At 39.2% G+C, this 288,358-nt stretch overlaps 8 protein-coding genes across 22 annotated transcripts in view; 3 read left to right on the top strand and 5 right to left on the bottom strand.

Moving 5' to 3' along the window:
* Positions 1 to 9,059, top strand: part of nfu1 (NFU1 iron-sulfur cluster scaffold homolog) — a 9,418-nt gene extending 359 nt beyond the window's left edge. The window contains exons 2-8 of the mRNA XM_084138535.1: positions 476 to 573; positions 658 to 793; positions 5,579 to 5,645; positions 5,723 to 5,840; positions 5,943 to 6,006; positions 7,105 to 7,279; positions 8,025 to 9,059. Of these exons, the coding sequence (XP_083994661.1) occupies positions 476 to 573; positions 658 to 793; positions 5,579 to 5,645; positions 5,723 to 5,840; positions 5,943 to 6,006; positions 7,105 to 7,279; positions 8,025 to 8,066 (700 nt within the window). The 3' untranslated portion in view covers positions 8,067 to 9,059. The remainder of the gene's footprint in view (positions 1 to 475; positions 574 to 657; positions 794 to 5,578; positions 5,646 to 5,722; positions 5,841 to 5,942; positions 6,007 to 7,104; positions 7,280 to 8,024) is intronic.
* Positions 9,060 to 38,889: 29,830 nt separating this feature from the next.
* On the bottom strand, positions 38,890 to 124,761 carry opn7d (opsin 7, group member d). The gene is made up of 7 exons (XM_084138798.1): positions 124,035 to 124,761; positions 76,794 to 76,881; positions 74,646 to 74,808; positions 68,475 to 68,602; positions 53,133 to 53,271; positions 47,101 to 47,296; positions 38,890 to 39,692 (listed from the first exon to the last, which is right to left on the bottom strand). Exons 2-7 carry the CDS (start codon positions 76,879 to 76,881, stop codon positions 39,195 to 39,197), a joined length of 1,212 nt encoding a protein of 403 aa, XP_083994924.1. The 5' UTR covers positions 124,035 to 124,761; the 3' UTR covers positions 38,890 to 39,194.
* A 2,901-nt stretch (positions 124,762 to 127,662) lies between these two features.
* Positions 127,663 to 153,376, top strand: rasef (RAS and EF-hand domain containing). The gene is made up of 17 exons (XM_084087816.1): positions 127,663 to 128,110; positions 130,557 to 130,703; positions 136,487 to 136,577; positions 139,511 to 139,606; positions 139,922 to 139,999; positions 140,607 to 140,722; positions 141,967 to 142,035; positions 142,729 to 142,810; positions 142,931 to 142,986; positions 143,217 to 143,502; positions 147,125 to 147,259; positions 147,391 to 147,538; positions 147,624 to 147,705; positions 149,602 to 149,716; positions 150,526 to 150,645; positions 151,300 to 151,376; positions 152,328 to 153,376. The coding sequence occupies exons 1-17, from the start codon at positions 127,797 to 127,799 to the stop codon at positions 152,431 to 152,433; spliced, it is 2,118 nt and encodes a 705-aa protein (XP_083943942.1). The 5' UTR covers positions 127,663 to 127,796; the 3' UTR covers positions 152,434 to 153,376.
* A 10,951-nt stretch (positions 153,377 to 164,327) lies between these two features.
* On the bottom strand, positions 164,328 to 238,753 carry frmd3 (FERM domain containing 3). The gene is made up of 14 exons (XM_084087815.1): positions 238,621 to 238,753; positions 221,336 to 221,440; positions 220,233 to 220,275; positions 219,518 to 219,596; positions 211,980 to 212,077; positions 211,538 to 211,661; positions 211,135 to 211,222; positions 210,902 to 210,990; positions 204,301 to 204,364; positions 191,125 to 191,213; positions 188,880 to 188,954; positions 188,659 to 188,727; positions 187,443 to 187,567; positions 164,328 to 165,489 (listed from the first exon to the last, which is right to left on the bottom strand). The coding sequence occupies exons 1-14, from the start codon at positions 238,723 to 238,725 to the stop codon at positions 164,837 to 164,839; spliced, it is 1,806 nt and encodes a 601-aa protein (XP_083943941.1). The 5' UTR covers positions 238,726 to 238,753; the 3' UTR covers positions 164,328 to 164,836.
* A 3,975-nt stretch (positions 238,754 to 242,728) lies between these two features.
* gkap1 (G kinase anchoring protein 1) lies at positions 242,729 to 257,148 on the bottom strand. The gene is made up of 12 exons (XM_084087811.1): positions 257,029 to 257,148; positions 256,045 to 256,279; positions 254,463 to 254,621; positions 254,294 to 254,371; positions 247,760 to 247,883; positions 247,634 to 247,662; positions 246,169 to 246,312; positions 245,962 to 246,048; positions 244,260 to 244,323; positions 244,106 to 244,176; positions 243,942 to 244,019; positions 242,729 to 243,071 (listed from the first exon to the last, which is right to left on the bottom strand). Exons 2-12 carry the CDS (start codon positions 256,270 to 256,272, stop codon positions 243,030 to 243,032), a joined length of 1,104 nt encoding a protein of 367 aa, XP_083943937.1. The 5' UTR covers positions 256,273 to 256,279; positions 257,029 to 257,148; the 3' UTR covers positions 242,729 to 243,029.
* Positions 257,149 to 258,226: 1,078 nt separating this feature from the next.
* Positions 258,227 to 264,672, bottom strand: qng1 (Q-nucleotide N-glycosylase 1). Of its 3 annotated transcripts, none has more exons than XM_084087812.1 (6): positions 264,515 to 264,672; positions 264,193 to 264,295; positions 262,473 to 262,815; positions 260,992 to 261,248; positions 258,780 to 258,975; positions 258,227 to 258,535 (listed from the first exon to the last, which is right to left on the bottom strand). In XM_084087812.1, the coding sequence occupies exons 2-6, from the start codon at positions 264,202 to 264,204 to the stop codon at positions 258,306 to 258,308; spliced, it is 1,038 nt and encodes a 345-aa protein (XP_083943938.1). In that variant the 5' UTR covers positions 264,205 to 264,295; positions 264,515 to 264,672; the 3' UTR covers positions 258,227 to 258,305. The 3 variants fall into 3 exon arrangements, with proteins under 3 accessions (XP_083943938.1, XP_083943939.1, XP_083943940.1); XM_084087813.1 differs by having other exon boundaries at positions 264,193 to 264,292; XM_084087814.1 differs by lacking the exon at positions 264,193 to 264,295 and having other exon boundaries at positions 264,515 to 264,663.
* Positions 264,673 to 265,409: 737 nt separating this feature from the next.
* hnrnpk (heterogeneous nuclear ribonucleoprotein K) lies at positions 265,410 to 278,918 on the bottom strand. Of its 13 annotated transcripts, none has more exons than XM_084087797.1 (18): positions 278,830 to 278,891; positions 277,667 to 277,776; positions 275,872 to 275,969; positions 275,736 to 275,792; positions 275,063 to 275,106; positions 274,252 to 274,324; positions 270,816 to 270,929; positions 270,613 to 270,741; positions 270,217 to 270,533; positions 270,027 to 270,119; positions 269,648 to 269,701; positions 269,479 to 269,521; positions 268,819 to 268,831; positions 267,856 to 267,897; positions 267,366 to 267,401; positions 266,659 to 266,720; positions 266,417 to 266,586; positions 265,410 to 266,343 (listed from the first exon to the last, which is right to left on the bottom strand). In XM_084087797.1, the coding sequence occupies exons 2-18, from the start codon at positions 277,722 to 277,724 to the stop codon at positions 266,313 to 266,315; spliced, it is 1,434 nt and encodes a 477-aa protein (XP_083943923.1). In that variant the 5' UTR covers positions 277,725 to 277,776; positions 278,830 to 278,891; the 3' UTR covers positions 265,410 to 266,312. The 13 variants fall into 13 exon arrangements, with proteins under 13 accessions (XP_083943923.1, XP_083943928.1, XP_083943929.1 ...); XM_084087802.1 differs by having other exon boundaries at positions 278,834 to 278,885; XM_084087803.1 differs by lacking the exon at positions 268,819 to 268,831 and having other exon boundaries at positions 269,475 to 269,521; positions 278,830 to 278,918.
* Positions 278,919 to 279,025: 107 nt separating this feature from the next.
* rmi1 (RMI1, RecQ mediated genome instability 1, homolog) lies at positions 279,026 to 284,196 on the top strand. Its single transcript, XM_084086527.1, has 2 exons — positions 279,026 to 279,284; positions 282,312 to 284,196. The coding sequence occupies exon 2, from the start codon at positions 282,343 to 282,345 to the stop codon at positions 283,960 to 283,962; it is 1,620 nt and encodes a 539-aa protein (XP_083942653.1). The 5' UTR covers positions 279,026 to 279,284; positions 282,312 to 282,342; the 3' UTR covers positions 283,963 to 284,196.
* The last annotated feature ends 4,162 nt before the right edge of the window (positions 284,197 to 288,358 follow it).

The following is a 288,358-nucleotide window of genomic DNA, read 5'->3' as shown; positions in this document are numbered from 1 at the left end:
GTTATATATATTTGTACTTTTCTATACTAATTTATTGCATAGTTAATGCAAATGCTAGTTACTTCAATACTCGTTACAAAAAATAACGGTTAACGTTACCATAACTGCTATCAAAATATATATTTACCACAGCAATTGCTGAAACCATAAAAAACACCGTAATAGCGAGATTTTCTTTAAACGTAGAACCTTGCTCTCATGCTAAGTTACCATAATTTTATTCTACTAACGTTCAGAAAATGTCTACCATTAACAACAAAAACAAAACAACAATAATATATTCTATTATATTAATATGGCATCACACAATACTAATATTATATAATAATGTTATGCTAATATAATATTACAATAATAATTTTCGAGAGGGCACTTTATATGTTATTGTTGATGTTAGTAAGGCATATCAGGAAAATGTAGAAATCTGTAGAGTTGCTGTTGAAATACAATAATCCGGTGATTTGTTGTGTCAAAGGCATCATGTGTGCAGTTACCATGGAGCAGGGCTCAACAGACCCTCTCTTCACAAAGTGGGCAGAAAGCAGATTCCACCGCAAACAACCGCTATGTTTAGTAAGTATTACCAATATTCAGGTTTGCACGTTATATTAAAGTGTTTGGTTGGAATGGATCATAACGCTTCTTTCATCTCGTCAGTCAGAAACATGTTTATTCAGACCCAAGACACTCCAAACCCAAACAGCCTGAAGTTTCTCCCTGGTCGCATGGTGATGGAATCAGGGACTATGGATTTCGCTGGACCCAGAGAGGCTTATTGTTCACCCTTGGCAAGGTGGAGTTTGTATTTTTACCCAGTCTAAATGCTTTTTGCACTGTATTTTATTTTCTGGATACTAAGCTAATTGCTTATGCAATGCACTATCAATCATGATTCATAGTAATATAAAACATTATATTATATCATATTATAAATAATTAATTATGCAAATATTATTAATTTCCATAGCAATAAAGTTATCCATCATATGGGCCTATTTTATTGGCCTTTATTATGACATTAGTTCGAAAGTTTGTGCCATGATGCTAGGATATTGTATGTTGTGGTTTAGTGGCCCAAATCCAAATAATTTATTCTTAACTCTGTTATTCTGGGCTGCGTTTCCCGATAACGTTGTCTCTTAGCGCGCTACGAATACTCTTAAGGTGTAACTTAACTAAAGATATACCATTGTTAGGCGTGTTCCCCGAACTATACCTTAGGAAGCTTAAGATATACCTTCTTACGTGCGACGTTACCCGGCGCTGTCCGTGGTGATGCTGCTGAATTGGTTGATATCGATGGCTCGAGAATCAATTATTCTCTCATGCAGGGGCTGTTTCACTGCATTATGCGAGAAAGCGGTGTTCTTTATGAAAGAAGCACTTTAGAAATAGTTGAAATTGCATTTATTAGGACTCATGGGATATTATAAAAAATAATCCAAACTATAATAGCCTATAATAGCCTAGCCTACATATTTTAAAATTGTATCATGTATTGCTGCCACAATAACCATTTCAAATGTTTACATGCTTTCTTCTCTTTCCCATTTTTGTTCGCTGAGGTGGAGCTGCGATGAAATATTGTTCTTGTAAATACTTTCCAGCATTTCAGTAATAAAAGTGTACATCACGTACGGTGCTCGGCAGTGATCAAAAAGGATTTAAACAGTGGATTTTGAATCTCTTCTTGTAAATTCAGAGATGTGGATTCAGACGGCAATTAAATTACCACACGACCTGTTTGTCAAAAAACAGTAGGTACTAATTTGGCCAGGGATTTTTACGCAGGTTGGGTGAGGAAAAAACACTGACAGTATGGATTCGGACGGCACTAAAATCACCGACTTATCCCTGTAAATGTTTCAAATACCGTACGAGCCCATGAGAAACAATATTAGCGTCCGAATAGGACTTAACTAACAGTTGCCTATGCTTTCACTGGCCTTTAAAAGCGCTCTTTATTTAAAGTAATAATATAATATATATAATAATATAATTAAAATTCTAACAACAATCAGTGTAATGACAATTTTATTCTTTGCATGAAAACACTTGAATTAGCCTAAATGAACACTGTCTGTGTGTATTAAAACTTCAGAATGATATTCATATAGACCTGCAACAGTGATAAGGTAAAGCTAAGAGTGGTCCAGACCAACCCTCCGAATGTATGACTTACAGAAGGTGTACTTAACTAAGAACGTTTCGGGAAACACGTATTAACGATAAGGTACAGCTTAAGATGTAACTTAAGAACGACGTAGCGTTAAGAAGGTTTTGGGAAACGCAGCCCTGGTCTTATTGGCTCTATAGAGTAACTCAGTTGGCAGGTAACAGTTCACAAATTGACCATTAATTGACTGTTGAAACGCCTTATCTGGCCAAACACACATTCTTTTCCTGATCAGGTTAACCTCAAATGTAAAATATATATATGAATTTAAATCACAAAAATATTGCGAACCATAAGAATGTACCCATCAATTAATATGTACTAATATGTACTTTTTTTAAAATTAAATTAATCTTTAACCCTCTGAGGTCTGAGCTGTTTTCTGGGCCCTGGAGGTGTTCTGACATGCTCTGACATTTCTGGTTATATCTGTTACTTGTGACATTTTCATGGCTAAAGTCTAATTACACTGTATTCAGCACAAACTCTGCTACAATAATATATCAACAGCATGTATGTAAAAGTTTGTAGTTTTGAGATAATGACATTTATGCGTGGTTTTTGAAAATACAAAAAAAAAATCTCACTGAAATAAGGCCATGAAACCCATACTGATTATTTCTTCACAAGACTTTTGAAAATTGTATGACGTAGCCTAGAATATTTGCTGCAAAACTATGTGAAAATCACCCTGACTGCTCATTCAGATAAGACAATATATTGATTTAAAATTTTTACGACGTGTTTTGTGTGAAAAAGCCTTATGCGAGAGCTCATTAATATGTAAGCTTTTCTCACCTGAGAAAGACAAAGAACCTCCCCTAACGGCCCTATTAGGAGCTATCAGGCCCCTATCATTCTGAGCAACCTTGCACAATACTGTAAATGAGGAGATTTAAAAAAGAATGGCTTTTAAATTGTTTGGATTTATTTACAACACAACATAATCCAAAGATACACAACAAATGCCAAAAAAGCACTTCAAAGACAGAGACCTTTGTGCCATTCCTAAAAACACTGTACATACCTTTCATTTCCAAGATTTTCACTTTACCATGTTCACGTACTGAGACTCACGTGAATGTTGAAGTCCTCAGTGGCATCTGGGACCTGAAAAAAAAAAGTGAACATACTGATATCAAGAGAAAGGCCTGCACGATTTTGGAAATAAATATTAGATTTTTCTGGTTAAAATTGCTTTTTAAAATTCCTTTTTAAAATTCACAGAATACACACACACACACACACGTTTCCAACGATATATAATATAATGAACACCAGGTTTGTTGTGCCTTGTAGGCATAAGGTATATGCGCAGTGCGGATAAAATAATAATAACAATAAATAACCTATAGCAGCCTATAAATCTTCCAAAAGATTTCAGTAACAACTAAGCTAGAGAAAAATATATTGATTATCATGTTACTTCAAATGTTTCCATCCGTTATGATGATATGAAATGAGATAATAATAAAAACATGAAGCCGTTTGGTGCGTTTTGCTTTCATCCAAAATATGATACATTCAAACGCGATCGCTTGCAAAATATGTTACATTCAAACGCGATCACGCTCAAATATAAAACATTATGGTTACCATAAACATATCTATGTTTGAGCAGATATCCACAAACACAGTAAACACGGGTCTAAATATTATAATATTCCCAATATATCTAGCAACAGTTCAACTGCAACGTGACATTTATGCAACAATAACAAACTAGGCTATGTAAGAATTTCTTACCTTATCTTTCTTGTCTTCAGATCGCGTTCTTCTTCTTCTGAGGTAGCCTAAATCCAATGTAAACTCAGGCACGTCTTTCAAACTCGACGAAAAGTGAAGTGAAGTGTTTTGTTGTTGAGGTAACGAGCGCGTTCGCGTTCCATGTGGAGATTTGCATGTGAATATCTTTTGCGCGAGTAGGCGTGGCCAAATTAACTGTAATGAGCAAGCGTTTGAGAAGCTGGACATCTTGTTGGTTTTATACAAATTACGTAAACAGAGAATATTTGTTTTCGTTTTGAATCCGATTATTTAAAAGTACACACTTAAATGTTTATAAAGGTATATGGCTCATAAATGTGTGACAAGTATTCGCTGAGTTTTGTTTCAGTTTATAGACGTGCTCAAGAAAAAAAAGTTCACCGCGACAGAGAGGCAGAACGCACACCCTGTTTATTTTCTTTATTTTACAAAAGCACAATGTTTTGATTTGATTGTAAGTGGACACATACAAAAGGAGAAATATCACAGATTCTTTTTTTATAATTCTTTTTTCTGTATGACCATAAATGGAGTAATTTAAGTTTATAGTGCTACAATGTGGAGAAAATCCGGCAAAACGCGCCCGCGCGTTTGTCGACCTCAGAGGGTTAATCAAAATAACTTCCCCCACCCTCTTGCAGCGACATCGCATGATGATGCGTTTACTGGCGTGAGGGCGGGACAACCTGTCACTCACATGAGATCCACCAATAGCAAACCACAACCATCCAATCAATTCCCCATGAACAAAATCAAGTCCCGCCCTACAGTTCACTCCGATTTACGTCACAGTAGGGAAGAAAAAAAGAACGCAACTTCCATGCTGACTTTTTTCTGAAGTAAAATAAATTCATTATTTTGAATTCGAGACTCAATTAAATTAAAATCAATTAAAAGACACTGCAAAAACTGTAATGATTGGGACATCAAGGCAATTTCAAGTGAACAGAAACATAGGTGAACGTGATTTCACCAAGTGTAACATATTCCAGGATCAATATCTGATCCTGAAACAACATTCCAATCAACCAATCAGATTTGAGGGACATGTTTACAGTTTATGTCAAGTTTAGGCTTACAGTTAGGGTTAGGTGCTTCTACATCAGTGTTATTCATCTATCATTTCCCTCTGATTTCAGGGGTAAGATATGGGTAGGGTTAGGTTACGGGTAGGGACATGGTTAGGACTAAATATTCAGACAGAAATGTTGTTTCAGGATCAACAAAATAAGTTGATCCAGCAACATGTCTTTCTTGACAAAATCACAGTGACCCAGAAACAGGGTGCATAAAATATTTATGTGAGATTATAATGTGCTTTTCCTTAATGGAGAAAATATGATGGAAAAAAAGTTATAATAAATATAATTATCATCAATGGTCATGATATAATTATATTGAGTGACACATGAACAATAGTAATATTGATGCTTGACTTTGCAAACACCACTAATGATTGATAACGCCTATTTGAGTGTCAGGCTTTTGGCTTTATTTTATGTGTGGTATTCCAAAAAAATGCTTACAAATCCAGAAATGTTTTTGTGAGAATGTTCCTGTGCATTTTGCTGAACTGTGTTTCTATCAGAACCTGAAGGGAATCCTGCCTGTACTGATGCTGTTTTCATTCCTCAGACAGTTGTTCAGAATTGAAGGAGTCAAGAGTGTCTTCTTCGGCCCTGACTTCATAACCATTACTAAGGTAAACTACCAGCCCTGTTAAACACTATTTTAACTGAACTTTTAAGCATTGAGCATGACATCTCTTTTTTCATTCAGGCTGATGGCGAAACGCAGTGGAAGGTGCTCAAACCAGACGTCTTCGCTACCATCATGGACTTCTTCACCTCCGGACTTCCTGTTGTCAATGAAGCCGATGCTCCACATGCCGACACAGGTTGAACATTACGTTCTCTTCTTTTCTTTTTGTGCTTGTTATCTTGACATCATCTCTAAATTCAAGATCTTTACACATGTTGTACACGTCGTACTCCTGCAGCTCCTTCGGAGGACGATGACGAGGTGGTGGCCATGATTAAAGAACTACTGGACACACGCATAAGGTACTACAGTACATTTCTGTACTTTTGATATTATATTCAATGCAGCCATCAAATTCAGTTCAGTTCAAGTTTATTTTTATAGCGCTATCCACAATACATATTGTTTCAAAGCAGCTTTACAGAAAATGCTTTTTACAATTACGAAAGTATTCAGTCATCAGACTCTATACACTGCCAGGCCAAAATAAAGAAGAAAAAAAAGACACTATTTGGGTTTAAATAGGCAAATGCTCATAAGAGTCTATGATTGGATCATTATTGTAGTGATTATTATGTTTCTAGCATGTTATATTTTTGTCAACATTCTTCTAATCCTAATTGATGGAGTGTGTAGCTTTTCATTTCTTAAACATTCATGTAGGAAGACACAGCATGGCCATATTCCAGGATGATAATGTGCAGATTCATCAGGCTCAGATTGTGAAAGAATGGTTGTGAGGATCATGAAGAATAATCTTCACACATGAATCGGCTCCTCTGAGTCCAGATCTTAAATTCATTGAAAGTCTTTGGGATGTGCTGGAGGAGACTTTACAGAGAGCTGGACTCTTGCATTGACAATACAAGATCTTGAGCAAAAACTGATGCGCCTCTTGATGGAAATAACATCACATCATTTATTTCCATCAAGAGGTTTCAATTTTGACATGCTATATTTTTTTACATTTTTAATTGTTCTCATATTTTACAAGTTTTTTTTAACTGTATATTTTAGTAATGCAGCTTTGGTGAGCATAAAATACTTTCAAAAACATTAAGAAAGTAACACATTAGTTTAGGGTCCAATATCATAATATTAGCTAGTTGCTTATTAGCATGCATATTACTAGGATATTGGTTGTGTATTAGTACTTTTAGTTTATGAGTACTAGTGAGAATTGAACCTTAATCTAAAGTGTGACCAAGAAATCATACAAACCCCAAACCTTTGAACGTCAGTGTAATTCTGAACTGTTTCATTCTAAATGGTACATACTACAGGAACGAACTAAATGTATTGTTGTGATCAACACTTATGTTTAATCACAGAAGTTGTAAGAATAATAATTGTTCTTAATTCAGGAACTTTCTTTCGTCTATCTGCATGTCGTTCCTCAGGCCCACAGTGCAGGAGGACGGCGGTGACGTGTTGTATCATGGTTTTGAGGACGGTATAGTGAAGCTGAAGCTGCAGGGTTCCTGCACTAGCTGTCCCAGCTCCATCATCACGCTGAAGAGTGGCATCCAGAACATGTTGCAGTTCTACGTCCCCGAGGTGGAAGGAGTTGAGCAGGTGAGGAGTTAAGGACTATTCTCAACACGTTTTCTTAAAGTGCCCCTATTATGCTATTTTAAAGGTTCTAATGTTGTTTTGTTGGTCTCCTACAATAGGAGGAGGAGGTCAAAAAACACTTTGATTTTCTCATAATATACACTGCTGCATCAGCTCCTTTCTCACAGTGTCTGAAATGGTTTGATAAAGGATTCAGTCTCTCTGAACCCCTTCTTTCCGAGAGCTGCTCTGCTCTGATTGGTCAGACGGCCTAGTCTGTTGTGATTGGTCTACCATTTACAGCACATGTCGGAAACGTAACACCCATTACCATATCTGAATTTCAGCTCCAGATCTTCCTCAGCGCTGGTATGCAGAGTAATACAAACCGTAACAATGGTGTCGTTGTTCACGGGCAGCCAATGAAGACCATAGGCTGGCGTTATGCAAATTTGTTACAAACCTATGTAGGTTCATGCAGGAAGTGAGACTGGAATTACTGACGACTCGTTTCAGGCAGTTCAGAAACGATTCTTTCTTTTGGGAGACAATAACTCCATTTATCATGCACTTTGCAGACCTTTTCCATTCACAAACAGCGATGTAACACACCGCATGCATGAAAGGCTATATCTGAAAAAACCTAATATGGGCACTTTAAAACAAAAAGATGTGCTCTATGAATTCCTTCACACCAAGTGAGAAAATTCACCCAGCAATATGTTCCAGTGTTTCTCAGCTAATCTGCTGTCTCTTTACTCTTCAGGTGAAAGAAGAGGATGTGGATGTTGAAAAGGGTGTCCTCTGATGTCATTCCTTTCTCCATAATAAATTACCCAGCACCCTTTCCCTTCAGTGTCCAATCATGTAGAAGGAGCTTTGAGTTTACTAGAGACAGTTACACCGCTGTAAGGACAAATCTGTGTGTCCTCACACTCCTTCAAACACATACAGTATATCAGCTACAGACATATTAAGGTGTGCAGGGTTTTTACCCTACATGTTTGGACAGTGTTTGGTCGGGGCTGTTACAGGTTTTGGGTTGGTCGCCCTTAATATTTTATAGATTGTCTCTCAATGCACTGGTTAAAATAAAAATCAGAATTTTGTGTATATGTGTACAAATTACATACATTATAATACACGTGTAGATATTGTTATAAGAAATCTACTGGTTTCATGCTAAATGGATTCTATATGGATTTTATCATGGTTTCATTATTTAATAGAGATTCAGTTTCATAGAATAATACGCTATGAATGAAAAAATAAGAAATGCATTTCATTCCCCATTAGCTGTTGTGCTCTTTTGTCAGTGGTGTCCAACCACGATTAAAGATTAATTGCTTGTATTTCTTATTTGTCATTCAGATAAAAACATCCGATAAATATAAATGTAAATTATGTTCATATTAAAAAAAATACATTTTCAAAGGCATTTTGATTACGGTCTAATAAAATCGCCCTCAAAATTTGTAATATTTTCATAGATAAAATGTTACATGTAGAAACTATTTGGTCTGTGGCTACCCTGTTACAGAGGATCAAATTTGTAAATATTAAAAAAATAAAGAAATAAAGAATGATAAATAAATGTTGAGTCAAGTTCTGGTTTTGGCTTCTGATTGGTCAAAACAGTGTTCCAGTCACTATGATGTGAAACCCACATCACTGCAGCTGCTCCCATAGGGGATTGTTATTTCTGTTGCATAGCAACATTCTGATATGTCAAGAGACTATATCCTCTATAGGAGGGTGACTCTTAATGAATTTGCTCATTAAAAGAATGCTTGAACAGAAATGTGTGTGTACTTGATATTTGTATTATTTAGTATAGTTTTATATTTGCCTTAATTGTATTTGAAGCATAATTGTATGTTAAAATATGTATGTAGAAAATAGACATTATCTTGTAGTACACAGGAGTTTTTTCTTTTTTTGAACCCCAAATGTTTTTGAGGAGGCCAATAACTATGAAACATGATAGTCTAGTATAATCGATTTTTATTTATTTCCTTATTTGTTTTCCTTTGCCTGAAAAAGAGTAGATTTGACATTTTGAAAAAAGTCATTGTATCCAAACCCACATAAAATAATAATAATTTTTTTTTATAAAACTTCACTGCAATAATTGCTAGAGTTTCCAATGTAATATAATACTACAGGTCCAATTATATATTTGGATTATGAACCGAGATGACCAGAAGAAGATGAATACATTAGGACAGGTATGTTGTTCTTGCAGTCCCCCCTGCAGGAGGCGCTAGAGAACTACACAAACAGCTGAAATAATCCTCTGCTCATTCAGGGATTGACTGAGTCCAGTCACCATCGGGATGATTGACATTTGTATGCTTGTACTGCACCCATAAGCAAATCACATGGGGAAGGTCTATAATCAGGTTTTGAATTTAATTTCATGTTTTGTATGGTGGTTTCAGACAAGTTCAAACCCCTCATACATTCAAATAATTTTTGTCAATTCTGTCCTCTAATATAAAATTACAACGTTATCATATTTTTGGTATGGCTGTACTGTGAACACAATAAAACCACAGTGGCACAGGCCTACATTCAGACAAGAGTCAACTATCTAATGAAAGTAGATTTTAATGAAAAGGAAAAACTATTCTTTTTTTAAATTTTAGAGTATTTATTTATTTGTATATAGGCTATGTGTTACATCGTATGTGATCGTGCACTGCTTGAGTTATGACACTGACACGAGCATTTTCACATGGCAGCTTTACTGACTCATTCACTATCCAGATGACACTGAGTTGTTCTGCGCATGTAGGCCTACAACAGGGAACCAGTACGGGGTGTCTAAGGACATAACATGCAACTTTTAGAATGCAATACACAACAATATGTATGTATTTATAATTAATGCTATTAATTTATCCAAATTTCTTCATTCAAAATTCATGTAAGAAATACTACAGAAATGATGAATTAACTTTTACAAATGTAAAATAACTGGATAGTTGTCAGTGTAAAAAAATTAAATAAAGACTGTCTTTTATTCTGATTAACAGGACAGACAGCAGCAAGATTATTAGGCTACTGTCACTTTAAGAGTTTAAGCACGGTTCCAATATAATGTTACACAACATGCGTTTTCTTTCTCAACTACGTAAAAACAATAGATTTACCTAAATACTCGGCAAGACGGGTATTTTAACAATTTTGTATGTATTTGACCGTTAAGCAGTCGACAAGAAAAATAAGTAAATTTGATACTCGTGAGCTGTTTGAGAGGTGTTGTATGTGAACGGCACTTATATAGATCAGTGGTGCGCGCGCGAAACCTGCGGGAATGATTCAATCAGAGCGAATGAAACAAGTGATGGTGCGTGTCCACTGGCGCAGAGCGAGTGTTTACAATTCATTCCTATGGAAGTTGAGCTTCATGCCTGCGCGTGAGCTTTTAGGAATGAACTGAAAACGCTCGCTCCGCGCCATTAAACAAGCACCGTAAAGTGACAGGAGTTACAGGTCACCGTAAAGTGACGGGGGGTGTGTGTCAATTCGCCGTTGGAGAGAAGAAAGAGTGAACGCGCAGCTGGTTTTGGCGTATATAGATACTGCAGACAAGAGTATTGGAACCATTTCACATATTTTAGTATTGATAAAGATTGAAATATCAATATTTTTGACAACACTTGTCCAAACTCGGTCATGGAGGGCCACTGTTCTGCAGAGTTTAGCTCCAGCTTGCCTTCTAGTTTGCCTGACCATGATTAACTGGTCAGGTGTATTTAATTGAGGATGGGGCTAAATTTCGCTGGACAAGTCAAATATGTCCACACAATGGAAGTCAATGGGGTACAACAGGGGAGGGATACCCCGCCCATTGACTTGCATTTATGGACATATTTGACTTGCATTTCTGTTTTTTATATAAAAAATAGTTTTTCTTCAAAATATCTTCTTTTCTGTTCCACATAAGAAAAAGTTTGGAAACTGATGAAGGCTTCTGGGCTATCTTTCAACATTACTGATTTATTGCCTTTCTTGGTAAGGAGTTTCGTCAGCTGGATATGTAGATAAGTGATTTTGAAAATTTTGGACTGAACTAGCAACAAGACCCAGAACACATCTGTTGTAAATCTCGTTTGCAATTAGTGTCTATTTTGTCTACTTATGGTCAAAAGTACCCCTTCTTACACATGTACTTGGCTCATTCATATTCTGGGTCAAACTCTCTTGTTCTTGCCTCTCTAAGACAATCATTTCAGTGGTTTATAGGCTACATTAAATTTAACCCTCATCCTCTCATCCCAAATCCTTCCCTTGCACAAAAAATAGTATATATATATATATATATATATATATTTTTTTTTTTTTTTTTTTTTTTTGTCCAGAAAACTTATATCATTCTATTTTGATGATGTTGTTTCTATTTTTTAATGCTTTATTTTGGAGATTTTTTTATTTTTCTTTATTTTATTAATATTTTCATTTAATAATATAATTTAGGCACATTCTTCACATTCTTTCAACTTAAAGACCCCCCTGTGGAGAAAATCAAGTTTTTAATGTTGTTTATATGTTTATGTGGTGTTTTTAATATGCTTTGAGACAAACCATGTGCAAATTCATAAGTCTACACCTTATGATACCTGAGTATTTTCTCTTTAAAACTCCAGTGAATCAAAGACAGTCTCAAAAACACATTTTGAAATCACTGGTGTTTCTGACCTCACAAACTACCTTGTAACCAATCACTTCAAAGTGCCAGCGGGCTTTAGCATATCATTAATATTCATTGAAGCAGTGGAGTCTTAAGAGAAGGTTATCCTGGTATATTTTTCTGTTGATATGAAAAATCTACATTTAGCAATATATACAAAATTATGTATATGATGTAAATTACGATGTTATGATGAACTACATGACTTTCTCCACTGACGTCCTTAGTTGTTCAAAGCGTTTCTGGATGCTGAGTTTTAGAAGGCAGCTGTCTGACTCTGAGATGCGAATGGGAACATGTTTTGAACATTGTTAGCAGTTTGATAACGTCAAGCAAAAGGCTCATCTTATTCATTAGGCTACTGCTATGTGTCCGACATTGTAAAGAGCGATTCCATTGTGCAGCAAGTGTTTACTTCAGTAAAGTTGACCAGCCGAGTGGCTCTCTGAGCTGCTGTGAGTGAGTAGAGGTGGGGCTAATTTGCATATTCATGCATCCGCATACAAAATAAAGCAAGGGTGTAGAGTTACATTCAAGCTATTTTTAGGCATGAAAAAAAAAATTTCACAGGAAAAAACTTTTAAATATGTTATTTTGGGTGGTCAAATATGAGTTTTAAGGGTTAAACTACAGGGACTTTAAATACAAAATAATTCTAATAACATTAGAAATAATAACTCAAAATAACATTCCATGAAAAAAACTTGTTAAAACAGCTCAAAGTCTCACATTGGATGTCTTGGGTGATAGGTCTATATGGAGCAAATTAACTTTTCCCCTGTGTTCTGCATTGTGTGTGTTCAAATTTAACCACTTCATATCTTGTGCAGTCTGCATTGTGACTGATTTTTATTTGAAACATTGCCTCTGTTATAATGACCTCCTATTCATTTTAATTGGGAATTCCTAGGTGTGTGTGTATGAGTGTGTTCTGCATTTGAGAAGTTGTATAGTCTCATGCCTTCATTTGAGTGTGTGTGTGTGTGTTTGTTCTGGATTGTGCCAGATTTTTTATATTTTTTTGACAAATTAAAAAAAAAATCCTCTCATTCACATTGGTTACTATTTTTGTTACAACCACAAAAAACTCGTTTTCTTTGTATATCCTAAGTTCAAGAGTGGCAAAAGTCACAAAGTCTTATACCACTCCGATGAACAAAATGACCGGAGGAGAGGATGAGAAATATATATGATAGACAACCCCCCTTAGTGAAGGAGGAGGATTGGGGAAGTCAAGGGAAAAGCTGGTAGAGGAGGAAGGACCAGGGGACTGGATGGAGCCAGGAATGTCCTATGAACTGAACGGAACCAGCGGAGGATGAGGAGAAACAGCAGGAAGATGAGCGCTGTATCTACCTTAAGGTGAGTCTTATGGGTGGGCAAAAGGTGGGTTACAGGTCTGTCCTGATAGGGCCGCACAGCAGAGAAAAAAAACTATTCTGAATACAAATAATAAAATGCAAATAAATAAATAAATAATCATTCATTGTTATAATAGCAAAAAACTAAGGCTTAATGTTTAAAAAGGAAGTTTTATTGACAACAAAGGCTTTACCTCTTGGTATTTTGCACAACTTCCCATGTCACTTGATAATATGACTAATACTAAAACAATATTTCACAAAGGCTGGCAAAATTCTCTTTCTACTGTTATTGTTACGGAAGCAGACTCAAGAGATGGTTAATGGAGGAATAACAGGAGTTTATTAATAATACTGAGCGGAGACAGGATGCAGGAAAGTGATATGAACAATTATACTTTGGAGAGTGGAATGCAAGTGATGAATGGAATAGTTCTTCTTACAGGAATGGAGACACAGGAAAGACAAGATACTGGAGAATCAAGGTTCGTGATAGCAAGGTAAGTTGTCCTCTTTGATTAACTAGACAGTGTCAGGTGAAGAGTGTGTCTTTTAGTGCTGGTGATGATAGTGCAGGTGTGTGTGATTAGAACTCAGGTGAGGGAGTGCGCTGTGATTGGCTGGTGTGAGAGCCTGGCTGATCTGTAACAGTTATTGCTGTTATTTGCATTTCCAAAATTCTATACATTTTCCTATCCAGCCCCAGTCAAAATTAGTTAGGTTGCATATTGTTGGGCACATGCAGTTTAATAACATTTAATAACATTTCGTTTACTTTTGAATTATATCAATTTCTGTATTGGCTTGGATCCTGAAGCAAAGCCAGTTGAGAACCTGTGATATAGACAGGTACTAAATTGTGCTTTTCTTTCCCAGTTAGTAATAAATGTTCTGTGGAGCTGGTGGCCAGACTGGTTTACATAAAAATGTTCACATACTCTCAATACAAGCAATAGAGCAAATGCAAATCGAATTGATCTCTTTTGGCATATATTTGATTGAGCTTAAGAGTAAATACTGCAGAACATAAACTTTTAGTGACCTTCATTTATATAGCGCTTTTAACAATATTGTTCATATATTATGATGTAGTGCAGTACTGTTCTAACCGTATGCGTGTTATTTCAAGTAAATAATTTATGTGATTAATTCACCACTGCCAAAAGGAGCTGGAACACTTTTAGGTGAATAAGGGAATGCATACTGACTTCAAAGTAAAGAACAGGATTGCCAGACTATTGCACAACACACAAATCACATACATTACATCACTGGTTGATTGCATCAGAATATAATCTAATATAATTTTGGCATATGATCTTTGTAGGGGAGGGATGCAATGTGCTTACCTATTTTTAGGTTCAAGAGGAATAAGGAATGGCCATAAAGAGCAAGGAAACTAGAAATGAACTGTTTCGCTGATCATATGCAGCTTTGTCCTCTACAGAGGACATTCATTTTGAGATCCCAGATTTTATTACGCCCTCTGTAAAGCCTGGAACACACCAAGCCAACGGTCGGCCGTCGGGCAGTTTTTGGGCACCGTCGGCTGAATTTGGTCCTCTTAGGCTTTGAAACGGCCGATTCGACATGTTGAATGTGTACGGCGTATGTTTTGTATCCCTGTAGCTCTTCCGGTTTCCCGCTTTGAGTAACTAAAACAGACTACTGCCACCTGCTGGTACGGAAAGGTATTTCCTCTTACGCAGGCGCAGAACGGACGTGCTACTTGGCCGTCGGGTGTCGAGAATCGGCTTGGTGTGTCAGGGCAACTTTGGACCCAGACGCTCCCGACGTGAGCCAACCCTGCAGTCTGCTTTCGTTGCCACTAGTTTGTTGGCGTCGGCTTGGTGTGTTCCAGGCTTAAGGGACATCAGGACTTATGTGAGTGCTGTATAGAGAAGACATCACCGGTCAATAGAACAAAAACAAATGAACAGTATTCATGAAATATGAGACGTTCCTGTCAAAGCTGTCTGTCATGTTTATTGTTGTCTGTCACGAAACCATACAGTCAAGTCAAGTCAAGTCAAGTTTATTTATATAGCGCTTTTCACAATACAGATTGTATCAAAGCAGCTTCACAGTATTAAATTAAAATAATACATCAATGTTTGTTTCTAGTGGAAAACGTCCACGTTTGGTAATGCTGATCAATAGTATTGTTGATTGATTAATTAAATTAAATATCCCCAAATATCCCCAACTGAGCAAGCCAAAGGCAACAGTGGCAATATTATATCTAAATGGCATCCAAACAATCATTCAAGTTGTGTGCTTCTCCCTGCCCTTGTTATCTTATGGGTAGGGATACACACAAACTTTGTGTGATGTGTTTGGGAGCGGAGCATGCTCTGTCAGCCTTCGAGGGGGCTGATTGTGAGCATTGTGAGAGGCTGCCACTTCGCACGCTCCGCTCTCGCTTGTCACTCTTTGAGGAGGGTGTTCAAGTCAGTGTTCCCTGCGGCTCGGGCCCCGCTGCTGCCGAGGCAGCACGGAAGCTCTTGTCATCGCAAATGGATCTCACGGCAGGGTTTGAGACAGGCCCCGCCCTTTCTCAACCTTTACCCGTGGGATCCAGTGCTCTCTCTCTCTCTCTGGAGTTGGAAGCCCACCCCGTGGTTCCTTCCGCTCCAGAAGAGGCACCGGTGCTTCAGCTGTCTAGTTCCAAGTTTTTAGCCCTTGGGTTCACGTATACTCCGATATTAAGGGGCTAAATGAATATGGTTATAGAACGATGCCGAAAGTAGAACAACCACTTGCTTCCTATCTTTCTCCAGCATCTGCATCGTCCTTGAAGTCCCCAATGCTGCCCACTAAGCCTTTAAAGACATCATCAATGTTAGTGGGTAAAGCATATACGGCAGCAGGTCAGGCCGGCGCATGCCTTCACACCATGGCTATTTTACAAGCATACACGGCTGACCTGCTGAGGGACCTTGAGACTGGCGAGGGGGGCGGGGCCTGGCATAGTTCGAGAACTCTCTCCGTCTCTCCGAGCCACAAAAGCTAATATTTTCAATAATATGGCTTTGGAGCTAATATGCTAATATGCTTCGGAGAGGCACCTTTGGTTAAATTAGTCAGATATAAAAGATAAAGACACATATTTTCTGTTGGACGCCCCGCTATCGCCTCATGGTCTCTTCGGTGAAGCAGTCAACATCGTTGTAGACAGGTTTCAGGAGGCGAAAAAGCAAGCGGAGGCATTCAAACGGTATCTCCCTTGCCCTCAACTGCGCGTGAGCAGCCCCAGCCATCAAGCTCCTCATACAGAGCGCAACAGAAGGAGAGTGTCGCCTCTCGCACCCCACCCCAAAAACCCTGGGGTGCGGGACGACACTCTCAACCGAAGTCTTTTAAGCAGCAGACCGATGTGAGGACTGTTCTGCTGGTGAAGAAGTCTTCAGCAAAGAAGAGGTCCTGACGTTCATGGCGTCAGACTTCTGAGGGTAGCCCCCTCCGGAGTGGAGCAGTGTTACACCTCATTACATGGTGCCCGCTCCACCCCGGTGCCCTCAGGAGGCCTTCGGTGCCTCGGGGCACAGCGGTTTCCAGCATGCTTCAGATTCAGTGTCTCAAAAAAACACGACGCTACGTCGGACTCGCACCCTCTGAGGAGGGTCGAGAGGCTGGTTCCCTTAGTAGATTATCTGTTAGAGTGGAAGATTCTGCCAAACATATTTCAGTGGGTCCTGCATATAGTAGAAAAAGGGTACAGAATCCAGTTCGGTTCTCGTCCACCACGCTACAATGGGGTGTTACTCACAGTGGTACACCCAGAGCAGGCTCTGGTGATGGAACAAGAAGTGAAAGCACTATTAGCGAAAGAAGCTAAAGAGCTGGATACTCCGGCCAACAGAGACTCAGGGTTCTACAGCCGGTATTTCATTGTACCAAAAAAGGATGGGGGGGTTGCGTCCCATTTTAGATCTTCGTCTTCTCAATCGTTCAGTCAAGAAATTGAAATCCAAAATGCTAATGTTGAAGCAGATTGTGATTCAAATCAGATCCGAGGACTGGTTTGTTACGATGGATCTGAAAGATGCTTACTTCCATGTCTTCATCCTCCCACAACACAGGAAGTTCCTAAGGTTTGCTTTCGGGGGCAAAGCCTACCAGTATCAGGTTCTTCCATTCGATCTAGCTCTATCACCCCGCACGTTCATGAAATGTGTAGATGCAGCTCTAGCTCCACTCATACTGCAGGGCATACGTATTCTGAACTACATAGACAACTGGCTTATTCTAGCAGAGTCAGAACAATTGGTGGTTTGCCTTGGTTAAATGGAGGAAACTTTGGTTTCTATCCCAGGGTCCAGTGTTAGGAGCTCTTTGCCATCGAGTCTCGCTCTCGACAGATGCTTCTCTCATAGGCTGGGGAGCGGTAATGGGAAGGCCGCTCAGCTCAAGGTCTTTGGAGGAGTCATTATCTTTCGTGGCACATAAACTGCCTGCAGATTATGGTGGTCTTCAATGCATTGAGGCATTTCCTTCCAGACCTGAGGGGCCACCACGTGCTTGTTCGTTCTGACAACACATCGGTGGTCTCATAATAAATCATCAAGGGGGTCTGCGTTCATGTCCACTATACAAAATATTCTCTTGTGGTCCCTAGGGAAGTTACTCACCCTGAGCAGTTTATATTCCGGGACATCAGAATATAGGAGCAGACATCCTGTCGAGACAGGGGCTGAGGCCTGGGGAATGGAGGCTCCACACCGAGGTGGTGGAGCACATTTGGAGAGTTTTTGGCCAGGCACAGGTGGATCTGTTCACGTCTCAAGATACGACGCACTGTCCACTTTGGTTCTCTCTCACGCAACCAGCCCCATTGGGTCTGGACGCAATGGTGCAGACGTGGTCGAGGCTACGTCTGTACGCTTTTCCCCGATTGCTCTGCTCCCAGGAGTTCTGGAGTTCTATTAGTAGGTCCGTACTGGCCAAGCCGAGTGTGGTTTTCAAACCTAATGTCCCTTCTCAGCGGCCCTCCTCTGGAGCTGCCGGTCAGGAGGGACCTTCTATCTCAGGCGGGGGGAGCTATCCTCCATCCCTGTCCAGATACATTCAACCTTTGGATCTGGCCTCTGAGAAGGCCCGACTCATAGATTCTGGTCTCTCAACCGAGGTTGTAGAGACCATACTTAGTTCCAGAGCTCCATCCACGAGGAAGCTATATGCCCTGAAATGGAAAGTTTTTACTACTTGGTGTAATTCATGACAATGGGATCCAGTTAATTGCATTATTGGTTCAATACTTCAGTTCCTGCCAGATCGTTTTGCTTCAGGGTTATCTCCTTCCACACTGAAGGTCTATGTTGCGGCTATTGCTGCCTACCATGCCCCTTCTGGGGGTTTGTCTATTGGAAGAGATCCTCTTATTTTATGTTTCCTTCGTGGAACCCTGAGGCTGAGGCCTGCAGTGCGTACCAGAGTTCCAGCTTGGGATCTGGCTCTTGTCTTAGAAAGTTTATCTATTGCTCCCTTTGAGCCTCTTGATACTGTTTCAGAAAAATTTCTGACCCTCAAAACTGTATTCCTTCTAGCCATTTCCTCACTAAAAAGAGTTGGAGATCTTCAGGCCCTTTCAGTATCACCTTCGTGCCTTGAGTTTGCACCCAGGATGGTCTTAGCTTTCCTCTATCCGTAACCGGGATACTAGGGATGTCCAGATCCGATCACGTGATCGGAAATCGGGCCCGATCACGTGGTTTCAGACTCGATCGGAATCGGACGTTACCTCCCGATCAGGACTCGGATATATATGTATATATATTCTCATAATTTTTTAACACATCTATAGTTATGCGGTGGCACAAAGTTAGACCCTTTTGACTCCACACAGAAACAGCAACGTGTGCGGCATGACATCACTTTGTTGCAAAGACGTATGATGTGTAAAACCAAGTGAAAGTGAAAAAAAGTGAAAGTGAAAGGAGCAAGTCTCCTTCTTTCCACAAGCGCTTGCTCTCTGTGGCGTCTGTCGTTGCTATGCAACCATGAACTGCGCTCTCCATGATGACAAGGAAGTATCAGCAAAAGATTAATAGATTTCTAGCCCTTGCATTAGCTTTACTACTAGATATATTTATGGAGATGAAAAATAATAAGGCGCCCTGTACAGCTATGATCAGCTGTTCGGCCGAGCATTCAATGTTGTTACGCTGTAAGCTGATCACTTGGTTCGTTGCTGCCGCGCTCTATCACTCGCACACCATAAAGAGCAACATGTTTTTTAATGTTTCAGTTTCTTGATTAAAATGGCATAATTTGGAAGCGGATAATTTCTTCACAAACAGCTCATTATGACTCAAAATTATAGAATGCTGCACCTACACTCGATAGTGTGAATAAGATCAGCGCAACGCAGACCACTGCATTGACAGCGTGAAACATATGATCTGTCTACGGCCAGGGCTCAGCGGAAGACAGAGAATGCCGGTCCAGCGCTGATTTGAGGAATTAAATTCGAAAATAAAAGACAGTTTGACATTTTTTCTCGCATCTGTGATTTTTTTTTTAATTCATTTGCTCTGAGATGAAGCAAATATATTTGTGCGGGAATTTCTCGCACTATAAAAGCTAACCTTGCGGGAATGGTTTAAATTATGCGCAACCCCCGCATTCACGCACCGGAAATTCAAGCCCTGCAAAGGTGAAGAATTTATGTTATTTATTGCATAAATGATTGTTCAAGCTACCTCACAGAAGTGCTCTGTTTGTAAGAGTTGTTGAATGTTAAAATAAGGTGAATTAAATAAAAAAATAAGGAACATCCTGGATCTGTTTTTTTTTGCTCTTCTTTATTCTTTTTTATCGAAGTATCGGATCGGGACTCGGTATCGGTAGATACTCAAAATCAAATGACTCGGACTCGAGGGCAAAAAAACCTGATCGGGACATCCCTACGGGATACATACCTAAAGTTCCAACAAATGTACCACGGCCTACTGCAGGCATTCTGTCCTCCTCCATTTCATGATGTAGACCAGGAGAAACTGAACCTCATTTGTCCAGTCAGAGCACTGGACACTTACGTCCACAGAGCTGCCCAGTTTAGGAAATCTGATCAGTTACTGGTATGCTTTGGGCCTCCTAAAAAAGGCCTTCCGGCATCCAAGCAGACGTTTAGCAAGTGGATAGTCGAGGCTATCTTTCTTGCATATGAGGTTATGGGCCAGCCTTCACCTTTGGCCACTAGAGCCCATTCTACTAGGGGTATGGCGGCCTCCAAGGCCCTAATTTCTGGGGTGTCCCTTCAAGAAGTTTGTAATGCAGCTGGTTGGTCTTCGTTTACGTTTGTCAGATTTTATGACTTAGACATGGATACCCCTGGGTCTAGAGTTCTTATGTCGTGACAGTTTTCACAACAGGTTCTTGACCGAATGGCGTTCAGGCCTTTCCTGGTCATGACGTCACCCGCCCGTGACGTTCATTCTCACCATTGGACTAGTTGACACATGTGCTTCAGACGCAATCATGCAGGGGCGTTCCCAAAGCGTCATTGACGCATCGTCTCGTTCCCTACTCAGGGAACTATGGTTACAGTCGTAACCTGAGACGATATATATATATATATATATATATATATATATATATATATATATATTATATCAATAATATATAATTATATTATTTCTGGGTCTAGTATAACATCATAAACATTACATTACAAGAGAGTAAAACAGACTGAAAGAAATGACATGAGAAAGTGAAAAATAAGGATGAATGAAGGAGGGAATTATAGAGGCAGAGAAAGAGAATATGTGAACGAGAGGCCAAGAAGGAGAGATAAGCAGACCTGTGGGTGATGTCTTCAGATGTAGTTTCAGGGTGCTGATGGTCACAGCTGACTGACTTCACTACACACTGAAAATCTCCTGAGTCCAATATCTCTCTACAGCCAGCTAATAGAGACTGTCACTCAAACAAGCAGCGCACACACACACACAAACAGGCGCACATATCTTTGTGGGGACTCTCCATAGACTTAATGGTTTTTATACAGTCCAAACTGTATATTCTGTCCCCTTACACTAACCCTACCCCTAAACCTACCCATCACAGAAAACTTTCTGCATTTTTACATTTTCAAAAAAATATCATTTAGTATGTTTATTTACCCATTTCCCTCATGGGGACCGCTGGCTGGTCCCCACAATGGAGGTGATCTCAGGTTTTACTATCCTTGTGGGGCCATTTGGTTCCCACAATGTAATATAAACAAAAACACACACACACACACACACACACACACACACACACACACAAATACACACATAATCATATGTCTCTCTCTCTCTCTCTCTCTCTCTCTCTCTCTCTCTCTCTCTCTCTCTCTCTGACACACACCAAGACCCTGGCCATAAATCAATGCCTCACATGTGAACGTGAGAGGAATATGAAGCCTGTCTGACTCATTCACCTCAGTTTTAGATATGTGGGAAGATGACAGCAGTCTGACCTATAGCCAATGAAACACTCATGGTTCTATGTCACTATAATTCAGCAAATTCAATCTTAAATCCCTATTTCATGTTCTGGCTGCTTCATCACTCTTTAATTCACCAGACGTTAAACAGGGAATACTTTTGTCGTCAAGATGTTCAGCTTATGTCATACTTCATCTAATGCAACATTGCCTTCACATGATTCTTAATGCGCTTTGAGTGGATGGAATGTGGAACGTAGATCAGAGTAAGTAGCTACTTAATCACCTTAACTGCTGCTTTAAGAAGTGTGTAGGCATTCTGCTAGCTGACTGGATGTCAGAAGTAACTTTTAGGATGGATTTTCAAATTAAAGCTTGAAACATGAAATAATGTGTTCCAAGTACTGTGGGTAATTAGTGATGCTTGCTAAGGCAACCATCTGTTTTACTATTGCTCAGGGAGTTTGAATATATATGAGACTTTACTAACCATAACCCTAACCTAACAGTCTACTAACAGTCTATTACAAAGTACTAGTACTCTGTGAATTATTTGACATGTAGTTACTAGTTTCAAAGATAGTTATATTTAGTAGAATGTCTAAAGTGGACCATAGAAACAAAGTAACCAAAATAATGCGTGCAACTTTAAGCTAAGATTTTGTTAAGGTTATTAGATTAACACACATTACTTTTTTGTGATTATACAGAAAATATTCTTAAAATTGTAATTATTTGACAATATGATGAACAATTGGATTTTACAGTGTATAACCCTAGGTTAAACCAAGGTTACAGCTTGTCAGTAATTTGTTAGCAGTTGGCAAAATGAGCCCATGCATTCTCATGAGGCACGCTTCATCATGCGAAACAACTGTCCTTTTAAATTTATGATGTAACGAGATGATGATGATGAGGACAAATGATTTGTTCTCCTCTCTTTCTCTCCCCGCCCCTTGTGCAAAGAGAAAATCTTGCATTCTCACACAAATTAAGGACATACATTCCCACAAAGCTCACAAATACATACATACTCAAGAGCCTAAGCGTGTGTGCTGAAGCGAAGACAGCTGAGCTGAGAGATACACACGCCAACATGGATTTGCAAATCGTGCAAAAGTGTCGCTGGAAGTCACTGGGAAGCTCCACAACAGCTGGTGTGACAAATCTCTGCAGACGCCCCAAACTCACTCACTACATCTGCCCTCAGGGCTTCAACAACAACTAGAACAACAACTAGCCCATGCTGTTTCAAATCATGAGCTTTAAAATCATATCGCAAATACACTCCGGCTGCTTAGCATTATTTGAGCAAATTCAACTATATATAGGAACCAGGGGCGTAGCCATCATTTCAAAAGTGAGGGGGACAGAATGTCAAGCGTTATACAAGTTTTTTTTTTTTTTTGCAGACCTTTGTTGACAGGTTTTTGCTTAATTGGCTTAATATGCTATTTATGTTTAAAGCAATAAAACAGAAAGAAAGAAAGAAAGAAAGAAAGAAATGCAGATGTTCTGTACTTTATATTGCACATAGTATTGTATATTGTACTATATTGTTTACATTTTACATTTACATTTAGTCATTTAGCAGACTCTTTTGTCCAAAGCGACTTACAATTTAGGACTAAATTAAGCGAGTCACCGTGAAGAGGCAAAAACAACGCAAGAAGGGCTCAAAATACTTTTGAATTATTCAGAGTAGCATAAGCCCGATAAGGGAGGATTAAAGGAAAAGGAAAGAAAAGCTTTTTCTTTGTTTTTTTTTTATGAGGTTAAGTGCTCACGGAAGAGAGAGGTTTTCAATTGTCTTTTGAATGTTGTCAGGGATTCTGCATCTCGGATGAGAGTGGGGAGATCATTGGGGAGAGCGTGAATGAGAATGTTCTGGAAAGTGATTTTGTGGCTCTCTGTGATGGAACCACGAGACGTCGCTCGCTGACCGATCGTAGGCTTCTGGTAGGGATGTAGACTCGTGAGTGAGTGAAAGTAGGAGGGAGCTGACCCTGTGATAGATCTATGAGGAAGCGTCAATGCCTTGAGCTTGATGCGAGCAGCGAGTGGTAGCCAGTGCAGTGAGATGAACAGAGGAGTGACGTGGACCCTTTTTGGCTCGTTGAAGACAAGACGAGCTGCAGCATTCTGGATCATCTGTAGAGGTTTAGTTGCACATGATGGAAGTCCAGCCAGAAGAGCATTGCAGTAGTCAAGCCTAGAAATGACCAAGGCCTGGACGAGAAGTTGTGTTGCATGCTCAGTTAGGAATAAATATTTAAAATACATATTTGAAATAATACATATTTCAAATTGTTTTTTTGTGCAGGCTACGTCAAACTTCAAGCTTTTAAAACTACTTCAAACTTTCTGGTTAGGCATTTTCAAGACAATTTAAAGTTTGTCTACAAACTTTTTTTTATCTAATTGTAAAGTGTTACCGAATTATATATGGTAAACATCAGGCTACATGGTACAACGCTGCATGATTCAAGCAGATATATAGTGGCTGTTAATGCATGAAAATCCAAATTCAGCATTAACAATCACCATCTTTATTCTAATTTGAAGGGCTTTGATAACATATCTGTGAAAATAAAAGACATTACGAATAAAAAAAAGACTGAAAATAAGCACACGTTTGTGCGGGTAGTGAATATTTTAAATTTCCAACAAAACTATTTTTGTAATTATTCAACTTGAGAAATAGGCAGAGTTATTCATCATTGTGCAACACAATTCGGATACCACATGTCTGTAAAGCTGCTTTGAAACAATCTACATTGTTAAAAGCGCTATATAAATGAAGATGACTTGACTTGACTTGACATGACATCTTACAGCGCTTGACTTTTTCGTGAAAAAGTAGTGAAGAGTTTTTTGCCGTTTTGAACTCATTGTGACCTCTATGAAATTGATGGATACAGCGCGGGTGCGAGCATGGGCGTGTCGTGATGCACGAGTGACTGATTACCATGGAAATGTGAACGTCACGTATAGACTATCTTGGCTCTTTGAATTTTAAATCTGGATGTATACACATTGGCCCGTGAAAACCTCAACTTGTCGTGAACACACTTGCCCTACGAAAAAGTGCGGGGGACGAATTTACATTTTATAAAAAGCGGGGGGGGGACATGTCCCCAGCGTAATCTACGCCCATGCTAGGAAATATAGAATACTGAGAATTTAAGAGGGGGCAAGTGTACTTCGCTTGTGAAAAAATCAAGTACACTTTAGCATACTTTTATTACGAAAATAATATACTTAAATGCAAACTGAATGCAATGTTGCATGTTATTGCAATTGAATGAAAATGGATTATATTTGAATGCAATTTATTTGAATGCAATTTAGTTGCAATTTAGTTGAATTTAAAGGGTTAGTTCGCACCAAAATTAAAAAATTCTGTCATCATTTACTCACCATCATGTCATTCCAAACCCGTAAGATTTTCGGTCATCTTCGGAGCACAATCGTTTTGATGAAATCGGAGAGATTTTTGTCCCTCCATTGACAGCTACGCAACTACCACTTTGATGCTTCAATAAGTTAACAAAGAGATCATAAAACTAATCCATATGAATTTGGCGGTTTAGTCCAAACTTTCTAAAGATACATGATCGCTTTATATGATGAACAGATTGAATTTAGGCTTTTACATGTACAATACTGTATAATTAATTACAGCAGAAGCAGACCAAATTTCAAAATACAGTAAAAATACAGTAATGGACTGTTTTGTAGTTTACAGTTGTTGGAAAGTTTTCTTTCATCGAAGCAGAGACCAGGAGACAGTTGGGATCACGTTCAACGGAAGTTATTCTTTATTGAGAACTCCACTGTACGTTGCTGTAGTACTTCCAACATGATCTGACTGAGGGAAATTTACATGGTATCTTATAGGCAATTCAGTGGGCTGTCCTTAAAGGTGCTGAACTTACACACAGCCTTAGAGATGACTACTGAATCTAATCATCTAAAGACAATAGAGGCAATTACCCCCAACTGAGATAATGGTACCCCCCAAATTGTATAAACAACACATGGTCACGAGAACCAAGACTAGGTAAACTTTCACACACAGTTCAACTCTTAGTAGAAAGATCAAAGACTAACAAAACCCCTTCAAAGGAAACTGTTAAATCTAATCAGTAAATGGATGCCCTCATGTTCACCTTGAATGCCCAATACAGTATAGTTCACCTTAGATTTTTATGTGATGTTATGTAAGGAAATAGGATAAGCAGATCTAAAACATATTTGAAATAGATTCTTAAATTTGTAACCCTTCACAGTACTGATCTTGTGTACTGTAAAGTGAATTACAGTACAGTTACTGTAAATCAAAAAGTAACTTGCTGGCAACCGTGCTGCCAGTACTGTACTGTAAAAATACAAGAAAATCGTTAACAGTGCATATAAATGAGAAAAAAGTATACTTTATTGTATTTGAAATATATTCCCCTTTTCAATAGTACATTGAAAATATACAAAACAAAATTTTTACTATCTTTAAATATAGTAAAATGTTATCATCATGTTTTTACCTATTTTCACTATACAAATTTTAACACACTTTAAAATAATTATACTTCAGTATATTTTCTAAAAATATATTTTCTAAAAATATACTTGAAGTGAAAATTCTGTTTATTTTTTAAAAGTGTATTTATTTGCACTTTATTAAAAATATATTTTAGGTATATTTTAACTGTGTGCTGGAAATGATCATTGTAACAATGCATTGAAAGTATACTTTCAAAATACATTATAGTATACAATAGTATTTTGTACAAAGTATAGCTAAGTATTATTTGTCTATTAATGTGCATTTGTTATTGAAGACAAAGTGTGCAACTGCAACTATAACTGCAAGCAGTGCAACGGTTCAAGTTTTCAAAATCTGGCTTGCATCAGACTATGATTCACTTTTTTTAAATTGCTCAACACAAAATAATCAGACTATATTTATAATACTGTTAAATTATGTATATAAACTATTTATTAAAAACCTATTAACACCACTATCAACTGGAAGCAGTATGGCAAGGTGTCCAATCTTTCCAGTTTATCTCCAGCCCTAATTAAACACACCAGAAGCAGCTAATCAAGATCATTGGGATCAATGAAAACTTCCAGACAGGGGTGTTGGGGCTAAACATGAAGAGGAATAAACACCTCTGAGCTATGGCCAAAACTATATGTAGTTCATTTTCCATGAAATTATACAGCATTCAAGCGACAAGTTTATCTTGGAGGATAAAAGAGCTTAGGTTTTTCCAATGATAATTTCTTTACCGTATTCAAACACACCTGATTCAACTCATCAGCTCATTATCACATGGGTTAATGAGCTGATGAGTTGAATCAGGTGTGTTTGATTAGGGAGACAAAGAAAATGTGCAGTGTTGGGGTGCCGGCAGGACAGGTTTGGGAACCACTGATGTAGACGGTGGAACTGGAGATTTTGATTTGTGACGTCGGAACCGGAACCGGTAATAACCTTTTATCCAGGCTTCTGATTGGCCAACGTGGCTTTACGGTTAGGGTTTTATCGCTACCTGTTGGTTTGGCATGCTCTTCACAGCGCTTCATAGCGTGTTTTTGTGTTTTCATGTGGACGCAAATTATTTTCTAAATGAAGGAGGAAAAACTCAGTTTATAAAAATACCCAGACTAGGCCTGAGAAGTGCACATGCAAAACCAAAATGGGCGTTTAACAATCAGAGGCCATTTTCAAACTACTTTGGATGTTTTCAACCATTTTTCAACATACTTGCTAAAATCATGAAGGTGCACCCGTAAACCAAGCCCCAGTGGATTAGAGCAAATCTGATAATGTGATTGAAAAATGCAGAGATGCTGACCTGAATGATCTTGTGCTCATCAACTACAAATCACTGTTAGTTCAATGACACTGTCTCCACCCATGTGTGCTGTTGGCTTTCATAAAAATTTCAATGTGGATCCACAACACGATCTCCACTTTAAACATTGAAATGTCAATCTCAACCAAATGCTGGTTTGGATCCAAACTCAACATTGAATCAATGTCACCTTGCTATTTGGGGAGTCTCCTTAAAATTTGGACTAATTCATATTAGTTTTACAATCTCTTTATGAACTTTTTGAAGCGTCAAACTGGTAGTCGCGTAGCTGTCAATGGAGGGACAGAAATCTCTTTGGAACGACAACGGTAAGTAAATAATGACAGAATTTTCATTTTTGGGTAAACTAAACTTTAAAGTGTGCTTTTTTGACCTAAAATACTTAATCTATTGTCTTTGAAATGTAGTGTACTGTCGAACATACTGACAAATATTCTTCATTGTCATTATATTGAAACTTATATATAATTACATATTTGTAATGACAAAGTTGCAATTTAGTGCTTTAGAATGTTAATCAACATATCTAAATCAGTCTACTTCTTTAAAGAATGACAAATTATTAAAACATAATGATTTAAAATGTATTCAGCTTTTACAAATTTTAATGAGATATTTTTTAATGAAATAATGTGATGCTATTATGAGAAAGTGCACTTTTTAAGTGTAGGCTACTTAAGTGTACTCTCTTTATTAATATTATATTATCTGCAAGTATATTTGCAAGTACAGTTTTTTATACTTTTATGATTTAAAGTACACTAGAAGTGCACATTCAAAACAATTAAGCAGTTAAGCATTTTAGTTTTACTAATTTAGTTGTATGTTTTTGCCATTTTGTATTAGTTTTAGTGTTCGTTAGTTTAGTACATCAAGTTAAACTAAATAAAAATGAGAAATGTTGCTTTGGTGTATCTAGCTGAAAGAAAATAAGTTTAAGTTTTTTTTTAAATGTTAAATAATTGTTACAATTTTTATTTCAGTTAAAGTTTATTTTATTTCAAGTAACATAAGTGGTTCTTTCTTTCTTTTTTTTTTCTTTTTTTATAACCCTGATTTGGGCCCGATAAGAAAAAAGCTAGAACACCCTAACAATGCCCTAGCAACCAGTAAAATACCCACATAGCAACACACTAAAACACCTTAGCAACCATTTGCAACGCCTCACCACAATGGTCTTTCTTATGAAGGCATGTAATAAGAGAGAGGAAGACCTCATCTGTAGGTAATTATCAGTACAACAGAACCTCAGACAAGGCGTTCTACTATCGGCTTTTAGGATGGCAGGGTCAGTCGATGTCGAGCAGCAAAGCATGCAAAATTGCTACATCTGTTTGGTTATGTAACCTAATTTAGATGACTATGCACAAAGTGCTGCCCGCTTATTTAGCTAGCCTGTCAAGCCACATAAAGTCATTGTGTGTGTATTGTGTGTGGCCCTTAAGACATCTGCATCACTGAAGGCTGCAAAATGCATCCTACTCACACAACCCCCTCAAACGCTTGCTTTCTGTCTCTCTGTTGTTCTCTTGCTCTGTTTTGTGTCTGTGTCTGTTTCCCGCTCTATTCTTTTGCACTATGTTAGCAGATCTGTGTAATGCATTAACTTCTCAGCGCTAAATTATCTTGTATTTCAGGTCAAACAGTAAAGCTTTCTGCTAAAACGGCAGTTCTGTTATACCTGTTATACCATTATAAATGTCTTTAATGACACTTTTGGCGACGCAGCGTCTCGTTCCCTTCTCAGGGAACTAGGGTTACCCAACTTTTGTGTGCGAGGATGACATCTCGATGCCGAACCGCCAGCTGCTCTGACTCCGCTAGAATCAGCCAGTCGTCGATATAGTTCAGAATGCGTATGCCCTGCAGCCTGAGCGGGGCCTGAGCTGCATCTGCGCACTTCATGAACATGCGGGGTGACAGAGCTAGACTGAATGGAAGCACCCGATATTGGTATTCTTTGGGGGAGATATTTATTAAATGCCTCAGATTGTCTTTTGGCCTCCTGAATCCTCTCGACGACCGTATTCACAGAGTCGCTGAAGAGGCCAGGAGGCGTTAACAGGGGATCTAATAAAAAAGCTCTGTCTTTGTCCTTTATTTTGGCCATGTTTAGCCAAAGGTGCCTCTCAGTGGCCACCAGGCCTGCCATAGACCGCCCTATTGCTTGGTGGCCCTGAGAGACAGATCTGTGGCCCGACGCAGTTCCCGAACTTCGTCGGGTCCTATCCCTTCGCTCTTATCCAAATTCTAACCCTAACCCCCTCGAAGGCTGACATAGCATGCTCCACTCCCAAACACATTACACATAGATTGTGTGTATCCCCACCCGTTAAATAGCGCGGGCAGGGAGAAGCACACAACTTGTATAATTCTTTTGCCATGATATAGATAGAAATGCTTGTGACAAGACAAAAATAAATAGACAGGCAGTTTTGACATAGAGCACTTGCTGAGGCACAGAAGCTGACGCTGGTCAGACCGGATGTGCTTTTATCCTTTTTCTGGACGTGACATCGCCCGCCCGTGACGCTCACTCTCGCCATTGGACTGGTTGACATACGTGCTTCAGTCGCAATCACGCAGGGGCGTTCCCAAAGCGTCATCGACGCAGCGCGAGTTCCTTCGAAAGGGAACTGAATTTATTTGAAATATAAATATTTTGCAACATTATAAATGTCTTTAATGACACTTTTGATTAATTAAATGCATCCCTGCTGAATTAAAAGTATCCATTTTATTAAAAAATGAACGATAGCGAACATGTGTATTCTACAGGATTCTTAACTCAATCCCTTCCAAAACAAAATCCTATTAAACACAATACATCATTTGATATTGTGGAAATAACACTACAATTGTAATTTTCATTACTTTTAATGTACGTTTACATGACAATGATGCACAAAAAATGGAAACGTTTTCCTTCGCATTTTTCACATACAAATGACAAATGTTGTCAAAAAGATCCCCGTTCACATACACAGATCCACGAAAACAATTAAAAACGGCAATTGACTGAACACGAAATACGCATGCGAATGACGTCACCGTTTTCACAAATTGACGTTTTTGTAATTTACACGGAGACGTTGACGGTATCGCTTTCAAAAACTTGCACTTAGTTTGAAACCCATTTTGAAAAGCCTGCATGTTCAGGCCCTCAAAACGCCATTGTCGTGTAAATGAACGGCCAAAACGCATAAAAAGTTTTCTGTTTTTATTTAAAAACAATGGCAAACAAACAGCCCCTAAGAAAAAAAAAAGACAATCCACCTGTGATGCGTCCATGTTAAAAAAGTGAAAGTGTGTGTTTTAAAAGTGTGAGATCTTTGCTTTAGTGCCCTTCGCTGAACAAAACAACAACTTAACTAAATAATGTTAAACCTGCAATTATACTGTAAAAAAGGCAATTCCGACCAGCCTTAACTAACAGTTATAAGTTATGAGTTTCTCACTGCATTGCTTTTAGAAGAGCCTTTGTTTTAGGATTCATATTTTCTCTAGTCATATGTTCTGTTTCTCATCTTTCTCTAAATAGAGTTCATATCTTACACTTCAAAGGGTACTTTGATATTATGAACTTTTGGATTAGATTTATTACCTCATTCAAGAAGCATTAAGATATGGATTTATAAATAAATAGCCTGTTGATAATTGAATGTATTGCATGTAGAGAAATATCTCTTTATAAGAGCTTTACAAAAAGTCCATTCAATTCCGAATTTTTTTCACGAGCAGACGCTGCTGGAGTCCAAGCAGGTGCATTTCTCAGAAAACTCAAGTGGAAACAACTTGAATGAACCCCGGAAAGAGAATAGTTCATAATTCTTAGATTATGTATAAATGCGATCAAGTTCAAGTCTTGCATGTGCAATATTTTTGCACAAAAGTTTTTAGTGGGGAAGTTTGAATACAGTTTTATTTGATTTGATACATGTATTGTATATATATTACATATTTTTTGTATTGTGTACCAGGATTACTATAGTTAACTAAAACTTATATATATATATATATATATATATATAAAATAAACGTTAACTGAAATAAAATAAAAAAACATTTCTTATTTTCATTCAATTTAACTTGATATACTAAAATAACTAAAACTAAATTAAAAATAAATTATAATTTTATAAAAAAACTGTAAAGACATTTTTTTTTAACTAATACAAAAGACAAAACACAACAAAATGACTGAAACTAACATATTTACTAGCATATTGCTGACTAAGGGTTTCTAGATGTTTCAGGAAATGCAAGATACAGCTATACTTAGGTATAATGAACTTTTATTTACAAATTGACTATTGCATAATGTGTAAACATTTCTTTGCACAGTGCATTCCAAAGCTTAATCATGATAATAACCAGTATTATGATCTTTATTGCAATCATATTTACAGAATACACACAATACATCACAGAAATTACAGAGATAGTTCACCCCAAAATGAAAATGGTCAACATTTACTCCCTCTCATGTCGTTCCAAAAAGTATGACTGTCTTTCAGTTTTGCTTGTGTATACAATCATCAACATCAGATTGGCATAATGTCTTGTTGCGGCACAGAAGACTTTCAGTGAATAATATCTTTAAGGGTGAGTAAATGATGACAGAACTCTAAAATTTGGGTGAACTGTCCCTAAACCTGACCATGAAACGTTTTTGTTTAAACATGATATCATTACAGCAGTGGAGACATTTAGAGGTGAGAAATATACCACTCTTGTCCCAGAAACTGTTGATCAGTACTGTGAGAGATAAATGATATTAGGAGCAGATTAGCCATCCAGATGGAATGAGTGATGGGTTAAGGCTAGGTTCAGGGACAGGCTTAGTCTTTTGTAAATCTGCCCTCTGAGTAAAGATGACTCCACACATAGTGCCAGTGTGACATTAGTCAGAAATGAAAGCTCACAGCCTGAAAATATACAGGCTTGAATATACAAATCAAGGGGCAAAATTCAGTGCAACAGCTGAAGGAGGATTTTCACAGATCCCGCGGGCCGTAGCTGTTTTAAAACGGAACTCAGGCGAAGGATTAGTCCATACTGAAATAAACAAGGAGTCATTTCGGATACACGGCAAGGTCACTCTCATTTTCCCAGATACCCTCCAAGCTTGAGGGAATCACATGGGTGAAATCTCATGAAATCGGTCACGTTTCCAGGTCACGTTTCACCCAGAAATCAAGTGAAATAATGAATCAATTATATTTTGTTTAAAAAAATGAAAATGAATGTGACAAGCAGGGCGGGGCCGAGAGCTGTGGGAACGGAGCGAGTTTATGTTAAATTTATCATTAAAGTTTTTAACGTTCGCCATTTCCCGCCTCTTTCTTCCCTTATCAACAAACCTTGCTACAATGAACAGTAAAACATTTATATCAATTTTAACCCTGTACTGCAATTAAAAAAAGAAAAAGTATTTATACATAATTTTAGTATCTAATCACCTAAATTCCTGTAATCACCATTGCAAAAACAATTTCAAACTCTAAAGTAATGACAAGATAGGGGAAGAAAGTGGGAAGAATCTGTTATGAAACTAATGTCACAAGCTCCTAAATTTAGCTTCATTTTCTTCAGGTCAAAATTAGTTTCCTTTTTTTTGGCATTTAAACACACGCATGAGAAATGAGATCTAGATGGCTAATTGTGAGAAATCTATTTACCATTTTATGTCATTTTATCATATGATTGTCTTATTGTTACACAGTGTCTTTCAATAAATAAGAAGGAATACATGATTACTGTATTATATGTATACTATACTGGGCATTAACTGTAGATATGCAAAGTATGGGACTTGGATTATTATTATGCTTCTTCCATTTTCTCAATAAATGTGTTTTTCATAACACCATCAGATATATAATGTCAAATATTTACATATCTCAAATATAAATAACAAACCAAGCATTCAACTTTAAGAATAAAATTTGAAATGCTTTTCAAACGCTGTCAGCTCCATCTAATGAAAAAAATCTGATAATGTTGACAAATGAATCACATATTTTGCATTTCATAAAAAAAATCAATTTATTTGATGTAGATTATTACTAATAGGATATTCTCAAAATGAGAGAAATTACTTTTTTTCTTCTTTTTTTTCTTCTTTTTTTTTTACAATTTATGGAAATTAACCTCTCCAGTTTGTCAGAACATGTAAACATTTTTCTAAAGATATATATTTAACCTATGTTTGTTGTTATCTAATATATATATATATATATATATGTGTGTGTGTGTGTGTGTGTGTGTGTGTGTGTGTCGTGCATCCTGCATCCTTAGAGCATTCCTCAATATAGATAATGTTATTTATTTGTTATGCAGATGAATATATATATATATATATATATATATATATACAGTATATTAATCTGCATAACGTTAACTATATTGAGTAATGCTCTAAGGACACAGCGTTTTATGGGAAGTGAGTAGTAATCTAATATCTTTTTTTTTTATAAAATAAAGAGAAAACCAAATGAAATAGAAATTCATAAGAGCATTCTATTGATCATCTCCGATTAATTTTACTTGTTCTTTTTTCAAAACTAATGGCAGATTAGAATCAGTCAGTTGTCTCACTGTAGTCTATCATAGCTCACTGTGGTTTACTGATGAAAACAGTGATAAATGCTGCATTGTTACAGAATGTCATGTGATGATATATTCCCACATCCAGAAATGTCTTTTAGTTGATGTAATGATCATCTGATTTTTTTTTTTTTTTTTTTTTATTGCAGCTGCTTTAACTAGTACTGCATGCAAGTTTTAAATAATGTTTTTTTTGCATAACTGTTAGTGGTGTTTAACAACAATATGCATAGCCGAGTATATATATAAAAAACTGTGAATTTGGGAACTCACAGATACTTTTGTAGAATGCAAAGACCATTTCATGAGGATGTTGATGTCAGTACGGCATATAGACGGTCTGCTGAAACCCATGTCCTCCCCGGGGCTTTACTCCTCTAGCTGACCTTTGTCTTGCTTTCATCTGCTCTTTCTTTCTCCATAGAGAAGTTGGTGTTCTGTAAAATGTTATAAAGTAATAGCAAACAAGAATCTTCTCTTCTTCTTTGTCACTGCTTCATTGAAAGATTAATGATTAATGTCACAAGATCTGATCAGGCAACAGCTAGTTAAACAAAGTCAGTCACTGTTTCTTGTTATGTTGGTGATTGTGGCAAAGCCATGGTTCACCACAATCAGCTAAGGAGAGATTTTCACACAAAATTGTACGATCTATGATGGTTTTCAGTGGATAGTAAAATGGAGTAGTTGATTTCACAGATTTTCCAGTTCCCATAGGCTACTTCTCTGAAAATAATAATAAATAATAATAATAATAATAATAATAATTTGTTACATTTATACAGTATAGCGCTTTTCTGGGTCTTCACATATGGAAGGGGGACCACCACCAGTGAACCTATGAACCTTGAAATACTCTTATGAACTTCAGAATCTCCTGAATTGACCCTTCACTAAGCTCCGCCCCCTATGTTGAATATCTGGAGAAAGCTAATCATTAGCATTCATCTCAATGTTGCTCAGCTGCGCAAGTATGTGATTTCAAATCAACCAACACTGCTTATAGGCAATCAGTTGTGGGTACTGCGCTATAAAAGCCATGTGACTAAACACTCTGGAGCAGCAGGAAGATGTCATCATGATAACGCTGGTTGGCTGATGACTTCACAAGAACTCCAGCCAAAATTTCAGGGTAGGGCCAATGCATGATATGGGCTTGAGGTATAGTCCCTACATTGGGCTAATTCAGAGAGCCGACATGAAACCGTTGGGCCCATACCTTAAGCCCATATCGTGCCTAAATTGGCCCCACAATGAAATGGCTAGGAACGTGCACTGCCCTAAACCCTTTAAGCGGTAACATCAAAGGCAGCAGTCCTGGGAATTTTTTTTCTAAAATCAATTTCAAGTTATTAAGTACTTGAAGTTATTAAATAAATAAAAAAACTGAAACTGAAAAGCTGAAACTGAAAACTGAAAAAAAAAAAAAAAGCAGGCACTGGTAAAATATTTACTATAACTCTATTAAACGTACAATGTTGCTTGCAAAAAAATTTGTTTGGTTAGAATACATGGATACTTTTTGTCAACGATACATGCTGTTAGTGGTTCTCACACGTGGCACCAAATTAATTGGTCTCCTACGCACCATCAAAATTTTGAGAGTAGTCTGCTCAGATTCATCATTTTCTTTCCAGCTCAACCTATAGAGAGAGCTTGGGGCGTGGCTACTGTAGTAGGTGGAGCCAGAGGGTGTTTGATGGGACCGTGGTTGATGCCTTAAGCCCGGTATAGATCCAGAAACCAAAATCGGGCAGTTCTCCTCTGGCCAATGAACGAACAGTGTATGATTATGATTCAGGCAGCATTATAGGTCAGTGCCCGGTTGCATAAAGCACCTTAAGTGTAATTTTCCCTTAAGTTCTCCCTTACAGTATGTTTCCCTTAAACCTAAGGGTGTTGCAGAAAAAAACCCTTAAGTGTTACTTAAGGGTTTCTTTAAGTGAAACGTCATAAACACTTAGAATTTCCCTTGAATGCTGTTTTTCACTTAAGTAATCCCTTAAAAAGTGTCAAGTGTTGCATAAAACCCCTTAACGGTCTTTGGAAATCGTAACCTTAAGAGTAACGCGGACAAAAATAAGACGACATGGCTGAATTTATGGAACCAGCTGAAGATCATTATGTGCCAAGAAGAATTTTTAGGGATAGGGAGAACCCTTTGGACCATCTTAGCGATGAAAAATTGTTGCAAGAATACCGATTTGATCGACGCGCAATATTTGACATCGCTAACAAACTAGACGGCGACCTTGACCATGTCACACATCGCAACCACTCTTTACCTGCGGTGTTACAACTGCTTAAAGCATTGCGTTTTTTTGCAACTGTTTTCAGACGGTAGTGGGAGATGTTTTCCACATGCATAAATCGTCTGTCAGCAGAGTGGTTCACCGGGTTGCGGGGGCTCTTTCCCGTCATTTAAACACAACAGTCAAGTTCCCGCAGTTACATTGGGATTTAGTTTGCTTTTCAAAATTGTTTTTCTTTTACCATATTCATCAAGAAGAATGCATTTCTCCTCCTCTGTCCAAGTAGGCTTTCTTTTTTTGTTTTCTTTATCCATTCCGATATCCTAGCCTACTTTATTTGATGAAACTGCGAAATTGCTAGCGTTAGTGTTTTGCGTATCTATGGCAACAACAGACTTTTATAACGTGAATCCAGGATCGCTGTCGTTAAACACTTAAATGTTTCCCTTACCTAAGAGAACTGTTTAAGAGATTATATGCAACACCCTTAAGTTATTCTCTTAGGTAAGGATAAATCGCCCCTTAAGTATCATACTTAAGGAAAAAACTTAAGGTGCTTTATGCAACCAGGCACTGAAGTCAGATTGGTTTGGAACAATCTGAATATTATCCAGTTCCATCTGGTTTTAGATCAGAGCCATCACACCGGGATGGAGACGGGTTTGTTGAGGATCAGTGCGGATGTCAAAGCTAACGGGCAGGGCTGTAGCTAGAGGATTCGGGGCCCACTGAAAAAAATATTGATGTGGGCCCCCACCACCCTCCACCAATATCATATACTGTACAATAGATGCATGGAGGCCCACATATAACAGAAGAAGGTGATGTTGTTGTAAAATCTTTATTTTAAAAGTTAAATGTTTATATAAAAATTACAACTAATAAAAACTAACAAAAAGCAAGAAATTGTTAAATAATAATAAATCAAATTTTAAAAAAGTAACAGCAAAATAATGTTTTTCCCATTAGTCTGTTATAATTCATAAATCAAAAAGTAAACATTTAGAAATGGACAAGAATGCAATCAAATTTAAAAAATAAAATAATTGATTGTCTTATTTTTTTAATAAAGATAATATGGAACTGGTAATATTATTAAATAACGCTATAATTTATTCATTCAAGTGCAGTGTGTTGTATTCGTGTTTTCTTATTCCCAGCGAAATAACAATATAGCCAGTCTTTAAGAACGTCTTGATCGACTGGGATACAACAACTCTCCTGGCCTCCCTCTCCTTCTTTTCATGGCGTTTCTGGTACCCTGATTTATGTTTTCTTTTCCCCGACATTTTGTCAGTCAGTCAGTCAGTCTCCTGCTCTTCCACCATGTTCATCATTAACTTCAGGCACTGCCGCCTCAACTCTGATTGGTTCTGTTCCCGAGCTGGGGTGGGACTTAAAATTTTATTGGGTCCTTCTGATGTTTGTCACTGACTGAATAATTAATAAATACTTTAGATCTGACTAAACCGTTTTAAGGGAGGTAAGAGAAGCAGATATTTGGAAAAAATATTTAACCATATTGCATGTTTTTGTGGTTTTCATTTACATCTCAGGCATACAACTAATATAAATATTAGAATTATTCATACAACAGGGGCCTATATATAGTATAACCCTGGGCAGCGGGGGCCCCTATAATTGTCACCACCTTTCACCCCACTAGCGACGGCCCTGCTAACGGGGCATTGTAATACTACGTGCTACAAAGAACGCTTCAATACCATACATCTTTATCATCATGCCCCTGGTCAGAAAGACAAATGTACCAGTTTTTTCAGTTTACTTTGATGTGTCTACTGTAGACAGCCTCAAACAGTTGTGGCACGTCATGTCAAAAACAGCTCAAACAAGCAGTTTAGTCTTTAGACACATTCATGTGTTCCAGAGATTGCTCCCTAGTGACAGACCATTGAAATTTCTAAATGTTTACTGAAATCATGTGACTCTGGCAGTTCGACTACAGCTCCAAATTCCCATTCGAAATGATTCACAAAGGTATGAGGTTTCACGAAGCAGTGTTTTGAAAGTGCCCATCACTAGTCCGGCATAGTCTGTTTTACTGGAAGATCAAGTTATGATATTTTAAATAATAATTAAAGGTAAAATAAATAAATAAAATAAAATAAAACATTTACAAAATGAAACATATGCATGGATGAATTATTCACAATAACATGCATTTAGAATATATAAAATAAATAAATGTATTTTTATTTTATATCAACTTTAAAGTTTAACTAATAGTTTATTCAACCGCATACTTAACTTTTTAACATATTCTTACTATTACTATTTGCTATTCAGTACAGTTGATTTAACTTAAAATAAAAGTTTGAGTCTACCTTTCAAAAATTAGTTGGCTCAACTAACTTCAGAACTTCTTTTTTTTTTTTTACAGTGAATGTATTGCAGATTCTGTGAACAGATATTCAGTTAAAGAGCACAAGCTAGTCTGACAAAATGGCAGACGGCAACAGCTGCTACGCTAGGATTGGTTAGTAACCTTTTTAAGGCGGGACTTTGTGCAGGGTCAATTCTTTTGATTTTCTTATACATGACATCAGTATCTGAAGTGTTTTCTGACCACAGATTGTCTGACAAACTTATCTCTAGTGGCCTGAAGTTTCATTTTGAGGCTGCCCATCCATCTTTTCTTCACATTCGTCCTCATGCTGGCATGAAGAGAGCCTACAGGGCCTTCACAGAAGGTCAGCTTGCATCTTCTCCGGCATCTGACTCACAGTCACCTCGCTGTAGGATGTACCAATCAGCACACAGGCAGTCCTTTGAGGCATGGTCTGTTGACATCGAGGGTCCGCCTCGGTGCAATGAAGACAAGCCCCGTGGCTGTCTGCCAAGCCATTGGAGAGGCGAGTGGAGTTGCTAGCATCCTTGTTGCAGCGTAAAGATGTTTGCCGTTGAAGATCGTTTAGTCCAGGCACAGGGCTTCCCTTACATGGGCTGGAACATATTCGTCTGCGAATCTGAGCTGTGTCCATGCTCAGAGATTTACGAAAGTTGGGCTTAAATACTAGGTACACCACAGGGTTGTAGATCGTGGAGGATTTGGCAAAGATAGCTGCCAAAGCAAAGGCTACAGGTGGGACGTTATTATATTCTCCAAATGCAGCCCACATTGCCACAACAGCATAAGGGCTCCAGGCGATCAGAAAACCAATGCATACCGCCACAGAGAGCTAGAAGAAAAACAGAAACATAACTCATGAGAACATTTCCACATGTTCTGGAGAAAACGTCTAGAAGGGTCATTCTTCATTTTTGGTGACAGATGGTGTGCCTTATCTTTTCTACACAATAAAAACAAACTTTAATTGTCAATAAAACACGAAAACATATATTTTAACGTGTAGTGTAGTGTAGTGTAATGGAAATTGATACTTTAAGTAAACAGGGAAATATATTTGAAGTACTTATTGTTTATAATAATTTGATTTCCATATATTTTGCTTGTTTTTGACAATATCATGTTTCACTCTTTATTAGTCTGTGGTGCTTGCATATTTGAAATATTTAGATAAAAAAAAATTCTTTAGTGACACGTGAAGGCCAAGTATGGTAACCCATACTACGAATTTGTCCTCTGCATTTAACCCATCCAAGTTAGTGTAACGACTGAGACAATCAGACACATAACTATTTGTTACATTTAACAAATAAGCTTCAAAGCCCACTCTTAGGAATGAAACATCCCCCCAAAAGAGACAAGAGAGCAGGAAAGGTTTCAGTCTCAAGGGTGACGATCAGATAAGATGTCTTTATTGCTGTGAAAAATGTGATCATGTGTGCGCCTAATTTGTAAGTCGCTTTGGACAAAAGCGTCTGCTAAATGACTAAATGTAAATGTAAATGTGGTCAGGACCTCGGCCATAGGAAAGACCTACAGACCTTAAAACAGACTTTCCTACATTAATTTATCGACGAACTGATCTATAAATTAACATGAATCCCAGAAAATTTTGTGAATGATTAACTGTCTTGTGTAATGTTTTTAAAATCCTATTATTTTTTGATACTGTGTATGTAACAATAGAATCAATGGTCAATGTAACCTCACCTATACCATGTTTGGTTTCTATAAATTGGTACTTTGAAGATCGAAATTATCGTGTATATGATATGTTGATAGCTGCACAACATATTAGTATTACAAGAATCTTTCATAGTTTCTTCATCAGCAACCAATCCAGCTGCACATGCAAATGAGCACGCTTGGAATAAAAGATCCATAAATCGCCAACAGAGGAATTTTCCGGCTTGGAAATTCCACCTTTCTCATTGGTCAAGCAAACCCGGAGAGGTGGGACTTTTCTCAGGCTTTATTAGAGACAAATTCACAGTGACCCTCCCTTTTTTTCTTCTGGCCTCTACTGCTGCTTCTTCGGGTTGATGTCTGTGGGGACCCCCACCGTGACCACAGCCTGCTATGCCTTCACTCCCCCAACAGATTCAGACTGTATTTTCTTCAATCCAACTCAGAAGAAAACCGCAACTGGATCACTAAATGGGTAACCATCAACTCTTCCGACTTCCTCACTTCATTCAACGGCGAAGAAATCGATTGAGACTTATGGAACCATCAAAATCCTTCTTCAGGAACTTCACGAAATGTTTCCACTGCAAAGGTGCTCTGAAAATAAGCTTTGATGATATGGTTCTTTTCATAGTTAAATGGATCTTTTCCATAGTTCCATTTCCTGCTTCCGGTTTCATTCTGTCACTCACCATTTTACCTATGCATGTATGTATGTGTGTTTAGATTAGTTATGTTTGTGATTTAGTTAATAAAACTTGTGCACAATACGTATTTGGTTCTGATTCTCTGCTTGCAGCAAAGTTTATTTTACGATTTAGATTTTGACTACAGGCTCTTAGTAGTACTGTACAGTAAGAAAGACATTTCGCTCCCCCGGAAATGAATATTTCTTAGAATTAATATACAAGTAACGTTGAGTGTTCACGGGACGGACAGTTGGGTTGATTGTAATATTAATTTTACTACATTAATTTAATTCTAATAACTGATCCAAATATTCATAATCAAGTATAACAAGTTATGATTAATTATTAATATTTCTTTAGAACTAATTTGCTACATTAGTGCACACACATTAGGAGTAGTAAGCAGTGAACACACACTGCAAACCGTTGACACACACACTCAGAGCAGTGGGCAGACGTTTTTGCTGCGGTGCCTGGGGAGCAATTGGGGATTAGGTACCTTGTTCAAGGGCATCTCAGTCATTTCCTGCCAGTATTGAGGATCGAACCCGCAACCTTTGGGATACCAGTCTCACTCTCTAGCCATTAGGCCATTACTAATGATATAGTACATAATGTTATTAATTCTTCCAAAATACCCACTGGCGAGGATTTCATTAAAATTACTTGGAACTTGAATTGTCACTAAGCTTTCATTTTAGATCTAGCATATGAAAATTTCTCTCTCTCATTTGTCACTCCAAATAGAGATTGACTCAATATACACACGGATTAAAGATTTTCACTCACTCTGCATGTCATTACACCAAGTCCCTTAAGGTAGGGAACAACGCCAAAAACCTTGCACTGATGAAAGTGACTGTGGCTTCCCCTCACGTTGCCTGTGTAAGGTAGAGTCCTGCACGGGTGCGGGTACCCGCGGGTGACCCGCAAATTTTGCTCAAACGGGTGAAAAATATCCAACTGTGTCGGATACGGGTGCGGGTCGGGTCGGACACGGGGAAAACACGGGTCTAAACACGGGTTTAAAACAATCACATGCAAACGTAAAAATATATGCATATTTTTAGGAACACATCTACAAAAATATGCCTGTATTTCAAGTTGATAAAATAATTTAAAATCCACATCAGTTTATTTGTCCCCACGCGCCACGCCCTACCAGAATCTATAACGTTACCTATAGGCTACTTTCACTTTTAAAAATTCATCATAACCGCGCGCGTGATCTGCTTGCAGTCGTCGAGATGGATGCTGAGGAGTTGAAGAAAAGAATAGCTTGTGGAGATTGTAAAGTTGTCGACAATACGTCATCAAAAATAAAGTCCAGTGTGTGGGAGAAATTTGGAGTTATCTGAAGAAAATTTTGTGGAAGTCTTATTTGCTGCTTGCATTTTCGTGTTGGATAGCCGCAAATATGGAACTTCATCGCCGAGGAAGCACGCAGATAACTGTTACTGTGGTAACAAACCAAGCAGTTCTATCGAACAGTATTTTTCAAATTTAACACTATTAAGTATGTGCGGTGTGCAGGGCGTGTTTGAACCCAAAATTGTCAAATGTAGGCTAGACGAAATTGCGTGGCATATAGTGTTGTAGCCGCGTCTGTTACAAGGCTACTCAGTTTTGTGGTAACGTTTGCCATGTTCTTCATGTACCGGCCTTTTGACAGCTTCGGCTGAAGTTGTCCTTGTGTTAATTGTCGTGTAATAACTTCTGTATGACCTGGCAATAAACATTTTTGTAATTGTGTCTATAATGTGATTGGCTAAACTGATTTTATTTCGGGTGCGGGTCGGGTGTCGGTTCTATTTTAAGCGGGTCGGGTCGGGTGCGGATTTTAATTAGAGCTGCTGTCTGGAAAAGATGGCGCCTATGTACGCGGCGAGCCGTCTGCTGCTCTCAGCTTTGTTTGTTATGTGGCTGTTTTTATGTGATCTTCTGTCCCGCAACTATGTTGAGTCTCTCACATATGATCGCCAGACTATCTTGGATATACGCAGTTCCTGTGTAGGAGTTCTGGACACTAAATTGGGCTTTTTAGCCGACCATACATATGGATCCCTTCTACGAGATATCCCGGCTCATCTCAGGCGATTGCCTCTGGATGTCTCATCAAGAAAGCGTCGGAGAAGACGCGGTAAACGCGGGGGTGTAATTGTCAGAATAAAGACACTTGTGAGAGCTGGTTGTTTAGCTGCTCTCAGGTCTCATCCTCGGTCACAGGTTACGGTATCTGATCGCTTCACGGCGCGGTTTCGGCCAACCCTGGCGTCGCGTTGGCTCAGGCAAATTGTGACAATCTCCCCTGCTTCTACTTCTGATTCTCTCAATTCGCTGGGTCAAGAGGAAATCATCCACTCACGAATCACTCTTCGACCGCGCTACGAGGGCGCTAATATTGTTAACCTCTGCTTCTTGGGAAAAGCAGCGGTTCCACATACTACTCTACGCTCTCCAAAATCTACTACTCTACGCTCTCCAAAATCTGCGCTGCTAAATGCTCGTTCTCTGGTAAACAAGACGTTTATCCTCAAGGAGTTCATCACAGATCATAATCTGGACTTCTTGTTTATTACCGAGACTTGGATGAAGGTAGGAGACCTTAGTCCTTTTTCTGAACTTGTTCCAGCCGAGTATTATTATTACAACGGCCCGCGAGCAGCTGGCAGAGGTGGTGGACTAGCTGTCATTGTTAAAGAATCGTTCAGACCTCAATGTCGACTACTATATACCAGCCCTTTCTCAAGTTTTGAAGTACTTGTTTTACTTTTGAACTGGCCTGAACCCTTGGTATTAGCTTTGATCTATCGACCTCCACATCTAATCAAAGACTTCATAGTGGAGTTCTCAGAATTTGTAGGTGACTTGGTCACTAAATATGATCGCATCCTTATCTTAGGTGATCTAAACGTGCACATATGTTGCCCTTCGAAGCGATTAACCCCTGAGTTTTTAAATATCATGGACTCTTTTAACCTTCAGCAGTGGGTTTGTTATCCCACACATATTCATGGACACATGCTGGATCTAATTCTATCATATGGGTTTCCTGTAACTGAAGTTGAAGTTGTTGATTCTGCTATTTCTGATCATTTTCCTATTCTATTTAAAATGTCTCTTCCTCTGCTCTCTATTGCACCTGTCTCAAATACCACACAAGCGCGTGCTTATTTGCCCAATTTTGAAGTAGACTTTATTAAATTTTATAATGAGGTCAATCCGCTACTCTCTTTAGAATCCCCACTACCTGACCTTGATGTGGAGCATCATTTTTTGCTCCTTAATACGGTCTGGGAAGATACTTTAGGTCTCACTGCTCCTTTTAAGTCTTTTAAGCCAAAAGTTAAGTCCAACTCTGAGCCATGGGTTGATTATAGCATACGCTCGTTGAGACAGTCATGCAGGAAAGCAGAAAGGAAGTGGAAAAAAGACAAATTGCAGATCTCGTACGAGATCTTAAGAGACTGTCTATTGGTGTATCAGAATGCGGTTAAGAAAGCTAAGGCTTCATATTTTACTGAATTGATTGAGAAACATCACCGCACTCCAAAAACACTTTTCTCTGTCATTAATTCTGTTCTAAATCCTCCAATAAACTCTCTCCGCTGCCCGTCTTTGGCACTATGTGAGGATTTTGCTAGTTACTTTGGCTATAAAGTTTCTAACCTGAGAGACGAATTTCAAGTTTCCGATCAGGAAATACCGACTGAAATGAGTTCACCTACTATTTGGACCTCTTTCAATTCTGTCTCTTTACATTCGTTAAAGGAAATAATGTTCAAACTCAAACCTTCCTTTTGTACGTATGACACTTTACCTCCTCGATATCTGAGACAATTATTTGACACTGTCGGTCCTGGATTGGTGTCGTTGTTTAATAAATCCTTGCTTGAAGGGGCTGTACCTTCTAGTCTGAAAATTGCCTCAATTACACCTGTACTAAAGAAACCCTCACTCGATGCCTTCATGTTATCAAATTTTCGTCCTATATCCATTGTGCCGTTTATTTCAAAGGTTTTAGAACGAATAGTATTCTTACAGCTCCAGACTTTCTTAAATGACAACCATATCTTTGAAAAATTTCAATCAGGGTTTAAAACTCTGCATAGCACAGAAACTGCCCTTACAAAGGTTCTTAATGATATTTATATGGGTACAGATTCGGGAGATTCCGTCATTTTAGTAATGTTAGATTTGTCTTCTGCTTTTGATACTGTAGATCACACGATTCTCATTTCTCGGCTGGAGTCTTACGTTGGCCTAGGGGGCGAAGTTTTAAGCTGGTTCAAATCTTTTTTAACTAATAGACGGTTTTCTGTAAAAATGGGATGTTTCTCCTCTTCATTCCGAAATTTATCTTGCGGTGTGCCTCAGGGTTCTATCTTAGCTCCTGTCTTATTTTCTCTATATCTTCTTCCTCTGGGTTCTATTTTTAGGAAACACAATGTCTCATTTCACTGCTATGCCGATGACATGCAGATTTACATGCCTTTGTCTAAGAAAAATAAGAGTGCTCTTCACAGTTTGACAGCATGTCTTGATGAGGTTAAAGCTTGGCTTACCAACAATTTCCTATTCTTGAACTCAGACAAAACAGAAGTTATTATGTTTAACCCCTCTGAATCCAGGCAAACACATGATTTTGACCTTGGATCTTTAGATCTATCTCTTGCTCCACAGGTACGGAATTTAGGGGTGATTTTAGATAGTTCCCTTAAATTTGATAGGCAAATTAGTGCTGTTATCAGATCTAGCTTCTTCTATCTTCGCTCTATAGCGAAAATCAAATCCTATCTCCCGAAACGTTCGCTGGAGACTGCGATCCATGCTCTTATTACCTCGCGCCTAGATTATTGTAACCAGCTTTATTTTGGTATATCAAAGTCCCAAACGGCCCGCTTACAGTTGGTTCAAAATGCTGCGGCGAGATTCCTGAAGGGAAAGAGGAAATTCGACCATGCCACTCCCCTTCTGAGATCCCTCCATTGGCTACCGATAAGTTTTAGAATTGAATACAAAATTTTAATACTGGTGTATAAATCGTTAAATGATTTAGCACCTTCTTATCTATCTGACCTACTCCATTTTTATTCTAAAACTAGAAGTCTTAGATCTGAAGCGAAACTTCTTCTTAAGATACCTAAAACCCGGTTAAAATCAAGGGGAGACCGAGCTTTTGAAGTGGCTGGCCCCACAATGTGGAATAAGCTCCCACTCTATATTAGATCGACTTCCTCTCTGTCTGAGTTCAAGTCATGCCTCAAAACGTATTTATTTACTGCTGCTTTTAGCTTACAATGATTGATTCATTCTAAACTGTGTAGTATTATTATTATTTATTTTTTTACCAATTTTTATTAATGTTATTTACTGTATGTACAGCACTTTGGTCGGCCAGTGGCCGTGTGTAAATGTGCTCTATAAATAAACAAACTGAAACTGAACTGTCGGAAAACGGGTCGGATGCGGTTTTAAGCACTGCGGGTACGGGTGGGTCCGGATTTACAAAATCGGACCCGTGCAGGACTCTGGTGTAAGGGGCAGAAAACGTTGCGCTTGAACACACTGCATAGAGTACAGCCGACGGCCAGCTAGCACATACGTTCTGCGGCTGCGTGAAAGTATGGTGACTACTGCCACCATACCAGCAGGTGGCAGTAGTCTATATTCGGCATTCACTAAGGGAGAGTAGAAGAGCCAGAACTGTGGATTAGAGATGCACAGATCAGCTCTAATGTCACCCGAATCCACTGTTAACTAAGCCAGCTGACTCTCAAACATGGCCCGACATTGCCTGACGGCGACCATCGGCTTGGTGTGTCTCGGTCTTTTAGCACTGACTCTGATGTTTTATCATCTCACCTTCACAATGAGGATGTGTGCATTTGTTGTCTTGGTCTGTGGCGACACGTGTTGCTGTACTGCCTGCCGTGACCCTTGTACGGTGATGAGGATCAGGATGTAGGAGAGTAGGATGATGGTAAGAGGCAGCGCATAGCAGAAGAGGAAGAGGCAGATAATATAGGACATGGATAGAGCGTCCTGGCTTGGTGCATACCTGAAAGTTGAATAGAGAACAGGACATAGTGATGGTAATCAGGTACACCACTAGATATTCTGACCCCCCTGTACAGTATATTGCCTCTGGCTGTAATTACTGATCACTGAATGCTGATCGTCTGACCAGGGCCCTTAGAATCATCCTAACCTTTCTCTCCATTACAGTGCCCCTGCCCTTGTTCACATGCCCAATTTGTTAGTGTCACTGGGCCACCTGACTGAGACTGAAATTTATTTTGAGGCAAATTAATTACTCGCCCAGTAGCTTAATGAATAAGCCAATTGTGGGTTTGAGTCCAAACTGGGTGGGTTTAAGCAAAGAGGTTGACCTCTGTTAAGATATTTTTACTTAGATACTCAGGTCTTATACTTGAAGCAAAGCTTCCACAGCGCTATGCTATATTGGTCATTGTTTAATCAAACATTATATATAAAAAAGGGGCAGTTAATGCGGGCCTAAAGTCTGTATGGGTTCTCTTCTTAGGCAAGCACAATGGTACACTGGGAACATGCTAGGCCCATAACCCAGAGGTCGATGGATCAAAACCATAATCTGCTATGGCCTTGTATGGCATTGTTAACTTATAAAGATGGCCAGACCCTAATTAAGGATTGAATTCCACTGTACAGGTTTAAAACACAAAACCTTTCAGTCCTGAAACTGATGCAATACTGTTTTAATGTTCTGAGAAGCTGTTGAAGGAGCCATTCATCTAGATTCTAGATCAACTCCATTCCTCGGGACCCACCTTCCAGAATGTTTTAGATGTTTTCCTATTTAACAAGCTGATGAGTTGAATTAGGTGTTTCAATTCGCGAGACATCTAAAACATTCTGGGGAAGGGTCCTGAGGACTGGAGTGGAGAAACACTGATCTAAATGACTATGTTTGTTGGCCTTGTTCAAATGCCCAGTTAATTGGTGTCACTGGGCCACCTGACTAAGACTGAGAATTATTGGAGACAAATGAGCCATAGGCCCAGCGGCCTAATGGATAAGGAACTCGTAAGCCCGGGGATTGTGAGTTTGAGTCCCATCTGGGGTGGGTTTAAGTAGACTTGTGCAACATAAGCATGCTGGGCCCATAATGCAGAGGTTGATTAATCAAAACCATTCTCTACTAAGCCTTCTTTACTTAGATAGATACCCAGCTCTTACTCAAAGACAAGCTACCACAGAGCTATGCTAAATGGGTCATTGTTTTTGCCAAACCTTATCAGTTAATGAGGGCCTAAACACAAGCTGTTTTGAAGACAGCGGGGTATTATGGTGCGTTCAAGTCCTCCTGGGAAGTTCGTATTTACGAGGTGGGAAGTCGTGTTTACGACGGCAAGTGCGTTCAAGTCACTTTGATCGGAGTAAGATGGCGGTGTACTTTCTCTTAATAAATTACACAAAAATACAGCAAGGTTCTTAAACTCTATATCTAGAAAATGAAGAACAAAGAAATGTGCATCAGGTGTGCTTATTTTTTTCATATAGTTAATTAATTTATGAAGCCACTTTATCGTTACATATTATATTGTTATATTATAATGCTATCATATTCTGTGCAGGCAATTAGATTACTTCGCTGTAAATAGAAAAGCCTTACATTATAACTGCTAAATACCTTTAAGTATTGTGGTATTCCATGTGCATTCAACTTGTAAATATGATCTTGAACGCACCATTAGATCGGGTGTAAGGTGAGCAGAGTGGCACAGAAAAAGTGTGCAAGGCCCATAGCCCAGAGGCCGATGGGTTGAAAGCATCATCTGCTTTGGATCCTTTTTCTTATAAAAAGGCCCAAACCCTAAATATGGAGTGAATTCCATCCAGGCTTCAAAACCTCTTGGTCATATTTATATGGATGATGGTGTCTGCATCCAAAAACTTAGGCAGCTGACTTGCCTTATCTATTCTGCCTTCAAAAATTGATCAGATGAAGGTATCTCAGGAGACAGGAAGTGAAGCTAACATTGGATTCGGACGTGCCTTGATGCCTTCCTACCATGGAATGCATCCTCCAAAGGCAGCATTTATAAGCTTTCGGATGCAGTCTATGTTTGTTGAATTTGTTCAGATGCCTAGGATGTTGGTATCACTAGACCACCTGAATGAGACTGAGAATTATTGGGGAGAAATAAGCATAGTGGCCTAATGGATAAGGCACTGGCCTCCTAAACCAGGGTGTGTGGGTTCAATTCTTATCTGGGATGAGTTTAAGCAGTGTTGTGGCCTAATCTATGCAGTGAATGTGGGCTCTGAAGTTGTTTTGAAGACACCTGGGAATGGGAGCTGTTCTACGGCAAGCTGTTCTACGTGCAGCGGGAACATGCTGGAACTATAGAGTGCGGCAGGGATTACATAAATTTGTAGGCCAACCCTTAAGTTAGCATTACCCTGGTTCCCTTGACAAAAAATTAATGGGATTTTTTCAGTTGGCTTTTGGATTATTGCACAAAAATAAGCTCTGTGACCCAACAAAAGTTTATGATCCTTATAAATTTCATTAGAATATTCTTCACAAATGAACACAATTTATATTAATTTTGAAGCCTAAATACAATCACCAGAAGTAAAAAAGCTAAAGGTAGGCTATAAACTGACTACACCACTTTTACACAACTTAAGCATCACCACCACTAATTCCGACATATCTTTTAATCTTTATTTAAAATCTACAGGTTGGAACTCGTTCAGTTTAATAACATTTAATGTCCCATACACCCTTTGTAGTGCCATTTAGCCACTTGTAAGCAACCACCTTTTTCAAGACAAGTAAAAGCTTAAAAAATCATGACTGGGGTATTACTGATGTATTTTGTTGTAGAATAAAACTTAATACATTGAGCTTGTGTTAACCACACACCTTATTTCAGGCATTTAACCAAAACCCATGAATACAAACCCATTGACATTGGGATGATGGAACCAGAAGTGCAAAATGCTTACACACTCCAGGATTTAGGACTCATTCCTGTAGCACTCTATTGAAATGTTTAAATGTAAAACACAAACCCTGGTTTCAAAGACAAAGCTTAAGACTAGTCCCAGAATAAAATGCATGTTTTGTCTCAAGATGCACAACAGTTCTGTCAGGTCCATTAAGTCAAGAACACACATGACAATAAAATGATTTAGGAATTTTTTTTATTGAATAAATTGCAATTCAAGTTGATAAATTCTGAATTAAATTTTGGCGGTATGGCTCTGTTCGGGGAGTCCTCTGACCTTTCATGAGCACCATGAAATAGCAGAGAGTCAGAGGACAGCAGCAGCATTAGGGAACGCTCACACAGTTTAGGACTGGGAGAGCTGAACTATTCCCCCTATGAACAGAGCAGCAATGATGACAGAAAAGCAAATGCCACATTATACATGACAAGGAGGAGCTGGGGAGGTGGCGGGCTGCAAAGAAGCTAGCATCAGCAGTTAGGAGCGAACTGAATCTGTTTAAAGAGGGCGCCCTGTTTTTATCGTAGCCATTAGCAGCGAGGGGAGTTGAACAGCTGATGCGCTGATGCAAAACAGCTGATGCATCTCAGCTGATGAGACCGTGTTGTTGGACAATAGCGTTAGCAGCGTCTTGACGTCTTGGCCTGCCAGAACTGACGCTTACGCTCAATTAATGTTTTATTCTAAGGCATGTTTATAAAAGCTACTCAAATGCCCTACTTGAACTAAGGCCTCATCCTGGCTTAATCTAAGCCCTGTTTGTGAAACCAGGCCAAAGACTCTTAGTCCTGGAACTCTAGCAATACTGAGTGAATGTTCTGAGATGCTGTTGAAGTAGCCATTTACTTAGCTTATTGGTTTCACTGGGTCACCTGACAGATATTGGGAGCAAGTGAGCAACAGCCCCTGTGGCATAAACGGATAAGGCACTGGCCTCCCAAGCCAGGGATTGTGTGTTTGAGTCCCATTTGGGGTGGGTGGAAATGTGCTGGGGCAAGAGGCTGATGCAGAACTGTCTTCTGCTAGAATACTTTACTTATGTAGATACCCAGATCCTGGATTGAAACCATCCTCGGCTACAACTCATCTTCCTTATAAAAGTGCCCAAACCAAAATAAACTCTGCAGGATAGTGGTTATCCAGAAGGAGGTTTGGACACCCCTGCTATAGCTACCTTCCTGCAGGAGTTCAGTTCCAACACTCCTGACTGTAATTATCAAGTGTTCCTGAACATCTTAAGCCTTGTCCACACTAATACGTTTTTGTTTAAAAACACATCTTTTTCTCTCCGTTTTGGCCTTCCGTCCACACTGAGACAGCATTTTTATTAATGAAAATTAATCTTTTTGAAAACGCTCTCCCAAGTGGATAAATTTGAAAACGTAGTTTTCGTGTTGTAGTGTGGACTTAAAAACGATGACATGTGTTTAGTCATGTGGCACATATTGTACCAATAGATATTCATGTCTATATTGGTATTGTGCCTGTTATGTGCTATTCACTTTCACACTGTTCACAGAATTGGGCACCCCTGCATACAGATGTTGAACTATTCATTAACCCAGATGACTGTGTTTGTTGGCCTTGTTCAAATGCACAGCATTTGTCACTGAGCCGCCTGACTGAGACTTATGATTATTGGGTACAAATAAGACTGTCTACTGTCTACAAATTTTCCTGTCTACACTCCACTATCCAATAAACAAAGGCAACAAAATCTAAAAATAAAATAAAAGAATGTAGTTATTTTGTTAGAGTGCAGCCATGTGAGCTCAATAGAACATGCAGTGCATTAGATTACTTTAAAAAGTGTGTCATTTTTTGATGTTCAAACATTTGATCCTATCCCAGTTAAATTTGCAGCTATAAATAATAGTCCAGGCAAAGTAGCGTTTTACGACAGACTAATTGTAAAAGAATTTTTTGCATGAGGTGTCCAGAACAACACACTAAAAGTCCTAAGAAATCCTAGTTGAGGAAATATGTTAAATTCTCATCAATCCGAGATGTGTGCCAATAAGGCCAGGCAACAATACACCCCAATGGGGCTATTTTTACACCCCAATGGGACAAGTTTCTTTGAAAATGAATTTTAATATGCAAATGAGCTATACACTAATCGAATATGCCCAAAATACACCATATTCTGTGCAGTTATGGTGCCCAGAATAACACCATAACATATTTGCATATTCAAATTCATTTTCAAAGAAACTTGTAATACATTTTTTTTTACTTTTCATGGGTACTTACATTGTGTAAAGTTTCATTTTGATAGGAGTAAAGGAAAAAAATAGCCCCATTTGGGTGTATTGTTGCCTGGCCTTATTGGCACACCTCTCGGATTGATGAGAATTTAACATATTTCCTCAACTAGGATTTCTTAGGACTTTTAGTATGTTGTTCTGGACACCTCATAGAAATGATCTATGCTGAAAAAAATTATTTTACAATTAGTTCTATTTTTGGCTCCAAAATGAGTTACTTTGCCTGGACTATAAGGCATTTATAGGATGACTTCCCAAAGAGTGAAAAGTACAATGCAGTTCTGTTGTGCTATAAAAACTATCAAAGTGATCACATTAACAATTTTCCCTTGGCAGATGATAAAACGGGGAAAAAATCCAATATACTTTAATAAATATGATTTTCAGACCAGGATATCAGTCTCTAGATAAGAATAGGGCTCTTTTGATTTAGGTCAGTAAGCAACCACCCAGAACACACACTTCTCAGAACACCTAAACGATTACAATGCCCTTTGCCCAGGCAATCACACTGAACACCCTAGCATTGTGGCACTAATGTTGTAGAAATTGCACACATCTGGCGTGCTATGGCTGGTTTTCTGAGAATCCTTTAGTGTTTCCATTAACATCCTCCCAGGCACTTACCAGTCTATGCAGCATGCTGTCCCATAGGGTTCAGGGCCATACTGGCCCCAATTTGCCAAGGGACCAATAGCAAACACCATGGCATAGCACCACACCCCCACAATCATCAGCCAGGCATGAGAGAAGGAGAATTTGTTTCCTGTTAAAGGAAAGCAAACACATAAAATTAATTTAGCACAAAGTTTTGATCACTTTCAAATGTTTTAATACGGTGTTGGAGAATGTTACAGTACTTTTAAACTAGAGATTATAAATATAAATTGAAAACTGAAAATGAATGGATTTTGAAACCAAAGCCTTTTTTTTTTTAACAATAAGATTTCTTAACAATAAACCTTTAGAATCACACCACTTCCTGTTGCTCTAATCCATTTATTTCCCACATATTCTTGGGTAAAACCCAATGTTGTCAAAAGTACACAAATAGTACACTTTTTTTATTTTAAATGCTTAACTTTTGGAAAGGACACCATTGAACATCAAAGTCATAAACAAAAGTGTTGCAGGGATGATGTATTTTTTGTAGGCCAAACCCCAGAAACAAGTTAGCAGTTTAGCACATCTGATTGCATTGTCCTGAATTCAATGGGTTTTTTTTATTTTTATGTTTTCATTCATTCATAATTTTTAATTCAAAATAACTTCCCCTCGTTCTTGCAGCGACATCTCTTTTCTGACGACGTGTTTACTGACACAAGGGCGGGACAGGCTGTCACTCACATGAGATCCACCAATAGCAAATATGACAGCCAACCAACGATCCAATCAATTCCCAATGGACAAAATCAAGTCCCACCCTTAATTTTTTCTTGTTTGAGAAGCAGTTTCACTCGGATGTATATCATAATAAGGAATAATCGAGCATGGCAACTTCTGTTTCAAACTGACTTTATCACAAACTCAAGATATTTTCATGTTTTATTCTACAACATAAAATGCATCAGTACTTGTATTTAGGCATTAAAATTCATAAATGGTGTTTATTTGTGAAGATTATCATGATGAATAAAATGTGTAAGAATAATAATCTTTTGTTGGTCACAGATATTATTTTCTACAATAATCCAAAGGCCAATGAAAAAATCCTAAAAAACAATAAAAAATAAAAAAACAATTGGGCTTTTGTCAAGGAAACCAGGGGGATTTCCGGGCTGACCTACAAAAATATGTTATCACTACAGCACTTTATAGGATCTGCCCTAGCCAAACGGGTCCAAGCAGGATCCTAAAGCAGCTCTGTAGGCCTACTTCTAATGGGAAACGTGTTCTGTGTTTGATTAGAAAACCCAAAACTTTGATTTATAATAATAATTGTTAATTATAAAATCTTAACTATATGACCATTAACTTATTTAAAATATATGTATAATGAAAAATTGCAGAAGCTATAGACAGTAAAATTAAACATTAGTATTTTTCAGCATAATAGCTTAACATATTTCTAGACTATTAGGGCCACATTTACTAAACAGGGCAAATTAGCGTGAGAGCACAAAACCAAAAAAAGCACAGATGGGAGTGGCAAGATCTGCACGTGATCAACTGACGACGAGCAAATTAAACTACACCGACGCAGCCGGATCATTTCCATAATGACCAACTCAATCTACTTATGGTTTGAGACATTTAAATACTCTCCTCCCATAAATTTTACATCTGAAAGGGAAACTCCTACAAATGCATATGAAGAGTTCAGATTCAAAAGCCTCTAAGTGCCATATGAAATTTTCTTCTAGAATGATCATTTTTATCAAGCTCGTATATTTAAGTTCAGTAATTTCACTTAAATTACAATTAATAGGTCATTTTCATTGCCATTTAAGTGAAATTACTGAACTTAAATATACAAGCTTGATAGAAATGATCATTCTAGAAGAAAATTTCAGACGGCACTTAGAGGCTTTTGCATCTGAACTCTTCATATGCAATAAGGTCATCTGCAAAAATAACCCTGTCCATGCCTTTCAGCGCTAATTTTTCACTGCGTGTCTTTAGTAAATCCTGACAGTAGTTTTTTAATGGCAAAAGAGGGTTTGCACTGGTGCAAGTGTTCTGCTAGCTTGGTCTATACTCTACACAAGCCATTTACTCTACACGTATTCGCAAATCATTAATGCATTTGCTCAGACATTATAGACATCTATCTTTACACCAGAGGTAACGAAGTACATTTACTTCGCTACATTTACTTGAATGTTTTTTTGGGAAAATTTGCACTTTTAAGAGTAGTGGGTACTTTTACTTTAACTCAAGTATATTTCTAATGAAAAAACGTACTCGGTTACTAACGTAACCTCGGTTCTCTCTAGAAGAGGGAACGAGTACTGCGTTCGTAGAACGCTGCGGGAAAAGTCTCTTTTCACGAAATACTGAAGCAAAATTATCCTTAATTTTCATATTTGTAAAACGCATTGCGGCAGTGCACAGCCATGGCGAGACGGCTCGCTCACTCATTGGCTGTTCTGCGGCAACTGCATGAGCCTATCGAGCGAGGGCTGATGCAACATCAGACCAATGAGAGTGCTTCGCGCGCTCCTCGTCACATCCCGCCGAAACGGGTGTGGCCATCCCCTATAAAAGGAGCTCGAGTAGGCTGATTCAACTGGTTTTCATCGCCGAAGCGAACCAGAGCGAACCGCGCGCACGGCAGGGAACGCAGTACTCGTTCCCTCTTCTAGAGAGAACCGAGGTTACGTTAGTAACCGAGTACGTTCTCTTACGAGAGTTCTCTCGTACTGCGTTCGTAGAACGCTGCGGGAACCACTTGTAAGACGCCGTGCGTGCTGGGATGAGAAAACACCGACCACTGGAAGCTAGTCCAGGTATACAGTGCATAATCACCCGGTAGACTTCGGAGAGTCTGGAGAGGGGGGGGGGGGGGGGGGGACAACCACCCTCAGATAGCTGCGTCCTAAGACGCGATATAACATCACATAGGCAGGGGGAGGCCTGGCTAATGTGGGAAATGTGGGTCTTACGTAATTTCGCCCAAATGGATGCGCCCTTAAGCGCGATACAGCGTCACATAGGCAGGGAGAGCCTGGCTGATGTGGGAAATGTGGGACTTACACACTTTCGCCCAAATAGGTGCGTTCTAGACGCGATATAACATCACATAGGCAGGAGGGAGCCTGGCTAATGTGGGAAAAACATGGGTCTTACACAATTCTGCCCAGAAAACTTCGGCGGCGCTGTGCGTCTATGATATCAGTGCCGTGTTTAGACAGCTGACTCGAATACACCGAAAATACTTGGCTTGCAAGTGCGGTGAAGTCTTCGGTGGCGCTGTGCGCCTGCGAAATCAGTGTCCTGGTTAGACAGCTGATTCGGCTAAACCGAAAACAACCTGGCCTGCAGGGCGGGAACTTCTAGGTTGTAGAACCTTATGAATGTAGACGGCGAGGCCCAGCCCGCCGCCGTACATATTTCCTGTAAGGAAATCCCGCTAGACCAGGCCCACGATGAGGCAACGCCTCTCGTGGAATGCGCTCTAATGCCCAAGGGGCACTGAAGGCCCTTGGTGGTATAAGCCATTGTTATGGCGTCAACCACCCACCTGGACAGACTCTGTTTCGAAACAGCCGTTCCCTTGGAACGTCCACTGAACGAGACAAAGAGCTGCTCCGTCTGTCTGAAGGCAGCGGAGCGGGACACATAAGCTCTTAAAGCCCTAACGGGGCAAAGACAGCTCGAGTCCCCTTCCTCGTTTGATCCCGGCAGGGCAGACAGGGAAATAACCTGAGCCCTAAACGGAGTGTTGAGGGATTTCGGCACGTAGCCGTGCCTAGGTTTGAGTATGACTTTGGAGTCATTGGGCCCAAACTCCAAGCACGTTGGACTCACAGAGAGCGCGTGCAGATCGCCTATGCGCTTCACCGAAGCGAGGGCCATCAAAAACACCGTTTTGAAAGACAGATGTTTGAGGCTGACAGATTGGATAGGCTCAAAGGGGGGACCTTTCATGGCTGCCAAGACCGTAGAAAGGTCCCACACCGGGACTGAGGGAGGTCTGGGGGGATTCAGCCTCCTAGCTCCCCTGAGGAAGCGGATGACTAAATCGTTCCTTCCCAGTGACTGGCCTGGCGTTGCTGTCGAGCACGCTGCGATAGCCGCCACATAGACTTTGAGCGTGGAAGGGGATCTGCCCTTGTCCAACAGCTCTTGTAGGAAGGAGAGAACCTCCGTCACCTCACAATCGAGGGGTGACAGGCCCCGAGCTGTACACCAGCTGGAGAAAACCGACCACTTCGAGGCATAAAGCCGCCTGGTGGAAGGCGCTCTAGCCTGAGTGATGGTGTTCAGCACTCCATCCGTGAGACTAACGGGTAACCGTTGAGCGTCCACGCATGAAGGGACCACAGCTCTGGGTGTGGGTGCCAAATCGAGCCCCTGGCCTGCGAGAGGAGATCTCTCCTCAATGGCACTGGCCATGGAGCGGAGTCTGCTAACTGCATCAGGACTGGAAACCAGGCTTGGTTGTCCCAGAACGGTGCTATAAGCAGTACTGGGCATTTCACTTCCCTGACTCGCTCCAGCACCTGAGGTAGGAGGGAGACTGGGGGAAACGCGTATAGCGGGCAGTGCGGCCACTTGTGGGACAGTGCGCTGTCGTTCTTCGAAAAGAACACGGGGCAATGAGCGTTTTCTGGGGACGCGAATAGGTCCACCTCCGCCCTGCCGAATCTCTGCCACAACAGCCGGACTGTTTGTGGGTGTAGAGACCATTCGCCCGTGGGAACGTTGTTCCTGGACAGCCTGTCTGGACCCAGGTTGAGTGTCCCGGGCACATGCACCGCTCTCAGCGAGCGCAGGTTGCGCTGAGCCCATATTAGGAGGCGCTCGGCCAGCCTGAAAAGGGAACTGGATCCGAGACCGCCCTGGCGATTTATGTAGGACACCACGGCCGTGTTGTCCGAGCGGACTACGACGTGTTGGTCCTTGATGTGGGGACAAAAGCGCGTCAGCGCGTTGTGAACTGCTAGCATTTCCAGGCAGTTGATATGCTGGAGCTTTTCTCGTTCTGACCAAAGGCCAAAGAACGGCCTGCCCTCGAGCAGCGCTCCCCATCCCGAGGTGGATGCGTCCGTAGACACCACTTTCACTCTCGAGGAAGTCCCCAGGCTTACACCTGAACGGTACCAATCGCCCGCCGCCCATGGTCTCAGGGCTGCTGCGCAGTCTTGATCGACTTTGAGGCGCAATCGGCTGAGTGCCCACGCTCCGCGTGGCACTCGCGCTTTCAACCAGAACTGCAGAGGGCGCATGCGAAGCAGGCCCAGCTGGAGAACTGATGATGCTGAGGCCATGAGGCCCAGCATCCTCTGAAACCGTTTGAGCGGGATAATCGCACCGCAGCGGAAGGACCTCGCTGCGTGCTGTATGCGCAGCGCGCGCTGTTGCGACAGCTGCGCCGTCATAGAACGAGAGTCCAGAACGATGCCCAGAAACGATATAGTTTGGCTGGGGTTCAGGGAGCTCTTCGTCCAATTGATCATGATACCAAGATTCTCGAGGTGATCGAGTAACATGGTTCTGTGCTCCACGAGCTGAGATCGTGATTGAGCTATGATCAGCCAGTCGTCCAAATAGTTCAGCACTCGCATGCCCCTGAGTCTGAGGGGAGCGAGCGCTGCGTCCATGCACTTCGTAAATGTACGGGGTGCCAGGGACAAGCCGAATGGCAGGACTGTATACTGGTATGCCCGACCCTCGAAGGCGAATCTCAAGAATCGCCTGTGGCGTGACGCTATCTGTATTTGAAAATACGCGTCCTTTAGATCTATCGACATAAACCAGTCTTCTCGGCGAATGTGCGCGAGGATTTTGCTGGTCGTGAGCATTTTGAAACTGCGTTTCACTAAAGCTCTGTTTAGTCGTCTTAGATCTAGTATGGGTCTGATACCACCGTCCTTTTTGGGGACTAGGAAGTATCTGCTGTATAGCCCCCCTTCGCTTTGAGCTTGGGATACATGTTGTATCGCCCCTTTGCTCAACAGTTTTGATATTTCGGCGCGAAGTAGGTGTGCTACTTCTGAATTCACCGTAGTTTCGACGCGCGCTGTGAAGCGTGGAGGGCGTCGACAAAACTGTAGCGAGAAGCCTCTCTTTATAATGTCTAGCACCCAGTCCGAAACCCCTGGAAGCGCGGCCCATGCGTCTGCATGGCCGGCTAGGGGTTGGATGCGAAGCGCGCTCTGTTCGCTGTGCGACGGCGGCGCTTCGGGGTGCGCTAGCATAGGCGTTACGCCTGAGACATTTGAGGCGGGGAGCGCGCGTAATACAGCGGGCAAAACGCTCATCCTCGACCGCGCTACAGTGTTTATCTGAGCGGGGGAGGTCTGAGAAGGTCTCATGCAGCCTACAAGTGAACGTGGGCGGGGACCGGGCACGTTTACTGCTTTGGCCGCGCTGTCTGCTTGAACAGAGCGGGCGCGCACAGGTCCCGTTTTTACAGGGAGCCTGTGGCTTGCCAGACATAGTGTTTGTGGGCACTGGGAAGTGGGCACTTTGACTATGTTTGGGGCGCGATCGAACTGCGTCGATCTTATGAGTACGGGCCCTGTGTGCAGGGCTGTGCTTGTGTGTAGAGATGGGCACAGAGAAGTGGGCATCAACACTACATTTATAGCACCATCGGCCATGGCCGGGACACCAGAAAATACACTCTTTTCGGGATTTATCTGGGTAGCTGTAAAAACGGCTTTTGTGTGCAGGCAAGCGGGCAGCTGTGCGGGCTTGTGCTCTGCTGAGAACGCTGAAGCAGTCGCAATTCCTGGGACTGAGACAGCGGTGCGCTTTGGTGAGGGCCCGGTCGCAACGGGGCTTACACACCTGCGCTTTCCTAGGCGTGCTAGGATTTCTTTGGGGCTTCCGGCTTCAACACAACCCTTGGTCGCGGCCCGCGGTGAGTGGGGCGGCGGCTAGTAGAGCGAGAGCGAGGGCGTGAGCTGCGCTGCTGTCGCTGTGAGGGGGCGGCCGAAGGCGGGGGCTGAGGCTGTGAGCTCCGAGGGGCCTGTTTCTCACGGCCCGCTGCAGAACTGGGGCGCTTCGGCAGGAAGTGCTTGAACGCCTGTGACGCTTTTTGGGCTTCGGAAAATCTCTCCACGAGCTCGGAGAGAGAAGATCCAAAAAGGCCAGCGGAGGATAGCGGGGCGTCGAGGAACGCGTTGCGCTCTGCATCAGCCATCTCCGTGAGCGTCAGCCACAAATGCCTCTCGGCTACGGTAGCGGAAGCCATACAGCGTCCCATGGCTTGTGCTGCAGCCTTGGTAGCGCGGAGGGAAAGATCCGACGCGCTTCTCAGGTCCGCGATGCAGATAGCTTCAGGTCCTATCTCGTCCAGTTTGCGGAGGAGATCGCCTTGGAAAACCTGAAGCGTGGCCATGGTGTGGAGAGCCGATGCCGCCTGCCCAGCGGCGGAGAAGATCCGCGCGAGCATCGACGACGTCATGCGGCAGGCTTTTGACGGCAGCGCAGGCTTAGTCCGCCGTCCAGCAGAGGGCGGGCAAAGGTGGGCTGCTATCGCCTGTTCCACCGGCGGCAGAGTGAGGTAGCCTCGGTCCTGAGCATTATCCAGGGAGGAAAATGCTGGGGATACAGACGAACGTGTTCGTGCAGAAAAGGGAGCGTTCCAGGCCTTCGCCACTTCTTCATGAAGCTCAGGAAGAAACGGAGCGGGCTTAGACACAGGAGAAGTGCGCTCACCAGGGAGGAAGCTACCATCAAGCCGGGTGCGCGAGGGGAGTTCCGGTGCAGACCACTCGAGGCCGAGGCTCGCCGCGGCCAACGCGAGTACTCGCATGAGCTCCCTCTCGATGCTAGCTCTAGCCGACGGCTTTCGGGCAGGAGGCGTGAGATCCGCAGAGCTCGCCCAGTCTTCACTGCCTGAAGCTAGCAGAGAGCAGGAATCCTTTTCGACCGACTCGACTTCAGAAACAACTTCCTCAGATGAAGCGGCGGCAGACTGCGGGCGCTGAGCATCAGGAAGTGCTTCGGGGGAAGCCGGTGAAGCTGGCGGGCGAGCCGGCGAGCTTTGTCGGGAAGAGGTGGGTTCCGGGGCCCGCTGCGAGCGGCGCTTCTTACGGCGCGGCACCGCGGCGGGGGGCGCAGGCTCGGAGAACTGTGCCAGGCGAGTCCGCAGAGTCACCATCGGCAAAAGCTCGCAGTGAGGGCAGCCGCCGTCAGCGAGCGCGAGCGCTGCGTGATCTTCGCCCAGACAGGAGACGCAAATAACATGGCGGTCTCCCTCGGTGAGCGGGGCTCGGCACGAGCCACAGGATGGCATCTTGAAAAAGACGCGGCTCTTTTAGGGGTGAGTGTTCGGGGAACACTGCACACACACACACAGAACAGAGCAGATAAAGGATATGAAGCGCCGGAAAGCGCAGCAGGTACGGCAGTAGAAGGCGGCGAAGGCCAGCGGCTTCAAGGGCTCGTCCCGCTGAAAAGCTTGCCTCGACGACGCTTGCTTCTCCGTGATCCAGCGATGCGTGAGCTTCGCTGAAGAGATGAAAATCAGTTGAATCAGCCTACTCGAGCTCCTTTTATAGGGGATGGCCACACCCGTTTCGGCGGGATGTGACGAGGAGCGCGCGAAGCACTCTCATTGGTCTGATGTTGCATCAGCCCTCGCTCGATAGGCTCATGCAGTTGCCGCAGAACAGCCAATGAGTGAGCGAGCCGTCTCGCCATGGCTGTGCACTGCCGCAATGCGTTTTACAAATATGAAAATTAAGGATAATTTTGCTTCAGTATTTCGTGAAAAGAGACTTTTCCCGCAGCGTTCTACGAACGCAGTACGAGAGAACTCTCGTAAGAGAACTGTACTTTTACTTTGTTACGCTGGGCGACGTTCCTCTTGTTGCTTTATTTTAATGCACTACATGTTAAGAAATGCGTAGTTTATTACAAGCGCACGGCCCCTTTTTTCTGGGGCATGAGCGATGCTCAAGTCACAAATTAATCACTATTTTGAGCCAATTCTGTTGAAAGACTGTCATGATACAAAACTGGAAGCAATTGCGGGTGAACAATATATTTATTGGAACTTCAACACAGAATAAGACAATTCAGGAAAGAAGGTTCCTCTCAAGGCGTGGTCGCGATCTCGCGAGTAAACAGCAGCTCCGGACGGTCCACACAGGGGAAGACGCTCAGACTCGGACACACAGGGACTTCGATGGTCAAGTGCTCGGTGCTGAGTGCAGGTGCTCGGTGGTCTGTGCTCGGGTGCGGTGAAACAACAGGGATCCACTGTAGACACGACAACCCGGAAGACGACACGAACATACAAGCAGGAACAGGCAAACAACGGATGGACACTGGAATGGAGAGGTGAGTGAGTATAAATAGGGAACGGTAATGAGAATCAGCTGAGGTGGAGAATGAGAAGATTGCGAGCAGCTGGAGCACTGAACAAACACGTGAGCGGGACAACGCCCACTCACGCAAACTCACAGACATGTAAACAACAATGACACGAGACACAGAGGAAACAATGAATTCACAACCGTGACAGTACCCCCTCTCCTAGGAATGCCTCACGGCATTCCCAGAACTCCTTACCTGTCGATTGTAATCATCGATAAGGGAGTGATCCAGGATGTCACGAGCAGGAACCCAACTTCTCTCCTCCGGACCGTAACCTTCCCAATCCACCAAGTACTGAAATCCGCGTCCCCTCCGCCTGGAATCCAGAATACGACGAACCGAATAGGATGGTTCCCCATCTACGAGACGCGGCGGGGGGGGAACCGGGGCTGGCGGATTAATGCGTGCAAAAAAGACGGGCTTAATTTTGGACACATGGAAAACGGGATGAATCCTCCTGTACACTGGAGGAAGATTGAGGCGGACTGTCACCGGACTAACGATCTTAGTGACAGAAAACGGGCCAATGAATTTGGGTGCCAACTTATTGGAAACGGAGCGGAGCGGAATGTCCTTAGTAGAAAGCCACACTTTGGAACCGACGACGTATACGGGAGGCCTTGACCGGTGGCGATCGGCCTTGGCCTTGGTGCGTTCCCGCACTTGGAGGAGAGTCTCACGGGCCCTCGTCCAAGTACGGTGACACCTCTGGATGAAGGCGTGGGCGGAGGAGACCGCGACTTCGGACTCAGCACTAGGAAAAACAGGTGGTTGGTACCCTATACTACACTTAAACGGAGATAGGCCCGTGGATGACACTGGTAACGTATTGTGGGCGTACTCCACCATGGAAAGTTGTTGACTCCAGGAGGAGGGATTCTTGGAGACCAAACATCGTAATGATCTTTCCAAATCTTGGTTGGCTCTCTCAGTTTGGCCATTGCTCTGGGGATGAAACCCAGAGGACAGACTGACCGTCGCCCCCAGTAATTTACAAAACTCTCGCCAAAATCTGGACACAAACTGGGGTCCCCTGTCAGAAACCACGTCTGTCGGGAGGCCATGTAACCGAAAGACGTGATCAACGACTGCCACCGCTGTCTCCTTGGCTGAAGGTAATTTGGGCAAGGGAATAAAGTGGGCTGCCTTCGAGAATCGGTCCACCACGGTCAAAACTACCGTGTTACCCTGGGAGGGTGGGAGGGCGGTGATAAAATCTAGAGCGATGTGGGACCAAGGTCTCGAAGGCACCGACAGCGGTTGAAGTAACCCAGCTGGGGGTCGATTGGACGACTTACCAATGGCACAACTAGAGCAAGCCAAAACAAAATTGTGAACATCACGAGCCATCAGGGGCCACCAGAATCGCTGCTTAACTAGAAATATGGTACGACTCACCCCTGGATGACAAGCTAGACTGGAACTATGACCCCACTGGACGACTTCTGATCGTAATTCCTCCGGCACAAATAAGCGGTTAGGTGGGCACCGGATCGGAGGCGTTACCCCTTCTAAGGCCCTCTTGACCTTCGATTCGACCTCCCATGTGAGCGAAGAGATAATCAGGTTCTCAGGAAAAATGCGCTCAGGAGTAGCTTCGTGTTCGGGACGATCAAAAATACGCGACAAAGAATCGGGTTTGACGTTTTTGGAACCCGGACGATAGGAAAGTGTAAAATCGAAACGACCGAAAAAAAGTGCCCACCGAGCCTGCCTGGAGTTCAATCTTTTAGCGGTTCTAATGTACTCCAAATTCTTGTGATCAGTCCAGACTGTAAAGGGTACCCCTGAACCCTCTAACCAGTGACGCCATTCCTCCAAAGCTAACTTGACTGCCAACAACTCCCGGTTACCAATGTCATAGTTTCGTTCGGCAGGAGATAATCGATGTGACAAAAACGCGCAGGGATGCATTCTGTCGTCTGAAGGTGAACGTTGTGAAAGCACTGCACCTACCCCCACCTCCGACGCATCGACCTCTACCACGAACTGACGTGAAGCATCAGGGGCTATGAGAATGGGAGCTGAAACAAAGCGGCTCTTGAGTTTGGCAAACGCAGCCTCAGCTGCGTCTGACCACCTGAACGCAGTTCTGGGAGAGGTCAAGGCGGTCAGAGGTGCGGCTAGTTGGCTGAAATTGCGAATAAAACGCCGATAGAAGTTGGCGAATCCCAGAAACCGCTGCAGGGCCTTGCGGGAATCTGGGATTGGCCACTCTACCACAGCCTTAACCTTGTCAGGGTCCATAAGCATACCTTCAGACGACACGATGTGTCCCAGGAAAGGAACTGACTGTGCATGGAAAACGCATTTCTCCGCCTTGACAAAAAGCCCATTCTCTAGCAACCTCTGAAGTACTAGTCGTACGTGTTGCACATGTTCCTGGAGAGACGAAGAAAAAATCAATATGTCATCCAGGTAAACATATATGAACTGATCGATCATGTCTCGCAACACATCATTGACTAGTGCCTGGAAGACTGCGGGACTATTGGAAAGCCCAAAAGGCATAACCAAATATTCAAAATGCCCCCTGGGGGTGTTAAAAGCAGTCTTCCATTCGTCCCCCTCCCTGATGCGGACCAAATGATAAGCATTACGCAAGTCCAATTTAGTGAAGAGAGACGCTCCCTGCAACCTCTCGAAGGCTGAAGACATCAACGGCAAAGGATAAGTATTCTTTACCGTGATGTTATTCAGCCCTCGGTAATCAATGCAAGGTCGCAGAGAACCGTCCTTCTTCCCCACAAAAAAGAACCCCGCCCCCGCTGGAGAAGAGGAAGGGCGGATGAACCCGGTTGCTAGAGAATCAGAAATATATTTCTCCATAACCTCTCTCTCAGGAACTGAAAGTGAATAAATCTTGCCCTTAGGCGGAGACTTACCTGGCAATAAATCTATAGCACAGTCATAGGGACGATGCGGAGGGAGAGAAGCAGCTCTAGACTTACTGAACACTTCACTCAGGTCACGGTACTCCTCGGGCACGTTTGATAAATCCACCGCTTCCTCCTGTAACACAGGAACAGAAACAACAGAACAAGCAGACACAAGACACGAACTGTGACACTCAGTGCTCCAAGCTGAGATGGTACGTCTCTTCCAATCGATGCGGGGGTTGTGTAAACTGAGCCAAGGGTGTCCTAAAACTATGGGTGTGAGTTGAGAGTCAGTGATGTAAAATGATATGGTTTCAGCATGATTTCCAGAAGTGATGAGTGTAAGTTTCTCGGTGACCAAGGAGATGGGGGGTAAAGTCTGTCCGTTCAATGCGTTGACTGTGATCTTCTGGGAAAGTGTATGAAGGGGAATCTGTAATTGAAGTGCAAACTGATGATCCAAAAAGTTACCTTCTGCCCCAGAGTCAATGAGTGCAGTGCAGTGGTGATCCAGAGTTGACCATCTCAGTCTTACCGGGAGGATGGTGGAAGTGGATGAGGTCTTACCTGCGGAGATCCCACCCGATAGTAGCCTCAAACTTACTATCGGGCTGGGCCTTTTACTGGACAGCTGTAGGCATAATGTCCGTTGCCACCACAATAGAGACAAAGGCCCTGGGATCTCCGCCTTTCTTTCTCCTCCCGGGAAAGCCGAGCTCGCCCCACCTGCATGGGCTCGGGATCGTGGGAGCCGAACGTGTCCAGGCCGCTGGACCGCTGGTTCTCACTCCTACTCGGAACTGGGTTGGTGGCTGTTCTCTGCCCTATCCTGGACAGACGGGCGTCCACTCTCAGGGCCAGGTCTATGAGTCCATTGAGCGTTGAAGGAAGGTCCAGGGCGTAGATTTCTCTCTGGACACGTTCGGCCAGCCCATGCAGGAAATGGTCCCACTGCGCCTCCTCGTTCCAGCGACACCCGGCCACCAGGGTCTTAAACTCGATGGAATAATCTGACACCGATCGGTCTCCTTGACGTAGGTCAGTCAAGACCCTGGCAGCCTCCTTCCCCTCGACGGCACGATCGAAGACCCGTCTCATCTCCGCCGAGAGGGCTTGGAACGAGGAGCAGCACTGGTCTCGATTCTCCCACACTGCAGTTCCCCAAAGCGCCGCTCTCCCAGTCAATAGCGTCAGCACGAAGGCTACTTTCGCCTCCTCCTTTTCGAAAGTTCTGGGCTGTAATGAGAAATGCATACTGCAACGTGTCAGAAATGGACGGCAGAAATTCGGCTCACCAGAGTATAATTCAGGCGTGGGCAGTCTGGGTTCCGACTGGGAGAGAGGCACGGGTGGTGTGGGGGGAACTGCAAGTGCTGCTGGAGGTGCTGGCGCAGTGGGGGGTTGTAGCTGATGGAATCGCTGGGTGAGCTCGGACACCTGTGTGACCAGAGTCTGGATGGCGCGTCCTGTCTCCCCCTGGCTGCGCTCCTGTGCATCCATCCGGCCGATGCACACTCGAATGAAATCCTCTAAGGAAGCCGATGAATTACCCGCTGCTCCCATCGTTTGGTCCATCCGTTCTGTCATGATACAAAACTGGAAGCAATTGCGGGTGAACAATATATTTATTGGAACTTCAACACAGAATAAGACAATTCAGGAAAGAAGGTTCCTCTCAAGGCGTGGTCGCGATCTCGCGAGTAAACAGCAGCTCCGGACGGTCCACACAGGGGAAGACGCTCAGACTCGGACACACAGGGACTTCGATGGTCAAGTGCTCGGTGCTGAGTGCAGGTGCTCGGTGGTCTGTGCTCGGGTGCGGTGAAACAACAGGGATCCACTGTAGACACGACAACCCGGAAGACGACACGAACATACAAGCAGGAACAGGCAAACAACGGATGGACACTGGAATGGAGAGGTGAGTGAGTATAAATAGGGAACGGTAATGAGAATCAGCTGAGGTGGAGAATGAGAAGATTGCGAGCAGCTGGAGCACTGAACAAACACGTGAGCGGGACAACGCCCACTCACGCAAACTCACAGACATGTAAACAACAATGACACGAGACACAGAGGAAACAATGAATTCACAACCGTGACAAAGACTTGATCAAACAAGTTGGCAAAACTGACTAAATTGGTTCGCGAATCTGTTTGAATTATTTGTTCAGTTCCCTGCACGCACTGAATCATCTGAAGCGGTTCTTGAAGTGGCTAACTGGCTACTTGAGTAGTTTTTTCAATGGATATTTTTTTACTCTTACTCAAGTTACAATTACGATTATTACTTTTAGGCAGACCAGCTTTGTACTTTTACTTTGAGTAAATATTTCTATAAGTACTTGGACTTTTACTTGAGTACAGTTTTTGGATACTCTACCCTACTCTGCTTTACACAAACCCATTTGATGGGGCGGACCCAATTATTTATGACACCGTAGCCAGAATGTAAATTTGTAAAGAATGTAAAAATACTGTTTCTGCTTATGAGATCCTTCCATAAGCAAAGCAAAGAGTACTTCTGTGCTCGCCAGCTACTTGGTTACCTTCAACACTGCTTATAATACAAACTATACTGTATATTACTCTCTCAGGTGCAGAGTTAAAGAACCACATCTTATCTGGCACCGTGGCCTCTAAAATCTTTCACTGCATCCCAAATGTGTTTGCTTCTCTTCCACCTACAGAATCCATCTGTTCACCTGCTGTCCTTTTTGCCATCGTAATCTCTGTTTTCAAGCTCACCCACATGCTGATAAACTATACCGTTTTAATTAACTCCTCTCTCCCACGCACACCTTCATCTTTTCAAGTCAATCAAAAGTTGAAACCAACAAAACTAATGAACTCTAATTAAGGGCTAACTGCTCCTGTCCATACATAGGAGTATTGACCAGAAGCTGAACAGACACTGGGCATCGAGACTCTGATGAAAAGGAGAATATCTAATGAACACATTGGAGAAAGCCATAAGGTAATGAATTTCCCTTTATGGTGCCGTTGCATTCGATTCTTAATTTAGATACGGAGGGAGGGGGGCTTGGGAGGAAGATAAATGTATTGTGGTGTGAAAGCCGTCGAGGAAGAATACCATAGTTTGGGAAGCAGACTTTGAGGCAGCAGACGGATGACAGAGCGGTGAGATTTGTCAGGCTGGATAAGCCGAAGAGGACGCCACATACAGCATAGCATAAACACGTCAGCTCTCCAAACAGCCACCTGAGAGAATGAGAGACATTTACATTTACAGTTATGCATTTGGCAGACTGAGAGAGGCAAGTAAAGAAAATCAAGGTACTTTTGTGTTTTCTACAAAGCTACAAAGAGACATGATGGAAAAAAAAATATGAGATGAGAGGAAAAATTATATGTCAAATGTTTTTAAACTTTACATTCGCTCGCAAACCTTTTGAGTTCTTTGAGAGCGAAACGTTTTTGCGAAGGGAACGCAAAGTTTTTCAGGGGAATGCAAAACATTTGCAAGAGAACACATAGGCATTGAAATATTTCTCATATTTTTCCATCACCATGTCCCTCTGTATTTTTCACTATAGCCATCTCAACATTTCAAATGTGGGACAGTTTTTTCAATAACTGAATAATTTAATAATTTACAATTGAATACTATTATTATTAGTAATAATATTTTCTTGTAATTACAAATTGATTTTTTTAAATTGTGTATCTCACAATTACAAATCTATTTCTAGAAATTGATATTTCCCAATGGGATTTTGTCTCACAATTGTTACTTAATTTCTCAGAATTGCAACTTTATTTCTCGTAATTATGATTTTATATCTCACAATGTAATTTTTATAACTAACAATTAACATTTTTTTCTTTTAATTACCACTTTATTTTACTATATTTCTTGCTATTGCGATTTTACATTTTAATATAATAATTACAATGTTATATCTTGTAATTGCTTTATTCCTTTTTTAATCAATTTATATATCATAATGAGACTATTTCTTAATTTATTTCACAATTACCTGTTATATTTTTTATTTTTGAGATGGAAAAAAGGTTTCCAGATATTGCTGATTCCAGTACTAGCACAAAAAAAACAAGACGTATTCTAATTGTCAAATCAAATCAAATCAAGTATATTTGTATAGCGCTTTTCACAATACAGATTGCATCAAAGCAGCTTCACAGTATTAAAATAAAATAATACAACAAAGTTTGTTTCTAGTGGAATTTATTGATTGATAGAATAAAATTAAATATCCCCAAAATATCCCCAACTGAGCAAGCCAAAGGCAACAGTGGCAAGGAACCGAAAAAACTCCATCAAGCGGCCTAATGGTGTCCTAAAACTCCATCAGGTGACCTAATGGAGAAAAAAAAAACCTTGGGAGAACCCAGGCTCAGTCGGGGGCCAGTTCTCCTCTGGCATTTATGAACTAGAGGCCGGATTGTAGTTTGAAACTGTGAGATTAACAATATTATATGAATGCCTGGCTGAAAAGATGCGTCTTTAATCTAGTTTTAAACTGGGAGAGCGAGTCCGAGCAACGAACAGTATCAGGAAGGCTATTCCAGAGTTTTGGAGCCAAATGTGAAAATGCTCTCCCTCCTTTGGTTGATCTGGATATCCTAGGTATGACCAAAAGCCTTGAATTTATTGATCTCAAAGAGCGCGATGGATTATAGGGCGACAGAAGATCCGTTAAATAGACTGGAGCTAAGCCGTTTAGGGCTTTATAAGTCAGTAGCAATACCTTGGTAACACTTTAGAATACTGTATCTTACTTACTGCATAACTAATAAGGAATTATTGAGGAACTAATAGATAATTATTTATTAACACTTAAGTCACTACTGTTAACTACTAAGGAAGATGTGTTAACTAATTAGTATGTAATAGAATTGTATGATTGTGTTAAGTTTCAGTTAGTTAATCAATAACTAATGAATTATGTCATAACTCTTGAAGAACTATTATTAATTATCTATTAATTAATGTGCAAGAAAAATAACTAAGAAGTAACTACTAATGAACAGTCATACACAGTGGTTACTACAATAAACCGTTTTATTTTAGCAGTGGAGTGGTGGATGAAGTACACAAATCAAGTACTTGAGTAAAAGTACAGATAACCCAATAAAATATTACTCCAGTAAAATGATAAACTATTGGCCTATTCATTTTCAAAATTACCTTAGTAAATGTACAAAGGTAATTACTTGAAAAGTAAAAAGCACTGATCAATGTTTTTTATTTTATTTTCTAGCCAGTTTTAGTCATTCTTCAGCACTAATAAGAAAGATAAGTGCAGACATTTACTAGGCTATATATTGATCTGCAAATAAGCAAACTTTTTATTTAATTAGCAAAATGTATCATAATGTATGATAACTTATCTATTTTACAAAGGTTTAGATAATACTGTTAATAATATGTTTTTTACAGTAAGTTTGATTTGAGTCAGAAGTATGTGGTAATTCTGTATTAATTACTAATGAGTTCCCTATATTCTCACTTTAGAATACTGTTCCAGGTTCCAAGTAATTCCTGAAGAATTATCTAATAATTATTTGTTAATTACCAATTAATTTCCTTATATGTTCACTTAAGAATACTATTTCAGGTTATAAGTAGCCTAATTCCTGGATAATTATTTGATAATTATTTATTAATTACTAATGAGTTCCCTATATTCTCACTTTAGAATACTGTTCCAGGTTCCAAGTAATTCCTGAAGAATTATCTAATAATTATTTGTTAATTACCAATTAATTTCCTTATATGTTCACTTAAGAATACTATTTCAGGTTATAAGTAGTCTAATTCCTGGATAATTATTTGATAATTATTTATTAATTACTAATGAGTTCCCTATATTCTCACTTTAGAATACTGTTCCAGGTTCTAAGTAATTCCTGAAGAATTATTTGATAATTATTTATGAATTACTAATAAGTTCCCTATTTTCAGTTTCCCTCAGTCATTGCCTCAAACATGAATTTACTCAATGGCATTCTATGCTGAGGAAAACAGACACACACAGTACTGTATATAAAATATAAAAACTAATCTGAGGTTAGTTTTGTATGACTGTTCATTAGTAGTTACTTCTTAGTTATTTTTCTTGAACCTTAATTAGTAGATAATTAGTAGTAGTTCTTCAAGAGTTATGACAGAATTCATTATTTATTGATTAACTAACTGATACTTAACACAATCATAAAAATATATTACATACTGATTAGTTAACACATCTTCCTTAGTAGTTAACAGTAGTGAAGAAGTAGTTAATGAATAATTACCTATTAGTTCTTCAATAATTCCTTATTAGTTATGCAGTAAGTAAGATACAGTATTCTAAAGTGTTACCCAGTAATCTAGTCTCGAGGTCATGAATGCATGAACTAACTTTTCTGCATCAGAAACTGATAGCATATTACGTAGCTTAGCAATGTTTCTAAGGTGGAAAAAGGCTGTTTTTGTAACATACGAAATATGATTTTCAAAAGACAGGTTACAATCGAGTATAACACCCAGGTCTTTTACTGTAGAGGATAAAGTAACAGGACATCCTACGATGTCAAAGTTGTATTGTGAGAGGTTCTGTGGGCGGTTTTTTGAACCGATAAGTATTACCTCTGTCTTGTCTGGATTTAATAATAGAAAATTACGCGTCATCCAATCTTTTATATCTTTAACACACTCTGTCAATTTGGATAATTTAGCGTTTTCATCCGGCCGTGATGAAATATATATTTGAGTGTCATCAGCATAACAATGGAAACTAATTCCATGTTTCCTTATAATATTTCCAAGTGGCAGCATATATATTGAGAATAATAGAGGGCCCAACACAGATCCCTGCGGCACTCCATAGTTTACTGGAGTTATGATCGATTTTTCTCCATTTAAATAGACAAAATGGTAGCGGTCTGATAAGTATGATCTAAACCAGCTTAATGCTTGTCCTTGAACACCAGTATAATTTTGTAGTCGATCTAAGAGTATTGTATGATCTATAGTATCGAACGCAGCACTTAGATCAAGTAAAACTAGTATTGAGAAACAGCCTTGGTCAGAAGCTAAAAGTAAATCATTTGTGATTTTAACGAGCGCAGTTTCAGTGCTATGATGCGGCCTGAATCCTGACTGAAACTTTTCATAGATATCATTTTCTTGCAAGAAAGAGCCCAGTTGAGCGGACACAACTTTTTCTAGTATTTTAGACATAAAAGGTAGATTTGAAATGGGTCTATAATTTGCTAGATTATGCGGGTCTAATTGTGGTTTCTTAATGAGAGGTTTTATCACTGCCAGTTTAAATGTTCTTGGAACATGACCTAAAGATAAAGACGAGTTAATAATATTGAGGAGAGGCTCTTCTACTACAGGTAACACTTCTTTCAGTAGTTTAGTTGGTATAGGATCTAATAAACATGTTGTTGTTTTAGATGAAGTGATAAGTTTATTTAACTCTTTTTGTTCTATAGTTGTAAAGCGCTGTAATTGTTCTTGCGGGGGGAAAATTGAGGCTGAATTATAAGGTGCGATTGAGGATTGAACGTTTACAATTGTGGTTCTGATGTTTTCTATTTTCTCAGTGAAGAAGTTCATGAAATCATTACTACTAAACTGTAACGGGATATTTTGTTCGGGTGACGTCTGTTTATTTGTTAGTCTAGCCACGGTGTTAAATAAAAACCTAGGATTGTTTTGGTTGTTTTCTATTAGTTTGCGGAGGTGCTCAGCCCTGGCCGCTTTTAGGGCCTTTTTATAACGTGACATACTGTCTTTCCACGCGATTCTAAAGACCTCTAAATTAGTTTGTTTCCATTTACGCTCTAAATTACGGGTTTCTCTCTTTAGAACATGCGTAGTATTATTGTACCATGGTGCTTTAATTTTCTCTGTGACCTTTTTTAATCTAACGGGTGCAACAACATCCAATGTTCTAGAGAGAATGGTGCTCATAGTGCTAGTTAGTTCTTCTAGTTCATCTGTTTGTTTGGGTTCAGGCAGCAGCTGAGACAGATCAGACAAGCAACTCGAGAAATTATCTATGGTGGATGGAAGGATTGTTCTGCCTGGTCGAAAACGCGGCGCCGCATGACATATTACAGCAGTACGTAATATGCAAGTTACCAAGTAATGGTCAGTGACATCATCACTTTGTGGAATGATATCTATATCGGTTGGATCGGTTCCATATGATATAATTAAATCGAGTGTGTGATTAAGACGATGAGTTGGTCCGGTGACGTTTTGTTTGACCCCAAAGGAATTTAATAAATCTATAAACGCAGCCCCTAACGCATCATTTGGATTATCTACGTGTATGTTAAAATCTCCAACAATTAATGCTTTATCTACATTGACCAATAGATCTGAGAGAAAATCTGCAAACTCTTTTAGGAAATCAGCGTAAGGCCCAGGCGGTCTATATACGGTAGCCAAGGCTAGAGATAATATGGATTTTTTTCTAACATCTAAGAGCGTAACATTTAGTACAAGTATTTCAAACGAAATAAACTTATAACCCGTTTTCTGAGTAACATTGAGAATATCTCTATAGACCGCTGCAACACCGCCGCCACGACCAATCAGACGGGGTTCGTGCTTATAGGAGTATCCTGATGGAGTAGACTCATTTAGACCGAAATAATCATTAGGTTTAAGCCAAGTTTCAGTAAGGCAAAGGACATCGAAGCTATTATCCGTGACTATTTCATTTACAATAACTGCCTTAGGTGTGAGTGATCTAATGTTTAGAAGACCTAGCTTTAGAAATTGTTTTTGTTTACTAATAGCAACATTTTCTGGTTTAATAACAATTAGATTTTTTCTAGATCCTGCAGTAGATTTATTATTTGATCTCACTAAACGAGGAATAGACACAGTTTCTATGCAATGTTCTACACTATTTATATCAGTTAATTTGGTGCAGCAGAGACTATGATTTGAACTTTTGGTTACTAGTCAAAAGGTATTTTGATATAAGGTATAATTGTCATGAAAACAGCTAGTCTAACACCGTGTCACAACCCTCCGCAACACGAGAAAATGCCAAGCAAGTCACTGTACTGTTGGTTATCGCAGTAGACGTTCCTACTCAACTGCCGTATCCAACTGTATAAAGTTTGTCACGTTGTGGCACAGTGTTAGGCAGTTCTGCGGCAGCACTGGTCCTGTGTCAGTGAAATGGCACATCAGAGCTGCCTTAGGCTTTGTCTCTGATACAATGGGGTGGTCATATTTTAGCACAGATTTCTTGTGGTATCTGCCTACTTGTGAGCAAAGGCTGATGGGATCGCCAAGGGAAAGAGTGTAACTGTCATTCCAAGGTCACTAATAGATAAATTTATGATGAAGAATTCTGCCGGCTTCAGAGATGATCTCTTACGATACGCAACAAGGAGCAGGATGCCATTTCCCAAGAGTGACAGAATACCTAAAAAGAAAAAAGAAATGCATTAAGTGAATAGTCACCACCACAAGCAGTATGATTTTCCTTGTTCTAACTGCCTGCAACCCTTATTTTACTGTTTTGTTATTGCTCTGACAGCTCGGCTAGAAGTAAAACTGCAGTGATTTATTCTGGCACTTTACGATTTGAAGCCGCAGTTTGAACTGCTGTATGTCCTCTTACTCCGTTTGCCAGTGACCTCTGAAGTTCTGATCTAACATCCCTTGATAATTTAATGTTCACAATACAGAATAGCTGTAGCTCAAACATGAATACATGGCTCTAGCAACACCAAGGTTGTGGGTTTGAAATGCAAGAAATAAAAAAAAAATTATATGTTGAAAGTAGTGTATGTTGCTTTGGATAAAAACGCCTACCAAATGCATAGACGTAAATAACGTAAATAAAGCGTCCTTAAAAATAAAACCGAAAACATGACAGGTTGTGAGATTACCGTTTGTTTGTACCGTTTGTTGCCATTTCCCCCCTTGTCAATGGTTGTCATGGTTATTCATTTATTCATTGATTATCTCACACCTGTTTCATATCAGGAAATTATCTTTGTCATATATTGCCCTCAGTTCTTTGTCTAGTGTTGGTTGTGTTTTACACACACTGTTTTGTACTGGATTTCATTCTTTTGATTAATTTAATTAATGTTTATGTTGCTAAAGACCTTCTTTATCTTCTTTATCATAATGTGACGAGTATAAGTAGACTGTTAGGTTAAGGTCAAAGTTCGGGTTGGTAGAATAAGTTGACGTACAAAGTTACTTTTAGTCAGTAGATTGTCTGTTGGGGAGCATCAAAATAAAGTGTTAGCAGATATTAAGCAGACACTACTAATACTCTAATGATGCTAGTTGACATTTAGTTGCAAATTTACTTACAGTTAGTAGACTGTCTAAAGTGGACTATCAAAATAAAGTGTTACCTGAAATTGTAGTTTAATTAGCAAGCAGAATTGTACTTTAAAGTTGTATTTAAGGAAGTGGAACGAAACACAACTGTTTCGTTTTGAAGTCAATTTGTAAGCCAAAATTTGCCATGGTTTCCCTCAGAAATTCCATGTGGGTTTAGGTTTTATTATTTGGATTTATCAGTGTTCAGTTCATCAAGCATGTAACCTCACATCCTTGGTAGCTGTAATGCTTATTAAGCTATGCTGTAATGTGAATAAACCTCTTTCAATACCTTGGGATGTTTCGTGTAATGATTTAGACAATTCAAGGTCATTCCCAAGTGCAAACCACAGCTAACCATTCAAGGAATTAGCAGTTTAGCAGAAATGAGGGACCACTAGAGCAAGGATATACTTTCAAAGCTGAGTACTTTTATTCTAACATGAAGTACATTTTGCTTAATGGGTATCTATTAATTCATACAATAAAAATGTAATTCATACTGTAAATACAATATCTTGAATACACCTCTTCTGTAATGAGAAAGTTTCTGATTTAAAAACTGTCCTGGTATCATAATTGGACATAAGACTCATTAGAATGATACAATTCTTGAAAAGAAAACTTTCTTAGTTTGTATTAGTATTTGTAGTTTGGCATCATTTTGCCAGTCATGTGTTTCAACCAACATACAGATGGGAAAAAAATCAAATGGTGTTAATAATAATAATAATTCATTATTTTTGTTTAAAAAAAAAATCTTATTTTTTTTAGAATATTTATTTTTTGAATAATGAGTAGGATGGTTCCACGTGTTTTTAAAGTGTAAGGGAAAACATGTCCTTTTTACTTTATGGCAACACCATTTAGAGTCATTAAATGTAATCCTTTATTGAAAATGGTATAAAAGTTTTTCAAAAACATATGAAACCAACATGAAGAAATCCTCATCCCATTTCTTCTCTCTCTCCCTCAACTTTTCTGTCTCTCCTGACTGCTCTATAAATAAAGGCTAAAAATTAAATAAATAATATATAAACAGTATCACTTGTAAGCAAGTGGACTCACAGAAGGTTGTGTATACGGAACCCATGAAGACATCGTGTTCCTTTGGGATCGTGGAAACAAAAGGGGAAGTTTCCGAGGTATTTCCCATCTACAGAGAAGATGAAAGACAAGACATGAAGTTTAGATGAACAGTGGAAAAAGGATGAAGCTGAAACCGTGGTAAAACAAAAACAAGTATAAAGCATTCATGAGCGAGCTGATGGTTTTCAGGGCTGAATCAGGAGACTTTGTGTTTCTATGAGCTCTTTGGTGAGACCATTACAATTGAGATTAGCAGCTCATCTCTCTATGAAAAAGTTCCAGATTCCCATTCACAGCTAATGCCAACACAAGAATGTCCAGTCCTTTTGTTTTATAGAACATGTAAAGGAAGGAAAGGAAATCTCCTTTTTTTGGGTTATGGCCTAAAATAAACTCCAGTTAAATTTGTCCAGTAAAAAGAATCATTTTTGTAATTTGTTTCTGAAATATCATTCTAATTTAACCACCAAATATCATTTCCATCACATTATGTATTGTTTGACATAATTAACATAACATAATTTTACTTTCAAAATGGAAATTTACTGTACTGCGTTGGCGATAGATGCAAGAACCAATGAGCTTTGCGTAACGTTATTCTGCGCTTATGTAAAAAGAATAAAAACTGGGGCAGGTCAAGATTTTAAGTGAATATGTTTTAAATTACAGTCTGTTTTTCCTCATAAAGCATTCAGGAGGCTTGGAATAATGCACACGAAACATATGGACTATGTTTATGCTTTTATGTGCTTTTTGGAGCTTGAGTTACAATTACCATCCTCTCATCCTTCAGCTTCATGGATAAAAAAGTCATATATGTTTGCAGAGACATGAGTGAGTAGATTTTTAGGCAGTTATGGGCAAAAAAAGTTATAATTTGACAACCACTGCCTTGCAAAAGATTTGAAAGTAGCATAAATAAATTATGTAAAAAGTTGGCAAGTCAGTTTATTATAAGAAAGTCAGTGTGACTTTCGTGTAATCAAAAGAAACAAATGTTTTATTAGTTAATATTTAATCTGTTAGTTCATCAATAGATTAAAAATCAACCCCTGAGACATAAATACCAATAGATAAATAATGAAATAGGGAAAAGCATGAAACTAAAATCCGCAAAGTAGGAAACTGTTTGCCTGGGGTAATAGTTAATACCGTTTAGTGTTATTAAACCAAACATTTGACCACAGAATGCCACGACTGTCCAATCAGAATCAAGTATCCTAGAGAGCTGCCTTTCGCTTCTCAGAAGATAACACATAGTTTCGCTTCTACTGTCTTTTTCCCACTAGAAGCTCTCAAACACTTTCTTTGTTTCCTGTCCTTAAATTCTCCTGAAAACACGCACATACAGATCATGTGTATGTGAATAGTTTATTGAGGATAGACACATAAAGATGGTCGTACACTGATTTCCCTGTAAATCCTCTTACTATCTATACACAACTGGAGGAGTCAATGACCAAATTGTGCAAATGGCCTACTTTCTGGAGGCTGATAGATGTCAACTCAGCTGTAATGAAACAGAGGAGTGATGCTTCAGCCTCTGCCTGAGGTTTAGGAACAGCTTGTCTCTCTGTCTGTATGAGTCAAGCAGATACAAAGAACAAGCACTGTGTAATCAGCGTGAACGATTACTATAATACATATTGTTTTGTTTCACAGCTCTCTTTAATACTTGTTTCTGATAGGTGCATCACTAATGTGCTCACAGCCAAAACCAGCGAAAACTCAAACTATTAAAACCATGTTTCGGTTCATGTTGACGCAATCTGTTCTCCATTCATTCTGAAATCACTGTCTGGCCACTGATTGGTTTTCTATTTTGTTTTTTATTATGTATTTTATTTGGTTTAAAGGTTGGCTGCACAAGGCTACATATATTCTGACTTCAAAGTAGAATACAAAGTTCTGTCATGAAACTCTAAATGGCGCAGGCTAATAGGTCCTTTAACTCGCCTGCTCATGATCACATCGTTATCTAGAGGGCGCAGCTGATTGGTTCCTGCCGTACCAATGAGCTCGCTGCTCAACCTTCAAATATTTGGGTAGCATTTGCCTTAGCAGTGCAGTGCGCTTTCAGAAACAATCCACCTCCCCAGCTCCACCTGTATAGATCTGCAACGGGAAATTCATGTATGCTATATTGTACAGCAGCAGCATGTCTTACTTGCTCACAGCAGCATGTCATGTATGTATTGGCAGTAGCAAGTCCTGTACTTGCTCTGCAGCAGCAGAAGAAAAAGCAGCAGCAGCGTAGCAGATCTATTCTGCCAAGACCAAACATGCAACATCGTCATAACCATTACCAAGCCAATCATTCCGAGAGTTGTCACGACAGAAATATTTGTATGTGACTTAAAGCAACACTATGGAACTTTTCCTCTGCGGTCCCCCTACAGGTTGGAAGCGGAATTGTCAATTACCGCTGTTGTAAATCATTTAGCCTACCGCAACCTACTGTCGCACGCACGCCCACTGTTTATCCAGCACCGGCTTTGGAATGAACGATGTCCACAGACAAGTTAGAGTATGATGCATGATTTTATGAAAGCATGATGTATTGCGACATCAGAAACCAAGAAAAACTAAATAATGACTATTGTAACGCTTGCCGTAAAGCAAGTCAAATTTGTAGTTTTCTTATGTCTCATTAGAACTACAGAAACGCGACCCGATCTGGCAATCTTACATGGTGCGGTTATAGCCGATAGAGGGCCGCAAAGCAGAGGCATAAGTGCCTTTCACCCTGTTACGACTTGATGAACCACTGAAACGATTTTGGAAACATTATTTTAAGGTTAAAAATGTTACATAGTGTTGCTTGAAGAAAAAATGGCCCATTTAGAATATTCTGATATAACTTTGCTGAGAATGTTCCTATTAGAAGATATGAGGCCCATATTTCTGTACCAAGTATCAAAGCTAAGAATTTCTAAATTCCAACTGGCATCTTACAGAATAAAAGTTTAAAAAATGCTCATGTTCAGTTTAAAGAGGGAAGAACTACGGTATAAAAGGAAATTGTAAAGAAAAGTCAACAAAAAAAAGGCAACATGATGCATTGAGGTTTAAGAATAACTGTCTTAAAGGTACACATTGTAACTTTTATTTAGTTCAAAATTAACCATTTGACATTAAATATTTACTTGAAATACACCTAAGCATGTGGGTACATATTTGCTGAATGATATTGCATTCCTTGTATAATGTTTCAGAATGGTTGTTATACTTATCATGGTGGTTAAGAATTTAAATGTACTGTGAATGGCGCTAAAAGGTTAATGCTCTAATGCATTTGAAATTATCGTACCACTTACACTTAACCTTGCTTTAAACCTAACCAATACTGTAAACAAAAGCTGATCTAAGATAAAAACACATTTGCTGAACCAACCATGCCATTTTAGCTTGCTTCTACTACAAGTCTTCAAGCTCTTTTATGCGGTGTCGTGACTCATGTTTCACAATACTCATATCCGAGCTCTCCATTTCGCAAGTGTAACGCTGTACCAGGTGAGCTACCAAGTTTATGTCAGAAAAGCCATCTATATGGAGCTAGTTATGTGATGTAAACGTCAAAATGTATTAGTTTACAAATCATGCAAATCAAAAGTTTTGAGGTCATAGCATAGCATTGTGCAAGGAACTATGCAAAAATAACTCTATTTATCGATAATTTTCCCGATAATTTGTGTGAAAAGTAATAAATATTATTGCATTTTACTGCTTCAAGTGTTCATTTCAAATGGAAACTATAGTGAAATGTATGTACAGGTACATTTGTGCAGTTTTGTCATGTATTTCCAATGAGCCCGGGTTGCAACAAACCCTGTATGCTGGATTAAATGTTTTTTCTTTTTGTTCAGTGATGCTTTGTCCATATATGGTCTGTCAAGGAACACTGACCGTCACACCGTTGTTTGCTTTATGCAATGAAATGATAAAATAAGTAGAACTTCAGCATGCTCATCTCATGATTCCCCCTCTGTGGCAGCGAGAAGGCTCATTACCAGCTCACGCATGTCTCTCCACCTGTATTCAGTAATTCCATCAAAAAGCTGTCATAATGCCAAAAACAGTTTCCTGCTCAAGACCTGAAGAGAATGTAATGAGTACTAGCCTAATAAGCCAAAGAAACAGATGAGCCTTGGCAAGAGTCCACACAGACGGGTTAGAAAGAACACAACTAGGCATTAAAACTATTCGGAAACATGTTTTGATATTTTGCTAGAGAAACATGAAAACATATGAAACAAACATCTGTTTGCGTTTAGCGTTTGAGTGATTATTTAATTAGCATCTCAACATCTGTAGTCTAGATAGGACATGATGTACTTGCATCAACATGTAATTATTAAAGCTAAAAAAAAAGGAAAATGTGACATTTTTGAAACACTGGAGATGGACTGACCCAGCTACTGTTTTCCATGCAGTGAAAGTGAAAGAGGCTGAGAAAAGTCAGCTTGAAATAAAAATGCACTCAGTCTATTCTGTAAATAAGATCTGTGTTATAGATCTTATTGTAAACAATTCATCTGTTCATATTAGGGGTGTAACGGTACACAGAAGTCATGGTTCGGTACGTACCTCCGTTTTGGGGTCACTGTTCGAAACGAGTTCGGTATCGAAGGGAAAAAGCTACAAATGTCTGCACACTACCCCCCTCATTATAACAGCAGAAACTATTTAAAATACTCACAGATAAAAGTAAGACATCATTCGAAATGTGAACACTCGCAATAAAATAAAACAAAGAGGATGCCGCTTTCTGCTCTCCCGGTTTCCTTTCCGTGAAATTTGTGGAGCTCGTCACAAAAATGAATGGAAACTCAGTGTATAGGCTACTAGCAAGCTCTTGCGTGCCATCTGAACTTTTGTTCAAAGGTGCAATAGAAATACATACATGTATTATACATTTAGACCACTTAACTTAGTAATTGCTGTTAGGATGTGAAGAGACTTTCAACCAGCATAACAAAAAAATGTTTCTAGAACAAATCACCTAGCTTTTAAGATAATGATTTCACATTTCTACACACTGGCTAGAATTGCTGTTAATATGCAAGTGAACATAACATGGGTGTCCTTGAACTGTGCGTTGAGTGTTTGCGGCATTTGTCATGTCTTTTGTTCTTTTGGTCCATTTCCATGTTGAAATGATTAATGTAGTCTTTTAGTCCATTTACATGAGCTTTCAGGAGAGTTATTATCTCTAATGAAATGCTAGAGCTGGACAGTTATGTTAAGGACATTTTGGTCATTGTAATATTTCATCCTGCTGTGGCTGACTGCATCATTATAGGCGGCGACATAAAAACAGATGCTAAGGCAGGCATCACTACTATTATTTCTGATAGGATTAGGGATTTGAACAAACCCCTATCCCTAAGTATTAATCTTCGGCACATAACTCGTCCCATGTTGTTTCTGCTGAAGCCATGAATGATTCCTCAACGCATGCAGCTTGTTGAGTAGAAGTGTGCTATAATAGGCTATTTCTAAGTGATCAGATTTATGACGGGTCATGAAATGGATGTAAGAATCCTGTAGATTTACAATAAGGGATCCAAGTTATATAGAGACCAAAATATTATAGAGACTTGTGACAGTCTGAAAAGCAATGCGCTAAAAATACTCAACCTGCCCGCCATCCACAACATTTTAATCTTTTGTCATTGACTTTTGCGTGGGACAGCAGCACTCAAATTTTCTTCCGAAAATGTAGACATTTAGCTTAAAATATAAACCAACACCAAATGTTTAGTCACACTAACTCACTTTTAATCATGCTGATTTTTCACATTTTTAAATAAATCATCAAAACTATGAAATGACATTACATACTAGACTGACTCATGGACATTTATTGAAGGGCGAAAAACCACCAAAATGTCAATTGTACCACAAACTTGTTTCTGCCATGCAAAAAAAAGTGCATGGCGAGTTTACATTTCACAATTCAGAATTTTTTCTCAGAATTGTGAGATATAAGCTCGCAACTGTGAGTTAAAAAGTCAGAATTGCGTGATATAAACCTGCAATTGCATGAAAAAAACAGGATTTTGAGCTGAAGTTTTTTTTAAGAACGGCGATTTTTGTCTTGCAGTTCGGACTTTATATGTCTCAATTTGAGCAAAAAAATTCAGAATTGCAAGGTAAACTCGCAATTGCAAGAAAAAAGTCAGAATTGGGAGTTTAAATTCTCATAATTGTTACTTTTTAACTCGCAATTGCGAGATTACCCAGAAAAACTTTTACAATATTTATCACAAGTACATTTAAATAATCTTTTATATACAACTATTGTATATACAACTTTTTTTTCTTTAGTGTAGCCTACTTATTGAATTCTTTGTTGAATGTTGAATCTGTATCTGCTAAAGCTGATATAGCAATAAATTCAAGTACAGTCAACCAACCATGAAATAACACAAATTGCGGGAATTACAGTGAGTATTAATCTGAGTATTCATGAGGTGCATCCTAGGTTTCTAGTTTTGAAGGTATTGAAGTATTGACCGGCCAAAAGGCTATTTTCTTTATCTAAATGCTTCCTAAAAACCTCTCAAAACACAAATAATCTTGTTTATTTTAGGTACAAGTGCAGAGCTGTACTGGAATGTAGCATCTTGAACATCATCAGATAGATGATAGCCATGAAAATGTGGGACAAGAAGAGTGGACAAACTGTCCAAAAGCTCAACTCAACATTCATTGCTCATCCGATTAGTGGTCTTTTATGCGGGTGTGTGTGTGTCAAAGCGGGCAGCTATAGCATAGCCCAGCCCGGCTTCATTTCAGCCAAGGGCGGCCGCTCCGCCTGTCCTTCACTAATCCGCTGGCTAAGGCATCAGAAGGACAACATGTTAATAGTTGCGATAACATCAGGAAGGCTATACTCAACCGCCTGGCAAAGCGTTTGTTTTGATCTGAGGATGGGAATGTAAAGTGTCACGTATTATTGTGGATGTTTAGCGTCTGTGCCTTATGGGAAGAATTGTTGATGCATGACATCATTGCGTTAGAGTCCAGAACATTTCATACTCAAATTTCAGACGTCCCACTTCTGTTGTTATCACTGGACACTGCAGCTGTTTCAGTAGTACAGGCAATTTTATGTATCAGAGGTTGTTGTTTTTTAAAATAAAAGTAGCATGATGTCATTGTGGCTCATTGGTGGTCAATCGCATTTTATGTAGAAATACATTTTATTGCTTAAAATATGAAATATTACACTTTCAACTAATCAACACAAATCAGATGTGGCATAATTTCCACTACAACCTATAATTTGTACACAAAATTGTTGTTCTTTGTTACAGAGCAGACAACATCGTCAATGAAGAGCATGTTTGAGATGAAAATATAAGACATGATGTGTAAAAAACTAAAACAAACGAGGTAAATATCACTTGTGAGCAGAATAATTTCAACAAGGCTGCCATTATGCAAAAACTGTGAAAATATCATTTATTTGTGGTTTTGATATACAGTAAATGCTAGCTTTGAAAGCCATCTTCCACCCCTGCTTCATAACTATTATTATTTGCCCGATGGTTTTAGCCAAAACCCACTGCCGCTGGAATCTACGTTTCTAAAAGTCTTGCGTAACTGCAGTGACATGCACTGGGTTTGTGCCACATGCAGCATGACACATGTACCATACACTGTGTGATCTTTCACACACCACTGGCCAATCAGCAGGCTGGAGGGAGGGATATTCAGGCTCGGTTGGCCATGCCATGACTTACTCAAGTGTGAAGTTATGGCTATTGTGCATTGTAGATGTAGATGGAGCTGTGCAGTTGTTTGTGTCCAAGTTTGTTTTGTTTTGTTTTCATATCTGTGGAGAGGTTCCAATTTATGTCCAAAATAGGTTATGTTACTAAATATCTCATTTAAGTTTGAGGATCACTGGTGTGTCTGTCAAATACAAACTGTCTAATTATCTGAGCTGTTTTACTTTTGTAGTAAATTGTAGTAGAAACATCTGAGTCAAAGTTAACCCTATAAAGCCTACTGTATTATATTTGATATACACTCACCTAAAGGATTATTAGGAACACCTGTTCAATTTCTTATTAATGCAATTATCTAATCAACCAATCACATGGCAGTTGCTTCAATGCATTTAGGGGTGTGGTCCTGGTCAAGACAATCTCCTGAACTCCAAACTGAATGTCAGAATGGGAAAGAAAGGTGATTTAAGCAATTTTGAGCGTGGCATGGTTGTTGGTGCCAGACGGGCCGGTCTGAGTATTTCACAATCTGCTCAGTTACTGGGATTTTCACGCACAACCATTTCTAGGGTTTACAAAGAATGGTGTGAAAAGGGAAAAACATCCAGTATGCGGCAGTCCTGTGGGCGAAAATGCCTTGTTGATGCTAGAGGTCAGAGGAGAATGGGCCGACTGATTCAAGCTGATAGAAGAGCAACTTTGACTGAAATAACCACTCGTTACAACCGAGGTATGCAGCAAAGCATTTGTGAAGCCACAACACGCACAACCTTGAGGCGGATGGGCTACAACAGAAGACCCCACTGGGTACCACTCATCTCCACTACAAATAGGGAAAAGAGGCTACAATTTGCACGAGCTCACCAAAATTGGACAGTTGAAGACTGGAAAAATGTTGCCTGGTCTGATGAGTCTCGATTTCTGTTGAGACATTCAGATGGTAGAGTCAGAATTTGGCGTAAACAGAATGAGAACATGGATTCATCATGCCTTGTTACTAGAGCTGAAACAACTAATCGATTTAATCGATTAAAATCGATTATTAAAATAGTTGTCAACTAATTTAGTCATCGATTAGTTGCTAAATAACTTTTATTTGCCATAAGCGGCTCATTTCGTGCATATTTTAAATCTGCGGTGACCAAAGTGTGGCAGTAATGAGCCACCGGAGGTTTTACTCAGCCAGTACAGCAGGAGAAGTAGCGAATAGCCAATAGCTGGCCTTGTTTTATGTCACGTGCTTCCCGCACAGCGTCTCTGCAGCATTCAGCGAGATGGCGGAGGCAGGCGGCAGTGGAGTAAGCTCGAGAAAGAAAAAGAAAAAAGCGGAAGATAAAACTAATCGAACGAAGCAGCATTCGGCAGTTTAGGATATCGCACAAGATTTGTCAACAAAGAAAACATTTCATCACTGGAGAGTTTTTTTTTTCCGATACCATCGTATCAATTGATTTTGATTAATATGCGCGAGGGAGAGAGAGAGAGCAAGACAGCGTTCGGGTGAGTGCGCGCGCGCGGCCGGGGCTCTCTGTTAAACTGACTGGACTTGTCACAAGCAAATGATATACTTTAACTCTATGATGGTTAAACTCTGCAATTCATTATTTTTTCTCAGAACTAATGTTTTGGTAGGAACGAAAGTTTACCATAAATTTACCAAAAAAAAAGCTACTTTCAACTTTCTGATTGATTTCACAGCATAAGCTATAAAGCTGTTTCCCAGGTATAAGCTGTGTGTTTACAGGAAAAAATAAAATAAAATGCAATTTACTGCAACTGTAGTCTTTATTCTTATTCTTCGTGAAAATATGTTCTGCAAGATTTCTTAATAAGCTTTGTTCGGGATGTTATTAAACTACTTTAGGAGCCCTAATGACTGCCATGGTGAAAACATTTGAAGTCTCCTTGTGAAATTTGCTAGAGTACGTATGGGTCAGTGTTTTGATAGCAGAAGAGTTCGACAAAGGATTACTAACACATAATAAAACACAACTCCAAGTATGTTTTTGATGAGGATATGACAATGCAAAATGGTTAAAATCTCTAAAAAGTCTATATTGAATGATAAGGACCCTTTGTTAATAATTTACTTGGAAAAAAATGGGCAAAACTAAAATATAAGTACATAAACCGATTAATCGATTAATCGTAAAAATAATCGCCCGATTAATCGATTATCAAAATAATCGTTAGTTGCATCCCTACTTGTTACCACTGTGCAGTCTGGTGGTGGTGGTGTAATGGTGTGGGGGATGTTTTCTTGGCACACTTTAGGCCCCTTAGTGCCAATTGGGCATCGTTTAAATGACCCGGCCTACCTGAGCATTGTTTCTGACCATGTCCATCCCTTTATGACCACCATGTACCCATCCTCTGATGGCTACTTCCAGCAGGATAATGCACCATGTCACAAAGCTCGAATAATTTCAAATTGGTTTCTTGAACATGACAATGAGTTCACTGTACTAAAATGGCCCCCACAGTCACCAGATCTCAACCCAATAGAGCATCTTTGGGATGTGGTGGAACGGGAGCTTCGTACCCTGGATGTGCATCCCACAAATCTCCATCAACTGCAAGATGCTATCCTATCAATATGGGCCAACATTTCTAAAGAATGCTTTCAGCACCTTGTTGAATCAATGCCACGTAGAATTAAGGCAGTTCTGAAGGTGAAAGGGGGTCAAACACAGTATTAGTATGGTGTTCCTAATAATCCTTTAGGTGAGTGTATGCCATCGAAGGCCTCTAAATTATGAACAAGATCACTAAAAAACCTGTCGCACACAATCTAAGCCTTCCGTCGTCTGATTGATGGTTTATACTTTTCCAGTAATTATAAAAACGCCCCACTTCAGGTCGTGGTTCACTTATTTTGCTGTGAAATCTTTACAGATTTTTGTAAAATAATCATTAGACTAATTTTTATTGTTAGCAATATTTCAAGATGAACATTTACTGGACTGAAGCATCTTAGATTTACTTAATTATTCATTCATAATTTCTTAGAAAAATCTCAGATATGATACATTTGTTCATCTCTCAATCCCCATTGTATTGCATTGCATTATAAGTTTTGCCCTCACAATAAAAACTACAGAGCTTTGACCATAAAACTAAGCATTTAAACATCATCTTACCAAGACATATACAGTGAGGAAAATAAGTATTTGAACACCCTGCTATTTTGCAAGTTCTCCCACTTAGAAATCATGGAGGGGTCTGAAATTGTCATCGTAAGTGCATGTCCACTGTGAGAGACATAATCTAAAAAAAAAAATCCAGAAATCACAATGTATGATTTTTTAACTATTTATTTGTATGATACAGCTGCAAATAAGTATTTGAACACCTGAGAAAATCAATGTTAATATTTGGTACAGTAGCCTTTGTTTGCAATTACAGAGGTCAAACGTTTCCTGTAGTTTTTCACCAGGTTTGCACACACTGCAGGAGGGATTTTGGCCCACTCCTCCACACAGATCTTCTCTAGATCAGTCAGGTTTCTGGGCTGTCGCTGAGAAACACGGAGTTTGAGCTCCCTCCAAAGATTCTCTATTGGGTTTAGGTCTGAAGACTGGCTAGGTCACGCCAGAACCTTGATATGCTTCTTACAGAGCCACTCCTTGGTTATCCTGGCTGTGTGCTTCGGGTCATTGTCATGTTGGAAGACCCAGCCTCGACCCATCTTCAATGCTCTAACTGAGGGAAGGAGGTTGTTCCCCAAAATCTCGCAATACATGGCCCCGGTCATCCTCTCCTTAATACAGTGCAGTCGCCCTGTCCCATGTGCAGAAAAACACCCCAAAGCATGATGCTACCACCCCCATGCTTCACAGTAGGGATGGTGTTCTTGGGATGGTACTCATCATTCTTCTTCCTCCAAACACGTTTAGTGGAATTATGACCAAAAAGTTCTATTTTGGTCTCATCTGACCACATGACTTTCTCCCATGACTCCTCTGGATCATCCAAATGGTCATTGGCAAACTTAAGACGGGCCTTGACATGTGCTGGTTTAAGCAGGGGAACCTTCCGTGCCATGCATGATTTCAAACCATGACGTCTTAGTGTATTACCAACAGTAACCTTGGAAACGGTGGTCCCAGCTCTTTTCAGGTCATTGACCAGCTCCTCCCGTGTAGTTCTGGGCTGATTTCTCACCTTTCTTAGGATCATTGAGACCCCACGAGGTGAGATCTTGCATGGAGCCCCAGTCCGAGGGAGATTGACAGTCATGTTTAGCTTCTTCCATTTTCTAATGATTGCTCCAACAGTGGACCTTTTTTCACCAAGCTGCTTGGCAATTTCCCCGTAGCCCTTTCCAGCCTTGTGGAGGTGTACAATTTTGTCTCTAGTGTCTTTGGACAGCTCTTTGGTCTTGGCCATGTTAGTAGTTGGATTCTTACTGATTGTATGGGGTGGACAGGTGTCTTTATGCAGCTAACAACCTCAAACAGGTGCATCTAATTTAGGATAATAAATTGAGTGGAGGTGGACATTTTAAAGGCAGACTAACAGGTCTTTGAGGGTCAGAATTCTAGCTGATAGACAGGTGTTCAAATACTTATTTGCAGCTGTATCATACAAAAAAAATCATATATTGTGATTTCTGTTTTTTTTTTTTTGATTATGTCTCTCACAGTGGACATGCACCTACGATGACAATTTCAGACCCCTCCATGATTTCTAAGTGGGAGAACTTGCAAAATAGCAGGGTGTTCAAATACTTATTTTCCTCACTGTAAATGGAAGATATCGAATGACAGCTGATATTTATATGCATTCTATGCGAGTAGTCTGCAAAACTGTTATAAAGATTTCACTGATTTACATAATCTATCACAATTTCATCTTACTTTTGGGGCAACTGCTCGAAATTGCATATTTTGCTCAGTTTGGGCCTCTGAATAAAATTGAGGTGTTTTTTTTTTCCTCCTCGCGTGTGAGCTCCATATTCTCACTAATATATGAGCCATAGAAGCCTGAATGATCAAATATGATACTCTACAAAATCACATGTGCAATTGTTTTTAGATGCCTAAAAGTTCAATAAACTGTTCCATTAAATTTTTCAACTAAAATTTCAAATGACAGGATTATTACTTTAACTATTTATATTTTCTACTCCTTCCAAAACTGTTGAGTTTATAGCGTGGTGTCTAGGTGGTTGTTAAATGGCCCAAGTCTCATATAGATATTAAATCTCTTCATCAGGTTTATGGGTTTTTTTCACCACCTTCCAGAAATCATAACAACGGACAGTTGCTTAAAAGCATAGCACAACAAATCACATAAGTATGAGCAATAAAAATAGTGAAATAATACATACAAACTAAGAACTCTCTGAAAGAACAACTAATTTGTGAAAGAGCTATTGAGCAATACAATATTCCTCAGGGGTTTATAAAAACTGTACTGTTCAATTAGATAACAGCTTGTTGAAACCTATTGAACTGTTAAAAGCAGCAGTGCCATATGAGATTTAAAAGGAGAGACAGAATAAGTTGGAGTGTATCAGTGTAGTCAGCGATGCTCTGAGACAGCAGAAGACGTGTATCGAGGAGGATTGGGGCGCAGTAAAGGAGAAGAGGAGGCAGATGTCTGGACAGGTGCTGATGTTAGGAGGTGGGCTGTAAATAGGGAACTGTGCCCGTCTGTAAACACACATGTGCAGTTGATCCTGACCGTTCACTGTCAGCAAAGATAACCTAATGGGGTTGTCTTTCATTTGTACGGTTACTACAGTATCTTGTTTAGACCTTTTTGTCAGATTTCTTGGCTGATTTGAAATGTTATTCAAATGTGACACTGACAAAACAGTTTTTCTTTCACCATTCAAGTACATAGGAGCTGTCCTTGCATGACTGGAAAGAGCTGTCCTGATAATGCTGATTAGCCCATTCGTGAAATAGCAAGCTATACTTTTCAATGGCAGTCGATGGAGAAAAGTGTTCTTTGTTGTCAGATGGTGTGGTTACGGCATCAACCGGCTAGGCCTGACTGGACCATGTTAACCTGCAAGACCTTGAACCCTTGATATATCATAATAAAAGCTCAGACATTCTTACCAGATCAAATGCAGTTGCTAACTTTCTACAGAAATTCAAACTGTATTTGCGGATAATATAATATTCTGAAATAAAAGTGTTCACAAAGAGAGATCAATTTCATGACTGTTTTTTAACATACTTATACACTTTTAAAAGTGCACTTTGTAATAATGTCAAATTAAAATCTTAACATTTTAAATAATTATGTTTTATAAATCTTTTGCCATGCTTTAAAGTACACTTCTTTTGATGTGTTGACTGACAAACTAAAGCGCAGCATGTAAAGTTCTTGATTATAAATTTAACTGTAATGTGTGATTCAATATTACATTTAAAGTTAAAGTCAATAATTTTAGTCAATAATTTTATCCCTAAAAACTCACCTTTGATCATCAAATTGACATATTTAAATGTTTTTTTCCAAGGGTGTAGAGTTGCATTCAAGCTATTTTAAGGCATGAAGAATTTGTTCCCTTTCGTACGGTCACTACGCGTTACGTCAGTGACTGACGAAATTGGGGGTTTCGCTTAGAAGCCTATCACCTTCGAGTTTTGGCATGAAAATGCCTTGTGTCTACGGAATTTGCATGCCGCGATTTCCGCCCCATAGCGTGGGTATAAAAGGAGGAGCGGTGGCAATCTTGCATTATGTATCCTCGCTGAGGAGCCGAGACTGAACTCCAGGCTATTCCAGCAGTACAGCGGTTGTGACAGAGGGACGTAACGTCTCCGTTCCCTACTCAGGGAACAAGGGTTACATGAGCCGCTTTCCGACCAAGTAGTTACAGGAACTTAGTTATAGGAACTGTCCACTTCTAAACAGTTATATGAACTACTCTCCCCCAAACTCGGTTTTGCTGTTTGCGTTCGCACTGGCCAAGTGGCCATAGGAATTGGTAGGAGGGGTAAGGGAGTGACGCAAGCACGGTGACTTTCATTTTGACGGCGCGACGGACCTTTATTTTGGCGGCGCTGAGAACGCCAGAGCAAACAATGCTCGCATGCTCTGTGTTTATTAGTTAGCGATCTGTCTAACAGTACTGTTTAATATGTTATTAGATAGAACTGTTATAGAAAGTAGACAGTATATGAAAAAAATTATTAGCTAAAAGTTATTAGCCTATGCCGTGTGGTTGATGTCCAGTGTTGCTAGCTGGGCAGATAAACAATCATGTTTGGCTTGGTCCCCTCAAAGTTGCGTTGGATTTTCTCTTCAGCATAAAGGTTTAGAGACCCATCTATCACTGTTTTCCATGTTTGTATAGTTAGTTTCTGGAGTAAATATATAGGCTATAATCTGTGTGTTTACATTATAGCTGTTTTAAAAATGGCGGGTGCTGGTGTTCCGCGTGCGTTCGGTCAATCAGCGTACACTAACGTCACGGATAGTTCCTGTAGTGCTGGTTTAGACCCTACTCTGAAGTAGGACCTAAATTAGTTCCTCCAAATGGAGTTCCTAGAACTAAAATCGTTCCTAGTTCCTGCGGTGCGAACACGCCGACATCCGGGTACTTTAGCCAATAGTTCTAGGAACTGTGAAAAGGTTCCTCCAGTCGGAAAGCGGCTTATGGATAACCGAGATGTTCCCTTTCGTACAGTCACTACGAGTTACGTCAGCGACTGACGAAATTAGGGGTCCCAGTATAATCACGCCACATCGGCTGTCTTCCAGTGCCCTGCGCAAGACTGAGTTCCCTGTAGTGAGACTAGCACGGACGAAGGGCTAGGCTTAACGCAAGAATACCAAGGTACACTGGGTAACATATCCCAGGAGGAACATGTAAAACAATGCCTACCCATAGGGAGGACTTAGAATACACATATGACCTATGGAAGACTCAGAGGTATCCAGCCCGCAGGGTGGAATGTTTCAACCTCGAGAGAGAGGGAAAACACAAGCTCGAAGGAGATTTACCGTGGAAATACACATGTGGGGGTCGACAACGGGGGAAAAACATGGAAAACCTAGCCAATCATGAGGGGTGACGGCATCATCAGTGTAGGAGGAACTAAGGGTCTTGGAAAGAAGAACTCATCTGAGTGAAATAGCGCACACATCCAGTCCACGGAGTGGAATGGCGCAGCAAGCGATGACACCGAGCGGGTCCTATTACCGGCCCACTGGTAGCGAGTACATGAGAGGACACTGGCTCCACTCGGAGATTACAGAATCTCGCGAATGTGTTGGGTGTCGCCCAGCCTGCAGCTCTGCAGATGTCTGTCAGTGAGGCGCCATGCGTGAGAGCACAAGAGGAAGCCACACTCCTAGTGGAGTGAGCCTTCACACCAAGGGGGCATGGTCAACCTTGCGTCTGGTAAGCCAAGACAATGGCGTTCACAATCCAGTGAGACAACCTTTGCTTGGAGAGAGCCTTTCCCTTCAGCTTCCCACCATATCAGACAAAGAGCTGGTCTGAGGTCCTAGAGGGCGCATACTGGACAGAGCAGTGCCAGGGCTGGGTCTGCCTCCTCTGAGGGCAGCGCTTGCAGGTTCACCACCTGATCTCTGAACGGAGTGGTGGGAACCTTGGGCACGTATCCAGGCTGGGGTCTCAGGATCACGTGAGAGTTGGCCAGCACGAATTCCAGGCACGCTTCGTCAACCGAAAATGCCTGCAGGTCCCCTACCCTCTTGATGGAGGCCAAAGCGGTCAGGAGCGCTGTCTTCATGGACAGGAACTTAAGCTCCACTGATTGCAAAGGCTAAAAGGGAGCACTCTGCAGGGCAGATAGAACCACTGCGAGGTCCCAAGAGGAGAGTGAGGAGGATTAAGTGGAAGATTTTATTCAGATCTGTTAATTGTGAGAAAAAAAAGATTAAATTTAATTATTTTAAAAGTATGATCATGGTTCAAATTTGGCGAGCTTTCGCGCAAGCTATAGATTGTTTTTAATGATGATAAATATATAAACCTGGTTATTTTGCATTTATAACATTCAGTTTATTAGTACTAATACATAAATCTCATTCTTGTTTCATTTATATATGACTGACAAATATGCATCACATTCATTTTATGCATTTATGTTAAAACAGTAACCTAAATGGATGGAATTTTAATAAAATTAAATTACATAAACATTAAATTTAGATATAAATATATACATATTTTTGTGTTTAGTTTTCAATTTTTTTTTCTTGCAGTTTTTCCTTCATGCACTTCTCCCCTTGCACTTCTCCATTTAATATGCTCAATCAGCATGGTTATGTAATTTCAAATCCAACATCTTTGCGGCTTGATTAAATTTACTTAACCCTGCCACCCCTTTCCAGACTGAATGTTAAAAGAAACCACAATGGCACATAGTAAACTGCCATTATATATCCCATGCTTAAACATTAAAGACAAATTTTTATTTTCCCCTCTTTCCTTTGCACTTTAATCTAAATTTTCCACTATAATCGGATTCTGAGCCATTAGCATTTGAACTTAACGGTCAACAGCCTCACTGTTGCAAAACGCATATCGAATGAATGGGATGCTTTGATGTGCTCTTATCCGCAGAGGGAAGCGAAGGCAAATTATTCTTAAATAAAAAAAGTGTCTGTGGTACTCTTGAGCTGCTTTGCAAGCATGGCGAATATCTACTGTAATGAATGCTGCTATACGTAAACCTCTCAAATGAACTGATATGATCCATTGACTCTGTAAAAACACACAAGTCAGCATCTTACCACCACACTAAAATGAACTGAGGTCAAGAGGTTCATCAATTCGTTTTGTACTGTTTTGTACCTATACCAAGTACACAAATTGAGACGCAAATGACATATTCATATTGCTTCTTCACTGAGGTTTGAGGCTTCAATAGTTCAAACTAAGACTGTGGCTTTAAAATTGTTCACTCTATTGCATTACACTGATTAAGGACACTCTTTTATAATCTTTTTATGCTTTCTTTGGTTTTCTTTGATTATAAAGTGGGCCGCAAAAAGTTCTTAAGCTGTATCTTTCTCTTGTATTTCAGTAGAAATATCTAAACATCCTTATAACATCATCACCTCACTGGCCATTGAGAAATATTGCAAACATGATATTTTGTAAATGTAATTTTCATGAGGAGAGGGATGACATTTACTTCAAAATTATTCTACGTGGAATGAAAAAGTTTTGTGCTGTTTTGCACCTATACCAAGTACAGAAACTGAGACGCAAATGACATATTCCCACTGAGGCTTGAGGCTTCACTAGTTCAAACTAAGATTGTGGCTTTAGAATTTACTAAAATCTTTAAAAAAAGGCAAACTTTTCATTCTATTGCATAACACTGATTAAGGACATTCTTTTATACTCTCTTTATGCTTTCTTTGATATTTGATAAATATCAAAGATGATATTTTGTAAATGTAATTATCACAAGGAGTGACATTTACTTCAAAATAATTCTACATGGAAAGAAACCATAGGGTTCTTGACTCAATTTTAAAGAACACTTTATGCCAAAAAAGGTTCTATATAAGGAAAAATGTCTTAAATTATTGCATAATACTTTCATGAATGATGACAGTCATTCTTTAAAAACAACTTTTTAAATCTGTTCCTCGCACAAATTACATGACTTTTAATATATCACATTTATGGTGTTACAGTAAGGAAAGGAGTGTGTAAACATTTTTATATGTTCATCGTTTGTGATCCACAGAAAATACTTTCATGTTTAATGGATTATTTAAAAATAAATGATTGTGATAAAGTATGTTTACAAGCTTTTTAGTTCATAAAATTGTATAATATTAATTAAAAATAAATTCACTATATGATACCTTGGGAACCCTTTATAGTTCAATTTAGAACCTTTTCTGGCATAGACAAGAAGATGCTGATTAAGAACATCATCATACAATTTGTAAGATTAAAACCTTAACTCGTTTATTCCAGAGTGACTTTGAATTGCATATACAGTATACCTGCATGCCATAAAAACAGAAGAAATTATAAAGATATTTGTACTAACAACTTTTTAAATCTGTTCCTCGCACAAATTACATGACTTTTAATATATCACATTTATGGTGTTACAGTAAGGAAAGGAGTGTGTAAACATTTTTATATGTTCATCGTTTGTGATCCACAGAAAAGAACATTTCTCTGTCAGCATGATTTTTCCAACTCCACAGAACACTGCTATTTCTCTGAAACGTATTGCTTTACTTCACAATTGCTCAGAGTTCCCCATGCTTATTTTGATGACATATTCATGAATAGCAAAGTGAATGCAATCATTCAACCCCACGCAGACGGAGCCCTCTGTCGAATTTGAAACTGAATATTGTCAATATCTTTGTTCCCTTTCAAGTAAACTTGAACTTGAAAGCAAGCTGTGATTCTGATATAATAGATGTGGTGTCAGTAGAAATGGATATATTTAATAGATCTGTTTCCAGCTCGATGCAGCAAACCGCTGAATACGAGCTGGTGAAACCTATGACTCATGCCACAGCCAGAGTTTAAACTAGTCCGGTTTGAAGCGCAAGACTGTGGAAGGTCGTTTAGATAAACGATATCTGCTGAATTGTAAGTGTGCAGCTCCGGTGAGTCTTCCCTTTCTCCCAGACCTGCACAATGAGATGTCAGGTGTGTGGAGACATCCATACTCTGGCTGTGCGGCCTATCTGGCTTCGAGTTATTCGAATGTAGAGCGGGGTTATGGGTGGATGTCTCGGTGGAAAGGAATTTAGGGAATTACCTTTTCACCGGGGACATCCTCATTCTGAAGGCTCCCGTACTGCCCTCTAAACCATGGTTCACACAACATCAAGGATAGTGGGCAGAGCAAATGCTGCGGCTGGGCAGACTGGTGGAGCTCTGCACACTATGGCAGTACTGCAAGCTTACCAAGCAGATCTGCTCAAAGACCTTGATCAGGGGAAGGGTTTATCTCCTGAGGCAGTCTCTGAACTGCGTATGGCCCAAGCGTGCCGCACAAGTCCTGAAAAGTGAAGCCAAAGTGTCTCGATCTAGGTGGTTGGTCCCAGTATAGGTCATAAACCCCGCCCTCTCCATGTAGTCTAATGGGACGTGAGGCAAACTAAACAACTGCTATAAAAATGGGAGTGTGACGTCATGATTGACAGCTGTGATTGACAGCTTCTCAGCGAAGTAGTCACTGAGGCACCAACAGACTTTTTGGGGGATTTTCAGGAGGAGATTGGAGCTTCAACTTTAATTTCTACATTTCCATAACTGTTTATTTCACACCGACATAATGAGTTGTTCTGCTGTACTAAACGTCTCTGCGAGAGTGTGGGCCTTGATAACGCGGCTCCACATCACGCTCAGTGCTGAGCAGAATCAGGACCCAAATCAGCACAAGATGTCAGCGCCACATTGGGACATTGGCGGCTTCACTCTTCTACAATGGAAGAGAGTGAAAGTGCGTTGTTCATCTTTTTTTACAGTCTATGGTATGGCCTAGCTCTTCGTGCCACCAAAAATGCGGCCCGCTCTATTGGTCGGTTCATGGCTGCTATGGTGGCGACAGAGAGCTAGATCTCTGGCATAATTTGTCAGAGATCAAGGAGTCAGATACAACTGTCCTCCTTGATGACCCTGTCTCGCCTTTGGGACTGTTTGGCACGGCCATTGAGACGGTTCTGGACAGGTTCATAGAAGCGAGAACGCAGTCGGCTGCCTTTGGGAAGTATATCCCTCGCTGGGTTCAGGCCCCCCTAAGTCATCTACACCCTTTCCCTCAACCCGGGAGAAGAGCAAAAGACGAGTGCGGCTACCAGGCCTTCCCCTCTGAGCAGAGGCGGACTTACCATTAGGCAAAGGTAGGTGACCGCCTTGGGCCCCCAAAATCCAAGGGCCCCCTAAAAATGCTTTATATACGGGATGCGCGTTCAGCACGCGGTTGATGTGGTGTTCGTTACCACGACAACCATCTGCGCCTTGTGTATCCTACTGGTAGCAAATGAAAATATCATGTCTCTCAAGCTATAACTTAATTCACTTGGCATTCACTCGTGTTCTGTGAAGGACCCAAGTAGAGGACGGGTGCACAGTAACTCACCCCATTAAATGCACAGCAAATTTGTACTTCTTTTTTGGTTGAAATAATCATTTAAGTGTGTTAAATTATAGTTAATTTTCATTGATTTTAATTTTTATTTAAATTTGTTAAATTAAATAAAAATTAATAGAATTACATATTTGCGTTATTGTGTATAGGGAGTTGCGCAGAGAAAATTACCCCAAAGCAACACCTAGTGTCCAACCTACGCTAATACTGACTGTAGGAATGTACACTCTAACAACTATATAATGACATTTGCTGATGATACCGTGATCCTGAGCCTTTTGTACAAGGATGCAGACTCCTCTGTGTACCAAGATGAAATAGACACATTAAATGGTGGTAAATAGACTCGTTAAATGGTGTGACACCAGAGATGGTCTTCGACCCGAGGCAAGTTACAGACCACGAGCCAGTGGTCATTAAAAACCAGTAACTCAGGTGTCCTCATACAAATACTTAGGTGTCCACATCGACAGTCTTCTTTGCTGGAATACACATGTTGACAACCTGTGCAACAAACTGCAGCAGAGGCTTTATTTTCTACGGCGTCTAAGGTTGTATGGTGTGAGCAGTCAGATCATGATGATCTTCTACCATGCAATATTGGAGAGTGTCATCAGATATGGAATTAGTGCATGGTTTGGCAACTTAACAATTAAGCTGAAAAACAAGCTTGCCAACATGCACAAAACAGCCATGAAAATTATAGGGAGGAGAGACTATGAGCCTATACAGAGCCTGTATGATCACACAATTATGAAACAGGCTATGAAAATTAAATCAGTGATCAAACTGTGATGTCAACAATGCCCTTTTTTCTTCTGTTTTTTTTTCTTTTTTTTCTTGTGAAGTACAATATGTAGATGCTTCTCAGGTTCTTGTCGATGTGTTTTGTGATTTGTGATGTCTTTTGTGATGTTTTTTATGAAGCAACTCTGCACTGTGCCCAAGCAGAATTTCCCCTTGGGGACAATAAAGTTAACCTATACCTACTGTTATAATCTGTTTAAACTTGAATACTGTAACTGCACTGGGGTGAAAATTATAATTTGACAATTCTAAGCCACACCACACCGCTCGGACAGTTCCACGTATGATTTCACCATATAGCCTACTGTTGCTATTTCGGGGTCTAAAACAAGAATAAAAGCCTTTATAACATGTAGACTACAAGAAAAATGTAGAAAAATTGACAACTATGGGACAGACCGCTGTGCAGCAGCAAGCATCACAACAGAGAAAACCTGATCCAGGTAAATGTGTTGGTAAAGGGCCCCATTCCTATATTTTGCCTGGGGCCCACAATACACTAAATCCGCCCCTGCCTCCGAGGAGTGGGGGGCAAAGGAAGCGCAATAAGAAAAAGCCGTACACAGACTGGGGAGCTGTGGTTGTGGCAAAGAAAGAGGAGTGGTTGAGCAGTGCTGAGGCCCAAGCTCTCGCCCCCCTTTTACATTCCCTTAAGTTCCTCATAAATCTTCTGTGCCCTTTCTAGGAATGAGTTCCTTGGGAGAAGAGCAAAAAGTGAGTGTGGTTAAACAAAACTGTATTTAAAAAATAACCCCCACACACACATCTGGGTGCTATACATTTTTTTTTTAAACTCACCCCCCCTTTCCACTCCTAAATCATCTGTGCCCTTTCCAGGAACGAGTTCCTGGGGAGAAAAGCAAAAGGTGAGTGTGGCTTAAGCTAGCTCTCCTTCTGAGGAACCGAGGGTGAAGCGAATCAAGTAACACAGATCTGGATGCTGAAAAATAGAAGAGAGTGATTGAGCAAGGATGCGTCTTCTCTGCCCCCTTTCCATGCTTCCCCGTCTTCGCCTTACTCCCTCATTGGGGTACAATACGTTTTTTTTTTTTCAGAGGGAATTTAAAGTATGGGTTGGGAGCCTGGCTCTTGTGGCTATTAGGAAAACCTCAGTCTTGTGGCTAAACTGAGGTTGGGCCCACTCCTCGTCCGAAAAAAGTGAGCTATAATGCTTACTAGCCCGAGAAGCAGGCTCGCTAAAGGCTTGGGGATGATGCATCTGAGCTTGCTTAGATTGTTAGCTTGAGAATAACAAGCAGGCATTGGTCAGCATGGTGTTGTTGACCATTGATGTTTTCTCTTTGAAGAAAATAACAGTGCCTGCACTGCTGGAGGTGGAAGCTTGGAAAAATGAGCATCGGCATGTTTATGATTTGCATGTAGATTTTTGCTCTTAGAGGGGGCAGTTGTTTGAACGTCAGTAGATTTAATCTCCAACTGGCTCCCTGTGCAATATCAGAATCACTTACTTAGTCAACAGCCCGTGGACGCCACTACAGCAGCAAATACCACAGATGAAAGCTTGATTCAATTTATTGTTGGTTGTTTTGTTACACTGGTCCCAAACGTATTTTGGATACTTACATTAAGACGTTTATTTTATAGAAAGGTTTAAAACTTTAAAATGAACCCAAAATGAGTAAAATAAAATCACTTCAACGCACATTGAATGACTACATTAACAACACTGGCTACAGTAATAATCAGCAGTGAAATTTATTGATAAGCATGAAAAATATATAAGCAAAAGTAAAAACAATGTGTACATGTGTATAAATGATAAAATGTGCACAAAAAAATGGCAAATCCGCTGTTATGAAGCTCATAGAGTTAAACAAAGTTGCTTTAAAAGTTCACTGAACATTGTTGAATTAATTTTGAATAACTTATGTTTATGACCAATTCATTTTTTCTTTCCCCAATGAAAATAGTTCCACTACGGCCAAAGCCCAAGCTTTGAGTGCCGCCAAGAAACACATGGACTCAAAGCCTGTGATAAACACTGAAAGTCGGGAATAAACCGTGTATTATAGCGAATCGACAAGGTTAAAGTGTTTTTAATCACTCCTCTCAAGTGCCATTCTGATTTTTTCAGTTCCCGCTAATCAGTCACCGCTCGATTTTGTTGTGAGATAAAACAAAAAACAGTTTTAAAATAATATGTTCCTCGCTGCAGTCAGTTTCAAAGTTCTCTCTCTGCTCTGATTAGTTTTCTTGTATTTTCCACACAAATTCATGCCATGCAGCGAAAAATTCACTTAAGAGAATTATTTTAACTTGTGTGACGTGCCTGCTCTCTTTTACATCTCAATTCAACCCAGCACTGTTGGGTTACTGATTACGAACAATTATCAACCCAAAGTGGGTCAAATCAACACAGCTTCCGTACCTAACAGTCTCAACCCAGCGTTTAGGTTGAAAAAATAACCCAGCATTTTTCAGAGTGTACAGTTATACATATTTTTTTAAATCATAAGTCACATGATTTCCCAGGTAACTTTAAATGCTTGTCAATTTGTAACGGCTACCCAGGAAAGTAGTAATACTGGTCCTTTTTTGCTTCTAATTATTTATAATATTTATATGAATTATTATTTATATTAGGCCTATATTATTTATATGAATTGTTATTTATATTATATCCCTATTTTATATATGTATATTATATACATGTAAGCAATTATATTTTGACAATTAATATAAACTTTTAGGTTAAATTTAAATTAAATATAGAAATAAATAAAAACTTTATCTAGTTCAGTCAGCTGATTGGTCCTTTACATGGAATCTGCAAGCAATCAAATCACTACCGCATGGTGCAAGCTGATTGGCCTCTGCTGATCCTGCAGCCAATAGCCGCTTTCCGACCGGAGGAACCTTTTCACAGTTCCTAGAACTATTGGCTAAAGTACCCGGATGTCAGCGTGTTCGCACTGCAGGAACTAGGAACGATTTTAGTTCTAGGAACTCCATTTGTAGGAACTAATTTAGGTCCTACTTCAGAGTAGGGTCTAAACCAGCACTATAGGAACTATTCGTGACGTTAGTGTACGCTGATTGACCGAACGCACGCGGAACACCAGCACCCGCCATTTTTAAAACAGCTAGAATGTAAACACACACATATTATAGTCTATATATTTACTCCATAAACTAACTATACAAACATGGAAAACAGTGATAGATGGGTCTCTAAACCTTTATGCTAAAGAGAAAATCCAACGCAACTTTGAGGGGACCAAGCCAAACATGATTATGTTTATCTGCCCAGCTAGCAACACTGGACATCAACCACACGGCATAGGCTAATAACCTTTTTTCATATACTGTCCACTTTCTATAACAGTTCTACCTAATAAGATATTAAACAGTACTGTTAGACAGATTGCTAACTAATAAACACAGAGAATGCAAGCATTGTTTGCTCTGGCGTTCTCAGCGCCGCCAAAATAAAGGTCCGTCGCGCCGTCAAAATAAAAGTCACCATGCTTGCGTCACTCCCTTACCCCTCCTACCAGTTCCTATGGCCACTTGGCCAGTGCGAACGCAAACAGCAAAACCGAGTTTGGGGGAGAGTAGTTCTTAGAACTGTTTAGAAGTGGACAGTTCCTAGAACTAAGTTCCTATAACTACTTGGTCGGAAAGCGGCTAATGAGATTGATTGCTCAGCATTCAAATTATCTGGGGCACGTTCAAGTTCAAAACGGTGCGCAACGTTTTGCTACGGTTTCCGGCTTGAACGTCATGTTTCCTGGAAACGGTGTGCACCGGTGTGCAACGGGGTTTGAGATACGTTTTCTCTTGTTTGGTGGGTGTGTCAGAACTAAAGTCCAATCAGCAGCAACATGTATATAAAGCACGTGGTATTAAAGTGAACTCGCACAATGGGTTCAAGGAAAGTAATTTACAAATGTGTTCGATGCAGCTCGGTATACGCAACAGCTGAGGATATTTAGAAGACATGTTTGTCGTAAGTTTTATTGTAAAAATATAGGATATCAACATAATGATGTAATTGTTTATATTGTTAGCTTCATTGCAAGTGTATGACATTTAGTATAGAAATAAACAATGGTAATTAAGTGCTTTTCCTAAAAATGAGAAAGAAAATACAGGGTATTAAAACATTATGAACTACAAATAAAGTCAGTATGTGAGGCTAAATAGATGTGTTTTAGTCTGAATTAGGTAAGATGTGCTTCCATTTCAGTTTCAGCAATCCCTTCGCTCGATTGGGATGTTCTCTTTTGTTCTGGGCGGCAAGTGCAGTAACTGTAACATCGGGCATATTTTGTAGTATTAAACACATATTTATACCGACTTCATCAGGCTCCGAAAATTCTTCACAAAGAACACAAAGAATGGCCTTCTCAGCTGCCATAGTTGCAACTCTTGCGTCATCAGAACAGTGTGTTCAACGCATCACCGTTTCTGTTTAAAAAACGTTGTGCAACGTTTTGTCGGGGCTGAACGCAGCCCTGGTTTAGTGTTTTCTGTAGGCTAGTCCAGGGTCTATATACCATGATGGTAGTTGAACAATCTACTATTACAATTCAAAATAGCAACAGGGTTTATTAACAGAAGCAACTCTATAAACTTTATAAACAACTCGAGACACAGAGTGCATAGCAAACACCAACAATACCGGACAAAGACAGAAAGGAAATAAGGAACTTAAATGGATAGTTCACCGAAAAATGAAAAAGCTGTCATCATTTACTCACCCTCGAGTTGTTTCAAACCTGTATAAATTTCTTTGCTCTGTTGAACACAAAAGAAGATATTTTATTGGGTTCCTTCAACTGTTTGGTTACCGATATTCTTCAAAATATCTTCTTTTGTGTTCAACAGAGGAAAGAAATTCATACAGGTTTGGAACAACTTGAGGGTGAGTAAATGATGACAGCTTTTTCATTTTTGGGTGAACTATCTCTTTAAATACTCAATGATAACGAACCCAATAATAAGCAGCTGCGATAATTAAATGAATATCAATGGTAACAGATGACTGGCTGGAAAACTAAAACAAAGGAAACAGGAAACAGACGATAAACAAACTAAAAGTAACTAAACATAATTGCGACACAAAAATGGCAGGATTCAAATTGTGTAATTCCAGTGGGACCAGCCCCCGCCGAGCGGCTGCCATTGAGATGAATGGGGATGATAATGATAAGCTCTCTCCAGGTATTATAGACCTCCTTGACTCAAAGAAATGGAGCGATGTTTTGATAGAGTGTTAGATGTGATAGAGCTATCAAATGACTGAATATTAAACTGGAAGAGGAGGTAAGTTTTTATAATCTAAAGAAAATTACACCTTTAACATTAAAAGTGTGCCAAAATAGAGATGATTATTGACAGTGACTGTCTGTTTATGTCTGCTTGCACACTGTTAAATTTCCTTTGAGCTTGAGTAATTGAGGTTTTCTGTGATGAGTAATTAGCTTTTTTTTTTTGCATGTGGATTAGAAAATTATCAATATGGTGTCACCATTTTTTTCTCGGAGAGCTAATCCATAAACTCTCAGGAGTGTAATTATTATAACCATCTCTGCATCTTTGTCTCGGTTCCGTTGGCTCCCATGAAGGCTGTTTGGGGGGCTTCTTGCAATCACTGCCTCCCTGGAAATGATCATTTGGTTTTCTAGCTGTTATAGTGGCTCTGTAATTTCCAGTAATTGCATTCGAGGCATCTTGCTAAGGGCAAATGTATAAATGCTACTGTGCAAAGCTCTACAGTGTTTTACAGTGTATGTACATCAGCTCTAATGCCTACTGGGTTAGACTTAAGTACCAGCCTTACGGAGGAGGATTTTATTGCTCAGAGGATGCTCCTTCACAACTCAAAAAACTTAAAGATCTCTACTTTATTTAATCGTTATTAACTTTGCCTCAGAGGTAAGGTAAAAACAAATGAGACAGTTGTCATTTACTGTAAGAATGTTGAACTGTAAGGAATCTGGATAGCAGTTTAGTTCATTTACAGTATGCTTCAGTTCCTATTAAAGGAATAGTTCACTTAAACATTTAAATTCTGTCATTTATTAAGCCTAAAAACCAATGAATTTCTATTTCCATATAGGATTTTTTATGGAAGTCAATGGGGTACATCAGCTCTTCAAAATATCTTCTTTTGTGAGAAAGAAATTCATACAGGTTTGAAACAACTAGGTGAGTAAATGATAACAGAATTTTCATTTTTAAGTGAACTTTCCTTTAAGATCTCTGACATTTCATTGCAAACTTTTTATCTCAGCAAATCTGAGCACAGTTTGAGACATTGTTGAGATATTTTCTGAAACTCTAGTGGAGATGCATGCGAGTCTGGAAAGCAGGAGTCACTTCCCACAAATTGGGTACAAATTGGTGACAATTACAGTATGACAATTTAAAATGACTTTTGTATTTTAATATATTTTAGGATGTAATTTATTCCTGTGATCAAAGCTGAATTTTCAGCATCATTACTCCAGTCTTCAGTGTCACATGATCCTTCAGAAATCATTCTAATATGCGGATTTGATGCTCAAAAAACAATTATTATTATGAATGTTGAAAACAGCTGTGTACAATTTATTTCCAGGATTCTTTGATGAATAGAAAGTTCAAAAGAACAGCATTTATTTGAAATAATAAAAATGAAATAATAATTATGACTGGCTGTAATTTGCGAGTGAGTTTATCCATCTTCAGTCTAGCTCGCTAATGAACAACAATTACACGTGTCATCATAAAAATGAATCTGTCGAGTTACAGATAGCAGTTAATAAGGCACTAGCAACATTAGCAAATTGTATTTGTGTAGAGAAATCAGGGCGACAACTTAGCGGAGCTTCCCAATCTTCAGACACAGACGATACACCCAAATGTCCCACAGCAACAGAAGAATAAAATAAGAACACAGGCAGAGGACAATGTCTCTGTAGACACAAACACCACCACACACTTCTACTGGATCATGAGTAATGATTGAGTGGGAGTCTATATTTTATTTTAGTGCCCCTTTATATGGCAGTATTAGGCCTGTCCTGTCTCAGTGGACCTCCTTTTTTACCTTTATTTATATAATGCTTTATACAGTACAGGTTGTTTCAAAGCATGTTTACAGGGATAAACAGGAGTTCAATTCTGCTGTAAAGCAGCTTTAAAAAAAACTAAATAAGTGTTGATTCACTTCCATTCAATAACTGCGTAAAGATCATTAAATGTTTTTTGATGCATTTGATGTTTTGTATTGATTATCTTTGAATTGATTATGTAATTGGCATGATATATTTACCTGACATAATAAATTGTTACATTTGGATTTATTCTGACTTACTCTGAAATGATTAACTTTAGTAGATTACGTTGTATCCATTGTTACTGCAAATCTGCGTCCAGGGTTAAGTACAGTACATCCAGATCTAAGCTTTAAAAACACTTCAGGTTGGTACATGGACACAGACACAGTTTTAAAACATGGAATTCGCTGTGGTCCCGCTTATGCTTGATTTATGCAGGTTATCAAGGTGCTGATGGACAGAACATTTACGCACAGGAGGCATGAGATGTTCGAAGAGTTGCGTTTCATCGCTGAATTTAATAACAGATAGCCAGCACTCTTTAGAGGGAAGTCTTTATAATGTAATGTCAGCTGTGATGAATTACTTGGATGATTATTGTATGCAATTCCAAATTATAAATTTAAGTCCTTTCGATGTAATTCAGGTAAATGCTGTTAAAGAAATACTGTAAGTGTTGGTGTATGATAATATTGTAAAGACTCACAAATTTATCAGCCAACAACCTGATTTGTCCTTTTTGATCATTTCTGAACCCAGCTCCTCAAAAATTTCAAAAAGACAGGAGGAACAGCGGCACAGAAGATCAGAAGCATCCTATCAGTTATGGATCTGGTATGTTCTGCTAAATTCATCATCATTTTAAATCCGACAATAATTCACTATAGATTTAAATAGTATACCCAAAGATGAAAATTCAGTCATTGTTTACTCAGCTTCATGTCACCGAATCCCTTTTGTTTTTCGCTTTTCTAACTAAAAAGGTGAATTATGGCCAGTTTGACCTGCTCGTTTCTGTCCATACAATAAGTCAACGGTAAGATCCTGTTCTGAAGCTTCAAAAGTCACATGGAATTGAACCTTCGGAAGAAGAACTCACCATTGACTGTCATTGTAATGACAGAAATGAGCAAGAAAAACAGGTCAAAATTAAATTTCCTAGGAAGAAAAAAAGACTTTGGGACAGAAAAAAAAAAGACTGAATTTTTGGGTGAAGTATCCCTTGAAGCTTGGTATACAAGCTCTGGAATGTCAATATGTAATGATTTAGTTTTAATTTCAGAGCTTGTTCGTCGCTTTACCCTATTTCTCAGCAGCATCAGATTTGTGATTTATGCACCTACAATTGGAACAGCTCTGACATCCAAGATTATTTAATAGCTTTTCTGTAGCAACGCTTTTAGTTTAGAACCACTTATTAGTTTTCTTGTACTGGTTCTCTGAATTTTGAGGCTCTCACAGATGCAGTTGCACATGATAATTTTTTTGGCTCTTGTAGAGGGGTTTAACTTTGGGATCATTTGTGTTAATTCTTCTGAACACTGCTTATTTGTCTCATTGTTCAGAATGACACCACTGGGAAAACGTGAATGCATCCTGAAAGCACTTGCCGTTTACCTGGACGAGGGCCCCGCAAACCTTGTGAAGGAATGCATGGAAAATTAAAAAAAAAAAAAAATTAAATTATTGTATGTTTCTCTAAAACCAACTGCCCCTTTCACTCCTCATCTGTTGTTAATTGTTTCTTTTTGTATTTGACTCTTTTCTTTTAGGATGTTGAACATTATGAAGCCCTAACCTCGATACGCAAGACCACCCCTAGGAATCTATGTGGTCAGACATGAAGGGGCAGAGGCTACAGACCCTTACAAAGATGTTGGCATCATGATTTAAGGCATCTAAATACATAACAACCTGAACAATGTGCAGATGTGTGTTCTTCGTAAATGCTTGGTCTTATTTACGCCTGAAAAATAAACTCCTGTAATCTGAGGTCAGGTCAGGTCCATTTCTGCTCTTTCTATAATGTTGCACTGTTGACTGTTACAGTACTTTTGTTTCAATATCAACCATGTTACATTCCTTTGAATAATAGTCTTGTTTTTAACAACTGATAAATTTATACACAGAACACATTTATACGTTTTTGATAAATTCTTTCACTTAGAGAATGCTGCAGCTCGTCTTGTCTTCAACGAGCCAAAAAGGGTCCACGTCACTCCTCTGTTCATCTCTCTGCACTGGCTATCACTCGCTGCTCGCATCAAGCTCAAGGCATTGACGCTTCCTCATAGATCTATCACAGGCTCAGCTCCCCCCTACTTTCACTCACTCCTACCAGTCTACATCCTTACCAGAAGCCTACGATCGGTCAACGAGCAACGGCTCGTGGTTCCATCACAGAGAGCCACAAAATCACTTTCCAGAACATTCTCATTCACAGTTCCCTGCTGGTGGAATGATCTCCCCACCCTCATCCAGAATGCAGAATCCCTGACAACATTCAAAAGACAGCTGTAAACTCATCTCTTACGCGAGTACTTAACCTCATAAAAAAATAAATAAAAAAATTCTCCTTTTTCCTTTAAATCCTCGCTTATCAGGCTTATGCTACTCTGAACAATGCCTGAACTTCGTAATTTGAGCCCTTCTTGCGTTGTTTCTTGCCTCTACAGGGTGACTCGCTTAATTTAGTCCTAATTTGTAAGTCGCTTTGGACAAAAGCGTCTGCTAAATGACTAAATGTAAATGTAAAGGCAACATGCTTTTATTTTTAATTATTTATTATTTAATTAACAATTATTTTTCTTGAAAAAGTGAAGGCAGTCTTTACAGAGTAAATATTTTGTACATGTTCATGTTGGAAATGTTTGTAAAAATGTAAACAAAATTGTAAAAAAGAAAAAGTGAATGTATTCATTGAATAAACTCATGAAACTTGATTATTTGTTTTGGTTGAATGTAAAAATATTAATTTTAGGATAATTGAACTTAACTTAATTGTTTTGGACAAAATGTTAACCTTATTCAACTAAACGGCGTTGGATTAACCTTATGCAATTAACTTAAGTTTATTGAAATAAATAATGTTACATAAATCCAACGTAACCCACCTGTTGACATAAAAAAGTTAATTAAAGCCAACATATCTTTGAGTGTACTAGGTCTCAGGTTAGATGGAGCGTGAGGCACATCTGGTGAGATTCTAGATTCCTGACTAACTGCTTGACTTTAACTAAATTGTTATGCAGGCGCATAACAATTTAGTTTAGTTAAAACTATAGGGGAATAGATCAAATACTATTGAAGTAATAGCAAGCATTGGAGTGGCATTATCTTAATGTACTAGCCATAACTTCTGGTTATTGTTTGGGCTTTAACTAAGTTGTTATATAGGCGACTGTAGGAGGCTACATGGGTACCTTTTCACAATAGCAAGCTTTGGCGGCACTGTTAAATTGCTTTAGCCATAACCTCTGGTTTATTGATCAGACTGGCGAGTTTGTGATCGTGGGCCCGCATTAAACGGCCGGTGAGAGAACCCTGTGCGACTTTGGCACCCGAGTGAACGAGGATAATAAGAGTAAAGAGTTAAATAGAATAATCAAATGTGCTGCTAAACTATTATTTAAATGACCAATAACCAATTGGCATTCCAACCTAAATTCGAGGTCGTGATAAAATGGAGTCAGATAAATGTTTAATTGAAATTAAATTACTTTGTCACGCTGAAAAGACAGTAACACACACAAACCTTCACCAGCTTATCGGAAACTGTCGTCGGACCGATTGGGCGGGCCTTACACAGATGAAATGAACATTAGATGCAGTAAAACTTAAAGGGCAAGTATTTTAAGCAGTTTCTTCCACAATACTATGCTATGTCACATTTACTATAGTGCATGATTTATAAACTAATGCATTTTGACGTTTGCATCACATAACCAGCTCCATATTCAAAATAAACTGAAAGTTAACCAGGTCTGTTTCCCTGACACTTTGTTAAATGAGATAAAAAAAAAATAATAATAAAAAAAAACTCATTCAGTTTAAAGTCCTATTTTGTATCCTTCCCGCATAGTGTCTTAATCTCATTGCTGTCTAGAGGAAACATAAGACACGTTGAAGTCACAGCAGGGTTTGGAAGACTGCAAATGCAAATGCACACCTGAATCCCATATCTATAAATGGTTCAGCAACCCCTGGAAGTACGAAAAGTAAAATCTATACTTTAAATATCCTAATTCATCTTTCTTCCCCTCTTCCTGTATCCCTCTTGTTTTTCCACTACCCATTTTTTTAATATCTCTTCATCTGTATTTAATAATCTTTCATGTCATTGTCTGTCTGCATGTTATTTAATCTTTTGAAAGGTCATCATTGTCTTTATATGAAGGTCGTTTGTATTAAATTATGAGCTACTTTTCAAATGATTTGTTTCAGGAGTTCCAGAGATAATATCCTCCGACCTTTCTCTCTAATCCTTCCTAACTCTGTTAATCTTTATAGAATCTCTTCATTATTCCCATATAAACTCTAAGGAAACACATTATAGTGCTTATAAACAGCAGTATCTTGCACTGATTTCCAGAAACTCTCCGCAGCCTCATGTGGTCAGGGAGAAGGGAGTCGATGTAGGAAGACATTAAAGAAGAGAAGTCATTCATTATGAAATCATGACTTTATCAAGTTTGGCCTGTAATTGCTCAAGATGGCCATATCAGCATTGCTAATTGCTGTTAGGATTTGACCATTATTAGGGCATGTATGATAACATCTAATCCCAATGTTCCATGCAATCAAAATTGATCAGAATTGTATTCAGATTTATGGAAATGTATGGGCGGTCTCATAAAGTTTATGCTTTGTGCACAGATTTCTGTGCATTGCTCAGATTAAGGGGATGTTTACACGACACGGTTTTCAACTAAAAACTTAAAACATTTTATGCGTTTTGCCTGTTTGTTTACACGAGTTTGTGTTTTCAGGCACCCAATATGCCGTATATTGGGTGCCTGAAAACACAAACTTGTGAAAATGGGTTTCAAAGAGCAAGTTTTTGAAAACGGTCTCCGTGTAGACAACAAAAACGTGAATCTCTGAAGACGATGACGTCATGTATTACGTGTTCAGTCTATAGTGTTTCATCGCCATCTAATGGCCTGGCAGCAGAATACAGCGTTTTTAGTCGTTTTCGCGGATCCGTGTGAACGGGGATCGTTTTGATAATGGTGTCGTCTGTACGCGGAAAACTCAAAGGAAAAACTTCTCCGTTTTAAACATTGTTGTCGTGTAAACGTATACCCTTAAACATGATTTTTCTAAAATATGAATGAGAAAGTATGGATAATCAAGTAAATATAAGTTGCTTCAGTCCAGTAAATGTTCAACTCATTACTAATAATTTAAAAGTTATTCTTACATTTACATTTACTATTAAAAATTAGTTTTCACAGCAACATGAACCACGACCTGAAGGGGGACGTTTTTACAATCATTTAAAAAAGACTTTTACTAGCTAAAAAGTATAAACTATCAATCAGATGTAGGCATGTAGTAGATTGTGTACAACAGGTTTTTCTGCAAAGTTTTGATTATGTTAAAAATGTAGAGGCCTAAAAATGTTGTGTATTAAAACGGATCCAGTAGGCTTTACAGGGTTAAAAGTATGTCCTTCTTAATACTTCACAATTTATATTTGTACTGATTTGGTGTTAAATTTTATTCACCATTAAGTCATAAGGAAAAAATCTTCATCTTGCATACATGAAGCTCTCTCTTGGAAATACACTTGACATTTAGCTGCAATGGCAGATGCTGTCAACTAACACTAACACAACTGTCATAACACCAAAGCACAACATGCTTATTCAAAACAATAATTAAGCTAAGCTAATTATCCAAAATTCTACTCTGTTCCAATTCTGACAAATTAGCAAATCAAGTTTATTCCAAAAATCAGGTAATTATCATTGCTGTGTGTTGTGCATTAAAGTGCTTATGGGATGATTACCAGTTACAGAAGACACGAGTCACATTTATGTTATTGTGGTAGGTGCACCACACAGACAGCTATTGAAAAGGAAAGCATGCATTTCAAAAAGAATATCACAAATGATAGAAACGAGAATTTCAACATTCCCAGACATCCTCTCCAGATAACAGGCCCTTCTGTTTGATTTCTAAGCCTTTGAATCTTTGCTATGGACTTTCTCTTTTGCTCTCAAAGCACCATGCTTTAGGCTTCTCAATGAGACACTCTTGAGTTACATAACCATGCAATTATAAGCACCTAGGCCGCATGAAACATCAGAATCATGTCAGCCGCCTCTACACTTCTGAAAATGAAGTTTACTAAAGCCGATCAAGCACAGAAACTTGATGACTCATGAATAAAAAAAATCTGAATCCTGACACTCGGTGACTGTCATGGTCAAGATTAAGAGGGACTAACAGATTTAATTTGTTTTCAAAATGGGCTCTGGTTAATCCCAAGCAGACCCTGAGTGAAATTATGGGAAGGTATTGACACTTTTTTTCTTCTTTTTGCTGTTTTCTTGGTGTCATATTTGTGCCTGACAGTGTTAACGTTGAGAAGAAGGTAAAATTTGAGGTTGGCATTCAAGCAAAGTTATGAATAATGTATGTGTGTGTGTGTGAGTGTGTGAGAGAGTGTTCAAAATCCTTGTAAATAATCCCAAAAGGCCACTGGCTGACCAAACAGACAGAATCTAAAAAATAAATAAATAAAAAGTCCTGATGTAGACTGTGGAAAGAGGAAATATCTGTTTATATACACAATTATTATAAATTTTTTTTTTTTGATTAAAGAATAAAAAGTATTCATGAAAGTATTCATGAAATCTTTTATATGACTGTAGTTTTGTATAACTAAGCACATAATCTCTCTCTTCAGAGGGAGTGTATTCACTGAAGTGTTTATAGTCGAATCATTGTCAACAGATTTTCTTTTGAAAAAATAAAAGTAACTCTAATGTGTTCCAAATGACAATTATTTTTTCAGCCCCACATTTTTCAGGGCTCCAAAGTTCTTCTAATGAAATCTTCTAACGATCTTTGATAACGAAAAGAATAGGGTGATCATTTCTGAATGGAACTCTCTCTCTCTCTCTCTCTCTCTCTCTCTCTGTATCGCATCTCATCCCTCACTGACGCATATACAGCACGCATCCTTTTATTCTAAATATCTGGATAGAAACAGCCAGAAACTCCATCAAAAATGCTGCTTTTAAGCGGTTAGCGGTACAGTCTTTGTTAGCTGTGGCTTGAATGGTTCTTGTGCAGATTTAAATAAATGCATAAACAAATAAACACATGTAGCCTACATTTTGCTAGAATATGAATGTGTGTGTTATCACCTCTAGGTGATTGCATTCATTCTCAATAACTGAACGCAACTTTAGCAAAGACCCCTTACAATCAACTCACTTTAGCTATCTGTTAACGACGAAAACATGCTTGACTGTGCGCAGCGCATTACAATATTGAGTTCTGATTGGTCGATTGCTGTTATTTATAGTTTATTAGAGAATTTTAATGTTTCATTTGCATGATAAGTTTTACATAATAGATACTCAATACTATTAATCTAATGGGGGATGGTGGATATACAGATGTTTATTAAAAACTTGAGTCCTGTGGATCTCTATAGGTCTCTGAGACTTACTATCTCCTGATCTTAACAAATCAATCCTGGAGGTGTCAAAGATGAGCACACTCAACCAGAACTGTTCAGCCCAGGGGACTTTCCAGTGAATACTATCTTTGTTCATTGTTTTTCTTTATCTTTATTGGAGTTTCTGAAGGGAACATGCATTAGGTTGCAGTGAATCATAATCATATGACATTAACAGTAGTTAAAATCAGGATACGGTATAATTTATGGTGTTAGCTGGCCTCATGGAGCCGTATTTCATACACAGAAACACCATAACTGTTAGACTCAAAGGCTATATCGAAATAGCACACTACCATCATACTATTTTTGCTGTATGCAGAGTGTTTTTTGCAAATTTGTGAAAAATATTATTGGACTATGCATCACAAAGCATCTCAAGTTTCTCTGGACACTGTGAATGCCGGAGCCAAAGCCTGTCCCAGAACTGTCTGACTCACTGTCACTTCAGACATAAAGCACCCACTGACATTTGCAAGCAAACAAGAAGTTCGTCAGAGTGTTCTGTTTTGCAATCTACACCTGTAATTTATCACATTTAATAAAAGCATCTTCCGTTTCGATTTCAATTTTGCTCATATGCCCTGTTCTCTTGAACACATGGGATGGAAACCCTGCTTTATATAATTTGTTTTTGCAATTTTCTGATATTTTGCATTTCTGAATTGTAGCATATTGGGCTTTGCTTCACATGAAGGAAAAAAAAAAAGAAAAAGAAAAAAACTCTAGGGAGTATACTGTTTATACTGTGCAGTAGGCATTTTAGTATCCCATTCAAAACACAGCCAGACTCTTAGTAAGTTCTACCCAGAAGCCCATAATTGTTTTAAATCAGTAACATCAATGTAGCCTAATGTATATAATCAGCAGCACTTACTGCAACTGAAAGCCCATTACAACAAATATTTCTCCCACACACTGCCTGTAAGAACAGATCATATTTCATCCATAAATAGCCAGAGGTACCCCATCATGTGTTTGTCAGTGGACAGTGAGTTCTCCTTGTCTCCACACACCACTGAACCGAAACTTTCATTTGGCTGGTTGGAGATCTATTCAGCTTCTTTTTTTTTCTACCATGCCCTCATTTATAATACGATCTCTAACTAAAAGTGTTGTTTCTTATTATTTAAAATCCTACACTGAAATGTAGCTGAAATGTATGCATGGGTGATTTTCAGCGATTTCAGATGTGATCTGAAAGTGATGATCAGAAAGTGTTCATTGGTTCAGATTGAAGTGGAAGCTACATCATCTATAGACACTGCCTAAAGAGGTTGTCCTTCAGACTTTGACACCAAGAAGAAGTCGGTAACACTTTAGAATAATGGTCCGTAGTTAACAAGTAGCTATGCAGGAAGTAATAGGTAGTACTGCATTAACACCAAACTTAATACTATTAACTAATATGGAAGCAATATTAACTAAGCAGTAAGTAATATCTAATTTAGTACAAAGGTAGTTCCTTGGTAGGTATTTGATTATTACTAAAGAAATGTATCCTCACTGAGAACTACTTGTGAACTAAGAAAGAATAACCAATTAATTACTAATCACAAAAGTAACATGTCTAAAAAGTGAACAATTGTGGGTTTTTTTTTTTTTTACTCTTAACATGGTCATAACATTTCAGAAGCTTGTGCCTCAAATGGGTTCTTAGTGGAAACCAGTTTATGAATATTATATTCCCCCAAATACATTAGCTACAGGTTGAGATTGTGACTACTATTCTTGCCAAAGGATGGACGCATGTTCTCTGTTTATTTCAAACTTAAACATAGAATAATACTAATAATGATAATTTGTTTAAAATTTTAAATAATTAGGAAGTGATGCTGACACTCATGATTGGATTAGTTCACTATTATGAGCTCTTGAGTGTCAGTTTAATATGTCTCAGACTCCAAAGACCTACCTTTATGGTACAGTAGCCGCCAGAGGAGGACTTCTCTTTAGGATATGAATATAAACATTGATGTTCTCTTGTCAAAAACAATTTGCATCCTTAATGAAGAAATTGGCTGCATTTATGTTGCGATAATCGCAAAACCACATCTTCCAGATTACAATGTTTGTTAGAATATTACTAGTGCCTGTACAGTATGTGTTAAATATAAAATTAAATAACTTGTATTACTTGTGAAAAACATGCTAACTCCTCACTAATTACTCAAGCGTTACCTTGTTATCCCGCAGGAACCACTAGTGATGTGGCCCATTATTTTAAAGTGAAAAACATGCTAACTCCTCACTAATTACTCAAGCGTTACCTTGGTATCCCTTGTTAACTACTAGTGCAGCCTGGTCTCATTGTAATACGTAGGTATTAATACGTAATTTTCTCAAAGATAGAAAACATACTTTTTTGTACGTTTCGATGCTGAAACGTATAACGTTAATATGGACGTATCTGCAACGTTTAAACGTAACATTATTACGATTTTACAGCTAAAAAATGTAAACTATTTACTAATATTTCATATCATAACGATATCTGTATAATTTCCCTTTTACCATATTATAGATTATAAATGTAAGATCTCTTAACCCTACTCCCACACCTAAACATACCCATTTTATTGACAAAATTAAAAGGATAAAACTTAATGGACAGATATGTGTAGGGAAATGGCAGTTTTATTAACAATATAGCATTAAAACATAGTAAAACTAATACTACCCCTACCCCTAACAATTTCTGTAAACTAAGTTACGTAGGCTAGAATTATAAAGAAAAACAACAGACAGGTATAATCACAATCATTTATTTATTGAGAAAATATCAAAACCGGTACCAAAAGTTGTTCACATGACGATGTGTCGCAGTCCTCTCTGGCAGTATTGTATGAGGTAACGTTACAGAGCAGAATATAAATTATTAATCCATGAAAATGTTAATCCGGTTTCGGTTGCTGTTCGCTCTGTGAAGGCGCGCGCGCTTCTCCAATTCAAATTTAGTACACCAATTTAAACACGGCATGTCGTAATCTGTGACGAAGCATGCGAGAGCCAATAAGCGTCTGATATCACTGCCGTAAAACATGTCGTAACGTTTCGGGAGAAGCGGAAATGGAGATGAAGATCACTGGATAAAGGGCTGAATTTGGATCTGTTTCTTGCAAACAACGTATGGATTCTAAAGATTTGGATTACATCAAGCTAATAAAATTGATATATTTTGTGAATTTATGTTGTGTTTTAGTGTATTATGGGTCTATAGGAGAAAATACCTTTTGTGTCTCACAGTAAATAAAACACAAAATGGTTAAACGATTAAAGAAGGTATTTTTAAGGTTTTAAAGTGTATTCTTGTTTAACACCATATAGGCTAATCATCCGAAACGAATTTGCAGCAGAAGGCATGAACAGAGCGAAATGTTATTATTTATGAGTAACGTTAAACTGTATTAATAAATGTGACTGAAAATTTAATTGATAAGACAAATGCAATAGAGTCAAAACATTAATTTTGAGTAATTAGTGAGGAGTTGGCATGTTTTTCACTTTAAAATAATGGGCCACATCACTAGTAGTTCCTGCGGGATAACAAGGTAACGCTTGAGTAATTAGTGAGGAGTTAGCATGTTTTTCACAAGTAATACAAGTTATTTAATTTTATATTTAACACATACTGTACAGGCACTAGTAATATTCTAACAAACGTAATCTGGAAGATGTGGTTTTGCGATTATCGCAACATAAATGCAGCCAATTTCTTCATTAAGGATGCAAATTGTTTTTGACAAGAGAACATCAATGTTTATATTCATATCCTAAAGAGAAGTCCTCCTCTGGCGGCTACTGTACCATAAAGGTAGGTCTTTGGAGTCTGAGACATATTGAACTGACACTCAAGAGCTCATAATAGTGAACTAATCCAATCATGAGTGTCAGCATCACTTCCTAATTATTTAAAATTTTAAACAAATTATCATTATTAGTATTATTCTATGTTTAAGTTTGAAATAAACAGAGAACATGCGTCCATCCTTTGGCAAGAGTAGTAGTCACAATCTCAACCTGTAGCTAATGTATTTGGGGAAATATAATATTCATAAACTGGTTTCCACTAAGAACCCATTTGAGGCACAAGCTTCTGAAATGTTATGACCATGTTAAGAGTAAAAAAAAAAAAAAAAACCCACAATTGTTCACTTTTTAGACATGTTACTTTTGTGATTAGTAATTAATTGGTTATTCTTTCTTAGTTCACAAGTAGTTCTCAGTGAGGATACATTTCTTTAGTAATAATCAAATACCTACCAAGGAACTACCTTTGTACTAATTTAGATATTACTTACTGCTTAGTTAATATTGCTTCCATATTAGTTAATAGTATTAAGTTCGGTGTTAATGCAGTACTACCTATTACTTCCTGCATAGCTACTTGTTAACTACGGACCATTATTCTAAAGTGTTACCAAGAAGTCTTCTGAGAGAAACCACAGAGAGACTGACAATCACTTTAAAGAAGCTACACTTTTAAAAATAAAGGTTCTTTACTGGCATCATTGGCTCAATGAAAAACCTTTTTCCATAATGTCCTAGAAAATAGTTATTTTAAGAACTCTTTAATTAATGTTTTTTCGTGGAAACTTAAAAAGGATCTTCTGTTGAATTGTTTTTGCATTGCATAACACTTTTTGGAGCCTTTATTTTTTTTTAAGTGCACAGAGTTCAGTAGCAGATAACAGAATAAAGATGCACCAGTAGTCAGAGAGGATCGTACAATGGATATCATTCAAAAATAATCATGTAAAAACACATCTGGTGTTTGCCAAAAAGACTAATAATGACCTATTTAGGAAAGGACTGTGTGGTTATATGAGACAAAAGCCGCGTTTCCACCGCAGGAACTTTCCCCAGGAACTAGGAACTTTGGGCTGGTACTCGATGTGTTTACACCGCAGGAACCAGGGTCTAAATGAAGTTCCGGGTCAATATTTCCCCCTCCGATAGTCCCTGCTCACGAGGTAGTACTTTTTCAAAGTTCAGGAACTTTCAGGGGTTGTGTTCACGCCGCATTTTGGTTGGATGACTCCACGCAGCATTTTATTTATTTTTAACCTCCCTTTTTAAAAATCTATTGCTGTTCGTGTCGTGGCTTCATGCAGTAAGAGTTGTCTGTCTGCAAATATGGAATTTAATTAAAAAAACTGGTGGACTGGCGACGAGTTTCAGGCTTTATTTTGTGGAAGAGGAAACTTTCTGCGCGTTCGTCCCAGCCATCTCACGGTCAATGTCCGCAATAGCTGATAACATACAAATTTTATATCTAACGTTAGCATTACGAGCTTACTGAACACGCTTTATCAGTGCTCGTCTCTTTTCTGCCACAGCTTTTATTATTAAGTCATTATGTTTACACATTGTCATCTATTGCAAGGCACTCCAAACCATGTTATAAATTTACTAACAGGATTGAAATAGCGCTTTGAGGTTAGTAACAAACAACTATTTACAAGACTGTCACTATTTATGATTGATAGACGGGGTTCAGGCTTTTTTTAAGCGTATTTGCGAAAGAGGGAATTTTTGCGCGTTCGTCCCAGCATCTCACAATAACTGATAACATACGTTGTCTAATTTTATACGCATACGAGCTTTCTGAACACGCTTTAGTATCAGTGCTTGTCTATTTTGTTTGTTAATTACCTCGTTAGTAAACCAATACATAACTGCAGCACAGTTTGAATCTCCTCCATACTTATTATAAATGTGGAGCTCAAAACTGATTACTGTCCGTCGCAGACTGGGAGGAGCAGTTGCGCGCAGTTTACCTTCCCGGTACTTTAGACCGCGGTGTAAACGCAGAAAGCAACCGGTCTGGGGCAAAAAAAGTTCCTGGGAAAAAAGTTGTTCCGGGTAATTTCGGTGGAAACGCGGCTAAAGTGGATTTAATCACAAATTTAAAGCAATGTGTGGTGAAAATCTACATCTGGTTTTTATCAACTATGGACAGTGGTCCAGGCTAAATTAATCCTGATCCCACTACAATTGGGGTATCTAATGGGGTGGTGTGTTGCAGTGGTTAACGCTCAGGGTTGGAAACTGGAAGATTTTTGGATCGATGCCCCCAAGAGGTGAGCCATAAGTCAACACCATTGTGCCCTTGAGCAGGGAACTTAAACCCCGGTTATTCCAGGGGAACTGTCCTTGTAATAAGCTCATGGCATCATTCTGTGGTGACATCACATGAAACAGCCGAAACAAAAGCAGCCCTGGTCATGTGGAAATGCATTATATTACAAAAGTGTACATTTAATTTATATATTTAAAAGTTTGGGGTCAGTAAGTAAGAAAGTAAAAAAAAAGAAAATTAATACTTTAAATCAGCAAGGATGCATTCAATTGATCCAAAGTGACAGTAAGGACACTAAAATATTTAAAAAAATATTCTATTTAAAATAAATATTCTTTTGAAATTTCTGTTCAAATATTCCTGGAAAAATAAGTATCATGTTTTCCACAAAAAATATAAAGGAGGAAAACGTCTCGGTTACTATTGTAACCACCATTCCCTAATGGAGGGAATAAGATGTGGTGTCGAATTCTGACATTAAGGGTTGCACTTGGGAGCCTCAAACACCTCTGATACTTCTGCCACTCCTCCAGACATACAGCTATAAAAGGAGCTAGCATGCATCCATTCATTCAGGTTTGTGCTGAGGAGCGAGAGTGTGTCCTGGCCATCCAGCAGGTAGTGGCAGGAGGGACACCATGTCTCATTCCCTCCATCAAGGAATGGAGGTTACAATAGTAAACGAGACATTCCCTATCTGTCAGCCACTTCTGTGTTCAATGCTGACATCAGGGGTTCCTTTGGAAAATGGCACAACTGTTGAACTGAGTTACGAGGTTCTGGCGATGCATATGTTGACACTGTGTGCCGGGTAACAAGTGCACATCGTAACCTACCAAGCGCCCTAAGTAAGCCTTATAGTCCTTTGTACCATTCGGGGACTGAAGGACAGTACTTACATTGGGAATGGGTTTTAGCCAAACTTCCTTGACCCTTTCTGTTCTTCTTTTTTTGGGGGGGATCTATAGCTGATGCAGACCATAGCATTGAGGAAGTGTTCTTCCTCCCAGGTGGGGAGGTTAGTATGTGGAGAATACATCACATGGACCCAGGAAGTACCTCACAAAAATGTCCCTGCAATAGGCCCTACATGAAAGGGGGAACTACAACAAACGATTGGGGGCAAAGACGGAGATCTGCATAGGGGAAGTCACAGGTTTACCGTTAGGGAAACCGTATCATGGACAATCCATCATGGGTACCATCTGGGAATCACTACATATGGGAATCTAGCTCCAGTATACAGGCTGACCGAAAGGGCATGCTTCACAAGCCCTTGTCCTGCCGTCAAATTCCTCCACCGAATTTGATTGCCACAGGGGTCTGACTAGGGAACTCATGTGGACAAAAAGTGCACGTTATCGCGCTTAGGGGAGACAAAAGGTGCTGTGTGCAAGTAGAGCACCCAGCCAGTTGTGCGCAGTTCCCCTGCTCGTACCTGACAACATAAAGGATGAAACTGGCTCAACCTGGAGATTGTAAAATCTTGCGGAGGTATTAGGTGTCACCCAGCCCGTCACTCTGTAGACGTCTGTTAGAGAGGCGCAGTTGGCTAGCGCCCAGGAGAATGTGCTCTGACTCCAAAGGGGCAGGACGTTTCCCTGTGCCTGATATGCCAAGGCAAATGATGGAAGTTAGTGCAGTCAGGAACGCCGTCTTCAATGAGAGGGCCCTTAGCTCGACTGACTCCAGTGGCTCAAAGGGAGCTCTGTGTAGGCCCATCAAGACAACAGAGAGATCCCATGATGGAATAAGGCATGGATTGAACCTCCTGGTGCCTCTAATGAATCTGATGACCAGGTCATGCTTCCCTAAAGACTTACCATCCACTGCATAGTGATATGCCGCTATAGCGGCCACATACACTTTCAGGGTGGAGGGGGACAGCCGACCCTCGAACCTCTCCTGCAGGAAGGAAGGCACTGACCAGACTGCCCATCTCTGTGAGAAGAACTCCAGTTAGCGAACAGACTCCACTTCAAAGCATAGGCAAAGCACTGTTGGTGATAGCCCACTCAAGTCTTCCACATCCCATCTAGGGGCCAGACGTGGAGGTTCCAGAGGTCCACTTTAGTCAGACTGGGTGGGAGCCCAGTCGAGTCCTCATCCGATAACTCATCCTCATCCCGAGCCCCCAATGAGAAATCAGGTGCAACATGTGACACAACATCAAACTCATCCAGAGGCTGAGGCGACTCCCTCTCTAACCAGAAAGGAGAGCCATAACCGCAACATCGCCGTGGTCATGTTCTCGCAGTTAAAACATGAACCATCCACAAAAGCTTTCTCAGCGTGTGAACGACCTAGACACATGAGGCACCACTCATGGCCGTCCGAGGCTGACAGGTATCGACCGCAACCAGAAACACACAGGTGGAGAGACATCTTTAAAAAGACGCTCTTCGCCTGTGTTTTGCTCTTTCAGAGGAAACTGCTCTTTTTTTTTGCTGAAGCTCTCAGGGGAACTATATTCAGATGAATCAGCTTCCTAGCAGAGGTGAAATGGCAGAGCAATTGCTTCAACACCACTTGGCTCCGAAGAACAAATTTGAATAATTGCGCGCAATCTCCTTTTATACCCGTTTATCCGGGGGAGTGTCGCATGCAATTCCACTCGGCAATTTTCATTGACCTTTTCTGAAGTATCAGAGGTGTTTGGGGCTCCCAAGTGCGACCCCTAGTGTCAGAATTCGACACCACATCAGATAGGGAACTATATTCAACACTGATAATAAGAAATGTTTCTTGAGCAACAAATCAGCATATGATTTCTGCTGAAAATGTTACTTTGTCAAATACATTACAAATACGTTTTAACAAATATTAAAATAGATTTTTTTATTTATTTAAATTGTAATATTTCACATTACTGATTTAACTGTATTTGTTAGCATAAGAGACTTTCAAAAACATCTTTCTGACCATAAACTTTAGAACGTTAGTGTATAATATTATTAATTTAAAAAAAATGTCACACCACAGAACTATTTGAGAGACTATAGCACCTAAAATACATGAATATTCATTCACGTCTTGATGCTGTTAATGTCTATTTTACTTGTCAGTTACCCACAAAAGTCTCCCAAAAGCAAACAGCATATTTACATTTCTGTCGGGACCACTATCGTCAAATACGATTGACAATTAGCATACAGTTTGGATTGGCGGGATGGTTCTGTTTTTGGCATGAACTCCCTGCACATTCATGCAGCCTAGCATGGATAAGAGCAGGGAGAGCAGCAATAACCCCCCTTAGGGGAAACAGAACAGAACCAACATGAATGTATTGCTGATATCATTAATTAAAGATTTTAAGTACAACATAATTCGAGAATTTATTCTGATTCAAGGGGAATCAGAATACCAAATCCTGACTGACGACAGGAGGAGCTGGGGATGGAGGAGGGAATTAGCTCCTGAGAAACGCGATAGCTGCTGATAATACTGAAGCGATTAATACTGAGCTTATTTATGTATACAGTGATAGGCGTCAACGTCGTATTCCTATAGGTAGTGGATCAGCTGAGAGTCAGCTGATGCGAGCTTGACTAACGTGACCTGCCAGATCTGACGCTACGCTTGATAATTAATGTAAAAATAATTACTTTAGCTTTATACATTTTATACATTTTTAAAATAGTTGTTAAAATATTTTGTAGCAAAATATCATATTACAGTAATTCATTTAGAGATTACGTGCTTTAAAAAATTAAATCTATAACAGATTACATTTTAAATGTAGTATATGTATTTAAGTAAAATTTGATTATTTGAAAGCCTATAATACTTGTATACTCGTATGAACATTCACATGTTGCTTGTATTTCAAAACAAGTCTGTTGCAACATTGCCTATCTATTACTGAATGGAAGACATTAGATTCCAGAAGAGCTAATTACTCTCTTCTGTCTTTTGACAAGAGAGATTTGCTTTGCCTATAACCGCCATCTTCACACTCAATAACATTTAGATCAGGATATAAGTAGGGTTTTGAGCTCTGAACAACTGTTGGCTAAATATAAATCCCTCAAAGTATATTGGGATAGGAGATGGTGAGGCACACACGTCAGCAGTCAGGAAGCAGTTTGCTATCATTGTTTGTCACAACGTCCAGGCTAGATGCCAAAATGTCCATTCATCTGAAGGAGCATGTCATGTGGAAGTCATTGCACAAAAAAAAAAAAAAAAAATTTGCATGACAAGCTGCAACATTTGTCTATGGAATTCAGCACAATCCAGATGTTTTGTGATGCCTTTTTATCAACAACTTTCCACACTAAAATAATTTTTTTGTGGATTTTTAAGGCTCTGAACAAGGCCATAATGATTAGGCTTCACACAGTAGCAATTAATTTAGAATTATTCATGTATGTTATAAATCACTTACACACACTACAATAACACTGAAAACACTGAAAATTCAGCCTTGCCATAACAGGAATACATGGCATTTTAACATTTTTAAATACATTTTTCTTATTTTAAATTGCAATAATATTACTGTTTTACTGTATTTTTGATGTATTTTCAATGCAATAATTCAAGGTTATTTTTGCTCTGCACATAAAACAAATAAAGCAGACAAATTGCATCAGGGAAACTCTGGAAGGTCGTTGAAGTGTCCGGCCCTCCAATGCATCCCAAAATTGGTCCCAGAGGAACTCTGAGTGGAAAAGCCTCTGATTTCAATAAAACAAGCTACAATAAAACATTCCCACATGCCAGCTCTTCTGACACTCCAGGTTTGGCTTACCTTCCAGGGAGAGGCTGGATTCCCTCAGTTGCACTCATGGAGGCCAAAGGTGATCCAGGGCAAAGCAGCAGCGAGAGGTGAGAGGATGTGTCGGTCCTCAGACTGAGGCAGAAAGAGCGCAAGACTGGAGCTTGGAGAGACTGCGCAGAGCAAGCCAGCGTCTGACACGCATACAGACACACTGATGGAGAAATGTGGGTCCACACTCACTCACACACACACACACATCCACACAGGAGTAAGGACAGTTCGGACAGACAATTGCAGAGATGTGATGTGTATTGGGCTTGACTCACTTATTCAGGCTGCACACACAAACACTCTCTCTCTCAAATGTTTTTCCCGTATGGTATGAAGAGTGGCTCAGTCCAGAACGCTGACAGTCCAAGCATGGCAAGAAAGACACTGAGACTGAGGTTGTATACCTAAACAGCATGGTTTCTCTCACTTTCAATCTTACTCTCTCGCTCACTTTTTTCCCTCCCCCTCTGTATCTTTTCATCCTAGATATATACATGTCTCTCCACCGGGTCCACCCCTTTTTTTCCTACCGTTCTGCTTTTATATGTCTTTCCTTTGCCTCCTGTCGCTCTGATTCGCTCTCTTTCTACTGGGTTTAGTGACACTTTCCCTGAACTTAGCATAATTCTTTTTGACAATCTTTGCTGCCACACTATGTTTAACATGAGTATGGGATATAAACATACTGTATGAACATATTCCATATATAAACATGTTGTTGAAGTGTAAATCAAATCATTATAAAAATTATTTGGTGCCAACTGCAGTTAAATTATTAAATAGACAATTCCAAAACTGTTTGGATTGTTGCAGTATTTTCTTCAGTTATTGTGTGTTATTGTATGTATTATATGTTATGTTATATAAGTCCAATGTTGTGCACTGGCTGTGTCATTGGTTGTCCAAGACAAATTTCCCACAAATGGGACAATAAAGTATATTCTATAATAATGATAAAAAAAGAAAGATCACAAAATAAAGTGCAGTACACTCCCACTTAAAAGTTGGGGGTTGTTAAGATTTTTAGATGTTTTTAAAAGTCTCACCAAGTCTGCATTTACTTGATCAAAAATACAGTAAAATATTGAGAAAAAATATAAAATTATTATTATTTTAATATAATTTAAAATGTAATTTTTTACTGTGATACAAAGCTGTATTTTCAGTATCATTATCCAGTCTTCAGTGTCAAAAAAAAAAATTGGTACTGACCGCAAACTTTTATGTATATATATTTTTTATTATCAATATATTAATTTTAATCTTTTATTTTGTGACATTAATGACAAATAACCACAATAATTTTTGCAAATAAAATTAGCATAAATTAAGCAAATACCATCATTACTACAATTTTACAAACTGATAATTTAAATAATATATAATTGTTTTATTTACAATAAAGTAATTAGAATGACATTTTGTTGCACTACTGCAGACTACTATTCATTCTTTTGACTTTTAGGATTTTCCAATATAATGCGGACATGTTTTTGACTGTTTTGGTGAGATTCACCCATCTCTGATGTAATACTAAAATGAACATGATGCCCTGGCTTCAACTTGTTTTTGCATCCCAGAATGCTCTTAGATAATGGTCAAAATATTAGGATGATTTATTAGTATAACTTGTTAATCTTAAAATATCAATATACATATTAAAATGTGCAAAGGTGGACAGAACCAGACATGTTTCACATGACCAATGGCATAATGACATATTCTAATTTATAACCCTCAATGATACTGCATTCAATATGCATTTCTGCAGGAATGGTGCATTCAATAAGACAGCTGACTCACTTGTAATCATTTTCCTACATCAAAACACTGTCAGATCTAAGCTGTCCATTGTATTCTTGCCATCAATCATGCACTCATATTGTTATTATTTTGTAAAATGATTTGACCAGATACCCACATACATGTGCTTAATCAATTCTCACATGTTTGGCAGGCAGCAAAGTTGGTGGCTGTTGTTTGTCCTAAATATTTTGTCTCCATCTAGTGTTTCAGGCTTTAAACTGCATAGGCAGTTTTCACAGTACATTGCTAGGGTTTTACCTTGCATAAAGAGCTGGCTGGTGTAGTTCTGCGAACACTGTGAAGATGTTACATGTTATTGCTGAAAACAGAGATGAATTTAAAGAGTTAGTTCACCCAAAAATTAAAATGTTCCCATAATGTACTCAACCCTGAAGCCATCCTAGGATTTATTTATTTATTTATTTATATTTATATATATATATATAATTCAAATTGTGTTTGGCTGAAATAACAAACTTTTTAATGAAACTAAATGACTTTCTTATTTCAGCCAAACACAATCTGAATTTGTGATATATATAATATATGGTACCATTTTCTTTGAAGCCCAAAAAAGTGCATCCATCCATCATAAAAGTAATCCACAATATCATTATTTATAAGTTTATAAACTATGATCACTGGCTTCCAGTAACGGCCGCACAGAAGAGTGACCTCTGACCCGACGTATAACATACTGATGAATGCGGAAGCGCAGAGGATAGAGCAAAACAAAACACCAGTCACGAATTAGAAACCTAAAAAGAGAAATGATGGAGGAGCCTGAGTTTGTTGCTCAGCTCTATTTGTTTGAGCAGTGAGAGGCGTCATGCATTGGGTCAGAGGTCACTCTTCCACGGGAACTAGACTCGCGTATGGCTGTTACTGGAAGCCAGTGATTATAGTTTATAAGGTTATAATTTTGGATATTTTTCTTACAAAAACACATCGTTTTGCTTCAAAAGGCATTTATTGATCCCCTGGAGCCATATGGATTACTTTTATGATAGATGGATGTGCTTTTTTGGGCTTCAAAATCTCTGAATAGTTACTATTTACTCCCATTATAAAGCTTGGAAGAGCCAGGATTTTTTTTTTTTTTAATATAACTCCGATTGTGTTTGGCTGAAAGAAGAAAGTCTTATACACCTAGGATGGCTTCAAGGTGAGTAAATTATGGGATAATTTTAATTTTTTGGGTGAACTAACCCTTTAAGAATCTCTCTAAGCACATTTAAGCAGCTGCACATGATGTTTCTGTCATCTTTAAATCCTTATTCTAAGACAAAAGCATAAATTAAAAAGACTACAATGATTATAATAGACTTATATAATGTTTGCTTATTGCCATAATAAAATAATAAAACATTTTTTAAACTGTAGGTTATTTCTAGTTTCTACATGTCGAAAATATTGGTAACAGGGTTAGGCGGCGCCTAAAGTTAATCTAAAGTTAACTGTTATGTTAACCTCATTTTACTGATACTTCGTTCAAACAGAGCGGGGAAAAGACTTAATTCTTCAAATTTTCGTGATTGTTTTTTGTTTCCAACCCTTTTCGTGTAAAGTGTAAAAAAGGTACAGGTAGGCCTACTATATTCCGTTGTTGTTGTAGCCTACTATATTCGGCAATTATTAGTGTGACATCCAGGAGTAAAATGCTAAACGTGAGTGTCTTGTTCTGCAAACAACATTCTATTATCTGGTATTTGTTAAGTAAGCCTGTTTTATGAATTCCTCGTGACGAGCCGCGGCAAACTAAACTAAACGCCTCAAAGTTGAGAGTTTGTTTACTCAGCGCAGTTTGTGTAAGGGGCGTTTACTCCACTCACCAAACTCATGAAATTGCCAATGTACAAGCAAGATACCACAAGATCTACTCACTTTGAAAAGTCACTCATAATGTTTGCTAAATAACATCTCTCTAGAGCAGCCATGGAGTCTGACGCGCAAAAGGAGAGACTCCTCGAGCTCTTCCACGCCTGTGATGTGGATCACTCCGGACGCATTGAGAAATGGGAGTTTGTGAAAATATGTTCCGAGCTGAAGGTCCGACCCACCGAGACAGATGACATTTTCTCCAGACTTGACACCGACAAAGACGGAACGATCAATCTGGAGGAATTTATGGACGGGTTTCTAGAGTCACACTTGTTGAAAGACGAGAAGATGAGCAGCGAACCAAGTTCTTCTGCCGCCTTGGAGGATTTTAAATCCCGTCTGGGGGATCAGCTCAAATTCATCCCCAGGTAAAACACCTGGCAGGCTGTGCCATAAAGCTGTCAAATTACCTCAGTCAACCAAAATACTAAAGAATGCGGTACAGTATTCATATTCTACAGTATATATATATATATATATATATATATATATATATATATATATATATATATAAAGTCTATAATTTAAATGTATCCTTAAAGTTCCTATGTGGAAATTATTTAATTGGACTACAACATAACACAAAACCAAGTTAACAAAGCTAAATGTTTTTCTTATGGTAATATGACTTTCCATAATATTTCTGATTATTTTCCCATAGGTGTTTAACAAAAGAAGTTTAAAGAGCATATTTAGGATTATACCCCTCTATGATTGCCTTCAGCTGTTTTTTGTGTGTTTTTTTTCAGACGTCTAGGCTAAAACAAATCAAAATTTAGGCTGCCAGTGAAAATTTAATAGATGTTCACCATAGCCCAAGAATAGTCATCAATTAGATAACAAAGAAAGAAATGAGTGAAGAAATGAAACCAAACACCTTGTAATCACTGTTGACTTTGCTTACTCAATGGAATATCTCGGAAGTTATTTAGGCAAAAATGACATGTAACCAAATTCAAGGTGATTTTGGCTAGAAGTGGATTACTCATAGCCGGACTATATTGGGTCTATGGTTAACCTAGACTGTGAAATGACGGCTATTGCTTGCTTGCTAAAGGATTTTGTAATTGGAGTCTTAAAATATATAATGGAAATTTTCTTAAAGGAAGTCCTTACGTTTTTTCTAACATCACACAAAACCTGGTAAAACCCACAAAACATATTGTAGCACACAGTGCAAGGAAAGTTTATTTATATAGCACATTTCATAAAGTGTAATTCAAAGTGATTTACAGAAAGATTATTATTTAAAAAAAAAATAGCAATCATAAAATCTTTCTTAAGAAATATAAAATATTAGGCTACAATTAAAGTAAAAAGAAAAGAAATCATTTAAAATGAAGTAAGATTATATTAAAAGGAATATGAGGGACATAAAATAAAAAGAGGATTAAAAAAATAAAAGAACTGTTCAGTGCGACCCGTACAGCGCAGAAACAGTGTGATGTGTTTTAACAGATGTGTTTTAATCTGGACTTAAAGGAAGCTACTGACGGGACATATCTGACATCCTCTAGATAGAAGCTGGTTCCAGCTGTGGGTGGTATAATAGCTAAACGCCATCTCAGCATGTTTTAAATTTACCCTAGGTGAAACTGGCTTGATCTTTCCAATCTGAGAGGTCTGTTTGGTTTGTATTCTACCAGGTTCCAAAGGTTCCAAAAGGGGGTTTTCGCTGCGATGACATAAGATCCTAAAAGAACCTAAAAGACCTAAAAGAATATTTTTTATGTAGTGTAATGAACATTTTAATAACCCAAAGAACATTTGTTCTACTATAAAGAACTTTTTGTGCAATGGAAAGGTTTCATGGATGTTAAAGTTTCTTCATAGAACCATATGCCAATAAAGAACCTTTATTTTTAAAAGTGTGTAATCGGCGATGCAGCTACACTGCTTTTGCCAAACACTGTTTGGCAGACTGCAACTAAACAAATTAAATGTATCTATAAAGTATCACATATCAAAATGAAAGGGACAATTACACTATATACACTATTACAATAACTAAATATATCTGACCTAGTTTTGGTTATCAGCCTGTGCAAATATCCAAACAGGTACACTGCCACCCATTTACCACAATGTACAGGTCTCCATATGTTTCCAATTATTCCCCTAAATGCGGCTGATAACTAACTTTTTGAGGGAGATTTTATTTGTTTCATATTTGTGGTGAAAGCTGATGTTCTAAATCATGAAAGTCTATGATGTTCTAAATCATGAAGTCTATTAATTGTACAACTTTAGGCCTAATTGTTCAAGTTATGAGAATTTGAGCTTTTGTTTGGTTGATGTCAGTCCATGTCAGGGTGGTGGAGTTGAAGCCAGAGGCTTGACATGAGACACATCGCCGTCATGCCCGCTAATGTCGACAGAACATCGATTAGTTGTGGACTATCAATACCTCTCTTATTTCACTCATCAGCCATAGCATCTGACACCACAAGTGCTACTTCATAAAAGAGAACAGCAAAGTCATGAGGCTCAAAAACATGCAGTTATGAACAACCTGGCACCAATTTATTAGACTTCACTGGGTTGAATATTGCCTGAAAAACACATGATTGTCCTTAAGTTTAACCTTTAGCTTTAACCTCAATAACTCAACAAGATGCATAGATGTTTTCCATAAATGTGTATGCAGAGATCTTTCATTATGTCACAATAATTTTAATGCTTGGCATATTTTGTTGGGTGTTACCCAACAATTAGTTTTACATAAATTCTCTGAATAAATACTCCAGATGAATCTTTCTTTTCCAATTTACATTTATGTAAGTTTTAATGTCTTGGTGTTGTTTTTGTGTGTAGGATTGAGCCGGTTTCAACTCTGTACCAGAACATCAGTTTGACGGAGCCCAGAATGGTCCCTCAGTATGAAAGAGTTCTCCTCAGTTTTATCAAAGAGATCCAAATACTGAACACTGAAATGGAACATCTGGCACTTGCTGTAAAGAGGTACACACTCTCATGCACATAGGCTACATACTTTTGTGGCCAGTTTTCTTCACCTTGTTTTTAATAGAAACTGGGTGCAGTTGAAACCTTCAGAGCTCTTCAGAAATTCTTTGCAGCATCTTTGCATGTTTATGGTTCTTGAGTTGCTTAATAGTTCCATGCAGATCAAGGGCCACATTTACTTACAGCTTGTGCCAAAGCAAACCCATTTTTGGCGTTAAAAAACTAATGTCAGGGTTTACTAAAGACACGCAGTGAAAAATCTGAGCTGAAAAGGCATGGAAAGTTATTTTTGTGGCTGACCTTATTGCATATGCATTTGTAGGAGTTTTCCTTTCAGCTGCAAAATTTATGGGCGGAGAGTAATTAAATGAATGATCCAAGGTGATTTACTAAGGGTTGCTCTAGTCAAGTTACTGGTATTTGCGTCATTATTTAACTCCCCCAAAAAGCATATCTTAAACCAGGCACTAATTTGCACAGCTCTTGGTAGATTGAGTTGGTCATTATGCAAATGATCTGTCTGTGTTCTTTAATCTGTGCAACGTCAGTAAATCATGCGCTGAACCTTCCACTCCCATCGGTGCTTTTATGGGATTGCGCTCTCACGCTAATTTGCCCTGTTTAGTAAATCTGGCCCTAGATGTGATGTTACTTTTAGGGTTTGTTCAGACTTGTACTTTGGTTCTCCTGGTTCTTTTGGTCTGGACCAAAAAAGAAAATTATACATTTAGTCCTGGTTCACTTAGTGTGCACACTGTCATTTGTATGTCCAACCCTGAAGACAAAAACAACAAAAAAAGGTTTTTTTTTATATTTTGTGACGGAACTTACCAAACATCCCAAACACAATGTTGTGTGCTGGGTTCAATGCGTTTGTTATATGGTGGTATTTTTACCAGCTGAGAACTCACAGAAAGCTTAGAAAATGTGTAAACGAGTCAACAATGCCAAAAATTCCTCTGTCACACACAAACCAAGATCTGCTGCAGGAAGACAACGTTTCCAACACCTGTACCAAACTGTAATGGGCTACGTAACTTCTAGAGGTATAATTCTGTCCTTTTTAAGGTGACATCTTGTGACATTACATCCTGTTTTTGGTTTGTTTGGATGTCTTTGTTCCATGTTGCGTTGATATTTCGGTTGAACCGCACCAGAGTTCGTTTGAAAGCAGACCGAGACCCACTTTTTCAGTGTTTGGTGCTCACCAGGGTTCAGGTGGCAGCGTTCACACTTATTCAAATGAACCACACTAACAGAGCAATTGCACCAGAGTTCGTTCAATCAAACCAAACCTGTCAAGTGTGAAAACACCCTTTTTCTTAATATCAGTGTTCGACATAACATTGACGTGACGACGTAATTGGGATCACTTCAGGGAGCCCTATCATCTTCGAGTGTCTACAGAACGAGCCAATGAACGTTGGCGTGCGTGAATCACGTCATGCGCCCCGCTCCGCAGCGCGGGTATAAACAGGAAACGGGCGCACACACACATTGTCTTTCACTTCGGAGCCGAGCTTCCTGTTTGTCTCCAGCAATAAGACTCTGCATGTTGAAGATCTCTTTATTCTCCTCTCCCTACAGTGTTGGTGTGACGGCGCGTTCAGCGAGTGGCCGCGGACTGAATTACACCTCAAACAAACTGCTGTTTTCACAGCACAAATTTCTGTGTCGATTTCTGTGGGCATTCCCTGAGAGTGCACAGCAGATCTCTCTGCTGTGTATCGTGGCCATTCCCTGGGTGCCTCAGCACTGCTGAGAGAGATTAAAAGAGTATTTTCTTCTTATAAAGAGCAACACAGGCATGACACTGCGTCCTCCGCCTGTGTGTTTCTGGATGCGGTCGTTCCCTGGTGCCAGCAGACGGCCACAATTACTGCCTCTTGTGTTTGGGCATTCAGCCCATTGCGGGAATATGACTATGGCAGCGTTGAGATTGAGACTCGCTTACCTCAAAGGAGGTGCAGTCCCCTCGCCTATGCCCCAATCTAGTGCGTATTCTGGACCTCAGAATAGGCCTACTTCGACGCTTAGCCAGGGTGATCTGAGGATTACCGTGAGGGCTTCCCCGCCGAGGCAATCTCCGTGGGTCCCTCACGCCTCACAAACGCTGCCGCCGTTGGAGCCTCCAAAGGAGCGTGCTGGTCCTTCTCATGGACGACCAGTCGTGTCCTTTGGAGCTCCACCTGACGAACAGATGTCGTTTGCAGCATCGGAGGGGGAGCTTCGGTCCTCTAGAGATGAGGATTCGGCTACGTTACCACCTTCGGGGAGTGTAGTGTTGCCCGAGTCTGGAGAACCCTCCACCACATCCTGAACCTTCTCAGTTGGACGATTAGTTTCTCAGGGCGGGCTGTGCTGGTTCTCAGCGCGCCGACCTGGTACCATTCTTTCCAGAAGTCCATGAGGAGCTTACTAGGCAAGGACGGCGCCGTATAGTGCTAGTAGCTCCCCCCTCCTCACCACCCTTGATGGGGTATGTGGATGTCCCGCCGGTGGAGTGTGCCGTTTGCGATGCAACTGTGTCCAGCGTCCGCTTCCTCCTGGCGGGGTAATCGGGTCGGGGTTTTCGTCCAATATCTGTTCCTGGATGCCCCTCTTACCCAGATTGGGTTATTTGGCGATGCGGTCTAGAGCTTTGCCCAGCAGTTCTCGGCCACCCAGAAGCAGATGGAGGCCATCCTATATTGTCTTATGCAGTGACCTGTATATTGCTTGTGAGGTGACCTTGGGTGTTATGATAAGGCGCCATTAAATAAAATGCATTATTATTATTATTATTATCCTGCACATCCTGCCCCGGCGGACCACTGCTGCCTCTACCCATGCGCCAGCCGCTGGCCGCAGACCCTCTGTCCGCTCGTCGCCGAGGTCGTCCTCTTGCGACGTCCTCCACTCCTGCAAAGCCTCAGCAGCAGCCATCATTCAGGCCTCAGCGTGGAGCAAGCCGCAGGAAGTCAACCATGGAAGTCACCTCAGCCACCTAGGGCTTCGGGTCAACTGGCAAAAGAGCAAACTCACCCCCGGGCAGAGGATCTCTTTTCTCGGTATGGAGTTGGACTCGATCAACATGACAGCGTGTCCAGTCAGTGTTGAACAGCGTGAGCTCGCTCTGACGCAGAACAGCGGCACCACTGAGACTTTTTCAGAGGCTCCTGGGGCATATGACATCTGCAGCCACGGTAACGCCACTCGGATTGCTTTATATGAGGCCGCTCCAACACTGGGTCCATGATCGAGTCCCGAGATGGGCGTGGCAGAGCGGCTCGTGCCGGGTCCAAGTTACCCCGCACTGTCGCCAAACTCTCAGCTTGTGGTCGGACCCTTCGTTCCTGCGGGCAGGTGTTCCCCTAGAACAAGTGTCCAGGCATTCTGTGGTCACCACGGATGCCTCTGCCACCGGCTGGGGGGCCACGTACAATGAGCATGCAGCTTCAGCTCTGTGGACGGGGCCTCAACTGCATTGGCACATCAACTACCTCGAGTTGTTAGCAGTACATCTTGCGCTGGGCCGCTTCAAAACACCGCTACTAGGCAAACATGTACTGGTCCGTACGGACAGCACAGTGACCTTTGCGTACATCAACCGTCAGTCTGGTCTACGCTCACGCCGCATGTCACAACTCGCCCGCCATTTCCTCCTTTGGTCTCAGAAGCATCTGAGGTCGCTTCGTGCCGTTTATATTCCGGGCCTGCTCAACCTTGCAGCCGACGAGGTGCAGCCGACGAGGTGCTGCCGGGAGAATGGCGACTCCACCCCAGGTGGTCCAGCTGATTTGGAGGCACTTCGGGACTGCACATGTAGATCTGTTTGCCACCCCGTCACATCGCACTGCTAGTTGTTTTACTCCCTGACCGAGGGGACCCTCGGTTCAGACGCACTGGCAAACAGCTGGCCCCAGAGTTTTGGGAGTGACTATCATGTGTAAATGCAGAAGGGGTACCCAGAAGTGCCCCTAATTATGTTTTTTCAAATATTCCCTTTCATCCTGTGTTTAATATAGTTGTTTGTGAATGTAAACGTTCTGCAAAGTTGTAAAGTCGAAAGTGCACGATAAATAAAGTTATTGTCTCCCAAAAGAAAGAATCGACTCTGAATCGCCTTAACAAGTTCCCGTCCCACTGCGTGACGGTTCTATATCACTAGATAATATATTTGCATAATGCCCACCTGTGTTGTATGTTGTCCGCCTGCGAACAACTTGACCAGCGCTAAAACGTCATTTTACTGACGACCGGACTTCAACGCGGGACTGGCAAAACGCTATCTCTTGAAAGATGGGTCAGTACTCAGTTTATATGGACCAACTTGCTCCTCAGAATCACAACTTGTAAGTATGATTAATTATTGATTATATTATATGTTTAAGTATGTATTTTCTACCGGGTGTTCAAAATAAGTAGTTTTGTCTTTTATATTGTGTAAGTTTCCGGCTAACCAGCTAACTCACATTATTACTGTGTACATTACTTGTACATCCTGTTTAGTCACACGCTCGTAAGGCATGTGCTAGTTATCATCCATAAGGATCAATTTTGCATATGGTATAATGGTATAGAGTTGTTTGTCTCTCTATTGACTCTTTCAGCGAAGCTGACTGTCTCCTTTTTTTTCTGTATGGACTTGTTTTTCTATTTGTTGGTTTCAGCCTATACCCTAGACTTGCTATAGCCTAAACTATGGCACGAGCACAATAAAGCTGACTTTGAGTGACCTGCACTTCTGTGTTTGTGTCATTCTTGATCCCCAGATCTGGTGTTCTACTCTGCTCTGCATAGATCGTTCACTTCGTTCTGATATCCAGTTTTATCTAACACTTACTGAAATACTTCTGCTAATCAGCTGTGGGCCACTATTACCTAAAATTGTGTCCATTAATGCAGATTTTCTGTTGTTCTTACTACTTTGAGTAAAGATAAAGGATGGAGCAAGATTTGTTTTAGAAACGTTTGTTACATCAGTTATTCACGTTAGTGCTCGGCCAACATATGCTGTTATTGATATAGTTCCCACATGTGTACCACAATAAATTAGAAATATACACATCAGTTTGTTGATGGACATATGCTTGTTAATGCTGATGTAGAGGAATTACAGGTGCAACATCTCATGATGAACATCAAACTGAGTAGCGTACCACTGAGAAACGTCCTGCTCAAGTCGTCCTTGCGAGGTTGGGGTTAAATAACTAGTTCTTCCAATGTTTCATCATCGGACTTGCTCTCAGACTGATATGGCAAAATCATGATAATGTAAACGGTAGACCAATCACAACAGACTGGGCCATCTGGCCAATCAGAGCAGAGTAGGCTGGCAGAAAGAGGGATTTAGAGAGACTGATTCATCCGTTGAGTTATTTGAGAATCATTGAAAAAATGTGGTGTAAAATAAACAGTTTTTTGACCTTTGATGCATGTAAACCTCTAAAACAATATTAGGAGCCTTCAATATGGCATGATAATGGGGCACTTTAAAAAAAGAAAATTCAATAACACTCTATTTTAAAGTGTCCTTGTTGCACGTTACATGTAGTTACTATTCTGTCATCATTTGCTGACCCTCATGTCATTCCAAAACTGTGTAACTGTCTTTCTTCTGTGGAACAATTATTTTGTCCATACAATGGAGGTCTGTGATAACCAAAACTTTTTGGTTAACAACATTCTTCAAAAAAATAATCTTCCTATGTGTTCCACAGAGGAAAGGAAGTATAGAAGAGTATTGTATATTGTTACATATGTGATGACTAATGTTTGTAATGTGGGTGTTTGTTCAGAGCTCAGGATCAGTCGGCTATACAGTTGAGTGAGATGGAGGAAGAAATGGATCACCGCATCCAAACTGCAGAGAGAAACACACGTCTACAGGTGAGGAGACAAACACAAGACATGGCTGATCCAACCGCAGGAGTAATATATAATTTTAAAGGAAAAGGTTCTATATAGAACATTAAAGGTGCTCTAAGCGATGTTGGGTGAAGACACTTCTTGTTGACGTTCAAAGTATTGTCAAACAAACGGAGGCTAGCTCGACCCTCCCTCCTCCTCATCCCGTCCCGTGCTTCCTGAAACAGTCATGAACCATTTAGAAAACCCAAACTGGATTTACCCACCTGTCCAGCAAAAACAGAGCCACCTGAATTTCGGATTGGAAGCCCTTCTGCCGGTGGAGTTCTCTCCACCTTTTGAACGCTTTTCCGATGTAAATTCGGGACTTTGCGCGTTCCTTCTACTTTTCCCTCTTCTTTGTTATTTGTTCATCAGAACGTTGTCTCTTTGCTCGTGTGTCGGCCTTATCAAAATTCTCAAGAATATACATTTTTAACGTTTGTCGTTGTCTAGGACATCTCTCCTCTAGCTAACTTCCAAGAGGGAAGTTAGAATGTTAGAAGTTAGTTATGAAGAGCATGCTTCTCTCTCCTCCACTCCCCACACCCCCCTTCATGTGCATGCGCATTAACCCCCACCCCCAAATCATTCGTGTCGGTTATTGGTTGGAACACTGTTTGTTATGTTTCGTGGTCCAGGCTGGGCCAGTTTGTTTTTCTTGCCGTTTGTGGAGCCTGGGCTGTCTACAGAGATCGCATTTTTTTACAGTGTGTTCAGGGGACAGGCAGCTAGCAGATAGTGAGGAGATGTTTGCTGTATGTGAAAAAAATGTTTTGGCCTAAAAAACGCGTGACATCGCTTAGAGCACCTTTAAAGGGTTTTATCAGGCGCTTCATTTATAGACAGTTTAAGGGGTTATTCAATTTAGTTTTATTTCATTTTTAATTTAATCAGTAAAATTTTTGGCGTAATTATTTTTATTTTCAAGAGCATCTGTGATTGTTGAGTTGGATCAGGGAAGAAGAAGGTGGGAACCGGCAAACGTTTCAATCACACTTTAATAAATAAACAAAACAAAAAGAAAGTAAAGAGGTAGCGCCACACGGACGACTGCCGCACACACATAAACAAAACACAATGTAAAATCCAGGCCTGGTCCTCTTTCGTCCTTCACTGTCATCGCTCCTCCTTTTATGCTCCCGAAGCTCCTCCGTTGGAGCCACCGGCCTTTTCTCTTTTTACATTTTCAATCCCACCCCAACAAACCCAGAACAGACCGCCTGAGAAAAAAAAAAAATTATATTTGATATGTGAAAATAAGGATATATTGATGTGTGTATGTTGTCGTGGATTTTTCCCTAAACCTAACTAAGTACCTAAGTCTACCGGGGCCGTCTCCAGTCGACGATCTCCCTGGGCCGTCTCCAATCGACGATCCCTAACGTCTCCAATCGACGCTTAATAAATAGTCTAACTAACTAACTTGCTTCCCTAACTAGATTTCTTCCTGCGCAGGAATAATTGACAAACAGACCTTAGCAAATGTCCTCTAAATGCTTTAATCACGGCCAGGAGATCTTCCCGAGCAGTTCTCAGGGAATCTCTCCCAAGAAGCAAGGCCGGATCTCAGACAAATTCCACTGAAAATCCCCACAGTGCACAAGAATACAACAGTTTTTATAGAATAAGGAGGTATGGCAAAAAATGTCATACCGCATTACATAATTTCCCCACAATTTGATTGGTTCTTCATATGCAAACCCTTCTGTTACTAGGTAAAGCAAACTTTGCTTTAATGATTACTTCATTGTTAATCACAAGGTTCAAATTTAGTCATCTGTCTAGTTTCAATTCCCAAATGTGTTCAACACAACCAAAGTCAAAGGGGTATGAATACAACATCCAAAAACACAGGACAAAACGTTTTAGTACATTGTGTTTCAAAGTGTTATCATGTTAGGCCTGAAAAGAGAAGGTTAGATGTTAAATATGGTTAGAAACATGGTTAGTTTAATATACAGCTTAAAATTTCTACGACAATGTATATATAAATACACACACACACACACGGATACATTATATATATATATATCTATATATATATATATATATATATATATATATATATATATATATATATATATACACACACACACATATATTATATAAACACAAACTTTTATGTTAGATGCAATTAATCACAATTAATCGAATTGACAGCACTAATTATAATATATAACTTAAAATTATCAAAATAATGGTTCCTTTTCATTTTTAAATGTTGATTTGTAATGGTGTCTTATCTTAAAGGAACTGATTAGGCTGGTATGTTACCAAACATTTAAATGTTTTTTGCAAGCAGCCCTTATCTATAGTCCAGAAATATTCTGCATTTTCTTTTCCATCGTCACTGTAATCAAGCATTGAAGTAATATGTAATCAATTACAATTTTAGTGTTGGTATTTGTATTATTTCTATGGATACAGCACTCTGTTTATTGTGAGTTAGGAGTTGACATACACAACTCTAAAGGAGTTGGTACAGGTGTTTGCTGTGATCTGGGTTCCAGCCAAATCATGTGAGTATCTTGGATCACTTTCAAGGCTTAATTTATCCACAACGTCACATTTTAGTGCAGACAATCTTCGACAGTCCTGTGTTTGTTCTTGTTCCTTATCTTAGAGCCGTGTTCCGCGACTTCTCACGTTATGTAATGTAAAATGAACTGACTGTTTGTTCAATTGCACCTGTTCAAGTTCCTGTAAAAAGAGACAAGCATTTGTACCTATGAATGCATTCTGCAGCCTTTTGTTCCCTTAATTGTCTTGATTTAATGTTTTACTTTAGTAATGTTTTTAGTTTTTTTCCAATCCAACACATTTTACTCAGTGTATAATTTTTTTGTCCTTATAATGTTATAACATTGTATTATTTTTGACCCCAGCATATGGTTTCTGTCATTTTCCCTCAGGAGTCTAAAAAAGCCGAGACGACTCTGATCAGCATGAAACACCAGTACGAGTCTCAGATATGTGAACTTCAGCAGAAGATACAGACTCTGCAGATGGTGACTGACTCCTACTAATAACAGGCTTATATAGTTTTAGCTGTATAAAAGTTGGTTTAAAAAAAGTTGGGGTTTAATAGACAATTAATATTTAGTTATATTATCGATTTAACTGCACTGACACTATCAGATGAGAACTGAAGACTGAATTAAGCTGGGAAATGACTCCATTGTCTTCTGTAGAGCTGCTTATAGCTGAAAATGAATTTGATGAAATTGCAGCATTAACACTGTTATTTTCCTGTTAATTACTGTGATGCTGCTTTGAAACAATCTGTAGACAAGATTTATTTTAGATTTTTGATTTTTTTTTAGATCGAAAACCAGAACAGGAGTACCAGCCTCAAAGAGGAAACCTCAGCACTGAAACGACAGAACAATGAGCTAATACTGGTATGGCTCCTATTTGCCTTCCTTGTTTCCACCACAGAATAAAACATAAAAAAGGTAACTGCGACTTTTTGTCTCACAATTCTGACTTATTTTCTTGCAATTGCGAGTTTACATCTCACAATTCAGAATTGCATGATATAAACTTGCAATTGCGAGTTAAAAAGTCAGAATTGTGTGATGTAAACTTGCAATTGCGTGTTATAAAGTCAGAATTGCGTGATATAAAGTCGCAATTGCAAGTTAAAAAAAGTCTGTATTTTTTTCCTCAGAATTGGACTTTACAACACGCAATTGCGATTTTATATCTCACAATTCTGAGAAAAGAAATCAGAATTGCGAGATATGGCAATTGCGAGAAAAAACATCAGAAATATTTCAGTTTATATCTTGTAATTCAGACTTTTTTTTTTATCTCACAATTCGGATTTTATATTTCACAATTCTGAATTGTGAGATGTAAACTTGCAATTGTGAGATAAAAAGTCGCACTTATCTTTTAAATAGTTTTATTCCGTGCCGATAAACAAGCTTTCCTACTTAATCGAATCTTAACAAAAATTATGTATGATATTATATAATGTGTTTTTGTCTTGTTTCTCTTTTTCAGCAAAACCAGAAGTTGAAACAGGAGCTTTTGGAGTCCCACACTAATGTTGCGTTCTTGCACAGTGAGCTGGACTCTCTGAAGAGTGATCTCACAGACCAAAGCATCAACTTTGAACGGTACTGAGCATCTCTCTCTCTCTCTCTCTCTCTCTCTGTGTGTGTGTGTGTGGTGGCAGCATCTCAGCATTCCCATTTGACTTAGTTATTGATGTATATGTATTGAACCTTTTGGATTCTGATCTTCAGACCAGGAATTTTTAAGAACCCCATCATATCAGACTCTCCCTATTGGATACGTCAGTGTCAATAATGAAAGAACATAATCATTCCCCCGCATGAGCAGCTGTAAACTGGTTTTGTGAGTGTTTGCAGTGCTGAAATCGTCAGAGCAGGATATCCTGGTGTCACACATTACACTGCACAGGAATGTCTGAACCTTGTCACCTAGTAACGACAAAACAGAGCGCAGTGTGTGAGTGTCCCAGCGTTAGTATAAGGAGTATTACAGTGTAAAAAACATTGTCAGGTAACCCAAATATTGAATGACTGAATCAACCTGACTACATTAGGTTAAACCAACGAAACAGCCAGACCTGAATGGTAGAAAAAGCTCCTTAAGATAACAGTTGCAATTTGTTTTACAGTATAAAATTAAGAAGTGGTGTTTGCTAAGGCAGCCATTACCATTTCTTTTGTTTGTTCTTACTGTGTACACATGAATTTGAACAAACCTCAAATAAGTAACATAAGTAACATAAATAACCTCAAATAAGTAACATAAGTAACATAAATAACCTCATAAGTATTAAAGTTTCTTTTCTTTTTTTATTACTTAAAGAAACATACAAAATACCAAACAAACCTCAAAATACAAATCTTATTACATTTCAAAAAAGTCCAAATAGCAGCAAACACCATAAACCTAAAGAAATCTAAAGAACAAAACGGAAATTAAATAATAAATAAAATATTACACAAGGGGGTTATCATCAAAAAATACATTTAGAAGATTATATAATTTAAGGGCTTTTTTTGTTACGCACAAGTCTTAAAGATTTGAAGAAATCATTTAATCTTTATGGAAAAGTAAGAAAGTAGGAGGGTTCTTAAAGAATCTGCATTTGTGTATGAAGTAATTGGCCAACAGCGCAATATTGTTCACCAAAAATTCATGATCATAATTCAAAGAAAAAGACAAATATTTTATAGTTTTAAAATCAAAGTCAGGTATTACATATTTCAAACTTAACCAAATATAATGTTCATCCCAGAATTGTTTTGAGAATTTGCATAAATAAACTAAATGTTCCAACGACTCTACTGTATGTAATAAGTATTAAAGTTTGTTGATTTGTGTGCAGAGATGAGGCTCTTGTGAAGTGCTTTTCTGAGGAGAGAGATAACCTGGAGAGACAGATCGAGGTGCTTCAGTGAGTCGAACACGCACAGCACTACATGAAACTGCTATCAATGACACTCCAGCACAGCTAGAAACATGTCCGGCTAACAGCAGAAGCTGTTAAACAGTTAAAGCTGTTTCTAAGCCACTTTTGGGATTCACTTGCGGGTTCTTTGTGACAACAGAAAACAAACCCAAACTCTGTAAATTCAAAGTGGAGATGCAGTTCAGCTAGTAAAAAAGTTAAATTAGTCAAATTAATGTAATATTTACGTGCCTTCAATCTTTTAATTGCTCTCTCAAACATCTTTAAAGTCCGCATGAAACAAGTTCTGTCATTACTACTCTTGGAGTGTTTGGCATGGTAATGGATATGACAATGTTGATATACACAGCCCGCCCAAAAAAAAGGGTTTCTGCACTGCTAAGGCAAATGCTGACTAAATATATGAAGGTTGAGCATGTGAGCTCATTGGCTCCACTCCAACCAATCAGCTTTGCCCTATAGAGAATGATGTGTTAAGGACCTGTCATCTGCACCATCTAGAGTTTCATGACAGAACTTTGTATTTGTGATAGTCTTTTCTTCCCTATTGTGATGTATATTCGAGTGAAACAGCTTCTTGAACAAGAAAGTTGTGAAGTTAGTTCTTGGTCGAGTATATTTTGTTTAGTTTTGGTTTGTTGCTTTATTGTTTTTGTTGTTATTGTTTTCCATATCCAGGGCTGCAAACAGAAAGCTCCATGACAGTAATGACAGTTTACGTACAGCCTTGGAGAACAGTCAGAGTAAGAGTAAGACTCAGGTAAGAAACCCCTTGTGTCCAGAGCCTTTCTTTAATGTAAATGATGTTGTTAAATGGATTAAGCTATTTGAGAGCGATGCTTGCTGAACAGGGGAATGCTTTGATGCTTTTCTCTTACAGCGTGTTAGTGGACTCTCACCTGGAGTTTACAGAAAGAATACTTCTCATTTTGATCGGTAAGATATTTGCATAGATATTTGCAGATAACGTTAGAGTTTTTTACTACATGCTGTAATATGTAGAACCCTATTGCAATGTATTGATATTGATCACACATTCTAAACCCTAAACCTTAGTATTAAACCACTGCATTAATTCAGCACAAACATACTTTGTTTTGTGCATTTAGGAAATGCAAATATAGATTCTTATAACTGTGATGTTGTCACAATGAAAACTTGCTTAGATGCTGTAACACATGTGCGGACGAGGACTATAGTCCTCATTTTCGGCTGATGGAGGGTCGCAGGCTGAGCTGTGAGTCTCTGGCCCTGGCGCTGTGTGACCCCATGCGCAGACGCAGCTTTGAGGAAGACAGCCTCCCCGACAGCTGTGTGGACAGCGGCATGTCTACCCTGCGCTCAAATATGGGCTACGATTATGAGCATGCGAAATCTTCCTTGGACGGTCTCCTGGACTTCCAAGCAGAGGACAACATCACCACAGTGTCTGGAGACACATCAGATACAGAGGTATGATGTCAGTAAATGTTCCCAACCAACCATTCAAACACTATTTTCTCCATCATGCACTATTAGAAGTACGTACTTTTAAAAAGAGATTACGGAAATAATATACTTTAAAAGAATATACTTAAGTATGATGGTTTCAGATACTTAGTTACATGTTAACTGCAAATAAATAAATAAATAAATAAATATATATATATATATATATATATATATATATATATATATTTAACTTAACTATATATTTAACTTAACTATATATTTAAGTACTGAGTAATATTAAGCAACTGCATGTACTTACTATAGGGTTAGGGTAGGATTAGGATTTGGTTTAGGGTTAGTTGCATGTAATTATGCATAATTTACTGTTATTACTATGGTTATGGTTACTATACTATGGTTACCTATATTTATTTCAATTGTTTACTTACATTATCCTAAATGTTTCCAAGAATTTGTAAATTCTGAGAAATTCACAATTTTAAATAGTGCCCATCCCTTGTCACTTGTCGCCTGTCAATGACGTAATATCCGCGTTATCCCTGGTTTCCGCTCGTACTGCCATAGTAACCATGGTGACAGACATGGACAGCTACGGATAACGTCTAGCGCCACGCCGCGTTACCTCACAAGTTTAATTTGTTACATAAACTGACTAATTCAGCACTTGCGGGTAGTTCGGTAGAATGAAATGTCCTCATTCCTTTATATCTGCGGGACTCGCATTGTGACGTTGATATCTGTCTCTCATTAGCAATCGCACCTTGCCTTTTACCACAGTCATGTTAAAAAACATGAATGTATTCACTCATCCATAACCATTATTTCCCATAAACATGATTAGATCCATCGGCATGATAACAAGTTCCATGATTCCGCTTATTCACTGCGTCATCAATCTACGCCTTTATAAGAGGTTAGCGACTTCTAGCGGCGAAAAAAAAAATACATTTTGTAACTTTTTAATATAATATTTGAAAGTTGTTTTTTGAAAATATGCTTTTAAGATTTGAAGTACATTAAAGTGCACATTTAACTCTGCTTTAAAAAAAAAAAAAACGTTTTATTCTAGCTTAATGCATTCTTTTGCATTCTAACACTTGAATGTGGTTTAATAAAAAAAGCAACATTTTGAGCTAAAATTTTTTGTCAGAGACTACGTCTGGATGGGATTCAGAATGATGATCAAAACATACAGTGAGGAAAATAAGTATTTGAACACCCTGCTATTTTGCAAGTTCTCCCACTTAGAAATCATGGAGGGGCCTGAAATTGTCATCGTAGGTGCATGTCCACTGTGAGAGACATAATCTAAAAAAAAAAATCCAGAAATCACAATGTATGATTTTTTAACTATTTATTTGTATGATACAGCTGCAAATAAGTATTTGAACACCTGTCTATCAGCTAGAATTCTGACCCTCAAAGACCTGTTAGTCTGCCTTTAAAATGTCCACCTCCACTCCATTTATTATCCTAAATTAGATGCACCTGTTTGAGGTCGTTAGCTGCATAAAGACACCTGTCCACCCCATACAATCAGTAAGAATCCAACTACTAACATGGCCAAGACCAAAGAGCTGTCCAAAGACACTAGAGACAAAATTGTACACCTCCACAAGGCTGGAAAGGGCTACTGGGAAATTGCCAAGCAGCTTGGTGAAAAAAGGTCCACTGTTGGAGCAATCATTAGAAAATGGAAGAAGCTAAACATGACTGTCAATCTCCCTCGGACTGGGGCTCCATGCAAGATCTCACCTCGTGGGGTCTCAATGATCCTAAGAAAGGTGAGAAATCAGCCCAGAACTACACGGGAGGAGCTGGTCAATGACCTGAAAAGAACTGGGACCACCGTTTCCAAGGTTACTGTTGGTAATACACTAAGACGTCATGGTTTGAAATCATGCATGGCACGGAAGGTTCCCCTGCTTAAACCAGCACATGTCAAGGCCCGTCTTAAGTTTGCCAATGACCATTTGGATGATCCAGAAGAGTCATTGGAGAAAGTCATGTGGTCAGATGAGACCAAAATAGAACTTTTTGGTCATAATTCCACTAAACGTGTTTGGAGGAAGAAGAATGATGAGTACCATCCCAAGAACACCATCCCTACTGTGAAGCATGGGGGTGGTAGCATCATGCTTTGGGGGTGTTTTTCTGCACATGGGACAGGGCGACTGCACTGTATTAAGGAGAGGATGACCGGGGCCATGTATTGCGAGATTTTGGGGAGCAACCTCCTTCCCTCAGTTAGAGCATTGAAGATGGGTCGAGGCTGGGTCTTCCAACATGACAATGACCCGAAGCACACAGCCAGGATAACCAAGGAGTGGCTCTGTAAGAAGCATATCAAGGTTCTGGTGTGGCCTAGCCAGTCTCCAGACCTAAACCCAATAGAGAATCTTTGGAGGGAGCTCAAACTCCGTGTTTCTCAGCGACAGCCCAGAAACCTGACTGATCTAGAGAAGATCTGTGTGGAGGAGTGGGCCAAAATCCCAAACCTGGTGAAAAACTACAGGAAACGTTTGACCTCTGTAATTGCAAACAAAGGCTACTGTACCAAATATTAACATTGATTTTCTCAGGTGTTCAAATACTTATTTGCAGCTGTATCATACAAATAAATAGTTAAAAAATCATATATTGTGATTTCTGGATTTTTTTTTTAGATTATGTCTCTCACAGTGGACATGCACCTACGATGACAATTTCAGACCCCTCCATGATTTCTAAGTGGGAGAACTTGCAAAATAGCAGGGTGTTCAAATACTTATTTTCCTCACTGTAGATGGAGTAGATCTAGTCCATAAACACTCCCAAAGCTTCACAGTCCTATAGCTTGTCCTGGGTCGACATTTCATTCAGTAGCATTAGGCAGTTTTGATTTATATGCTGTTTAATATTGATGATCGCATTATTTTACATATGCATCTGCTTACATATGCTATCGCTTGTTTCTGCTTTTGTCCTCCTGTGTTTTGATCAAGAGATTCAGTACTCTTTCAGAAGAGACCGCCCCTACCGTATAACATTGAAAACACAGAAAGCCGGAAAATTACATCAGTGGCATGTTAATAAATAGTGAATATTATTAAGCACACTTCTTTTTTACAAGGGTAGAATGTCATGAATGTCGTAGTGAAGGAGAATAATAGTATTTTAAGACCACTCAAAAAGCTAGAGACTTTCGACACGTTCCAGGTCTTATTGTGACTGATTCACTGGTGCATATTCATACAAAACCACTCAAACTCAAAAATGATCCCTGACAAGCAATATTTGCTTGTTTATTTGCAAAATCTGCTCAGGCAGCTGTTGTTATAATTTTTTTTTATTCTTAATCTGATGAAATAAATAGAAATAGTCCCACACGCTGTTGTGGCTATAAATCTTCACTTTTCGTATGATTCTGATTATATGATCCAATTTTTATGTAATACATTTTTATTTTATTTTTTTAAACATTGACTCAATAATAAAAACTTTTTGAGAATAAAAATGTCAACCAAGCATACTAAGTATGAACAGATAATGAATAAATCAAAGGCTTCTCCCTGTGTGTTCTTAACTTGCTGTCATTTCTGGATCAGTCAGATTCCTGTTTTAAAATATGCTGTTCGCTCAGGTTGTGGAAGTGCAAGAAGAGGCTGCGTTTGGGTCGGACAGCGAATCCGTTCTGAGCTGGACTCTGTCAAAGCCTGCTCAGAAAGATGAAGTTACTGCTTCAGGGAAGAAATGCCTCTCTGCCATCTTCACCGAGGTACTGGATTCACCTGCCAGAAGTATCATAAAGGCTTAAATTTGACCCACGGCATTCTAAATCCTGAACTCAAACAAATCCCAGTCCTGAGACTCAAAGTCTAAAGCCCAAATGTGTGTGCATCTGTGCAGAGAGAGCAGGATGATTTGGCAGTGACTCAGCCTCCATCCGAGAAGGCTTACAGGATTGTGCTGGCAGGAGACGCCGCTGTGGGAAAGTCTAGTTTCCTCCTTCGCCTCTGTAAGAACGAGTTCAAAGGCAACACTAGTGCCACACTGGGTAAGACTTTCTAACGCTTAACTGCACTTAAATTTAATCTTTAACTGTCACAAATATTGTGAAACGATGTGTCTTTTTCCTGCAGGGGTTGATTTCCAGATGAAAACTTTGGTGGTGGACGGTGTTCCAACAGTGCTGCAGTTATGGGACACAGCTGGACAGGAAAGGTAAGATCCCAGTGCCCAAAATCAAGTTGAAGCCCAAAACATATCTATACCCCTTCGTATAAACTCTAAAGGTTGTGACACACCAAACCGACATCATAGAACTAGCGGTGACACAAGCCGACTGTGATGCCATTTCGTGTCACCTGTGTCTGGTTCTGTGCTTGAACACACTGCAAAGACTACAGCCAACTAGAACGCACATTCTTCACCTGTGTGAGAGGAAATAACTATCTATACCAGCAGGTGGCAGTAGTAATTCGTGACCAGGGCTTGACATTAACACCTGCATTAAGACCAATATTAAACTAAGTGCAATGTAGTGTCGTCAAAAATATTTTCGATACATATCGATACTGAAATATTTGGAACGCTTCCAACATTAATTTTCCACAGAATAGATAGACTATATAAGCTGCACGTTCTTGCTCTCTCATCTCTCCGACAGAAAGTGACACACAAACCCATCTCTTCATTCACTCGTTTCATTTGCTCTGGATGAATATTGTTGGTGTTACAGGGCTTGAATTTCAGCATGGGATTGCACATAATTGTACTCATTTCCACAGATTTTGTGCCCACACCCAAAGTTTGCGCACATTAAGAAAAAATGTTATCGCTTATTGCGCTTAAAAAGTCAAATACACACAAAATAATTAAAAATGCCGGCGAGTATTCATGTAAACACAGTCAGATATGTTTTAAGTGAACAAACAGTTAAGAAAACGCATAATGCGTCAGGTCTTAAAGTGACAGCAGCCTAATATACCATCTGCCAAATTATCAGATAATATTAAAAATATCTATATGGCAGGTTTTGCCCATGATATCAATGTCAAAATTGTGGCTAGTAACTTTGGAAAACCACAAGCCACAGTGGCAGATGAGAAAAAAAAGTTAATGTCAAGCCCTGTTCGTGATTCGAAATGGGTAACCAAAACAAGGACTGCAGATGTACAAACCGTAAACAAGGCAGTGCTTGCTTATCATTTTGAATATGAATCATGTTGTCAGCTGGTCTTCACTTTCTTCATTCCAGACGACCATGTTGTTATGAAGATATTTGTGTATTGGAATGCTCAGGTAAGATGGTGAATAGACTCTGTGTGCACTCTTGACTATTCCTTGTTTTTTCATCCACTGGTTATTCTTTTTGTGCACATCTAAGCTGAACTGCCAATCAGAGTGATCTTTCTCACCGACTGCCCAATGGCAATTCAATATACTCAATAAGCTTGGGACACATCACAAAAACCGACAGTTGACTTGGTGTGTCATGGCTTTAAACTCTAAATGAAGTTTTATGTAACAAAGTTCGGGAGGAGCATGTTCAGGTAATCATCCAATCAGCACAAGAAGAAGCCAGTATAAATAAAGCCTTCCCTTACCTCCTGTCTCATGACAAATTTCTCAGCATCCCGCCACCACCCCATCACCTCACATTCAGATGGGCCTGCTCATAGATACCTATGATCTATACATTCATAGGGGGGAGTACTCTGGGGTCGGGCCGAATTCCGAGCTCGGAGCCCTCCCCCCGGACAGCAAGCCAAATACGCATTATAAGATTACATCAGATTTCATTAACATGTGAACTCGTGAAACTAATCGACCTGTTCTTCTAGATCCAGGATTCTTCTTACTTGAATGACCTTCTGAGATTTCTAGTTTTTCAAAAAATACAATTATTAATTGTAATGCATACCCTAGCATATGTAACAGACGTAGGCCAGTAAGAGCTGTGCATGTAAGCCTCACTCCCCTGGCTTCAAGAGGCGCGCTAGCGACTGATGCTAGAGACTGTGGTCGTTAGCACACCCGTCTCCCACGCCTGAGATACCGGTTCGAATCAAGTATAATTTGGGCTAAAGGTTAATTATTCTGGTGTCCCTTTTACAGGTTTCGGAGCATTGCTAAGTCTTACTTCAGGAGAGCCGATGGGGTCCTTCTACTGTATGACGTCACTTGCGAGAAGAGCTTTCTAAATGTGCGCGAATGGGTCGACATCATTGAGGTATTTACTCGACGCTGTCATGTTTAGCATATTTTTCTACTACAGATATTAGAAACTTATAATGTTAGTTAAGGTTTCATACAAAACAGTCATAATTTAGTTGACTTGACCACTTTCCAAACTCTCTAGGAATTAAATGCACTGTTTGTTCCTGGTGCGACTGTAAAAAATGAATTCTCTCTGATATTTGATATTTTTTCATTTAAAAATGATATTTTAAATGAAATCTTATCTTATGAATCAAGCAGTTTAATCCAAGTCTTCTGAAGAGACTCGATCATTTTATATGATGAACATTTAATTTAGACTTTTATTTACATAAAAACATAAACAACTGTACTAGCTTCATGTACGAAAACAAACCTGAGAGAATGAACCTCATTGGTTCTTGCGCATCAAGCAAGCATGCTGTTGCGAATATGAACAAAAGTCTTATGGTTTTAGAATTACATGATAGTGAGAAAATTATGAATTTGAATTTATGAATTATGATCTGTCCCTTTAAGACTGTTGTTCATTGGGACAAGCCTAGTTGCTGAATAGTCCTATGCAAATATGTTCATGTGATTTCTGAATGAAGTGTTTTTATAGCTTTGTTTCCATAAATGTTCTTGGTGAAATTAAGAGGAATCTTCTGAACATGTCTAAATAGATTTTTCTTGATCTTTTGGTTCTAAAGTTGAATGTACCCTGAAGTTTTCGATGATTTGACATTTTAAATATACACCTGAAGTTAAAAGATACTGATATATGGAATGTTGCTGGGTTAGTTTGAATAAGATACTGATTGATATTCATTTCTGATGCAGGATGTGTCCCAGGATGACATTCCCATCATGCTTGTTGGGAATAAGACAGACCTGAGAAAGGAAGCTCTTCTGGATGGAGTCACCTGTATTCCAACCAGTTACGGAGAGAAACTGGCCATGGTTCGTACCCGGACATTATTCACTATGATTTACCATTGCTTTCGGTTTTTTACAGGGATTGTTCACCCAAAAATGAAAATGATCATTATTTACTCACCCTCATACAAACCGTTCGACTTTGATTCTCCCCTGAAACACAAAAGAAAAACGCACAGCTGGCTGCTCTTTTCCATGCAGTTTACCATGAACTGAGACTGAAACTTTCAAGTGGCAAAATGGACACAAAACACCATGAACACACCATAAAAATAGTCTATCATAGGCAATAAACTATCATAGGCTTCAGAAGACTGGACTTAAAGGGATAGTTCACCCTAAAATGAAAATTAAGTTGTCATTTACTCACCCTGGTGTTGTTCTAATGCCATGTACCCTTATTTCTTTAATGGACCATAAAAGGAGAATAAAAAAAAAAAGTCCCGCTCAAACTCGTCCATATAATGGCAGTGAATGGCGACACAAAAGTACCACAGAATTGTCCAATGTGACGTATCATATATTCCAGGTGTTCTGGGGGTAAACAATAGGGTTTGGGGGAAAAAAATAAACACTGAAATTTTATGTTTAATTTAACGTAAATCCTGACTTTGGCAATTGGTCTTCTGTGCAGTTTTTATTGCTTTAAGTGTAACTGTGGCTGCTCTCTCCGTTCAGACATACAGTGCCTTATTCTGCGAGACGAGTGCAAAGGATGGATCCAACATCATTGAGGCTGTTCTTCATTTAGCCCGGTAAGCCCAGTCCACGATTCAAAATGAAATCACATTCTGTAAAAACAATACTTCTGTCTGGTATACATTTTAAAGTCAACATCTGACACCCAAAAATGATACCCAAATAGACTAAAGTTGAAAGGTGCATTTTTACAAAAACATGTCCAAATCACATTTCTCCTTGAATTCAAGTTGAAAAAAATTACAAAATAAATACATACATATTTTCCCCCAAAGACAGTTTATTTTTTAAACTGATTATTTGTTTTTTGTATTTTCATGACAGTAATTTAATTTTATTCAATTGAAAAAATAAATGTGTAAAGCTAAAAGCAGTGATACAATTCATATAATAAAATGCAGGAAAAACGTAAAAATTATATTTTGGAGACATATTCTTGATAGGTTTTCTGAGATTCACCCATAAAGCGCTTTCAACACAAGAGGGCAGCAGATTGAGGTTTATTGAGTTTAATAATCTGAGCATAACGCATTGATGAACCCTTGTGAAGTGAGTAAAAACATTATTCTGACAGTCAAGCCTTCTTGTGTAATGTTTTGCAGCAAATTTCAGTATTCAGTTCACATCCGAAAATGAGAACCTAGGGCTGCCCGATTATGGCAAAAATCATAAACATGATTATTTTGCTCATTCTTGAGATCATGATTATTTAACACAGTTACTCATAGACTTTGCAAGCATCATGCATTTACTGAACAGTGGATTTCATTGAACTTTAAATATAATTGAAATGGAAACAAGTTAAAAAATATGCTAGGATGTGTGTATATATATATACACAGTATATATATATATATATATATATATATATATATAATTTTTGATTAATCGCCCAGCTCTACTGTTACCAAATTCACTTTCCAGCATTATACTTGCATATTAGCCTAATAATACATTTAAAAGTCAAGACTTAAAAGGCTAAATGTTTTCTCTTTCCTGCACTTTAGAGAGGTGACCAAGCATGCTGATGAGTTCAAGAAGCCCGTGTCAGTGGCCAAACTGTCTGGAAACCATAACAAAAAGATGCCAAGCCCAAACTGCTGCATGGGCTGATGCGTGTCCACGTCACATGACCCGGCGACAGCCCGTGTGCAGGTACGACGCGAGGCTTCGACACAGAGCTAATCAAATATTTAATCATTCAACTATTTATTCAAGTCACATTACATGGGAGATGCCGGTTTGCGATAGTCCACGTTGTTTTCACTGTGCTAAATGTGTTCAAGTATTGTCCTCAGGACTGTCTCATAGCTTTGAGTCATGGGTTGCCTTTAACAGCCCTGCGTTTCACAGCTTTTATATTACAGACGATTATTAGTAGCTTATGAAGTGAACATACACTCAGTCAGGAATTTAGTACGCTGCACTTTGCCTTTATTTATTTCATGAAAACTTCCTTTAGCTAAGAGAGAAGGAATATATCATAATAGTTCTGTAAGTGTGTGTGTGTGTGTGTGGTAGTATGTGAAAGTTGAAATAATGTGAAAAGATCTGTTTAAGTTCTAAGAAGTGTATGAAAAATGACAGAAGTTTTTTAACGGAACTGGAAGTTGATGCCTGACCCAAAGCCTTCATTTTTGGCTTGTAGCTTTAAATTATAAAAAAATACATTTAAAAATGTTTTTTTTTTCTTCCTTTACTTGCTCAGTGCTGAACCCATTTTAAAACAGATTGACAAGCTTTTGTGAAAGCTTTTATCTTTATACTATCATTGCTTTATGAATTTCTCAAGAGCACAGCTCATATATGTAACATTATATTGTGTAATAAACAGTGCACACTTTAAAAAAAAAAAAAAAAAACATTTTCTTGCTGGAAAACATTTATTATATGTTGAATGTATTCACAATTATATGAATGACATGCTAATGTCTTATCTGTAATTCTTATTTCATGCTTATTTCACTGTATTTAATTTGCATTTATAATTGAGTGAATGTTGGTTTAAATTTGAAATCTTAATAAGCAAAAATAAAGACTACAATGTTTTCACTCCAGTTTTATTGTGGCAGTACTAACATATAAAACAATTCAATTTTTTTGAACATATAAACAATCAAAAATCACTTTACAAATTTAATAAGGCGATTCCCAGTGAATCTGGGAACTGATTTCTTTTTTTTATATATACTCCCAGAGTTGTATTTTTGGAATTAAGTGACAGACTGTTTTAAACTGAAACATTTATAATAATGCTGCTAAACATGCAAACAAAACACATTTCACATACGCTATGAAATCACCAAACACTGAAAAGATTTCAAACCTCGAAAGAAAAAAGTTGAACACGCATTTTCCAGATGTTCAGGTCATTTGCATATTTTCTTGTTTTGATGTATAATTATCATGTTTTTTTTTAAAGGGCAATGGGTTGGTTTTATGTCAAGCCATGTTATGTAAGAATCATCTGTTTTTTTTTTGTTGTTTTTTTAATCAGTGTAAAGAAATAACCAGGCCAGTCAACTCTATACTGTCATCCAAAGGGGTGAATTTCACTTTTTTCAGATCATATTTCATCCTAAAAACATATGAAAAAGAAAAGAAATATATATTTTACATAGTCTATTTAAAGGGCCATTAAGATGTTTTGCATTGTGACATTATGCTCATAATTAAGGACATTTCCCTTCCAAATCCTCATAACGGTAATGCATCCGGATGATTTAATTTGAGTTTGTTTGTGATTCTCATTATTCTCAATGATGATTCTCATTACTGTAATGAGAGCAATGAAAGACAATATTTTTGTTGTTTGATCACAAACACAGCCATGATGTAGAAATACTATACAATTTCATTTTTCTTTTCACAATGTTTAATACATGTAATTTTCTTAATACTTTCTTAATATATATATATATTTTAAATCTTTTGATTTTGGGGTAAATTATGATCCTGATATGATGTTATTGACAGGCTTTGTAAAAATGATCCAAAAACATTACATTTAACAAACGCAATTAATTAAGCTGAATATTTGAAAACATGGAAATTGCGATATTTTGCATTTTGAATTTCCATTCCTATCAATGTTCAGTGTTGTGGACAGTATTGTCCACTGGCAAATAAAATCACTTCCATCAAACATGACGAAACGAAGGGTTCCCTTGAAATATTGGTGTCCCATCATGCAACAGAATAGCAAGGCTACAAAAACGATAAACAGCAAATTCCAGTGCATGACATTTCTGAATGCTGTATGAAGTAGGTTCACCCTCTGGCCAATTAAAATGAGTTTGGACATCCATATTTTGCCACACTACAATATACGATAGGAGATGTTCAGGATAATAGGCAAATTCAGTCAACCTGCTATTGCCTGCCTTAAAACTAATGAAGTTGGTGATCACTGGCTTTGTCTAGCAGTTTGACTGAACGTGGCCACTGGTTCTCTGGTTTCATTGGTCATGATAACACACATTAAAGCACAAAGCATGACTATCTATTATGTACATATTCCACATACTGTATGTGATGTGTTTTTTTTTTTTTTATTACAATGAGAACTACAACTTTCACAGCAGCATCAGAACAAAGCATTAATGTTGTATTTATATTATGGTCTATTTCATGAACCCATCGATTAATATGACTCAACCCTGAGCTGAAAGTCCAGAGACACCTGAACACAGGTAGAAAAAAAGCCTTCATGTCTTTTCATAGTCCTATGATCATATACAAATAAGACTTAGATGAGCTAGTTGAATACACAAGGTCAGACGCTTGAAATGAGAATGATATTTTCTTTTCACAGTATTTACAGAGGTTTACATGCAGAGGGACAAAGAGTCAGTGTTTTAATGTACAGTGTATGTGGACACTACCGGTGAAAAGTTTGGACACACCTTTTCTTTTCAATTATTCTAAAATGTGGATGATAATAATCATTACCACTATGAAATAACGAATGGAATTATGTACTGACCAAATACAATTTTAATTATTTCTTAACCCAAATTTAAATTTGTGTTTCCTTGTCTAGATTCTGAATCTCCTTTACTATCCACTCCAACTCTAACAATATTTTTAATTAACATTTTACAGAATATTTATTTTATATGTTACATTTGAAATGTTTAACGGGGCTATATGTAAGATTTTTCATCTATTAATCGCTTTTTTTAATAGCCAAAGTGTGAACAGCTTGTAACGAAACTTAAAAAACGATACCTTCCCCGACCTTCCCCTTCGTAGATTATCTCTGAAAGCCTGTCGACTGATTTTTATGTGAAGGACTCAGGACATTTTTGCGGGGAAAATCAAAAGGATGTGACTTTTAAGCGCGCTCCCCTCTCTTATGTTCAATGACACATGAAATGAATGCTTATACAATGTTCAGGATAATGACAAAAGAGCCATTCTGTACTGTAACGCAAAGAAAAGGATTAATCAAACGATAGTCTCACATAGGCAGAACTATATAGTCCATAGTCTCAAATATACTTTACCCCTTATTACATCTGCGGCGCATTACATGCTTAGGGGCTTTCGCACCAGAGAAACCTTTTCATAGTTCCCAGAACTAATGGCGGAAGTACCCGTTTTTTTGGAGAAACTAATTTAGCTCCTACTTCAGAGTAGGGTCTAAACCAGCACTATAGGAACTACCAGTGACATTAGTGTTCGCTGATTGGCCGAACGTACGCGAAACACCAGCAACTGAAAAAATGGATTATAGCCTATATATTTACCCCAGAAACTAACTCTACGAACATGGAAAACAGTGATAGATCTCAACCTTTGAGGGGACCATGCGAAACACGATTTTGCATTTCTGTTCAGCTAGCAACACTGGACATCAAACACACGGCATACGCTAATACCTTTTCATATACTGTCTACTTTCCAGGTATAACAATTTTATCTAATATTGTGTTAGACAGGTCGTAAACTAATGAACGCGGAGAATGCGAGTGCTGTGAGCTCAGACTCTGGCGTTCTCAGCGCCGTCAAAATAAAGGTCCGCCGTGTCGTCAAAATAGTCACAACAACAAGCGCGGCTTAAGTCACTTCAGAGTTCCTACTGGCGGTGCGAATGCAACCAGGAAAATGTTCCTAGGGGAACCATTAGTTCTCGGGGAACCACGCTGGTGGCTAGTTCCTATAACTAAGTTCCTAGAACTACCCGATGCGAAAGCCCCTCTTGTGTTTGTACCAGCTGCGCCACGGCACGTTTCTGCTTCGCTAAAGATAGGCGCCTTGTCTATTTTTGACGGATGCCGCGTTCAAGCCGTGTCCAAATGTCAGTGTTCTCCTCCTGCTCACAGGCACTGTGTGTGAAATATAGATACAAGATAATTGAGGATGTATTGTAAAGACTAAAACGCAGCTACAAATCTTTTATCCTTGTCGTTCATAACTAGACTTTTAAGTGTATTAACTTTGTAGGCTACAGCACAAAAAAGTAGGACAGAGCAATAAACACCATTTAACCGGAAAAAACAGCCATTTAGCCAACTTAGCCAGGGAAGAACCCCCAAAAAGCAAGAAAAAACACGAAAAATCAAGAAAAACAACATCGGACAGGCAAATCTCGTGGTCTCGTGAATCCAGTCGCTTCGTTTCTGAATTGCTCCTGGTGCAAGTTGGCACCACGTGGAGGATGGAACAAAACCTTGTCGGAGTCATAATGCGCCGCAGACGTGTGCAGTGTAATAAGGGGTTATAATCAAACAAACATAACAGTGTAATTTTAATACCTCATGATGCAGGGTTGCCAACTCTCATGCATCTGGCGTGACACTCACGCTTTCAGCATCAATCTCACGCTCTCACGCACACGCAAGAAATGTCACGCCAAAATCCACGTTTCTCCCCTCTCAATCCGTAAATTTTCTGTTGATGACTATACTAGACCACAGCGTATTAATGATAGGAGCGGAGTTTAAGGCCCACAGCTGTAACATCTGCCTACAACGTTCTCACTGCAGTATTCTCTGATCGTTGATTCGCTGAAACCTGATACGTCAGTTGCGTGTGAAAAGTTCAGAGAGAGTTCAGAGCATAGGTTCGGAGTCGGAGCCACTGATGCGCGTTTGAAAGTTTGGATGACAATCAAGGTAAGCAGATAATAAAATGGTGTGCCTTTCACTACAGACGTAGCCTTGCCTAATCAGTCTGTGTGCCGAGAATACAGACTTCAACTTGCAAACGTTGTCTGACGTGCGTTATGTGGGCTAGCTATTTGCTCAATAAAAATAGGCTCATGGTACAAATTAGGTTTTGTCAAATCGGGCAAGTGGCATTTTAAAATTCCCCAAATGATCAAAGGTTGCCCAGATTGTGTTGAGCCTGCCACAGTCAAATGCGGATGCTGAGCGAACCTTTTCAGTTATTGGCCTAAACAAGACTGACACCAGGAACAGACTGTCACTTGATGGCACCCTGTGAGTGATGGGAAGGTCGGATCATTTTACTGACTCGCTTGTTCTACCTCGTTCATTAAAATGAACGAATCTTTTTTCGAGTTTAAGGGGCTTTAAATGTTATACTTTTAACAGCCAAATTCCCGAACACATCCACCTACACAGTCTTTATCATATTCTGAATTAAGAAATCATTATAATGCAGTCAAAAATAATTTACAGGGAACATAAATAATGACTTTACCTTCCGAGTCTTTCGTTCATTTGTCACGTGACAGACGCAATGAACGGATTGAACCCTGCTTCAGATACAAGCCTCCTGCAGAGGTAGTTAAGCAGGCCAACACTGCCACTGTGGCATAGGATACAACAGGCCTAATGTGTGAAACTTGTGTGTTGTGGTTTTCTGGGGAGGTGGAGTAACTATTATGTGTCCCTTTTGTTTTGAGATTTCTTATTGTTTTGATGTTGTTGTTTTACATGTTTGTTATTTAATCACCTCTATCTTAATTTTTTTATATCAATCGATCAATCAATAAATTAATTGTACATTTTGAAAACACGTTTCCATTCTATTAGTTTTTTTTTCTTTTCTTTTTTTCATAAATCAGGGTTTATACTAAGTAAACAAGGACTGACATTTTTAAAATTAGGGTTAGGGTTGCCAAAAATTTTCTCCGCGCGCGCGCACACTGAAGATTTACAGAGTCTCACTCCAGCCAAAGTCCCAAAGTTGGCAACCCTGCATGATGGTATTAATGCAAACATATCCACATTGCTAAAATAATGCTTTCTTAACTGCTGCTTTCTCACCGCTGTCATTTTTGTTGTGTGTTTATTTTGTTATTGAGAGTAAAGCGTGCAGCGCATATTTACATATTCATCTAAACACACTCTCAGCAGCGTGGACGGCGTATGGATGTTCACTAACAGTGTATCGCTGCAAAGGTATTTCCAACTTCTTTTTACTTCTAATAAAAAAAAAAATCGTATATCGGGGCCTTGAATCACGTTCAGTCTCTTGTGTGTGAATGAGTATGAGCAATAAGCTGCTGGCTGCAGTTCACTGAATGGCCACCGGTGTCGCTAATAACAAGGGTTTCTGAATTTTACATATAGCCCCTTTAAAATTAATAAAATATTAGGTCCCACTTTACAGTAGGTGTCTTTAACTACTGTGCACTTATGTAAAAACTGTTTGTACTTATTGTGTTCATGTTGTTTTAAAAACACTTTTGCTGCTATTGAGGGTAACAGTGTAATTAGATGTAATTACAGAAGTAATCATGTGCAGGTATTTTTAAAAACAGAAAGTGCCTTGGACCAAATTATTTGTTTAAATATTAGTGCATAGTTGTCAAAGACACTTAATATAAAGTGGGTCCAAATATTTTATTTTAATATTAATATGAATTAATATTTATGAAATATCAGAATTAATGTTAATAAATTCAATTAATTCATATTAATTAAGATTAACTAATGATATTAATATTATGAAAAATTCTGTCAAGTGTGTGTCCAAGATTTGACTTGTAGTGTATACAGTATGTAACTTTTAAAAATAAATATTAATTTACATTGATGAATAATGACTAAATCACAACCTTATGCAATATGTAGGTGTTGCGTTATTCTGATTTTGATTTGATGATGCACATATTGTAATGGTAATATATTGATTAAATATGAGCCTGCAGGAATATCAACCACAAAATGAGCCACAAATAACATACAATAGCAATCAAATATTTTCTCTGCGATAGCGTATCCATATTAATGCCTGTCTGCTAATATGCATATTTGTTTTCTTTACTTTTCTTTTCTTTTTTATCAGAAAATAAACCGCTTTTTAAAGATCCTTCAGTATTTGACAAACGTTCCTGAGAGAGCCACCTGCTGTTAGACAGTAAATATCAGCGATCAGGGTTATTTATATAGAACTCAATATAGTTGACAGAAATGTGTCATTAGCCCTTTTGCTATCACCTCAGCAACAGATGTGACATCACATCAGATTTGCATCACAAGTAGCCGTGTTAATTTGATTGGTTGATGTGGATGTGGTCAAAGCCCTGTGTCAGGAAGATCAACGTCAGTCTGATTCTGGGCCGCTGAAGGAAACACAAACGTAATCATGCGACTGTATTATCATCTACTTAAAGGGATAGTTCACCCAAAAATGAAAATTCTCTCATCAATTACTCCGATCTCCGATGTATATGACTTTCTGTCCTCAGATAAACACACTCATTTTTTTAGGAAAATAATCCATCTCTGTGAGTCCATATGATGCAAGTGAATGGCTGCCACTCGTTTGTTTGTTTGATGGCGGTAATCCATATGACCTCATTGAATGAATCGATGTCTTCTGAAGCCAAGCGATAGGTGTAAGAAAAATACTAATATTTTAAACTCTTTTAACTATCAATCATTGCTTCTGGTCTACTTTCATACGAGCGATCATGAGAGGGACGTTGACACACTTACAGTCATGGTTGGAATTATTGGCACCCTTGGTAAATATGAACAAAGAAGCCTGTGAAAATAAATCTTCTTTGTTAATCCTTTTGATCTTTAATTGAAAAAAGTTCTCAAAAATATAACCTTTCATTGAAGTAAAAGAATTAAAAATGAAATGAAATAAACGTTTTTCTCCAATACATGCTGGCCACAATTAATGGCACCCTTTTTCTTCAATACCTTTGGCAACCTTCTTTTTCCAAGATAACAGCTCTGAGTCTTCTCCTATAATGCCTGATGAGTTTGGAGATCAGAGACTATTCCTCCATACAGAATCTCTCCATATCCTTCAGATGTTGGTGCATCTCCTCTTCAGTTCAGCCCACTCATTTTCTATAGGGTTCAGGTCAAGGGATTTGAATGGTCTTAATTCTGTGCTCAGTGACCCATTTTTGTGTTGATTTTGATGTTTGTTTTGAATCATTGTCCTGTTGGAGGATCTAAACACTGCCCGTTATAAGATATCTAGCAGAGGCCGTCAGGTTTTGATTTTTTATCTGTTGGTATTTGATAGAATCCTTAATGCCATGTATCTGAACAAGAAGTCCAGGTCCTTCAGCAAAAAAATAGGCCCACAGCATTAAAGATCCAGCGGTATATTTAACCGTACACATTGGGGTACTTTTTATCCTTGATTGCATGAAACCCATCTCATGTGTTTGCTGGCAAAAAGCTTTTTTTTTCCATCTGACCATAGAACCAGGTCCTGTTCGGAGTTTTAGTGGTGTCTAACAACTGAATGTGCTGGAGTTTGTTTTAGGATTTTTCTTGAAACCCTCCCAAACAACATGTGGTGATGGTTGGATAATTGTTTAGGCTTTCTGACCCAAGACTCAACTAATCTCTGCAATTCTCCATCTGTGATCCTTGGAGAGTCTTTGGCCACTCAAACATTCGTCCTCACTGTGCATTAAGACAATATAGACACAAGTCCTCTTCCTGGCAGATTCGTAACATCTTTATTAATTGCCCTGATGGTTTAGCTTTAGCTATTTTCTTACAGCCACTTTCTATTTTGTGACGCTCAACAATCTTTTGCTGCACATCAGAACTATATTCTTTGGATTTACTCATTGCGATGGATGATTAAGGGAATTTGGCCTTTGTGTTTACTCATATTTATAAGAAGTCATGGCTGGATACTTTCATGCTCCTAGTCACCCTGGTGTGCTAAATTTAAAAAAAAAAAAAAACATGAATGGGATGAACTACAGAGATATTTTCCTTATAATAATTTCTAGGGGTGCCAACGTGTTTTTGAGAGAGAGAAAAAAACATTTATTTCATTATGTGATTTTCCCCCCACTTTCAATTGTTTTACTTCAATGAAAGGTTAGATTTTTTGCAAATATTTTGATAAAAAAGATCAAAAGGATAAACAATGCAGATTTATTTTTACAGCCATCTTTCATCATATTTACCAAGAATAATAATAATTCTGACCATGACTGTATGTCACGTGTCTCAACGTCCCTCATTTGAACGCTTGAATGACAGTTGACTGGAAGCAGTAATTTATATTTTAAAAAGTTAAAAATATTAGTATTTTCCTTACACACACCTATCGTTTCACTTCAGAAAACATTTATTAATCCGTAAAAACTTTATTTCGATGGTCTACTTTAGCTATAAGTAACATTGCGACTACATGTCAACTTATTCTAACCCAAACCTAAAAATGAACTCTAATGAAAGTTATTTGACATGCAGTTGCAAAGTTACTTATAGTTAGTAGAATGTGTGAAGTGGACCATCAATATAAAGTGTAACCGATTCATCCACTGGAGTCATATGGATTATCGTCACGATCGCTGTGTGTGGTTTTTCAAGCGTCAACTGAGTGGCATTCACTTGTATTATATGGACTCACAGAGATGAATTATTTTAAGTTTATCTGAAGAAAGAAAGTCATGTACATTGGGGATGGCATGAGGGCAAGAATACCATTTTTGGGTGAACTTTAATTACATATAAAAAGTGTCAATGGAAAAAGCCATCACAGGGTTTTTTTCTGGTTTGGCATGCATGGGGATATAACAATAAATAAATAGAAAAACAATCTTTAAATCTATTTGCCAAACAAGTTATCCAGAGGGAAGTTAATCAGGGACAAAAACACATTTCATGATTCGATCAATTCCCAAGGAATAAAATCAAGTTGTGTGCTGCATGAGTGACTGAAACCCTTCACTGATACAATTTTCACAATCAATACGGAACTGCATTAAAAAGAAATATATATATATATATAAAGATAACTATAAAGAAGAGCCAACTGTGCAAATGAAATGTAGATTTCACAACTTTTTTGGGCCAAGTGGACCATTTGTGAAATAAATTTTATTAGCTGCACTTTCATTGTTTCAATACGTTCAATCTTTGGAGTTCCCCATAATGATATTGACACAACACATGTTCTTTAATAGGTGAATTTATGGCATTTTATGCAATTTGGTTATGTATTTTGTGTGATTACAGTGATCCGTTTCATAAGAGCCTCTCAAATGTACTAGCAACCTGCTGTTACATCTGCTCATGACATCTGAAAATCTGAAAAAACAAAATCAAAATCTGTTTTATAGTTTGTGCTATTCTATATAAAAAACACAGCACAGCATTTTAAGGTAAACTATTGGTGATAATAAAAAATATTTCACTTCTATACCACCTACTTTTTAGTGTAAATCAGTTTAAATAAGTTAACTTAGGTTTTTTTTTTTTTTTGCTGAAAAATATAACTAACTGTAAGCGTCACATAAAAATGTATAAAATTTTAAAAACAGATATTAAGTTTTAGCATGTATAGCTTGCCCTCGCTCTCATATCAGTGTGTGTTTTGCTCTGTGAGAGGCTGAGAACGTTTAATCCAATACAGTGTTATGAGGTCAAAATCTGCTTGTCTTAATAGCTGATTTGATTTTCAAGAAAAATAAGTAGATTTAGGGAAGCGGGTCCGAGCTCATTTCCTGCCTGTGCCTCTTCTACATTTTGACTTGCATTATTTGTGTTGTTATGGAGGTTGATTGAGTCAAAGACATCAAATCATTTGATATGGACTCTTCATATGAGTGTACAGGATTCCACTTGGAAACTGCTATAAGGGTCCAGAATTAACTTAAGCGTCAAATGTGAATAGAAAAATTGTCTTTGATGAAGGAGTGTTTAACTGGCCAGTTTGGCTAGTTACGTAACCGTTTAACAGTCACCTTATGAAAGCTTGTTTCCGCCACGGAATAAAACAATTAAAAAGGTGATTTCGACTTTTTATCTCACAATTCTGACTTTTTTTATCGCAGTTGCGAGTTTATATCTCACAATTTAAACTTTATAACTTGCAATTCTGAGTTTATATCACAATTGCAAGAAAAAAAGACAGAATTGTGAGTTTATTCAAGACTTCACAATTCAGATATTTTTATTCTCAGAATTGTGAGATATAAACTCAGAATTGCAAAAAGTGTAAGATAAAAAGTCGGAATTACCTTTTTTATTTTTATTTATTTTTATACCCTCACTGATATAAGTGAATCAAAGAGATACAAACTGACTACTTCTAACAAATTTACCATCAGAAATTAAACTAGGATGCCATGATGTGTCACATTCCTGCCGTTAAACCAGCAAAACAGAAATATGAGGAACAAAGTCCTAATGGGTCTAGATTTTTTTTTGTGAGAGCTGGTGTTTTACAAAGAGATTTACTAGTATGTGATGCTTGAGCTGATGGGGAGTCAACTCAAAAGAGTCTAGGATAAGAATTGATTCTTTTTGTAAAATTGTTGATTCATATGGCTGAAGTCAGAGCTGACTTGTAAAAAAAAAAAAAAAAAAAAAAAAACATGTTTTCCGCAAATATATAAACCAAATATATAATATATATATATATAAATCTGATTTACTGTGCAAAACTTGGGGTCGGAAAGATTTCTAACGTTTTTGAAAGAAGTCTCTTATGCTCACCAAGCCTGCATTTATTTGATCCAAAATGCAGTAAAACAGCATTACTGTGAAATATTACAATTTAAAATAACTGTTTTCTAATTTCATATTTTTTTTTTTAATGTAAATTCCTCCAGTCTTCAGTGTCAAGAAACATTTCTTATTATTACCAATGTTGAAAACAGTTGTGCTGCTTACTATTTTTGTGGAAATCGGGATACAGTATTATTTTCCATTGAAGATTTCAGAATCCCACCATTGACAGCTAAGGCAAAAAGTTAATTTTGGACCCTGATTGATATGTTTTTTAATGACAACAGGCATGTGAAATGAATGGAAAATATTGAAAAGGCATACATATCCACTATCAATGTTGAAATGTAAGATGCATTTCTATCCGAGCTGTGCTTTTCGTACACCCTTCATGAAGTTGACTGAACTATCTGAGAATAGGCACATTCTGTTCTCTATGCTACAGCCGGGACACTGCCTCAGTTACCGCTATGAAAACGTATTGGCATGATTTGCAAAAGATGTGAATGAATAAATCATGTAATGTAGGAGAGCAAACCTGCCCATTCCATTTCATTCCCGCCCCGTTCCCTGTAGTTCCTGTAGGACGGTGAGCCTCAGTCGCCCCATAGCTGCTCCGTTATGAGTTCGAGTTTGCAGAGGAACCAGCGTCGCATGGGGCAGTAGTACTCGTAGTGGAACTGCTCGAACTCAGGCGTCTGGCGGATGTCATGCAAGAAGGAGATGTCCAGGTCCGACTCCAGCAGGACGAGGAGAAGGGGAAGTAGAATCACGAGGAGACCGATAGCCATCACCACCAAACGCGCGGCACTGCTCAGACAGGCCTGGATCTGGTGCCGCCCGCTCGACGGGTTACACAGCGACTGCCGGTACGCCTCTCTGGCGAGTTCCCTCTCCCTCTCCGCCTGGAGCTCCACCTGCATCTCTGGATCCGCGTGCAGCTCCTTCAGCAAGCGCGCGGGACTCTGGAACAGCAGGTCTAGTCCGCCCTGACCCTCCTCCACTGGCGTCGGGACCATGCTGGCACACGGGCTGTACGCCGTGTCAGATATGGTGAGGGTGCTGCACTCATCGTCTTCATTGTCTACACGGATCTCTCTCCTTTCCTCATCTGCTCTCGTCCTATTGGCTGCCTCGTCTTCTCGTCTGCCCTGACCGTGGTTTTCCCTCTCCTCTATCTCTGCTTCCTCAGGAGTGACCGACGGCTTCAGTGGGGACAGATGGACAGATTCCTTCAAAGCCGAGAGTCCTGCGGAGTGAACAATTGGTTGTGTTAGGTCACAAAAAATTCACAGGATTTCAACGACATTTCCTGAAGGACATACGGGTCATTGTCAAGATAGCTAGTATTATAGATTACATTTACATAGTGCTTTTCTCTGCACTCAAAGGGTTTTACATGGAAGGGGGGAATCTCCTTAACCACCACCAATGTGCAGCATCCACCTGGATGATGCGACGGCAGCCATATTGCGCCGGAACGCCCAACACACAGCAACTTATTGGTGGAGAGGAGACAGAGTAATGAGGACAATCAGTATATATGGGGATGATTAGGAGGACATTAGGATGGACAGAAGTCAATGGGCAAGGAGTCAATTTTGCCAGGATGCCGGGGTTACAACCCTACTCTTTTTTCAAAGGACATCCTGGGATTTTTAATGACCACAGAGAGTAAGGACCTTGGATTTAAGTTTATTTAACCGTACACCTCAGTTTATAAGTAAGTAACATTTCATTATGTTTCCATTCTGATATAGGGAAAAAAATCTCTACAATTTTTTAATACAGAAAATATTGTACTTGGCAAAAAGCAGAAGAATATTTGTGTGGGGTAATGCGATGATATTCGATAAGTTAATTAACTATTAGACTTTTTTATTTATTTTTTTGCATTAGAATCCTATTAACATTCAAGACCAAAACATTTGACACAAAACATGTTTTCAAAGACAAATGTAGGTTATTACTGGGTTTTCCCAAATTTGAATGTGTGATTAATTACAAGGCACAATGAAACTGAGTGATACGAGAATTCTATATCTATATGCAAATACATTCTAAACTTATCTTACGTTTTTTTTTTTTTTTTTTTAAGGCATTTACCGCATAGTAATATGGATAATAGCTAGAATCTGACATTGGAAAATCTGTGTATATATATATATATATATATATATATATATATATATATATATATATATATATAAACAGAAATGACTCACATTCATAACATTCACTGTACACAACATCCTTGAGCTAACTAAAATATTATTTTATGTCATTGTGGCCTGCAAACTATTCCACAGTTTAAAGCTTTTGCTCTTGTAGTGTGCATGTCGTATGTGTTTATACAGCAGTTTAAAGGCACGGCTGCAGCCTGTGTTCTTTAGACAAGTCCCGTCTAAATATAGACCCAGCTGCCTGGGTAGTGTGGATTAAGACAAGTCTCCCGGCTAAGTTGCCATTGACGTCGATGCTTCTCCATGCAACTATTCTCTAACACACACAGACCTCTGGAATGTCATCTAACATGACCATCTTCTCATTTCCCAATGATATTTTACCATAGCTGCTATTGAAAAATAATTCATGTCTCTTCACATAGAAACTAGATTGATGGATTGAAAGCATTAATTCCACAATTAGTAATTAAATGATCTATAATTGACAGGGCATACTAGATTTTATGGCATCAGCATTGACAGCCACTTAACAGTGCCTGAAATATAATATTTGTCAAACTAATTGGATAATCATGAGTTATCTATTGAACACCTTATACAGAAGCACACTTAAGCAAGTAGATGCAGGCATGGGCAAAAAGAAGATGTCACCATGGCGACATAGAGAGACATTTAGCCCAGGAGGACAGTCATCACTAGCAAGACTATCATGGCTACCATGGCAACAGTTAGATGCAACAATAACTTAATATGAGGGTGATGTTCGTAAAGAATGTGAAAGATGTTAAAAAAAGAAGATAAAAAAAAAAGTCATTTTGCACAAAATTAAACATACCCTGCCCTCCAAATGACAAAGAACTAGATTTTTCCATTTTCTGAAGAAAATTGTTAACTGCCTGCAAAATGATTGCAACTTAAATGCAATCATTTTAATCACATTTAATTTTAATCACAACACTTAATCATTTAATTTGGACCCAATCACTCAGGTTTACATCTAAAATGTTGCCTAGCAGTTTCATAGATTTTGTCTTTAGATAAAATATCATTTAAGTTGTCAGTTTATATTTTAGTCAATTATACTCTAATGTAAATCTATAATAATATCCGAAAATAACATATTAGTTTATGAGAAATGAAAAATGACACAAAATATTTGTATAGACATTTAACAAAAGCTCCTGAAATAACATTATAATGACCACACTATTGTACTACAATGTTGTGAATTCTTTTGTCAACCCTTTGGTCATTATTTTATTATATTACATTATTGACAAGTTAAACCAAAGAAGAATCAAGACTTTTCAGCTGCCATTAAACAATAATTTTCAAAAATGTTTCACTTATCCATGTCGTTCCAAACCTGTATAAATGTCTTTCTTCTGCGGATTACAAAAGATATTTTGAAGAATGTTGGTCACCAAACAGTTTTGGTGCCCATTGATTTCCATTGAATGGACAATATATATATATATATATACAGAACTATGTTATGTTCAAAAAGACTACATTTTATTTTGGGGTGACCGATCCCTTTAATTTTTCAGAATGATGCAAGGTTGCTAGTCAATGAAGAAATCAAGTAGGAATCATCATTTTAACAGTATTTTGGAAGCTTCCGTACCGGTTCCTGAGATGCGGTTTCCATGGCCAAGCAACCGCACATATACGTCTCGTGCCGTGTAGTTGGCCATGCGGAGCTGCAGGTTGTGATGTGTGGTGATCTTCACCTGACAGCGAATGGCATCCGCCCGCTCTTCCAAACCTTCATCCAAGACCACATTCAGAACCTCATCTGCATCCTCTTGTAGACATTCCTCAGCAACAACTTCACAACCCACCACACTGTGAACACCGCTTCCACGCTCCCCCTGCTCTCCGAGAACCTCCATATCTGACCCCCTCCACACCTCCCTCTCAATCCCAACCTCACTGCACAATGACTTTCTCACAGCTTCTGTCTGGTTGAATGATGCCAAACACTCTCCCTAACTCTTCTGGCTGGGTTAATGTTGTAATAAATCACACACACCCATAGGATGGGGTCCTGCCGGCCCCTTTCCTTCACCGGATAGCGGGCATGTCGGCAGTGTTAACAAAGTCAGGGCATTAGGGGTTGGATCAGCCCAAATGCAGGATGAGCTATTTATACAGCATCAGTCATAGCACAAGGCTTTGCTAATCACAGGGGCTGATTATGGTGAAAAGATCCACTCCGGAGTACAGTACAGCTAGCAGACTGATCATCCTGATCTGAGGTGTCATGCTGTAGTCAAGTCAAGTCACCTTCATTTATATAGTGCTTTTAACAATATAGATTGTTTCAAAGCAGCTTTACAGTGATAATAGGAAATTAAAGTAACAGAGATTGTTTTGGCTTTACAGCAGCTCTAGAATAAAGTTATTGTCCAGCTAAAGTTATGATTGTTTTGATTGATTCACTTCCATCGCAACGATCATTAGTTATTAACTTAGGGGCCGCTAACACGACACCGTTCTAACAGAAAACCCTTAAGTTCTATCTGCGGAAACTTTAAAACCGCAAACCTGTGAGAACGCTGATGGCGTGCACTTGCGTATTGCGTGTTTAGTCTATAGGTATGTGCGTTTGAATATGTGTGCAGGCGTGTAGTCCTTCTTTATAAACCAACCCTCAACAAACTACTTGTCTGGCCCTGAACAATCTCTTTTTATTACTTTATTAAAGAGTCATGAACCCCCCTGTTTCAGCACCAGTTAGTTCTCACCACCGTTTTGAAAATGTTACAAAAGTGGGCGTGGCAAACTGCAGAGTCGAGAGGGAAGAGGGGAGACTGACAACACAACAATAACTTCTGATTCAGACATAGGACTGGATTATCACAATATTTTTATCATATAATCCGATAGCGAGATTTATTACGATAATCATTTACCATTAATGGGAAAGGAAATGCTTTCCACATATTTGTTAGAGGTTGAAAATGAATGTAAACATGTAAACTTGTTTGTTCACAATTAAACTCCACGGAGTAGCAACCTGTCACGGGTGGCTGTAGTCACAACTTGCACAACGAAGGAGATTAAGGAATTAATAGTCTTTAATAATGAATGCAACTCAGGAGAACACAACCAAGGAACAAAGGATAACTCAGGGCTTATAAACACAAGAGGTAATCAGAGTAGAAACAGAACAGCTGTGGGAAACTAATTAACAACCAATGAGACTAATTAGTGAACTAAGGAAAACAGAATCACAGAAACTGAGTAGACAGAACATACATGTTACAGTAGCTCTCCCTCCCAGAAGGCGCTCCTCACTCCATAAAGAGCCCATCTGTGGAGGGAGGGAGGGGGCTTTGGAGGTGGGTGTGGAGCTGGTGATGGACAGGAGTCGGTGGAGACAGAGAAGTTGGTGGAGAGAGACACCATGGTGGAGCCAACAGTGGGAGGAGCTTTGACTGAAGGGCTGGCTGGAACCCAGGGACTGACTGACTAAGGTGGAACCAGGGTGCATGGAGTATGGAGAGGCCAAGGATCACGGTGATATCCATGGCCCAGAAGCTAGAGGTGGAGCTGCTGGCTCATGGGACCGAGGTGGAGACAGGGGCTCAGCAGAACGTGGCGACGACAGCGAGAGTGAGGATGACAGGGAAGCCGGAGAAGCGGCTCCACCAGGCTCCTCCAGGTCTCCTGCAGCTGGAGACCCGGAAGTCTGTGGTGGATGCAGAGCGACGACTGACTGAGCCAGAACCATGAGGGAGCCTGGTGGAGTCCTTGGGCTGACAGACCACGGTGGAGTCAAGGGAGCGCAGAACCAATGGGCTGATAGACCGAGGCGGAGACATCGACCAAGAGCCTTGAGGTGAAGCCGGGGAATCCTTATACTAATGCCGAGCTGTTGATCGGGAACCCCGAGGCGAATCCGGTGGGCCACACAGAGTTAGGGTGCAGGCAGAGCCGAGGAGAAGGGCGACACCAGTGGAGCCGACAGAACCAGCGAAGAAGATGGGACCAGGAATTCGGGTGGGAACATTGGTGGAGGAAGATTTCCAGACAGGACCAGAGCATGCGGCCAGGACCGGCTTGGAAGATGAAGACTTGAGGGTGGGGACTCTGGAGGAAACTGGATCTGGTCCTCTCCTGGCTCTGAGATGGACTTAACACAGCACACTTTGACTCCAAGGAGACCCAGGTGGCAGGCTCTAGCACTTGTTCTGTGGTAGGCGTGGACTTTTCTGCCTCGCAGATGGTGAACGGGGAGTCGTCCAGCTGGAGCACCCACCACCAATATTCCTCCAGCGCCCTATGCTCACAGTTCATGAGGCAATGTAATACTAGTAAGTCCATATTTTCCTTATATTACTCACTTGGTGGGTCCTGTATTCTATCAAGGGTGGCTGTAGTCACAACTTGCATGATGGAGAAGATATATTATAGTATATAGATAGATACAGTATATAGATATATAAAGATATAAATAGATATATTATAAGGAAATTATAGTCTTAAATAATAATAATAAATGCAACTCAGGAGAACACAACCACATCAAGCATAGACGATAAAGGACAAGGAACTAAGGATAACTCAGGGCTTATAAACAGAGGTAAAAAGAGGCAATTAGAGTAGAAATAGAACAGGTGTGGGGAACTATTTAACAACCAACTAGACTAATTAGTGAACTAAGGCAAATAATTTATTACTGACATGCACTGACTGTGTCACGATACAGAAGGAGACAACACAAGTAACTCAAGTTCCCTTTCGTGGTCACTACGAGTTACGCTGTGACGACGAATGGGGTTTCGCTTAGAAAGCCTCTCATCTTCGAGAAATAAATCTGTGCAGTGATCTGCCAGTGTTTGTGTGTTCATCTACCTGGTCGCTTCAACACTCTGCAGAGATTTTTCCTCTCACAAAAGAGCTTGCGCGTGGCACGTCTTTTTAAAGATGTCTCGCCCGTTCACTTGTGGTTGCGGTCTACTAATCTTTCATTCTGATGGGCACAATCGTATGGGCATAGATCACGCTAAGGCAGCGTTTGTGGATGACTCATGTTCTCACTGCGGGAACATGACCATCGCAACGCTTCGGTCGAGACTCAATGACCTTGTCAGAGGGAGAGTCCCCTCATCCACACCCCGATCTACCACCTCCACGAGAGGTCGTACTTCGGCTGGTGGCCAGGGTGACCTGAGGGTGACTGTGTGGACTAGTATGCCGACGATACGTCCTCGGCCCACATCCCCCTCTCTAGAGTTGCAACCCGCGAGTGTTCCGATTGAGAGCACGGGACCGTCTTCGGAGGGTCCTGCGTGTCTCTTTCGGCGCTCCAGATGACGAGACAATGTCAATCGCTGCATCACAAGGTGGGCAGGAGTCCTCGGGGAATGAAGATTCGGCTGTGCTGCCGCCTTCGGGTGTGCCAGTCTGATCCCGAGCTGACGGCCATGCTTTCCCGGGCAGCCGCGGCCATTGGGTTAGAGTGGAGTCCTCCACCCTGCCCTGTGCGTTCGCGGCTGGATGATTCGTTTTTGGGTGCGGTCGCTGATCCCCGTCAGCGTCCAACCCCAATGTCTTTCTTCCCGACGTGCATGAGGAGGTCACAAGGTCCTGGAAGACACCCTTGACACCCGATGCAATTGTGTCCGCAGAGCGCTTCCTCCCGTGGCGATCCAAAGCACCCCTCCAAAGCCTGTAGGTTTTCGTCTACTCTGGTGGCGAAATCCTATAGAGCCACGGGGCAGGCAGCAGCCTCTCTGCATGCCATGGCCACTCTGCAGGTCTACCAGGCCCAGATACTCAGGGACATGCAGGACTGACCCAGGGCTCTTTGATGAGCTACGTGCCGCCACTGACCTCGCTCTCCGGGCGACGAAAATGACTGCACGCTCCCTGGGTCAGGTGATGTCCACATGTGTGGTCCAGGAGAGACACCTGTGGCTCAACCTGGCCGATATGAGAGATGCCGAGCGAACCAGTTTCCTCGACACTCCCATATCCCAGGCTGAACGCCAGGCTAAGCGGCGCTCCTGAGACAGGCTGCTCAGAGATGACGGTCAATTCTTTCAAGGAGATGGTAGCAGGGCCACTCCTTCCCCCGGTGGAGGGCCGTGGTAGAATCTTTTGTTCTACATTCCCCGCTGCTCGCCCCGCAGGACCTTAATGTGGTTAAAGAAAGAATTGACATACCCATCTCTGAGCCCCCAGAGGTCCCGGATGACAGTCCGCGCTGCTCACGAGCCTCGCCACTCTCGTCCCCCTCTGTCGCCAGACCCCTGCCAGAGCACGCCCCCGTGGAATGCTGGTCCTTCCCTGGCCTCCTCTGGCAGGACGTGACTAATGACCGTGCCCTCACACCAGGACGCTATGCCTCACCCATCTGGGCCGGTCATTCCGCCTCTCTGCACCACCGAGGGTACGTCTGTGGTTCGCATGACCCCACTGGCACAGTTCTTGGGAGCCTGGCTAGAGCTTCCCAACCTGTCCAACTGGGTCGCCCGAACCATCAGGCTCGGCTATGCGATTCAGTTCACACGGTCTCCTCCCCGCTTCAAGGAGACTGAATCCTCCTTGCCCTCCTTTCATACCCTCTTGGGACCTCTCAGTGGTTTTAACTGCCCTGCAGAGTGTTCCCTTCAAACCTCTGCAATCAGTGGAGCTTAAGTTCCTGTCAATGAAGACAGCGCTCCTAGTTGCATTGGCCTCCATCAAGAGGGTAGGGTTGCTACTCCATCCCTACTCAGGGAACGAGGGTTACATACGTAACCGAGACGTTCACAGAAGTTTATTAGCAGGTAACAGACAGCAAGCAGGATAATTCGGTGAGTGTTCATAAAGCAGACTTAGATTAACTGGTAATAGTCTCTTGTCCTTTGCAGGTCCTGTGATGGTGATGGCGGTAGATAAACCGGTGGATCAGAAGACAAGAAGACGAAGGACGATGACAGACAGGAATCTCAACAGGTGAGTAGTTCAGGTAAGGAGTCAGGTAAGCTGTACCGGTGGAGACAACACTGTCTTTCCATAAGGATTGACGAGACCAGACACCGGTACTGTGTGGAGTGCAGGCTTTTGTAGAGAGGTGCTAATGAGAGTAATAGATGGCAGGTGCAGGTGATTGTGGAGTGTGTGCAGTTGGTGAGCAGGAAGGATTCTGGGAAGTGTAGTGCTGAGAGTAACTGAGCTGGTGACTGTGATAGTACATTCCCCACCTGGAAAACACGACCTTGCGCAAAATGGATTCCAGCCGGGGTGGGAGGGTGGGTTTCCTGGAGCTGTGTCAGGTGACATGCAGGTAACTATGGATATCTCCAGGATGGCACTGGCAACCCAGGGAGGCGCTGGCAGCTCAAGGCATGGCGGTGGAGATACTGTAGCTCAGGGGCCCATGGCGGTGCAGGTAGTTTAGGAAGCCATGGCGGTGCAGATAGCTCAGGGGCCCATGAGTCCGAAACAGGTGTCAAATAAATCATCTAAAGGTGTTTCCATCGGCCGCCGTGGCCATGACGAGGAGACTGGTGAAGGTCACAGTGACCGTGATGAAGGAGCAGGGAGAACAGAAGGTCAGATAATTTGTTTTATCAGTGCTCCCCGGGCTGAGTTCTGGTGCGTAAGCGGGCTCCTAGGTGTGCTCTGGGACGAGTGCGAGCTCAGGGCTGAACTCTTGGATTGGCGCGAGCACTGGGCTGAACTTTGGTGCTGGAGCGAGCACTGCGCTGAGCTCTGGGACTGAGACAAACATTGGGCTGAGCTCTGAGGAAGGTGCGGGCTCTGAGGCGGAAGCAGGGATAGCACTGAGTTCAGGGACTGGGCCGGACTCAGGGATTGGAGCCATCACTGGACGACAGTCAGGGACTGGAGCCATCACTGGACAACAGTCAGAGGCTGGACCCTTTCACTGGACGGAGCCTTCACTGGATGACAGTCAGGGACTGGAGCCTTCACTGGATGACAGTCAGGGACTGGAGCCTTTACTGAACGACAGTAAGGGACTGGAGCCTTTACTGAACTACAGTCAGGGACTGGAGCCATCCCTGGACTCTGGGCAGGGACTGGAGCCATCCCCGGACTCTGAACAGCAACTGGAGCCATCACCGGACTCTGGACAGCGACTGGAGCCATCACCGGACTCTGGACAGAGAATGGAGTCATCACCGGACTCTGGACAGGGACTGCTTGCATGACAGGTGTGAGGTGGGGCTGGACGATGGTGATTGTGTCTTCCTCCACTCTGCCAACGAGGAACGAGGACCCATCTATCCATAGCACGAAGTTGATGTAATTCTCCAGCGTCCAGGATAGGTGTCCTTTGTGGCATCACAAAGCGAGTCTCTTCATCCAGCCCACACCAAAATCCTCCATCAGGGTGAGGTCACTGCAGGTGGCTCGGTGGCTGATGTCAACAAACTCCTTTACATATTCCTCTAGGCATCTGCCACCGGTGGATCAGAAGACAAGAAGACAAAGGACGATGATGGGCAGGAATCTCAACATGTGAGTAGTTCAGGTAATAGACAGGTGATTGTGGAGTGTATGCAGTTGGTGAGCAGGAAGGATTCTGGGAAGTGTAGTGCTGAGAGTAACTGAGTTGGTGTTTGTGACAGACTGGTCTCGCGTAGCCAGACCTTCAGACTGACGGCAGAAGGTCTGGACTCTATCGTAGCTTTTCTTGGCCAAGGACCGCCCAAGTGTAACGCAACCAATCACAGTTCATTTTGTTCCGCGTCATGTTTAGGGGAGTGCCCATATAATCTCGATGTCCCTACAATAACAGACGCATCTAATAAATGACTCATTCAAGAACGTTGTACAAGTTTACTGCAACAATGGAGCCGCGAATTTCACATACTTTTTAAAATCCAGCGTTTAGTTGATCCTAAGCCCTTATTGTCACAGTTGTAAACACAATGGCTTTCTTCTTCCACGAGGGGTTTTGGCATCATGGCATTTGTTTCCAGGTGGACCGATAAAGAACACGACACGCACGTCTCCCGGACATCCTGTAAAATTCAACCAATTAGATCGCAACTTCGAAACTCCTGAAGTGTTTTCAGAAAAGTGTGCCATATGCATCAGACGTTCACCCAACGGTCCGTGGGCGTGACGTCTGAAGCTGAGACTAGTGACAGACTGGCTATTGTCATGTTTATTTTTTGGTGTGTGATAGGCTGTTAGATTAATCCATATCGAGAAAAAATGGCCAGAGCGTTATCTACATAAATTTTATCGATATTTTGATATGATATTGTTTATCACCCAGCCCTATTCAGACAGTTTTATTTCACTCTCAAAATTATCAAAGATTCCCATAAATTCAAACTGCAGAACATGCAACAAAACAAACATATTATACATGGTTTTGTAAGCTCACCATAATTTACACAAGTACTGTAGCCTACATTTCCTGTGACGGCTATAATTTAATGCACAGATAAATGCACAGCTGTTCACATTTGTACTCTGGATCGAAAATATATATAAACGCACTGTCGCAGCATTAATAACTTTTGGTGCTTATTTTGCTGCGTTTTTATTAGCCATTTGATTGGTAATATCGGTAAAACAATGTTGATGATTCTCATTTGTGTCAAAGACTCAAAATCTATTTATGAGAGCTTACTGTATGTGACGCAGAAACTCTTATAAAGAAAAAACAAACACTCATTTCTAATCCATAAATGCATTTCTCACTTAATGTATGCGATCTTACAGTTTGAAGGACGTCATAGGAAATCATGCTGTCGTGAATAATTAAGCGAAGAATCTTCTCATAGGATAAGGACACACAGTCACATGAATAATTATGAGTCATCAATGTACTATGGTACAAGAAAACGTACTCGGTTACCTAACATAACCTCGGTTCTCTCTAGAAGAGGGAACGAGTATTGCGTAAGTTGCTTACGCTACGGGAAAGTTGTCTTTTCTCGAGATCTGAAGCCAAAAATTATCCTTAATTTTGTATTTATTGTCAACGCAGTGCGGCAGCCAGCAGACCATAGCAGGCTGTATAAGCGTGCTCATTGGCTGTCCTGCGGCAACTGCAGCAGCCTACCAGTGAGCCCTGCGTGACGTCGCGCCCTCCACGTGCCTCAGCCCGCGAGAATGGGTGTGGCTAGCGTGTATAAAAGAAGGGCTCACAGGCTGAAACTCTGGTTTTCATAGACTGAAGCGAATAAGCTCGCGGCGCGACACGGCAGGTTACGCAATACTCGTTCCCTCTTCTAGAGAGAACCGAGGTTACGTTAGGTAACCGAGTACGTTCTCTTACGAGAGGTTCTCTCGAATTGCGTAAGTTGCTTACGCTACGGGAACCCCTTGTCAACGCCGTGCGCGCCAAGCATCCACTGCATGAGTCCCAGGGGAGCCCGGGGAACACAACATGCGGGAAAAGGCGGCCAGCAACGCGGGCCAGCACCTGTCATAAGCTTCATAGGAATACAGAGCGGCTCTGCCGGTCTATGTATAAGCATGTGGAGAATGCGGCCAGCAGTGCGGGCCAGCACAGTACATAAGCACATCATAGGGAGAATATAGAGCGGCACCCCTAGCGCAGCTGAGTGGAGAGTAGGCGGCCAGCAACGCGGGCCAGCACCAGTGCACAAGCGTGTGATGGGGAAAATACAGAGCGGCTCCGCCGGTCTGTATATAGAGAATCTCACCCCTAGTGCAGCTCACCAGAAAAGCTAGTAGTACACAAGAGTAGTCTGCACATGATCAACTGGGCAGAACATACATATCACTTAAACTGATAACAGTTTAGCCTGCAAGGCGGGAACTTCCAGGTTATAAAATCTCACAAATGTAGAGGGGGAGGCCCAGCCTGCCGCCATACAAATGTCGTGAATAGAAATCCCGCTGGACCAAGCCCACGATGAGGCCATGCCTCTAGTGGAATGGGCTCTGATGCCCCTAGGGCACTGCAGGTGTTTGGACGCATAAGCTGCTGCGATAGCGTCCACTATCCATCTGGACAGGCTCTGTTTCCAGGCGGCGAGACCCTTGGTGCGCCCACCAAATGAAACAAAGAGCTGCTCAGAACGCCTGAAGGCGGCGGAGCGTGTGATGTGAACTCTCAGCGCCCTGACAAGGCATAAGAGGTTATCACTGTCCTCGCTATCGGATGCTGGCAGAGCCGACAGGGAGATGATCTGCGCCCTAAAGGGAGTGCCAATCGCTTTGGGGACGTAACCGTGTCTCGGTTTGAGGATGACTTTGGAGTCATTTGGTCCGAACTCGAGGCATGCGGGGCTAACAGATAGCACATGTAGATCCCCCACACGATTTACTGACAACAGAGCTGTCAGAAAAACGGTTTTGAGAGAAAGGTATTTCAGATCCACAGATTCTAACGGTTCAAAGGGAAACGCTTTCAGGGCCTCTAGGACCAAAGAAAGATCCCAAATAGGAACCGAGGGGGGCTGCGGGGGGTTCATCCTCCTGGCTCCTCTAAGGAAGCGGATGATAAGCTCGTTCCTTCCTATTGCACGGCTGCGCGTTGTCTCCGCGAATGCTACAATAGCCACGACGTACACTTTGAGCGTGGAAGGGGACCTGCCCTTGTCCAACAGCTCTTGTAGGAAGGAGAGCACCCGCGAAACCCCACACGTGCATGGATCCAGGCTCTTAGTGGCGCACCATTTGGAGAACACTGACCATTTAGACGCGTAGAGTCTTCTTGTGGAAGGAGCTCTAGACTGCGTGATCGTGTTTACGACCCCTTCTGGCAAATCAGCGGGTATCCGTTGATTATCCACGCATGCAGAGACCAGCGCTCTGGATGGGGATGTCAAATTGATCCACCGGCTTGAGAGAGAAGATCTTTCCTCACCATGATCGGCCATGGGGCTGAGTGCGACAGCCTCACTAGCTCTGGGTACCAGATTTGGTTCTCCCATCGCGGGGCTATGAGGAGCACTGAGTGGCGCGTTTCCCTGATCCTCTTGATTACCTGTGGTAACAGCGAGATCGGAGGGAAAGCATACAGCGGGCGGCTGGGCCAGGTTTGGGCCAGCGCGTCCTCGCTCCTTGAGAAGAACCTCGGGCAATGAGTGTTGTCTTTTGACGCAAAAAGGTCGACTTCCGCTTTGCCGAAAAGGCGCCACAGTAGCTGGACTGTCTGGGGGTGCAGGGACCATTCTCCTGGGGGAATATTGTCTCTGGACAGTCTGTCTGGGCCGACATTCATGTGGCCCGGCACGTGCGCGGCTCTCAGCGAGCGTAACGAGCGATGAGCCCACACGAGAAGGCGTTCTGTCAGTTTGCAGAGATTCATGGATCTGACACCGCCCTGGCGGTTCACATAGGACACCACGGACATGTTGTCTGAGCGGACTAACACATGGTGGTCCCGTATATGTGGGAGGAAGTGCTTGAGCGCGTTCTCGACCGCTATCATCTCCAAAGAGTTTATATGGAGGCATTTCTCCTGGTCTGACCACAGGCCAAAGACCGGTTTGCCCTCGAAAAGAGCACCCCAACCCAAGTTGGATGCGTCCGTCGAGATAACTTTTCGGTGCAAGACGGCTCCCATTGTCACTCCCCGCTGGTACCAGTCGGCCGCTAACCAGGGTCTCAGTGCTGAAACGCAGCTCTGAGTCACTCTGATCTGTATGCCGCCGGACGCCCAGGCTCGGTGAGGCACTCGAGCGTTCAACCAGCGTTGTAGCAGGCGCATACGCAGTAGACCCAGCTGAAGCACTGCTGCAGCTGATGCCATACAACCCAGCATTCTCTGAAATATTTTTAGAGGTGCGGCGCTGCCCATCTGGAAAGACGCGGCCAGGCGTTGAATACAGCATGCACGCTGTGTTGACAGCCAGGCCGTCATTGCCACAGAGTCCAGTTCCAAACCCAGAAAGAGGCTGACTGACTGGGCAGTAATGAGCTCTTGGTCCAGTTGACCGTGAGACCCATGCTTTCCAGGTGGCTGAGAAGCACTGTTCTGTGAGATATAAGTTCTTCCTCTGACTGTGCTAGAATCAGCCAATCGTCCAAATAGTTCAAAATCCGCATGCCCTGACTTCTCAGGGGAGCGGGAGCTGTGTCCATGCACTTCGTGAATGTACGGGGTGCTAAAGACAGGCCGAACGGCAGGACGGTGTACTGATATACCCGACCGTCGAAGGCGAATCTCAAGAATGGCCTGTGATGGGGTATTATCTGGATCTGAAAGTAAGCGTCTTTCAGATCGAGGGAAATAAACCAGTCCCTCGGGCGAATCTGCGCGAGGATCTGTCTGGTTGTGAGCATTTTGAACGGTCTTCTCATAAGAGCTTTGTTCAAATATCTCAGATCTAAAATCGGTCTGAGAGCTCCGTCCTTCTTTGGGCACGAGGAAGTAACGGCTGTAAAGCCTGACTCGCTCAGAGAAGGGGGTACCGGTTCTATGAATAGTTTCGCTATTCCTGCACGAAGTAGGTGTGCTACACTACTTCCCCATTCACTCTCGTCTCGGTTCGCGCTTGAAGCGCGGGGGACGGCGAGCGAACTGCAATGAATAGCCCTCTCTTACTGTGCTCAGCATCCATTCTGACACACCTGGAATAGCTTCCCACACTTTCGCATGTATGGCTAGGGGCAGAATGGCCTCCGGGCTCCGATTGCCGCATTCCGCAGGCTAGAGAACCTGATTCGGAGGCGCGGGCGCAGTGCGCGCGCTCTCGGAGCTTGAATACGGCGGCTCGCAGACAGCGATGGCTGGCCATTTTACACACGATGTCCCGGTGGCATTGGACGGGGAACATATTGTGCGAGGAACGGAGCGCGAGAGCGGCGCCGGGGGTAAAGTGTTTGTCAGTATGTGTGAGCGCTCGAGGGCGGGCACAGGACTTACATTTGTGGTATGACCGGTAGGAAGTGGCCGTGTAACAGAGCGGGCAGTGAGTAGGTGCGGGCACGGGGTTGTGGACGCGTGACCTACATCTAACACTCGAGCGGCTTTTGTCCGCTTTAGAGAGTGGGCTCTGTGAGAGACACAGGGTTTATAGTGCTTGTGTGTAGGGGTGAACACAGAAACGTGGGCACATTTTCTACACTTAAAACACTAACGGCGTGAGCCGGATACCCAGGCATTACACTCCTTTTGAGATTTCTCTGGGTCGTCGTGAAAACGGTGGTTGCGTGCAGGCGAGCGGGTAGTATTCCCAGCTCGTTGGCTGCCAAATACACTTCTGCAGTAGCCTTTCTTAAGGGGACTGACAAAGCGGATGTGTTGTGTTTATCAGTAAGCGTGGGAGCTCACGGGCGGACACAAGACTTACACATAGCCGGCGTGTGTCGGCTTTATAGGTTTTGTCCCCTGGGATAAAAGTGTAGCAGAGCGGACAGTGTGTAGGTGTGGGCACTGTTTTGTGAGCACATTTCCTACATTCAACACTTGAGCGGCATATGCCAGCTCTAGAGTGGGCTCTGCATGAGTGAATGACACAGGGGGAACCGTGCTTGTGTGTAGGGGTGAACACTGGGAAGCGGGCACATTTTCTACACTCAAGACACCATCGGCGTCAGCCGTACAAGGACGTAGATTTGGTTTGAACATTGGGGGGGTTGAAGTTTGGGTATGCCTCCTGATATTGTGATCATGGTATAAATATTGGGGGGGTTGTAATGCATAGAATTAAATATTGGGGGGGTTATCTCCCCCCCACCCCCCCCACAAACTACGCCCCTGGAGCCGGATAACCAGAATTGTACTCTTAAGAGATTTCTCTGGGTTGCCGTAGAAACGGTGTTTGGGTGCAGGCGAGCGGGTTGTACAACGCGCTCGTTGGCTGCAAAAAACACATCTGCAGTCGCCTTCTTAAGGGGACTGACAGAGCGAAGTGCTTTGAAGGCTCATATGTTTAGACGCTCATAAATACTCGAGCACCATCCTGAGAGCGGGAGGGTGCGAGAGGTGGGTTCGCTTTCTGTAGCATAATTTTTATCTGCCGCCAGAGCCAGGATTCGAACACGAGTCTCTGGCGCAAAAGCCTAAGATTTCGCCACTGAGCCACAGGGGGGAAACACATAAGCTTTCAGTTAGTGCGAGCATATAAGAGATCGTCATGTTCTGTGTCGGCGTTTGTTTGCAGGCGTGCATGTATTATAACAGGCTCGTTTACTGCAATATTGATATTTCCAGTCGCCTGAACTTGAGAGGGGACTGAGAAATGAGTGAGAAATGGAGGTTGGTCCAGCCTCGGCGGGACTAACACTCTCTTTCCTCCTTTCGCCGGTGAGTGATGCACACGAACAGGGTCATCATGTTTGCGTCGGCGTTTGTTTGCAGGCGTGCATGTAATATAACAGGCTCGTTTACTGCAATATTGATATTTCCAGCGACGCGCGCGAACGGGGCGCGAGGGCGGGGTAGCTTTCTTGTATCGTAAAGAAAGCTAGCCCCGTGACCGTCAGCTTCTGACATCCCTTGCGAACGGCGCAGTTTGCACGGCTCGAACAGAGGGAGAGAGAGCGGGAAGAGAGCGTCATCATGTTTTGCGTCGACGTTTGTTTGCAGGCGTTCGTGTATTATGACAGGCTCGTTTACTGCAATATTGATATTTCCAGTCACCTGAACTTGAGAGGGGACTGAGAAATGTGTGAGAAATGGAGGTTGGTCTGGCCTCGGCGGGACCAAAACACTCTCTTTTCTCCTTTCGCCGGTGAGTGACGCGCGCGAACGGGGCGCGAGGGCGGGGTAGCTTTCTTGTAACGTAAAGAAGCTAGCCCCGTGACCGTCCGCTTCTGACATCCCTTGCGAATGGCGCAGTTTGCGCGGCTCAAACAGAGGGAGAGAGAGAGCGGGAAGTGAGAGGTGCGAGGCATTTGAAACAACGCCTCGTAGGAAATTTCTCTTTTAGAAGAAGAGTGTGTGTCGCAGCGGCAAACACACACAGCAGAAAAAGGATATACACTCACCTAAAGGATTATTAGGAACACCATACTAATACTGTGTTTGACCCCCTTTCGCCTTCAGAACTGCCTTAATTCTACGTGGCATTGATTCAACAAAGTGCTGAAAGCATTCTTTAGAAATGTTGGCCCATATTGATAGGATAGCATCTTGCAGTTGATGGAGATTTGTGGGATGCACATCCAGGGCACGAAGCTCCTGTTCCACCACATCCCAAAGATGCTCTATTGGGTTGAGATCTGGTGACTGTGGGGGCCATTTTAGTACAGTGAACTCATTGTCATGTTCAAGAAACCAATTTGAAATGATTCGAGCTTTGTGACATGGTGCATTATCCTGCTGGAAGTAGCCATCAGAGGATGGGTACATGGTGGTAATAAAGGGATGGACATGGTCAGAAACAATGCTCAGGTAGGCCGTGGCATTTAAACGATGCCCAATTGCCACTAAGGGGCCTAAAGTGTGCCAAGAAAACATCCCCCACACCATTACACCACCACCACCAGCCTGCATGATGGATCCATGTTCTCATTCTGTTTACGCCAAATTCTGACTCTACCATCTGAATGTCTCAACAGAAATCGAGACTCATCAGACCAGGCAACATTTTTCCAGTCTTCAACTGTCCAATTTTGGTGAGCTCGTGCAAATTGTAGCCTCTTTTTCCTATTTGTAGTAGAGATGAGTGGTACCCGGTGGGGTCTTCTGCTGTTGTAGCCCATCCGCCTCAAGGTTGTGCGTGTTGTGGCTTCACAAATGCTTTGCTGCATACCTCGGTTGTAACGAGTGGTTATTTCAGTCAAAGTTGCTCTTCTATCAGCTTGAATCAGTCGGCCCATTCTCCTCTGACCTCTAGCATCAACAAGGCATTTTCGCCCACAGGACTGCCGCATACTGGATGTTTTTCCCTTTTCACACCATTCTTTGTAAACCCTAGAAATGGTTGTGCGTGAAAATCCCAGTAACTGAGCATATTGTGAAATACTCAGACCGGCCCGTCTGGCACCAACAACCATGCCACGCTCAAAAATGCTTAAATCATCTTTCTTTCCCATTCTGACATTCAGTTTGGAGTTCAGGAGATTGTCTTGACCAGGACCACACCCCTAAATGCATTGAAGAAACTGCCATGTGATTGGTTGATTAGATAATTGCATTAATGAGAAATTGAACAGGTGTTCCTAATAATCCTTTAGGTGAGTGTATGACGCCGGATAGCGTAGCAGGCACGGATGGCTTCCTCAGACGCTGTCCTAAGCTTGCTGGTCTCTTGTTTCAACGGCGGCGGCTTCTCTCAGAGTCCAGCGATGCGTAGAGCTTCGCTGAAGACATGAAAATCAGAGTTTCAGCCTGTGAGCCCTTCTTTTATACACGCTAGCCACACCCATTCTCGCGGGCTGAGGCACGTGGAGGGCGCAACGTCACACAGGGCTCACTGGTAGGCTGCTGCAGTTGCCGCAGGAAAGCAAATGAGCACGCTTATACAGCCTGCTATGGTCTGCTGGCTGCCGCACTACGTTGACAATAAATACAAAATTAACGATCATTTTTGGCTTCAGATCTCGAGAAAAGACAACTTTCCCGTAGCGTAAGCAACTTACGCAATATGAGAGAACCTCTCGTAAGAGAACCAATGTAGACATGAAGACGAATTAAACTCGGACGATAAAAATAGTGCCAAAAAAAAAAAGCTAAAATAAAACAGTCTTAAAATAGACTAGTTTTCTCCTGCAATTAAAATTAATGGATGGTAACATTGTCTTCTATGATGCTCAACACGCACACAACTCTGTTAAAATCTCAGAGAAATTTAGTTTAGGGTTTCATGACCCTTTGATATTTCATGAACAGATATTAAAGGAATAAAACATTTAGGTTAAGTAAGTTAAGATCAATTGTTAACATTTGTGGCATTATGTTGATTACCACAAAAACATTTTTAATCATCCTTCCTTTTCTACAAAAAAAAAATTGTCATTGAAATATGGTTATAGTGTATTTTAATTGTATGTTATTTATATCATATTTGTAATTACACATTTGTAATATAGTTGTAATTAAGTTGCAATTTTGTACATTTAAAATATAAAGTAAAACTTTTAATTTAACATTATTAAAAAGTGCACTGAAGTGCATTCATGTCATGAAAGTGGACTAAGTACATTTTTGGGTCAGATATTCCTTTAAGGCTTCTAGCAGTAATGTTGTGTGGTGCAAAGCAACAAAAAACAAAAGTGTGTAAGACTCAAAGACGATTTAAATATGTCTCAAACAAAGCAGTTAACACTGTCTAATCTAACAAATCAACTCCTTGCAGTAATCACAGCATTCCTTGATTGCTGCATAATGAAAGATTAAAAAGCCTTTGAACGGGATGAAGCTGCAATATCTAATAGACAGTGGAATTTGGAAACCCACTGTAATATCTAAGATCCAAGTCAACAAATCTACTTTAATCAAAAGCTATGTTGTTGTCTTTGAGTTGTAAATTTCCTCCTTAAATAGCTAAAAGCTACTTCAGCATTATGCTGACAGATTCATCGTACCAAAGAGAAGCCAGATTTTCATGTATGGGTCACTGTTCTCTAAGGTGGAAAACTGAAACAGTTTGACATTAGAACACAATCCCCAATAATACTGCACAAAAACACCAAAAACCGTAAAAAAATATTTTTTTAAAGGGGTCCTATTAAGCTTTTTTACATTTTCAACTTTCTATAGTGTAATGTTGTTATTCTCTATATCAGAGCGCACCGTTTCTGAACTCCCTAAAACGCCTCCATTGTAGTCTTGATTTTTCTTTTGGGAATGAACACGTCATAATATTCCTCATTTAAATAATTTTCACCCAAGGCAAACGCAAAAAAGCGGCAAGGCCGGTTTATTTAAGTTAGTAGTGTGTTGAAACTCGCATTTGTAAGTGGTGTGACATTTCCCAAACACGCTTTAAAGCAGATGACTGGGAAGAGAGCAGCTGCAACAATATCAAATATGTGTAAAATAAGGTGTTTTTTTAAACATTCAAGCATGAAAACCTGTTCTAGAAGAGCCCAAAAAGAAAATCAGTAAGTAGGTAAATAGGTTTATAATGCATTTCGTTTTAGCATGTTAAAGTTTAGCAAAATAAACTAGTTTGTTCAAATCTCTATATCTGTCTTAGCAAGCACATTATTTTAATACAGGATGTACAGGGAACTTCTGAGAAGGGCCAGTGTGACATTCATTTGTTAAAACCTTGTCCTCTCCTCCGGTAACTTGATCTTTAAGGGGCTTTGTATTGAATTAACCAGCTTCAGGACTCCTCACATGGACTACACGGCTTTATCTCCCCAGACTCACGTGACTAAACCCTTACATGAAACACTCTGATCATGCTCCTCCTTCACTCTGTTCCGAATGATTTGAGTTTAAACAGCTAAGTGATTCAATTCAAGGACATCATTAATCCAGCAGCTTCTAACTCCGTAAGCATGTGCACTTGAGTGTCATTGCTTTAATGCACACCTCTAACAGCACAAGCCCGAGCAGGCCTCTCATCTAATCACTGCAAACATGCTGTGCTGGGATATTCACAAGTATTTTTAAAGCTCTGATTGGAGTCTCCACAGATACCAGCACCTCATCGGCTCACTTCAAACATTTCCCTTGAGAATAGGGGGTGTTATACTGTACCAGGCAACAACGTCTATTATAAAGTTGCACTGGTCAGTTTTTCATTCAGAATATACAATGGGCGATACAAAAGTGGTCTTGGACTTTATTATAATACTCATTGGCGTGAAAAAAGCATCACGTGAGATTACATGTATTTATTTAGGCCGTGAGTCTACCAAAGCATTTTTTCTTAAGGCCAGCATATTTTTTCCCAATTGTTTTCAATGGGAGTGCTGCGTATTTAAAAACACCAGTAGCGTGACAAGGCGCTGAAAGTCTATTTCACGCTGTGCACTGCACGTTTGGTGTTTTTTTCTGGTCGCCGAGAGTTAAACAATGTTCAACTTTGGGTTAAACGCAGCGCTCATCACTGTAACTTTTTACCCAGTCGTCCAATCACAGTGTTGGAGGGGTGGGATAAATACACATACTGCTTGTACAACAACAACAGACGGCAAAAAGACAGAACAAAATCATTTAAAACAGAGGCCAGAGCAAGTACTTAACATTGTGTATCACATTTTTATATTCAGAAACAAACTATGAAATCAAATACTACAAACACTTGCATGAATATTTCATATCATAGCAACCAAATGCTATGAAATGGAATACAATACTAGTCATGTTAACTGGGGAAAAAAAAACCCTGCTGCTTGGCTGCCTGGCGTTTTCAGCTGGAAAAAAAATGCTTTGGTGGACACACAGCATTTCTAAAATAAGACTAAATTAAGTCATTTTTTTCAAAGGTCAGTGAAAAGCAGTGCTTATGTTGTTCATCCACACCTGATTCAGCTGTTTCTCGCAAAAGTGATGATCTATCCATTCAGTCGTATCTGACTCTCAGGGACCTTAAGGACAAGCATTCTCTATGCTGTTTTGATGGTTTCATTTCCATCTGATTTGATGGTGTTGAGCCAGCGTGTTTGTTGCCGTCCCCTTCTTCTGATACTACTGACCATTCCCAACATTACTGACTTTTCTAGTGAGTTTGCACGCATAATGTGGCCAAAGTCAGTCAGTTGTAGTGATTTCAGCTTCTAGTGACGTCCTTGGTTTTATTTTATCCAATACTTCTATATTTGTTTTCCTGGCTGTCCATGGTATTCGTAACAATTTCCACCAGCTCCACATTTCGAATGCATCGATTTTCCTCCTATCTGCCTTTCTTAATGTCCAACTCTCGCACCCAAAGACAAAGGTTCTGACTGATCTGCTTTTGGTACATCATATCTTTGCTCTTCGCAATACCAGATCAATCAATCACCCTCTTGTAGAATACAAACATATTTTTCTAGTATATTAATATGACCAGCTCATGTGGATGAACAACATTTTAATTATAAATCATAATCATAAATGATCATAATCATTTGTTAGTTTTTTTGTCATTTTCATTTCAGGGGTCAAAGTTTTTTACAGTTGGAAAAGGTTCACCTTTAAGGTTTGTATGCATGCAGGTGTGTTTGTGTGTGTTACCAATGTCTGCCGACGAGTCTCTGTTTTCCCTGCTGGAGCTCAGTGCTGGTAGGAGGGGCTCCATGTTCATTATGAGCTGTTTATGACTGAGTGAAGTAAAGCTTCTGCTTTGCCCAAACTGAGATCTGAAACACCCACAGAAGCAGACACAGAAAGACAACATTTCATAAAACATAGTTTTTTAAATAAAAGAGTTTGATACTATACATGTCATGTTCACAATACAAGGCATCATAACCAGACCAGGACTGCGTTTCCCAAAAGCATTGTAAGCCTAAGTAGATTGTAGAACCAATTGTCACCAATAGTCTCTACGATCAACTTAGCTCACAATGCTTTTGAGAAATGCAGGCCAGATCAATCAGAAATCAACATAGCCAACTAACAAATAAAAATATTTTTTTGATTGCTTTAATGCCATCACTTATTTCAAATATAACACTTTTGTGAGAAGTGTACTTAATTGTAATAAATTTACACTATATTTTTAAAACTGTACTTGCAGATAATATAATAGTATAATACTACTGAAATAAAAGACTACTTAAGTGTACTTAAAGAGAGAGTTCACTTTCACAACTGTTTTTAACACACTTGAGTACACTTTTAAAAGGTGCACTTTGTAATAATGTCAATTTAACAGTTTTAGTTTCAAATCATACAAATGTTTACATTTTAATTTACAATTAAAGTTAGTATTTTAAATATACTAAATTGCAAGTTTATCATTACAAATGTATAATTACAAGTTTATTTAAAATTACTTATTAATTATTAAATACATGTTAATACATTTTCATTTAATTGCAAATAACATGCAATTAAATGTCCAAAAACATAACATTTAGTTCGAACTCAAGTAATATTATTTCCATATTAAGTGCTAAATGTAAAAATAAGGGGAAAGAGGTCATTACATACATAAGTCTCAAAAACACAGTATCCAAAATATAATTTGTTTAATTGCGAGGGTCAGCGTGAGGATGGAAAATGGTCAAAGAATGCTTAAATGGATTATACAGTAAGTGGACTTTATACAAAAAAAAAAGAAGAAAAAAAAGAAAAGCTAAGTGTACTGTATATTATGACCCTTTAAAACCATATAAAGAGCCCGATCCCCACAACCTTCTAACCCACAAACAGTATGTCTGAGTGAAGTGTCATCTAGATACAGTAAGAAAAGTGGTGGTAAGATATATTGAAAATTGATGCTGACCTGTGTACAACAGGAGGTTCTCTCTGAATCTTCGAACTGGCTTCAATCACTTCTTTAGCCACCCGACCACTGGAATCAAACCAGAAACAATCATTTTATCCATTTAAATAATGTGAAATAAAATGACACATAAGTAAAGTGAAATTATTAATCATATTAGCATGCCTGACATATGATTTACTCTTATCAGGTAAGAGGTTAATGCAGCCAAATCATCTCACCTGTAGCGAAATCGGCTTCCCTTGAAAAATATACTGCTGCTGGACACAGTCTTTATCTGACTTGACTTTGCACATCTAAATCACATAAATCAGAGAAATGCAATAACATTTAGTTATGACTGAAATTGCGTTGCTTATATAAACTCGAAATTGTGAGAAAAAAAGTCCGAATTGTGAGATAAAAAGTCACAAAGTATGTGTTTATTATCTTCCACTTCACATCAGGTGTTCTCCTTAAGTTGAGACCTTTATACTGTCTTAAAACCTATTTTTGTAGTTTGGCCTTTGCGTTAGAGCAATGAAAATGGTGTTAATGCATCTTATTGAATGTATGTATGCAGTGTGAAAGTATGTGTTTGGTAACACTTTATTTGATAGTCCACTTTAGACATTCTATAGCTATAACTTTGCAACATGTCAACTAACTCTCATTAGAGTATTATTAGACTGTCTGCTTAATTTCTGCTAACACTTTATTTTGATGCTCCTCAACTGACGTTCTACTGACTATAAGTAACATTGCAACTACATGTTAACATATTGATCTAACCAAAACCTAACAGTCTACTAATACTCTAATGAAAGTTAGTTGAAATGTAGTTGCAAATTAATGAGAGTTAGCGGACAACAACAATATAGTTGTTGCAAAGTTACTTATAGTTAGCAGAATGTCTAAAGTGGACTATTGATATAAAATGTAACCTTATTTTTAAATTTGTAAAGCACTTTAGACTTTCTGTTTTTAAATGTACTTTAGAAATAAATGTGTATTGCATTTTATTGTAATGTGTGTATCTTTGTTACCAGCTTATCTTACATTGCATGTCCTGTAAGCAGGACCATATGGAGTCTGTGCCTGCAGTTTCTTCCAGCTAACAGACTGCAGTATTCTCATTTCCATTTAACAGTTTTTGCTATATATAAATCCATTCAGCATAATTCAGCAGATTTTCTAGCAGATAATCAGTGTAAAAAGTGTACTGATACTGTGTGGCCTGCTCAGGAGAGCAGTTTGTCATTGATTGACTGATGTGTGTGTTGTTAATATGAAGACAGGGATAACTGCCAGTGTCCTGGTTTGATATGTGCAGGCCTGCTGTCATTAAAGCTCTTAATTAAAGGGCTTTCTACAGTAATGTGACACCACTCACACATAGTAACCAGAGACAGAGAAAGAGACAGAGGCACTTATATCAGGGTCCTTCTCAGGAAGCGGCGCCATTCGTGTGCTGTGTTTGTCCTAATGACCTCATACTGATATAATCACCAGGATCTAGAACTTAGTCACATTATATGCAAAATCTATTTTCAAAAATGTATAGGTTTCATTGAATTTTAACTCATGATTTCACAATATATTTTTTTTCTAAAATGCTTTATGCACTTTCTGTTCAACTCTGTTATGTTGTGACATTCTCAAAATATGATTTGAGGAGTGAAATCATGAAAAACAAACCAAGGTAAGTTTAAATTACATTCCACATTTCATTAAGTAACTTGCATTGTCACAGTAGTCCATCAAAGTGAAAATCTTTACTAAAAATATCACTAAAATAATAACTGTAAATTATGTGGTGTACTATATCAGACATTTCTTTCACTGATCCAAAAACTCCCAAAGATTTTATATTTTAACAGGGTTGGCACAAAAAAAGAGAAAAGTCATGGGTTAATACACATACATACATACATTTAATTATTTTAGCATTACATTAGTACTATTTTCTGACATTGACCCATACACTGTTCCAAATTTTGTAAGATTTTTAAATGTTTTTTAAAAGTCTCTTATGCTACAGTAAAACCAGTAATATTGTAAAAGAAAAATGCTATTTAAAATAACTGTTTTAATTTAGAATATATTTAAAGCTGAATTTTCAGCATCAACATTACTCCAGTCTTCAGTGTCACATGATCCTTCAGAAATCATTCTGATATGATGATGATTTGCTGCTCAAGATTATATATATATATATATATATATATATATATATATATATATATATTATCAATTTTGAAATTTAAAGTTATGCTGCTTAATATTTTTATGGAAACCATTTTTTCCAGGATTGTTTATTGAACAGAAAGTAAAAAATAAAAAACCTTTGAATGGTGCTGTATAAAAACACCAAACCACAAGCAAATGCAAGAGAGAGACACATACGAAGTGTGAAGAAGAGAGAGAGAGTGAGTAAGAGAGAGAGAGAGAAAGAGTGAGAGAGAGAGATAAAAGGACGGCTCTCACTTGTAAAATGCCTGATTTTCCACAGCACATTTCCACAGATGTTTACAGGCTGCTGGTGTGGAGGTGTGGAATGTCAGAACCAGTTTCTTCTGCAGAGAGATGAAAAGACAGAATGAATAACTGAAGCGTGGAATCTTAGCAAAGGTGACAACAATCAACTTAAGTGAACAGGGAGGTAAAAGGACATAAAAATATCTATAAATTACACGGAGATGGAATCTGAGCACAATGTCATAAATAATGAGAGCTGAACAAAATGCTGACCCAAATCTGTGTGCATATTAGTGAGAGTGATGGCCGCTGAGTGCAGGATGGCTTTACCGGGAAGAGTGCAGGGAACATGAGAGTGTGGATCAATATAACACGTCATAACGGCACAGTCGGTTAACCGGTTAGCAGTACATTGACTGGAACGAACACAATGTACACTACAATTATTAACCTTCATTTACACTACAGATACTGCAATATATTTTACAAGGACATATATTAGTGTAATAAAGGAGTAAATCACAAGGAGCTGTGCATCACCATAATTTTACAAAGATTGTGGGTTAGTCACAACAAATAATGAAAGTCTCCAATGACCAATAAATAATTATATTTATTATGATTAATAATCACAATAAACAATTCTCATAAGTAATATAGCTGCGAGCAGCAATTATCGGGATTCAAGCGCTTTAAGGCCTTTAATCACATTTGTGAAAAAGTATTATGTTTTATTTAGCAAACATGTAACCACTTAGATCATGCATGGAAAAGACCATTTACAGCCAATACAGGCAATTTACAGAAATAGGAAATATAGTAGTTTTAAAGCTTTTTAACAGTTATCGAGGTTGAGCCAAAAACCACTAGTTCGCGAAAGTAGATTTTTAAAATAATCTCTGATATTTAACGAACAGTTCCATTGACTGCGGTGGTCCTAGAGTCAAAGTTGCTCTGAATGAGTTCTACCATATGGTATGAATGTCACGGGTATGTGTGAAAAACCATGTGATATATAATCCTTTACACATGTCAAAAAAGCGAAGGCGCCCCCCGGAGGGGCGATTTCTTTCGGATTCCTCACAAGCCTCTAGGGCCTTGAGTCAAACAGGCCCAGCGAACTTCGTCCCAATCAGCCTCCGTTAACCTTGTCTGACAGCTGCTCAAAATTCATTGGCCGACAGAGGCCGTGTTTTTCGAGATACATGAATATCCTCGAAGACAATGGTGGCACCTTAGACAAAGACACCGCATGTCGGTTTTCAAATCAATTGGACTGACTGTTGCACATAGACGTTTTCGTGGATTTTTTTAGCCTGGCTGAGCCTGGATCAGCCAATCGTCGAGATAGGAACACAGGGACTCGGCTCGGGAGGCACTGAAGTGGCCCGAAGCGGAGTCTGAGTGTGCCATGCAACACTTACCAGGTTCCAGGGTGGGGCAGAGGGTGCGTGGGAAGGCCGGGTGGCGTCCCCGAACCGCACACTGCCCGCTGGCGCTCACTGCCATCCGCACCCTCTTGAGACCCAGAGATAGAGAAGCTGCTCTTACTGAAAATTTGGGTACCGCTGACTGAGATGCCAGCGGCGGAACACACTTTGGCGATGTCTCGCACCTCTGCAAGGTTTAGCCCTGGGGTGCTTCTGGACCACCAGCGTGGACATCATCTGACCGAGGGCCAGCGCTGTGACTTAAACCACGGTCAGTCACTATGCGCAGCTCAACCCCGGCTCAGAACTACCTTCGTGCATTGAGTGTTTTGGCCTTCCACAGACTTGTAGGGTGGCCATCACATGCAGGGAAGAGTCGGTCTGCAATTAGCAAAGCCGCCCCACCACCAAGGGTAGTAAGAGAGGAAAAACTTTTTCTGCAGATTTTGGCATGTTTGGCTTGCCATATTGGCGCCAATATGCTTCCATACTGCCAAAGTTTTTCACACACATCCAGGCAGGCATGGAGGCGGGGCAATGCGTTTACGCGTCGCACAGCACCCCCCCCAGAGTAGCCCGGGAAAGTGTGGCTGTCAAGTCTGAATCTGATTCAGCATGGGCACACACACCATTATAGTGGCAATGGCATTATAGTGGCATCATCTTCATTTCCAGAGCGTAACAGCCCTCCCTCCGATGCAGCGATCGACATCTGATCCTCCCCTGGAGCCCCGAATGAAATGTTTGGTCCCTCATTTGGTCACTCTAAAGCTGTTTTAAAACAGTCCATATTGTTAAAAGCGCTATATAAATGAAGGTGACTTGACTTGACTCATAAGAAGGACCAGTAATCCCATCCGAGAGCTGCCAGGCATGCGAGACAGTGAACGTGGCCGTCAAACTCGATGGCACATGGCACGCTGAACGCTAAAGCCCTCATGAGAAAGGCAAGACAAACAACGTGCCGACGTGGTCATGCTCTCATGAGAGAGCATAAACCACCCACGAACGCAGTCTCAGCATGTTTGCGATGTGCTAGAGGAGTGAGGGGCCCGAGGAGGTGGTCTCGTCGGGGAACGCTCACTGTAATCCTTAGATCACCAGCGCTATTAGCCAAAGTAGCCCTTTTCTGGTTGCCACCAGAAGAGGAACTAGATCGGGGAATAGGCAAAGGGACTCCACCTCGTTTGAGGCACTTGAGTCTCGACCGTGCATCTAGAGTGCCGAACGATGCGCACTGGGTTGCCGTGACAACCCGGGCTGTCAGCCGGCAGCTCGATGGCGCACGGAACGCTGAGCGGCTCAAGCCTTTATGAGAAAGGGGAGACGAACAACGTGCCGACGTGGTCATGCTCTCATGAGAGAAAATTAACCACCCACGAACGCAGTCTCAACACGCTTAAGCCCAGGCATGTGAAACAGTGATCGTGGCCGTCACATGAGGACAGGAAACGACCGCATCCAGAAACACAGTTTGAATGGCATCTTGAAAAAGATGCAGTGTCAAATCGTGTATGCTCTTTCAGGAAACTGCTCTTTCTGGTGCTGAAGCACCCAGGGATGACCGCGGCTACACAAACAGGACGATAGTGCAAGCCTGATGTGAGCACTCACATTCTCATTGAAGGCGCAACATTCTGAGCTGTGAAAACAGCTGTTTTGCTCTCTGTGAGATGGCGGACAGCACTGTCTGTGCTGTAACACCAACACCAGCTTAAAGAGGCGTTCTCCTGAAGAAGCAGACTCGTCTTTTGAAGTTAAAACACTCTCAGATAAGACTGCAGAGCAGGAACAGCATTCACTGTCTGGCTCCCAAGTGAAAGACAAAGATGCGACGCACGTGCTGCTCTTTATATGCTCGCGATGCACAGCAGCTGATGCAATTATCGCACACCAATGTGCATTGGCTCGTTTAGTTTACCCTCGAAGTAGATTGGTCTCTCAAGCGAGATCCCCAGTTCTTCAGTTATTACGTACGCCATAGTGAACTGACGAAGGGGAACTAAAATCTGTATATCTGTATTAAAGCAACACCAAAGATTCTTTTGTACCTTAAAATAATGTTTCCAAAATCGTTTCAGTGGTTCATCAACTCGTAACAGGGTGAACGTCACTTCTGCATTCGCTTTGCGGCCCTCTATCGGCTATAACCGCACTATGCAAGTTTGCCAGATCGGGTAGCGGATCTATAGTTCGAATGAGACATAAGAAACTACAAATTTGACTTGCTTTACGGCAAGCGTTACAATAGTCAATAGGTGGAGCAAGGCTCTAGGTGGAGCGTACTCGGCAGATACATATAAATGGAAGATACCCAGCAGCCAGGTAGCTTTTGAATTGTCATGACGGAGTCTGCAAATAAAAGGAAAGGTATGATGTCGGAGGAGGCGAAGAAAAGAATACGGGAGCATGATAGAGAAAGAGCTCGAACTAGAGTGAACATTGGACCGGCTTACACTTGTTGGCAAGAGCTGAAGGAGGCTACCAGATGCAAGACTGTTGGTCACTTGGCTTTGTTGCTACTGGACTTGTAAGTAATAATCTTTTTTTTTTCCAACAGTGTGCATCTGTGTACATGGTAGACTGTTTTATATATCGATTGGCTCATGTTAGCTAAGGCGTTAAAGGTTGGATAAACAAATAGCGTGCGTGCAACGATAGGCTGCGGTAGGGTAAATTATTTACAACAGCGGTAATGGGCAATTCTGCTTCCAACCTGTAGGGGGACCGAAGAGGAAGAGTGCTTTGGTGATGGTCAATATAAGTCTTCTTCTAAATATATCTTTTGTCCTTGCATTGTGGCTCAATCAGTGTCACACCTGAATGAATGGCTCATTATGCAGAGTGGGTGGGACATTGTATTCTCAGGTGTAAACCACTCCTCGTTCACGCCCCCCTCGTATATTGGCTTTCCAAGCAAAACCTGTCTTACCCAATTTAAATCAATGTATTGTTTTATGTGAACGATAAAGCAAGACTATTTCCACATAATTTTGAAGCCGACAACATCCATTAGTCAAAAGTCTTATTGACACATATTTAGTATGAGTTTTGTGGTCTTATTTCAGCAACTTTCATTTTTATTTTTTTCAATAACCACGCATAAACATTATTCTCTTAAAAATACAAACATCTACATACATGTGGCTTACATATTATGGTAGCCCTGTTTGTGCTATATAGAGTGAATTTACACCTTTGCCATTATCATGTTTATAAATAACTGAAAAAAGCACAAATGTCAGGGCATGTCAGAACATCCCAAGGGCCCCCAAAACACCCTAGACCCCAGAGGGTTAAGTACAGAATTTAAAAAAGGTGCTTCATCCAAATCAGTTTGTTTTTGTTTGTTTTTGTACTGGAACTATGTTTTATAATTCAGCACCAAGGTATGAAATATGGTGCTACATTGTGAATATAAATAGAGGTTATTGTTAAGACCTTTATCTTTAACTATATTCCCAGGTATAGCACAGCCTTATGTACCGCCTTGCTTTTGTAATACAGTTACTTAATAATAAATAATCAAGCATATAAATTTACATCAAAGGGTTTATTTTAGTTTTTAGGCAGTTTAATGTTCCAAGGCTGATTATTAAAACAAACTTTTTTCTTTTTGTTATTTAAGGATTTCATTAAAACTGTCTTGGAGTGAATCATAAGTCTTCAGAAATCATACTGATTTGCTGCCCAAGAAACATTTTCTATTATTATTAATATTGAAAACAGTTGCTGTTTAATATTTTTGTGAGAACTATGATAAATGTTTTCAGGATTCTTTGAATAGAAACTATGAATAGAAACTTCAAAAAACAGCATTTATTTGAAAGTGAAAAGAATGCAAAAGTCTATTCTGTGACTTTAGATCAATTTAATGCATCCTTGTGGAATAAAAGTATTTTCTTTCAAAAGAAAATCTTATTGACCTCAAACATTTGAACGGTAGTTTACACAATAGCTAATGAAAATGTGTTTCACATCATAAATGTTTCTATATTGTGTTCATTAACTGCTCAGGAGGACATGAACTGGTTCGTAATGATAATTCTATGTTAGATGAATCATCATGCATGAGAGGACAAAAGCTACATCAGTGCTGTAATGAAAATGTATAGCGGTATTGGTTTTCTTCTGGATCGATATGCATCAGATTCCCGGTTCTCTAGTTAACACAATGAGATTACAGTGAAGTGAATGTGCTAATCTGGCAACCGAACTATGTGACACCCTGAGCCCATCAAATATATATGCTGGATTATACGACCAGGTCTGAAGCGGAGGTGAATATGTATGTGTTAGGCCAGTGTGACAGAGATATTTATGAGGTCTGAAAAAGTGCTGTGAAAAACAGAACTGTCAGGAGAATAAGTTCCATTAACCCTACGCGTGTGTAATCTGATCCGGGGATCAATAGATGGAGTACTAAGCAGAACAGTGAATCCAGGCAGAAATCAATACAAACCACTTCCAGGCCGTTTAGCATCAAACTGCCGCCCCCTGCAATTCACTGCTGTAAGCTCAGACTGAGCTTAGAGTCACGTCATAAAAACAAAACTAAATGTCAGAGCGCTCCCCCATCCTAAGCTCAGAGAGATCTGAATTTGACAGTCAACTACTCATTTGAGCTTAGAGCGGGAATCCTGCAGTAAACTAACTGTGATTACAAATGGTGTTCTCAAACTGGGGTTCACAGAGTACCCTCAGGTGGTAGGCTATAGCACAAACCTAAAATTAACACTAAAATATTATAAAAATACAAAATAGATTTGATTTAAATTGTTATTTTTTCATGTTTAATTTAATTTCTAATAGCTGATTAATTTTAATACATCTTTATAGATATATATGTGTTAGGGTTATGTTGATTTTTCATGGACTCTGAGTTTGCTTTTTCTTGTTTCCTGTGTTTTTGTTCCTGTTTCCTTCTTTTTCATATGTTTCCCGCCACTCATTTGTTACAATGGTTACCGATTATATTCACCTCCCCCTCCTTGTATTTCCTTTTATTTATTAAGTCATCAGTTTGATTCTAGTTTTGGTAACACTTTATTTTGATGGTAACTTTATTTTCTGTTCTGTTCTGTTATTTTCTTCTAGAAACAAACTTTGTTGCATTATTTTCCTGTTATCTCTGTAAAGCTGCTTTGAAACAATCTGTATCGTAAAAAGCGCTATATAAATAAATGCGACTTGACTTGACTTCATTTTGATGCTCCCCAAACAGACATTCTACTGACTATAAGTAACTTTGCAACTACATGTCAACTTATTCTACTAACCCTAACCTAACAGTCTATTAATACTCTAATGAGAGTTAGTTGGCATGTAGTTGCAAAGTGGAAATAAAGTGCAACTAAAGCGTAACCCAAGTTTTCGTCCAGTATTGTCTTTGCCACTGTTTGTAAAGCTGTTGTGTTTGTTCCTATTATCCTGGGTTATCGTCTTTGTTTTGGTTTTTGATCAATACATTTAATACAGCTGTGATTATATCCACCTCACCTGCACGTAACAATAAGATGTGGAAATGTGGATAGCCCACATTTTTACATTGCAATGAAAAACCTGTGAGAAGACAAATCATTGTTCTTCATTGTTCAAAAAAAGAATTCTACGGAAGACTGTATTCTCGTAATTTTGACTTTATTCTCAAAATATTACGACTTTATTCTCAAAATATTTCGACTTTATTCTCGTAATTTTTTGTAAAAAAAATGTTTAGGGATTTTTTTTTTTTTTTACGTTGTGGTTCAGAGCTTCCGTAAAAAAGACTGTAAAAATTGTAAAAATAAAAACTTGTTAATTGATTAATTATACGTTACTTTCAGGGTTATGTTGTGTTTTCATTTATGTGCCTGTTTCTTGTGTTTCCTTGCAGTTTAGTCTTGTTAATACACATAGCCTTGTTAGTTTCCTTTGTTTCTGATTATTACACCTGTGTCTCAAATAGTCCCATTGTTTGCTTTTGTGTATATATATATCCTATATATCCTATATATATATATATATATATATATATATATATATATCCTGTTTTGTTTTGTCAAGTCAAGTCATCTAAAAAATAAATAGTGTCATTGTTCAGCTGAGGTCAGTTCAGTGTTGATTCAGTTAAGTTGTAAAGAATATCAATTGTAAAATTAGTTAGCAGTTCAGCAGAAAAACAGTAATGTCGTAATCCAGTTCAGTTCAGTTCAGTTCATCCAGTTCAGTTCACTTAATGTTGAATATTAAGTGTCCCCAACTAAGCAAGCCAGAGGCGACAGTTAGGCTACACACATTAATAATTTATTAAAATGAAAAGGACCTTCCCAGAAAACAATACAGTGTCTGCCCAAATCCGGGCCACATCCGGTACATGTGGATTCCAGGAGGAATCCAGGAGGAATCCAGGAAATGTTTGGAGGTATTTTTGGAATAATACTCAGTACTTAAATGTATAATTACAGTCTAACAAAAACACCTTAAAGTACCATAGTGTATACCAAAGTGTAACCATAAAAACTAATTAATTATAAACGTTAAACACAATGCTAGGATACTCTAGGTGGTTGCATAATATATAACACTACGAGTTACATCAGTGAATGACGAATGGGGTTTCACTTAGAAGCCTATCACCTTTGAGATTTAGAAAACGAGACAATGGCATGGAAAATGGCTTGGGTTTGCGGAATTTGCATGCCGCCTCACTGCATGGGTATAAAAGGAGCGGTGGCAATCTCGCATTATGTTTTTGCTTCGGAGCCAAGAGTAATCTTCACTCCTACAAGCCATTCTGAGATCTGTTGGATGGTGAATTCCAGCGAGTTCACATTGCCTGCTGATCTGTGCAGTGATCTGCCAGTCATGTGCTTATCCCTGGTCGCTTCAGCACTCTGCAGAGTTTTCCCTCTCACAAAAGAGCTTGCGCGTGGTACACTTCTGGTTGTGGTCGGACTGTTTCTCAGTTTGATGGGCACAATCACTGCCTTGCGTGTTTGGGCATCGATCACGCTAAGGCAGCTTTTGTGGATGAATCATGTTCTCATTGCGGGGGTTCTCAATGGCCTCACTAGAGTGAGAGTCCCCTCATCCACACCCCGATCTACCCCCTCTTCAAAAGGTGGTACTTTGGCTGGTGGACAGGGTGACATGAGGGACCCTCTTGCATGCCGAAACCCGCGGGCGTCCTCCGGAGTGAGAGGCATGCCAGCATTGTCCGAGTCAGATCCCGAGTTGACAGCCATGCTTTCCCGGGCAGCCGCGAGCATCGGGCTCGAGTGGAACCCACCCCCAATACCTTTCTTCCCAGAGGTGCATGAGGAGGTCACAAGGTCCTGGAAGTCTCCACTGTCTTCCCGCGATCGCTCGGCGACCTTCTCCGCCTTTCCTCCCCTTGATGGGGCCGCGTCCAAAGGGTACACTGGGGTTCCCCCAGTTGAACACTCTGTTGCGATGCAGCTGTGTCCTCAGAGCGCTTTTTCTCGTGGTGACCCAAAGAACCCCTCCAAAGCCTGTAGGTTTTCGTCAACTCTCATCGCGAAAATCCTATAGAGCTGTGGGGCAGGCTGCTGCCTCTTTGCATGCCATGGCCATCCTGCAGGTTTACCAGGCACAGATGCTCAGGGACAAGCACGAGGGCAGGACTGACCAAGGGCTCTTTGATGAGCTGCGTGCCGCCACCGACCTCGCTCTCTGGGTGACGAAGGGGACCGCACACTCCCTGGGCCAGGTGATGTCTATGAATGTGGTCCAGGAGAGACACCTTTGGCCCAACCTATCTGATATGAGAGACGCCGATTGAACCCATTTCCTTGACTCTCCCATATCCCAGGCTGGCCTCTTCGGCGGCGTGGTCGAGGACTTCGCCCAACAGTTCTTGACCACCCAGAAGTAGGCTGAGGCTATAAAGCATATTCTGCCCCAACAGCCTGCTGCTGCCTCCACCCAGCCATTGGCCCAGAATCCTCACCCTGCTCACCGCCGAGGGCACCCTCCTGCGGCTCCCGCCCCTCCCACCCGGCCCCAGCAGCAGCCTTCATCTGGGCCGTGCCGTGGAGGTAGCCGCAGGAAGGCACCACAGGCCGCTCCGGCCCTGCAGCCCGCTAAATGCCAGGCTAAGCGGCGCCCCTGAGACGGGCTGCTCAGAGATGGCACTCAGTTCTTTCCAGGAGATGGTAGCAGGACCACTCCTTCCCCCGGCCCTCCACCGGAGCCGCAGGAGGGTGCCCTCGAGAATCTTTTGAATCTTTTGTTCTCCACTCCCCGCTGCTAGCCCCCCACCTTAATGTGGGTAAAGAAAGAACCTTACACATCCATCTCTGAGCCATCAGAGGTCTCAGATGACAGTGTGCGCCGCTCACGAGCCTCGCCACTCTCGTCCCCCTTTGTTGCCAGACCCTTGGAAGAGCAGGCCCCGTGGAAGGCTCGTCCTTCCCTGGCCTCCTCTGTCAGGACCGTACCCCCACACCGGGACGCTATGCCTCCCACTTCCACGCCGGTTATTCCGCCTCGCTGCCCCATCGAGGGTACGTCTGAGGTTCGCATGACCCCGCTGGTACAGTTTTTGGGAGCTTGGTTTGAGCTTCCCAACCTGTCCCGCTGGGTCGTGAGAACCATCAGGCTCGGCTATGCGATTCAGTTTGCACGGTCTCCTCCCCGCTTCCAGGGAGTCCGCTACACCATGGTCGGTGGCAATGCCCCTGTAATGCGTACGGAGGTCACCACCCTACTGGCGAAGGGTGTGATCGAGACTGTCCCTCCAACCGAAATGAAGTCCAGCTTCTACAGCCCCTACTTCATTGTACCAAAGAAAATCGATGGGTTACGGACAATCCTGGACCTGCGCATCCTGAACTGATCCCTTCACAGGCTTCCTTGGATGTTGACAGCGAAATGCATTTTCGAATGTGTTCTTCTTTTGGATTGGTTTGCAGCGATCGACCTTGGCTTACCAGATGCAAGGTTGACCATGCCCCCTTGGTGTGAAGGCTCACTCCACTAGGAGTGTGGCTTCCTCTTGGGCTCTAGCGCATGGCACCTCCCTGACAGACATCTGCAGAGCTGCAGGCTGGGCGACATCTAACACATTCACAAGATTCTATAATCTCCGAGTGTAGCCAGTGTCCTCTCATGTACTTGTCACCAGTGGCCGGTAATAGGACCCGTTCGGTGTCATCGGTGTCACCAGAGTGCTGCCCTGTTGCTCAGCCCTCGTGATTGGCTAGGTGTTCCATGTGCATGGTTCCCCCACTTGGTGACCCCCACACGTGTATTTCCATGGTCAGCCGCCTTTGAGCTCATGTTTTCCTTCTCTCTCTCGAGGTTGAAACATTCCACCATGCGGGCTGGACACCTCTGAGCCTCCATATGCATCCCATACTCGGGTCATATGTGTATTCTAAGTCCTCCCTATGGGTAGGCATTGTGTTACATGTTCCTCCTGGGATATGTTACCCAGTGTACCTTGGTATTCTTGCGTTAAGCCTAGCCCTTCGTCCGTGCTATTTCCCTCGTTCCTCCTACGTCCCTCTGCCACAACCGCTGTACCGCAGGAATTGCCTCAGTTCAGTCTCGGCTCCTCAGCGAGGAAACATAATGCGAAATTGCCACCGCTCCTCCTTTTATACCCACGTGGTGGGGCGGAGTCGCGACATGCAAATTCCGCAGACCCAAGGCATTTTCCATGCCATTGGCTCGTTTTCTAAAACTCGAAGGTGATAGGCTTCTAAGCGAAACCCCATTCGTCAATCACAGACGTAACGTCTCCGTTCCCTCCTCAGGGAACGAGAGATATATACGTAACCAAGACGTTCACCCCTAGTCTTTATAATATTCAGTGTAATATTACATGTTGTAATATTATGTTATAATATTACAATGTAAGTCTATGTGATTTTTTACTAACTTTATTGTCCACAATCAAAACAAATCTACTCAATAAGCCACAGGTATTATTCATATCAGTGCTGGACGAAGTCTTTAAGGTCTGGTTAAATGCCTGTCTCTAAGTATGAGCAATAAAACAGAAATCATTCTGTGAGATTTGAGTAGCAGAACAGGTCAGCCATTGCTCAACCTCTTAGGATAGTGAACAGTCTGCACTCCAACACTTCTGAGTGGAATAGTGCATATCACAGACAGACGTGTGCTTGTGTGAAACACAGTCACATGTCCAGTATAAGTAAACACACACACACACACACATACACATCTGTTCGAGTGTGTGTGAACATGCAGATAGGAGCAAACTTCCAGCATACAATGGTTCTTACTGTTCACACATACAGTATCAACCCAGAAACTTTCAGACTTGCATGTGTGAACCAGACAGGTGACATGGTGTACAGAATTAACACACAAAGGTCTAGACATCGAACAACACTTTAGTTTCATACCCATCATATAATATGCATAACTTCAGAAGCAACCAAGCAAATATGTAATACTTTTAAACAAATGGTTTTCAATCTTTTTGACTCAAGGGCCTAATAACTTTTGCAGTTTTAATGGATAAGGATTATAAGGATATAATAAAACACGTACCACTGTAATATTCAGTTTATAATATCTATAAACATATGATAATTTTTTTTATTTATCCCTTAAAAAAAAGCTTTTAGGAATTATTTTTGATTATTTTTCATTAACATAACTAATTCTATGAGATTATTCTGAATTGTGGACAGTATCATTGCTTAAATTTCATTAAAAAAATATTCCATTATTCCACATTCCACAACAATTTTAATTAGAAAATCCAGTGAAATACTTGATAATTATGATGTTTTTCACAATTGTGCATTTCTGATTGACAGTGTTGCTCATGAAATTCTTATGAATACTCTATGTTGGGCACTACAACTAAAGTCTGATTAAAATCAGGACAGATATGTGGGTGAGGAACTGTAAGGCTGTATAATAATAATTAATAAGTTAATCAATGGCCATGATGTATATGTTTACTCACCAGCAATGGAAAAGTTCACACAGAGAAAAGAAGACAGAAGCACATGTAAAACTAGATTTAAAGCGTGACACAAACAGAATGATAGGCACAGGAAGCTGAATAAAGGCCCGTTCCACCAAGGATGATAATAATAACTATATTAGTGGCCACACCAACAGCCGCTTATATTCGGTTTATTATCAGTGCATGCTGTAGTTACGTCGTCAGCCACTTTAAATGCTCAAGTTTTTTAAAGTCTGATGAATTCTGATTGGCTTTTTATTATTCATCAGCTAAGGGGAAAAAATTGTTCTGAAAGTTATTTCAATGATATTGTTCCTCTGTGCAGTTATCGTTATAGATGTGTTTTGGGTTCTATTATTATATAATTACAATGATTTTGTTTAAATTTTATACTTATAGTTATCCTTATAATTATTATCCTTGGTGTGAATGGGCCTTAAATCTGTACTAATCGGAAATCTGTGTGAAAATGTTGAGGTGAAAGAGCCATTTGATATGTTTTATTATGTATAAATGTAGTTATGTATACTATGTATAATGAAGAATAGGGACATGGGAATGTTAATAAATATATAAAAGACAATGTGAGTGAGTTTACCTAAGGTCATAAATGAATGTAAGATAACATAAGATTGTGTTTATAACATCCTCATGATGTAATGCACTGCATAAAAAAAAAAAGCCAGAATGGTTTTAAGTCAAAGTAAATTGGTGTTGCATGGTGGGTAAATGCATTATGAACCATATGACTACAATGAACGTGAGCTTTAAAAGAAAAACAGTTTACAAGATAATATATCCTACCTCTCTCTGCACACCAATCACATAGAATGTTTTCCCTTCGAACTTAAATTTGCTGACATCTGCCCTGCAAGAGTGAGACATTACAAATTAAATGTTACAAGTGAAATGTTTTTCAATGCAAAAACATCATGTCAACAGTCAGACATAAGAGAGAGAGAGAGAGAGAGAGAGAGAGAGAGAGAGAGAGAGAGAGAGAGAGAGAGAGATTAATAGACATATAAAACTCTTCAAACATCTAGCCTTGAGTGCATTTATCTGCTTGTTGACTGTGGACTGGTGTTAACAACACTACAAAACCTTAAGTCATAGATCATGAGCACTCACAGAACACTCATTGATCAGCTGATGTATACTCCGTCTGATCGACTGGCCTTACATAATGTCTGTGAGTCAGCGCGCACAGGCTTTAAACTGTCGGGAAACAGTTTGGTTTACAAGCTCACAGGCTGATTTTGAGGCTGAACAGCTCCTAGTTTGCAGTTCAATGTGCAAGGTTCATGGCAACAAATCTTTGAAAGATATTCAAGTTGCAAGATATCCTTAAGCACTGTATACATTCCGCTTTGTTTCTGTTCACAGCAACGATGATAACTACAACAATAACGATAATTATAGTTTTAATAATTCTTAGCATTTAAAATGGCAGACAGTTAAACTGCAGTGCATCCTTATAATAAACAGAACGCTATCGAGTATGGTTATACCACACTGAGATAGGCATAAAGTATGCATGTTACCGGCCATTGTTTTAATCTACTCGCATCAAATTCAAAATAAATTTTTATGGATGTACTGGATATTATTCAGCGCCGTGCTGAACATCACAATGCTGGGTTTGCCTATGCTGCCGTCACGTTCTTTGCTCCATCTGGATGAAGATACGGAGCAAAGACTGTGCAGCAAGTTGTGTTGACAGAGTTTTAGTTTTTAAGAAGAAATCATTTTAGAATAGTGACAAAGAATTCATTCATGACTTTGTGAGAACAACACACAGCATCCGTCTATGTCCGAGCACATGCGCACTTTGGTCAGAGCGGTAATAATGTGATTAAGGTGTTTACATGCCTGTTCATTATGATTAAAATCAGCATACGCCACATAGTTTAATGCGATTATGAGCTTAATCTCATTAGTTTGATCAAAGTATTGGGTTAATAATCACATTATGAGGGTGCATGTCAATGTCAATGTCAATGTCACTTTTATTTGTATAGCACCATTCAAACAACACATGTTGACCAATGTGCTTTACACCATCTCAATAAAACAATACAACAATATTTAAACAAGCTGATTAAAAAAAAAAAGAAATATATATAGTAATAATCATTATCATCAAATAGATGAATAGGCCATTTCAAACAGGTGTGTCTTAAGTTGTACTTTAAAAACATGTACAGAATCAGCGTCCCTAACATGTGATGGTAAGCTATTCCAAAGTTTTGGAGCAACTACCCCAAAGGCACGATCCCCTTTCTGGCTTAACTTGGTCCTCGGAACTTTTAACAAGTTTTGAGTTGATGATCTCAAGGTTCTACCTGTCTTGTACCCTATTAACAAATCTGATAAATAAGTCGGTGCAAGGCCGTGAAGAGATTTATACACTAATAAAAGGAGTTTAAAATCAATTCTGTATTGTACAGGGAGCCAATGTAAACGGACCAAGGACGGTGTGATGTGTTCACGTTTTTTAGTGTTAGTTAATAATCTCGCTGCAGCATTTTGTACCTTTTGCAGCCGCTGAATAGATGCTTGACTAATACCCTTATATAAAGAATTGCAATAGTCAAGTCTCGAGGATATAAGAGCATGTATTGCAATTTCAAGGCTCTTATGTGTCAAACATGATTTCATTTTAGCCAAATTTCTCAAGTGAAAAAAACTTGACTTGACCACATAATTTACCTGTGCATTCAATTTCAGTGCACTATCAATATAAACACCCAAGTTTTTAACACGATCTTTCACATATAATGACAGTGATCCGAAATTTAACTCCGCTGCGCCTTTGGTTCCTCTAGGGCCAAACACTACAACTTCTGTCTTTTTTTCATTGAGGTATAAAAAATTACAAGCAAGCCATGATTTAAGATCGGACAGGCAAGACATTAGAGATTGCACATTATTTCCATTTTGTAACGGTAAATATATTTGCAAGTCATCTGCATAACAATGAAATGTGATGTCGTACTTCTTAAAAATGTCTCCTAATGGGAGCATATAAAGAGAAAAAAGCGTAGGGGCCAGGATAGAGCCTTGTGGCACACCACATTTAAGTGATGTCGATCTCGATGTATACGGGCCCAGTCTCACTGCCATGGTTCTGGCAGTCAAGTAAGACTTAAACCAATCTAGGGCCCTCCCCTGAATTCCCACATATTCCTCTAGCCGTGAAAGCATTACTGTGTGATCTATAGTGTCAAAAGCCGCAGTTAAGTCTAATAAAACTAACACTGCTGAATCACCAGCATCCACTGTCATCAGCAAATCATTAAACACTTTTACAAGGGCAGTCTCTGTGGAATGATGCTTCTTAAAACCAGACTGGTAAACTTCACCAATATTACTCTGTTCTAAATATACATGTAATTGATTAAACACTACTTTTTCTAAAATTTTAGACATGAATGAAAGATGGGAGACCGGTCTAAAATGGGTCAGGTCAGTTTGATCTAAGTTAGGTTTTTTATGTAAACATACTCATTGACGATAATGACACCAAACTAGGGGTCGACCGATTAATCGGTCGGACGATTAATCGGCCGATTTTATGCATTTTTTAACATAATCGGCATCTGCCAATATCCAGCATATCAAGCCGATTATTAGGCGGGCGCATCTGTGGGCAGCCTAGTGTTGTTGTTGTTGTGGAACACGTGTTCGTCGCGCTGTGCCTAGAGTAATTTTCCAGCAGAGTGAGCAGACCTCATCCAGTGCCTAAGGAAGGAGCTAAGTTCCTTGGAGAAAACTCCTTTATATTTAATTAAAACCTTTTGATATGTTACTGCCAGCTTCGAGAAAAAATACGAATAGGCGACATGACATTCGGCTACTTTGGATATTGATAGCGTAGTTGAGGTTGCATTAGCACACCAGAAGGGTTGCTATCATGTCACAATAAGTAAGCAAGAATTTTGCAATTACAGACAGAGAATCTGGGACTTTTATTTGTTCTGTTTTGTGTGTTATATTTGAGAGGGTTGTCACTCAATGCAGAGAAATAAGTAATAAAAAAGTGACCAACGCACTATAGTAAAGGAGACTGACTATAGACTGGCTTTGCTTTGCTAGCGTCGTCGCTAGTGTTGGGTAGCTACAGACAGACCCAGTGCTGAAAACGGACGTTAGAAACGTGACGCTAGTCAGCAGTTAACTTTAGCATACCGTTAGCTAGTAGCTGGATTAAACACTGTTAAAATGCTGGCCAAACAGTGTAATGTGTGACTGTATTTCACTGTAGACTAGGGGTGGAACGGTACATGTATTCGTATTGAACCGAAACGGTACGGGCGTCACGGTTCGGTGTATAAATTTACACGGAGAATACATGGTATAAAAATAAATAAAACTTGTGTGCAAATTAATTAATGTAATGCGGAACTACTGTTATACGCGGGTTCTTTAGGGACACCTAATCTGTAGCTCCACCTTTTAGCTCTGAAGCAGGCTGCGATGTAAAGATTGCAATGCTGGAATATGGTGTGTGTGGGAGAGAGGGGGCGCAATCGAAAAGTCGCGTGTGTTTAAAGTCGCAAAGTGTTGACTTATATTTGTGTGTGTGTGTGTGAGGCGCAGATGCGATCGAACAGTGGAAACATAAAAACATACACCATCATTTTGTTTATACAAGACATCATTCAAACTGCAAAGTGTTTAAGTTACTGTTAATTAAAAATTTAAGGAAAACAAATATATTAATCTGAAATGTAGCAAATAAATTTTCAATTCATTCAGGTACAATTACCAAACATATCTCAAGGTCTTTTTGTCTTTTGTACAAGTGCAGATTGGTCAAGTGTTCAATAAATGTTTTTGTTGAGAAATCTTGTCTATCTTAAGTAATTATTTGTGTTACATTTTATCTTTCAAATAGAGGTTAAAAACAAGCACATAATCGGCCAAATATCGGCCAAAATAAATCGGCAGCATTAATCGGCCATCGGCCGACCCGGATTTCAAAAGATCGGCATCAGCATCGGCCTGAAAAAACCCATATCGGTCGACCTCAACACCAAACCATGAACAGAAAGATCTGAGGGCTTAAATACACAGAGATGATCATTAAAGGGACAAGAAACAGGTGCGGAACTTTAATTAGAAACTATGGCAAAAAACTAGAAATGAAAATTAGGCCAACAGAAACAGGGAAAACCATGAAAACTAAACTAAAGTGAATCTGACTATGACCTTACACCCCAACAGGAAGGAGGGAGGGGTTCTGGAGATGGGCGAGGAACCGAAGGATGAGACCTTGGATGAGCTGGCAGAAGGAAAAGCCAAGGTGGAGATTATAGAGGGAGGAGCTAGGGCAGAGATGGGAGGAGCCAGAGGATGACCCAGAGCAGAGCCAGGATGAAGGCCCATGGCAATACTGATGGAGGGAGGAGCCAAGATGGATCCAGGAGCCCCGACTGAGGTGAAGTTGTGATAAGAGACCCAGGAGTAATCAAGGAGACGTGGACCCAGGGTAAAGCTGAAGACCTGGGGGGCCAATGTGGAGCCTCAGGTGTGCATTACTGAGGTGGCGGCGTGGGCTTGGCCAAAGGATAATGGTGGAACCGGAGGGAAGGAGGAGCCTAGCTAAGCCAGAAGGGTGAAGGGTTGAGGCACAGCAGGAGATGCAAGTCTGAACCAGAGTGACAAAAGACCAAGGAGAGCCAGGAGGACGAAAGACCCCGGTTGAACCTGAGGGATGACAGACCAAAGTGGAGCCGATGGGTCGGAGGGCTGAGATGAAGTCCGGGGCTCAGAGGCTTGAGGCGTAACTGGACCAAGGTGGAACTGATGTCTGGGAAGCCCAAGGTGGATCCGAGCAGCTGGGCGGAACCACAGAAGGAGGAGCCGAGGGGCTGAAGGGAGACAGTGGAGGCATGGCCTAGGAACTGGAGGGAGAGGCAGAGGAGGAGGGAGAGGGAGGCTGGGCAGGACCATCCGTGTCGAAGGATACTTGAAGCTGGGTAGAGCCAATGGTGATTACGGAGACCTGGAGCTAGGCAGAGCCAACGGTGATGAAGCAGACTTGGAGCTGGGTAGAGCCAATGGTGATGACGGAGACCTGGAGCTAGGCAGAGCCAACGGTGATGAAGCAGACTTGGAGCTAGTCTGATTTAATGACAATGAATATGACTTGGGACTGGACTGAACCATCAGAGACAAAGATGACTTGGAACTGGGCTGAACCAGCAGAGATGAAGATGGCTTGGAACTGGGCTGAACCAGCAGATAGAAAGACAATTTGGGACTAGACAGGACCAGCGGAGACTGGAGACCTTGAAACATTTCATTATCCAGCTCATCAAATAATAATTCCTTGGGAACCCACCTCATTGATAATTGATTACTCTGGCAATCGCTCTGGCTCTATCTTCGTAGCATGATACGGCATGGCTGAAGGCTGGCTGGGCTCTGGGTCCAGAGTGGGGTCTTCATCAGCGAGGCAGACAGTGAATAGTGAATTAGTCGCATCTGAAAAAGTACCCACTCCACATATTTGGCAAAACTCCCTCAAGGACCTTCCATGAGCAGGCGTGTCTTGGTCCACTTGTTGAGGCTGGTGTGATATAAAACTGCAGAGCGAGTGGTCCTGATATTGAGTCAGGCATGGCAGATCTAAGAAATCCCTTGTGTGGTCCTCGAAGGAACAATCCTCTTGTTCAAGGAGAAGCAGGTGTACAGCTGGAATATCCATTCCTTTTTTCCCTTTAAATCCTTTATTCTGTCATGGTTGCATGCAGCGAGTCGAATAAAGATGATGTGTGATGCAGAATGCACAAATAAATACACTTTTAATAAACACCAGAGAAAGAGAAAAACACTACACTTAAACATTGACATTCTTTAAATTTTGGTGGATTCTGATTGGCTGTCAAAGTTTTTATCATTCATTCATTCATTTTATCAAATTTTTCAGAAAGTGATTCCAACTATATTGCTCCTCAGTTTCGTTATTGTTATAGTTATGATGTGGACGCCTCTACTATCAAAGAATCAGAACAAAATAAACTTTACAGTGATAGTTATAATTATGGTTATCATCCTTGGTGTGAACAGTCTATAAGTGGGTGTTTCTTTCCAGAAAAAACTGGAAAGTGGACACTAGACTTTTTGCAGAATTTTTGAAATCCAGTTAATTCAATAGGAATCCACGTGATTGGGAATTTCACAACAGGTGGATTCGCACGTTGACCAACAGAAAGCTTCTTGTTTTAAAAGTGGCTTCTGTGTGAGCTGTGCTTCATCACTACACAACTGACAATAGACAATGGACCTTTTTGACATTTTTATGACCGCACCTTACACTAAACTACACTGAGTAGGATGAGGTGGAGATGGAGAGTGAATCTGAGGGTGCAGCTAATGATAAAATGTTTTTCAAAGTTACCATTTTAAAAGATGTATCCTCTTATTTCCCTGGAAAACTACAAACCCTCTTGCAGTGAATCCCAGGAAAGCTGTGGATCCTGTGAAATCCTGAAACGAATTAAATCAAAGATCAGATTTATGATGTTTTAGCTATATATATTGTATTTTATATGTACTTAAAACTAGATATTTACTAGATACTAGATGCAGTATATAATAGATATGTTGTAAGTTTCTGAGGCAAGTCAGTACCTTGCACGGGTGTGGGTCCACTCCATATGTGTCTAGTGTGTAGGCCCTCTGAAGAAGGTTTAACTCGGCGAGTGCAGGACACTGTCCCCTACAGAAACAATGTAATTTTACAATCTAAGATCTCCAACTACATAAACCCCTGGTTTCACAAACAAGGCTTAAGCCAAGTTCCAGACTAAAATGCATATTTAAGTTGTTTTAACTAAAAGCATTTTAAAATGTATTATTTCACAATATTACTGTTTTTGCTGTATTTATGATCAAATAAAGGCAGCATTGGTGAGCATAAGAGACAACTTTCAAACATTAAATAATCATACTGACCTCAAACTTTTGAACAGTTGTATCGCACAAATAAATGTAGAATTCCAATTGGCAGACAGCTTAATTTTTTTTCTCTCACCTCAGCTCATTTTGGTGGATCTCTATGATCTTGCGCTCTAATTTGAGGGACTGTTTGGGGAAGAGCTTGAAGTCGCTGATGTAGTCAACAGGATGTTCCTCAGGATCATAGTCCCCAAGTTCAGCTAGAACAAGACAAACAGCCTTAAAAATCATCAAATAACCACATGAAAAAGCTAAAGAGCCCATTAAGATACCTGTGTATCTAGAACAAGAGACTATCCTCTGTTCCTGATCTAAATTAGGTTCATATCCATTAGAAGCAAGAAAAAAATGGAAAGAGGTTTGAAATATGACTGCTCATTAGTTAAAAAGCTTCCAGAAGAAAATTGCTCAGGAACACCATGCTATTGGTGCTATCAATCAAATAATATTCAAGCTTTGGTTGCAAAACACAATGTAATGAAATGTGTGATTGGTTGTAGATGAAGTTGTATTCTTACCCTGCACTATACAGGCTCCAAGATACGCAGCATCGGCGAACGGACATAAAAGCCTACCGTGGTACACGTCTCTCTTCAACTGTAGGTACAGAAGGTACCTGACACCGAGAAACAACAAGAGAAGAGATATTTCAAAAGTGTCTTAGTGTTATTTCAACATGAATCATTCACCATGGATTCTTTCTCTATGGCTGCATTCAAACTAAAACCCTTGTGAAAAAGAAGTCCTTTACTTCACTTTAGCAAACTTTCAAAAAGAGCACTTATTACGTCAACAATACAGTTTAAAAGAATATACCTAAGTGCAAACTTTATGTTTTTGCAACGTCATATAGTGCAATTCATAAATTATTTTATAATTAAGGGCAAATCATGTGCACAATAATAATTGTCAACTTAGAATGACGTAAAAAAAAATGATTTAGAATTGAACAGTTGAAAATGTCAGGTTCAGTGTGATTTTTGCTGTTCACACTTGGATCTAAAAAAACTATGTGAGGGACATAGAGATCTGTCCTATAGACTAATAAGCACAAACACACCAGTAACAATAACAGCACCCCAAAATCCTACTGAAATGTGTGGAACATCTAAAACAATAGGATGCTATGTCTCAAAGTTTGACAGCTGTAGAATGACCTTCTAGTTTCACAATTGGCTGGCATTTAATAAAAATAAAATGTTGATAGCCTTCAGTTCTGGCATCCTGTTCTGATTTTCAGAGCAGAAATGTCTACCAGATGGTCTGTGCTCACTGGGAAACTAGCCCACATACATAACTACACTAACATTACTAGGAACTGAGCATTCAACACTACTGTTTCCTTTAAGAAATGTTACTTTTGTAAGGCCCTTAAAATAAGTGCACATGACACACCTCACCGAGGTAAGTCTGAACTGACAATGACATTTAAGACGGAATACGGACATGCACTTATAACATAAGTACAACATGATATAAATATAACATAATCTCTATGAGAATATGTACTTAATTTTTAACAAAGTACCAAAAAAGTGCATTTGGCTGTGTTCTATGTATGTACAGTAGGAGCTCTCTCTCTCTCTCTCTCTATATATATATATATATATATATATATATACATATATATATGTAAGGGATAACGTAGAGCGAGGCGGTTGTTATAGCGAATACAACCCCGACAGGCTGATCAGGACCCCGACGCGAAACGGAGGTATACTTATTAGCCATGTAATAAGTATCCCGCTTATTACATGGCTACCTACCAAATAAATCAATTATTTGACACAAAATATTGATTTAAAAAGGAGTTTATTGATTTAAAAACGATTGTATTGCTTCCGCTAAAGAAAATAGTCTGTTCCGTCTCTACGGTTAGAATCCTGCATCCATAGCAACGCTCTGTTTTTCATGGCAACGGTGTGTTATACTTCGCAGCGGTCTGTTATCAAGAAATAACAGACAGCATAGAGAGCCTAAGTCCCTCCCCTCCGCTTCCGGCTCATGGGACCTTATTTCGGAAAAAATATGTATGGTAGTCAATGGCGAGAGACAACTTATCTTTTTATTCCGTCTGAACTGTGTCCTGAATTACACATATGATGTTTGTCAATTTAAAAGATAATTATGAAAGTCAAGAAAGTCGCAGTTTGTCATAAAACAGAAGAGTAACATTTAGTTTTATGTGAAAATCGCTCAATGAACTACATCTCTCGTCTCGCACTATGTACGTCACCGTTGCTCGTATGTGTGCAGTCTGGTACAAAACACTCAGGCATGACGGCGTAACGTTACGATTATAACGTAAGACTATAGAGAAAATGACAGACGTTAGCTTCAGTAAAGTTAGCTTCATTCATTAAGAGAAAAGGTATGACGTCACATGTGCGCCTTTTGGGTTTGTAGTCTCTGTAATTACGTATTTTCACAGTCTTATACCTCAACAGTTTTACATCAAACTGCGACTTTCTTGACTTTAAAATGTATCTTTTAAATTGACAAACATCATATGTGTAATTCAGGGCACAATTCAAACGAGATCAAAATATTTGCTGTCTCTCGCCATTGACTACCATACAATATTTTTCCGAAATAAGGTCCCATGGTGGTCAACCGGAAGGGGAGGGACTTAGGCTCTCTATTCTACATTAGAATTCAACCAAGCCATGTCGTGAGCTTAGAATTATAAGGTTCTATCTCCGTTTAGGGTAGTTCTGAGATATTGAGCATTAAAGTTTTTACATCCCAGCTGACAAAACTGTTATGTAGTATAACCTACTATTATAGCTCAACAAGACCATCACCCTACAGGTACTTTGAGGATAGAATATCAAAATCCTGGCACATTTGGAAATGGGATTTTTTAAGATGGCCCAAATAGAGATAGAACCTTATAATTCTGAGAGCTCTGATTCTGTTTGGAATTATAAGGTTCTATCTCCACATTTACAAATAAAACCCCACATTTCAAAGAATAAATGTATATAACCATTGATTTTAATCAATTTATATATTCATAATACAAGCACACAGCTTGTAGTATATAATAATATATAATAGTATAATATACATCAAAGCCATTACAACCATACAACATTTATCTCTGTAGTATACATATAGTATACATACAAAATATTGTGTAACATCATGAAAGTTATGTTTTCATCCCTTTCCACCCCACCCCCTCTGTGCTCCGAAACATTTTAAAAAATGAAAGATGGATTAGTTAGAAAGAAAGATAGATTAGTTAGAAAGATGGATTAGTTAGAAAGAAAGAAAGAAAGAAAGAAAGATAGATTAGTTAGAAAGAAAGAAAGATGGATTAGTAGAAAGAAAGAAAGAAAGAAAGAAAGAAAGAAAGAAAGAAAGAAAGAAAGAAAGATGGATTAGTTAGAAAGAAAGAAAGATGGATTAGTAGAAAGAAAGAAAGAAAGAAAGAAAGAAAGAAAGAAAGAAAGAAAGAAAGAAAGAAAGAAAGAAAGAAAGAAAGAAAGAAAGAAAGAAAGAAAGATTAGTTGGAAAGAAAGAAAGATGGATTAGTTTGAAAGAAAGAAAGAAAGATAGATTAGTTAGAAAGATAGAAAGATGGATTAGTTAGAAAGAAAGAAAGATTAGTTAGAAAGATAGAAAGATGGATTAGTTAGAAAAAAGAAAGAAAGAAAGAAAAAAAAGGAAAGAAAGAAAGAAAGATTAGTTGGAAAGAAAGAAAGATGGATTAGTTTGAAAGAAAGAAAGAAAGATAGATTAGTTAGAAAGATAGAAAGATGGATTAGTTAGAAAGAAAGAAAGATTAGTTAGAAAGAAAGATGGATTAGTTGAAAGAAAGAAAGAAAGATGGATTAGTTAGAAAGAAAGATATATAAGAAAGAAAGAAAGGTATATTAGAAAGAAAGAAAGATTAGTTAGAAATAAAGATATATTATTAGAAAGAAAGAAAGAAAGAAAGAAAGAAAGAAAGAAAGAAAGAAAGAAAGAAAGAAAGAAAGAAAGAAAGAAAGAAAGAAAGAGATTAGTTGGAAAGAAAGAAAGATGGATTAGTTTGAAAGAAAGAAAGAAAGAAAGAAAGAAAGAAAGAAAGAAAGAAAGAAAGAAAGAAAGAAAGAAAGAAAGATGGATTAGTTAGAAAGAAATATATATTAGAAAGAAAGAAAGATTAGTTAGAAATAAAGATATATTATTAGAAAGAAAGAAAGAAAGATAGATTAGTTAGAAAGAAAGAAAGATGGATTAGTTTGAAAGAAAGATAGATTATTTAGAAAGAAAGAAATATTAGTTTGAAAGAAAGAAAGATGGATTAGTAAAAAAGAAAGATTGATTAGTTATGAAGGATAGATATATATATAGATAAAGTTTGAAGATAGATAGATAGATAGATAGATAGATAGATAGATAGATAGATAGATAGATAGATAGATAGATAGATAGATCTAGAGAAAGAACATTAAGAGAGAAAGATAGATTAGTACGAGAGAAAGAAAGAACGATTGATTCATTATAAAAAAAAAGATAATCAAATGTCCAGGCTAATGTCCAGCCCTTAGCTCTGTGTCCAGGCTACAGAGCTAAGAGGTGGGTTTTGATTGGTCTGTCCGTGTTCATTCAGGGTTTTGATTATTGAATCTACTGGAGATAGAACCTTATAATCCCAACTCGGTTTATGTTTTGTGAGATGGAACCTTTTTATTTTATTAATAACTACTAACAAAATTTTTTTTTTTACAACAATAACACCACACAGGCATTAATAAACACCTAATGGATCAGATTATGTCAAAAACTCAATTTCGACCAAAAGTGGAGATAGAACCTTATAATTCTAAGCTCACGATGTAATAAATATATTTAATTATGGTCAAACTTGAAAATGCACAATGGCTCTACATCAGTGGTTCCCAAACCTGTCCTGAAGGACCCCCAACACTGCACGTTTTCTTTGTCTCCCTAATCAAACTCACCTGATTCAACTCATCAGCTCATTAACCCATGTGATAATGAGCTGATGAGTTGAATCAGGTGTGTTTGATTAGGGAGACAAAGAAAACGTGCAGTGTTGGGGGTCCTTCAGGACAGGTTTGGGAACCACTGCTCTACATTATTTAAGAAAGGACAAGTACAAACGGAATTTACAGTCTATTTCACTTTCTTTTGGAAAAAGAAGTGCACTTTAGCATACATTAAAAAAGAGTACTTGTTATGGAAATAATATACATTAAATGAATATACAGTATTTAAATGCAAACTGAATACAAAGCTTTTGGACACTTAATTACATGTTAATTGCAATTAAATTAAATTGTATTATAATTTAGCTTTTTAATAAATGCAATTAGTTGAATTTGTCATTGTGCATTGTCGTTCACCTCATTAGTTATCTTGTTAGTCCCTGTGTATTTATATCTTGTGTTCTCCTTCAGTCTTTGTCCATTATCGTCAATATAAGCGTGAGTGTTTGGTGTTTCCCCTGAAAGTTTTGTTATTAAATGTTATTTCTACGTATTCCTCGTCTCCATGAGCTTTGTTCTACACGTGACGTGACATAACTTCTATTGTTTTTAAAATATGGTTAAAGTGTGAATGTACTGACAAGCATTCATGGCTAACTATAATAGCTATACTTAAATGTCTACTGAAACTTGTAAGTTATGTATTTCAATATATTTGTAATTACACATTTGTAATTATGAAGTTGCAATTTAGTACATTTAAAATATGGTAACTTTAAATTTAATATTGAATAACAAACTAGAGATAAAATTATAATTAAGTCCTTTACATGTGCTTTAGTATGTTAGTCAACACATCAAAATAAGTGTACTTTTTTAAAGCATGAAAAAAGGATTAAAACACAATGATTTAAAAAATACTTTAAAGTAAAACTTTTAATTTGACATAATTACAAAGTGCACTTTGTAAAAGTGTGAAAACATTATTTCATTAAAATTACATTATCTGCAAGTACAGTTTGTTGAAATACAAGTGCACATTCAATACAATTAAGTGCACTTCTTGGCAAGGTGATGAGACAAATTTCCAAGTGAAACATGATATTCAAGGAAAAAAATAATTAGGTCAGTGGAGGGACTTGATATTATCTGATAATTTCAGAGGTGGAAGCAAGTTCTTTCACTTTTGATGAAATATTCTAAAAACTTCTTTTAGTATTGGAATAATGTGCACTGACCATATATTAATCATTCACAATGAGAATAACAGGGTCCATTTTGATTTTATGGTGATTTCTAAAGTTTGTATGACAGAACTGCAATGCATTGGCCAAACGCTTGCATCTGCTTTTGTGCACTTGCATGTTTCTGTTTTCTCCATTCTCGCTCTTTGTAACCTGCACTCAAATCCATTCTTTATATTAAATATTAAAGAGAGAGAGAGCGGTTGGAAAAATATATATAGTTGTTTTCTGTGTCAAACAGCTTTAACAGGAAAAACTCTAGTATGGAGCAGAAAATAGCATGAACTGGCACATTAATGCATCTCTTGTCCATCTCAAACCCTTGCTTTCTCTTTCACAGGATGAAACAATTTAAACTCAGACAACCTGGGCTCCCTCTCACACACATGCGCCTCGCTCTCTCTAAAGCTTCTGTCTGGCCACAGGAACATTCTCGTTTTCCAGCGCACAGAGAAAGCGTGGAAGATCGAGAAAGACACAATTACACAAACACATTTATCTTGACAGTTCAGATGGTGTGCATGCACTGAGAGCCATGTTGTGAGAGCAGCACTAATGATTTAGTCACACCAACAATCTGTGAGTATGTGTTTGTGTATTTATGCAGATGCCTGTGCGTGTGTGTGTGTGTGTGAGTTTGTGTGTGTGTGTGTGTGTGTGTGTGTGTAAGAGGAATATGTGACACACATTGACACTGACAGTCTATTCAGAATATTTTCTTGCTTCCTTTTGAGGACAAAAAAAATCTATTAACATAAAAATTGAGAGCAGATATGTTTCATATTAATTTATGGAAAAATAAGGATGTCTGAAATGATGAAAAGAAAAATCTTTTAAAAATCTAGTTAAAAACAGAAAGGTTCTGCCTAATTAAAAAGTTCTTGAAATCTTTGTAATCATTGTTGGAATGAGAGTATTCGTAAGTTCCTCCTTTTCCTCTGTTTGTTATCCGGTCACGTCTATGTTTGGTGTCTGTTGCTCGTGCCTGTTTGCTAGTTTTTTGGAACATTATTATTAAACTTGGTGTTGGAACTTTATTCATCGTCTTCATCTGTTTACCTGCAACCATCTGTGATAATATATACACACACATATCTATTTATATATAAATGCATACATACACATATACAGTATATATATATATGTATGTATATATCTCACGAATAATCGATTTAACAGCACTAATTTAATTTAATAGATTATATATTAGTTTATGTGCTCAAATATGTATTTTAGTCTGGGACTAGCTTAAGCCTTGTCTGTGACATAAAGACATAATATAAAGACATAATTAAGCCCTATTTGTGGATCAGAAAAGCACTTATAATTTGAACTGATGACATTGAATATAAATCTATAAAAATTTTAACTACAATACATTTTAATCTAACTGCAATTAACTTGCAATTAAGAGTCCTAAAAATTACATTTACTTATTTTGTATATATATATATTTTATTTCTGGCCTCACCACTGATTATAGTAATGAGAATTTGGTGGCAAGTGTGTTTAATTCTAAAAAAAAAGAACTATGATTTATGATTTCTTCTGATTTTGGAGTGAAATATGAATGTACATGTTCTTGACAGGTTTCGTGAGATGCACTGTAATGAGATCACATTGGTTACTTTGACATGAAAGAAGCCACCGATCAGCCGTTCTGGCTTCAGCTACAAAGTATACATGCTCTTTCAAATGAAACTGGAACAATCTGCTCAGGAGGCGTTTTAAAAATGCAAATCTCTTCCAGAAAATCCTCAATCTCATATACTTGGCTTGAGCGATTCAGGGCTGTTTATGCTGTGACTGGCCGGGGTTGTTTTTATGTCATTCCAATGCAATTTGAACATTAGATCAGAGAACTGTTACCTTGTCAGCTCTTCCTTGATCTTGATTGGCTCCTGAGGGTAGAACTTCACCCTGAAGCACATAGTGTATGGCTGGTGACCTGAAAACAACACAACATCAACAATCAGATGAGGGGAGAGAGAGACAACTTGAGCGTAAACCAGTAAGAGTGAGACAGATTATGCAGAGAACTGCAACTGAGGGCATGAGGAGAGCTAAAATGATTATATTAATCCATGAGATGAGGGAAACCCCTCTGGTGAAGAATGAAATGAAGTCTTCAAAGATAAACGTAATGAGTCTGAGAAGTTTAGAGCTCAAAGGGAAAGATTGACTTCATTGACGTCACTTTGTCTACAATCTCTCTCTGTCACTTATCCGCTACGTGTTCATTCACCTCCCTTCTGTAATTCTACATAAAACATCTCTGAATGGGAGTGATGTTTTACCTATGTAAAGACGCGGTCATAATGGCAAATGTCAGCAAGAAAAGTCCATTGTTTATTGTAAATAGCAATGAGAGATGCACAGTTTAAGTCACTTTCAAACCAAGCAGCTTAATATTGGTCAAAGCAACAAACCCCAACTTGAACCCTTTGTGAAATATGCATTGGAAAATGTTTCCTCCTTATGCAAAATTCCTATTGAAACTGGTTTCGCTGACAAAAATTCACGAACAACAGTAAATGTGACTTGCTGCAACCTTGAGGGCAAGAAGGAAATAAACAAAACTTACATTTCATCTGTTTCACTATTGGTTTGCTCGGGTCCAACCAATGCTGTAAAAATGACAAGAGAAAGAAATGATTCACTGCTGTGCGCTGACAAGTAAAGATGGTGACAAATCAAAAATGTTTATGGTAAACACTTTGGATAAGCATCCTGCTCAGGAAATGATCGTAAACAACATTCCCACTGATGAACAATCCCTTTTTTCAATAGCGGGCATTAATATTACAACATAAATGACTGTAAATAATTCACTACAGTTCTGCTGGGAGGTTTTCTGCTCGACTGAAGAAACATTGTCGTACATACAGTAGGGTAAAACCCCTTGGTCGGTTGTCATGGTAACTTTTATCCGAATTTAAAGCCAGTATGATAGGCTACATAAGGATAAAATATCTGGTGAGAGTACAGAAATAAGTATATGTAAGATTTGTGAGTGTTTACATTACTGTTCAAACGTTTGGGGTGAGTAAGATTTTTAGATGCATTAAATTGATCAAAAGTGTCAAGACTTTTACATTGCTTCAATTTTTAAAAATGTTTTCAAATATAATATATTTAAAACTGTAATAATATTTCACAGTGTTACTGTTTTTTCTGTATTTTTGAAAAAATAAATGCAGCCTTGGTGAGCATATGAGACTTTGGTAACACTTTAGTTTAAGGTGTAATTAAAGGTTACATATACTTACTATAGTAACAACAGTAAATTCTGCATAATTATAAGTAACTAACCCTAAACCAAACCCTAAACCTAATCTTAACCCTAAAGTAAGTAGGCATACATGTAGTATGCAATTATTTGTGTAATTACACTGTCACAACGTCCCCTTAAAATAAAGTGTAACCAAGACCTCTTTCAAAAACAAAATCTTACAGACCCCACATTTTTTAACCATGTTGTAATTGCCACTCAGGAAGCAGGATTTTAAGTTGTGTGTATGTTTGAGGTTTAGTTATTGTAAAACTTGAGCAGAAATCTATTGCAGATTCCACTTGGTTTGATGCGTTTTATGTTGGAGCAACAGTATATCTGCTGAAGTTATAATAAACTTTTAGGTCAGAATATATTTCATGAATACTGGACCCGAGTGGTGAATGTGTAGTTACCCTTTGTTTCTCTGGGTCCACATATCTGATGCCAAAGTAATCTTTCTCCAGGAGGCTGTAGTAGTTACACACATGATCCAAGAGAAACTGCCCTTTAGTGTCTCTCTGTGGAGGAAAGAAAAATCAAAGGAATAAAAACACATCATGAATGATCACATCATTACAGCAGAGATTTAAGATAAAATACAATAGTGAGCCAGCTAGTTCTCGTGAATATATTGACAGTGTATCATTATATTGACCGTTGTGTGTATAATAAGTTCGATTTATGTGTGTATAATAAGTTCGATTTACAACAGGGAAAAGAATACTAATATACAGGGGGGGAAAACAGAAAAAAAAATGTTATATGACAGGTCAATATTTTTAATATACTAAATATGATTGTTATGAGCTTGAGTTCTGAATTAAATGCAAAAAACATTTAACTACAGCACAATAAAAAGCACAATGCTTCAACCAATGTAGTCCGATTGATGAAGAAATGACTTACGAGCAGGTTCTTTTATTGAACAGCACAAAAGACTCACTGATGAGTTATCGGTTTGAATCAGTCGGACAAATCCTTCACTGAATGAACTCAATGAATCCACCAGAGCTGCTACTGAATCAACATCTGACTCTCTCATTGAACCACAAGTATTTATTTTCAGCAATGACTGACTGACCTCAAATGAAGCTAGAAATGCTTTATGTTCTTAAAGTCCAAATGAAATTAAAAATGAAGATTTTTGGCTTTTACTATGTGCTCCAAAACAATGACAAAACTTGCATTAAGAAGATTTAAGCGATCAAAACTTAGTCTCTCACTTCCGCCAATATGGATCAATGATTTTGATGACATCACTCTGCACTTCAGTTTCTCATCAGATTTTCTCAGGGGGGTAATCGAGCGCTCGATTTCCGTACCACCCCCGGGGGCTGCCATTGGCTAACAAGCCTTCACCTGCTGTAAGCATCCCATTGACTCCCATTCATTTTGGCGTCACTTTGACAGCGAATAACTTTACATCTGAGGCATTTAAAGACTCCATTTGTCCATTGTTTATTTCTAAAGAAACACGACAATGTATAAAAGGCTCCATTACCTTGTATCTTACGTTATGGCCCCATAGAAGCAGTTTTTGTAAAAGTAGGCTAACGATTGCGTCATAACCACGCGACTCTCTGGAAATTACCGTAGAGACAGGAAGAGAAGCTTGTAGTCAATCGGGGGGACGTGGAGGCATAAAGTCCGATAAAGTCAAGGGAGAAGCCCATAGAGAGTCATGACGTTGCTCCTGTTTCTAGCTCATGGACAGCTCCTACTCACACTCTCCGTCTCTGCGAGATTCGGAAGGGAATGGTTCAGATTTCGTTTGGCACAGCTACTAGAAAACGTACAACTGTCAGGCAGGTTGCTCACGTCACATCCACGTCGTCAAGCTCAGTTTGAGTCTGCGCAGTACGCTCAGCCATCAGGAAGTTAGGGCTTCTAATTTGCTTCACTTCTCTCCGTTGAAACCTATGGGGTCGCTGTGTCCAGTTTATATACTGTCTATGGATTTTCTCTCCAATCAAATGTTCTCTAGAATCCGCCCCCTACATTATAAATAGACGCTGAAGCTGTGGCGAATCACTTATTCACACATTTACTATTTTCTACATGATGAATGGCACATAGTGCACGATTCAAACCGTGTAAATCTGCTCTCCATTAGGTCGAATGAAGTCTGGTTTCACGTTAGTGTCACGCGAACCGTCGCATCTCCGGTCCGGAGACAGGATAGCACAGAGCGGATCATATGTGGTGCAGACCACAAAACGTATCGGACCCATTTGAATTCTGCACAGAATGCTGTTTTTTAAAGCGATGGAGGAGAAATGGCTCTACAGACTCTGCATTAAACAGCACTAATGAGTAGAAGAGATAACACCAACATAAATTACACACTTTTCAAACTACACATCCTTGATTATGTTCACTGTTTTGCTTTACTAACAGTTTCATATTAAATATTAAAGGGGAATCTATTAGACTGTGGCTATCATAAGCAGTCAACTGCGGCTTTACTGAGCTCAACAGCTCTAGTCGAGCTGTGATATAAACAAAACGCTATTGGCTATTTTAAAAAAGGGGAGGAGCTGCTCGATATGTCCCGCCCTGTCTTCCTGTTCCAGTGGAAATTACGTCAAAATATTGAATAACGCTGCGCGTTTCAAGACACTTCAGTGGGCCTTTAATGTTTGGGAATCTTAAATCAGTATCATTACTGACTGGTTGTTCATATGAAAATGTGTAACTGAAAATACAATTTTTGCAATAAATGGAAGGGCTGCACAATATATCTAAATTATCGAAATATCACAAATGTATATATCGCAATATGCATATCGCAACGGCTTGCATTAACTGGGGTCATGAACAAAAGACAAAGAAAATCACTCACTGCTCTTGGCTGAATAACTTTTGTAGCTTTAATAAGAATCAGAATATATATTTAATTCATACAGTGAAAACTAAGCATTGTTTTATTTTTATTTGATTATTCAGTTTCTGTTGTTAATGTAGGCCTTCATGAAACCCTAAACCCCCTGGTTTACACTGATGTTAAAATAACTCTTACTTCTTATGCTACAGTAAAACACTGCTGTTCACTTTCAGAAGTTTGAGGGATGTTTTCTTGTCACAAAAAGAATGTGAAACACATATGTATGTTATATAATTTTAAATATATTTTAAAGATAATTTAAGTTCATTTTACACACTTTGAGCATTATCGTATCGCATATCGCATATCGCATTATTTAATGAGTTATCGCATATCGCATTTTTCTTCAATATCGTGTAGCCCTAATTAATGGTATATAATTATCATTTAAAATTACATGTTTAAAACAATTTTTTATATATAATATGGTTTAGATTTAGATTCAGTCAAGGGGTTGCAGGGTTGGACAGCTCCCCTGCTGCAAGTACATCATTCTGCAGTGAATGATGATGGGCTTATGGCCCATACAGGACAGTGTCTCTGTGTGCTCGACTGAGCAGCTCTGGTTCAGCTCTGATGACCATCAGCTTTTGACCTTGCTGTTATTACCTGTGACGCAAGCTGCTATAGCACACTCCTGTGTGAAATACATCTCACTGTGGGGGCTCCAATTCCACTACAGAGGTTCTCTACAGGTACTGGACGCTCTGCTCTTCCAGTATGGAAAAAAAAACATTTCTTAAAGTTTTACTTTCTCAGTATTAATGAATAAAAATCAAATGTCTCTTTCTGCACATTTTAAAATGTTAAATGTGGATCAAGCACTACACTGGATCGAATTAAGAAGAGAATTTCTCATATCATTACATATCTCTTGTCTTACAATGACATGAACTACATTTGGTAACACTTTATGGTAACACTTTATTTTAAGGTGTCATTGTTACAATGTAATTATATATTTAAGTACTGAGTAATATTAATTAACTATGTGTACTTACTGTAGGGTTAGGGTAGGATTAGGATTTGGTTGAGGGTTAGTTGCATGTAATTATGCATAATTTACTGTTATTACTATGGTAAGTACATGTACTGTAACAAGGACACTAAAATAGTGTTACCCACTTTACTTTTAGTGTCTTTGTTACACGTTACATGAAGTTACTACAGCAATAAAAGTAAATTATGCATTACAAGCAACTAACCCTAAAAACTCTACTCCTAACCCTAACCTTATAGTAAGTACATGTTGATAATTAATATTGCTCAGTACTTACTTGTATAATTGCACTGTAACAAGGACACCTTAAAATAAAGTGTAACCCTACATTTTTACATAGAAAGAACTAGTTTATACATCTGCATCCTTAGAAATATAAATGGTGTTTGCCTGTGGAAAACCCACTGCCCACAAAGATATGGTGGCATTTGCGGTTTCTAGGGTGTTGCAATGTGCTTGTTATGGTTTTCTGAGTGACTGTAAGTGTCACCACATTAAATGTGCTATTTGTGGTTGCTAATGTGTTTTGAGTGGTTGCTAGTGTGTTGCCATAATGCTAAGGTGTTATTTGAGGTTTCTATGGTGTAGCTATGTGGCTGCTAAGGTGTTCTGAGTCATTTTTGGCGCGTTTCCACAATGCTAGGACGTGATTTGGGGTTGCTAGAGCATTTTTACATAGTTGCTATGGTGTTCTGAGTGACTGCTGGTGTGTTGCCACTATGCTATGGTGTTATTTGTGGTTGCTAGTGGGTTGCTATATGGTTACTAAGGTATTTAGAGTAATTGTTGGTGTGTTGCCACCAGGCCAAGGTGTTATTTCTGGTTGCTAGGGTGTTGCTATGTGGTTGCTAAGGGGTTCTGAGTGGTAGTGTGTTGCCACAATGCAAGGGTATTATCTGTGGTTACTAGAATGTTGCTTTGTAGTTGCTAAGGGGTTCTGAGTGATTTGTTGGTGTGTTGTCACAATGCTAGGGTGTTATTTGTGGTTGCTAGGGTGTTGTTATATGGTTGCTAAGGTGTTCTGAGTGATTTTTGGTGTGTTGCCACCATGCTACGATTTTATTTGTGGTTGCTAGAGTGTTGCTAAATAGTTGCTAAGGTGTTCTGAGTGATTGTTGGTGTTTTGCCACCATGCAAGGGTGTTATTTGTGGTTGCTAGGGTGTTGCTATGTCCCTATAATACTCTGAGGTGCGTTTCAAGTACCGCAATGTAACTCATGACATCACACGGGTGGTGGAGCAGAATACTTCTAATTATTTATCGGTTTGATTTTTTTGTCCGATTTTTATCTTATGCTAGATTATCGATGTAAATAAACAAAAAACTATCAGTGTTCTTACTCTTCCTCCGTAAGAGGGAACCAACCACAACTTTCAGACGCCATCTTTATTTCCTAGCTCAACTGTCACAGAATGGAAAGCAGAGGATTGTGGGATATCAAACGCAGCGACAGAAACATCTATGCTGGCTTCAAATCAAATCGATCAGGGGTGTGTTTCCCAAAAGCATTGTTAGCCAACAATGGTCGCAAGTTCCGTCATTATCAGCATAGTTCAACAACTCAGTGTTTCCCGAAACCATAGTTCCAACGAACATTCACAAACAGCATCGCAAAGTTGTGTGGTTGGAACGACAGCTCTCGACCTGTGGTTAGAATCATAGTTTCTTGTTTGCATGACATGTGGACTTTATAAATCCTAATTTTGAGCCAAATAAGCAAGCTGACATTCAGTACAATCTATCTTTTATTTATAAACGTAATTTACATCTTTTAGTTTGTCAAGAGATTTAAAGCACCTTTTGAAGAGTGCGCATGTGCAAACGTGCGCTAGTACGTAAAAACGAGCCTATGATTGAATCTGGAAATAAAGCTAAATAACTGAGAAAAATAAGAGATAGTCCTCAGATGTCATGTCCGTAATTTATAGCAAAACTTCTAGCATTAATTCGATCTCAAACAGATTCATTAAAAGAAGTTATTACTCCACCACCTGCGTGACATCATTAACCAACGTGGTTGAACTACCAATTTGCGACAGTACGGTTTCGGGAAACAGTCGTGACTAGCTAGTTGTCAGCGAGCCCCGCCCCGAGAAACCAATCATCCAACCGAGACTGTTCGGGACACGGTGGAGGATTCCACGCGAGCCTGACAGGCTCAGTGGCCGTTTCAGCATAGATCCATTTCTGGATCTGGCTCAGGCAACGGTACACTCCCGGAGGGAGATAATGCAGCCGAGTCATCATTTCCAGAGGCCAGCTCCCCTCCGATGCTGCAATCGGAATCCTGTCCTCTGGAGGGGCCCAGAATGAAACAGCTGGTCAGTCAATTACAGAGGGACCAGCGCGCTCAACGGGGGGCCCCACCAGCTGCAGTGTGATAGAGTGAGGGGCCCAAAGGGATTGGTTACCGGGCGGGGAAGCCATCACTATGATCCTCTGATCACCCATCCCATACGGCACCCTAGGGTGGGGCGTGGTAATGGGGACTCCACCTTCGCGGACGAAGGCGAGTCTTGATCTCAACACCGCGATAGTCATGTTCTCGCAATGAGAACATGAACTATCCACAAAAGCTGCTTCCGCATGCTGTAAACCCAACACGTGATGCAACTAATGTGACCGTAAGAGGGGGACAGGGAACGACCGCATCCATAAACGCACGTGTAGAATGACATCTTGAAAAAGACGCAAACGCACCCGTGTTGCTCTTTCAGGAAATTAAAAACTCTCACCAGTGCCGGAGCACACAGGCGAATGATCACGGCAACACTGACAGGGATGGTGCAGCCTGTACCAGTGAAGCACTCACTTCCTTCGCCCTCAACCGGCCGTCAGACAAACAAACACAAACACAGAAATGTGATGCTGTTAAAACAGCAGTTGAGAGCTCAGAAGACTCGCGACCACCGCTGCACTTGCGCTGTGGAACCACCAGCACCGGGAGAGACTTCCTTGAAGAAGCACCGACACACTCGTTCATTGTAATATAACAACACTCTTCAGAGACATCGACATGAAGACCGATCGGCTCCGAAGCGAAAGGCAAATGGTGCGTGCATCCGCTTCCGTATTTATACCCGCGCTGCGGGGCGGAGCGTGGATGCAAAGCTCGCACGCCAATGTGTGCATTGGCTCATTTTATCAATACTCGAAGATGACAGGCTCCCTAAGCGTGATCCCAATCAGTCGGTACATCCGATTACGTCGAACGTGACCGAACTGAAAGGGAACTAGCCTACACTTCTAACCACAGGACGAGAGCTGTAGTTCCAACCACACAACTTTGTGATGCTGGAAACACAGTATTGTTAAACTATGTTGCTAACAAGAGAACTTGCAACCATAAATGACTAATAATGTTTTTAGGAAATGGAAATGCACCCCATGTCTCTATGGTGCAGGTCCCTTTCTTCAGTGTAAATCTGTTTAAATTTTTGGCCCGTTTTATCATCAAGATGAAAATTGCACATCTTTGCTCTTTTTGAGCTTCCCTTCATGTCTGTAATACAACTGCTCTAAATAATACAAAGGCTTTGTTAAAATGTGCAATAGAAGGCAAATAGTGATGCTTGCTTTAGCAAACACTTATAATGAATAAGCATGCATGCATGATAGAGAGAGAGGGCAAGTATGGGGGAGAGATTATCAATTATAAAGGAGTCTAACAAGATGACAAGTTTAAACAACACAACCACACTGCATTGCTGCTCTTTCTTTAACTCTCCACCTCCCAAAATCCCTCCAAGATTCACTTAGCAATGCCTCTGTCGGCCGCTCTAGTCGGAACAAGCAGAGTTTAGGACCGTGAAAGCTTTGCCCTAGATAAAATGTTCAGTAATTAATACCCATGCCATATCAATTATGACTGCGTCTTCCTTAGAACTAAACACAAAATGTTTGCTAATCCAGAGGTCACAAGGCAGATTCATATCATAAACTGGGGAGAGTGAAAATTAATGAGATTTACGTGAGCAAGTAAATCAGAGCACACTATCTTTATGCATAAAATAAAAGTTAAAGTAAAAAAATTAATAAGATGACACTGGAAAAGGCAGATGTTAGTATTCTGCAGCGTGCATACTTGACTTATTTAAGAAGCTGACCATGTGTGAAAGACGATCCCCTTGTCGATTCCCATTAACCCCTAATTTTCTCAAAATGGTTTAGTCTGTCCTTGGCCCAAATACATAAGGACTGGTCAATGTTAAAGGCTTGAGGGTATTTGGTGACATATATACGTGTAAATAGCAAATCTTAAAGGACCCAAATCATTCAGGATTCACTAAACTTCTGCAGTACAAAAAGAATCAAAGAAATCTAATCAGTGAGGATGCCGTTTAGAAGACTGAACATGGAATAAAGTCTCATATTGTCTCAAATATGTTATGTCTGTGTGTCAACTAAACGTTAAAATAGTGTGATTAATTTTCACACACACAAAAAAAGAAATTAAATGGATAGATCAAATATGCAGAACACAAATAAAGGTATTTTGAAGAATGTTTCAGCTGTTTTTATCCATGCAATGTAAGTCAAAGGGTTCCAAAAGCTTCTAGTTCCAAAAAGGACACAAAAAAAAGTGTAAAAATAATCCATGCAACTCCGGCGGTTTAAAACAAGACTTCAGTTGCGGTCAAATTAGCGAAATTTTGTGGGCAAAAAAAGTCTATTGTCAATAGTGTAGCGTGAAGCACAGCTTTTAAACAAGCAGCTTTCTGTTGGTCAATGATGTAAATTCACTTGACCAACCCATTGTGAAATCTGCTTTGGATTTCACGAAATTCCCAATCACTTGGAATACTGTTGAAATAACTGGATTTCGCCATTGAAAACTAAAGGTAAATGTGACCACATTTTTCAGAATACAATCATTTTGTATGATTTGTATGCCGAGCAAAGTTTAAGTGGTAGCCTAAATATTGAATCAAGTCATTGATCAACAAACCTATACAAAGGCCAAATATGGTGAACTTCATTCATTTTTGCATTTCACATGACTTAAATTCATTATGTCATGACACAAAAACTAAGGTAAAATACTTTTATGTCTTTTTTTGGAGCTTGAAACTTTTGGACCTGACAGACTTTCATTGTAGGGACAAAAATAAGTAAGTTCTTCAAATATCTTCTTTTGGGAGAACTATTCATTTAATTAAGCTGACCTTCCTTAATAAGGAATTGTCCTACAATAAAAGATATTCAAGATTTAAGTACCACCATGAACTATTTTTAAATGGACATATTGTCTAAAAAAACACTGAAAAAGAATGAGTTTTGTTTAGTGACGCCAATGTTCATATTTCATACTGCAGGTGCAGAATCCATTTAACAGTCCTCCATTATTGGTGTTGACCTGACCCTTATGACCCGCACAACGTTCATGCCTATAATGAGAGCAATCTTGAAACCATAGAAGCATTTCTCTGTTCGCCCTTTAAGCCTGAGTAGAGGAAAGTGGATTATGCTGACGACAGGTCTGATGTGAAACTGATCTGGTGCGGTAAGACGATGCTTTTGTCCAAGTCTTTCTTCTGTTACTGTTTATATCTCATGCTCAATTTATAATTAAAGATCTAAACATATTCTAAATATGACAGCTTCATTTCATCATCAACTCCTACAGCTGTCTTACGTGTTGGAAGGAAAAGTGGACTTTGATGCATTCAGTGAATTTGTCCTTTTTGCATGATTTACTGTGCAACATAAATCCATGTGCAATGATTAACATTACAGTTCAGTTGGCAATGCTGTTTTGAAGTGACTTGATTATGCATGTAAACCTGTAATCTTTATTTAGCATTGTGGCTGCATATGAATAATTTGTGAGAGCATAACGCAATTACATAAGAAAAGATCAAAATGATTAGTGTGCACAAATCTGGATGGGATGTGACTGGTTCTGATGTGACTGATGTGAAGATGGCTTGATGTCACAACTTCAATAATCACAGTGTTATTATGGATGTTAAAAAGGTTAAAAAGGTCGAGACTGAATACAGAAACTAATTAGCAGAGGAACATTTAGGAGGACTTATTTAAGACAAATCAGAAAAATGTCAGAAAAATGTCCAAAAGATGTCTCATTTTAACTATTTATTGTGAATCTTCAAAGATTAATGATTACAGTTTGCATTTTAAGAGTAAATGATCCTTAATACTTCTTATTAAGCCAACAGGATGGTGAAGATTGCAAACGTGGTACTTTTCTTAAACCCGTTCTTAAAGTGAATGAAAATCTACCGATCACAAATGTTTGTGGTTGGATCATAAAACATTTATTTATTTTACACTGACAGCTTAAGTGAATTTTCCTGTTGTTTTCTTTGTTCCCTTGTGAAAAAGAAGCACACTTTAGCATATGTTTATAGAGAGCACTTATTACAGAAATAGTATGCTTTAAAAATATAGTAAGATGAATTAAAATGCATAGGCCTAATTATGGAAGCTTGTTTCAGCCACAGAATAAAACATTTTAAAAGATAATTGGGACTTTTTATAATAATAACTTTTATAATAATAATAACTTTATTTTGTATAGCGCTTTTAAAAGTCAATTCTCAGAGCGCTTTACATAGTCAATATTAAAGTAGATAAAATAAGCATGAAATACAAACTATAACAGAGCATGCATACAAACAATATTATAAACCTAAAAAACAATTTAAAATTGTTTAAAACACAATTACGAGTTTACATCTCACAATTCTGACTTTATTTCTCAGAATTGCGAGATATAAAGTCAGAATTGCGAGACATAAACATGAAATTGCGAGATATAACCGCTTTATATCATGCAATTCTGACTTTATAACTCGCAATTGCGACTTTATATCTCGCAATTCTGAGATATAAAAGTCACAATTACCTTTTTTAATTTTTATTCAGTGGCGGAAACAAGCTTCCAAACATAATTGCATGTTAAATGCAGTTAAATGGAAATATATTTATATACTATAACTTTTACTGACAATTATTTATGGTTAAAATATACTTTTGGCAACAAAAAAAAATTCAGACAGGACAATGTAAAGTGACAGGAAAGCAGGTTAGGGAAATGGGGGAAGTACGTACATGTACAGTACGTGTTGTGGGCAAGTGTGATACCGTCTGCACCACTGAGCTCAAATTAATGAAAATAATGCAGCTGAAATGTAGTACATTTAAAATATTAAATTACACACTACATTTAAATCAGAGTCAAGTACTTTACATGTGCTTTAGTATGTTAGTCAACAAAGAAAAACGTTAAATTTTACATTACAAAACGCGTTAAGAAAAATAGTCATGAAAGCTGATTTGTTTCTATACTTGCATATGGAAGCATCTAGTAAATAATATTTACGATGTAGAGCATCAGAAAATAGCTGAATGAGTTCTGAGCTGCTGTGAGTGACAGATTTAAGTGTGTATCAGTGTGTGTTTTGTGTGTTTAACAGGTCATTTATCCCCAATGGCCAAACATGCTTTTGTCTCTTAAAATATCTATCACACACCACACACTGTCACTGCACTGCCTCAGGCTAGTGGTGTACAAACAGAACGGGAGGACACTTCATCACACACACACACACACACGCACAAACGCACACACACACATTTACTATCTAAATAAGGACATATCATAGACTTTTTTTTTTAAATAAATCATTATACTTGCTATCGAATATTGACAGTCCCTTTTTTAAATGAAAAACAGATTATTTATTTAATGTATGAATACATTTTTCAGTATCCCAGAAATGTCACATTTCCACAAAGAAATGTTTCTGAGCAAAAGAACAGGACCAGTTTGTTGCAGTCTCGGCACAGACACACACACACACTGTCTTTGAACCGCAGCGGTTAAACATATGCACTGCACATCACTGAGACATCATTCAACACGAGTCCAATGACGTCATTCATTTACACAACTCCCCCCCCCCCCCTCTCTCTCTCTTTCCTCCTGTTTTATTATCTCTTTTTTCTTTCTTCAGTCATTCTTACAAAAAAAAATAAAAAATCTCATCAAAAGGCATGGAGGACAAGGATAAGAATAGCATGAGCACTATTTATAGTGTCCATCACAACAGCACCTTCTCTCCTTCTCGCTCGCCGGACATTTATTGATGAAAAGAGGGAACGAGAGAAGACGAGAGATACATTTCTGCAGATGGGGCGATTTGCATTTGGTGTATTACAAAAATAGAAATGTTTAATCGATGATGACATTGCTGCATTTTTAAGAATAGCAAAGACAGTGAGTGGAGAATTTTCAATGTGACTAAAGCTACGGCACACTGGCATCTTAATAACCCTTACAACAAAGTACTGTGGTGGTACCATACAGTGATGGCATCAGATGGTAAAACCATGGTATTTTAATATATCATGGTACTGAATGACTGAATGACTTCCATACTCCAAAAAAGCATTCAAATGACACCATGGTGTGTCCAAAAGAGATGGTAATGTCATGGTGTTTCTTGATAGTGACTATATCTGGACTTTTTTCTTCTGTTTTAATTGGTAGATTTAATCTTTGATTTATATTTTAAGTATTACTATTTAATTGTTTTCTTTTAACTTTTCTGATAAAGGTCAAAATACTTAAAGTTTAAGTTCTTTAGTCAACAAGTGTTTCTGGTTTACCTTCTCTATAATGGTTTCCAATTTCTTTCCACCCATCCACCCTTGTTTGATAGTGTTATTTTAGTATTATTTATATACTATTATAGTTCTTTTGAAATTTGTATTAGGTTTTTTTATATTTTTTTATATTACTATTTAGGTTAAATATTTCTTTATTTCAGTTGTAGTTTTTATTTATTTCCTGCTAGTACGTTTAGTGCTTCAACTAATACATTGACTTAAACACGAAACTTTGTCGTAGAAAGACTGCAATATTTTTATAAAATGTGCTCCAATAATCCAATAAACATACTCCAATAATCTTAAATTATATACAGTTTATAACATAAATAATAATCAGTTTTATTTCATTAAACCCTTGGTAGTTTGATAGTGAAGTTGCACCTGAAAACCTAGTGAAGACTAGTCAAGATAAAATAAATAAAAGCCCATTAAGACAGCTATGAATAAATACATGCGTATCATCAAGAAAATAAATATGTAATATTAAAGTTTTAATATATATATTTTTTAATTGTAGTCTTTTAAAAAGCATCTGAAATAATAAACTAAGTGCAATCTGTTGTCAGAAATATAGATATTTCAATACATACTCTGACAATACATACTCATACTGAATTATATGAAATACGCAGAATAGATGCACAATACCAGCTGTACTTTCTCTCTCTCCCCTCTCTCCAACAGGCCTGATCATATTCATATAACACATAAAAAAGGTATTTCAAAGAAAACCATGGTGTTGTCATGGTGCATGTTTAAAATCGTAATGCCATACTACTCCATTTACTTATTACTGAAAGCCATTAAAACATAACTTATAATTGGCTATTGAAATGATGAAGTTCCAGCTTGGGAAAGGCTCACATTAAGAGGCACCTCACATGTTCTACGTGACTTCATTCTGTCCAGTTTTGCCTAGCAGAAGCTGAGCGCAGCATCAGTAGCACATGAGTGATGCAGCAGTCACACTGAAGAGCATGATCTGCCTTAATAATGCATGGCCTATCTGTCCTTCAGACACTGAGAAGACACTCGGTACGCCTGAGCCAACGCTGAGAAATGACCCAAAGAGAACACACACATCCCATTTACTTTATGCTGGTAACGTTATCACTGATCCAAACTGGGCATAACTCGACATGGTTTCAGTCGGTCCAAAACAGGGAGACACAAACGACTCATTTCTCACGACTTATCACTAAAATACACTGCCCCGAAGATCTAACAATCTAAATCTTTCAAATGATTTATGAATGTTTCATGGCAAAAACATTCATTTTTCTTCTATTTCTGAAAAACAAAAAGAAACTAGATTTTACTTTCTTTATTGTAAAAATCTGTGGTGCTTGCCTTTGCAGATCTCATTGTGATGATTCTAGGGTGTTGTGAGTGGTTGCTAGGGTTTTCCTGTGTTGATAAGGTATATTTAATATACTTCTTTGCAGTTGCTAAGAGGATGTTAGGTGGTTGAGTCACAAGTGTTGCTATGATATGATTAAAAATACCTGACATTTCAACCCAGTTCTGAATGTACTGATCATGTCAAAGGCTATGTTTAGAAGTTCTTTATTTAATAAATTTTTTTATTTCATTTTTGGCATGCCTGTTTTCATGTTATATCATTTTTGGCATGAGCCCCGCACATGACATGCAAGAGAAAAAAGTAAATTGTGTGCACGAAGGGTCAATTGAAGTTTTCAAAAGTCAAGGTATATGGTCATTCACCATGTATTCTTCCTATGTTTCATGACTCATTTAAGCAATATCACATGAGATTTGTTGTTCAGCGCAGGTGATTACAGCCATGCTAATATTTAGACCAACGGCATGATTGTGATATGACATTGCTTTTATACAAGTTTAATAAACTAGAAGTTAATATTGACAAAATTACATTTTACCTTGTCTATATTGCCGATAAAATCAGTTCTAAGTCAAAGCAGCAACACACAGCAGTTCCTAAATGAATCAGTGTTATGAAAGAATCAGTGAATAATTCAATGACTCACTCAAAAAGACAGTCGGACTGCATCAACTTCCATTTTTCTTAGTGATTATTATCGCCAGTTTCTCTTCGACTGACTGGATGAAACGGTGCTTTATTCGCAAATATTTTATGCGATATTCCAATTTTACGCATGAGTTTAATTCGCAACTTTGAATGGAAAGCTAATGCAACCTGCTGAAAGAGTCCTTGAAACATCCCCAATAATTCACACATTGACAAACGCACTCTCATGGCAATTAGTAACTTGTACGTTTTGGCAAATTGGTGTTAATTCATATGAATTTGGACGATATAATTGTTGTACATTTTCAAATGATCCTACTGAGAGTCAGGTTTAGGCATGTGTTTAGGGGTGGACCTTCACGCTAACTTTTTCCTAAAAATCTTACGTTTCTGTCCAAATAACACCCGAAATCGACATCTCGTCAATCTGTTACGTTTTCTCATGAGACTGGGTTGGACTGACAGTGTGTCTGGAATGCGGAAACACAGTGAAACATCAGCACTCTGTTGGCCAATCAAATTCAAGGCCCAGAACTAACTGCTGACCTGCACTGTACACGACACAGCAAACTTAAACTCAGCATTTAACTCCTCGTGTAGCTGATAAAAAAGTAAGAGCTGAGTGCTTATAACATGTAAAAGTGCACCGATGGAGGTGCAGCCTCTGTCTGTGAGGATAGTCATGAAATATGCAGGAGAAAGCCATCACAGAACAAGAAGCCATTAGAACCTCGTGGCTTTCTAAAATATTCATAAGACCAAACAGAACGTGCCTTCCTTAGCTCGAAAGTTTAGAGATCACTCTTTCTGTCATCTCTTTCTCACACTTGACCTCTTTCACTTTGTTCCATTAGTGCAGATGTACATAAATTGACCATCAGAAAAAAACTCAACAGCTACTTTAAAAGTTGGTAGAAACTTTTTAGCCCTTTGCACTGATCTAGGATGAGCTTGAACCACTATAAGAGGACAGTTTCCTGACTTCAACATCATAGCGTGGTTTTCTCAAAAGTAAAGAGGAAATGGTTGATTCCATTAGACTGCATACATTAGTGTAAAGGTGCCTGGGTACTAATAGTGCTACTGCAAAGAGCTCGACTACACATCCACATCATCATCAGTTATCATCAAACACTTAAGCTGCAGCGGAGCTGAAGGACAATAACCGCATTAAGGCTGCCTCGTGACCTTTATAGATTCAATTATATTTATATTAGCAAAACTGCATGCAGATTTTTTATAGTTTCCAAGAATGTTTTGAAAGGAAATGCATTGTCAAGAGTATTTCCCAGAAATGGGTTTGCTCATTCATCTTGACGGGAACATATATGAGCATGATGGGAAGAAATCCATTGGCTGCGTCTCAAAGTTTTGCGAGCTGCCAACCCAGACAGGATTTCTGGGCATCATCGACACATTCAGACATTACGAGGTGCTTCCATTAGCTGTCCGGAGAGCTCAAAAAAGTGGCATGGCAATGGTGATGAAGTGAGCGAGTCACAATAACTGCATATTCACGTCTTAAGTGCTATCTAACATACGTTTTACATGACCATTTTAACTCTATAGTGTTGTTTTATATTACATTTAAAGTTAATATATTTAAAACATTCTAAATTGCAACTTCATCTTTACACATAATGCTAAATTACAAATATTTTTTTTAAATACATGACACACACGTTTCAAAAGAAATGCTTGTCAGTATAGGCAGTAGATTTTAACCATATTTTAAAGACAATAGAAGTAATTATGAAATCACATACAGTACTGGTCAAAAGTTTAAGAAACATTACTATTTTTAATGTTTTTGAAAGAAGTCTCTTATGCTCATCAAGCCTGCATTTATTTGTTCAAAACTACAGAAAAAAAACAGTAATATTGTGAAATATTATTACAATTTTAAATAATGGTTTTCTATTTTAATATACTTTAAAATATAATTTATTCCAGTGATCAAAGCTGAATTTTCAGCATCATTACTCCAGTCTTCAGTCTCACATGATCCTTCAGAAAAAGATTTCTATTTTAAATAAATGCTGTTCTTTTCTTAACTTTTCATTCATCAAAGAATCCTGATAAAAGTATCACAAATGAAGAAGCACAACTGTTTCCAACATTGATAATAAATCATCATATTAGACTGATTTCTGAAGGATCATGACACTGAAGACTGGAGTAATGATGCTGAAAATTCAGCTTTGATCACAGGAACATATTATTTTAAAGTATATTAAAATAGAAAACTATCATTTTAAATAGTAATAATATTTCACAATATTACTGTTTTTTTGGGGGTTTTTTTGTATTTTGATCAAATAAATGCAGGCTCAATGAGCAGAAGACACGTCTTCCAAAACCTTTATTTTATGTAATGTTTCCAAACTTTTGACCGGTATATAGAAATACTTCTGTCAAAAAAAGCACTCTTAAGTTCAACTATAATTGCATTTAATATAAATTTAAACTATAATAGATTTTCATGTAGAGTGTCCGAAAAAATTAGGCTACATCACGTCCACGCTTATATTTATGAAGTAGCCTAGCCTACTGTTTTTATAAGTATGCTGAAGTGTACTTCGATTTCACATGGGCTAAAGCTGCTGTCAAACCAAGTGTGTTGTGAAATGAGCTGTACAAATAAAAGTGACTTGACTTTACTGATGAAACATGCTTCCCATAGCGAATAGTTTTCCATCAAAGACTTTTCCAGCAATCCTCCATCACTTCGGAAAGAGAGAGGAGACATCTGCCATTCATACTGCCTTACATGTTCATGTTCACAAACACTGCAAATTAAATTACACAGCAAAACAATATCCAACAGTTATAGGCTATGTTCAGTAATTCTATTAGGCCTATTTATAAATGAAACACGTTTTGCATACAAAACAATGAAAGTCAAGGGCGTAACTGTTTAATAGACAATTGAATCCAGTGACGGCAATAACGAAACGAGCAAACCATAACCAAAGCGTCATCACTCCCTAGGCGTCTTCCACCTAAACAAACACCAGTATACAACTCAAAGAGGCCAGTAAACAAGAAATTGTCAATTCAACACGTTTAATAAGCATTATGTCTCCTCGGCATGTTCATAATCGCAGTAAAGAAGAGCATCGCATCACTGAGCGCGCGCACACCGGAGCACACGCTCGCGCCTACCTGGATGCAGCACGAGATCTCGGAGTCGTCGAGCAGGCGAACCGTGCACTGGACCTCCTGCGCGAGGGAGGACACGCTCGGACTCCGAAATCGAAGCATTTTCATGGCTCTTGGTTCCGCATAGCAAAGCAAAAAAAGCGCCTTTGGTTTCAGTGTGGACGGCGTGTCGGTTACGCGTCGCTTATGTCGCCAGCGGAGAGGAGGAAAGAGAGATGTCGCGTTATATGACCGGGAGAACGATCCCCCTTTTCTTTCTCTCCCCCTCCCTCCCGAACGCGCGCGCCTCTCTCCATCAGTTCAATAACATCAGCGATATCAGCGGGCATCACCTGTAATGAACAACTACACACAATGTGTTGCCATAACAACGGGAGTTACAGGACAGTTTCTCCGCCTGAAAATTAATAGTAGCCTTCCACTACTACTACTATTTGTGCTAGCCTACAGCAAAACCATATGGGAAAATAAATTCACATGTGATCGAGCTTATATATTTCACTGTGGTTTCTAGGGAACAACGGGGCTAAAGGCACACCTTAAGAAAAATGGTGTAGCCTGCAATGATTGCAGAAAAATATACAGTAGGCTATATGTTTGTATTGAACATTGATGGAGCGACAGATTTTCTATGACAATAAATCATAAAAGTGGTTCATTTTGTTTAAAATATGTGGTGGCAAAATGCACACATTAGCCTATTGATACAAATAATTTGTCTGTATTAATAGGCTACTTGTTCAAAACAATCACTTTAGCAAATTTGTAATATTTTCCGTTTATTTTGATAAATAAAATAATAAATTTTTGTTCAATAAATACTGTAGCCTAATTAAAATGTTGATATAAAAATATATTTTAAAAATGCAGAAACGAAATTATTTTAAAAAGTAAAGATTCTGAAAGCACTGAAGGAGATCTCATAATAATTTAATATAGCTTTACAGTATTAACAATCAATTATATTTGATTATATGATATGATTAATATCATATTTTTAAATATGATGGTTTCATTATAAATATGGTGATCATCTTTTTATCTCTAAGGTGGACACTCAACTTAATGATATTTCCTATTTGAATCTATCCATGTAATGTCAGTCAGTGGAAAAGTCAGTCAGCTGTTTATTATCATGTTAATTATTGTGCCTTTCGCCCCAACAGCAGGGGCTCCTTTTCCCCCAAAATACATACTTTTACAAACTGTTGCTTTAATTACCTTGAACAAAACTGAAAATTACTGCATTAGTCAAATATAGTCAATGATTTTAGCGATTCTCATTTGCTACCTAAATCTACAACATTTTAAAATACATCAAATATTAGATCATTAGCACAGAATCAAAATTCTGCTGTTGCCCGCGCACGATGGCATCAAGGATCAGACACATGCACGCGCATCTTGAAAAGTCGATGTTTTAGAAAGTGCTGGGCAAGTTTTTGTGCCATCTAGTGGTTTAAAGGAAAAATAAAACCAAATGTGCTTTTTACCCCAGTGTGCCTTTAGCCCCGTTGTTCCTTACTATAAAGTCACAGGTTTTACTGTGGTAATACACAATCTAGTATGCAATTTTGGTGGGAAATATTGTGTAAAAATAGTAGTAATTAGTAAGGCTGTAAAATATGGTAAAAATTATTTTAACTATTAAAATGTAAATTGCATACAATATTTCCCAGCTAACAGGAAACGTTCTCAGAACTATGAATAACGTTCTGGCAAGGTTCTCTCAAAGTTATGAACAAACGTTCTTCCAGTTAATGGAATGTTTGTTTAAACGTATACTTCAATAATGTCCTCAGAACATTAGCATAAAAAACTTTTAAAGGTTTTAGTTGAATGTTCATCTAACGTTTTTTATTTTATTTTAATTTTTTTATGTTACTTGTTTCAAAACATTCAACATTCAAAAAGTAATCTTCTCATAATGTTTGTAAAATGATAAAATGGAATGTTCCCTTATTGTTTTTGCTAACCTCCACATAAACAAGAAAAAAACTTTTTTAACATTCTGAAAACATCCATAAATAACATTTCCACAACTTAATGGGAACATTATCAAAATGTTCTTAGCACATATTTTTGTTAGCTTGGTTAATACTGAGTAGCCTAACTTACATTTTAGACACAAATATTTAGTTCAAACATGCCTCCTTTTCTATATTGCATGTGAAAAGCAGTACATGAAATGTGACAAAATGGTTAAATGAATAATTCAATGACTCATTCATACAGACATATAAAGTTTCATTAAGACTTGTCGCCACCTCCTGGCGCAGCGATGTAACCTGCAGAGTCACTGAAAAATGCCCAACACTGATGCACAGAATGAGTATCTACAACGCTGTATTTATACATGTTTAGAAAGACTAATGAACATGTAATATGTAGCCTACTGATACCTGTTCTATATATATATGTATATATATGTGTGTGTATATATATATATATATATATATATATATATATATATATATATATATAAATAAATGTATATACACTCACCTAAAGGATTATTAGGAACACCTGTTCAATTTCTCATTAATGCAATTATCTAATCAACCAATCATATGGCAGTTGCTTCAATGCATTTAGAGGTGTGGTCCTGGTCAAGACAATCTCCTGAACTCCAAACTGAATGTCAGAAAGGGGAAAGAAAGGTGATTTAAGCAATTTTGAGCGTGGCATGGTTGTTGGTGCCAGATGGGCCGGTCTGAGTATTTCACAATCTGCTCAGTTACTGGGATTTTCACGCACAACCATTTCTAGGGTTTACAAAGAATGGTGTGAAAAGGGAAAAACATCCAGTATGCGGCAGTCCTGTGGCCGAAAATGCCTTGTTGATGCTAGAGGTCAGAGGAGAATGGGCCGACTGATTCAAGCTGATAGAAGAGCAACTTTGACTGAAATAACCACTCGTTTCAACCGAGGTATGCAGCAAAGCATTTGTGAAGCCACAACACGCACAACCTTGAGACGGATGGGCTACAACAGCAGAAGACCCCACCGGGTACCACTCATCTCCACTACAAATAGGAAAAAGAGGCTACAATTTGCACGAGCTCACCAAAATTGGACAGTTGAAGACTGGAAAAATGTTGCCTGGTCTGATGAGTCTCGATTTCTGTTGAGACATTCAGATGGTAGAGTCAGAATTTGGCGTAAACAGAATGAGAACATGGATCCATCATGCCTTGTTACCACTGTGCAGGCTGGTGGTGGTGGTGTAATGGTGTGGGGGATGTTTTCTTGGCACACTTTAGGCCCCTTAGTGCCAATTGGGCATCGTTTAAATGCCACGGCCTACCTGAGCATTGTTTCTGACCATGTCCATCCCTTTATGACCACCATGTACCCATCCTCTGATGGCTACTTCCAGCAGGATAATGCACCATGTCACAAAGCTCGAATCATTTCAAATTGGTTTCTTGAACATGACAATGAGTTCACTGTACTAAAATGGCCCCCACAGTCACCAGATCTCAACCCAATAGAGCATCTTTGGGATGTGGTGGAACGGGAGCTTCGTACCCTGGATGTGCATCCCAGAAATCTCCATCAACTGCAAGATGCTATCCTATCAATATGGGCCAACATTTCTAAAGAATGCTTTCAGCACCTTGTTGAATCAATGCCACGTAGAATTAAGGCAGTTCTTAAGGCGAAAGGGGGTCAAACACAGTATTAGTATGGTGTTCCTAATAATCCTTTAGGTGAGTGTATATAAATAATATTGGCCATTTAGGATACATTTATATAGGATCCCCGTCAAACAGATGCTTTCAGAATCTTGCTTTTAAACAAATATTACATCTATATTTAAAAAAATATCAAAAAAGAATTTCCAAAAAGGAATATACCTTCAATATACCTTAAAAATCCCAAGCACACATATAAATGATCTGAATATACTGTATATCAAATTAGATCACATGTACAGTGATTAAATGTGTCAATTTTAATGTCCTCTTAATTTTTAGTATATCCCACTGATCATTATGGATTTATTGAGCGAAGTAAATGGGCTGAAGACATTCATTACACAACAATGCTTAGTGAGAATGGAATAATAGATTGTTTCATGCATAAACAACTAACACACTATGAAAAATAAGATGAACATCTTTATTCAAAAGAATTCAAGCGTGTATGCCTTTCATTGTTAGAGCACAGAAGTAGATTTATTCTACAGTGTAGAACAGAGGAGCGTCCATGCCAGAGAAAATCGTCTTCTGTTGTTATCATAAGCTGCTGTGACCAGGCTAACAGAACTATGCAGGAATACAACAAAATGCCTGTATGATGGTGGAAGTTTGGTTAAGAGTGTATGTGGTGTTTTGAACAGATATTAAAAGAAATTAGCAGCTTGACAAAGGAGGTGGAACATTCAAGCTGTCCTTTAACATGCATCTTCATACATCCCCTTCTGATGCTTTTTTACCCTTCCGGTTCCCCTGTAAAAAAAGAAAATACAAACATTTTAAACTAAAATATTGGTGATGTCATTTTTTTTTTTACTGTATGCTGTCTCAAAACATAAACAATGTTATGCTGATATTGACAACATTTTGACATTATCATTTTCAAGCGCAAGAAGATGCGAAACAGGAATCTGTGTGTGCAGCTGAGCACTGAACTGAGTTATCTTTAGTATGGCAAGCCGTTTTAACTTTTATTCATTTCCAGGATATGAATTGTTGATATCAAGAATAGACATTTCAACTAGTGACAGTTTAATTCTTGATATCAAAAATAAAGGTTTTTACTAGTAAGAATTGTATTTCTGATATGTGAAATTGGAATTTCAACAAGTAAGAAATCAATTCTTGATATCAACAATGGATTTTGAATGGCAGCCTATGGTGACATTTCACTAGTGAAAATACAATTACAGATATCAAGAATTATAGTTTTTACTAGTTGAAATTAAATTGTTGTATCAAGAATTAGCATTTTAACTAGTGGAAATGTAATTTCTGATATCAAAAATTGCCATTGTTATTGTAGAAATCTAATTCCTGATATCAATAACTATCATTTTAACTAGTAAAAATTGAATTGTTGATATCAAGAAATAGTATCCTGGAAATGAATCAAAGTTAAAACGGCTTGCCATACTTTTGTCTCTTCTTGCACTTGTATAAATTGTCAAGAACGTGTGCAAAAAAACGTGCAAATGATAAACTTTCACTCTATTATGGTCATGAATGAATGAATCCGCGAATCACATGCGTGCCAAAGCACGGGGCCTGGTGCGTACGGATCACGGATCAACAGCGGTCAGCTAGAATGTGACAGTCATTGCAGGTTTGGATGCTTCATACCTGATGTTTCGGTTGATCTGACTGTAAGCCCTTCACTTTTGACCTCTCTTGCTCCAGAGCTGTGTGTAACTGTGTCACCTTAAAAAAGGGGAAAACAAATTTTTGTACGCACAAATCATCACAACACTAAGATAAAGGTACAAACTGCAGGGTACAGCACGCACCTGCGAGGACAACTCCTCTTTAATGTTCATGAGCTCCTCCACCTGCAGCAGAATTTCAGCTTTGTCCTTCACTGAATATAAAGAAAGTTATATAAAGAACACGAATAAATGCTTGATTTCAGTGTGTCAGGTGTGTTTGCTGTTCTGCACTCACTCTCTCCCTGTTGAAGCATTTTAAGCAGCTGACCGTTTCTGGCCTTCACTTCCTTGTATCTTTCCTATAAAAAAAAAAGACAGCAATTAATCATTAAACAGACAGATACTCTTAATCACACTGAAATCGTCAGTTGTTAATTTAGCATTAGTCAAAAAGACAAGCTTATGGCAATTTTTTCTAACCTTTTAAAATATATCATTGACGTATTTTGTCAAATTCTTAAATTGAATCAAAATCATTTACACTTATGTCACTTTAGGCTGTTACCATTCCAGATGAATCAACAGTTTCAACAAAAGCTAGCTTTGAGTCACAGTGAGTCATTGAATCATTCATCCAACCATTCATTCAGAAACAAAGCAAGTCTCTTCATTGGGTCATTAGGCCTATTCAGACTGGACTAGTTTTATAAATAATTTTTGAGTTACATATCTTATGACCCAACGTCTGTGATTTCATGTACCAATTTCAGACGGGACAAACATCTCTGTTTATTCCAGAGGAGGGAGTGTGTGTTTTCTAGATTGCAGAAGGTCATCTGCTGTGCTTGCTTGCATCATGTATGACGTACATGTCTTTTAATGAAATACTTACTGATATAACTTTCATTTTTCATTAAAACCCTATTTAAATAAACTTATCATGAGGTTATAGAAGTAGCTGTTTATGATAAACCCACATAAGTGAGCAGAGAAATTTAGACAAGTACCCGACACGTCAGACACCATCCATATTGAAATGAGATGAAAGCATGCAAACGATTGGTGCGCGAACGGTAGCTCAGGTAGGTCAAAAAAAAAAAAAAAAACACACGAGGAGAAAATTTTTGTATAACCCTATTGGCACACACAGACATTCGCATTCGGAAGCTAAGAGATTTCTCAAATGACAGTTGTGTGCCGAAAAACTACAGGTCATTTGCTTGGTTGTGTGAGAAAAACACAGACATGGCAGATTCAGAAAGGATTAAAAACACAAAAAATGCATGTAAAATACAAATTTCTGTTGCGTCCTGCATGAAACTGGTCCCGACTGAATAGGGCTCTCAAATGACTTCATTCAGAAAGAAACATCACTTGAGCTGATATTTGCAATTGTGCTGATATTCAGGGACAACAGCACTCTTATCCTGAAGTTTGGGGCCATTTTCTCCTCAAGCACCTGTTAACTTCCAAAGACCCTGGTCTACAACCGCACACTGAATCTCTTGTTTACATCATATCCTCACTCTGTTGGTTACAATGAAAATCATTTGTGAATGTAAAACTCAACGAAACTCTTGAGTTTTGAGTGGTATTGAACAGATTTCTTCTGCGCCTGTGACTAATTTAAACATCTCGGATTACCCAGAGCACTCCTGCTCTCAACAGACGTGTGTGTTTGGTTATAATGCTCAATGCTGGGGAAAAAACACACATTGTAGATGGAAACTGTAACTGACACTTTGCATGATTAATTACTGAAGTCGTAATCATGATTTTTTTTTTTTTTTTTTTATTGTGCAGCCCTGACACAGCTAAAAGAAAAAGTTAATTTTCTAAAAAACATCAAGATTTAAAAATAAAAAAAATACCATTGGTCCCTATATAAATGTTATCACATTTTTATTGTTTTAAATGTTCTTTAAAACTCTAAGACCCGAATCTGCCAATGAGAATACAAATCGTGCCACACTTCATCTCTCATCACAGCTTCTTACCTCCCATTGTGAAATTGTCTTTTTCAACTTTCCAATTTCCAGGTCTTTCTTTTCCAGCTCATATTTTAACTGCTCAGTTCTCACATCCTGAGAGTTTTGAGAAAGAAAACAAGAACAACAGTTTTGTGTTATACTGAGCTGCATTCTACATTATGGCACATCTGAGTACACACTCTGCAGCTGTTATCTGAAGGAGTGAGGTCTGACCTGCTCCTGCTCCGAGGAGGTGTTGACCTCATGGCCGGCGCTGTTGCTGTACTGCTCTCTGCGTTTGTCACGCTGGACGATCTTGCTCACATCATCCTCTAGCTGGTTGAAAAACTTCTCATCGCGCAGTGCAGGATTCACAGGCTTAAAAAAAACAGGAAGAAGTCAGTATCACTTCATTAATATCATATAACACACTGTATGATCATTTATCATAAGTGGAAATCATGAAGAGTTTACAAACCAAATAAGCCAATCCCCTTGCAAGGGTCGAACATCATACAATATAAAGACAGCTGTATTTTCCATATATAAACACATTTATACCAGTGTTGTTATCTAATACCAAAACTATTAAAAACCCTTGTCATTGATTAAAAAAAAAACTTTAAAATAAAATTCAACAAATATTAGATGAAAATCTTAAACTTTAATTAGAAATGCTGCCTTGGCAACAAACTGAAATTAACCGTGTTTAAGTTGAAGTACAAAATATGCTAAAACTGAAATAAAAAATTAAAGCCAGTGTTATTTTTGTATCATTGAGATAATATTAGTTTTTATTTTATATATTTTAATAAAACTATTAAAAATTATATATATATATATATATATATATATATATATATATATATATATATATATATATATATATATATATATATATATAATAAATGATCTTGCTTTAGCAACCAACTGCAATTATAAAGTTTAAGTTTTTTTTATTGTATTTCAGATAATGTTTTAATTTTATTATACAAAAAATGACAAAAGCACATAAAATAAAACTACAATTTAAATAACCTGAAAATATACCAATAAAAGCTCATTCAAAAATATTAATAAATACTACAGTTGCATATAAATAATAAAAAAATTTATACTGTATAAGAAAAACATTGCGAAGACAAAATTTTCCAAAACTAAGCTATTATAAATAATTCTAAAATGATTAATGGCGTCATTGAACCAAAGTCAAAGAAAGTTAATTTATAATTAGGATATTATCTGGAGAACCTTTATTTTGTATTAAATTGACACTAACTTTTTCTACTCAGAGTAATATAAGATTTATAAACTTCTAAACAGTTTTTTTTTTTTTTTAACTCATTTATGACCAGTTTTTGTTAATGCATTAAATATATTTAATTAATATCTTCAGTTAACACATTAACTTTGACAGCCCTAAAAATACATGCAGTAAAATTAGTTTTCTCTCATATTTTCTGTGGAGTCCCCTAGTGGCCCTCGGGTTGTCCCGGACCCTCGTTTAACTCCTGATCCAAATTACACCAAGTATTAAGTGTTTATTTGCAACCGGTGTTTGCTTCAAATATATAAAACTTTAGATTCAGGGTATTTAACTACTCATCAGTTCCATCGTGCTTCAGATAAAGCTGTCAGAACCGGAGTAACTAACTCTCCCCTAAGCTTGTATGGGACGTCTCCAACTACAGACACTCACCTCTTTGTCAGGCTTCTTACTCGGCTGATCTGCAATAGAGACAGTGAGACAGACAGTGAGTTCACACAGCAGTGTAGTAACAGAGATGTGTCTCTATCTCTCGAGATAAGAATATGGCGTTCTCACCCTCATGCTGGAAGTCTTTGAGAGATACAGTGACTCGTTTGTCCTTCCCCTGCTGATTCTTCTTCCTGTCCTTCTTTCCTCCCGCCTTTGTCTTCGGTGACGCAGTCTCTGTTTTTTCAGGATCCTTGAGAAATTGTAATATTAAACATTAAGAATCTTGCAAAAGTTGAAAATGATAAAATAAGTAGTGCAATAGTTACCATTAATAGTTTCATAATCAATTGCAATTATATTATATTATACAAAGGTATTGTTGACCATTAACTTCTAATATACCACTGTAACCACAAGAGGGAGCAGTTACACTTGTCACTGAGCTAGAAATGAACATGTAGGAGACTGGTGTTTTGGCAGTGCGGGCTGGTGCTCAATACACTTAAATTAATAAATACAATATACATTTTACTCTGTTCCTCAAACTATTGTGTGACATTAACCCTGTAAAGCCTGGCAAATTAAATAATAGTCAGAAAAAAAAAGTATCATATTTGAAACATCAGTCTTTTATGGCTCATATAATATGATATAGGAGAATACAAAGCTCATACTCTGAATAAAACTGTTTTACTCTGAGGCAGTTGCTGATATTTATATGGCCAAAAAGTAAAGTGAAATTCTGATACCTTGTAATGTAAATCAATGAAATCTTTCATAAAATGTATATAATTATCAGCTGTCACTCTATATCTCCCAATAATATGTCTTAGTAAGATATTATTTGAATGCTTAGTTTTATGTTTTAGAAGTTTTTTAAGATCTAGAAGTTCTGTAGTTGTTCTTGTAGAGGGCAAAACATTTAATGTAATGCAATATAACTATGATTGAGAGATGAACAAATATGTTCCTCAAAAGCCTGTTGTATCAGTTTTGATATTCATATTTTTACATGATTTTTCTAAAAAAAATTCATGGATAATCAAGTAAACCTAAGTTGCTTCAGTCCAGTAAATGTTCTTTTTGAAATATTACTAATAATATAAGTTATTAATATAAAATAATATACAGTCATGCTCAGAATTAATCATACCCCTGGAAAAAATGATCAAAAATGGCTGTAAAAAATAAATCTGCATCGTTTATCCTTTTGATATTTCGTTCAAATTGGCAAAATCCTAACCTTTCATTGAAGTAAAAGAATTGAAAGTGGGGGGAAATCACATTATAAAATAAATGTTTTTCTCCAAAACACGCTGGCCACAATTATTCATACCCTTTTATTAAATACCTTTTTGCAATCTCATTTTGCCAAGATAACAGCTCTGAGTCTTCTTCTATAATGCCTGATGAGTTTGGAGAACACCTGACAAGAGATCAGAGACCATTCCTCCATATCCTTCAGATTCCCAGATCCATGTTGGTGCTTCTTCTCTTCAGTTCACTCCACTCATCAGGTCAGGGAACTGGGACGGTCATGGCAGAAGCTTCATTTTGTGCTCCCTGACACATTCGTTGTCCTGATGGAAGATCCAACCACGGCCCATTATAAGATTTCTAGCAGATGCCGTCAGGTTTAGATTTTTTATCTGTTGATATTTGATAGAATCCACAATGCCATGTATCTGAATAAGAAGTCCAGGACCTCCAGCAGAAAAATAGGCCCACAGCATTAAAGATCCAGCAGTATATTAAATTGTACACATGGGGTACTTTTTATCCTTGTGTGCACCAAACCCATCTAGCGTGTTTGCTGCCAAAAAGCTCTTTCTTTAGTTTCATCTGACCACAGAACCCTGTGTTGTTTGAAGATCCAGTCGTGTCTGACAACTGAATATGCTGGAGTTTATTTTTGGATGAGCGAGGAGCATTTTTCTTGAAACCCTCCCAAACAACATGTGGGGATGTAGGGGTTGTTTGATTTTTTTTTTAATAGGCTTTCTGACCCCCAAGACTCAACTAATCTCTGCAATTCTCCATCTGTGATCCTTGAAGACTCTTTGGCCACTCAAACTTTCCTCCTCACCGTCCATTAAGACAATATAGACGCACGTCCTCTTCCTGGCAGATTCGTAACATCTTTAGTTGATTGAAACTTCTTAATTATTGCCCTGGTGGTCAAAATGGGGCTTTTCAATTCTTTAACTATTTTCTTACAGCCACTTTCTATTTTGTGACGCTCAACAATCTTTTGCTGCACATCAGGGCCCGTATTCATAAAGAATCTTAATGCAAAGAGTAGCTCCTAGTGACAAAATTCTAAGAAAATTCTTAGAAATGTGGGCGTTTACTCTTAAAATTAAAGAAAAAATCCTAGTAAAGAAAAAAGTAATTCAGGAAGCATCTTAACCCTTAAAAGAGGTTTTAAGGTTAAAATTGTTAGGAGCACGGATGAGGACTTTTAAGAGGCTTAAGAGTTTCTTTAGCAGAGGAGAAAATGGCAGAAAGACGAAGAGGGAGAAGAAATGTGTTGCAGACAATGGATGACAGTGAGTTAATAAGACGCTATAGATTAGATCGTGCAGGGATCATGTTTGTGACAGATCTTATTAGAGACACGCTAACATCTCCAACACAGCACAGAAATGCCATAGCGCCAGAAATGAAAGTAATCACTACATTATGATATTTGGCAACTGGGAAAATTCCATGTTTGATACATTAAAACCAACATTCAAACCACCACTTAAATAGACATGCCAGCAATCAGTGTAATTGGAAAGAGTGGAACAATTTTGCATTCTAAGCAATCAAATACCTTATAGGAAATTAACAGCATGGTAAATAAAATAAAAAGGATTTATATACACATATATAATGTGTGTGTGTGTGTGTGTGTGTGTGTGTGTGTGTGTGTGTGTGTGTGTGTGTGTGTGTGTGTGTGTGTGTGTGTGAGAACGGTCAAATAGGAAAAATTACTTAAAATCACTCTTTTTTTCCTTCTTGGTCAACCAACCAATCACAGTCGTCAAAAGATTGTGTCATACATAGCAACGGGGTCAACCCCGCCTCCTTACTAAGATAAAAGTTTTTGTCTTTTCCTTACTCAGAGTTGCTCTCAGATCGGTCCCGAATCGCTCTTAAGCTAAGACTCCTACGTAAAAGTTTTTAAGCTAAATTAAGAGTTTTATGAGAGGATTCTTAGAGTCTTTATGAATACGGGCCCAGAACTATATTCTTTGGTTTTACTCATTGTGATGGATGATTAAGGGAATTTGGCCTTTGTGTTTTCTCATATTTAAACTCCTGTGAAACACGAAGTCATGGCTGGACAATTTCATGTTCCTAGTCACCCTGGTGTGCTAAAAAAGGTAAATATTAATGGGAATATACTTCAGAGATATTTTATTCATAAAAAATTCTAGGGGTATGAATAATTGTGGCCAACGTGTTTTGGAGAAAAACATTTATTTCATAATGTGATTTCCCCCCACTTTCAATTCTTTTACTTCAATGAAAGGTTAGATTTTTGGCAATTTTTTGAATGAAAGATCAAAAGGATAAACAATGCAGATTTATTTTTTACAGACATTTTTGGTCATATTTACCAGGGGTATGATTAATTCTGAGCACGACTGTATATATATTAATGATAATATAAAAGTTATTTTTACATGTACTTACTAAAAATCAGTAAAGATTTCACATAAAAATATCACAAGCTGAAGGGGGAGGCGTTTACAATTATATTAAAAACCTTTACTTGCTAAAAACGTATAAACTATCAATCAGACAACAGAAGAAATGTAGAAGATTTTTATATTATACAAAATGTAGAAGAGTGCAAAGGGTTTTTCCTCAAAGTTTTGACCATGATGATACATTTGGAGGCCTTTGATTGTATAGAATATAGAATAGTTGATTGAATGCTTCTAGTAGTTTGACAATTTTGCATGTTTTGCATGGCTATGTCCATCCCCACTCATTTTCATATCAAATGATGTCATAGAGAGGGCCCCCGCAGATTCTGTGTCAAGTTCATTAAAGTTGCGTCCCAATTCACATACTCATGCACTATTCTAAGCTTTTGTAGTATAAATAGTGCGAGTAGTGTGTTCACACTGACAAATTACAACAAGAAAAAGTGCACTTTAAATTCATGAAAGACGCACTTATTTAACAAAAAATAAAATAATAATAAGTGTGGAATGTTGGACACTTTATGCACTCAACTGTCCCAGCTTTGATTACGTAGCGGAAGAGAAAGACCCCGATCGACTACACTAGGGAACCTTTGAACTAAACCGCTAAATTCATACAAATTAGTTTTACAATCTCTTCATGAACATTTTGAAGCATCAAAGTGGTAGTTGTGTAGCTGTCAATGGAGGGACAGAAATCTCTCAATTTCACCAAAATCATTTGATCACTTGTGTTCTGAAGATGAACGAAAGTATTATGTTTGGAACGAGTAATTAATGACAGAATTAAATTTGGGTGAACTATCACTTTAATAATTATTTGAAACTTAGCAAACTGGCAGCTTCAGTAATAAGATTTAAAGATTTATCTTGAACTTTATCATGTAAACTATGTATAAACCTTAATAAAACGATTTAATAATCAATTAAAAAGGAATTTATACCTGTATGATATTATGCCGTAAGGTGTCAGCGCCATATTGGGACATTGGCGACTTAACTTTTCTACAATGGAAGAGAGTGAATGTGCGTCGTCCATCTTTTTTTACAGTCTATGGCACTGAGTGTACATCAGTTGTACACTCGTTATTGCGGTGCATTGTGGGATTGAATGATTGGACTCGATAATGTCCACTATGGTTTCGGACAGCACTACAAATGGCTCAAATGCCGTTTCTGACACAGCCAAGCAAAATGCACTAGATGGTTGAGTACATAAGGCATAGTATAGGTGCACAGAAGAGTTGGGGTACTTCGCCAACTTGGACTCGTCACAAGACTCTGATGCATTTTTAATCGGACAAGCGTTTGGGACTCAAAAAATGTTCCCGAGTCCAACTGAGTCCAGGGATTCTGTGAAATATGCAGATCGGGTCAGTACTGCATTGTCACGGTAGTCAATAATCTTATCCTGTTTATACAATCAATTCAATAGAATTAAATTCTTTTTCGCATCTTAAAGAAAAAGAGAGAATGATTCACTGCTCTTGACTGAGTAACTAATAATAATCATTAAAATTTCATGCATAAAGTGAAGATTATACATTTTTTTACATTTATTACTTTATTAAATGTCTGTAGTAGGCTATTTCTGTAGTGTACTATATAGACCTGAATGAGAACGGTTTATTTCATTGCATTTTTGATTAATATATTTATTTGTCCTTTAGCTTGTAATAGACTGTTAGACGTTTATCCGTGTTCAGTAAGCTTGAGAAATTTTTACTTTTACTAATTATTTTTTGCTGTTGTAATAAAATTATTATTTTTTAAACATGGTGGCAGCTTCTAGTTTCAAAGAAAAAGAATGTTTCTAACATCTTTGAAGCAGTAGTTCACATGGGTCAAAATTCAAAAAACAACAATAAAACAAAAACATTCCTTAGTGTTTTATATACTAATTACTATAGCATTTTACTATGATAAATATGGAAATTATTTGCAGGTGTGGCTCATGTGTATATAGGCAGGCAGGGCAAAGCCCTGTTCTGTTCTCAACTTGAAAACAGAACTATACAATAAACTTCCAATAATGTAATTTGTTAACCATAAATGCATTCAAAAATGAAACAGTTTTGAGTTGGCCCCAAGTTATGGAAATTAAATGTAGGACCTTCATACACAGTGCATGCCATTGTAAAGACTGTAGGTTTTTCCCCTCACAGCCTCATTTTCATCCACCTACTCTGACTAAGTTCTAACCACCTGTCAAAAAAAACCCACACAAAACACACAGCCTCAACAGAGAGAAAAGAGGTGCATTTTCAGCTCTTCAGGTCCCAATAAGCTGTTCCAATTCACCAAGTTACCCCCCACTGCCTTGAATTCATACACATGGAAAAGTCAAGTCCCACCTGTGGCAAGCAGGACAGGGCTGAGAGCCGTGAGAGCGGTGCGAGGCCGGAGGAGCGATCGCTAATGAGCGCCTCCTGCACGTCACACCGGTCTCGAGTGTCTCACGGAGGAGTGACAACAGTGAAGGACGTTGTGTTTTGTTTATGTTTGTGCGACAGTCATCCGTGAGGGGCTGCCTCTTTACTTTTCGTTTTGTGTTTATTTTATTATTAAAGTGTTTGAACGTTCCCTGGTTCCCGCCTCCTTCTTCCCTGAACACTAACCTCGTTACATCGTCCTATAGCTTTTTACATTCGAAAAGCTGTTTCACACAGGAATATGTCACAATACAGAAATTAGTCGGGTCATAACTTCCATTACATGACTTTAAGTTTGCTGAACAGGATCCTAATTATGAGATGACGTGAAATCAAAAATCAAAATGGCATATATATATATATATATATATATAGTTTTTATTGAGTTAATGAAATACAATTGTTTAGTTGGACTCAGTCTCTGCCCCTTTTGGACCCGTATTCGACTGGTCATAAGGTGGACTTAGTTATTAGTTTTATCTTGATAGTTGCATGACATGACATTTTTAGAGTCAGTATAAATGTACCTTTTTATGTTCCTCAAATTCCAGTTTACTCAGCATCAAGGCCTTCTCCAGATCTGCCTCATACAGGTCACTGGTCAGCTGTGACGAACACAAACATGAACATGTTTGCATAAAGAGAGAAATTGGCTGTAGAAAAGTCAAATTCAGCTTTTTTGTGAGAAATGTGTACCTGTTCATCTCTCTGTTTCCACTCCTGCCAGTTCTCCTGGGGCTTGGAGCCGCGCTGGACAGTCGCCGGGCTGATCAGATCATTCGCTAGATCCTGCAGCGTGAGGGAGGGAGGAGCCGTACACTTCTGAGGGATCTTCTTAAAAGCAAGACTCCTGAGCTACAGCGTGTGACGACAAAGACTCTTTGTAAGTAGAAGGTGACTTCAGCCCAAAACATACCCACTACACCACCCTCTTCACATATAATGATGTTATAAATGTCAACACTGACTCATCATCATTGTTTTCAGAAACAAACATGGGGCCCAACAGCCGCCTTAGAAAAACAGACAGACAGACAGACAGACAGACAGATAGATAGATAGATAGACAGACAGAGACACCTTCAACATCTCACACATTATCAGTTAATTCGCTATAGTTTAGAAAATGGTAATAAAATGTGACAAGAACTTAGAGTTATCTAAGAACTTAGAGAGAAGAAGAGTTATCAAATCAGTTGATATTTCACTGGTTTTGTCCATCCTTCTGTTAGACTGTCTCATAAATGAATTAGGTTGAATAGCTGTCAGCTGTTAATTTTAAGTACACAATTAGATTTAAACAATTTAGGTCAACCAATTACCAAGCCATGCTTAATTTTGTTCAGTCTGTGGTGTAAAAAGGTCGCATTAGCAGATAAAGAAAAAACACTTAAGCAAAACATGGTCAGGTCAAAGTGTCTGAATAATTTTTGATCTCAAATTTTAATAAACTAGTACAAAGTGCCCGTGCAAAATCAGTTTTTGTGTGCGTTTGTGTGTGATTGTTGGTTCGGTGTGTTTGAGTGCTCATTGTTTCAATTACACAGCAAAGGTTCAGTGACATTTTTATTTGTGCATAGCAGAAAGCAAATACTGATACTGACATAATGACATGCGATAAATATGGAAAATTGAACTACACGATTGAGGGAGCAGGCTACACAGTGAACTCCGAGAAAACGCTACGCTTGAGCAAACAGTTTGTGAATAGGCTACTACAAATGATGGCCGTGAAAAAAATTAAATATTCAGAAGTAAACAGTGTAGCTGACTTAATGTTTAGCAGACAGACAGACGTTTCTGTAATTTACATATAGATTGTACTGGTAGTCCACTGTATGAAGAATTTTTGGGTATATGTCACTCTTTACTTTATTTTGCTATCCTCACATAAATTAACTATAGTGTCCTGCACCCACTAGTAAAATAAAATATAAAAAATAATATCTGGTGTCTGAATAATTTTTGGTTTGACTGTAGATATATATATATATATATATATATATATATATATATATAGATAGATAGATAGATAGATAGATAGATAGATAGATAGACAAACAGATAGATAGATAGATAGATAGATAGATAGACAAACAGATAGACAGATAGATAGATAGATAGATAGATAGATAGATAGATAGAAAAACAGACAGACAGACAGACAGATAGATAGATAGATAGATAGATAGATAGATAGATAGATAGATAGATAGATAGATAGACAAACAGATAGATAGATAGATAGATAGATAGATAGATAGATAGATAGATAGACCTCATTGGCTTCACTCTGCTGCTGTTCCTTCTTTCGTCTTCTCTTCTCTTTCTTTTTGTCTGTATTTTGGTTGGTCTTCCCGCTGGGAGATTTCCCCGAGCGAGGCTTCCCTGCTCCACGACCTGCCTTTGTCTTTCCTGCATCCGAATCAGTATCCGAATCCGAGTCGACCTGCAGCAGAGCGAAGCGGGACGCCGTGGTGGGCACTGAGATCACTGTTGATGCCATCCTGAACCTGCCAAAGGGACAACCAACACATGATACCTGTATATTAGTGTGAGACACTTCAGTGCAGTGCTGCTGGTCTCTGGGGCCAACAGAGAAACATTTACATATCAGTACATGCTCTTATTTGTAACACTGTTTATTTTAAGCTTTAGTTATGTTATAATATTTTCTTCTATTATTTTGATGTCTTTATTATTATTATTATTATGTCATATATTCCAAGCTTTTGCAATACTGTATTATTTACAATTATGCCAATAAAGCAATCTGAATTATGAAATAGCATTCAAGAATCAGTGCAATGTACACACTGAGGATAACTCTTTACGCACAATATATGAACCTGTTAATATAATACACTCAAATGCACAAAACCATCTTTAATCTGTATTGCTCATTGAAAAACATAAATCTGTTTGCTGCAGTTAATAAGCACTTATCAATTAGAAGGCGTAGTAAGTCGATTGGTGCTGGATTCGCTCGATATTTATTCGGTGTTATATAACTTATATATATATTAGTCTATTTAAAATGAATTGCCAAGATATACTGTCGATTTGGTTTTTACATCATTTAACACCTAAAACGTCGCTAGCTTAGACTTTTTTTTTAGCTCGCCAGTGCTGAACACAAGTAACAAACGAGCCCCTCATTGTTCCTGAACATGTTTCATCCAGTTTAACATGTCTTGTGTAACTTAAACCTGCCGGACTTTTGAGAGGAGGCGCCGTTAAAATGAACTAAACAAACTTTCACCTGGTTAAGAGGACTGTCGGTATCTTCGGCTTCGTGCTGTACACTGCAAACACAGACGTGTGTATGGCGGCCTGAACGGACACAAAAGCTTCAATGCTACCAACACCATTGAGTGGAAAATGTTAATAACCGTCGATACAGTAGTACTGACTCCAGAGGGCGCTCTGCGGCTCAGCGAGCACACATATCAGAAGGAGTGTTTGTCACTGAAGGCATTTGTATCCTAAAACTTATTTAATTATATTAATGTATATGCCTGACACATAGTAGTACCTGCCGCAGCAATCTATAAAATAATGTAATAAATGTTTTATCCAGTAATCACAAATTATTGTGAATCCTAATCAACGATGAGAAAAGCCATGCATATCACGTGACAACGCCAACTGATAATTCAGCAGCGGTTTCGAAATTAATTTAAGCCTGAATAATGACACAGGGTAACTTTTAAACATCCAAATTAAATGACACATAAAGTCAAAAACTCAAAACAGATTCCAGACCCAGAAACACCGTCCACAGCCAAGCCTCAAAATCTTTTTTCTTTTTTTTTTTTAATGAAATACTACAGTAGTTATTATAAATTAGGCCTATTCATCTGTGCAAATTTCCCCCTTCTTTTTTAAAAATTAATGTGTCCTCATAATCTTTGATAAACACAACTTCCCCTATGCAGCAACATCTCTTTACTGACACAAGGGCGGGACAACCTGTCACTCACATGATATATATTTTAGTGTCACTCCTTCATTGCTGTAATAAATTTGCAACTTGGAGCATCAGCCAAGAAGGTGAAGTTGGTGGAGAAATGCCAAAGAACTGTCATAGGACAGATGTAGGCAGTGGCTTACACTTATTCTGGCACTGATTGGTCCGATTGAATGAACATGTTCCTCACAAACTTTTGTTAAGAACTCTATTACAAGATATAAGTAATGGAACATCTTTTGAGTGAGTTGTTGAATTACTCAATCAATAGATTCTTTCAAAACAATGATTCATTCAGGAAAAGGGACGTTATTGTGTATTGCTCTGAGGTTCTCAACATGGTTATTCTGATGACAGTAATGTTTAAAATCTACGTTACTCAACACTGACTTCTTGTTGGAAATGTAGTATTGACTGTTGTGTTGATACACAGGCATAATGACTGATTCCCCTCTATTCTCTTGTTAACAAGATTTATACCAAATGTAAATCACCTCCTTTTCATAACTTTATTTAAAGGTATAAACAGAATGATACAAAAAAGAACGTGGAAAAGAAAAATGATGCTGTCAATAGTAGATGCAGCGAGTGTGATGTATTGGAATATGAGCCATTTCTTTGTGGTGTTTTTTAGCATATGGCCACAGGTAAAAATCAATAAGAGCAGAGTTGATGTGACAGCTCTTCCCATCTCTCTCCTCCACAAGCTTCCACAGATGGTGCCGGATTCTCTCCACACACCAGATGGAGCAACCCCTGATCTCCACCTCTCGCCTCTCACCGGAGCTCAACAATTCACCTGTGAAACAACTAATCATCACTACAACAATACTGCCAAGAGTATCTGTCTGTCATGTATCGAACAAAACCTGTCAAGAAATCCATATTTCAATGCAATGTGACCTAAAGATATTTTTGTGAAATTCACCCTTAATCACATGCATGCTGGAGTCTTTCAAACTGAACAAAGGTTTTTTTTTACAATTTAGAAAAAAATCTCCAGACTAAATAAATAGGACAACTAGAATAAAGGCACAACAAACCGTTTTTCAGTGTCTTCATTAGGGCATCAGAGTAGCGTAAAGCCCCAAGGTACACGAGGCCTTGTGGAACCCTGTAGTCAGCGAACATGGTCAGGTAGTCAAGGTTCGGGATGTTCCCCTCCCCTCGGGCCTCCATGATGCCCCACACGTCTGCCACAAGGATCTGAGCCCTCTTGTAAAACGAGATCCTCTTACCCTACAATATCAACAAAATATTAAATATATGTCATGGTGTGGCACACCTTGTGAAAAAGTACACTTTATAAAACTTTTAAAAATAGTGCTTATTACAGAAATATTATACTTTATTATAGTTCCCCTATTATGCTTCTTTTTAGATATTACCTTTCATAAAGCGTGTTATAGCTGTCTGTGAATGTAAAAGGTCTGCAAAGTTTTAAAAATCAAAGTGAACGACAAATAAAGTTATTTTCTCCTAAAAGAAAGAATCGATTCTGAACTGCCGAAACGAGTCGTCAGTAATTCAATTCTTACTTGCCAGACTATGGTCTTTATTGGCTGCCCACAAACTATTAATCTACTTTGACCCGGCATCAAACACTGTAGTTGTGGCTGAGGCCTGGAAACGTTTGCTTTGTGTTGTCGACATGTTGAGAAGATGCTGTTTGCTGCACTTCAAGGACTCCTGCTGGAACTAATACGGTAAAGCCAACACCATCGTGACTGTTCGTATCAGTGTATCAAGCGCTGAGGAAGATCCGACACATGCTGTAAGCGACGGACCAATCACAACAGACTGGGCCATCTGACCAATCAGACCAGAGCAACTCTCAGAAGGGAGGGGTTAGAGAGACTGAATCTTCGAACAAACCATTTTCAGAAATGAGGCTATGTGCAATGTATATTATGAGAAAAATTAAGTGTTGTTTGATCTTGGGTGCATGTAATGTAAACTTCTTTTAGGACACCTTAAAAATAAAATGAGGAGCCTTTAAAATAGCATAATGGACACTTTAAAAGAATATACTTAAGTACAAAGACTAAATGTAATATTTCCAGACTCTTAATTGCATATTATTTGCAATTTATTGAAAATGTATTGTAGTTTACATTTATATTAAATGCAATTAGTTGAACTTAAGAGTGCTTTTTTGAAGTAGGACTTAAGTACTTTATGTCATTTCATAACCACTTCTATTGTTTTTGAAATATGGATAATGCGAAATGTACTGACAATCATTTGAGTAAACTAAATGTAAAGTAATTTCTATTTAAACTATATTTTCATACATATTTGAAATTATACATTTATAATGATAAAGTTGTAATTTAGTAAATAAAATAAAAAATCAAGTACTTTACATTTTCTATAGTTTGTTAGTAAACACATAAGTGTACATATTTAAAGAGGACTTATGCTTTTTAACTTTATATGTAATGTTGCTGTTTGAGCATGAAAAATGTCTGCAAATTTAGAAAGCACAAAGTCACTTAGTAATTCTCTATATCAGCGTCACTGTTTCTGAACTCCTTGAAACGCCTCCATTGTAGCCTTGTACTAGTTTTTTTTTTTTTCGGGAACAAACACCTCACAATATTCCTCATTTAAATAATTCCCGTCCAAGGCATAAGCAAAAAAGGGGTGAGGCCTGATTGAGTTAGTTAGTAGTGTTGAAACTCAAGCAAGGAGGAGCTTCATAGAGACAGGAACTAAACAGGGGTGCGTTTTACAAAGCCAACTATGGTCGCAAGTTCCGTCGTTACCAATAGAGTTCAATGGAAATTGCGATCATAGTTGGATAACGATGCTTTCAGGAAACACACTCCAGAGAGTTTCTGACAGACTTGGAAGAGAGGAGCTGCAACAATGTCAAATATGTGAAAAATAAGTTGTTTTTTGAACATTCAAGCATGAAAACCTGTTCTTAGTAGACCGCAAAAACAAAATCAAGACTTTGAAAAGGGGGTCTTCTTTTAAAGCACAACAAAAGATTATGAAAAGTGTACTTTAAGAACACTTAAGTGGCCTTTTATTTCATTAAAATTATATTTGAAAGGACAGTTTTTCTTAAATACACTTTGATTTGAAGTACACTACAAGTGCATATTCAATACACTAATTCTTCACAAGGCATCTAACATGCAAGTGAAAGCTAAGCAAGTTTAACTAAAGTTCTTCAAAAGCCATGCTTTAAATGGCTAAACTGAAATTGTACTATTGATTTCAAATGTTTGATGTGAATATTTTTACCTCATACGTGGCTTCATCTCTGTATGACGGTATATTCTGAACAATATACTTCACCATCCTCTCTGCATCATTCTCACAATGACTCATGAACATCCGAAAGGATCCACCATTCTCCATGAGCACTCGTCCGGCCTCTGTTAGCGCCTGGTGACGCTCTTTCAGCATGGGCATGCTAGTAGCGCTGTCTGAACGCAGGACTTTCGCCAGCTGGGCCTCACTGATCTGAGAGAAGTAGGCAGGGCTCGTAATGGGCACTCCTAAATAAAGACATCACATACACATATCATAGAGTTGAAATTTCACAGTCCATAAAAAGTATTCTTATAAAATTAAAAGGATGTAAATTCAGAGAGATACACTATATTGCCAAAAGTTTTGGGACGTCTGCCTTTACATGCACATGAACTTTAATGACATCCCATTCTTAACCCGTAGGGTTTAATATGGAGTTGGCCCACCCTTTCCAGCTATAACAGCTGCAACTCTTCTGGGAAGGTTTTCCACAAGGTTTAGGAGTGTGTTTATGGGAATTTTTGACCATTCTTCTAGAAGCGCATTTGTGAGGTCAGGCACTGATGTTGAATGAGAAGGTCTGGCTCACAATCCCCACTCTAATTCATCCTAAAGGTGTTCTATCGGGTTGAGGTCAGGACTCTGTGCAGGCCAGTCCAGTTCCTCCACACCAAACTCGCGCATCCATGTCTTTATGGACCTTGCTTTGTGCACTGGTAAGGGACCAAGCCCAATCCCTGAAAAACATCCCCACACCATAATCCCTCCTCCACCAAACTTTACACTTGGCACAATGCATTTAGGCAAGTACCGTTCTCCTGGCAACCGCCAAACCCAGACTCGTCCATGGGACTGCCAGACAGAGAAGCGTGATTGGTCACTCCAGAGAACACGTCTCCACTGCTCTAGAGTCCAGTGGCGGCTGCTTTACTCCACTGCATCCCACGCTTTGCATTGCACTTGGTGATATTAAGCTTGGATGCAGCTGTTCGGCCATTGAAACCCTTTCCATGAAGCTCTACTCACTGTTCTTGAGCTAATCTGAAGGACACACACAGTTTGGAGGTCTGTAGCTATTGACTCTGCAGAAAGTTGGCGACTTCTGCTCACTGTGAGCCTCAGCATGCACTGACTCGCTCTGTGATTTTACATGGCCTACAACTTCATGGCTGAGTTGTTGTTCCCAATTGCTTCCACTTTGTTATAATACCACTAACAGATGACCGTGGAATATTTAGTAGTGAGGAAATTTCACGAATGGACTTATTGCACAGGTGGCAACCTATCATGGTACCACGCTTGAATTCACTAAGCTCCTGTTTGTAGAAGCAGTCTGCATGCCTAGGTCCTTGATTTTAGACAACTGTGGCGATGGAAGTGATTTGAACACCTGAATGATTTGGAGGTTTTTCAATGATTTGGAGGGGTGTCCCAATACATTTGGCAATATAGTGTACATATTCAGTCACCTTCATCCATAGCCCTGGTCACAGCAGCACAGAGAGACATGTACCCTCGGTAGGTGTTTCCCCTACACGTGACCTCACACTGTTCCTCCTCCTTCTCAGGCCAGAAAGAGAAGTTCATGGTGTCTGTCACAAACACCCAGTTGATGGCATCATCTGAGTCTGGTGAAGGTGCGAGCGGATTCATCTTTTTCCAGCCGCTGGCTGTGAATTCTTCGCTTTCACGGAGCTCATAAATCATCTGCGCCACACGTTTAACACCATCTTCATCCACAAACACATCTCGACTCCGCTCGGCCACAAACTGACCAGACTCTCGAGGGGACAGGGGCTCCTCCATTGTTTTCTGTTTTGGGAAGAAACATTTTGAGACTCTGGCTATGTTCACAACTGAATACTTAAAGCTGAACTGAATTGTGCTGGATGATGACACCACTGTACTTCTGCAGAGCTGCTTTATAGCTGATTCGACATTCGAATTTTGCAACATCGACACTGTTATTGAAGTTAATTGAATCAACATTGAACTGACTCAAACTGAATAACAACACTATTGTCTTCTGTAGAGTTGCTTATAGCCAGTGCTGGATGGATTACTTCTAGATTCCAAATTACATGACACAAATTTTAGTTAGTAATCCATTACATTACCCATTTTAGGTAATATAATCTGACTACGTTTTAGATTACTTTTGACCTAACTCATTTATCACATTGAATTGAATAGGTTAATATTGTACCAAATTGATATAAAAATACAAGGAGAAAGAAAATACATTCCATTCTTTGTTATCAACAATATAAAGTGCACCAAACTTACTTTATGTCAGGGTTTCCCAGACTGGGGTTCATGATGGAACTGCAGGAGGTTTGTGAATTTAATAAAAAGCTAATTAGTAATTAAATTTCACAATTTAAAAAGTAACTGTAGTCTGAATACAAGTATTTTAAAATTTTATATAATCGAATTACAAGTACTTAATTTTTGGAATCTGATTAAGTAATTCAGATTGCATGTATTCAGTTACTACCTGCACTGCTTATAGCTGAATCTAACTTCATAATTGATGAACTTTACACAGTTATTATTGAACTGAACTGAATCAACACTAAATAATAACACTATTGCCTTTTTTAGAGCTGCTTCACTGCAGAATTGAACTCTGTTTGCAGCGATCATAATTTTCCTGTTTATCCCTGTAAAGCTGATTAAAAAAAAAAAAATCTGTATTGTATAAAGCATTATATATAAATAAAGGTGACTTGACTTGACTTTTGTCAAGTAGGGAAAAAAAAATACTATGGAAGTCAATGGGTGCCGTCAACTGTCTGGTTACCAACATTCTTCAAAATATCTTCTTTTGTGTTCAGCAGAAGAAAGAAACTCATACAGATTTGGAACAACTTGAGGGTGAGTAAATGATGACAAAATGTTCATGTTTGGGTGAACTATGCCTTTAATGCACAGGTCATCTGAATATTCCATGCATGCAGGAAAGTTATAGGCTACTACTGTAGAAATTGAGTAGTAGCCTATGCTATTCCATATTTGTGTTATTCAAAAATTAAATCATTAGCAATTGAATAATTCTATTAAAATGTTGTAGATATGTCTCAATCCTTATTTTATGACCATTTTCCAACAACTGTAATATTTATCATAATTCAAAACATTTCTAGAAAGTTGCATTTTGTGTCATGAGCCTCTTTAAATTGTACTTACTGAAAAGTCCATGAAAATGAAATGAACTGAAAATCGTCGCCACTCAAATTGAAGTCCTTTTAAATCGTGTAATCGAGCAATCTTACTTGAATTTTCAGACCTGCTGGAATACAGTATTAGTGAGGTGTGAGGAGAGAGAGAAGGAGGGTCTGTGTGAGAATGTCTCTTGGTACAAAGTACATAATTGCTGTTTATTTACTGCAGATTTAGTGACTTTTCTCCTCGCAAGTAAACCTATTGCACATACCGGTAGTAACAATTTGAATTTAGAAATAAACCCGCTGTAGCTTTTAATGTCCGTGTTGGCCAAGCTACTTCTTACCTCTTGTTTTAATGCTAAAACTCCCAGTTCCCACTTCTGTAGTCGTGACTTGAGAGGGCGTTCATGTCCTATTTTTTTAAACTAGGAAGCTAGTATTTACGATAGTTCCGATAGCACGTGAAGGCTGCGACATCATGCGGATTTTGTCTGGCCGTTCTGGCTTCAAGCTGATTATAGATGCGCAAAAATGCGCAAACATATTATTTCGGGTTGTTGAATGTTGCTATAAAACATTGCAAACCGGGACATTTAACCTTATCAAATTTAGTTTGCCATGTATACGGAGTAGTTTTTGTACAGTGTGTAAAATGACTGTTTGTTCCTTACTGTTATTGTGAAGCGGCCTTGAGCTTGGGAAATATGCTATATAAATACATATACCGGTAATAATAATAATTACACAACTTTGTAAAACAATATCTAAACTTCTTTATCACAAACAAGGTGTGAAGCCATCAAGATTACTGTCGACCAAAGTGCAAAAGTCTGAGGCAACAATTTAACTTCACATTTTGCAATGCTTGCATAAAATTGAAGAGAAAATTGAATAAGACAGGACAACATTTTAAATGTACTGCAATGGGTTTGTTTCTGAGTTATATAGCTTACTATAACTACATATTAGACATATATGTGAATATATGTTTTATATATATTAAAATAAATATATTAATATACAATATATTGTTAAAATAAAACAGCCAGTAACATCATTTTTAGAATTAAGAACATGCTAGTAATCTTCTGATCATGATAGATTTCTGAAAATGCACACACACACACGTTGGCATTTGTTTATTTAATTTTTAAATGTTTGTCTAGGCATGATAATTTTAATTTTATAGAAGGGATTGGACATTAACTGTTTTGACACGGTTTAATAATCAAACCACACTGAAAAATGGCAATTCCTTTATTATTTCAGACAAATGACAAACTCTACAAATGTGCCTGGTTAAAGAACTTCAGAGAAAATTTGAGTAAAAAAATAAAGATAAGAAAAATAAAACAAAGAAAGGGAGAGTGAGAATTACCATCCTGCTTCGACACAAATATAGTCTAAAACTTCAAATCCACTTGTGTTTTCTTCTCTTATTAAAAAGAAAAACACATACGATGATTGCGAGCCTTCTTTTAGGATGGCAGACCTACAAAAAATTCCAGAGGTAGAGTACTTTTTTTTTCTTCTTTTTTTTAAACACTAGATTTTAAAAACCCAGCAACAGACAGGAGAAAAGACATACAAAAAAAAAGTACTGCAAGCCTTCAGTACCTGGTGAAAATATCTGTATTTCTCAGGAAAACATCACACGAATGAAACAGAGTGTAAAGGATATATTCATATGTCCATAGTAATCATTGGATATTTACATTTTATTTTCTATCAAATGCAGTTAGAACACTCAGAGGAGTAAAAAAAAAAAAAAAAAAACGGCGGTGGGTTTGCGGGGTGTGAATGCGTACATTCTGGATCAAGCTTTTGGAATAGTGGAACATTTTCCTTACCCATAAAACCTTCACTCCAAAAGGGAAAATACAACAACAATGTCCTGTTGATAAGCAGCTATCTGCTCATCCAAGATTTCTGAGAAGCGATAGTTGGCCCGTATAAAATTAATATAAAAACAACCAAAAGAAAGAACAATCCCACAAAATCCACAATCAAGGACAACCAGAGGGCTCGGGCTCGTATGACTCTATGAGGGATTCCTACAAAGGTGGCAGACGGGTGTGTCAGGCCATCACGCGGTGACGAGGACTTGAGCTGCAGTTGGATGGATATCCTGAGAAGGGCTGGTTAGTTCTGGCGTCCCAAGAGGTGTAGAGCGCTGAAGAACAGAGATCAGTCAGCAACATAACGCTTCAGTCCACTGTGATGTGATCACTCAATCTGTAACATACCTGTTCTGTAACAGGTACTGAGCGTTCTGGATCTGGTCTTGGGTTCCTGTGATGGTGATGATGCGGTCCTCTGAACCCTGCAGGGGCTCGTCGATTTTGATAGACGCTCCAGACTCGTGGCGAATCTGCTTGATCCTCTGACCCCCTTTACCGATGATCGATCCGGCCAGCTGAGAATCACAGCAGGAGTTAAATACACGTTTCATGTGCAAATCGTATCGTTTCAGGAGGGATTTACTCACATCTTTAGGAATAGTCACTTGTGTGGTGATCACAGGCCCTTCACTGTAACTACTCCTTCCACCTGAGCATCAGGAGAGAGTGAAATTTATCATAATGGGAGATTTATGAATGAGTGTATATGTATATAAGGCCTCAATAGCCTGGGACACACCAAGCCAATGGTCGGTCGAATTATTTTTCAGTGTTCAGCACCGTTGGCTCTAGTCGGACACCGCTGGTGGTTTTACGCCCAATTCTGCAAGTCAAATCAGCGGCAGAGCTTGTAGGTGAGCGATCACTCTGATTGGCTGTTCAGCTTAGCAAATTAGCAAACAAGAAAACAACAAAAATGGAACTGACAAAAGCAAACAAACAACGGAGTAAAGAGGGAACTCTCCAGACACTTGCCATTCTATCTTATTTGAACAGTGGATTACTTTAATAATAACAACATGTCTGTAGTGAGTGATACTGGTGTAAACTGGTAAATTGCTGCTTGTTTTGTATTTCCACAGTTCTGGCTCTTCCAGGTTCCCTTTTTCGAATACAGAGTCAGACTACTTCCAGTAGCTGGTATGAGAGAGTCGTGTGCTCTCACAGGGGCGTATTCTGTGCAGTGTTCAAGCGCAACTTTTTTGCCCCGACGCCAGTCGGCTTTCATCAGCGCTAGTTCTTTGCCATGGGTTTGGTGTGTCCCTATCTTATTATAACAGGGTGCCGTACTTACCAGACTGATAAGAGGAATCCCAAGATGAATTATTGTCTGGTTTGAGAAACAAAAAAAGAACAAGTAAATAATCTTCACTGCACAGCTGTGGTTCCCAGCCTTTCCCAACTCACGGCAGGAATTTTAACGGAAATGAAAAACTCTTGTGTTTTGAACAGTTAGTGGACTCTGACTAACTTAAACACCTCTGATTGGCCATTGCGTTCCAGAAATTAACATTGCTCAACACTGCAAAAATGTGCTGCACTGTATGTCGGGCTAAAGAGAAAAATATTTCAAACAGAGATCAGGCTTGACTTGAAGCCTATTCCGATAAAATAATGTGTAAAGTAAAACTAAAATAAGCTAAATAATGTAAATCTTAATTTCTGCTTGTTCTCCGCTCCCACACGCGTGAAGACTAGCGCTAGGTAGTCGCTACTGTATTTTCTTCGTTCAGCTACATTTTTTGTATTTTTGATGTCAGGCGTTGCTGCAGATTTATCCTTACTTGTAGACGGAGAAACTTCTGCGTTTGTCCTTTTCAGCGACCCTGTTGATAACCATTTATCCATGTTTAAAACTGTAGTAGCCTACAGTAACTATATGCAGCAAAATTATGGTAGATAAGCTGGTGGTTTATTCTTAACAACCAAACAGTGAGCTTAAATATTGAACACAGTGAAAGTTTAATGTTTGTTTTTGTTATTTCATTTTATATCGAATCATTATATTTAATTAGACATTTTTACATACATAAAAAAAATATTTTTATTAATAGTAAATGGCAGCCCCACTGCATCATCAAAAACCACCCCTGTACAGTAAGATATGTAAATTGGGCCACTCTTTTGATAGTCTTGAATGTCAAAGTGTCCGGTTTACTTGAATTAACTCTACGGAGACCCTAAAAGGACATGGTGACGATGGTTGAAAAAAAATAAAAATAATGCTTTTGCATCCACTAAAAAAAAAACATTTTCCTATCCCCAAGGAACTTGCGTTCACTCGCAAAACTTTTGTGATGGAAATATGTCGTGGGAGAAAAAAAACATATTTCAGTGAATGCAGAGTTTCTAAGGGGAATGCAAGTTTCTCGAACGGAAAAACTAGCATCATACTTTAGTAAGAGAATGCTTTTTTTTTTTGGTGAGAGAAAGGAAAAGCATTGAAATATAATTTCCCCTTCCATCTAATTTTTTCCCCCATCAAGTCTCCTTATTTTTTAATAACTATTTTAGATAAACCCACCCCTAAACAGCATGCAACATAAAATTGTGGTTAGTTGCTTCACACAGTCAGATATCTGTCTAAGTGTGCAGTACTCAGCCAGAATAAGTTAGTCAGATAGTTTATAAAACGTTTCAAAGACTTTGGTGAGACTGAAAGGTGACAAAGGGTGAACAATGTTCCTCAAGAAAAAAATATATATTTCAAATGCAAAGAAATAAAACATATTTAAAGAAAAACTTACCATATCCATCATTCTGTAAAGCAAGAGAGAACAGAACAGAAGGGTGAGAATCAAAAACCTCAAACACAAATGACTTAATTAACTAGTTAAAAAAACACTATTTCCAAGGCACCTAGCTACTCAAACATCATCTGTCACCAGGTAACAGCTGCTATAAGATGCTATTGTTAAGGAAAATCAGTCAGCATGAAACAGAAATGTGTGATGTACATCAGATATGTTTATGTATTTTGGCTTCTCAAAAGACAAAAAAAGTGTAGGGCAGTATTTGATTTTGTCAATCTGGAATTTATTGGAACTAATTGCAGCAAATGTTTTATGCAAGTCTGACCGAAAAATTCTTGCTGGAGAATTGAAACTCATCTGTCCATTTGACAACCTTATTGAAAAGATGTGGAGCAAGCAGGTGGGCATGTTCATGTTTTTGATTAAGTATTACAAGGGCAATTTTTTTTATTTATTAAAATGATGTGCACAGATTTTAATTTACTTTTTGTAATAATAATATAATACATTTTTTAAAGGGGAGGGGGTGGGGGGGTGAGAATTGGCCAAATCTCATTGTGACTAATTAGCATGGCCTGTGGTTTTTAAAATGTAGATCGAGTCATTTCTTGAAACTGAACTAAATAATAAATTGCAAAGAGACTGAATACTGACCATGCCGCCTCCATAACGATCATTGCGTCCTCGTCTTTCTCCACTGGAGAAAAAAAAAGAAAATCGACAAATATGGCATACAATGATTAACTGCTACACAACACAAGACAGCATTATAGCTGATAACGAGGGAAATCTTGAACAGCACTGATCCAACTGAAGAACTTACTGCCGTCTTTCTTCCATGTGGCCACGCTGGGAACTGTAGGAGTACTGGTCATCGCTGTAAAGTTAGAAACACAGCATTCAAACATAATCCAGCAAGAAGATAAATCAATACTTAACGATAAACCAAAATTAAAACTCTAGGCAAAAACCAAACAAACATTCTAACGTTTTTTTTAGACCCTATTTATGTTAAGGCTGGAATACACTACACAACTATAAATGTACAGTTATTGAAAAACTGGACATCACACAAAACAACTGAGGATTACAAACTAACAGACTTTCACGTTAAAGTTGTTCCGAACATAACACGATGTTCTATAATCGGCTCAAAATATCAAAGATGTGTGATATCCTATGACACTCTGTGCCCATCATACACTACGCGTTTTTCTGTGAAGTCTGTCATCGCCGACTGCCCAAAATCTGCAGACTGGCTCTGACTTTCAGCAACTAGCGTTGACTTGTCCAGACTGCAAATAAGGGGAAAATCAAGGCAAAAGGCATGTAGTGTATTCCAGTCTTTACATTTCAACGGAATAAACATATAGATAGATTGAAGTGACTCACCCTCTCCTGTGGTGTGGGGGTCCCATGGGCATGTTTCGTGGGGGACGACCCCCTCCTCTTCCCCCTCTTTGGGGTGGAGGGGGGCCCCTGCGTGGGCTCATGTCATCATAGTCTCTCCTGTTCTGCATGTGGTGGCCACCACGACCTCCACTGGGGGGCATTCGATCAAAGCCTCCTCCGCTGCCACGCCCCCGAGAAGAGAAGCCTCCCATTGGCCGACGGCCCCGCTCTTCATACATCGTACTGAAGCCACCATAGTCGTAGGTCTCATCGTAAAAGTTGGGGTCATACTGCTGAGCTCTACCTTTAATGGGAGCCTGGAGAGAGCGAGGTAATGAGAAACATGTCTAACAACACCGTGACAAACAGCACTGTCAAATGATGTGTCAATCTGACCTCCACAATGAGCTCTAGCATGGTCTTAATGCACTGCACCACCCGCTCTGCTTTGCCTCCCACTAGCACCACACGGTCAGTGGACTGAGGACAGCACTCCTGAAAAAGCTTGATGGTGGTCTGGGTGCTCTAGAACAGAAGTTTTTTGATCAGCGCTTTAAAATTCATATTTTATAGTTAAAATTCTCATCTTAGTGTCTTACTTCACGAAGTTCCTTGATCTTGGCACCCTTCACGCCGATGATGCTTCCAGCTAGACTCTGATGGATGAGCAGCCTCAGCTCACAGTCAAAGTCCACCCCCTTATGATGTTGATACTGCTCCAACCAATCAGAGAATCAGAGGTGCCATTTAAGTATACAGTAACAGTATATCAGTGAATTAGGGCTGGGTATTGACAAAAATTTCACAATTTGATTCGATTTCAATTCACAAGCTTGCAATTCAATTCGATTCGATTCAATATTGATTATTTTGGATATCAGGTTCAATACATGGCAAATTTTCTCAAGGAAAACAAATCTCTTAACTAATGCTGTAAACTATGGGAGTCAGTTGTAGCCTATAGGCTTCATTAGCCGACTATAATATTGAAGGTAAAAATTAACTGATTTGTATACAAACACTTCAAATTACACATTTATTTTATAATAATAAAGTTATATGAAAAATAAACATTTAAATGGTGGCTGTCATAAAAACTTGCCAGATTTATTCAAACATGCATTAAATATTGTAGAACATAAAAAATTATAATGAATATGTAATATGGTGCATATTTAGCAAAATGCTCCTCTCTAGAGTAAATTTTTCTAATTGACTAATGAGTTTATGGTCCCTGGATATGTTTTTTTCTGAGGTAAATGTGACGTTACATGACATTGTTCACAAGCTGTTTTACTGACGTCTTTCCACGGTTGAAACACTGATTAAGCGATTACATGTGACATGATACGGGTTTCGATAAGTTGAACTATCTTAAAACACACTTTCAGATCCTCATTCATGTTTATTAAGGCGGAAGAGAAGATCATGTGCTGCTGCTTCTCTTGAGCTGAGCTGTGCCAGAGCGATCTCACGCCACAGCGCAAGAACTGTATTTATGTTTTTGAATTTCGTAAGAAAATGGACATAATTTGAAATCTTAGACTTTGTTTCATATCAATAGTAACAAAGATTATTGCGATTTATTGGATGGGATGCGCGCTACAATGTTCCGTTCATTCATCAACTGGAAACAGGATGACTAATCGATTCTTGGGATTTAAGAATCGATATCGGTTCGTAAAAATGAGAATCGATTAAAATCGAGAAATCTATATTTTCTTACCCAGCCCTAAATGTGAATGTGCAACTTCTCATCCAGTGGTGGCTGATATAAATGACAATATTTTTTAATATACTTTGGTAAAAAAAAAAAAAAAAGAAAGGAAAAAAGTATATATGGGTGTAAATCTGACAGTTCATCAAGATATGATATTATATTGATTCTCATAGCCAGCAGTACGATATTTGCTGATACCTCAAATTCTGTGAAACGATTACGATTCGGGGGTATATCGATTGATATATCTATATTATGATATTACATGCCTATTTTATAGTGGTGCACGATATATCGGCCACCGATATATTATCGGCCGATATGGTCATTTTTTTTACACATCAGTATCGTTCCGATGTCAAAATATGGCCGATGTGAACAGGCCGATATTGGACATGTGAAGTTGAAGATGAAGTTGACGACTCGCGATCTTAGCAGTAGTGAACGCGCCTGAGAGAAATACACATTTCATACAGATGACATAAGCAGAGAACAGTCTGTTTTCTTTCGTTTTGAATTGTTCTGTTTAAAAATAGACATTTAATGCTTTCTATATGTGTCTCAGGTCTGTGAGGCAGGTAGGTTTCGGTTCATTTATGAGACGCACTCCAGGTTCACGCGTTCAAATATTTTCTACTATATTTACTTCTTATTAAATCCAGGCAATTGGTTGATGAAACATTGACCAAAATTAAGATATAATTAATACAAAACGAAATTAAATTTAAAGACAGGCTTTGTGCTGTCTGTTTGAGGTCTCTGTGAAAGTTTTAAAGCAGTCTTTTAGTGCCGCTTTCAGAGCGCTCACGTCCGTAACGGAGAACTGTCCTGTCCGTAACATTGTTAATTCAGTCCAGTGCGACTTATGTTTTTTTCCTCTTCATGACACATTTTTGACTGATCGTTTTTTTGACTCGTAGATATTTGAATATATTGCTTGATATTTGATACCCGTTCGAATTTGATTTTTCTCAAAAGTGACAGCACGTGTGATTTGTGAATTACTGATAAGCGCGAGTGGATAAACAGGCGTTTATTTATTCATTCTCAGTGTTGAGAAACGTAGCCTTCATGTGTTACGTTATTGTGTTAATAATAACTAAAATAGCCTACCTAATTATGTTACATTTATTTTGTATGAAAACTAGCAACTTACTAACATCATTACTTATGGATTAAAAAGTAGGCTACCGTTGTATCAGTGCTGCGCGAGCTCTCTCTCACACAAACACGGACGCACGCACACAGAGAGAGAAGGTAATTGTAAAATGAAATATTGACGGGCTAAGTTTAAATTTTGTTCTTGCTTGTTTTTTTTCTGTCAAAATGTCAGAAAGCATTTTGTATTATCCATCCGTGTTTTTAAAATTCGTTAAATGACAGACGTTTTACTGTTAACACAGCCCATATGTCGAATTCGTCTTATAGCCTACTTGTTATTATTTTTTAGAATAAGTGATTCGTTATGCTATTATTGGACTCCTGTCTATTCATTGTCAACTGTTTTCTATATGTTTGTATTGGCTAACATTTATTCAGCTAATACGTGTCCTGTTCAAAATGTGCAAAGTTCAAACGCAAAGACAGAACGTCACAAGAAGCCCTTTTCCCTGTGGTATTTAGTATCATATTTGGATATTGGAATAATAAATTAAGTAGCCTCTCTTAATTGTACACAATGTTCCTGTTTTTTTTTTTGCTGTTTTCTAAGGGTTTCTTAATTTTAGACAAGTTGACCAGCACACATTATATGCAATGCAATATAATGCATGTGTGTGTGACATATTTTGCACACAGGTAAAGGTGCCCAATATCAGTAATTTCTAAAGTAAAAAAAAAAAAAAAGTGTTTTGGAAAATACCTCTTTATTTGATAATCATTAAAATTTGTTTTCTATACAGAGATATCGACATCGGTAAATATCGGTATCGGCCATAACAGCAATATTAATATCGGTTATCAGTATCGGCCACAATTTTCACATCGGTGCATCACTACTATTTTACACAACCAGTCGCATTTTTATTAACTTACAAATGCAACCAAAATATGTAACATGAACATTTATCTAAAAATTGCACATCCAATAATGGGAAGAAAATCAAGTCACACATGAGATCAGTAATGATGAAAGCTTATAACATGACAAGTCATTCAGGCTTCTGTGCTATTTTTTTTGTTTGTTTTTTGGCTGCTAGTACATCACAGTCTGGGGCACATGCAGGGCTCAAAAATAAATGTGTATAAATCACCCCTACGTTCATCTCATATGAATTGTGAACAGAAAAAGAAAAAAACCCGAAAAAAACACTCACCTCTTCTAGAGTAGGTATGATCTTCAGCAATATCTCAGCTACCGTGGGAATATCAGCACTGACGCTTAGGATTCTGTTAATGTAATGAATTGCATTCCACGAGAAGAGAGAAGAGAGCGTATATTAGAGACACAAACAGCCTGAAGAAAACGGTCAGTTCTTTTTTTAGCACATTTAAATGTGAGGGGGAACAGACCCCAAAGAGAGTCATGCACTCCTTTGTCAAAGGGGAGTGGAGAACACAGGAAAACAAAGAAAAACAAACTGAAGCTTCTTCCCATTGCTGAAACGTGAAGATACAGGGAAGGTCAGATATGAAACGGATAGAGGGGTGAAAAAGTGCAGAGAGAATGAATGAAGCAGGTCCCAAATCCAGTAGAGAAGGGAGAGAGAGAAATAGCAGAGATAGATAAGGGGAGGGGGGGGGGAGGGTTGGTCAAAGTCAAATGCCACAGTAAAACAATGCAACAGACAAAAGGGGGAAATATATTTTGCACTGCCCCTTCACCATAACTAACTAAATTCAGCCTTGTTTTAGCAAGAAACCTTTAAAGTGAAAATTGTGGAAGTAGGACATTTCCCAGTCGGAGAGGGAAACAGGGTGGGAAAGGGCTTCCTTACATGACAGAAAAGGCATTTGAACATAGCACAACAGCATTTTAAATTCATATTGATCGTCATGGCAGCATCATACTCATGTTTCATGGCAGAAAGGGAGCAGTTTGTACATTAAGGATGTTAAAACAGTTCTGATATTGGCAGTAACAGAGCTGATATGACTTGGAGGTTGGAGTATCTGAGTGGCACGTACCGCTCGGGCCCACTGCTGTCTGGGACTGACACAGTGGCATTGTACTGCAGGGGGCGGGGCCAAGTACCCAGAGCAATCAAGCACACGGATGTCAATCAAGTAAGCCGCCCAATAGGAAGGGCGCGATTATGGGTGTGGCCAACCAGGGAGTCAGGAGGTCAGGCGGCAACGCAGGTGGGCGGTACGAGTCGATCCGGAATATGGGAATTGGCCAAAAATGAACAGAAAAATAAAAACAAAAAACAAGGAAAAGGGGAGAGGGAGTGGAAGAGGAATACATTTTTTAATTGGAAACACTTTCAGTGTGACTTTTCAATTCTCATAATGTTGGAGGAGAATGGAGAACAGGAGAGGAACAGATTATGAGAATATGTACTAGGCCAAATACTATTTTAGCCAGTTTCAAAGATTCATATACTCTTCAATTAACTAAAGAGTACAGTAGAATGTGGGGTGTTTATAACACAGCACTGTTTTTGTAACACAAACTGCCTTGGTTCCACAAAATCTATCTTTTTTTCTTGGATGATGAGTTTAAAGTGTTCTGTTGCTTTTTATACATACTAGCATTAGCATATTATAACCCAGTTCTACATACATCTGAGCTCCATCTACCACAGTTTGTGTGTGTGGAAAGAGTGAGAATGTGCAAACTAAACAAACGAGTACTCACATCGGTGCGCAGAGCTTTAATATTCTTCCCACCCTTTCCGATCACCGCTCCGGCATTCTGCAGAGAAGATCCAATCAGCATTGAGGTACAAGAGGAGAAACGAAACTCAGAAGTGACAGGAAACTCAGGGACTTACTTTGCTCTGCAGCAGAATTCTGAGCTCCACCATGTCGTCAGAGTTTCGTGATCGCTTATGGGGCATGTCCTCCTCGGTATCCTCAGCAGAACGCTTCCCTGAAAAGGCATTCGCAACACGTACATTTATCACATAAAAGTTGCAATGAACAGGAACTAGCGACAGATCTTTTCTTCTGTATTGTGACATATATTAGAGCAGTTTTTCCCAACCCTGTTCCTGGAGGCACATCAACACTGCACATTTTGGATGTCTCTCTTATCTGACCCATATATTTCTGGGTCCATCCATCACTGTTTTTCTTGTTAGTAGAGTTTGTTCGAGGAGTAAATAAATAGGCTATAAACTGTGTACACATTCTGTTTTTGTTAAATGGCGGGCACTGGTGTTGCGCAAGCGTTCGGCCCATCGGCGTACACTTACATCACTGGTAGTTCTTATTGTGCTGGGTTAGACCATACTCTGAAGTAGGAGCTAATTGAGTTCCCCAAAAGGAGTTCCTACAACTAAAATCGTTCCCAGTTCCTGCGGTACGAACACGCCAAAAAGGGAGTACTTCCGCCATTAGTTCTAGGAACATTGAAAAGGTTCCTCCGGTGCGAAAGCCCCTAATAGTGCAGGCCAGAGGTCTTCAACCCTGCTCCTGGAGGACCACTGCCCTGCAAAGTTTATATTCAACCTGCTTCAGCTTGTGATTTTCAAGCAACCCTGAAGACCTTGATTAGCTGGTTGAGCCTAGTTCAGGTGTTTGATTAGGGTTGGAGTGAAACTCTACAGGACAGTGGGCCTCCAGGAGCAGGGTTAAAGACCTATGGTAAAGGCAGATGAACGCGAATTTGCAGGTTTAAGTGGACTAAACGACTGGAGAATTCTTTTAGTATAATTGTAAAAATGTCCCACTTAAGATCGTGTCTTTTTCCGGTGAAATTTTTACTGATTTTTATAAAGGAAACAAAGATATATGTTATGCTGTCAGCAATATTTCAAGATGGACACTTAAGGCCCATTCACACCTAGAATGATAACTATAAAGATAACTATGTTAGCGTCCACACCAGTGGACAATATCATTCTGTTTATTCTAAGCACGTGTTCGTCTGTCAATTTAAATGCTCAAGCATTAATAAATGGCTGATTTTTAAAAAAAATGCTTTGTCTAAAGGTCAAATAACCTACTCCATTACAGAAATTTGATTTTTCTGACTATTACCGTATCAGAAACAATTACCATCCGAATAGGGCTTTAGGCATTGATTCATTCATTCAATATATATATATATATATATATATATATATATATATATATATATATATATATATATATATATAGACTGTATATAAATAGACTTAAATAAGACTGTAGCAATACACTTTTTTCAGAATCTTTAGTAAATTACATGTTATTTTGTTATATTTCTATTCAGAATCCCTATTAAAAAAAAAAAAAAAGTGATCCTCAATTTATCCAGAAACGTGCAGCTCCAGAGTGAGAATACAAACACAATGATCAGTGGTGGAATCGGTTGCGATGCAATGGGCACCAGGTAAAATCTTGCCTTGGGCAGCAAATTGGTCAGGGACGCCCTGTGTCTGACTTTAAAAGGTTAAACCAGATACTGCACAAGAAAAAGCAGGATTTTATCTGTTGGGAAGTGGATGGTGAAAATCGGATGAAGACTAACATTTTTTTTTTCTTTGAATAAAAAGAGTGCACAATAACAACATTCAAAATATTGGCTCCATTTTAATTTTACGCTGCTTTAAAAAAAATATATAATAAATTGCTGGATCTTACCGTTACTCTCATTGTTGCTGTAAGTGTCCTCTTCCTGCGGGTCGTTTTCTGGCTCCATTATCTATCTACAACAAGTGGAGATGAACAGCTCTCTCTTTTCTAACAGATGCCTAAGGGAAAATACAAATAGTACATGAAAGAAAATGTCATATGATCTAATAGGATGCTAGTCCCAGCTCTAAAACTCTAAACAATTTTTTATAACCATTCTATGAATCTCATCAGAATGAACATTTCTCTTTGTCAATGGAGCATGGTTAACGAAAAACAAACCAAAACTTGGTTATTTTAAGTGAAATTATTTTAAAAAAAAGTGTGTGTGTGTGTATATATATATATATATATATATATATATATATATATATATATATATGTGTGTGTGTGTGTGTGTGTGTGTGTGTGTGTGTTAGTGTTAAATTGAAAGGAGAACTGAAACTAAATGTTCTAGCAGCTATTATCCAGTTTTGGAAAAAACTGAAAAATGATGTACTGCAATATACCTAAAATTAGCAAGAAAATATTAAGAACATTAAAAACAAACCTAACTAGGTTGTGTCTCAAAAAGTATTAGGCTGCCTACCTAGACAGCATTGTGCGCAACACAAGGGCTTATGAACGGCAGAACGCGCCTGTGTTGCTAACGAACTATTCGCCAAATGATTCCTAACGATGTTGTCTAGACATGCAACTTACAGTGCTTTGAAACACAGGATTACTGTTAAAAGAATTGATTAGCCGCCATCTTCTTGTACGGAATCAGCTGCCTGCCTGGCTAATTAACAATAGATAGTTTCAGGGAGCTAACGAGCTAGCTAACTACCATCAAGTATTATTTCACTAGCAGTACTCGTAGATACTACGTATCCTGCTGAAAAAAAGAATAAAATAAATAAATACAACGCCAACACTTTCTTCAACGCATGCCAAACTGTGGAAATTGCAGTACAGGAAATAGCTTATTAGGACTGCTAGCTTCCTTTAGCTAACACAGAAGAGGCTAGTTACTTAGCAAGAAAGAAATAATGCAAACTGCGACAATAACCCGTGTGCACGAAAACGTACATCGATAATTTAGAACTGTGAACCTGTTTAACACTACTATATATTGGTTTACTGTGTAAAACCGATATTAAAATTATTTTTGTATCAGGAAATGTACCTACCGACCTGTTCCTGTCTTACTCCCCCTTCGTAAAAACAATGACGCACTAAATCTATCTTTCTACGGCGATGTAGTTGGACCAATGAAAGCACCTCCCTCCACAAAAGAACCGCGCTCTGATTGGTCCAAACACCAGCATAACCGAAACTCCAGCAGCGTCACGGACAATCATTGGTCAACTGAAACGCCAATCATCTATGACCGCGCTTTCATGATTAGCACGACTAGTTAGTCGTAGAAAGTACAGTTGTGTTTTGAAATGAGATAAGTCTAATTGTGATATTTCTTAGTACTTTATGAAATGTCAAAACGTAACTTAGTCGCTGTAAGGGAGTCACAAGAAGATCCGTAGTATAGGTAAAGACGTTATAGGTTATGATCGCAACACATTTATCAGAGCAAAGTGTCTCTCAAAGTAGACACCATGCAGCCTGCACAGGAATTACTCATTTTCTGGTAAGGTATCTACTTTAACTAAACATAAAAATGTTGTACATAGTATAGTGTAGTGTTATACAGTTTAGTAAGTTGCAAATTATGTGGTTTTTATTTCGAAAAAGTATTTAAAAATAATAATAATTCACCACACACTCTGATCAAAGCTGAATTTTCAGCATCATTACTAAATTTTTCGCTGTCGCATGGTCCTTCAGAAATCATTCTAATATGATGCTTTATTATTAACTAGTGCAAAATCAGTTTTTGAGTGTGTTTTTAGTAATTGTTGGTTTGGTGTGTTTGAGTGCTCATTGTTACAATTACACAGCAAAAGTTCAGTGACATTTTTATTTGTGCATGGTAGAAAGCAAATACTGATACTGACATAATGACATACAATAAATGTGGAACATTAAACTACACGATTCAGGGAGTAGGCTACACAGTGAACTCCAAGCTAACAATGTCAAACTTGGCACTGCACTTCAGGGGCGTAGTTTGTGGGGGGGTTAGGGGGGAGATAACCCCCCCAATATTTAAATCTATGCATTACAACCCCCCCAATATTTATACCATGATCACATGAAAAATATGCAGAATAATTTTTCAACCCCCCCAATGTTCAAACCAAATCTACGGCCTTGCTGCACTTACTCATGCCCGTAGCAAGACACCTGTCAAGTTTGAAATCCATAGGAATAACGGTTCGAGAGATATGCGAATAACACACACACACACACACAGACAGACAGACAGAAAGACGTTCCCGTAATTTATAGATAGATATAATATACAGAAGTAAACAGCGTAGGTGACTTACAGATTCAGTTAACATCCACAAATTAATAAGCGTGACGATTCAGGGAGCAGGCTACACAGTGAACTCCGAAAAAATGCTACACTTGAGCAAACAGTTTGTGAATAGGTTACTACCATAGACTGTAAAAAAAATATGGATGTAGTGTCCGTGACGTCACCCGTAGGTTTTTGAAGACCGTTTTTGAAGCCTAAAGTGGGCGTGGCCGACCGTCGCCATCTTGGCAGCGCGTCACTCACGAATGTATTTATTTTTACAGTCAGACAATGAGCTGAGGTAACGTGACCGCTAACAGACAGCAGACAAACTGCAAATGATGACTAATGACCATAGCAGCGGGTATCACACTGTCACTCAAAAGGGGACACCCTTAATTATGCTGAAATTTAAGGCTTAATTTAATGTAAACGGATGAGTTATAAAAAAAATTCACCCTCCTCACAGTTGTCATGAAGGGCAAAATTAGCTGTATAGACCAAAGCCACTTTTTGCACCAGGCTGTAAACATGTTTTTTCTGCTGTAAAGTTGAGCATTTTAACATGGGGGAGATACAGATTTGACTCACTTCTGCACCCAGCCTCAAGCGGACAGTTGATGAATTGCCGTTTAATTCACTTCCGTGTTGGTTTCAAGAGAGAGACAGGGAGGTTGCCGCTTGGTTACTACAAATGATGGCCATGAATAAAATATAATATTCAGAAGTTAACAGTGTAGCTGACAGAGTGTTTATGTCAGAATGTTTATTTTTAAACCACAGCCTTCTAAGTGCTTCTTTTACCGATATATTTAAAGGAGCATTGCGTAGGTTCTGAAATTTCTAACCGTTACTGACACCAGTGGCCGTTAGAAGAACGTTTTTTTGTTGTTGTTTTTTTATAACTTACGAAGAGTGTCCGTGGGTGTCTGAATTGTGCTGGAGGCTGGTCACTTCTTTCCATCCGCAGAGTCCATTTGAAAACACTACAGATTGCTGCTGCTTACTAATAATGGCTGCCGTGCCGTACGGATGTAAGCCCAAGTAGATGAGAACGCGCATGACGTCACATTTTGTGAATTTTCGTGCCGATTCGGGCCCGACTCCTTCACAAACAATTGAGCCTACAGGCTGATAGAGGCAACCGTGGTGGACAGTCAAGGTGGACAGTCTTTCTTTTTATTACATCATGGTTGGCTCATACATGTACAAATGAAAACTCTATCTTAAAGATTTTTTAAAGTAAAAACCTACACATAGCCCCTTTAACGATATTAGCATTTATTAGATCTAATTAGATATTAGATTAGCATTTCTAATCCAAACAACGTCAAACTTGGCACTGCACTTACTCGTGCCCGTAGCAAGACACCTGTCAAGTTTGAAATCCATCGGACTAACGGTTCGAGAGATATGCGAATAACAGACACACACACAGACAGACACACTGACAGACAGACAGAAGTTTCTGTAATTTAGATGTTGGAAGCAGTTGTGCTGCTTTTTTTACCTGTGATACTTTTTTCAGGATTCTTTGATGAATAAAAAGGTTTTTAAAAAATCAGCATTTATTTCAAATAGAAATCTTTTGTAACAACATACAAAAGGTTCAAAAGTTTGGGGTCACTATTTTTCTTTCTTTTTTCTTTTTTTTAAAAAAGAAATTAATACTTTTATACAGCAAGGATGTGTTAAATTGATTTTTGATTGATTAAAAAAAAGTGATAGTAAATATTTATATTGTTAGAAAAGATTTCTATTTTGAATCAGTGCTGTTCTTTTTAACTTTTTCGATCATCAATGAATCCAAAACTGTTTCCAAGATTGGTAATAAATCAGCATATTAGAATGATTTATGAAGGATCAAGTGAGACTGAAGACTGGAGTAATGATGCTGAAAATTTAGCGCTGCATCACAGAAATAAATTTTATTTTAAAGTATACTCAAATAGAAAACCATTCATTTACATTGTAATAATATTTCACAATATTACTGTTTTTTATATTATTAAATAAATGCAGGCTTTGAGCATAAGAGACTTCTTTTAAAATGTTTTCAAACCTTTGGAACTATACATCATTATTTTAATGTTTTTTGTTTTTTTTTAATCATACAATGACATTTTTAAGATGAAATGTATTATCTAATCATAATTGGATGTGGAAGCCTTAGAATTCAAATGTTTTAATAAATGCGTTAAGTTAAAAAGTCTAAATCTTTACTACACATTTGCCTCTTTCCATGTTTAAAAGGTAAAGCTCTAGTGTTTGGGACAGTGAGAGGATGTCAGTGGGTGAAGTCCAGGTTACCCAGGCATGGCTGCGCTCCGAATGCCACGTCCAAGTCCCTCATGCCTGGCTGGACGCTTGTGTGAACTGGATAAAGGAGGAGGCGGATAGAGAATCCGTGCCTCAGTCGCAGCTGAATCAGCGTGTCTTGGAGCAATGGCTGCTGACTGACCTGCGGGATCTGGCCCACCCGGTTCTTCCCGAAAGGATTTCGGAGGTGCTGAAGACAGAACTGGACGGCTGTTACTGTGTTCAGATGGACTCTCTACTAGACATCAGCCAGCCCGCCTACACTCAACTACAGCGTATTCGGGGCACCGACCGCTCCAACGATCAAGTCTCGGCTGTTACGCAGGAAACGCAGAGGCCGTGGGAGGCCAAGCCCACGCGTGTGTTGATGTTGCAGCTCACGGATGGAGTGCAAAGTCTGGAGGGTATGGAATACCGGCCCATCCCGGCTCTGAGTACAAACCTGGCTCCCGGCACGAAGCTACAGCTAGTCGGGCCGATCGTCGTACGTCTAGGGGTGTTGCTCTTGAAAGCTGAGAATGTGAAGGTGTTGGGTGGGGAGGTGGAACAGCTTTTGGAGATGTACTCTCAAGGCAGAGTGCTTTGTGGGACACTTGGTTTGCCTGAGGAGAACCATCCACGAGGCGAGGAACCAGATGACCAGGAGCTTCTGGCCGTGGTAGATCATCAGGTAGCTGACAGTGGTTATGACAGCGTGACTTCAGAGGCTTCGTTCAGACAGTCTCACCCTCACTCGCAATCCCGTCCGCAAGCGACGCCCATATCCAGGGAAGACAACTGGGATAACATGGATGAAATCCCAGATGATGACTTCAGAAGTATTCCAGACAATTTTGACGATGTTCCGCAAAACGCCGCTGATGATATGATGGACTACATTCCTGAGGACTTTGATGACATCCCGTTAGAGGAGCTGGACAGTGTGATGAGCCCGATAGATTCGCAAGTCTTGCCAAGTACTCGGGAACACTCTGAGATCAAGCAACCTGACTCAAAGATACCAACCCATCCCAAAACGGAAGAACTTAACCCTCTGAGTTTTCGCTCCAGAACTCCTCACCAAAGCAGACCCTTACCCTTACATCCAGAAGCTCTGGATACATTTGGTGCAAGTTCCTCTACAAACACAGGTGGATCTTCTGGTTGCGAACGAGACGCTCCAGGTCCCGTGTACCTCTGCACACTACAGGCATGCAGTTGGCCGCCCGTCAGTGTTCAGGTTTTCCGACTACAAGCTTTCATTGTCACACTGGTGGGAAATTTGCGCGTCAGTGGCGGTGCATGGAAACTGGGAGCCACCATATCAGATGGAAGCGGGTACTTGGACGTGGATCTGTCTGACGCCATGCTGACCGATCTCATTGGCTTCTCGGGAACAGAGTTCCGAAAACTTCGGAAAGACCCGGCGAGACGCAGCGAGGCCGACAGCGGGATCCTGCATTGTCAGAGAGAGCTGGTGGATATGTGCTGTATGATGAGTGTACAGGTGGATCCGACGGGAAGAGGAGTCGTGTTGAGTGCCAGTCCGATCTCGGACAGAGAATGCTCCGAACTACAGAAAAGAGTGAAAGAGAGGAGGAAGTAAGCGCTACTTATTCTCTTAACTTAACCTGACAGTGTTTGTACTGATTCAGTCTGTGGTTTCAACGAGATTTGAGTGGAATTAATTGGTTTGGTTCACTCAGTCTCAAGAAAATGGCTTAAAAATGTATTCTTTTTTCATAAATATTTATGTTTTGTTCGATTTTTGTGGGTTTTACATTTTAATGTCTTCTGTGATTTTATCAATTTAAAAAAAAAATAAAGCATTTCAACATCACTTTTTTTGTGTGTGCTTTTTTTTTGTGCTTTCTATTGTGTTCTGAGAGGTTTTAATGTGTTTCTTAGCATACTATTCCCCAATAAACCAGATGATTTGAGGTATCACTATATTAAGTAACAGGGTGCAGGTGTAACTCAGGAAATCTTTCCAACTTTTTAAATGAGATCCTTCCAGAAGAATTTTATGTAAATGTATAACGTCTTATGTCATTTTAATCTATTGTATTTTTCTATTTTATTTTGATTGGTTTTATTTTTGTATTTATACATGGTATTAAATGTTTCTACTACCTACCCGGAAATCTTTCCTTCTCATGCAATTCAGAACTTCACATAAGCATCTTCTCTTTGCAAGGAACATTTGAAGCATGTGGACCATATTCCTGCAAATCGTTAGCCTCATAGCATAATTGCCTAAGTCATTTTTTGTTTTTCCTTGTTTTCCAAAGACATTGAAATATGACTTAGGCAATTATGCAATGAGGCTAACGAAATGTGGGTAAGTTATGCTTTTTTTTTTTTTCTTGCATTATTCTTGTCTGCCCTGCAGGGGTAAAAAAAAAAAAAAAAAAAAAGCTAAAACCAGCCTAAGCTGTTTAGCTGGTCTTCCAGCCCGTTCATAACTGGTTTAGCAGGCTGGTTTCAAATCAAATCAAATCAAAATCTATTTATAAAGCACAATAAAAACAACAGTAGATGACCACTGCTGTATAATACCAAATTAAAATGAACATAAAAAGTAAATATGACCAATAAAGACTGCAATGCAATGAGAAAAAAGGAGTACATCAAAACACCAATACATGATGAGGCCTCAAAAACTACGATTCTGATGAAAGTTTAACTAATTTGAGGGAAACCGGAAGACTATTCCACAGTTTTGACCCAACAACAGAAAAAGCACGGTCGCCTCTCAAATTTAGATCTTGGGACCATCAACAGTCTTTGTTCAGAAGACCTCAGAGATCTAACAGATGAGTTTGGATTTAAAAGTTCACAGATAGCCTATATAAGGAGCTGATCCGGTCAGAGCTTTGATTGTTTTCGAGGGGTTTTAAGACCAGCTTTTCAGCAAGTTGATCATGAAAACAAGCTGTGCCTGTTGGAATTACTGCTTTGTCTTTCTCAAACTATTGTTTTTGGGACATTTCTCCCTGGTTTCACAGACAAGGCTTGAGCCTAGTCCCAGACTAAAATGCATGTTTGAGCTGTTTTAACTGAAAGCAACTTGCACTGAAATATCTTAAAATAGATCAGTCATTGTTTTGTTTCAAGATGCACTACTGTTTTGTTTTTTTTGTTTTTTTCTAAGGCACGTTTATAAAAGTTAACATCCAACATAGACTCAGCGGTAACAGCACTGATGGTGGCATAATGTATCGGTGAAATGATGAAGTCACAAAAATACTGAACTAATACATATACACACACACATACATACATATATATGTGTGTGTGTGTGTATATATATATATATATATATATATATATATATACACAGTATCTCACAAAAGTAAGTACACCCCTCACTTTTCAGCAACTATTTTAGTATATCTTCTCAAGGGACAAAACTATAGAAATGAAACTTGGATATATTTTAGTAAATGTGCTGCTTGTATAGCACTATATATTTACTGTCCTCTGAAAATAACTCAACATACAGCCATTATTGTCAAAATAGCTGGCAACAAAAGTGAGTACAGCCTAAGTAATAACAGCATTACGTCGTTTAACCATGCAAAGCCACATGTCCTATTCATCATGTTCATGGTTTGTCTGTTTAATTTGTGCATCTTGTATTAGAACAGTTCAAATTTGGTGCTTTGAGTACAATTCTCTCATACTGACCACTGGATGTTCAACATGGCACCTCATGGCAAAGAACTCTCTAAGGATTTGAGAATTAGAATTGTTGCACTCCACAAAGATGGCCTATACTATAAGAAGATTGGTAACACCCTGAAACTGAGCTACAGTACAGGCCAGGGTCATACAGAGGTTTTCCAAGACTGGTTCCTCTTGGAACAGGCCTCACAAGGGTCAATCAAAGAAGTCGAGTCCTCGTGCTGTGCGTCAGGTGCAGAAGCTGGCTTCAAAAAACAGACGCATGAGTGCTGCCAGCATTGCTTTAGAGGTTGCAGAAACGGAAGATCAGCTTGTCAGTGCTCACACTGCACACTGCAACAAGTCAGTTTGCATGGCCGTCGTCCCAGAAGGAAGCCTCTTCTGAAGCTGGCTCACAAGAAAGCCCGCAAACAGTTTGCTGAAGACAACCTGTCCAAGAGCATGAATTACTGGAACCATGTCCTGTGGTCTGATGAGACTAAGATAAACTTGTTTGGCTCAGATGGTGTCCAGAATGTGTGGCGATGCCCTGGTGAGGAGTACCAAGACAAGTGTGTCTTGTCTACAGTCGAGGGTGGTGGTGGTAGCATCATGGCCTGGGGCTGCATGAGTGCTGCTGGTACTGGGGAGCTGCGCTTCATTGAGGAAAACATGGATTCCAACATGTACTGCGACATTCTGAAGCAGAACATGATGCCCTCAATTCAGAAACTGTGCTGAACGGCATGATAACGACCCCAAACACACCACCAAGATGACAACTGCCTTGCTGAGGAAGCTGAAGGTGAAGGTGATGGAGTGGCCAAGTATGTCTCCAGACCTGAACCCTATTGAGCACCTGTGGTGATCCTCAAGCGGAAGGTGGAGAAGCGCCACGTGTATGGAGGAGTGGAAGAGGATCCCAGCAACAACCTGTGCAGCTCTGGTGAACTCCAAGCCTAGGAGGTTTGAGGCAGTGCTATAGATAACAATGGTGCCCACACAAAATATTGACACTTTGGGCACAGTTTTGACATATTTTTGTTGCCAGCTATTTTGACAATAATGGCTGTATGTTGAGTTATTTTCAGAAGACAGTAAATCTATAGTGCTATACAAGCAGCACACTGACTACTCTAAAATATATCCAAGTTTAATTTCTATAGTTTTGTCCTCTGAGAAGATATATTAAAATGGTTGCCAAAATGTGAGGGGTGTACTCACTTTTGTGAGATATACACATATATATATATATATATATATATACAGTGAGGAAAATAAGTATTTGAACACCCTGCTATTTTGCAAGTTCTCCCACTTGGAAATCATGGAGGGGTCTGAAATTGTCATCGTAGGTGCATGTCCACTGTGAGAGACATAATCTAAAAAAAAAATCCAGAAATCACAATATATCAAGTCAAGTCAAGTTTATTTATATAGCGCTTTTCACAATACAGATTGTATCAAAGCAGCTTCACAGTATTAAATTAAAATAATACATCAATGCTTGTTTCTAGTGGAAAATGTCCACGTTTGGTAATGCTGATCAATAGTATTGTTGATTGATGAATTAAATGAAATATCCCAAATATCCCCAACTGAGCAAGCCAAAGGCAACAGTGGCAAGGAACCGAAAAACTCCATCAGGTGACCTAATGGAGAAAAAAAAAAAACTTGGGAGAACTCAGGCTCAGTCGGGGGCCAGTTCTCCTCTGGTGTTAGAGGTTGGATTTAACTGTAAGATTAAAAGTATTATATGAATGCCTGGCTGAAGAGATGCATCTTTAATCTAGTTTTAAAATATATGATTTTTTAACTATTTATTTGTATGATACAGCTGCAAATAAGTATTTGAACACCTGTCTATCAGCTAGAATTCTGACCCTCAAAGACCTGTTAGTCTGCCTTTAAAATGTCCACCTCCACTCCATTTATTATCCTAAATTAGATGCACCTGTTTGAGGTCGTTAGCTGCATAAAGACACCTGTCCACCCCATACAATCAGTAAGAATCCAACTACTAACATGGCCAAGACCAAAGAGCTGTCCAAAGACACTAGAGACAAAATTGTACACCTCCACAAGGCTGGAAAGGGCTACGGGGAAATTGCCAAGCAGCTTGGTGAAAAAAGGTCCACTGTTGGAGCAATCATTAGAAAATGGAAGAAGCTAAACATGACTGTCAATCTCCCTCGGACTGGGGCTCCATGCAAGATCTCACCTCGTGGGGTCTCAATGATCCTAAGAAAGGTGAGAAATCAGCCCAGAACTACACGGGAGGAGCTGGTCAATGACCTGAAAAGAGCTGGGACCACCGTTTCCAAGGTTACTGTTGG

This window comes from Abramis brama (assembly GCF_963993115.1).
Source record: "Abramis brama genome assembly, chromosome: 16".
In the NCBI taxonomy this organism is placed as follows: domain Eukaryota; kingdom Metazoa; phylum Chordata; class Actinopteri; order Cypriniformes; family Leuciscidae; genus Abramis; species Abramis brama.
The sequence above is the reverse complement of the archived record's forward strand: the minus strand, read 5'-3'. Positions and strand labels throughout refer to the sequence as shown.

What these genes read in the sequence shown, in the direction of transcription:
- opn7d (XM_084138798.1), bottom strand. Translation starts at nt 76,881, where the DNA reads ATGGGAAATACCTCGGAAACTTCCCCTTTTGTTTCCACGATCCCAAAG. An exon ending in CCATCAGCCTTTGCTCACAA is followed by an intron (nt 68,603 to 74,645) that starts GTAGGCAGATAC and finishes TCATTCTCTCAG; the next exon opens with GTGGCTGTTTGGAGAGCTGA. An exon ending in AGTCTGCTTCCCAAACTATG is followed by an intron (nt 53,272 to 68,474) that starts GTATTCTTCCTC and finishes TTCCTTTAACAG; the next exon opens with GAAACAAATTCTCCTTCTCT.
- rasef (XM_084087816.1), top strand. Translation starts at nt 127,797, where the DNA reads ATGGAGTCTGACGCGCAAAAGGAGAGACTCCTCGAGCTCTTCCACGCC. An exon ending in AGAACAATGAGCTAATACTG is followed by an intron (nt 140,000 to 140,606) that starts GTATGGCTCCTA and finishes TCTCTTTTTCAG; the next exon opens with CAAAACCAGAAGTTGAAACA. An exon ending in GCTGTTCTTCATTTAGCCCG is followed by an intron (nt 151,377 to 152,327) that starts GTAAGCCCAGTC and finishes CCTGCACTTTAG; the next exon opens with AGAGGTGACCAAGCATGCTG.
- frmd3 (XM_084087815.1), bottom strand. Translation starts at nt 238,725, where the DNA reads ATGAAAATGCTTCGATTTCGGAGTCCGAGCGTGTCCTCCCTCGCGCAG. An exon ending in AATAGTGAAACAGATGAAAT is followed by an intron (nt 219,597 to 220,232) that starts GTAAGTTTTGTT and finishes TGTTGTTTTCAG; the next exon opens with GTCACCAGCCATACACTATG. An exon ending in TGATTGGTGTGCAGAGAGAG is followed by an intron (nt 191,214 to 204,300) that starts GTAGGATATATT and finishes ATCTCTCTGCAG; the next exon opens with AAGAAACTGGTTCTGACATT.
- gkap1 (XM_084087811.1), bottom strand. Translation starts at nt 256,272, where the DNA reads ATGGCATCAACAGTGATCTCAGTGCCCACCACGGCGTCCCGCTTCGCT. An exon ending in CCTCCTCGGAGCAGGAGCAG is followed by an intron (nt 246,049 to 246,168) that starts GTCAGACCTCAC and finishes CAAAACTCTCAG; the next exon opens with GATGTGAGAACTGAGCAGTT. An exon ending in CAGATCAACCGAAACATCAG is followed by an intron (nt 243,072 to 243,941) that starts GTATGAAGCATC and finishes CTTTTTTTACAG; the next exon opens with GGGAACCGGAAGGGTAAAAA.
- qng1 (XM_084087812.1), bottom strand. An exon ending in GACCAGGGCTATGGATGAAG is followed by an intron (nt 261,249 to 262,472) that starts GTGACTGAATAT and finishes GTCTTTATTTAG; the next exon opens with GAGTGCCCATTACGAGCCCT. An exon ending in GAGATGAAGCCACGTATGAG is followed by an intron (nt 258,976 to 260,991) that starts GTAAAAATATTC and finishes TTGATATTGTAG; the next exon opens with GGTAAGAGGATCTCGTTTTA.
- hnrnpk (XM_084087797.1), bottom strand. Translation starts at nt 277,724, where the DNA reads ATGGAGCCAGAAAACGACCCGCAGGAAGAGGACACTTACAGCAACAAT. An exon ending in CAGCAACAATGAGAGTAACG is followed by an intron (nt 275,970 to 277,666) that starts GTAAGATCCAGC and finishes ATGCCTTTTCAG; the next exon opens with GGAAGCGTTCTGCTGAGGAT. An exon ending in CCCCCACACCACAGGAGAGG is followed by an intron (nt 270,120 to 270,216) that starts GTGAGTCACTTC and finishes CCTTATTTGCAG; the next exon opens with TCTGGACAAGTCAACGCTAG.
- rmi1 (XM_084086527.1), top strand. Translation starts at nt 282,343, where the DNA reads ATGTCAGTGGGTGAAGTCCAGGTTACCCAGGCATGGCTGCGCTCCGAA.